General features: G+C 44.5%; 1 protein-coding gene across 2 annotated transcripts; it reads right to left on the reverse strand.

Annotated features, from left to right (window-relative positions):
* Window positions 1–45,246: 45,246 nt before the first annotated feature.
* On the reverse strand, window positions 45,247–175,771 carry MIER2 (MIER family member 2). 2 transcript variants are annotated; one of them, XM_082243459.1, is made up of 12 exons: window positions 175,688–175,771; window positions 173,967–174,132; window positions 158,857–158,973; window positions 158,689–158,773; window positions 153,958–153,998; window positions 136,585–136,648; window positions 134,264–134,412; window positions 114,843–114,924; window positions 114,579–114,673; window positions 83,561–83,685; window positions 71,815–71,891; window positions 45,247–46,468 (listed from the first exon to the last, which is right to left on the reverse strand). In XM_082243459.1, exons 4-12 carry the CDS (start codon window positions 158,744–158,746, stop codon window positions 46,185–46,187), a joined length of 975 nt encoding a protein of 324 aa, XP_082099585.1. In that variant the 5' UTR covers window positions 158,747–158,773; window positions 158,857–158,973; window positions 173,967–174,132; window positions 175,688–175,771; the 3' UTR covers window positions 45,247–46,184. The 2 variants fall into 2 exon arrangements, with proteins under 2 accessions (XP_082099585.1, XP_082099586.1); XM_082243460.1 differs by having other exon boundaries at window positions 175,605–175,714.
* Between the last annotated feature and the right edge of the window lie 112,587 nt (window positions 175,772–288,358).

A 288,358-nucleotide genomic window follows, 5' to 3' on the forward strand; every position in this document is an offset into this window, starting at 1 on the left:
AATCAATGGGTCTGTAAACAATCTGCTAAATTATGGAACGGATTCGAACCCATTTTACAGACGTGTGAAAGGACCCTATATGTATTTGACATGTATTTACCAGCTGCTGTCAGTTCTGGCTGATTTAGAAAAAAAATTTTGGGCTAAAAAAAATAAAAAAATGTTTATGGCAACTTTTCCAATAGCAATACTTCTGGTATGTCAGTGTCCATGTTGTGGGACTATGTGTACACAGCTAGTAAGTATTTTGTGGCTGCAAATATGACCTGGAGGTTTTTAATGTTCGCCTGCCATTAAAGTGAATGGGGTCCGCCACGACTTGCGGTTCGCAAACATTTGAGAAACCGCCCCATTCGATGTTCGTCCCTCACTATTTAGCAAGGCACTGGTCATCTTGAAGGTGTGTTTGGGGTCGTTATCATGTTGGAATACTGCCCTGTGGCCCAGTCTCCAAAGGGAGGGGATCATGCTCTGCATCAATATGTCACAGTACATGTTGGCATTCATGGTTCCCTCAATGAACTGTAGCTTCCCAGTGAGGCAGCACTCATGCAGCCCCAGACCATGACACTCCCACCACCATGTTTGGCTGTAGGCAAGACACACTTGTCTTTGTACTCCTCACCTGGTTGCGGCCACACACAATTGACACCATCTGAACCAAATAAGTTTATCTTGGTCCCATCAGACCACAGGACATGGTTCCAGTAATCCATGTGCTTAGTCTGCTTGTCTTCAGAAAATTGTTTGCAGGCTTTAATGTGCATCATCTTTACAAGAGGCTTCCTTCTGGGATGACAGCCATGCAGACCACATTGATGCAGTGTGTGGTGTATGGTCTGAGCACTAACATGCTTGCCCCCCCCTTCAACCTCTGCAGCAATGCTGACAGCACTCATGCGTCTATTTCCCAAAGACAACCTCTGGATATGATGCTGAGCGCGTGCACTTCTTTGGTCAACCTTGGTGAGGCCTGTTCTGAGTGGAAAAAAATGAAAAGAGAATAAAAAAGGAGCACTGGAAGGGAAAACACATGTCAAAAAAGCCAAGGAATTTCCAGTCACAACTTACCAACCAGCCTGCGACCAACAGAAAAATTAACCTGTCTAACAGTATGCAATAAAAACAGAGGTTTAGTTGAATAATTTTGCAAATACATGCGTAAGCGGCAGGCCCCAGCAAAGCACCCTGATATCTGCAGTCCCTCCAGTCACCTGTCCTCTATCTATCCATCAGAATACATGTGCTCTCACTGTGGAGACTCTTTAAAGGTAGAGTTAGGGACTTCAGATATCAGGGTGCCTTGCTGGGGCCTGCAGCTTTCCAATGTATTTACAAATGTGTGCAACTAAATCCGTTTTTAACGCATACTGTTAGACAGGTTAATTCCGTTGGTCGCTGGCTGATTGGTAAGTTGTGACTGTTCTGAGTGGAACCTGTCCTGTTAAACTACTGTATGGTCTTGCACTACTGTATGGTCTTGGCCACCGTGCTGGAGCTATGTTTCAGGGTCTTGGCAATCTTCTTTTAGCCTAGGCCATCTTTATGTAGAGCAACAATTCTTTTTTAAGATCCTCAGAGAGTTCTTTGCCATGAGGTGCCATGTTGAACTTCCAGTGACCAGTATGAGTGAGAGCGATAACACCAAATTTAACACACCTGCTCCCCATTCACACCTGAGACATTGTAATACTAACGAGTCACATGACACCAGGGAGGGAAAATGACTAATTGGGCCCAATTTGGACATTTTAACTTAGGGGTGTACTCAGTTTTGTTGCCAGCGGTTTAGACATTAATACCTGTGTGTTGAGTTATTTTGAGGGGACAGCAAATTTACACGGTTATACAAGCTGTACACTCACTACTTTACATTGTAGCAAAGTGTCATTTCTTCAGTGTTGTCACATGAAAAGATATAATAAAATATTTACAAAAATGTGAGGGCTGTACTCACTTTTGTCAGATGTACATCTAGGAGCCATACTTTGATGATCGTCATACCTGTACGTCATACGTCAAGCCCGTTTGATCCGTAGTAATTTATAGATCCACTTGCAAGGTGAGCAAGCATTTTAGCTGGTGGTGGAGCACATGTGTGGTGGTGAAGCACATGGTTTAATGGTTTATTAGGTGGGAAAGCCCTCAACACTGGCATCTTTTTTCTTTATGTTTTGGATATAAACTGGGGACTATTTTGAAGCTTTTTTTCAGTGAAGCACATCGTTTTTAAGGGTGGAGGGCCCTAAACACTGACAATTGTTTTTTTTTTTAAGTTTTTTCTGTTTGAACTGTAGCGCATAGTTTATGTGGGAGTGCTACCTTCAATTTATTGCTGTTTTTTATGTTTTGGAATTTTTTATGTCATTAAGTATATACAGGGCTTTTTTTCTCAGAGAGTAGGTGCAGGAACTCCCTCTTCTGAGTCGCTCCTTGCCTCTGCCCCATACACACCCCCAAGCACATCCCTTGGTCTCACCCCCTACCCACCACCCAGTACCGCCCCTTTTAGAGAACACAGAACCAAGTTTCATTCTGTGGTGCTAAGTAATTTGTATTGAACTTGTTAATCATAACAAGAAAAGCAGCAAAATAGATCCCCTGCAGCCAGCAACAATGGACCCCCCAGAAACAAGAGATCACCCACCGAACAAAATACCACCCCAGCAACAATCGATCTACCCCATGACAACAGACTTCCAGCAGCAACACTAGATTCTCCAGCAGCCAGCAACAACAGACCTCTCTCTCGACAGTGAATTTCTCCTAGCAACAACAAACTCCCCAGAAATATAAGATCCCTCCCAGCAACAATAGATCCTCCTCCAGCAACAATAGACCCCCATGCAAAAACAGATCCCCACTAGCGACAATAAATCCCCCAGCGGCCAACATCAATAGACCGTCCAGCACACCCCAGCACCCCTTGCACTTAAATACATTCAGTGTTGGAGGTAAGCCCTGACTATATAAGGTGTTGACGTCATGAATATGTTTTTGATCTGAGAAATTTTCTGTAATATGTTTAAGCCCCTATGATTATGTTCACTTATTACCAGAGGAGGGTCGTATAATTAGGCAATCTGTTTTAAGCAGCGCACAGGAGATGCAGGGGCTGCGGGCATGGTACAAGAAATGAAGAGGCTACAGACATGGTACAGGAAATGCCAGTGACATTTCTACAATACAGTAAGATTGGAAGATATATTATATTCTGCCATTAGATGGCACTAAAACACCTTATTGTTCAACTGATAAAACCACGTTTTGTCATTATATTATCCTAAACAGAAAATGAAAAAGAACATAGGAAGAAAAAATGAGTTTTAGCTTCCTCATTAGTTTCACCCTGATATAGAGATTGCGAGTTCAAAATAATATAAATAGCTTAGGAGGGAGAAGTGGTAAATGGTAATGCTGTACTGTATTTTAAGAAAAAAGCTTAGGGCACATGGGTGGCTAGGAGTAAAAGCAGGCAGTTAGGCCGCTGTTTTACTGTCTCCCAATCACTCACCTAAAGGACATGCAGCTGCTCAGGGCTGTATGCATACTGTTAACCCATTTAAAGGTGTGGGGCAGAGCTTCAATCACATGGAATGCACATGATTGCAGTGAGTCAGTCTTTTTGGGGTTAAAACAGCTGGTGTCGTATTACCTTCTTGACAGGCGTTAAACGTAAGAGCTGTCATACATGTGAATGAGCCCTTAACCAATTTACAGTGCCAAATACCAGCGCAAAAAGGTAAGTAATAAATAACAAGTGGGTAAATAGCGAAATAGATAGCAAATGGAAAAAGTCACTCATAAATTATATTAAAGTGCATTGTGCAATAAACATGCATGACATAAAAATATGAATGTGAAAATATAAATAGTGTCCCCCTCCAAGGGGTGAAATAACAAGAGTGGACCAAAATCGGTCCAATATGCGTGCTAATATTCAAGTGAAAGTCCAAATAAGTCTGTATCTAAAAAGTTCCACGAAAGTCCCAATAAAAGGTGCTTATGTGCTGAAGTCACAGTGCAAAAGCATGCCTTCAATCCAGTGCAGTGATAATGGTGACAATCCACCCCCTCTGGATGTTCCACTTACTGGACGAAATTGACCCCATAAGCCATATAGCCTAAAAGGTCAAATAGGGCTTGTGTCCCAGTAAGGAACTTGATGGAATCCTTGGGGTTAGGTGGCAATGGTCCCTGTGGTCCTTAATACTCCGATGCACATATATGGAGAAAAAGAGACCCCATAACTCCGATATAACTTTAATGGTATCAAAAATAAATGGTTACATCTTGAAGAAAGTAAAAGCCAATATAAATTGGGCAAGTCTGGAGATCTTCCGTGGCTGTGGAAACTGCTCAGGATGGTGCCTGGTCCCGGCGTGCGTTCCACCGTACCGGAAGTGACGTGCCGATGTCCATAGACCGGAAATTGCGTCGACACGTTTCGCCCTCTCTTCCGGGTGTTTTCAAAGACGTATCATACGTCTTTGAAAACGCCCGGAAGGGGAGGACATAGTGCAGGAGATGCAGGGGCTGTGGGCATGATGCAGGAGATGCAGGGGCTGTGGGCATGGTGCAGGAGATGCAGGGGCAGTGGTCATGGTGCAGGAGATGCAGAGGCTGCAGGCATGGTGCAGAAGATGCAGAACTGCGGGCATGGTGTAGAAGATGCAAGGCTGAGGGCATGGTGCAGGAGATGCAGGGGCTGCAGGCATGATTTAGGGGCTGCAGGCATGATGCAGGAGATGCAGGGGCGGCGGGCATGGTGCAGGAGATGAAAGGGCTGCAGACACGGTACAGGAGATGCAGGGGCTGCGGACATTGTACAGGAGATACGGGGGCTGTGGACATGGTACAGGAGATGCAGGGGCTGCAGACATGGTACAGGAGATGCAGAGGCTGCGGGAATGGTACAGGAGAGGAGGAAGCTGCAGGCATGGTGCAAGAGATACAGGGGCTGCGGACATGGTACAGGAGATGCAGAGGCTGCGGGCATGGTACAGGAGAGAAGGAAGCTGCGGGCATGGTGCAGAAGATGCAGGGGCTGTGGGCATGGTGCAGGAGATGCAGAGGCTGCAGGCATGGTGCAGGAGATGCAGAACTGCAGGCATGGTGTAGAAGATGCAGGGCTGAAGGCATGATGCAGGAGATGCAGGGGCTGCGGGCATGATGCAGGAGATGCAGGGGCGGCAGGCATGGTGCAGGAGATGCAAGGTCTGCAGACTGGGTACAGGAGATGCAGGGGCAGGGGCTGCGGACATTGTACAGGATATACGGGGGCTGCGGACATGGTACAGGAGATGCAGAGGCTGCGGGCATGGTACAGAAGAGGAGGAAGCTGCAGGCATGGTGCAAGAGATGCAGGGGCTGTGGACATGGTGCCGGAGATGCAGGGGCTGCAGGCATCTTGCAGGAGATGCAGGGGCTGCGGGCATGGTGCAGGAGATGCAGGGCTGAGGGCATGGTGCAGAAGATGCAGGGCTGAGGGCATGGTGCAGGAGATGCAGAGGCTGCGGGCATGGTGCAGGAGATGCAGGGCTGTGGGCATGGTGCAGGAGATGCCAGGCTGAGGGCATGGTGCAGGAGATGCAGGGCTGAGGGCATGGTGCAGGAGATGCAGGGCTGAGGGCATGGCACAGGATATGCAGAGACTGCGAAGGGGTCTTACTTACTCATCCCCGAGGCGCCTTACATTTATAAATGGCGCTGCCCGGCGCCACACGTTATTGCGCATGTGCTGTCTGCCCGAGAATGGCTGAGTGCGTACAGGCTTTCCCGAGTGGCGGTGGTGCATGCGCAGTTTACATGTTGGGCCAGCCGCCGCTGATGTTTGGTTAGCCCCAGGGCAGGGGGACTTGCTGGCCTACCGAAATTTCAGCACCCTTTCCAAAACCGCACCACGGCCACCTCGGACATGTGTGAACCGGCTCCATTGAGAGTCGGTCACATTCCCATGTTATGCAAATTGGATGCAGTTAAATACGCATATATGTGAACCCAGCCTGACACAGTATGCAGCTTCTTCATCGTTTAATTCTTATGCTTGTTCCTGTTTAACCACTTGCCTACTGGGCACTTATACCGCCTTTCTGACCAGGCCAATTTTCAGCTTTCAGTGCTCTCACATTTTGAATGGCAATTACTCAGTCATGCAACACTGTACTCATATGACATTTTTGTCCTTTTTTCCACACAAATAGAACTTTGTTTTAGTGGTATTTAATCAGCACTGTTTTTTTTTTTGCGCTTTAAATAAAAAAAGACCGACCATTTCATTAAAAAAAATGTATTTTTCCTGTTATAAAATGTTGCAAATTAGTAATTTTTATTCATACATTTTTGCCAAAAGATATACTGCTACATATCTTTGGTAAAAGATAACCCCAATCAGTGTATTATTTAGTCTGTGTGAAAGTTATGCCTCGTACACGTGTTCAGATAATCGTACGACTTACCGTTTGCATTTTGTTGCACGATACTAATATCTAATTCAACAATGCGTACTTAGCGTATGATTTTTTTCGTACAATTCTGGAAAAGCTTCCTGGTTGCATAGCTACGTATCAGATAGGGCAAAACAAAAACAATGACAGCCAGGCTTTTTCCAGGTTATTTTTGTGTTTCTGATCATGCGCGGTCTATGTCTATCGATTTTTAGTGGATGCATATTGCACTGATTAAACGATAGTCGTTCACTAGGCTATCGTACGACAGAAGTTTTCGTGTTCATCCCTTCTGATTTTGTTGGACGAACTGTCGTGATCGGCTGTCGAAAGCGGTGTACTAACGATCAGATTATCGGGCGATCAAGTCGAAAGCGATTTTTTTCGTACGATTATCTGAACGTGTGTACGAAGCATTAGAGTTTACAAGTTATGGCACCAATCATTGAAAATTGATCACACCTGATTTATTGACGGCCTATCTCATTTCTTGAGACACTTCTCCAGGTTCAAATGTGTTTTTTGGAATTTTTAGCAGTAACCATCTTCCACTCAGGTTCTACTGGTGGGATATTCCTAGGGAAGTTGGAATGGTTGGTTGGTTCAGGGATAATCTGCCACTTCTTAAGGAGAGAAAGGCATTTTTCCAGTGATTTTTTTCACCTCTGTGATTTTTTATTTTTTTGCACTATAAACAAAAAAAGAGCGAGAATTCTGGAAAAAAAAAATAATTTTTCACATCCTGCTATATAACATTCACAAAAAAATTAATTTAAAAATCAAAAGTTTGTCATCCTTTTAGGCTAATTTGTATTCTGCTACATATTTTTGGTAAAAAAAAAATATCGCAATAAGCGTATTTTGTTTGGTTTGCACAAAAGTTACTAAGTCTACAAACTTGGGGAAAGATTTGTCATTTTTTTTAAATTTATTTTTTTACTAGTAATGGCAATGGACTGCGACATTGCGGTGGACAGATCGGACCCCTAACTGACATTTTTTACACTTTGGGGGGACCAGTGTCATTACTACAGTAATCAGTGCTAAAAATATGCGCTGTTACAGAAATAATGACACTGGCAGAGAAGGGGTTAACCTAGGGGTTAAGTGTGAGCCCAGGGGAGTGTTTACTAACTGTGGGGGGCTTGTGAAATGACCATAGAGACCTGTGATCCTATATAGAAGGATCACAGGAGCTCTGTGATCATTTCAGAAAGAATGGTCGGCTGTGTTTACAACAGCTGACCGTCTTTCTCTCTCAGCAGGGAGCGATTGCGGGTGCCAAGTGGCCGCCAGTCCCGTGGATCAGCATCCCCGCTACCCAGCAACACCCACGCGACCGACGTGAGGATACGCCGTTTCGCACTACCGAGCCAACCTGCGCAGTAAATCTGCGGTGGGCGGGCGGCAAGTGTTTAAAGACGGTGTGAAGGTTTGCAATCTTGCCTTTGACAACTGACACAGTGGCATATGGCGTTATGGTTTTCAGTAAGTCTGCTAACTTTGGTATGCCTCATCTCGCAACTGTCTATAGTCCTTGATGTCACGTTCCAGAGTTATTACTTTTACCGATAGATATTAACCACCTCAATACTGGGCACTTAAACCCCCTTCCTTCCCAGACCAATTTTCAGCTTTTAGCGCTGTTGCAATTTGAATGACAATTGCGCGGTCATGCAACACTGTACCTAAACCAAATTTGTGTCATTTTTTCCCCACAAATAGAGCTTTCTTTTGGTGGTATTTGATCGCCAGGTTTTTTCTTTTTTGGTGCACAAATAAAAAAAGACCGAAAAGTTTGAAAAAAAAAAACGTTTTTTTGTTTAGGTTATAAAATTTTGTAAATGGATACGTTTTTTCCTGCACTGATGAGCACTGATGACGCCGCACTGACAGGCACTGATGAGGAGACACTGATGGAGTGGCACTGATATGCAGCACTGATAGGTAGCACTGATATGCAGCACTGAGTGATGGGCACTGATATATAGCACTGATATGCAGCATTGGTGGGCACTGATAGGCAGCGCTGATGGGCACTGATAGGCAGCACTGATGGGGACTGATCGGCAGCACTGATAGGCGACACTGATGGGCGGGACTGATCGTCACTGATGGGCAGCACTGGTGGGCAATAATGGGCACTGGTGGGCGGCACTGTTAGATGGCAATAACGGGCATTGGTGGGCAGCACTGATAGGGGGGCACCACTGGCAGGCTCTCTGAGCCCTGGTGGTCATCCCTGGTGGCTCTAGTGGCACCCCCTCCCCCCAGGGCTGCACTGGTAATCAATCATCTGATTACCAGCACAGACCCCCCCTGTGATCAGTGAGTAATCAGAAATACTCACTGATCACCCCGGCTGCAGAATCGATCCTCTGCTCTTCTCCTCACTGACAGGATCTGTCAGGAGGAGAAGAGATTGAAGCCGTTACAACGGCTGTATTGACATTACATGACGGCTGTGATTGGACACAGCCGTCATGTGATCAGGAAGGCCAATCACAGGGCCCTCCTGCCAAGTCTTGTTGCTCTGTGTCCTAGAGACACAGGCACATCGAGATCGCGCCGCTGCGCGCGCCCGCGGCAGCGCGATCTCTCTCCTTCTGAAGGACGTTCCGGAACGTCCATTCAGAAGGACGAGACTCCCGCCCGGCCGTATATCTACAATGGCCCAGGTGGGAGGTGGTTAATAAATTATGGTAGGAAATGTAGAGAGGTAAATTTGGTTGCCATTGCTGTAGGGAAAAGTACAAAAATGATACTAGTAAAGAAATATAAAAGCATAACACCAAAACACTATATGACAGAATGCAAAGTCAAACTATATGTGTACTCCGGCAACAAAACTAAATTTACAGCAGGTGGTTAATAGGATTTAATGTTGCTTCCAGATTCACTTCCAAAAGCTGGTAGTAAACTGAGCACAAAAGTTGCAAACTACCTACTGACTAATTCTGGAAGTTCAATAGCAACACGAACGACACAAACTTTCTTGTGAAACAAAAGTTTCTTCCTAATGAAAGAGCGGCAATGTTGTACACCTGCGATATATGGTCCGCCCCTTCTCTCTCCTGGTGCTGGCATAAAGAAGATGGCGGAGATGGATGAAGAAAGAACTATGTCCTGCGGCGCCTCTGACAGGGAGGAAAGGCAGACTTCCATGCCTAGGATCTTCCTAGAAAAAGGCAACAAACATGCCCTTCGATAAGATGGCGGACATCCTGATCAGAAAAGATTGTGATGGAAGAATGGGATCCTACCTGAGGCCTAATGTCAGAAAAGAAAAAAATTACAGAGATGGTGGTCAGTGACCTGCAAAAGAAGTTTGAGGTGAGGAGGACAAAGGAACAACTCCGCAAACGTTGGTCGGATCTGTTTGCAAAGATCAAGAGAGTTATAAAGAAAAGTGAGTATATCTAATGTCTTTGTGTCCCTTTCTTTTTGTGCCATTTGCTTTTCCTATAATTCTGCGCTTTGCGTTCTGCCGTCTTACTGTGCCATGTGCTTTGCACAATATTCTGCAGTGTTTTCTGCCTGGATTCTGTGCATTAGATATTCTTCATAACCCGTAGTGTGCTTAGTGTTATCTGCTGTTGTGATCGTTCGTTCATGACGACGATGCTCTCGTTTATCATGTTGGCTAACAGTAACCTATTTATGTTTTAGGGGGCGCTATGTACAGTGCACAGGGTAGTTGCACAGAAGGTAGGGGAGAGGAGAGCCAATGCAGGAATTGAACTGGCCCCACTCTGTGCATAAATCCTTGCAGTGACCTGTTGTGTTTGTAATATTTTTTTGAGTTTGAAAGTAGATTTGCCAACATATATTCCAGTTGTTCTGAACTTTAATGCATTTCCTTTGCATAGAGATACTTCCATACCCTGTGTGCTAAGATGTTTTTATTTATTTAGGAACAGGAGATAAAAGAAGAGCTGCTGAGCAATTGACCGATATGAATGTCATGGCAACTGATGCAGAGCAGCCAGACAGAGAATCCTGAAGAACAGGAGGTGGTTTTGGAGCTTCTGGGGAATTGGTAAGTTGGTAATACCATCAAGGAATCATGCATGCATTAGATCCCTAATGTTTTCTTTTTTTTTTTTTTTTATATTGTGGTTGTAGGAGAAATGGAGATCTATAGGGAAGAATATTTTAGTGCCAGTGTATGACTGCTCATCAATGAGCTTATAGCCTGTAAGGCTGAGATCCAAAAGATTACAGAACAAAGCCAAGTTGTACAGACCAGAATCAATACAGTTATCGACCTGTTGGGGAAAATGTAATTTTTTGTTTTGATGGAAAGTTTCTTACGTGCCAAGCAGCTGTTGTGCAATAAAAAATATTTATGTTGCTATTGTGAATTTTGGTAAAAAAAATAAAATTTATTATACTTTTCTTGTTTTAAAAAAAAAAAAAAAAAAAAAAAAAAAAAGGAACACTGTTGGTATGCAATGTTCTGTACATAAAAAAATATATAAATAATGTTTTCTGCAATTGTCTGTGTCATCTTTTTTTTTACATTCAGAGCTAGAAAGGTGCTGTGCATGTTGATAGATTGCTCTGCGCACCATTCTCTCTGAATACCCATTCTTAAAAAAACATGATAGGTGATAATGTCTTTCTTCTGTTGATTTGCCTTTTTGTTAATGCTTTCATATAATGTAAAGTGCAAGTACACTATTTTTAGGGTGCATTGCATGTGTATCTATGCGTTATTTACATATTTCCCTCTTAGAAACCATTAACATTGCAAACACTTATTTCACAAACACTCCACATTTGGTGACATTCTCTCAGGTGTCAATTTCTATGTACATTGCAGGTGCATCACAGGTTGCAAATACAGCAGATTATGGGCATGATTTAACAAAATTGATGCACACAGAATCTGGTGCAGCTGCACATTACAACCAGTCTACTTTCAGGTTTTTTTTTTTTTTTTTTTTATCACAGCTTAATTGAACGGAAGTTAGACTCTTGGACGTACATCTCAAGGATCATAACATTCAGGGGTATGTAAAATGATTACAGCCACACACATCTACACAGGTTGAACTGGATGGACTATTGTCTTTATTCAACCTCAACTACTATGTAACTATGTATGAATAGAAACAGATTGGTTACTCTGCCCAGCTGCACCAGATTCTGAGTGCTCCAGTTCCAGTAAATCGCCACCTATGTTCTCAAATGGGCAAGGTGTTTACTGTAGTATAGTCTTTACAGCACCATGTCTATCTGCCAATGTGACAATACATATTTAATTGACAAGCATCCTTGTGTCTCCACACATTTGTTGCCTGGTCTGCCAATATGGCGACAATAGTTTGCCTCATCTGTTTGGGAAAATGCATGTTGGAAATCGCACGCTTCAATATGTGCAATATTTTCTCTTTTTTTCCTATGTGAACAGAAAGTCTGCAACGAGAAATATCTTTCTGTTCATTGCTTGTTGCATTGACTTCCGGTGTTATATTTGGAAAAAAAAAAAAAATTAAATTTTTAATAAATCCCAGAATGGGAAGAACCATATCATTACATCAATAATGTGCAAACATTGAAAGCTTTAGTCATATCATTTAAAAATCTGGATACACACTACAATTTTCTTTAGATTTTTTTCCTTTAGATTTACCAAAACCATATACTATGAGGTCAAACCTAAACACTTTGAATTTCTATGCAATCAGGCAGGCCCTTGCACTACATAATTGAAGGTAAATCTAAATGAAATCTAACATCAAAAGTTGTATAGTGTGTGTGTGTGTGTGTATAGCCTTACATATCCAGTGATAAAACAATGTCCTGAGACACATAAGTCTATATAGCAGTGAAAATTATGTCAGTTAGCTCTCTTCTTTTATTAGATTGTCACAGAGTTTATGAAGTGCAACTGTCAAGTAAGGTATGGGGCTGCCCATTACATTTTTCCAAGAACAAAAGCAGAAGAAAGTAAATAGAACAAGAAGAGAAAAGAAAGAGGGGGGGGGGGGGGGGGGAGAAAGGGAGACGTTTGAGATGGCAATGGTACAGGACAACAAGTAATTAGACAAAATTGCCTAGAAAATAATTTATGATCTGAAAAGGGTGGTTCCCTCTTCAGAGAGTATAAACAAGTCTCCAAAGCCCCCATGTCTTCGAATATTTTTCATTTTTATGCTGTGCTGTAAGTATTAAGTCCTCCATCTTATTTATATCCTTTACCTTGTGAAGCCAATTTGCAATAAACGGAGGTAGTTGTTTTTTTCAGTGAAGAAGGATACAGGATTTGGCAGCATTTAATAGGTGGCGTACAATAGATTTTTTTTATATAGTTTCGCAGGAATGGTTGAAACGTAGCAAGAAGGCGGCTGGATCATCAGGAATCTTGTATTCTGTGAATTTTTGAGTAATTTTCCGACTTCCACCCAAAAGTGTTTAAACTTAAGGCAAGACCAAAATATGTGGAGTAATGTTCCACTGCCCTCCTGGCATCTACAACAACGGTCAGACATATTAGGGTAGTATTTGTGTAACAAATGAGTAAGGTACCACCTTTCAGAATTTTAAAATTAGTTTCTTGAATCTTAGCATAGATTGAAGATTTGAGGGAGAATCTGATAATGTGCTGCCATTGGTCCACCGTAAATGTAAGATTTAACTCCGTTTCCCATTTTCCCCAAACATGCTAAATGTGGCTGTTCAGAGGGAGTGTTCAGTAGATATGTTTTAAATAAGACTTGTTCCAGGGTTCCATCATCTGGACAGTATTCCTCAAAAGCATCAAATGGCAACCAAAACACTGAGGATTTGCAATGGAGTTTAGAAAATGGAGCAAATTAAAGTGGATTTTTAAAAGGGCCCATAAGGCTTACTAATGTTGTTATAGAAGGCCATTTTTCTGCCACTAAAAAATGGGATGCTTGGTTGCAACCCAATTGGTTTAGGGTCCTGAACTCATGAGATGTAAGGCCCCGGGCGAATTGCAGGTTCCCTAAAATAGGAAAAAAGGGTAGAGAGGGAAGCCTGTATACAGACCTGTAAACATAAACGTGTGGTGCCTAGTAGTGGGTGTGCTTTTAACCCTGATGGCAAGTTAACATAGCACCATAGTGCACCTTTTAATGGGATGTCTGTTTGGGACCTGCTCTAATTGTGTCCAGAGTTTGTAATGACAGCAACCATCGATAAATCTACTAAGGTGTGTTGCTTGATAATATTTCTGGACACCAGGAAGTGCCAGTCCTCCATATTGTTTGGGTAGGGTGAGATGACGGGGGAGGCGAGGTTTCTTGTGTGTCCAAATAAACCTGGTAAAGAGGGAGTGTACTTGTTTAAAGTAATGAGAAGGTATCTTTATCGGTAGGGCTTGAAACCGGGGTTACATTTTAACACGCACATGCGCTGACGATTTTTCGATCAAATCCAATACTGATCTTTTGAAAATCAATTGTTTAGTCAAAAAAAATCCGACATGACGATTTTTTTTTTTTTGCATTAAAATCGGGATTTCGAGTTGAAAGTCAAACGATCTAATGCTTTTTCAAACGATTTTCTAACCGTGTATGGCCAGCGTAAGACTGGGCTCAAACTGGGACAGTCGCGCCCTATTCAGTGCAATGGAACCGTTCTAATCTTGGGGGCAACTTCAGAGCAACTTGCATTGACTTGTGTTAAAGAAGTTGTTTGCAAGCTGCGATGAAGTCACACTGTGCAGCGTGGCTTTAAAGTCAGGCAACTTTGAGGCTGCACTAGTGTGAACCAAGACCAACAAACCAGGGCAGTACAAATACCCCCAAAATGACCGCTTTTTGGAAAATAGACAGTCCAATGTTATATTTAGCAGGCTCCTGTGCTAATGAGCTGATCCTGCATCAGAAAAAAATATTTAAATGATTGTGCTGCTGCTTAAAAACAAACAATATACCAAAAAAGTGAAAAATAAAAATAATCACACCTAGCAGCGCTCAACTCCGAAAAGTGCACACAATATATGTGAACAAAATAAACAATTGAATCAATATATGTGTCCAAATAATCACTGAAAATCCAATCCCAAAATGAATTGAACAATGAATCAAGTGAAAAAAATCAGTGAAAAAAATTCCAGTGAAACACACATGAATAAATAAATGTATAACTAAAAGTCCAATAGTAGGAAAACTAAAAGTCCAATAGTAGGAGAATAGTGATATGAGATGATCCAGTGAGATTCCAGTGTAAGCTGAACAGAAACACACCAACAAAGTGTCCGACACCTTTGTGCTCCACTCCCCTCAGCTAGAACACTCACCCCCACTTTTTGCCCTCCATTCTCATGGATAGGGCTACTAACGCTTTGGAATATGCACCACTGCACAGGATATAGGGAATAATGGATCCTTGGTGATTCTCAAGATGCCGCTCCACATATACCATAAAAGAAAGAAGAGAGCCAACTAGTGCAATAACGTATGAACTAGTTTATTCCATTTAAAATCCAATAATATGCACGTAACATGGGATATAAATATGCAAAGCACATCATAATCAAGAGTGGGGATCAGGGTGCTCACTTGCTCCGGACGCGTGATGTACCAGCGTTCGGGTCCAGAACTCTCTGGTGAGACACCACCACTCACCCGATCAATCACCAGGCACGTCGTATGGCCACGTCCCTGACGTTTCCTTACTTACTGACTTTTTCGAAGTGGGTCCCTTGGACACATATATTGATTCAATTGTTTGTTTATTTTGTTCACATATATTGTGTGCACTATTCTGAGTTGAGCGCTGCTAGGTGGGATTATTTTTATTTTTCACTTTTTTGGTAGACAGTCCAATGTATTTAGTAAGAGGCATGGTGAGTTTTTTGAAGTTGTAATTTTTTCCCACAATTCTTTGCAAAATGAAGATTTTATTTATTTTTAACAAAATTGTCATATTAACAGATTATTTTTCCCTCATGGCATTTGTATTATGGATAGATCGATTATCGGTTTGGCCGATATTCACTTTTTTGAAAATATCTGTATCGGCCACAAACTTGGCCGATATTTTCTTAGGGTAGGGCTGCCTCTGGAGGGGAAGATGGGGATTAGAGCACCGCCTGATTACACAAAAAGCAGGGTTCTTCTGCTTAACCTGCGTGGGCCCTGTCATACAAAGTCCCGCCTCCTGGACGCCTCCTACTATGATAGACAGCACACAAGTGACGTCTATCATAGGACCCGGTCCAGGAGGCAGGACTTCATATGAGAGCGCCCACGCCAGGTAAGCAAAAGAACCCTGCTCTTTGTGTAATCAGGCGGCACTCTAATCCCCATGCACTAGTCACTCTGCATTGGATGGGGGCACTGGTCACTCTGCATTGGATGGGGGCACTGGTCACTCTGCATTGATGGGGGCACTGGACACTCTGCATTGATGGGGGCACTGGACACTCTGCATTGGATGTGTGATTGAATGTGAAGAATATCGGCCCATATTGGCCGATACGTGGTGACCAAAATATCAGTATCGGCCTTGGAAAAACTATATCGGTCTATCCCTAAATTACATACTTGCAACTACACCCCAAAACACACCTCCTGTTAATGGCGATACCACACGTGTGAGACTTTTTCACAGCCTGGCCACACAGAGAGACCCAACATGCAGGAAGCACCATCAGGTGTTATAGGGACATAAAGTACACATTTAATTTCTTGACTACTTATTACATATTTGAAGGCCCTGGAGCACCAGGACAATGGAAAAGCCCACAAAATGACCCCGTTTTTGAAAGCAAACACCCCAACGTATATTCTATGAGGCATAATAAATCTTTTGAATATGTCATCTTTTTCCAAATAGTCTTGGAAAATGTGGAAAGAAAATTAAAACACATTTTTTTACACATTTTTACTGCACTGATGAGGATCCGCTGATAGGAACTGATGAGCCAAGTCACACTGCTGCGATGTTTCCCTCTCCTCTCCTCACACAGATACAGCATGTAAGGAGTGGAGATAGAAACCCCGCAGCAGTGTGAGTTTAACCAGGCATATTTCCGGTTTGTTGACAAAGTGATAGCTCGGTCATTGGACAGAGCGGTAAAGAGCCGCTGTGATTGGCCTTTTACCCCGGATCTGTGATGCGATCACGAACACTTCCAGAAGCACAAACAGCTCGGTCAGCAAGTGGTTAAGCTGGTGCCGTAGCTGCTGCCCCTGGTTTTTGTTTTAGGTTGTTTCATCTCCTTTGCTTGCATAGAGCCACACTTGCATACAGGGACTGGAGCTTTGTCTCTCTAAGTTCTGTGCATCAATAGAAAACACACAGCCCTATAGCCTAGGATGACAAGGCACTACTCACCTCCCTTAACCAAAACGAATGGACTGACAGGAGGCTGCATTGTCCACTATCAACTCTTTCCTGTGAAACTGTTCAGAGAAGCCAGCAGCATTGAAAGATGTAAACTGCAAGTGCTTGGGTAAAAATTTTAACAAATATTTTACTGGGAAATGTTTATTTTATTGTGCTCAGTGTCTTACGCTAAAAAATATCATGTGATGGCTGCTGCATTAAAAGGGTTCTATAGTAATGGATGAGTGGGCAGGTTTATAACATTTCAGTGTTTAGCTTCTCTTTTCCTCTCAGCCCAGAACTGTGCACCTACTCCCCTTCCCCCCATTAACATAAAGAGAGTGCACAGTGGCCCAAGAGCATGCAGGAATAACTACTTGACCATAGAGAGCATTGTTGACAAGGTTATAGCTGTTAATTCACACAGGATACTCAGGAGATATCGAGTATTGGAAGTCCTCTTCCAGGTCTTCTGGCGATTGGGATGGGTGCTAAGTAAAAGATGCCATATTAGGGTGCAGAGTGCCAGGGGTACTCTTTTTTTCATGGGCCCCAAAGCAAAACCTGTCTACTTTTAACAAATCCATAGAGTGTACATATATACAGGACATACGACACTCCTAGGGGAAGTGCAAAGTCCCTTGGTCCATTGGAACTTTCATCTGCATCTGTAGGCCATCAACCCGGTACAGGAATGAATGAGGCAACTGGATGTATGAGCAGAAGTGACGGAGATTGGAACCTCTGCAGCTCCCGCAGAAGATCTGGGTAGGATCACCTCAATGTGGAAAAAAACGAATAGCAGGGCGCTGAGGTCAGTATCAAATAAAATACACTTTATTAAAATAAGCAGCACAGTTACATAGAAGTTAGCATGAAACAGCATGGATAGGGAACACCTGGGACCAAGCAGCTGTAATCAGTGTGAGGCTGTAGGCATGGCTGGGTAAACAGAGACCTAGGATGACAGGGAGTCAGCCAGCTCAAAGTATGGATATTAGGAGCGGCGTTCTAGGCTGCACACGAGGTTGACAGCTGTCAAAATGCTTAGTGGATGTCGGGAGAGGGGGTATGTATGACATGTTCCCAGGGACTTGCCCTCTTCTTCAAATGCATCTGCCACCGCCTGTAAGAACGATCAAGCGGCTTACCTGTCACTTAAGGCCCGTACACACGTACCGATCGTCGGCATACAAACGTCGGTGGACGAAGGATCTGCCGATTGTACGCGTGTTAGTATGGTGCCTCCGACAGATGTCTGCGCACAATCCGCGGACAAAAGTCTTTCTTGCAAACATGAAAATATTTGTATGCCGACACCAGAACGGACGATTGTTCGCCTGTCAGTACACAATTCTGCCGACACACAGCTACAAATCCCAACACGCATGATCAAACCAAATGAGTTCCCGGAAGAATTTTCTCTAGTAAACTCAACATTTTATTCAGAAAGAACTTTCGGCTCGCGGAAGTCCAAGAAATAGGTGAAATGCGGAGCACATGCTCATCTTGATAAATGTGAGAAGAAGGAAGATGCTGCTCATAATGCCATACTTTTCTAATAAAAAGGCATGTGTTCTGTTATGATGAAGATAATGTTTGTCTATTCTATCTGTTCTATCAAATTTTAGAATTAAATAATTTGAACTCTTCACCATTATTTTTGTATTTTCACACCAAAGATCTAACTATTGATATGACCCTTTATTCTTGTATGAATTAATGTCTAAAACATATTTTTCAGGTTATGCACAATATTAAACATGTTAACAAATTCAGATAGGCCATTTTTTATTTTCAATTTTCTTTATTTTTTGGATCTCAGCAAAAAAAAAACAAAGCAAACATCAATACTTTCCGTATAACTAAACATAAAAAAGGTCCATTTGGACAAAATTAAACTAGAAACTGGCAAACAGGGGTAAAATAAATAATAGGGGGTTACAAAAATTAAAGTTGCTGGTAACTGTAATCAGGTTGCCATGAGGGCAGGTTTGGATCATGCTGGCCATATTGCCACTGGCCATGTGGCATTTGGCGAGGTGGTGGGTGTTGTGGAGGTGGAGGTGGAGGGCACGGGTGCTCCTGGCATGCATGGCTGTGCTCATTAAGTATGCCGTTTTCAGCCTTTTGCAGCACATCAAGAATAATTTTTCTGGCATACTGACACTGCCTGAGGTCCACCTTATCTAAAATTTTTGCCGTCATGTTGCCGAAGGACTCATTGGCCTCCGGTTTCCGACGTAGGGCTATGGTGGCCTCCTGGATAAACTCGTCGGTGATGTCATCCACGTGCTTCCTCTTTTGCCTCCGTTTGGCAGGAGGAGGTGGTGGTGGAAAGAGTTCCGCAGGCTCCTCAGGCTCCTCAGGCTCCCCAGGCTCCTGGATGCAACCTGGCTCCTCCTCAGTGACACTTCCCTGTTGATGAAATGAACAATTGATTAGAATGTTATAGTGTATATAAAAATGCATGTTTGTTATATTATTGTGAACAAATAGCAGACTTTACATACAGTGGCGTATCTAGGGTCTCCAGTGCCCTTGTTGAGGAGCTGTATTTGGCAAAACCCCCCCCCCCCCCAAGATCAATGTAAAACTGTAACCCACCCCCCCAAAAAAAAATTAAAGGGCATTAAAAGTTTCTAATTTTCCCCTTGTTTGCCCAGTGTAGAGCTCTCTAGTGGGCAATCATTGTCTCAGGTGTGAAAAAGAAAGAGAGGGTTGAGAGCTAGAGAGAGGGAGAGAAAGAGGGGGTGTGAGAGAGAGAGGAGGGGGTTGCAGAGAGAGAGGGGCCTGAACTTGCAGAGGACTTGATGTAGGGCATTGAGGGTGAAGCAGTGCAGGGAAACAGGAATAAGGGAGCCACCTGCCTTGCTGACCCAGAGTGAGAGACCAGAGACATGGAAGCAAGGATGGATGGATCATTTGCAGGAGCTGTTAGTTTTGTATTAAAAAAGGTTGAGCCAGAGGAATGCTGAGGCTACAGCAGTGTTTGTTAGGACCAGAGGTGTGCTGGGGATGCAGCAGTGTTTGTAAGACCAGAGGTGTGCTGGGGATGCAGTGAGAGGCAGTCTCAGTCTCCTGGTCTTTTGGCTCAGCTGCTCTCAATGTTTTACACCTGCATGAAGCAGCTCTCAATGTTTTACACCTGCATGAAGCAGCTCTCAATGTTTTACACCTGCATGAATCCGCCTGCAAACTGGGGGTTCTGGGGTGTGCAGGCTGAGTGGATTGTTAAAATAAACAATAAAACAATGCCAATGTTTTTGTGACCCACCCCCCTTGGCCTGCGCCCCTGGCGGTTGCCTGTCATGCCAACCCCTTGCTATGCCCGTTTACCTAAAGGATCAATTATGGTTTAGCTTATAATTTTGTTACATGATTACATTTTAGCAGACAATATATTGTGAAATGCCATACCTGAGTAAAACTCTCCTCCAGGAAATCCTCATCCTGGCTTGGATCTACCGACACTGAGCCCTCTGCCGAAGTAGAAGGCAGTGTTGAAATTGACGGCCTGGATTCCATGGTGTCTGCCAGGAACCGCATGTTATCAAAGTACCACAGCCGTGGTACATATACATTCCGTGCTCCTGCTCCAGACTGGGTGGACTCCTCTATTTTTTTTAACTCCCGCCTGTAGGCAGTGCGAATACTGTTTATTTTTTTGCGGATATACTCAAAATTTGCCCCAGGACAGACGGGCTTGTAGAAGGCCACCAAATGTTCCATGGCCTGTTTTCTGAGTTTTCTATTTTTATAATCTGCGGACTTGACTTGCCACAAACAGGGCAGTTGCCTGAATTCATCAATGAAACTGATGAGAAAGTTGTGGGTGGTGAAATTGTCCACCATATTGCAGGACAGTATATGCCTGCAAGACACAAAACAACACAAAACATATTAAAAGAGCATGTATTTTGGCACATAATAAAGATATTCCTAATAAAAGCTGTATAGGGCCCAAAACACACACTTTCTATTAAAAGAGTCGTACCTTTGTTTGTGGGGAAAAGTCGTGATTCGCCGCTCGATCGTGCTCCAACTCTCGATATGTCCGCTAGCGAATCGTCGGCCGAACGATCTGGCGTCCTTTAAATACAGCGCAGGCGTCAACTCCTCCTCCAGTGGCGGGCTTGTGCAGGGGTGTGTACGTGCCGAAGATCAGGCCTACATGCGACACTCACACCTGAGGCAGTGGAATAATCATTGTTTAATTAGGAACCATGTCTCAACAATCTGGGAGCTCAATTAGTGGGGGCCGAAGTGATTGGGCCACCCGAAAATCAAGGGCTACACCCATGTCAAAGCCAGAAATGGTGGAGATGGTCTCCATTTTAGAAAAAATGGATTACGATGGAAAGTTGGCAAATTACGATCGGCCCAATGCCAGGAAAGATGGCATCATGGACAAGGTGGTGGCCTGTTTGGTCAAAAAATTCGGTGTCGAGCGATCAAAAGATCAGATTCGGAAACGGTGGTCTGACCTCAAACACCGTGAGCAGGATCAGCTTTCCCAAATCCATCGGATTTTGAAAAAAAGTAAGTTTTATTTTTTCTTTATTTTTTTAATCATGCAATATGTTTTTTATAATTTTGTGTATGTTGTATTAACATGTCTAGATTATAATGTCTATGTAAAAAGTTAGATTACTCATTTTAGTTGTCATGTCGTGATTTGATCGATCTATTGTTGATGTTTTAGTATATGACATTAAAAGTCAGGAAGCCATAGTTAAAAATATATGTATTGTGTTGCAACGAACGTTCTTTCCTGCACGAATCTTCTCAGCAAACATTCCTATTAATCACAGATTATTATTCAAACCTTTAAATAGGAGAAAAACGTAAACTCCGTGCCAAACTATGGGAAAGGAGGAGGAGAGGTCTGGCAGCTCCATCGGCAGTTGCCGAACAAGATGAGGACATGGGCACAGAAGGTGGCACAGATTCCACTAAAGGTAATTGGTTCCTATGCACTGTCAAACATTAATGTACCATATTTTTCGTAGATAACCATGTACATGTCTTCATATTTGTTACTAAAAGAGCTATCAAGCAGGGCACCATGTCCTAACAAATGTACCTCTTGTGACTTTTATGATATGGCCAATGTTTTGTATTATGTAGATGAAGACATTATTCCGGAAATAATCCTGGTGGAGCCAACAAGTGATGAGACACCAGAGCAACAAGAAGGTTGGTAGTCACAGATTTTTGTGTAGTGGGATCATAGAAATATGTGTATTTGCAATGATTGTTTAACCTTATATTCTTGTATTCCCTTACAAATTTACATTGCAGATGTTGCATCATGCCAGGATGTGGCATCCCCAGCCAGGTCAGAAGCCCGATCTCCTGGCAACTTGCCAAGCAGCATGGAAGCCAGTTCCGAAACTGTGGAGGAACCAGGACCAAGTGTCCAAGAGCCAATTGTGTGCCCACGTAGGTTTTTGCAGAATGATTTTTATCAGTGTTATTTTTAGCCTCCAATTTACAACACTAGTTCCCTATGGGAGCCTCTTTATTTGAATGGAAGTCGCACCGTAAGTCGGATCAGGATGCTCTGACTTGCGGGGCCACTTGCGTTGTGAAGATTTTTGAGGGGGAACTACACCAAAAAATTGAACAACCCACCGTGGGTGTCCCCCCAAGTTCACAACCAGGCCTTTTGTGTGTGGTATTGAGTTTGAGGGTATGCCCACAACAAAAAGACAGCGTGGGTTACCCCCAAAACCCCTACCAGACCCTTATACAAGCATGCAGCTTGTCAGGCCAGGAAAGAGAACGAGCAAGCGGACCAAACACCCCCTGGACCACAGCAGGACACATGCCCTCAACATGGGGGGGTTTTGTTGCTTTGGGCCAGGGGGCCTCTGCACCGCACACCCAAAAGCACCTTACTCCCATGTAGAGGAGGACAAGAGCCTCATCCCCACAACCCTGTCTGGTGGTTTTGGGGGGTCATGCGGCCAGGGGGTTCCTAGGACTTTGGAAGCAACCTTTAACAAAGGGTGGCCCCCAGATCCCAATCACTATGTGAATGGGTATGGGGTACATAGTACCCCTACACATTAACCACATAAATGGAAGTGTATGTGAATAACGACAGGAGACGTTTATGAAATGTTCTTAAAGATCTTCATCCGGTCTTCTCCACTCTGCTCTTTGGATCTTCTCCTCTCCAGTCTTCTGCTGTCCAATCTTCTGCTCTTATGTTGTCTGCTCTTTTGCCCTAGGCTCTTCTTCTTCCTCCTGTCCTCCTCCAATGCTGTTGCCGTGCATTCTGCCCGTCTCTGGTCTCTGCATCTTAATATATATACATTACAACCATGCCCTCACAATGACGTCATCATGCGTTCACACCCCTAATGAATATATAGTAAGCTCAGGAGACCGGCAGAATCATCAGCAACAGCATCGGAGGAGGACAGGAGGAAGAAGAAGAGCCTAGGGCAAAAGAGCATAAGAACAGGGTAGGTATTAACTCGAGAGGAATTTAAGATTACCTGGACACCAAATGTTTCTCTATTATTATGACCTCATGTAGGTGATTCACATTGACTCATTTTTTTTTATTTTTTACAGACCATGTTTTACATAGTTGCACATTAGCCAAATTGACCCGTGAGGCTCTCCAATGCTGCGCAGACCTGGAACAAATAAAGGAGACTGCAACGGCATTACAAATCAAAATGCGCAATTTTGTGGACATGATTGGCAAATTTTAAGCCACAATTTTACTAGGTTTTTAATGTTTGTATTGGGATGTTCCTGATGTTACAAATTTTTTATAATGTTTTAGGGCATTTTAATTACACTCAGATGTTAAAGAGTGTACCCAAGTTTGGGAAAAGCACTTTACAACACCCTAACCCTAACCCTAACCCTGTGAATGTTTGATACTAAAACGTTTTTACATTCAACAATGTGTGTTCAATTCTTTATTAGACTTTCGTTGGGGGGGTCGAGGTCTAAAGCTGTGTAAAGAAGCACTAAATGTATGATGGCTGTCCTATTCCCATATTTACATGTTAATGAAAGCATTTTGGACACTGCCATATGCGAGTTGCTGGAGGTGTCAATGAAATGTTAAAGATACCCCCAGTTTTAACGCATATCACAGTGCGATCTGACATTTCACACAGGATCGGATCACACAAGTTTGAACGATTGTGCGATCCTATCCTGATGCGGCTGAATAAATGCATCATGTGCGACTTTTGTGCGAGTGCAGTGCGAATTGAGCCATACAAACTGTATAGCTGATTTTCGCATGAACATCTGATCGCATGTAATAAAGGAGCAGTGCGCTACGATATTACATGCCATCAGATGTGCAGTGTGAATTGAGACATACACTTTGTATGGCTACATTCGCACTGAACACGCATACAAGTCGCACATGACCCTTTATTTCTGATGTATCTGGATTGGATCGCACAGTGCTTAACACTTGTGGAATACAATCCTGTGCAAAAAGTAAGTGGCGGGTCACCCTTATGCAATGCTGGAAGGCTGCAAAGTCGCAGACTTCCCGCATCGCATAAGTGTGACTCAACACTCAAGGTACTAGCAGTCCTAGGATTCAATATGGCATTGATATTGCCAGTAGCAATCAGTGTAGGGAGATCAGTGTAATCTATAGTGTATTGCTTGTTCGTTGCTCTAGTTCACTTTCCATTACCTATATATATAACACTTTGAGATGAACAATGATCAAGTTTCACATAACACTGACATATCCTAACATTGGTGGGCAGTGAGAAGGATGTCATAAATGAACACAACATAACAGGTGTAGGTACTTTGTTAATACCCTAATGTATTATATGAAATATATAGTATGGGCAACTTCTGGACAATGAACACCAATGTAAGGTGACATTAGATGAACCTTGGGTGTGACCTAGTTCTCAATGTGACAGGGTTTGTGTACATTTTGTGGGGTGCAGAAGGCCCTTGTATTTACACCACTGGCTAAAAAATAACACATGGCCATCATCACTTTGGATCAGCTGGTGAGAGACTACAGTCAAGAAACACACTGATGAATGTATTAACCCTTCCAAAGTCACACATATATAACACATGATTAACCCAAATAATTGTGTTTGGCATATGTGCCCAAATGATTATAATCCACAATACAGAATCATTGCAATTTTTGTTTAATGTGTTGAAAAATAATATATCTCTGACATTTATCTTGTGTGTCCAATCTTTAACAAGATTAATGGGTGTGTGACAGTGATTGCTGCCAGGACACAGCTCCTCTCCCCACGAAATAGTCCAGATATTCCTGGCGGATCTGACGGGCCCTGTGTGATGCCAATGCTGACCGTCCAACTTCCATTGACGTCATGGACTCCACTTGGTTAGAAGGTTGGGCCTCTCCACTTGTACCTGGCATAGCAGGGTCAGTATCCAGTTGCTGCAATACATAATTTTGTGCATTCCTGCGTAGGAAGTTGTGCAAAATGCAGCAACACAAGACCACATTATCCACTTTGTACAGTGCCAGGTTTATGGACGTCAGGAATATCCGGAACCGGTTGGCCATTATCCCGAAGGCATTCTCCACAACTCTGCGAGCTCTGGACAACCGGTAGTTGTAAATCCTTTGGTCTGGGGTGAGGTTCCTCTGAGGGTAGGGCTTCATGAGATGCTCCCCAAGCGCAAAAGCCTCATCTGCGATAAACACAAAGCTCATACCCTCAACAGTTTGCTCCCTGGATGGCAGGTTCAGAGTGCCGTTCTTTAGACGACGAGCGAACTCCGTCTGATCAATAACTCCCCCATCCGAATTGCGGCCATTTTTGCCAATATCCAAAAAAATAAACTCATAGTTTGCATTAACTATGGCTAGCATGACTATACTAAAAAAACCTTTATAATTATAAAAAAATGTGCCGGAATTCGGAGGGGGGACAATGCGGACGTGCTTCCCATCAATAGCACCCCCACAATTGGGAAAATTCCACTTCTCCAGAAATTGATCAGAAATCTCCAGCCATTGCTCTGCGTTTGAAGGAAACTGTGGGGGAAAAAAAAAAAAAAAAAATTAGTGCTTGAGCACATCACATTATTAATTACACACACAGTTGTCTGTTAAATGCTTATGCAACTTGCTAAAAAAATATACAACAGGAAGGCAAAGGTTTGGATATGGGGATGTAACATCTACATACATTTATTTTCAACCTCCTATTGTTCTTATATTGTAAAGGGCCATACACACTAGAAGATTCTCTGAAGACTTTTTCGTGCAGATTTACCTTTTCTATGTAGTGCAAGGGCCTACCAGATTGCATAGGATTTGAAAGTGTTTGTTGGACCTTATATTATTTGGTTTTGGTAAATCGGAAGGATAAATTGTTCTGACAATCTTCTAGTGTGTATGGCCCATTATACTCACCAGCTAGAGCTGAGATTTACAAACTACGGCCATCCAGCTGTTGCAGAACTACACATCCCATGAGGCCTTGTAATTCTCTGACATTCACAGACATGACTAGGCATGATGGAAATTGAAGTTCGTGAACAACTGGTGGGCCATAGTTTGAAGACCTCTGAACTTGAGCTTTGGTATATGCTGACTTTGAGATTTAGCATGTGGGTGGGGGATGGGTAAGTAAAACTGGGCATTTATACATCAATAAGGGCTTGTGGTCAGTGAAGGTTTTAACATCATTACATAAACATACAGAATCATAGGTGGGAATGGATGGACTGATGTATTTTAGATAAATCATTAACTAGGTACTAAAACATTGGCCAAGGAATAATTGTTTGAGGGAAAGCAATAAAATTAGATAAATTCGACATACTGTTAACAGGCAATGCGTTTAGGGACACATAGGAGAGAATGGTGGGGTGGTTAGTGGGTAATTTTACAAATGGTTAAAGATAATCTACATCTTTACTACTATGTGCATGCGGACAGAGGGTAGTTTACAAATAATGGCCTGTGTCAATTGCTGTACATCCAAAAACATCATAATTCAGGTGAAACTAGTAATACATGTAATGTAATGTAAAAAATCAAACATACCTTGATATAGTCCTTCTGCAAGACCTTGATGATGGCAGAGCAGGTCTCAGGGATGATGACTCCAAGAGCTTGGGGGGAGATGCCTGTGGTGAACTTCAGATCCTGCAGGCTTCTCCCTGTTGCAAGATACCTCAACGTCGCAATTAACCTTTGCTCAGGAGTAATTGCAAGCCGCATACAAGTATCCTGCTTCAGAATATAGGGGGACACCAGGGCAAGAAGACGGTAAAAGATGGGATCCGTCATCCTCAAATAATTCCTGAAGTCATCAGGATTATTTTCCTGGAGCTCCCTCAGCAAGGACATATGAGAAAATTGATCACGGTTAAGCAACCAATTTTTCGTCCAGGAGGTCCGCTTCTTCTTCCTATTGCTCGTACGTCGTCTCAGAGCCAAAACTCCAACACTAACGACAGCAACGGACGAATTCACGGTCGCCATAATAAATTCTCGAACGATGTCTCGGAAAATAGCGAAATGTCGTCAACCAAACAAATGCTACCGAAATCAGCGCGAGATGCCCAGAAGGGTCACGGCCAAACACTCACTTCCTCTTTTGTAGCGGCGAACGTGCGTGGAACGTAGTGACGTCATTTTCTGTCGGAAGACAAATGTCCTGGGCAAGTTTTGAGCACTTTTCAACAGACAAACAACAAACACACCAGCCGCGAACATTTGTAGGACGTTCCGTCGGCCGACGATCGGTACGTGTGTACGGGGCTTTAGATTGTTCTTTAGGCGCCGGCTGAAAAAGATATCTGAATGATGCCTACAGCTGCATGCATCATTCAGATACCTCTACTCAAAGTCCAGGACGTCATATGACTGCCTTGGGCAGGAAGTGGTTAAAGCCAGCAGGGAGACTTCTTCCACTAAGCTTCACCCAATACAGTGTAGGTTTACAAAGCACTTTACCCACTGAAGTAAAGTATGGGTGCAGAAAGATTTACCATTTGGGGGTGGGGAGACGGGGGGGGGGGGGTTATTATTGAGTTTTATGAAATTATTGTTAGCCTTTTTGCATCCTTCAGACCTATGTCTTTTACCACAGATTATTCCAATGCATGGTAACCCACACATTCATTTAGAATGGCCCCAATGCACAAGCACATTAAAGTGGTTCTAAAGTCATCAGGTTTTTTTTTACCTTAATGCATTGTATGCATTAAGTTAAAACATTTTTCTATGCCTGTTTTAACCCCCCCCCCCCAACCACAAATACCCGAGTCCTATATTTTCTAGAGCTGTGCACATCTGCAGGATCTCTCTCCTGCTGCTGTCAATCAAATCCAGTGAGGAGAGCAGGGGAGGGGGTTAAGTCACACTGTGTGTATCATGGACAACACATAGCCCGACTCAGGAGCAAGCTTACATTTGTGCCACCATAGGAAGCGGCTTACAGTCCCCAGCTATTAGCAGGGTGGAGAAGGGCAATGAATGCAGTCATGGGGGATGCCATGCGCGTATACTTTTATATTGCATATTCCATGGCAGCAGTTGTGTTTGTCTGTTTTTGTTCCCTGGCACTAGTGTCTTCCAGCCTAAGCAGCTTGGAGCGCATTTGTGTTCCACGTCACGCTCTCTTCTGGCCTGGCGTCCCTGGGTCACTCCTGCCCAGGGACCCAGTGCGGGCAGTGGTGCGTTATTACAGTGGAGAAATTTAATCAGCGGTCAGTACTGTTGATACTGGGATTTCTCTGTGGTCAGCGTGCAGCAATTTTCCCTTAATTCTGTGAAATCATCACAGGTATATGCTCTGCATGAACACCCCTGTGTGCTGCCTGTGTGATCCTGCATTGGTTCTCACCTGTGCAGGTTGGCTGTCTGTGTAGTTTCCACACAACGGATGTATCACTGCCCCCCCCCTTAGGGCCAGCCCTTGTGTAGCAGGTATGAGAGGATGTGTTTAACCCTTCCCTTTCTTACCTGGGCACTTCTTTTGGGTTTTTAACCCTTACCTTTCTAACCTATTGTTTTCTTTTTAGGGTTTTTAGTCATCCTAGGTCAGATTGACAATACACGGCCTGAGATGATAAAGACCCCATTAGGTCACTACATCAACATTCTTCTTCCAGATTTAGTCGTCATTAGTCACCATCAAGGTCCAGCCTTTATAGCAGAAGCTCTGAATCCTCCTTTTAGCACCACATCCATCGCCATGTCAGCCACTCCAAGGAAGGAGTCTGCTAGGGATTCAGGACTTAGGTCCCAGAGGGCAAGTCTCTGTGCAAGCCATGCTAAACCCAGGCGGTTAGAAAAGGGGATGGTGATTTCCAGCAAATGGAATCTCTGGTAAGGTGGGTAGTGCAAGAATCCCCTAAAGAGTGGGGTACAAGCCACACGCAAAGTCCAACAGCCGTTACGGCGGGTTCTGCCACTAAGGACGGCCAGGAAGAACTGGAACAGTCCTAACCAAGCCATCCATCTATGAAGTGATCCACCTAGCGAGGTAGAGCGAGATGAGTCCCTTTGCCCTTGTGATGCCTTTGGTCAAGGTAATGAAGGAGGCATTTACATGAGTAGAACCTGTAAAGTCTCCTGCAAAGCAAGAGGAAGTTCTTTAGGCACCTCTAGAGAGAGCTTTCTAATTTTCCATTCCTAACGTAAATAAGGGACATCATTTCGGATAAGTGGAGCAAGGTCGCGAAATATACCTCCCTTCTGAGCAAGATGGCCAAGCTCTATCCATTTAGAGCTAAGGATGTAAAGCATCTAAATTAGAAATCGACCGATTATCGAGGGCCAATATGGACTTTCCCTGATATATCATAAATCGGCTATTTTTTTTTACCAATATTACTGATATTTTCGTGACGTCATTCCGTATGTTGCGCGCACGCGTTCTGCCTTCTAGCACCGCCTCCAACTCCTGCGCGGCCCGTACGTGACGCCATTTCCCCGTGCGCACTACACTTAAGACCGCTTGTTACAGCCAGCTGCAGTTCGGTCCCGTTACACTGCCAGCCATCCATCCACCCACCCACAGGCCCTGACCTCAGCCACCCACCACAACAGGATGCCAGCCCAGCGAGCAAGCAACCAGCCACCCAGATGACACCAAGCCAGCCACCCGCCACCGTGACCAGTGTTCCAGCAAGCCAGCAGCAGCTACCCGCCACAGCAGGCCAGGGGGTGAGTGACACCAAGCCAGTCACCCACACAACAGGGTGACCCCAAGCCAGCCACCCACCACAGTGTTCCTGCAAGCCAGCCAGCCACCCACCCACCACAGTGTTCCTGCAAGCCACCCACCTATAACAGGCTGACACCAAGCAAGCCAACCAGGCACCACAGAGACTGTTCCTGCAAGCCAGCCACCCACCACAGTGTTCCTGCAAGCCAGCCACCCACCACAGTGTTCCTGCAAGCCAGCCACCCATAAGAGGGTGACACCAATCCAGCCAGCTACCACAGTGTTCATGCAAGCCAGCCACTCATAACAGGCTGACACCAAGCAAGTCAGCCACCACAGTGTTCCTGCAAGACAACCACCCCTAACAGGCTGACACCAAGCAAGCCAACCAGGCACCACAGAGACTGTTCCTGCAAGCCAGCCAACCACCCACCCACCAGAGTGTTCCTGCAAGCCAGCCACCCATAAGAGGCTGACACCAATCCAGCCAGCCACCACAGTGTTCCTGCAAGTCAGCCAGCAACCCATAACAGACTGACACCAAGCAAGCTAAACAGGCACCAGAGACTGTTCCTGCAAGCCAGTCAGCCACCACAATGTTCCTGAAAGTCAGCCACCCATAACAGGCTGATACCAAGCAAGCCAACCAGGCACAGGAACCAGAGACTGTTCCTGCAAGCCAGTCAGCCACCACAGTATTCCTGCAAGCCAGCCACCCATAACAGGCTGACACCAAGCAAGCCAACCAGGCACAGGAACCACAGAGACTGTAATTGCAAGCCAGCCAGCCATTACAGGCTGACACCAATCCAGCCAGCCACCACAGTGTTCCTGCAAGCCAGCCACCCATAACAGGCTCACACCAATCCAGTTAGCCACCACAGAGTTCCTGCAAGCCAGCAACCTGTAACAGGCTGACACCAAGCAAGCCAACAAGGCACCACAGAGACTGTTCCTGCAATCCAGCCAGCCACCACAGTGTTCCTGCAAGCCAGCCACCCATAACAGGCTGACACCAAGCAAGCCAACCAGGCACCACAGAGACTGTTCCTGCAAGCCAGCCAACCACCCACCCACCAGAGTGTTCCTGCAAGCCAGCCACCCATAAGAGGCTGACACCAATCCAGCCAGCCACCACAGTGTTCCTGCAAGTCAGCCAGCAACCCATAACAGACTGACACCAAGCAAGCTAAACAGGCACCAGAGACTGTTCCTGCAAGCCAGTCAGCCACCACAATGTTCCTGAAAGACAGCCACCCATAACAGGCTGATACCAAGCAAGCCAACCAGGCACAGGAACCAGAGACTGTTCCTGCAAGCCAGTCAGCCACCACAGTATTCCTGCAAGCCAGCCACCCATAACAGGCTGACACCAAGCAAGCCAACCAGGCACAGGAACCACAGAGACTGTAATTGCAAGCCAGCCAGCCATTACAGGCTGACACCAATCCAGCCAGCCACCACAGTGTTCCTGCAAGCCAGCCACCCATAACAGGCTCACACCAATCCAGTTAGCCACCACAGAGTTCCTGCAAGCCAGCAACCTGTAACAGGCTGACACCAAGCAAGCCAACAAGGCACCACAGAGACTGTTCCTGCAATCCAGCCAGCCACCACAGTGTTCCTGCAAGCCAGCCACCCATAACAGGCTGACACCAAGCAAGACAACCAGGCACCACAGAGACTGTTCCTGCAAGCCAGTCAGCGACCACAGTGTTTCTGCAAGGCAGCCACCCATAGCAGGCTGAAACAAATCCAGCCAGCCACCACAGTGTTCCTGCAAGTGAGGGACTGTTCCTGCAAGTCAGTCAGCCAGCCACCACAGTTTTCCTGCAAGCCAGCCACCCATTACAGGCTGACACCAATCCAGCCAGCCACCACAGTGTTCCTGCAAGCCAGCCACCCATAACAGGCTCACACCAATCCAGTTAGCCACCACAGAGTTCCTGCAAGCCAGCAACCTGTAACAGGCTGACACCAAGCAAGCCAACCAGGCACAGGAACCACAGAGACTGTAATTGCAAGCCAGCCAGCCATTACAGGCTGACACCAATCCAGCCAGCCACCACAGTGTTCCTGCAAGCCAGCCACCCATAACAGGCTCACACCAATCCAGTTAGCCACCACAGAGTTCCTGCAAGCCAGCAACCTGTAACAGGCTGACACCAAGCAAGCCAACAAGGCACCACAGAGACTGTTCCTGCAATCCAGCCAGCCACCACAGTGTTCCTGCAAGCCAGCCACCCATAACAGGCTGACACCAAGCAAGACAACCAGGCACCACAGAGACTGTTCCTGCAAGCCAGCCAGCCACCACAGTGTTTCTGCAAGGCAGCCACTCATAGCAGGCTGAAACAAATCCAGCCAGCCACCACAGTGTTCCTGCAAGCCAGCCACCCATAACAGGCTGACACCAATCCAGCCAGCCACCACAGTGTTCCTGCAAGACAGCCAGCCACCCATAACAGGCTGACACCAATCCAGCCACCCATCACAGTGTTCCTGCAAGCCAGCCACCCATAACAGGCTGACACCAATCTTGTCACCCACCACAGTGTTCCTGCAAGCCAGCCATCCATAACAGGCTGACACCAAGCAAGCCAACCAGGCACAGCCACCACAGAGACTGTTCCTGCAAGTCAGCCAGCCACCAGAGTGTTCCTGCAAGCCAGCCACCCATGACAGGCTGACACCAATCCAGCCACCCACCACAGTGTTCCTGCAAGCCAGCCACCCATAACAGGCTGACACCAATCTTGTCACCCACCACAGTGTTCCTGCAAGCCAGCCACCCATAACAGGCTGACACCAAGCAAGCCAACCAGGCACAGCCACCACAGAGACTGTTCCTGTAAGCCAACCAGGCACCACAGGGACTGTTCCTGCAAGTCAGCCAGCCACCACAGTGTTCCTGCAAGCCAGCCACCCATTACAGGCTGACACCAATCCAGCCAGCCACCACAGTGTTTCTGCAAGCCAGCCACCCATAACAGGCTCACACCAATCCAGTTAGCCACCACAGAGTTCCTGCAAGCCAGCAACTTGTAACAGGCTCACACCAAGCAAGCCAACCAGGCACCACAGAGACTATTCCTGCAAGCCAGCCAGCCACCACAGTGTTCCTGCAAGCCAGCCACCAATAACAGGCTGACACAAATTCAGCCACCCATAACAGGCTGACACCAATCCAGCCAGCCACCAGTGTTCCTGCAAGCCAGCCACCCATGAGAGGGTGACACCAATCCAGCCAGCCACCACAGTGTTCCTGGAAGCCAGCCACCCATAACAGGGTGACACCAAGCCATTTAACCAGCAACCACGCACAGACTTTTTCTGAAAGCCAGCCACCAATTACAAGGTGACACCAGTCACCAAGCCAGCCACCCATAACAGGGTGACACCAAGCCAGCCAGCCACCACAGTGTTCCTGCAAGCCAGCCATCCAGAACAGGGTGACACCAAGCCAGCCACACTGCCAGGCGTCAGCCACCATCAACCCACAACAGGGTGCCAGTGCCAGCATCAGCAGCAACTTCAGCTTCAGCTAGCCATTTCTTTAATCTATTTTGTGTCTTTCAAGTTTAAATGGAAATGGATGAGGAGAGAAAGAGTAAAAGTGTGGTGAGGGACTATTTTTCGTCTCAACCATCTTCAGGAAAAGCAGCAGTGTGCAACACATGTACAAGCAACATAAGCATGGGATCAGTAACTGCAAAAATACCTCAAACCTTTGGGCCCATCTAAGAGTTCATCATATTGAATTGTATCATGCAGCACAGAAAAAACAAAATGAATACCAATGTGATTTTGAAATACCTCCTCCGTTATCCCAATCCCAGGCAACAATAACAAATATGTTTGTGAAAAAAACCAGACGTCACTGTCTAGATTCAGATGGAAGATCCCAACTGCTGGACAGAGTAATCACAAAGATGATTGTCACTTATAACCAGCCATTTACAATGGTGTCTGACTCAGGATTTAAGCGGTTGATGTTCATGCTTGAGTAAGAAGTATTATCGAACCAAAATGCTGGCAAAGCTACACCAAAAGGTAGTTGACAGAGTAAAGGCTATGCTACAACCAGAGAATGCTGGCAACTCGCTCTCATTCACGGACTGCTGGTCACAAACAGAGTCCGAGTAACTACTCATTCTTACATGCCACTTCATTGGCAGCGGATGGACAAAAAGGCAATTGGTGTTGAATATAAAAGTGATGCAAGGATCCCACACAGAGTACAGTAGAGAAATGTTTCTAGGCATGCTTGAAGAATGGGGAATCAACAAAGACTGAGTGAGGCTTGCTGATACGTCAGACCTCTGTGTCATCATGGCACACAAAAGCCTCCAACTTTCAAATGATGGTCTGTCAAGCCAAAGAGCTTTGCTTGATATATGTTTTGAGAAGCATGAAGAGATTAAACATGTTGTGCTTGCAAGTCTTTTGAATCCTCGATACAAGAACCATGCTTTCTCTTCTGATGATGTATTGGCTAAGGCGAAACAATGGCTGACAGAAGATATGGAGGTGCCGGTGCAAGAGGTTCCTCCTGGCCAAAAGAAAGTCCAGAACACTACTTTTATGAAGAGCAGCATGCTGAAAAAACAGACAAATGTCCAAAAATAAGTCAACGAACAGAAGAGAATCTGCATCATCGTCGTCAAATTGATCAAGACATTTTCTGTGTTTTATTGGGGCCTCATGCAGAGGATTCAATTTCTTCTGAATCTGCAATGATGAGCCTGGATGATGAACTTCATCTCCATTTGAAAGAAGCCGTAATTGACAGAAAAAGTCATCCTCTTCAGTGGTGGAGAGAAAATGAGGCACGCTACAAAAGACTTGCTTCCCATGCTAGAAGATACCCCTCTCTCTGCTCCGTCCTCCACTCCTGATCATGTTGATGAAGTTGCAGCATTGCTTGAACAAGACAGAAGACCAGCTTTCTGCATTATAATATTGTTCTGCTTAACTGGGAGTATTGAAAAGAGTAGTGTCCACTCCACTCCACTGTCTAGCTGTTGCCTAGCTTTTTTTCTAGCAGTTTTGCAATGACTGCTGTAGTTGCAGTGAGTTCCCAACTGCTAAGAGTCCAATCCACTGTCTAGCTGTTGCCTAGCTTTTTTTCTAGCAGTTTTGCACTGACTGCTGTAGTTGCAGTGAGTACCCTACTGCAGAGGTAGTCCACTGAGTGACTCCAATCCACTGTCTAGCTGTTGCCTAGCTTTTTTTCTAGCAGTTTTGCACTGACTGAACTGCATTAGTTGCAGTCAGTGCCTTACTGCAGAGGGTAGTCCTCCACTGACTCCAGTTCAGTCCAATCCACTGTGACATTGTGTAGCTGTTGCCTTGCTCTTTTTCTAGCAGTTTTGCACTGACTGCACTGCATTAGTGACAGTCAGTGCCTTACTGCAGAGGTAGTCCGCTTCCACTGACTCCAGTCCATCCAATCCTGTGTGTATGTGTATTTTGTGTAGCTGTTGTTGCCTAGCTTTTTTCTAGCTGTTTCACTGATTGCACTGCAGTAACATATTGCAGTGTGTGAGTCCACTACTGCAGCACTTTTATCATAAAAAGTCTTAGGCTGGTCAACACTACGGCGGTCCCCTATGTTAAAAGACAAAGGGGGACTCACAGCCTCTTCTCTATTACAGGAAGCGGAGCCAATTATGTCTGGGGCTCAGAATAATCGAGCCTACATCTTAAAGGCTTATGTCCCAGAATATTCTAACAGACTTTCTTTCCAGAGTCCAGTTGGCCGATGATGAATGGTCTCTACATGTAGACGTTTTTTAGGCGCAGATGCCCTGACGGATCATTGGAAATGCACCGGGTCCTGTGCGTTTCCTTAAGTCCTGGTCATCCTCGGGTTTCTACAAAAACCCTGAACAGAAGTTGTGGAGGTCGTGGTAGAGATGCCTTATCTGCCAATTGGGCTATAGTTCCCCTTGCTAGCACTGTTCTGCTACCAGAACCTAGTGCCCCTTCTCATCAGGCCAGACCTTCTGTCCATGGGTGCATTTCTACATCCATGTCCAGCATGGTTATGTCTGAGGGCCTGGTTCTTGAGATTGGAAGTCCTCGGCTGTTCCTCCAGAGTCATCTCCTCTCTCTTGAATGCTAGTAGTTTGAGCATAAAGTTTAAGGGAGAATCTGGTCAAACTCTGTGCAATGCATGTCTGCTGCCGATGGATCGTGTAGTGATCTACAAGTTCTAAATATTCTGGGCTTCCTTCAGTCGGATTTAGATCTGGCTCTGTCGGATATCTCCCTCAAAGTACAAGTGTTAGCTTTATCGGCCTTCACAGGTGTTTCCAGGTCTAGGCATCTTTTCCTGTCCAACAATTCTTCCAGGGAGCAATTAGGCTCAGACCTCAGAGTAATCGGAGGTTAACTCGTTCACCTCAGAGAACTCGTTCGCCTCAGATTGATTCACCGGTGATGGAGAACTTTTCTTAACGTTCTTCCAGTTCGAGCAGGGCTTTTACCTATGCTTGACTCAATTCCCAAGGGTACATCAGTCTTTCATGGAAACCAAGAAATTGTTCTGATATAAAAAGAATAACCGTGCTTCCCAAAATAAATAGCAGCTAGCATTAATCACAAAAAATGATAAAAAAGTAATATGGTTAAAATGCAGCGCTTAATAAAGTCCACAATAAATGATAAGTCCACAATTAGATGGTATATGAAGAATCCATAATCACAAACAACACCTTGACATGTGAAGATGTAGCATCAATAGTGGATAGGATTGGAACAGTAAGCACCTCCACCACACAGAAAAAACGATTGGCCTCTTACCAGATCCTAATGATCACTGCTCTCACAGTGATCATAAATGCCTTGAGATCTTAGTGGAGATCAGCCTTAAACAACCTGTATTGTGTCCAGGATTATCCAGAGCAAGGTGGTATAGAAATAGCAGCTCTCCCATTAATCAAAATGATAAAGGAGGACAAATAGTGCAGCACGTTCAAAATCATAAATAAAGTTTAATGAAGCAGAAATACACTCACCATATACATAATGTAAAACGCTTTAAAATTTGCTAGGGCGAACAATCAGCTGTTTGTGGGACCGCTGTATAGCGGCGTGCTTCTTCCGGCTTGTGACATCGGTGTGCGAACAAACTCCGCCTACATGTTTCGCAGGCGACTGCGTCATCAGGGGGAGCAAAACAATGAATGCAGAGACAAAACCCGGAGCAAAATGCCAACACTTCAAGGGGTGCCTGAGAATTCTAAACAATCGCCTACAATACCTTGTGGCCAAAACTAGCATCCGAGGACTCCAACACAGCAACTTTTTTTTTTACAGTTAGAAGAGAAGAGCAGACTTCTGAAAATTCAGAATCTAGCCGAACTCCTGCAGAGTTCAAATGGTGATTTCCAGGTTTTCCACCACAGCAGCAGGAGACTCCGCTCAGAGAAGGAGGTTGTCCAAGTAGCCCAGTACCGCGATCCCCCTTTGGCGTAACTATGCTAGCACTGTGGCTAACACTTTTGTGAAGACCCCAGGAGCAGAGGTGAGTCCAAAGGGTAATGCCACAAACTGAATACGCTCCTCTCCCACGGCAAAGCGATGGAAGCGCTGGTGACCAACATATATTGGAATGTGAAGGTAAGCATCCTTGATGTCGATAGAGGAAAGGAAATCCCCCAGATGCAGGGATGCCACCACCGAGCGAATGGACCCTATCCTGAACTTCTGCACCAGCACAAAGCAGTTCAGCACCTTGAGGTCCAGGATTGGATGCACCTTGCCTTCCTTCCTGGGAACTATAAACAGGTTTGAGTAAAAACTCTGAAAACGTTCCGAAGTTGGAACCAGGACAGTGCTTTGGTCATCCCCACTCTTTAGCAACAATTCTGTCAAAATAGGCAGGGAAAGGAAAAATGGATTTTTGTAAAATCTTACCGTAAAATCCTTTTCTCTTAGCTCATCGACAGACGTAGTCCTCGGTGATACACCACCTTCGGGTTATGTTACCTCCGCAGGAGCAGGACTAGACAGGAAATTAAAAAGCTCTGGCCACACCCTAGGGGCAGTCCCAGAGGGTATATCCTCTCTCTCTCTGCCTCAGCAAATCAGTTATGTGAAAAAGCAGTGCTTAGAGAATTTAACCCAACCCAACTCCAAAACAGAGGGGCGGGGACTACGTCTGTCGATGAGCTAAGAGAAAAGGATTTTACGGTAAGATTTTACAAAAATCCATTTTTCTCTAGCGCTCATCGACAGACGTAGTCCTCGGTGATACACCACCTTCGGGACGTCCCAGAGCAGTATCACAACTGAGGGGTGGGAAAATGGAAATCAAATCCCAATCTAGAAGGCCCAACCGGTGCCAACTAGAAGTTTACAATGCTCATCCTTAATGATGAGACTCAACAAAACAATTTTCAAACAGAAAAAAACCCTCGAGGTAGACCACCGGTCTTCTCAAATTGCGGCCTGCAAAACCTTGCGGCCAAATGAGGCATCCGCCGATGCCGTCACATCAATTTTATAGAATTTAGTAAAGGTATGTACCGACGACCAAGTGGCCGCCTTACATACCTGGACCACTGACGCCTGATGGCGAAAGGCCCAGGAAGTACTGAGCGCTCGAGTGGAGTGCGCCCTAACAGGGAACGGAGGACTCTGACCCTTAATAGAATAAGCCTGTACCACCGTTTGTCTAATCCATTTGGCAATGGTCGCGGCAGATGCAGGCAAACCCTTTCTGGGGCCATCCGTGATCACAAAAAGTGAATCCGTCTTACGGAATGATTCCGTAGCTTTCAGGTATACCCTGATTGCCCGAACCACATCTAAGGAATGCAACGCATGTTCCCGATGATGCTTGGGCTGAGGACACAAGGAAGGTAGTACAATATCTTCATTCAGATGAAAATCTGAAACCACCTTAGGAAGAAAAGATGGCTTAGGATGAAGTACTACCTTATCCCTATGAATCACTAGGTATGGGGACTGGCATGATATTGCAGCCAGTTCTGACACCCTGCGAGCAGAAGTAATAGCCACCAAGAAGGCCACCTTCTGGGATAAAGTAAGCAAGGGAATCTCCCTGATGTTTTCAAAGGGAGGTTTCTGTAGAACCGACAAAACCAAATTAAGATCCCAGGGCGGTAAGGGCGCGCGGACTGGAGGAGCCAGGTGCCGCACCCCCTGGATGAAATTCCGCACCAAGGATTTGGTAGCTAAAGGTTTCTGAAAGAAGATTGCTAATGCTGAAACTTGACCCTTGATGGTGCTCAAGGCTAGCTTCTGCTCAACCCCTTGTTGCAAAAAGGCCAATATTCGAGACACCGAATAGGTACGTGGAGGAAATCCTAAAGATTCGCACCACGCAATGTAAGTCTTCCATGTGTGATAATAGACTTTGCTGGAAGTCGCTTTCCTTGCTTTAATAAGGGTAGGAATGACTGAAGTAGACAAACCTCTGTCCTTCAGTACTTGGGTCTCAATGGCCAGGCCATTAAAACCAGCGACTGTAAAGCACGAAGGTAAATAGGTCCTAGAGACTACAGACACTCCCTGAGACGAAGTTCCCACGGAACGTCTGCGACTAACATGTCCAAGTCGGCCAGGCCGGCTTGAAGAGGCCAGCCTAGAATTTCTAGGACCACTGGCGCTGATAGGATCTGAACCAGGCGTCCCTAGAGCTATCTGGCCCCGACCATCCGAGAAAGTCTGGTCGTTTTCTGTTCCCACACATTTATCAGATACCTGATAGTTATCAGGAAAGGTGATCTTTTCTGGTTGAACCTCAGGGACCGAAGTCACCCGACTAGAGGCTACTTGGCCTATCTGGTCAATCAGATCCGATTCCTGTGAGGTATCGGGACTAATCTTAGGAAAAGGTAAAGGAAAAGATCTATACAGGGAACGGTAACTACCGCTTCCTGTACTTAAATGTTGGAAGGGAAGAATCGCACCGGTAGTAGTGGTAGATGCTCGATCTAATGTCCTGAATACCGGTGAAAACGTCCCCCCACCCTGAAATCGGGTGGGGGCGCACCTTCAGGCTGTGTACTCCTTTACTTCGGGTTTGGCTGGGTTGGTCCTCTGCTTGTCCGACCATCCCTTCTTGAACCCTCCTGGAGGAGTCTTGCCTTTCCCGGGAGTACCAGCCGGGCGCCCTTTATGGGCGGTAAAGAAAGGTCCTCGCTTGTTGCGAGGTCCCTTAACTTTTGCAGCCTGTGGCAAAAAAGTACTCTTGCCCCCGGTGGCATCCTTAATGATTTCATCTAGGTTGGCTCCAAATAGACGATTCCCCTGAAAAGGGAGATTGGTCAAAGTCTTTTTGGAACCTAGGTCAGCTGACCAGCATTTTAACCACAGCACACGTCTGAGGATCACTGCTAACTTAGATGCATGCCCTAACAAGGGAGTAGTGTCCAAGGCTGCGTCACAGATAAACCGTAGCCCTTGTATGATCTGTTCTATCAAATCAGATGTCTCCTGGGGAATATCTTTTCCCCTAAGATCTTGGCGTACCATTTTCGCCCATTCCGTAAGTGTCTGGGAAACTAGACCAATAACAATTACTGGTCTAAATGCTGACCCTATCAGAGAAAAGATAGTGCGGGACTCCGCTTCTATCTTTCGATCCACCGGATCCTTAAAGGACGAAGTGTCCTCCACTGGAATAACCGTGGCTTTATTCAGCCTGGAAATAGGCGGATCCACGACTGGTGGTACCGTCCTCTTGATGGGCTTATTGGTCCCAAAAGGCCTTTCTGTTTCAGTTGCCTCTGCCGGTAAAGCCTCAAGTTTTAAGGTTTCTTGCACTGCCACAACTAGTGCGTCCACCAATGCTTCTTCCTGAATTATAGCAGGAGAAGAAGCGTCCTCCTCACTGTCTGAGGGGGCTTTACCTGGGATAACAGCCCTTGCAGAGGAACCTGCAACTGCAGTGACCATCTCTGAATCAGAGTCAGAGGTGTCAGATAGTATAGGGGTAGGCGGGGGTCGCTTCCTTGACCCCCGTCCCTGACAGGCCGCCTCCACCCGAGCCACCATAGACTCCAAAATTGCTGTAAATGACTCTATACTCTGTGCACCGGCGGGTCCCGAGGCCCCCTCGAGGGAAACAGGTGGGGGAATATGTGTGGCAGGGTCCATAATAACTCCAGTTACTTCCTGGATGATATAATTCAAAAGTAAAGAAAAAACTTTTTTTTTTTTTTGACCCTCAGTGCCATAAAAAAACCCCTTAGTGTTACCTGCTAGGGATCCCTATCGATCGAGAGAGAGAGAGATAGACCCCCAGGCTCACCACTTGATGTTCAGAGTTAAACTGCAACAGCTTACAGCGCTGTCTTAGACAAACAGGAAGTCTTTTGGCTGGCTGCCCAGGAAGAAGGGAGGCGGCTCCGCCCCTCTGCACGCCTTCCGGCACCTCCCCCAAGCTCCACGAGGTGTAGAATCACCTCAAACATGGCCGCCCCCATGCTGGAGACACGAGGCTACGCCAAAATGGCGGCTCGTGCGATCCAGCAAAAAAAAAATGGCGGCGGCCTGTGCTGACTAGCGGTGTGCTGCAGGCACACAACACTCTCTCTGCATGGGGATATGGCGTGGTTGGCGGTACCGGCCCTGGCGGACCGCATGGCCGTTCGGGAGGCCTGCTAATAGCTGGAGATCTGATTTGGAAGGCAGTCTACATGTCCATGGCTTCTGACTGGTAGGTAGCTTATACTTAACCCATAAGATTCCCAGAATGCCACAGATTACATCTTTAAAACATGTATACAATAGATTGTTAGCTCCCAAACCAAGCCTCCTGGCTTTTTGCACACATAAAATCACACTCAAAGTAGGAGGATTTGTGACATGTTATAGGATAGAAAGAACTCTTTCTTACCATACAGAGAGGGGCCCGCGTTCACCACAAAACCCGTCAGGGAAAAAAGGGGGAACATACTACTCACCATACCGGAACCAGGCGGGCACCAACTCCTGACAGTACCCCTCTCCACCGGAGCGGGAGGGCTGTCGACCGATACGGACGCCGTGACTCATGGTCTTTGGCGTTTCAGCGAGACGTTTAACTCGCGGGTTCAGTCCTTTTAATGGGACTTTGTCGCGGCCGACCCAGCGCGGAGCTATGGCCTGCACGCGCTCGTAGGCTGAACTGGGGTGACCACCGGATCTCGACATCCAGCCCGTCGCCCAGTTCAGCTTTCTTGCTTGAAGATCTCACAGGAACACTGGAGAAAAAAAGCTGTCTAAAAATCCTTTTAGAAAAAAATTCTTGCCAGGACCTAAGATCCCAGCAAGGTATCTAGGTCCTTACTCCTAACTAGACAGAAAATAACTGATTTGCTGAGGCAGAGAGAGAGAGGATATACCCTCTGGGACTGCCCCTAGGGTGTGGCCAGAGCTTTTTAATTTCCTGTCTAGTCCTGCTCCTGCGGAGGTAACATAACCCGAAGGTGGTGTATCACCGAGGACTACGTCTGTCGATGAGCGCTAGAGAAACACTTTTGCCGCTCTGGATGGCTTGTGAGTGACAAAGGGAACCTGCGCCTCCGTCGCAGCTGCGTCCTCCATCTTCAAGGTCTCACGCACAGATACAATCAGTGCTTCCACCAGCGCTTTAGAGGTTGTGGATAAGTAGGAATCATCCTCACTATCTGAGAATTCTGGGTGTGTGGTCTCAGACCCAGCAGGGAGATCCACGTCCGTGGCGGCCGAATCAGATTCAGGATCTGATGAGACAGATGAGGCAGTGGAAGGCGGGGGGCGCTTTTTACTAGCCTGTCGCCTGAAAGCCACCTCCACCTGGGACACAAAGGACTCTAGGACCGCCGTCAGTGCATCAATGGAAGGTTTGGACCCAGAGGGCCTCATAGCCTCAGAGAGGGGATCAGGTGGGGAGATGTGCTCCAAAGACTCCATTAGTCACCAGGGGGACCCCCACAGAAAGTTGAAAACACTGCAAAGGGACATCCCCCACCGCGCTGGCAGCACCACCCAGTCGCCAGGCACAAAGTACCAAGTGATACTGAGCAGAGAGGGAGAGGACCACACCAGACTTAACACCCAGCAGAAACAGGCACCTGCAGCCACCAGGATAATCTGCACTCCACGCGCCGCGATCCGGAAGTAAAAAAATCCAGGAGTCAGCACCAGGGGCTCCCACTGCAAAAATTGCCACCCGCAGGGCCCCACTGTCACGGCCGACACTATTTTTAATGGCAAACCACCGCGCTAAATGGCCGCCGGACTACACAATCATGGCCGCCGTGCATAGAGCACACAGGCTACCGAAAAATGACAGCACCACGAGGCTCCCAGGAGGGATCCATAGGCCTTAAGGACAGGCCCAGACAGGATGGGGGGCCCTGGCAGGAGATCCCACCAGGTACAACCGCCCCCCGCACAGCTGATCGTCTGGTCACCAGCGGCGGACCCCCTATCGCCAGTATTGTGCCCTGGCCTCCATCCCAGGAGGGGGACCAGACCACCCACCCAGCCCCAGCATAAATGGAGGGGGGGGTAGGATCGGGGGACAGATGAAGGGGTGATGCCTGATGGGAAGGAGCGGAACCCAGGGGTCCGACCATCCCAAGGAGGGGCCTACAGCCAGCCCAAAAACCTCCAGGGGGAGACTGCTACTCACCAAACCAGGCAGGCACTGCTCCAGACCGAACCTCCTCGCCATCAAAATGGGGGGTTGTCCGCCAGGAGGAACGCTGCGGCTCAGGTCGAGACCCGGTCGTATGCGACCTCGCAAGGCGTTTAACTCGCAGGACAGCCCCTGTCTGGTGGGGCTATGTCGCAGCCGACCTAGCGCAGAGCTGAGCTCTGCGGGCGCTTGCTGGCCAGACTGGGCTGACCACTGGATCTAGATTATCCATCCCGTCGCCCAGTCCAGGAGTTGACTGTAGATCTCACAGGAAAAAAACTGCCAGGACCAGATATTCCAGCAAGGAACTAGGTACTTACTCCTGACTAGGCAGAAAAAACTGAGTACCTATAGCAGAGAGAGGGAGTATACCCCCTGGGATTGCCCAAAGGAGTAGCCAGACTTTTTTTCTGCCTAGTGCCCGTCAATGAACGAAAGATAGGCAAAAAGGGAAAAAAGCTGTGGGAACACAAGTCCCAGTAGAAAACAACACGTCCATATTCCTGAAGACACTAGGCAGAATGACTGGAAACCTATAGCAGAGAGGGGGTTTTATGCCCAGAGAGGACTGCCCATAGTAGGTGTGGAGTCTTTTTTCTGCCTAGTGTCCTACCCTGTAGGTGGGGCTATAAAACCCTGATTGGTCATGGATAAAGAAGAAGCAGCTGTGTCCGTCAATGAACGTAAGAGAAAAACCCAAAAAACTGCAGGTCTGTTTTTTTTTTACATTGCCGTGAACTGACAGTCCATTCGTGAGGTACTGGCTGCTTTATTGTAACCATGTCAACGTGCAAAATACTGCAGATAAACCTGTCATCAGTCATAGAAACATAGAATGTGTCGGAAGATAAGAACCATTTGGCCCATCTAGTCTGCCCAATATATCTGAATCCTATGAATAGTCCCTGGCCCTATCTTATATGAAGGATAGCCTTATGCCACACGCGGCAATGACATGAAACTTTTATAAATGGAGCAGGGGGGTAGAAAGGGCAAGCATTTTATTGCAGCACATTGGACAGAATCGAATGTCAGTGTACAGCAGTGCCCAACACCACTGTACAGCGATATGAAGAGCCCCTTTTGTGCACTTTAAATAAAGTGTGTATAAAAGAAAAAAGGGAGCTGTGTGATGTACATCAGCTCACTGCAGCTGGAATGGACAACTATCACACAGTAACCCCATTGTGGTTTTCTTTTCCAGTAATTTTTATTATTTTTTTTAAGTCTTAGGACTCAAGCACATGTACTTTAATGTACTTTAAAGGATATGGTTTTCTTACACAAACAAAGTTTCCCATCCTCAAATAACAAATAGTGTTCGGTAACAATTTGGTTAGCGGAATTCATGTACCCCCTGTGACCAAATTCTCCCACCAATTTCTTGATAGATCAATTAAACCACCTTATGACCTTTTTTTCAAGATCAAAGAGAAGCTCCACTGTGGTTTTACTGTGTGGCAGTGGTCTGTTTAATGTGAACGGGCCCGTAAAGTGAATTGGACTCTTCCACATGCTATCTAAAACTAAAGAAAGAATTCTAATTAAAATGCACTTTAATTAACTCTCCTCAAGAGCAATACAGTAAATGTAATATGATCCTGACTGTATGAAATATTTCTATTGAACAAGGTTTTTATCAATTCAAAAGAAATTACTCATGTTTTCTTTATTGATGTTAGTTTTACAAAACCAAATAAAATTAAACTCCAAAATGTACAAGTAAACATAAATGTTGTTAAAAAATACAGCTGAAAGTAAATAATATCAAAGAAAGTATGTCAAACAAAAGATTTATTGATCTAATAACACACCATGCTGTCTGCACATTACCATAGTGGCGTGCTAGCAGATTAGCTTTTGGAAGAATTCAATGTAACCTCAGAAGATCACTGCAAGTAATACCAAACTCTTCCACAACCTATCCCCATTTTAACAAAAGGAGCAAAGCTTAGTATGGAACCAGAGCTTACCTGGTAGGGAGGTGTGCCTTAATATCACCCTTCCAAAATACTTTAAACAATTATAAATAAGGAAAGCAGTGCCTACCTTCCAAACACACCTGGTTTGCAACATAGCCTTTTCCCCAAGGCTATAGCTGTACTTTAGATATGAAGATGCGTTTAATACATTTTCATGACAGTGCAGGCAATTGTGGATTTGTTTACGCTAAATTCAGTCAAAACTTACTGTTACTGACCTTAATAGTTTAACATTATGACAGCCCTTGCTGCATAACACTACTTAGTGGCAATATGATTCACCCAGTGAGTGTGACCAGTTAAAGCAGATCAAATTTTATGTGCAATCTAAAGATGTTTGTAAGCTAGCAGTGTTAAATGTGAGTAAAGAAACTTTATAAATAAATTAAACAGCATTACAAGTTGCTTAAACCAAGCCATTTCCAGCACATAGTTTAATGAATACTTCAAATTATAAAGCCTCCAGATTTTCTGGTATTGTTAGTTATGTCTTCCTGAGTTGATGCAATTGAGCATCTATAACCCAACAGCCGATAGACAGAAGGAATAGTGAAAGCTTTCTTCTGCTAGAAAGAATAAGTCCAAGGCAACTTTAAAGTAGAAGGTAAGAAATAAATGTTTAGGAAGAATAGGAACCAGTGCAAAAAAATGATTGCCTTGACAAGAAGTTATGAAGAGGTAACTCAGCCATGTTTAATTCTTCCAAAGGATGGTCTTGCTTTTTTGCATCAGGTAATGAAGGTAGTTCTGACTGGTGTGGGTCAAGGCTGATGGATTCATTGTGCAGGCCAAGAGATTGCTGATCCTCCTGGTTAGAACAAGGGGACGTGTGAAGTCTGCAAGGGTATTGATCTTTATTGCAGGTGCAGGTACTGTCCTGAGAGGAGCTCTTCTTGGGTCCAGCTACATTTATAAAACATGGCAGAAAACAATTAACAGGCACACATTACAACACTAAAGGATTTATATAGTATTAACAGTTTGTGCTGCGATTTACATAACCAGTGAAAAAAAAAAAAAAAAAAAACGGCTTCTAGAATGAGTACACTAAGCAGATATAACTGGATTTTTGACTTACCGTAAAAAATCCCTTTCTCTTAAGTTCATTGATGGACACAGTTCTCTCTGATCCACATCAGTAGGGTTATACTGCCCCTACAGGAGTAGGACACTAGGCAGAAAAAAGTTCTAGCTTTGCCTTTGGGCAGTCCCAGAGGGTAAACCGTCGCTCTTCCTGCAGAGGATGTCAGTTTTGTATCAAAGCAGTGTCAGAAAGTAACACCAACCCAACTCAAAAATAGAGGCGCGGGTACTGCGTCCGTCAATGAACTTAAGAGAAAAGGATTTTACGGTAAGTCAAAAATCCAGTTCTCTATCGTTCATTGGACGGACGCAGTGCTCTCCGATTCATATCAGTAGGGGCGTCCCAAAGCAGTGCCATAAAATGAGGGGTGGGAACAGCAGAAAAGAACAAGTCCCCAAGGTTAAACATAGCCAACCAGGCAACATAGGACTCAGCAGAACAAATTATGTGACTCACCTGAAACAAACAGTAAACACCCTCAAGGAAGGCCGAAAGCCCTCCAGACAGCAGCCAGGAAAAAAAACTTTGTGGCCAAAAGAGGCATCTGCAGATGCCAGCACATCCACCTTATAATATTTGGCAAAGGTGTGAACAGACTACCAGGTAGCCGTCTCACAACCTGGAGCAAAGATGCCTACAAGGAAAAACAACGAAAAGCCCAGGAAGCACTAGGCACCGAGTAGAACGCACCGGAAGAGGGAAAGGTAGGACCTGACCCTCAATTGAATAAACCTGCACCACCGTCTGTCCAATCCATCATAGAAGAGACGCACCAGACGCAGGCAGTCCCGTTCACGGGCAATCGGTAAGTACAGAGTGTGAGCCTGACTTACGAAAAGACTCAGTAGTCGCCAATTACACCTTGAGCGCCCGCACTCTAAATAGTGTAAGCAATGCACATTCCTTAGAATGTGAGGGCTCAGGGCACAAGATGGGAATACACTGTCTCCATACAAGTGAACACCAGGAACCTCCTTCGGAGGGAAGGACGGATCCGGACGAAGTACCACCTGGCCCCATGATCAACATATAGGGAGAATGACAGGACAATGTCGCCAGTGCAGACACCTGCGTGCAGAGTGACAGCAACCCAGAAGGCCACCTTCTGTAATAAGGTAGGCAGGGGATACCCCCGAATACTCGCAACAGAGGTTCTTAAAGAACCGACTGTACCAAAGCAAGGTCCCCAGTTGGTGACAGAGGTTGCACCGGAAGTACCAAGTGTCGCACCCCCTGGAAGAAGTCACGCACCAGGGCACAGGCGGCCAACGGCCTTTGGAAGAAATATGCCAAAGCCGAAACCTGAACCTTGACAGTACTCAAGGCCAACTATTGATCAACTCCCCGATTAAGGAAGCCAAGATCCGGGCCACCGAGTAAGAGCGAGGGGGAGCCCACTCAATATACGATTGTCTTGTATAATGAACAAAAATCATCCTAGAAGTCGCTTCCAACGCTTCAAGCAGGGTGGGAACCACTGAAGCAGCCAAACTCCCGTCCTTCAGCACCTGGCTTTTAACAGCCAAGTCGGCAAAGTCAGCGACCGTAAAGTCAGACGGTAGATGGGCCCTGGAGACAATAACTCTTCCCCAAGATGAATTCTCCAAGGAGCCTCCGCGAATAGCCTGACCAGGCCGGCGTACGAGCCACGAGAAAGACCTGAATCCCTTCCGCCTTGATCCTGCGCAAAATTCTTGGCAGAAACCTGGGAGGAGGAAAGGCAGACCGCAGCCAATACTGACCTTGGCCCATCCGTGAGCACGCACACACGACCATGCCGGCGGCAGCCGTGCGCAGGTGACCATGCTAAACTCCACGGCATCGTTCAAGTTGAACTTAGCGAATGGTCTCGCCCATGACAGAACCCATGGTGCCACCACTGCACCTGCCAGAGGGTCCCGGAAGCGGGCCACAAACCGCAGCACTATCCCGTAGATGTGACGCCAACAGGTCCACGTCTGGAGTGCCCCCAACAAAGGCACCACTGCTGAAACACCTCGGAAAAGCTGGAACAAGGTGCACTGCCCAACGAAGAATTGACACGTCCAAGGCCGCAAGGACACCCTTGGTGCCCCCTTGGTGAATGACATAAGCCACAGTTGTGGCGTAGTCGATTGAACGTGCACCGGGCAGCTGCATGAGCCTGATCCACTGAACCAGGCAAAGCCGGATCGCTCTCAGCCCCAGGACATGGATCGGTAACCTGGATCCTCCAGGGACCATACTCCTGAAGCAGAGAAACTGCCAAGGACTCCTCCCAACCCAGACAGGCTTGCATCCACAGTGATAATTGTTCAGGAAAAAGGGGAGGAAGGGTTCCAGAACAAGACTCCCTGGTCAGCCAGCTTAGCCGGATCCAAAAGTCCAGAGAGTTTGGATTCTAGTCCCATTCAAGAAGGATCGCCCTCTGGGGAACCACCGAGAGGGATTGAGCGAAAGGGACCGTCTTGAAAGAGACAGCATCATCAGTCCCAGAACTTGCATGCAGGTTCCGAAGAGACGACCATGTGCGGGTCAGTAACAGTTGAACCGCAGTCTGAAGTTCCAACAGTGTTTAACCCGGAGGGAGAAAACACCCTGACTCTGGGCGAGTCCAAATTCAGGCCCAGATAGTCCAGTCTCGTGGAAGGCACCAGGGATGACTTCAGAAGGTTCAGAACCTACCTGAATTCCCCCAGAGTTCTCGTGGTGACTTCCAAACTTGTTTGTCAGCACCATTGGGGACTCCACACGGAGAAGCAGATCGGCCAGGAACCCCGGACCGATATGCTCTGCGGCCGTAACAGTGCTAAGACCGTAGCGAACACCGTTCTAAAGACCCGAGTAGCAGAGGCGAGAGCAAGGGAAATGCCACAAACCAATAGAGATCCTTCCCCACGGTAAAAACGGAGAACCCGGTGGTGTCCTGAATACAACAGAATGTGAAGGTAGGCATCTTGATGTCTATGGAGGCCAGGAATCCCCCTGATGCAGGAAAGTCACCCTTGCGCGAACAGACACTGCCTTGAATGTCTGATCCGCACGGAACAATCAAGGCTAGAAGGTCCAGCTTGTTGAACCAGAGCCTGAACTGCCCCACAGAGCGCCTCAAGCAATCCAGGGACAGCCGTACATTGGAAGAGAAAAAACTCACCGGAACAAACAGATCAAAACCCAATCTTGCAACTGGACCGCATGACCCCCTGAACCCAGCTGCCTGGGATCCGGGCCAGCCGTAGGTCCGAGAACCAGCAAGGAAGACCCCCCACCCATAGGTGGGTGAGGACGCACTTTCAGACCGAGTAGGCCTCGTCCACAGAACTGGGAAAAAAAATGATCTCATGTCCAGACTAGGGTAGTTTGGAAACCACCAGAGGAAGTCTTGAAGGACTTCGCCACATCGACTGTCCCCCGAAGGACGAAGAAATTGTGGTGAGCAGAAAAGGGAGGGACCTCGTCCATAACAAAGGCCCTTACCCTTGGTAGCCTGTGAAAGAAGCACTCTTCCCCCCCCGCGAGACCTTGTATAATGTCCCCCAGGGCAGCGCCAAACAGGTGAGCCCCCGAAAGGGGAGATCCATTAAGGTCTTCTTAGAAGTTTGATCTGCAGACCAACACTTCAATCAAGTATAGGCCGGATAACTACCCAAGAAAAGGAGTCCAGCGCGGCATCGCAAACAAATTGCAGCCCCTGCGCCAGCTGGTCCAACAGCTCCCCCAAGGCAGGAGGGACTTGCCCCTCAACAGGAACTCCACCCATCAGGCAGAGTCCGCGCAGCAGGGGCAATCACGAAAACTGTGCCCAGTGCAGACCCGCCAGGGAGTACAGATCGCGAGCCACAGTCCGCACCATGCTATCCCCCCCAAGTCCTTAAAGGACAGGGATTCCCCCACCAGAACAACAGTAGGCCAATGCCCCCTAGAGACCGTACGTCCACCATAGGTGGAACAGTCCACAGTACTCCAGGCACTCCCACTGGCCTTTACAACAGAAATCCACCTCATAAATCCCCAAAGATGGCCGCCGCTATAACTGCAGACATCTCAGCGGTGGCTCAGATAATTTTAATAGATTTTAATAAAAGAAGTTGCGGGAGGGGGGTGGAGGGGGGTATGCGGCCTCCGTTAGGGGGTTAGGTGGGGATACATGGCCTGCAGGGTCCATACGGAACCTGACGAACCTACTGATATGAATCAGAGAGCACTGCGTCGGTCAATGAACAATAGAGAAATAATAGTTATAAAAACTTGAAAGTGGGGAATGATTAAGCCCGTATCAAGTTATTTTTGCTGTCTGTTTAGCTTAATTTCCTTGTCCTTAACAATATGAAATTAATGGCAAATCTCTCCAAAGTGAAGAGAATTATCTGGTTATTACCTATAGGGTGATTTTTCTCTCTATTGCTCTAGTGACAACTCAGAATGTTAGGATGTCCCCCTTGTGTTTTGTTTTGCTAACAATGAATTGACAGAGACAGCAATAAAATCTTGACAGCAAGTCTAATTTCTAAATTTTCTATCCAAAAAAAGGAATTTTGCCTTTCCTGTAAATTCCACATTCTGGAGTACAGTAAAGGACATGGACTGAGCATTCAAAGATCCTGGGTTATAGACCTGTACCTTAAAGTGGAACTTTAGTCAGAAAGTCCTGATAGATCACTTTGCTGGCCCTTTCTGCAGGTTTAATTATGTAAAACATAAAAAAAAAAAAAAAAAAAGTGCCTATACGGTTTAAAATCCAGTAATACACTGCCTCACCCTGCTCTGCACATGCTCAGTTACTCTCTTTTTTTCAGCACTATACCTAAAATCAGAGTCACTAGGGCCGATCTGCTACGGGGCTTCTGCAAAATGGCAGCCTCCGGCAAGAAGAAACAGGAGCAATGCTGGAGGCAATTTACAGCACATGGTACTTTTTGTAGCATAATTATTATCCACTTGCTGCCAAATCATGCAGCTGGTACGTCATTTGACTTCAAGTGGTTGTATTTGTATACAGTTATTACAAGCAGTGGGAGAAGACGTGTCCCCCTCCTGCGGCTCGCCTGGGCTCTCCTGCCCCACTGGGAGACCAGAGCTACTAGCCAGCATGTCCGCCAGGCTAGTTGGAGACCTGAAGAAAGCCAGAATCGGCTTTAATAGGGTCGTCGCTATGGTAACCCAGAAACTATGACATGACGTTGATCTTGTCACATGCCTATTGCTGTAACAAGGATGTTTACATTCCTTATGACAGCAATAAAAGTGATTAAAAAAAAAATTAAAGCAACAGTGTAAAAAATAAATAATTAAAAAAATTTTTTTTAATGCCCCCTGTCCCCCCCGTGCTAGTGTGCATAGAAACACGTGCGGGACCGAAAGCAAACCGCAATCGCCCCAAGCGTGCAGTATCGCTGTGAACATCGGACCATGGACAGTAATTTTAATACTAGACATCCTCTGAACATCTAAAGTGTTAACCTGTAAAGGCTTTTAAAGCATTGCCTATGGATAGAAAAAAAATTACGTCGTTTGTTGCTATTGTGGGGGCACGTGCATTTTTAACCACTTGCCGACAGCATACTATATATATATATATATATATATATATATACGGCGGCAGAGTGGCTCCTACAGGCAAAAGCACATATCGGTACTTTGCTCACCTAGTGCTCCCGCCCCAGATCGTCAGCAGGGAAGCCGATGCGTGTAAGGTGGCTCAGATTGCCGTAAACACAGCCGACCGTCCTTCTCCTTGAAATTATCACAGAGCTCATGTGATCTTTCTATATAGGATCACATGTCTATGGCCATCTCAGAAGCCACACCCCCCCCAGTTAGAATCACTCCCCCAGGGTCACATTTAACACCGATCACCTATACTGTTAACACCCTTCCCTGCCAGTGTCATTATTACAGTAACAGTGCATATTTTTAGCACAGATTACTGTAGTAATGTCATTGGTACCCCCAAAAGTGTCAAAAATGTCAGTTAGGGGTCCGATCTGTTAACCGCAATGTCGCAGTCCCGCAAACAATTGCAGATCACCGTCATTACTAGTAAAAAAATAAATAAATAAATAAAAATGACAAATCTTTCCCGTAGTTAGTAGACGCGATAACTTTTGCGCAAACCAAGAATATATACTAAGAATATGTAGCAGAAAACAAACTGGCCTAAAATTTTAAATTTTGATTTTTACATTTTTTTTTTTTTTGAGAATGTCATAGCAATTGTCCGTTAAAAGTAACGCAGTGCCGAATCGCAAAATAGGGCCTGATCATTAAGGGGGCAAATCCTACCAGTCTTAAAGTGGTTAAAGCGTGACATCTTTTATGCTTTACAAAAAAATTGGGTTATGACTGTTTTTTTGCATTCAAATTTAAAAAAGTGTATTTTTTTTTTTAACAGAGGTAGGCAGTTGGGTGACTTTTAGGAAGGGTAGAGGGATGAGTGCCAGGGAGGCCAGTCCTGAGTTGGTACACCCTAACAAATTTGCCAAGTTGCAGGTTGAGGGGGATATCAGCTCAGGGGTGGCAGTGCTGGAGCAGGCGCCCTCCCCCAGCTGCAAGGGGAGTGGCAGCTCCAGGAAGAAGGGGGGCCGAGATTCAGGAAAGGTTAGACAGGTTGTGGTAGTGGGGGACTCAATCATCAAGAGGACAGAGAGGGCAATCTGTCGAAACGATCGCGGTAGCCGGACAGTATGTTGTTTACAGAGCGCTCGAGTTCGGCACATCGCGGATCGGGTAGACAGATTATTGGGTGGGGCTGGGGAGGACCCAGCGGTCATGGTGCATGTGGGCACTAATGACCAAGTAGGAGGAAGGTGGAGGATCCTAAAGAACGATTTCAGGGACTTAGGGAATAGATTGAGGAATAGGACCTCCAAGGTGGTTTTCTCTGAAATACTGCCGATACCTCGAGCCACACAGGAGAGGCAGAAGGAGATTAGGGAACTTAACAAGTGGCTGAGGAATTGGTGTAGGAAGGAGGGGTTTGGGTTCATGGAGAACTGGGCTGACTTCTCAGTCGGCTACCGGCTCTTTAGTAAGGATGGGCTGCACCTTAATGGGGATGGTAAAGCTCTTTTGGGGAGAAAGATGGCAACCAAGTTGGAGGGGCTTTTAAACTAGAGGACGACTTTTAAACTAGAGGACGGGGGGGAGGGCTCAGAAGTAGAGTCAGTCAGGAGGGAGCAAAGGACAGAAGGCAGAATTAGAGTCAACAGCGACAGTAGTTCCATAACGTCAATGGGGGGTCTGTGCGGGAAAACCTCAGACCGAACAGGAATAAAAATAATCACCATTCACTATCAAACTTACACAAAACTAAGGAGTATATGCAAATGCCAGGAGCCTAGCTAATAAAATGGAGGAGTTGGAAATTTTAGTACATGAGGAGGACATAGACATTGTGGGAATAACGGAAACTTGGTTCGACCCCTCACATGACTGGCTGGCCAATATCCAAGGGTATTCGGTGTACCAGAAGGACGGGGGAGGGGTATGTCTCTAGGTCAAGAACAATGTAAGGGTAATAGAGAGGAGTGATATTACGGAAGGGATGAGTATGGAGTTAGAATCCGTTTGGGTAGAACTCCACAGGGAAGAAGAAAAGAGAAAAGTAATTGTGGGGGTTTGCTATAGGCCATCCAACCAAAGGGAGGAGGTAGAGCTGGAAGTTATAAATGGATTTTGTAAAATCTTACCGTAAAATCCTTTTCTCTTAGCTCATTGACAGACGTAGTCCTCGGTGATACACCACCTTCGGGTTATGTTGCCTCCACAGGAGCAGGACTAGACAGGAAATTAAAAAGCTCTGGCCACACCCTAGGGGCAGTCCCAGAGGGTATATCCTCTCTCTCTCTGCCTCAGCAAATCAGTTATGTGAAAAAGCAGTCTTTAGAGATTTTAACCCAACCCAACTCAAAAACAGAGGGGCGGGGACTACGTCTGTCAATGAGCTAAGAGAAAAGGATTTTACGGTAAGATTTTACAAAAATCCATTTTTCTCTAGCGCTCATTGACAGACGTAGTCCTCGGTGATACACCACCTTCGGGACGTCCCAGAGCAGTATCACAAATGAGGGGTGGGAAAATGGAAATCAAATCCCAATCTAGAAGGCCCAACCGGTGCCAACTAGAAGTTTACAATGCTCATCCTTAATGATGAGACTCAACAAAAAAGAAAAAAACCCTCGAGGTAGACCCCCGGTCTCCTCAAATTGCGGCCTGCAAAACCTTGCGGCCAAATGAGGCATCCGCCGATGCCGTCACATCAATTTTATAGAATTTTGTAAAGGTATGTACCGACGACCAGGTGGCCGCCTTACATACCTGGACCACTGACGCCTGATGGCGAAAGGCCCAGGAAGTACTGAGCGCTCGAGTGGAGTGCGCCCTAACAGGGAACGGAGGACTCTGACCCTTAATAGAATAAGCCTGTACCACCGTTTGTCTAATCCATTTGGCAATGGTCGCGGCAGATGCAGGCAAACCCTTTCTGGGGCCATCCGTGATCACAAAAAAGTGAATCCGTCTTACGGAATGATTCCGTAGCTTTCAGGTATACCCTGATTGCCCGAACCACATCTAAGGAATGCAACGCATGTTCCCGATGATGCTTGGGCTGAGGACACAAGGAAGGTAGTACAATATCTTCATTCAGATGAAAATCTGAAACCACCTTAGGAAGAAAAGATGGCTTAGGATGAAGTACTACCTTATCCCTATGAATCACTAGGTATGGGGACTGGCATGATAATGCAGCCAGTTCTGACACCCTGCGAGCAGAAGTAATAGCCACCAAGAAGGCCACCTTCTGGGATAAAGTAAGCAAGGGAATCTCCCTGATGTTTTCAAAGGGAGGTTTCTGTAGAACCGACAAAACCAAATTAAGATCCCAGGGCGGTAAGGGCGCGCGGACTGGAGGAGCCAGGTGCCGCACCCCCTGGATGAAATTCCGCACCAAGGACTTGGTAGCTAAAGGTTTCTGAAAGAAGATTGCTAATGCTGAAACTTGACCCTTGATGGTGCTCAAGGCTAGCTTCTGCTCAACCCCTTGTTGCAAAAAGGCCAATATTCGAGTCACCGAATAGGTACGTGGAGGAAATCCTAAAGATTCGCACCACGCAATATAAGTCTTCCATGTGTGATAATAGACCTTGCTGGAAGTCGCTTTCCTTGCTTTAATAAGGGTAGGAAAGACTGAAGTAGACAAACCTCTGTCCTTCAGTACTTGGGTCTCAATGGCCAGGCCATTAAACCCAGCGACTGTAAAGCATGATGGTAAATTGGTCCTTGAGACCACAGACACTCCCTGAGACGAAGTTCCCACGGAACGTCTGCGACTAGCATGTCCAAGTCGGCCAGGCCGGCTTGAGGAGGCCAGCCTAGAATTTCTAGGACCACTGGCGCTGATAGAATCTGAACCAGGCGTCCCTAGAGGTATCTGGCCCCGACCCTCCGAGAAAGTCTGGTCGTTTTCTGTTCCCACACATTTATCAGATACCTGATTGTTATCAGGAAGGGTGATCTTTTCTGGTTGAACCTCAGGGACCGAAGTCACCCGACTAGAGGCTACTTGGCCTATCTGGTCAACCAGATCCGATTCCTGTGAGGTATAGGGACTAATCTTAGGAAAAGGTAAAGGAAAAGATCTATTCAGGGAACGGTAACTACCGCTTCCTGTAGTACTTAAATGTTGGAAGGGAAGAATCGCACCGGTAGTAGTGGTTGAAGCTCGATCTAATGTCCTGAATACCGGTGAAAACGCCCCCCCCCACCCTGAAACCGGGTGGGGGCGCACCTTCAGGCTGTGTACTCCTTTGCTTCGGGTTTGGCTGGGTTGGTCCTCTGCTTGTCCGACCAGCCCTTCTTGAACCCTCCTGGAGGAGTCTTGCCTTTCCCGCTAGTACCAGCCGGGCGCCCTTTATGGGCGGTAAAGAAAGGTCCTCGCTTGTTGCGAGGTCCCTTAGCTTTAGCAGCCTGTGGCAAAAAAGTGCTCTTGCCCCCAGTGGCATCCTTGATGATTTCATCTAGGTTGGCCCCAAATAGACGATTCCCCTGAAAAGGGAGATTTGTCAATGTCTTTTTGGAACCTAGGTCAGCTGACCAGCATTTTAACCACAGCACACGTCTGAGGATCACCGCTGACATAGATGCATGCCCTAATAAGGGAGTGGTGTCCAAGGCTGCGTCACAGATAAACTGTAGCCCTTGTATAATCTGTTCCATCAAATCAGATGTCTCCTGGGGAATATCTTTTCCCCTAAGGTCTTGGCGTACCATTTTCGCCCATTCCGTAAGTGTCTGGGAAACTAGACCAATAACAATTACTGGTCTAAATGCTGACCCTATCAGAGAGAAGATGGTGCGGGACTCTGCTTCCATCTTTCGATCCACCGGATCCTTAAAAGACGAAGTGTCCTCCACTGGGATAACCGTGGCTTTATTCAGCCTGGAAATAGGTGGATCCACCACTGGTGGTACCGTCCATTTCTTAATGATGGATTCCTCAAACGGATAGCGTCTAGCAATACGCTTGGAAATAGTAAAGGTACGTTTAGAATGCTCCCATTCTCCTTTAATCTGATTACCGAAACATTTGGGTACAGGAAAAAACCTTCACCGTTTTGATGGGCTTATTAGTACCAAAAGGAATCTCTGTTTCAGTTGCCTCTGCCGGTAAAGCCTCAAGTTTTAAGGTTTCCTGCACTGCCACAACTAGTGCGTCCACCAATGCTTCTTCCTGAATTATAGCAGGAGAAGAAGCGTCCTCCTCACTGTCTGAGGGGGCTTTACCTGGGATAACAGCCTTTGCAGAGGAACCTGCAACTGCAGTGACCATCTCTGAATCAGAGTCAGAGGTGTCAGATAGTATAGGGGTAGGCGGGGGTCGCTTCCTTGACCCCCGTCCCTGACAGGCCGCCTCCACCCGAGCCACCATAGACTCCAAAATTGCTGTAAATGACTCTACACTCTGTGCACCGGCGGGTCCCGTGGCCCCCTCGAGGGAAACAGGTGGGGGAATATGTGTGGCAGGGTCCATGATAATTCCAGTCACTTCCTGGATAATATAATTCAAAAATAAAAAAACTTTTTCTTTTTTTTTTTCAGACCCCCAGCGCCACAAAAAGCCCCTTAGTGTTACCTGCTAGGGATCCCTATCGATCGAGAGAGAGATAGACCCCCAGGCTCACCACTTGATGCTCAGAGTTTAACTACAACAGGTTACAGCGCTGTCCTGACAAACAGGAAGTCTTTTGGCTGGCTGCCCAGGAAGAAAGGAGGCGGCTCCGCCCCTCTGCACGCCTTCCGGCGCCTCCCCTAGCTCCACGAGGTGTTTGGATCACCTCAAACATGGCCGCCCCCATGCTGGAGACACGAGGCTACGCCAAAATGGCGGCTCGTGCGATCCAGCAAAAAAAAAATGGCGGCGGCCTGTCCTGAATAGCGGTGTGCTGCAGGGAACACAACACTCTCTCTGCATGGGGATTTGGCGTGGTTGGCGGTACCGGCCCTGGCGGACCGCATGGCCATTCGGGAGGCCTGCTAATAGCTGGAGATCTGATTAGGAAGGCAGTCTACATGTCCGTGGCTTCTGACTGGTAGGTATCTTATTCTTATCACCGTAAGATTCCCAGAATGCCACAGATTATAATCTTTTTAACATGTATACAACTAGATTGTTAGCTCCCAAACCAAGCCTCCTGGCTTTTTGCACATAAAATCACACTCAAAGTAGGAGGATCTGTGTCATTTATAGGATAGAGAGGGACTCTATCTTACCATACAGAGAGGGGCCCGCGTTCACCACAAGACCCGTCAGGGGAAAAGGGGGAACATACTACTCACCATACCGGAACCAGGCGGGCACCAACTCCTGACAGTACCCCTCTCCACCGGGGCGGGAGGGCTGTCGACCGATATGGACGCCGTGACTCATGGTCTTTGGCGTTTCAGGGAGACGTTTTAACTCGCGGGGTCAGTCCTTTAATGGGACTTTGTCGCGGCCGACCCAGCGCGGAGCTATGGCCTGCACGTGCTCGTAGGCTGAACTGGGGTGACCACCGGATCTCAACATCCAGCCCGTCGCCCAGTTCAGCTTTCTTGCTTGAAGATCTCACAGGAACACTGGAGAAAAAAAGCTGTCTAAAAAATCCTTTAAGAAAAAAATCTTGCCAGGACCTAAGATCCCAGCAAGGTATCTAGGTCCTTACTCCTAACTAGACAGAAAATAACTGATTTGCTGAGGCAGAGAGAGAGAGGATATACCCTCTGGGACTGCCCCTAGGGTGTGGCCAGAGCTTTTTAATTTCCTGTCTAGTCCTGCTCCTGTGGAGGCAACATAACCCGAAGGTGGTGTATCACCGAGGACTACGTCTGTCAATGAGCGCTAGAGAAATCACTATTAGGAAAAGTGGCAAAACTGGGATCAGTCATCGTATTGGGGGGGACTTCAATTATCCCGCAATTGACTGGGAAGAGGGGACTACACACTCACAGAAGGCCCGTCTATTCATGGAAACCTTACAGGATAACTACATGTCTCAGTTGGTGGATTCTCCTACTAGAGAAAATGCAGTCCTGGATCTATTGATTACTAATGACCCAGACCTAATCTCGTCCAGGACAACCTGGGCTCTATCGATCACAGGATGATCACATTTAGCGTAAATAACAATATAACAAGGCAAGTGGGGAACTTAAGAACCTTAAACTTCAGAAGGGCAAACTTTCCCAAATTGTGCACCATGATGGAAAGGGTAAACTGGGACCAAACCCTAGGAACACTGACCACGGAGGAAAAATCGGATTGCTTTAGGAACATATTAAACAAATGCATCTCGCAGTGCATTCCTATGGGAAATAAATTTAGAAGAGACAAAGCAAAACCTGGCTGGCTAAACCGTAATGTTAAAAAACGTATTAAGGGGAAAAAAATGCCTTCAAAAATTATAATAGAAATATAAAAGAAATGTAAATACGAAATCGAAATGGCTAAAATCAGCTTTGAGAGACAAATAGCGGAGGATAGTGAAAAGAACCCAAAGAAATTCTTTAAATATATCAACAGCAAAAAAACTAGGGCAGAGCATATTGCACACATAATTAACGATGATGGGAGGATGGTTACAGAGGACACTGAAAAGGCAACCATGCTGAACGCCTTTTTCTCGTCAGTTTTTACTCAGGAAAAGGAGGAGTAAACTGACCATGACTGTATGGTTAGTAGTAATATAAAGGACTTGCCGCTATGGCTAACAGAGGGTGAAATTAGGGAAAGGCTGGATAAAATTAACACAAATAAATCACCAGGCCCAGATGGCGTACATCCGAGAGTACTCAAATAACTTAGTAAGACTATATCTAGACCACTGGTCCTGATCTTTGCTGACAGTATTATGACAGGAAATGTACCGGGGGATTAGAGGAAAGCTAACGCGATACCGATATTCAAAAATGGGCAGAGGCATGTCCCGGGAAATTATAGGCCTGTCAGTCTGACATCGATAGTATGTAAACTGCTGGAGGAGATGATAAGGGACTATATCGTAGAGTTTGCTAAAGACAACAACATCAGCAGTAACCAGCACGGGTATACAAATGGGCGTTCTTGTCAAACCAATCTCTTAACATTCTACGAGGAGGTGAGCTGTGAGCTAGATAGGGGGAGACCAGTAATTGTGGTGTACCTGGACTTTGCTAAGGCGTTTGATACAGTTCCCCACAAACGCTTAATTTATAAAATAAGGTCTGCAGGCATTGACCGCAAGGTCTGCTTTTGAATACAGAACTGGCTAAAAGGGCGTGTCCAAAGGGTGGTAAAAATAGCACATACTCAGACTGGTCTGAGGTGGTAAGTGGGGTCCCCCAAGGCTCAGTCCTGGGACCAACCCTGTTCAATTTATTCATAAATAGCATTGAAGACGGGATCAGTAGTTCTATATCAGTTTTTGCAGAAGACACAAAATTGGGCAGGGCAATAACTGCACAGCATGAAGCAGATATCCTACAGAATGACCTGGACAAAATAACGGAGTGGGCAACGACATGGCAAATGAGGTTTAATGTGGAGAAGTGTAAGGTTTTGCACTTGGGGAATAAAAGCATAAAAGCACAATACACTTTAGGGGGGGAACCTTTGGGGGAATCAAAAATGGAGAAGGATCTGGGAGTCCTGGTAGAGGATAGACTCAGCAATAGCATGCAATGTCAAGCGCCAGCTGCCAAAGCAGGCAGAATATTAGCATGCATAAAGAAAGGGATGTATTCCAGAGATAAAACTATAATCCTACCACTTTATAAAACTCTGGTCCGACCACATCTGGAGTATTCTGTCCAGTTCTGGTCGCCGGTCCTCAGGAGGGATGTGTTGGAGCTGGAGAAGGTCCAGAGAAGGGCAACTAAACTAATTAGGGGGATTGGAGGACCTTAATTATGAAGAGCATCTGCAATCCCTTGATTTTTTCTCCCTGGAGAAGAGACGTCTGAGAGGGGACATGATAGCAATTTATAAATATCTCAATGGTGATCTAAGCATAGAAAAAAAGCTATTCAGTCGGAAAGATTGCATGAGGACTAGAGGGCATACAATGCGATTAGAGGAGAAGCGTTTTAACCTCAGGCAACGAGGGGGGTTCTTTACTGTTAGGGCTACAAGATTGTGGAATTCTCTACCACAAGAGGTGGTTTCTGCGGGAAGTATGGTGGCTTTCAAAAGACTCTTAGACGTACATCTCAAGAATCAGAACATTCAAGGGTATGTGAGATGATTACGGCCACACACATCTACACAGGTTGAACTGGATGGACTTTATTCAACCTCACCTACTATGTAACTATGTAAAAACTGTGTTTAAAAAAACTGCTGCGCAAATACTTTGTGACATAGAAAATTGCAAAACCTACCAATTTATTCTCTAGGGCCTCTGCTTTAAAAACATATAAAACGTTTGGGGGTTTTAACTAATATTCCCATGGAAACAAAAAGTGCCATAAAATGCCCGGTCTTCAAGTGGTTAATGTGCTATCGTCATCGACATCGGCTCCCCCAGAATCTCACCAGCCGATGTCGACCAAGAAAACCTTGTGTGGCTCTTTCAGCTGTTGTATGTTTTGGGTTTGACTGTTGGAACAGTTTTGTGTGGATTATGTGACTACTGGTGCCTAAACCTACAAAGAGATACTGAGGAAGCTATAAGTAATACCATTTGAGTATATCCCTTGACCTGGAGTGAGTACCCAACCGGATGACCTGAAATATTGAGTACAGGGCCCCTTACCTAAACAGGATTACACCCCAGGAGGGTACAACGCTCTCTACCCCTGTAGGGGTACAGTGTTCCGGTGAGTGCAGGCTTTACTGAGAGGGGAGCACTTTGGATCCTCACCTGCATGTCTGGATTGGATCACCCCAAGACCCACCTAATTTTTGTATTCAACACCAAATATCACCTTATGGACCTTTTGCCAGAATTGATTCTATCACTATAGTCACCTATTTATTTGCCATTATAATATTTTATACAGTGATTTGCACATTGGTTCTCATAGCACTAGTCACTTTATTAATTGGTATTACACCAATTGTTACTATTGGAGACCACTTTGCACTTTGGATTCTATATTTAATATGTTATTTATTTATCATTTGATATTATTAACTAAGTATTCCACTACCTCATTGCACATTGTGCCACTTTGACTCATAGTCACTCTATTTTTGTTATTTACTGTGGTTGTCTCACCAATTTAAGGACTTGCCATTAGTGCACATTTCCCCATTATCACCTTTTCACTCTCATATCCCTGAATTTACTGCATCATATCACTATCAGCACTTTTTTGGCACTTTCACATATTTATTTCAATATTTGATCTTGTGTTATGATATAGTGGGATATTTATATGGTTTTATGATCTACCCAGCATGGTGCCCTGTCGCACCTGATTTTCTCCAGATAAATTATCAATTTTAGGCAGCGCCATCTACCTCATATTCCCCCCTTTCCATTTCTCATATATCTCTTCAGAGCTATACTTTGGAGGTAGGCAGCAGCCAGTTACCCCTATCCTTAGCGTGGATTCACCCCCTTTTTCAAAATGTCATTTTAGTTTTAGTCGTATTTATGTCATCTGAATTGTTTTAGTCATATTTTAGTCGACTAAAATTGTGTTATTAAGTCGATGAAATTAAAACTGTACAGAACATTATTTTTTTTTGTATCAACTTGTTAAGGGTAAACTTCCGCTTTAAGGTGATTAGACACTGGGAAGGTTTTAGAGGACATGACCAATAGGTACCTCCCCTATAACCCCCTAACCCCACTCTGAGTCCTCAGTTTTGTAGCAAGCAATGTAGAGTAACCAGGGAATGGAAGGGAGAGGGGCCTATGTCCTGTACTGTTCAATTCTATACAATTCCTCTTATCGTTATCATACAGTACAGGACACAGATTGAGTATTCACAGACACTGGAACATACCCAAGCGATGAATGAGAAGGGTGGACAATAACTAGGCAAACAAAATTGTGCCGACAGGCCCAACAACAAGAAGGGTTAAAAGACCCAACTTCTTAGAGCAGCTGCAGTAACCTTGCAAATTAAACCTGCATCTGTAGAAGGACTGGACATCAACCTGGTAAAAGTATAAACAGAGGACTAGGTGATGAACTGTCTTTTTTCCCACATCCTCTTTCCCCCTATAATACTGATGCCTTTTCTAGGTGAAGTTTTTCTTACATCTAGCTAAAAGGGTAAACCCCTACCTTCATGCCTTACCTTTACACACTAAATAATAAGACATGCCCTCTTAGTTTGCATGGATTTGAACAGACTGCCAATCCAGGTGGTAAAGGCCCCAACACTCAAGGCTGAATAATGTGTATGTGAGTGCATTTATAAGCTTGAAATGTCAGTATTATTTTGAATGTATTATCACTTTATACATATAATTATGTAAGCTGATGATAGACATATGTCATGTTATTTTGTCCTTGCTGTTATACCTAAAAAAAAGTAAGTTTGTCCTCGAGAGTAAGCTCTATCGATCAGATGTGTTATCCATCGTATGATGGTAGACTTGGAATCTGGATGTCCCTTGCCAGATCCCAAAGACAGGACAAATTAGGAATCTACCTTTCAGATGGAGGCTGTTTTGAGGTAGACTCTTATGGCTCTAACTACATCTAGGCAATGGGGAGCAATTTCCTTTTGGTGCTTTGCAGAAGAGCATAAAGCCTAGTACACATGGGCTAAATGTCGATTGGCATCGGCCGGTTCAATAGAAACCCACATTCGACCTGTGTACTGCAGCCAGTCTGACAGAAGCCAGCCAAATGGCTGTCTAAGGGGCATTACTGAAAAAGGTGACTGGAGTGTTCTGGTGGGGGGGCGCGTCGCCCTGTCAGAACACAATAGCTCATTGGGGATATCACTGTACTAATGTTAAATTGTTAGTACAGAGGCTCCGACCTAAGCTGCAGTTTTTTTTTGTGCAGCCCGCTGGGTTGAATGAAAAAAAAAAAAACTAGTAGTGTCTAGGCTTTAGGGTGGTAGGATTATGTCTTCACTGAGTGGAAGACTGAGGCAACCTTGGAAAGGGATGGCCTTGGGCACTTGTCCCTGTGAAGAATAAGGAACAGCTCCTTAAAGCGGAGTTCCGGCCGCAAAATCGCTACATTAGATTTTGTGACATCCGCTTCCTTATTGTCACCTGAAAAAGAATTGGATATTCCCGAATTTTTTTTTTTTTTTTACTTACCTTGTTTCAGAAGAAAATATACTCACCTTTCCTTCCACTTCCTCCCTCTGTGGCCGCGGCCCGTGCTGTCATTTCCTGTCCTGCAATGCATCCTGGGAGCTCTTACTCATCACTCCCAGGAGGCAATGGGCTGTGATGTAGGCGGCCGGGCTCCTCTCACAGCTTGCACAATGAGCTAGAACCAGGAAGCAGGGCATACATTTGCATACTGCAGCTTCGGGTGACCAGGACAAAGATGGCGGCGCTCAGCAAACTTTTTATAAAGTAAGATTTTATGATTGCCAATTAATTATTAAACTGTCTAAAACCAGATTAGCGGATGTATGAAGGGCGGTGGATCACTGTTTGGGAAGTATTTATAAAAAAAAATGATTCTGTGGCCGGAACTCCGCTTTAACAAGAGAGAGCCCCTAACTCAGACATGTCTGAGAGACATGATAACAACCAAAAGGCTACTCTGGAGGAGAGGCCATCTGACGGATTCAAAGAGTTGTTTTCTGCAGGGTAGAGAGAACCAAGCTGAAATTCCAAGAAAGCACAGGGTGCTGTTTCAAGGGAGGATTGATGTGAGGTACACATTGAATAAAAGTATTGACCAGGGAGAGCAAAGCCAGAGTAATCTCTGGGATTGAAGCGCCTGTGTTCACACCTGGCAAGAAGGATTTACAGGTATGATAGTAGATCTTTCTGGAAGTGCCTTTTCATGATTTTAGCAAAGTGTGAATGGCAGACTCAGAGGCCCCTCTTGTCTCTTAAGACATAGGCTTCAACGGCCATGCAGGTAAAGTCAGAGACTGAGAACCAGGATGGAACAGATCGCTCTGAGACAACAGATCAAGCCTGTTGGGAAGAGGCCAGGGGTCACCTCCTAGTAGTCTGAGTATGTCTGTGTACCAGGTCCTGGGCCAGTTTGGTGCAATCAGAATCAGTGTCTTTAGATATCAGCACTAGAAAATCCTTGGTTCTGGCCACAAACAGAGGTAGTTTGTTGTTGAATCTGGAGACCCGGATGCCCTGATCCCTTATTTCTGACTAAGGTTTAAAATGTCTGGGTGAAAGACATAATACCTTTGATCAAGCCAGTGGCGGCTAAGGTTATCTCTTTTCGAGTCGTCCACTCCTGGAATGTGGTCTGGACAGTGCGACGCAGTCCATGAGATTATCTGGCCGGCATCCTTCAATGCTGCATGACTCCTGGTGCCCCCTTGATGGCTGATGTAGGCCACAGCTGTGGCATTGTCTTACTGCACCCTGACTGGGTGTCAGCCACTGGATCACCTGTTGGTGGCACCATAGTTCCAAGAGCAAAAGGCAGGGTTCATACACATTTTTACCAATAAAATTCTATGACTTTTCCATGACTTCACGTAAATATTCATGAACCAAAAATAAATAACTGGCGCACAACGAGGAATATATATCACCAGGGGCTATACCAATGTCACCGGACATACAACTAACCAGTTAAATAACAATAGGTAACAATCAATGGAAAGGGCAGATTGGAAAATAGAAATAAAAATCCATATTTGGCAATGTCCATAGAAAGGTCCATAAAAAGTCTATGAAAAGCTCAAGGTGCACTTCTGAGGCAGCTCTAGTGACAAGTAGAAGATACGCTTGGAGTCAACTGGAAGAAAACACAGGCGCCACTCTAAGTGCAGTAACTTGAAACTTTAATTGGGATAAACCCCTATATAGGGGGGTACTCACAAAGGGGATGATTAAGAACAGCTCATAAACACACTCCGGTATGAATCAGGATGGCTCGAGCGGTGACAGGTAGACAGGCTGTAGCGGTAGCTACCGCACTTCCTCGTCCCGGGGACACTCAGAAGACCTTCCGTCGTCACTTCCGCAAGCGTGGTTACGTCATGGCGCCGGCGACGCGTTCTCGGAGCATGCGCTCCTTCTTCAGGCAGATCGGCCTGAAGAAGGAGCGCATGCTCCGAGAACGCGTCGCCGGCGCCATGACGTAACCACGCTTGCGGAAGTGACGACGGAAGGTCTTCTGAGTGTCCCCGGGACGAGGAAGTGCGGTAGCTACCGCTACAGCCTGTCTACCTGTCACCGCTCGAGCCATCCTGATTCATACCGGAGTGTGTTTATGAGCTGTTCTTAATCATCCCCTTTGTGAGTACCCCCCTATATAGGGGTTTATCCCAATTAAAGTTTCAAGTTACTGCACTTAGAGTGGCGCCTGTGTTTTCTTCCACGTAAATATTCATGACCTAATGTTTCATGAAATGTCTATGTATACATGTTAAATAAATCCATGTCACACCCAGCATATTTTTACCAAAATAAATGACAAGCTTTGTAGTGTACAGTACCTCTGCAGTTAGGGTTTCGTTTTTGGATACAGCGTGACTCAAAATGGTCCCTTGTTTTACAGTGGATGAGAGGGAAGCACCGCTGCCACAGCTGGGAGCCGGTGTCCCTTCAGGATCACGGGTGAAAAAGCCAGCGATCGGATTGGAAGCTGTCGAGCATGCAGCTGCAGACTGGTGCTTTGCACCTTTAGCGTGGCTAGACAGCGCTGCCTCTCCGATGTTCGAAATGTCAAACGTTTTACGACACACTGTACATTTAGCACGTCCCGAGTCCTGATCTTTCTCCAGCCACCTCTCATACTTTTATTTATGAAGCCATACATTTTTAAAGCTGCATTTCCCTGGCATTGCTACACTGTGAACACTTTAGCTGAAACTGTTACCCCCAAAAAGTTAAAACTTGTAATTTTACTAATATACTGTAACTGGAGAAAGAAGATTAATGGCCGCTCATGCTTGAGGATAAAATAAAGCTTCAGTTCAGGCAGTCATGATGGTGCAGGCGGACTGGTAAGGATGGCACAAATGCGGCGCTTACTCTTGTCTATATTGGAAAAAGAACATTAAATGGGTGCTCCTGTTTGCCAGGAATAAAGCAGTTCAGGCAGTCATGAAGGTGCAGCCGGAATGGTATGGATGGCACTGTCAGATGCACAAAATTCAGCGCTTACTCTTTATGCCGAAGCCAGAGTCCCACGAACAGGCAGAAAAGAGTTAACAGAAAGGCGCCACTCAGTGGAGCGGATGTTTAATCATTTTATTGACAAATATTTTACATTGGTGTAAGCGTCTATAGGACTGATAGGCGTCCTTCCGGGTCTGCGGTTTGCCCTGAGACTGGCCAGCAGCAGCAGCAGAGAGATGACAATCAATCAGGCATCAGAAGCGCATAGTCACTGGAGGGCCGGCCGGCTGCATGAACGTGATGACGCGGAGGTGCGGTAACTGTACCGGTTACCGCCCCCCACGCGTCATCACATTCATGCGGCCGGCCCTCCCTCCAGTGACTATTAGTTCCAGGTAGACAAGATGTTGTGTTGGAGAGGTTTCAAATGAAATTGGGCAAATTGTACAGCCTCAACAGTGGACAAGATGTTGTGTTGGAGTGGTCTCAAATTAAATTTAGCAAATGGTACAGCTTTGAAGGAGGCTACCATGAGGCCTAGAACGCTCATGGAGAATCTCACCAAGGGATGGCTCGTTGACCACAATTCTTGAGTGTTAGCTCAGCAATTATTTGGGGAGGGGGAAAAATATTTTCTGGAGTGACCCAATCGTCATAGATTGCTGATTCTATTTGTTCATGAACAAGGAATGTCTTTTTAGCTTTAGCAGGTCTCTTGGGTATGGCGAGACTGAGGAGAATCAAGTGTGACAATGCCGAGGCTTTTGCCCACAGCAAAATGGAGCATATTCACATTAGCAAGTAGTCTGTGTGAAGCTACAACTTCAAGTGTATAGGAGTCTAGTATTGAGAAATCTTCCAGAGCCTTCTTTAACACTATCTTTGGGTTCTCCAAATGTATTTTTCTTGTATTTGCCTCTTCTAGGCCAGGCATATTGGGATCCGTCTCAGGTAGAGACAAGGGTGCTGGGAAAGAGGCTTGGCTTTGTATACAGAGACTGGTGTTAATATATGGACCTCCTCCAATGCAAAGGAAGCATCGTCACTCTAAGGCTGAGTGTTGTGCAGGCATTTGAAAAGGCGAATATTCCTCTGAGGTTTTTCCCTGGCTCCCGCTATAGCTATGGTTGAAGGTATTTCCCTGTGGGGTACTCACAAAGTATGTCAACAGGGGTACATAGCAACCTGGGTGTTGTCTGTTGTGTAGCAAAGTCCTTGTGGCGGGTGGAAGTGCCTGAGTACTACATAAAGACTCGGAGAATGAAAGCGCCGGAGAAAGAAGCCACCATACCAGGGACTCCTTCAATCCCTGGCTCAGCCGGATCTGATTGTCCAGAGACGGCAGAGTCTTGTTCCATTTGGCCAGACTCTTTCTTTGCAGGGACTTCGTATGGAACTGTGCAAACGGAACCGCCTCAAAAGGTAGTCACCATCAGGCCCAGCACCCGCATGCAAGTCTGGAGAGATGACCATCTGCTGGACAGCAGGAGATGAATTGCAGCCTGCAATTTCTGGAGTTTGTCCAAAAGAAGGAGCACTCTGGCCAAGGCCGAGTCAGACCCAGATAGTCCAGCTTTGTGGACGGAACCAGAGCAGACTTCTGAAAATTCAGAATCTAGTCTAACTCCGGCAGAGTTCGTATAGTGATTTCCAGGTTGTCCACCAGAGCAGTAGGAGACTCCGTTTGCAGAAGGAGGTCGTCCAAGTAGCCCAGAACCACGATCCCCCCTTGGCGTAACAATGCTAGCACCGGGGCTAACACTTTTGTTAGCCTCGAGGAGCAGAGGCGAGACCAAAGGGTAACGCCACAAACTGATAATGCTCCTCTCCCACGGCAAAACAGGAGGAAGCGCTGGTGGCCGGCACATATTTGAATTTGAAGGTAAGCATCCTTGATGTCGATAGAGGCAAGAAAATTCCACTGACGCAGGGATGCCACCACAGTGCGAATGGACTGCATTCTGAACTTCTGCACCCGCGCAAAGCAGTTCAGCGCCTTAAGGTCCAGGATTGGACACACCTTGTCTTCATTCCTGGGAACACAGGGATGCCACCACAGTGCGAATGGACTCCATTCTGAACTTCTGCACCCGCACAAAGCAGTTGAGCTTTGAGTGAAAACTCTGAAAACGTTCTGAAGTCAGAACCGGGACAATCACCCATTGAAGCAACAGGTCTTGTACCGCCTCAAACAGACCCTGTAAGCGGTCCAGGGACAGGAGCAAGTTGGAAGGAAAGAACCTTGCTGGGGGGACAAGAGCGAAACTCGATCTGGTAGCCGGACCAAATGGCTTTGTGGACCCACTTGTCTTGTACCAGGGAAGTCCCTGGAAACCAGCAAAGACATCCCCCCCAACCCCGATATGCTGAAGGAGCCTTATCTGCCCCCCCCCCCCAGCCCAGAAGGTGGACCAGACCACCCACACAGCCCCAGCATATGTGTAGGAGGGGGTGGGGTGTTAGGATGGGGGACAGATGCCAGGGGGGTGCTTGATCAGAAGGAGGGGAACCCGGGGATCTGACCGTCCTAAGGAGGGGCTCACATCCACCCCAAAATCTTCCAGGGGGGAGAGGGGGACAGCTACTAACCATACCAGGAACCAGGTGGGCGCCGCTTCATATAGAACCCCTCGCCATCGAAATGGTGGGGTTGTTGCCCATGAGGAACACTGCGACTCAGGCTGAGAACTGGTCGTATGTGACCGCGGTTAACTCGCAGGCCAGCCCCTGTCCAGTGGGGCTATGTTGCGGCCGACCTAGAGTGGAGCGGAGGTCTGCGCATGCTCGCTGGATCTAGATTACCCAGCCCGGCAGTTGATTGTAGCTCTCACAGGAAAAACCAGGAGAAATAAAGTTCTATCTAAAAAGAAAAACATTTCGAGGACCAGAGATCCCAATAAGGAACTAGGTCCTTACTTCTGACTAGGCAGAAATAAAACTGAGTACCTATAGCAGAGAGAGGGAGTATACCCCCTGGGACTGCCCATAGGCATAGCCAGATTCTTTTTCCGCCTAGTGTCCTACTCCTGTAAGTGGCAGCATAACCAAATGGTTATGAAGATCAGGAGCTGTGCCCGTCAATGAACAAAAGAGAAATAGACTGTCACTGTTTTCCTGTATTTGAAATTGCTAGTTACCTAGCTACTTCTGGCCTAAATATTTCTGAGCAGGAGACCACAAATAGGCATACAGCAAGTGATACATTTTTTATCCTTATACTCAGTCAGTGACTAAGACATGCTGAACCTAAAGCATCAAAACAGCCAGCAACTAACATTTGCGGAAGCAGAGGCCAGTAATGCCAGCCCATCACTATGTTGGACTGCCTCACTGTACAAGAGGAAAGAAGGAGTGGGCAACCTTTAACACTAACAGGAAGTGCTGAAGCTATGCCCAATCAAAAAAACATTGCATTCCAGCATTCAGGGGGGAGTAAAACCTTCTGATTACACTTATCTCTGTCTTAACCACCTCAGCTCTGGAAGATTTTACCTCCTTCATGACCAGGCCATTTTATGAAATTATGAAGTTTAGTACTGCACTACATTAACTGGTAATTGAGCGGTCACTGAGCGGTCATGAAACGCTGTACCCAAACAAAACGTATGACATTCTTTAACACAAATAGGATTTTCTTTTGGTGGTATTTGATCACCACTGAGTTTTTTTTTTGTTATATAATTAAATTGAATAAAAAGACAATTTTGTTTACTTTTTGCTATAAAACATATTCAATAAAAAAATTAAAAAGTTTGAATTACTTCATAAATTTTGGCCAAAATGTATTCTGCTACATGTGTCTACATGTGTCTAATAAAACAATTCACAATATGTCTATATGGATTGGTTTGCATGAAAGTTATAGCACCTATAAACCATGGTATATACACAATGGAATTTTTTTTTTTTTATACTACTAATGGCGGTAATCAGCAACTTCTAATGGGACTGAGATAGTACTGCGGGCAATCTGATGCTGGGGGGAACTGACTAACTGCCACTGAAATCACCAGTGACAATAGTGCAGTGATCAGTGATATTATACACTGTAAATGTACTAATTACACTGACCGGAAAGGTGTTAAAATCTAGGGTGATCAAGGGGTTAAACGTGTGCCTGAATATGTGTAATATGTGTAAAGTGTGCTGATTTTACTACTAGATCTTTACATTACTCGTCCCTGCAATGTACATTGATATTCAACACAGAGCTCTGGGCTGTGATTGCACACAGCCGAACAGCAGGTCCCGGCCATGAATTTTTGGGTGGGACTTGCTGACAGGCTCCCGTTGTGTATAATCACAGCGGGTGTCGGCCGGGGAGCAAGTGCTCTAAACCCGGAGGTGGGCAGCGATGTACGCTGGTCGCTCGTCCGCAGTACATTGTGGGCGGTCAGGAAGTAGGTTAAAAACCATTTTGTTTCCATTCAAATTGGTCTCCTTACTTACATTCAAATTCGGTGTATCAGAAACAGACCTACCTCCAACTCCTTTGTTTAATACAGATCCGCGCAGTCCATACTGACACTTCGAAATTGCCACATCACTTTCATAATCTCTGATGAATGAAAGAACACATTCCCAATAGTGTCATTCATAACAAAACAAAATTACACAGCATGGCTTTAGTCTAAATGTTTATATAAAGGTTATTGGTATGTATAGAAGAAAAATTACAAGCTCCACTTTTCTGGCAATATGTGCAAGGGTGCAAAATTCATATTCTTTATGGCTATGTACAGGTTTGAATTTTCCTGCAGTAGCACTAAGGGATCTTTTCAGGGAATAGCACTCGCTAGTGAAATGGCAACATGGTTGCATTTAATGTGATGCTTTGTAATAAGGAATGCAATGGCTTAAAGTGGTATTAAACCCAAAACGTAATATAATACAGCTCACCAATCCAAAAATGTGGTGGCTGCATTAGTTTTATTTTTTTAGGCTTTTTCCTTCTATATTCCCCTTGTGATCTAGCCAGTAACATGCCTCCAGTCTTTGGGTGCCTACAACACCCTGGATAAAGGAGCATCAGAGACACCTTTGGACAGCAGCATTGTCAGTCTGGGGGAAGGGTAATGCTAGATGTACTAGCAGATTTAGATACACTAACGAATTGAAGCCAAAATCCAGTTACAGCAACTGGTTTCTTTTGGGATAAAAGTTTTACATAAATGAATAAAAAGTGACCACAGTAAGCACCTGTGTCAGTGTTAAATAGTTCATCTCAACCCTCTAACTGCTACATTAGTAGAACAGCTTGTTCTGCTGAAAAACAACAGTCCTACCAGCAGGATCACCTGGTGAAAATAAAATAAAGAAAACCTAAGGCATCATACACACGGCATATGATTTTCTCCTCAGAATGCCTTTTACTCCTGGCAGGAAGAAGCTGCTAAAAAAAAATGAGCTTAAAGCCATGTATTGCACACATTGCATGTCAAGCATTTGAGCGTTGATGGATTCCATTGGGAAGAATATTAATTTACTTTAGCCACTGGAATAAACATTTAAAAGCTAAATACGTCTAAGGTTTAAGCACATTTATAAACATCAAGCGTTTTTTTCTGATCAAAAGCCTGTAAACACTATATGTGTGCATGGAAACAGGGAACAGAGATGTGTTTACATGCTGAAAAAAAAAACACCAAATGCCTGTAAAAATAGAATTTTTGTAAAATCTTACCGTAAAATTATTTTCTCTGAGTCCTCTGACAGTCGCCGCCCATTCATACAGTCTTCACGATTGGGTATTGGCCTTCTCCGCAGGAGCAAGCTAGGCAGTACTTTTGATAATACAGCAAACATTAACATTTAGACACACCCACAGGGGGCCGTCCCTCTGGCCTATATCCTCCAGCCAGTACCACTCTAATCTAGTTATGTAGCAAGCAGTCCATGAAAAACCGTTAACCCCAAAGAGAGGGGCGGGGGCAGCGACTGTCAGAAGACTCAGAGAAAAAAGAAATTCACGGGAAGATTTTAAAGAAATTCTATTTTCTTTTACGCCCTCTGACAGTCGCCGCCCATTCATACAGTCTTCATGATTGGGATGTCCCAAAGCAGTGTAGATGTGAGGGGTGGGAAGACGCAACCTTAAAATAGGCAACGCAGCACCCAGGTCAGAGAACAAACTGAACTGAACCAGTGGGGTAAGTAAAGCTCAACAGGAGCTAACCCAGGAAAAAAAATGAAATAAACCCCATGACTAAGAGACATTAAAAAAATAGGATATCTCTTTAAACCACTGCCGCACTCAAAAACTTGCGGCCAAAAGAAGCATCCGAGGATGCCAACACATCAAGTTTGTAAAACTTAGAAAAGGTGTGTACAGACAACCAGGTCGCCGTTTTGCACACCTGAGCCACCGATGCCTGGTGGCGAAAAGCCCAAGACGCACTAACCGATCTAGTGGAGTGCGCCTTAACAAGAAAGGGAGGAACCCGACCCTTAATCGAATAGGCCTGCACAATCGTCTGTGATCCATTTGGAAATGGTTGCCACAGATGCCTCTGTACCCTTCAGAGGTCTTTCAGGAAGGACAAACAGACAATCCGACTTCTGGAAAGAGTTCGTGGCGGAAAGGTAAACCTTGATCACCCGGACCACGTCCAAGGAATGCAAGGCAAATTCCTTCGGATGCTTAGGCTTCGCACAAAGCTGAAACCACCTTAGGCAGAAAAGTCTGATTTGGTCGCAGGACCACTTTATCCCTATGAACAACCAGATAGGGGGAGCGGCAAGACAGAGCCGCCAACTGAGACACTCTGCGAGCAGATGTGATCGCCACTAGAAAGGCAACTTTCTGTGACAACACAGGCTGAGGGATCTCTCTGATGTTCTCAAAGGGAGGTCGTTGTAAAACGGACAGAACCAGATTCAGGTCCCAGGGAGGTAAGGGAGCCTTCCTCGGCGGAGCCAGATGACGCACCCCCTGAATAAAGGTGTGAATCAAGGAATTAGACGCCAAAGGGCGCTGAAAAAGAATGGCCAAGGCCAACAATTGGCCTTTGATCGTTGTCAGTGCCAGGCGCTGATCCACCTTAGTCTGTAGGAAGGCCAAAACCCTCGCCACTGAAAAGGAGCGGGGGTGAAGACCTTGTGACTCACACCAGGAAAAATATGCCCTCCAGGTGCCATGATAAATCTTCCCAGAGGAAGCTTTTCTAGCTTTTAGCAAGGTAGGAATGGCAGCCGACGGGGTACCCCTGTCTCTCAAGACTTGGCTTTCAAAAACCGAGCCGTCAAAGCCAGCGACTGTAAAGCAGAATGGAAGATCGGTCCATGAGACAGAAGATTGTTTCTTAGTGGAAGCCGCCAGGGAGGTTCGACAACATCTGCATAATGTCCGCGTACCAAGACCGACGCGGCCAGTCTGGAGCTACCAGAATCACGGGCATTCTTTCCGAGGCTAACCTGCGGAGGAACCTGGACAACATTTGAATCGGAGGAAAGGCATATATCAGCCGATACCGATGCCACGGCACCACTAACACGTCCGAGGCGTCCGCCAGAGGATCACGAGATCGAGCCATGAACCTTTCCACTTTTCTGTTGAGATGGGATGCGAACAGATCCACGTCCGGAGACCCCACCGGATACACAGAAGGTGAAACACCTCCAGGTGTAAGGACCATTCCCCCTGGTCCAGGGTCTGGCGACTCAGATAATCCACCTACCAGTTTTCCACGCCTGGAATGTGGATGGCCAAAATCGCCGGAACATGCACTTTGGCCCAAGACAGAATCTCGGCCACTTCACTGGCCGCCCGGGCACTCCTGCCCCCCTGATGATTGATGTACGCCACCGCTGTGGCGTTGTCCGTATGCACTCGTACAGGGCAGCCATGAATCCGAGCCGACCAATGGAACAAACAGAGCTTGATTGCCCGGAGCTCCAGGACATTTATCAGTAGGGAAAACTCCTCCCCCAACTACAAATTGTGCCCAGAACTCCACCCCAGCCCGACAGGCTGGCATCCGTGGAGAGCCCCGTCCACAATAACGGCTGGAAGGACTTGCCTTGTGTTAGAATCGGTGACTGGAGCCACCACAAAAGATCCAAACTCACCTGGTGGCTTAGAGAAATCCTTCTGTCCAAGACCGACGATGCCTGTCCCACCTGGTAAGGATCTCTGCCCTGTAGCAGAGCCAACACAGGAGCCAAAACCTTGAACACCCTTGGAGCCGAAGCAAGACCGAAGGGCAACGCCATGAACTGGTAATGCTCCTCTGCGATTGCAAAGCGGAGATACCGCTGATGACCCCATGTAAAAAAGGGATGTGCAGATATGCATCTTTTAGGTCGATGGAGGCCATGAATTCCCCTGGACTCAGAGATGCCACCACCGACCAGATGGATTCCATCCGGAACTTCTGTACCCTCCCGAAGCGGTTCAGTAACTTTAGGTCCAAAATCGGACGCACCTTGCCCTCTTTTCTGGGCACTGTGAACAGATTGGAGTAAAACCCCCGAAACCTGTCCCGCGGAGGGACCGGCACGATGACCCCCTTGGGCAAGAAGATTTTGAAGCGTCCGTTGTAGATTCCGGAAACGATCGGGAGTCAGATGGAGATTTGATAGAAAGAATCTGTCTGCGGGGTGAGATTGGAACTCGATCTTGTACCCTGAACGAATGAGCTCGCGAACCCACCTGTCCTGAATGTCGGACAGCCAGGGCTCGGGAAAACAAAGCAGACGTCCCCCCACCCCTGATACAGGTGAGGGCGTCCCTTCAGGAAGGGGTGGACTGGGTTGCCTGCCCAGCTTGACCCGTTTTGGGCTTACCCGCCCAAAATTTCTTGTGACCCCCACCAGAGGCCTTGAAGGACTTACCCTTTTCCTGTGCCCCGAAGGCACGAAAAGACCCCCGGTTATTCTTAAAGGAGGGACCCCGCTTATCATAGTGAAATTTACCTTTCGACACTTGAGGCAAGAGAGTACTCTTACCCCCAGTAAGCCCATTGATCAGCTCATCCAGAGAGTCACCAGAAAGACGATCCCCCGCATAAGGGATGTCAGACACTGTCTTCTTGGAAGCGTGGTCGGCTGACCAGCTTTTCAGCCAAATAATGCGGCGGATTGCAATCCCGACCACAGATAGACATGCAACCAAAGGAGCCTCGTCCAAAGCCACGTCACACAGGTACATCAAGGCCTGTGCCATTTGATCCGTCTTGTCCAGCGCAGCGCAGAAACCGACTCTGCTACCAGAGTGCGCCTAAGCACCTTGGCCCATTCTGCGATAGTCTGAGAGACCATCACTGAGGTGAACACTGGTTTCAGCAGGGAACCCGCCACCATATACATGTGGCGGGAAAGCGTTTCCACCCGTCTGTCCACTGGATCCTTAAACACCGGGGAGTCTTCCACGGGCATCAAGGTGGATTTATTCAGTCTGGAAACAGTGTGGTCCACTTTAGGAACCACAGTCCAGCGAGTATCAACCGAATCCGCAAAGGGATAACGGTACTTAAATCTCTTAGGTACTACCAGTGTCTGCTTAATGCGACACCATTGGTCATTTAACATTTCCTGAAACTCCTCGGGACAAGGAAAAACCTGACCAGACTTCAGGGCCTTGCGGGTCCCGAAGGAAACCCGCTTACCTGCCATGGAGGGCTCATCATTAAGATTTAAAGTCTCCTTAACGGAGCTAATAAGTGCATCTACCGCAGGCTCTGAGTCAGAAGACTGAGAGGTCATAGGCCGTTTCTTTTTAACTCGGTCAGACATCAGCAGTTCAACTTTTGACGCTAAAGTCGCAAGTGCAGGAGATAAAGAGGCTAAGGAAGTGGGATCAGGAGTATCTGAACCACCAACTAGGTCTGTGGGGAATTTGCTATCCTGGGACTCCATATTAGTAAAGTGCAAAATGATACTGGCCCTTTAAAACGGCGGTTCCCACGGACCCCTATCGCAAACTGCACTACAGGTGGAGACCCTTCTCTTAACTAAAGCTAAACTGACAAAAGAGTGCTAGCTGAAATATAGCTAGCGAAAACCAGTAAAATACCCCCACAGTGTCCCTATACTTGCTACGCTGCTTTTGAGAAAGCTGATTATAAAGAGGAAAAGCACTTAGAAAATGGCCACTGTCCAGACAGGACATCCGCTCACACTAAAGATGGCGCCCGATCGGCGCTGGCAATGATGATGGAAAATGGTCCCTGCCCTCACTCTGAGGCCAAACAGCCAGCCCTTACCAAACATGGCGGCCGGGCGAAACAGTGCCAAACGCCACAGAAAACGCCCGGACTGGCCCCCACCGGGATCTGCACAGAGCACCCCCGGGGAGAAGGAAGCCCCCACACCCCCCCGTATGGTGGTCTGCACTGCAGGAGCGCCCCCGCAGGGACAGGGAAGGTAAGACACAGGGGGCCATCCCACGGCCATGAGGGGGATATTACAGCAAACTATACATGTAACGCCATCCCCAGAGTGGGCCCACTCAATACCCCCTCAAAAACCTGTTCCCAGGGACAGAAGGGTAGTAGTACTCACCATATCGTGAACATGGGCACCGCTCAGACACTGGAGACTTCCGACCAGGGTGGGGGTGCCGTCAGCCAGGAAGGATGCTAGCAACCCTGGGCGTTCTGACGTTGAGACATCCCAGCGAAGATAAAAAAACTTTGCAGGCTTGACCCTGCTTCTAGGGGCACTGTCGTGAGGCCTGGGCGTACCAAAAGCCTCCGACGCTCGATGGCAGACTGGGACTCCATAAGGTTCTATATTAACCAGTATGAGGCCCAGTTCTGCTGACGCTTGTAGTCCTCCAAATTCTGACTAACTAGCGTAGGTGAGAAAAAATAAAAAGCTATTCTTAAAAGAAAAAACACTTTTCAGAAATAAAACAAGAAAAAAACTGAGACACTAGGTCCCAGCAGGGAAAACCTAGCTTACTCCTGACGCTAGGCAGCAAAGAACTGGATTAGAGTGGTACTGGCTGGAGGATATAGGCCAGAGGGACGGCCCCCTGTGGGTGTGTCTATATGTTAATGTTTGTTGTATTAACAAAATTACTGCCTAGCTTGCTCCTGCGGAGAAGGCCAATACCCAATCGTGAAGACTGTATGAATGGGCGGCGACTGTCAGAGGACGTAAGAGAAAGTGGTGTTTTAAGCCCTGTGCACATGAGCCTTTAAAAACAAATGCAGCATCCCACCTAAGGATTGGTAAGCTGCAATACAATGATTGATTTTGATTTATTACCGATTTAAGCTGCTGCTATATGCAGTTTCACTGGGCACTATTATTATTATTGTTATTTCACAAATTTACAGTTTGCACAGCGCTTTACAATATGAGGGCAGACAGTACAGTTACAATTCAGGAAGTGCAAAGTTTTGTTAAAAAAAAAAAAGACCCTTTGGTCTTGCAAAAAACATTATCGAGTTACTATCAGTTTACCGGTGCCAGTTTACAGCTGTTGAAAGACCCAAATCTTCAAAAAATTGGATTTTTGTATTTACCGTAAAAGCCATTTCTCTGCGTTAATCGATGGACACAGCGCTCCATAAAGCATAACTAGTGGGTTATATTGCCTCCTCCAGGAGTATGACTAGGCAGAGCAAAAAACACCTTGCTAAATACCCACATGGGCTGTCCTCAGTTGGTATATAACCCCCCTCTCTGCTCTTGGTAATCAGTTTATTAGCAAGCAGTATTAGAAGTATCAGAACTCCACAAAGGGGTGGGTGCTGTGTCCGTCAAACTCAGAGAAATGAGTTACGGTAAATACAAAAATCCCATTTTCTTTTTTGTTCATCGACAGACACAGCGCTCCATAAATCATAACTAGTGGGACGTCCAAAACCAGTGACAAAAGGAAAATGAGGGGTGGAGAAAATAACTCCAAGGCTAAACATAAGAGCCCTTAACCAGGACACAGGAGCCCTGTCTGAAAAATAAAGAAAAAACACCCCTCAAGAGGGAACAGGCCCTCAAACAGCAGCCTGCAAAACTTTGCAGCCCAAAGAAGAATCCACAAATGGCAAAGTATCTACCTCATAGAATTCCCGTGAAGGTATGCACGGATGACCAAGTGGCCGCCTTGGAAACTTGCGATATGGAAGCCTAATGACGGAAGGCCCAAGAAGCACTCAGCGCCCGAGTAGAATGTGCCATGACAGGAAAAGGTGGAACCTGACCTTTAATGGAATAGGCCTGAGTCACAATCTGTCTGATCCATCTGGAGATGGCAGCTGAAGAAGCGGCCAGCCCTTTTTTTTGGTCCGTCCGTAACTACAAAAATCGAGTCTGACCTCCGAAAGGATTCAGAAGCTGCCAGATACACTTGAATCCCACAAACCACATCCAAGATATGCAAGGCAAATTCCTTGGGATCAGCCGGCTTCGGACACAAAGAAGGCAACACAATGTCCTCATTCAAATGGAAGTCAGAAACAACTTTGGGCAGGAATGAGGGACAGGGACAAAGAATCACTTTATCCCTATGGACCACTAAACAGGGACTGCGACAGGAAAATGCCGCCAATTCCGATACCCTGCGGGCCGAGGTAATATCCACCAAGAATGTCATCTTCTGGGATAACTTAGGCAAGGGAATCCCCGAATATTCTCAAATGGAGGCTTCTGGAGAACCGAAAGAACTAAATTTAAATCCAATGGTAAGAAAAGAGACCATACAGGTGGAGCCACATGTCGAACCCCCTGAATAAAGGTACGAACTAAAGAGTGCATGGCTAGGGGTTGCTGAAAGAAGATTTCCAGGGCAGACACCTGGCCCTTGATGATACTCAAGGCCAACTTCTGATCAACGCCCTGTTGAAGAAAGGTTGATACGAGCCACAGAAAAGGATCGAGGATGAGTACCAATCGACTCACACCAAGAAATGTACGCTTTCTATGTACGATGGTATATCTTGCTGGAAGATTACTTCCTTGCATTCACCATAGTAGGGATCACTGATCCCGACAGACCTCTATCCCTCAGGACCTGGCTTTCAATAGCTAAGCTATTAAAACCAACAACTGTAAAGCAGGATGGTAGATCAGCCCTTGGGACAACTGGTCTTCTCTAAGAGGAAGCCCCAAAGGGATGTTTACAGCCACCAGAATCATTGGAAGAACCTCGCTCTTGATTTCTGGCAGCAACTGCAGAAGAAGGCTTAGCCAAGGATGATATTGGCCTTGGACACCTTTGGCCTCTATCAGAGGACCCTGTGAACTTCGGTATCCTCCTGTGGAGCCAAACCTACTAAAGGAGCTGCATGTAAGACTGCGCAAAAAGAACTGTCTTGAAGACTCAGAACCTGTATGTAAAATGGGAGAGAACACTACCTGTGTGACAGCAGCCGGTGAATCACAGCCTGTGGTCCCTGAAGTTTGTGCAGAGAAAGGACCACCCTTGTCAGAAATAGATTTATACCTAGGTAAATACATTTTCTGGACAGGGATAGGGGGGACCTTAGGTAGTTCAGACATCACCTGAACCTCTGCAGGAATTAAATCATCACAAGGAGACTCAGGACCTAAAAAAAAACTGAAAAGGACAAGCTTTGTCCCCATTTCTGGGTACCCCCAAAAGAAAAACTTTGGGGATCTCCTTGACATTGACCAAAGAAGTCCACGAGGCTGGAAACCAGTGAAGATGTCCCCCCACCCCAATAATGGGTGAGGGCAGACCTTCACGCTGAAGGAGTTTTGTCTGCTGGTCCGGGGAAGCCAACTCTAGGCTTACCCGACCAGGGTTGCTTGGAACTTCCCAGAAGCACAAAATTTTCTTTGGGCTGAGAAAGAGGGCCCCTGTCTGTGGTGAGGCACCTTCACTTTCCTTGACTTTCCTTGACTGTGGCAGGAAGGTACTCTTCCCTCCCATGATACCCTTAATGATGTCATCCAGGGTAGGGTAGCCCCAAACAAGCAATCACCTTAAAAGGGCAGATAAATGAAAACTTTCTTAGAGGCTTGGTCTGCAGACCAATTCTTAAACCACAGCACGCACCTAATCACCACCGCTGAAAACAGAACGTTTTGGACAGCACAGGAGCTGTATCCAAAGCTGCATCACAAAAACTGCAGCCCATGGACCAACTGATCTGCTAAATTAACATACGCAGCGGGGACCTGCTCACCCCCCAGGCCCTGGCGCAAAAGCTTGGCCCATTCAGTTAGGGTCTGAAACACCAGGGCTGAGGCAAAGACTGGCCGCAATACCGAACCAGCCACAGTAAACATGCTGCGTGCCACAGCCTCCGCTTTCTTGTCAGCCAGGTCCCTAAAGGATGGGGATTCCTCTACAGGGATCATGGGTGCTTTATTCAACCTGGAAACAGGAGGGTAGCCCACTTTTTTAAAAGGGACTCCTCAAAAGGGTAACCTACAGCAAAACATTTAAGGACCATGTAACGGAAACACGACCCACAATGTGCTTGTGTGCTTCCGTCAGAATACCGCTTTCTTAAGTCTTGAACATAGATATTCTAGCCGCCCCCATACAAAACTAGCTGAGAATAGCTTGTATAAGATCTGGAACCTTTACTGAACAAAGTTACACCGAATATATACCCCACCAGGTCAGGTGCCTGGTTACATTATCCTATGCAGATGAAATTGTACAGAAATAGAATTAGCATATCTAAGGAACAACCAACACAAACAGTATTCTACTTTTCCACTAGCAACTAATGGATGACAGTGATTTATTTAACTTGAGTTAATTAAGTAGCAGACTTGCCATCATCACGCTCATGAAGTACAATACACATTATTATAAGTGTAAATAAACACATCACATCTTAATACACAGACAACAGCAGGAGACCACCAGTAACAGACTGTCCGTCTCCCACACTGAAAAACATGGAACAAGGGCCGATGTGACCAGCTCTTTCAATGAAGATTTTCTGAATCAAACAAACCAGGAATATTCTTCATATATTTCTTGAGAGATGCTGTTGACAAGCATCACTGTCCCATTTGAAGCAATCCAAACCATACTCTCAATGTCCATCAAGTAGCTGTTCATCATTTTCTTGGTCACCCTGTGCCCCTAATAGACACAGGGTGACTTACACATAAGAGGGGCCTAGGGAGCAGAGAGAGGAATTTCTCAACTTCTCTAAAGTAAGCTGAGTTCCACGGGCCCCCCAACCAAAGCGACAGACCACAAAGGGGAATTTTGGTTGTTCCTAATCCTTACAGGAAAACCTGTCAAAATAAGGCACATAAGGAAATACCTTTGGAGTACAATGCAACTTGTGCATACCAAACGACACAGCCATGTCCGTGGCTACATCAGTTGCATCTTCCATTTAAAGTCTCACGCACTGCAGTGATAAGTGCGTCTACCAGCGCTTTTTAATTTGCTGCTGCAACCACGGAGGAATCACCCTCACTATCGGATGTATCAGCGGGGTGTAATATTAAATTCCCCATGTCCACGGCGGAATCAATCAGGCTTCCTCCTGGGCCTTTTCCCACATGCAACTTCCACTCGGGACACTAAGGATTGCAGGACCGCCGCCAGTGCAACCATGGGACGCTGGGGTTCTGAGGGACCTGCCACCTCCATGAGGGGGTCAGTGGGGGAGATGTGACCCTAAGGCTCTATAAGGAAGTGAAGACCTTGCAGTACAAAATCGATATTTTGGCACCATGGTGTGGGTAACGCTCCAGACAGAACTCCTTGTCACCGAAGTAGGTGAGCTGTCGGCCAAGGGACCGCTGGAACTCAGACCAAAGCCTGGTCGGATGCGAACCATGTGAGACATTTAACTTGCAGGCCAGCCTCTGTCCGTGAGGCTATGTTGCGGCCCACCTAGCGCATAGTTGTGGTCTGCACGCGCTCGTTGGCTGGACCACTGAATCTAGATTATCCAGCCCGGTAGTCAATTGTAGATCTCCCGAGAGAAAACAAAAAAGATGTAAGGAAGGAGAAAATTGCTAGGACCAGAGATCCCAGCCAGGAGACTAGGTCCTTACTCCTGACTAAACGGATTACAATTGATTACCTAGAGCAGCGTGGGGGGGTTATATACCAGCTGAGGATGGCCCATGGGCATAGCCAGGTGTTTTTTGTTCTGCCTAGTCCTACTCTTGAAGCAGGCAATATAACCCACTAGTTATGATTTATGGAGCACTGTGTCCGTCCATGAACAAAAGAGAAATAACAGTTGTTCAGTGATTTATTTCTCTGGTATAAACAGTTTTGTTTGAAAGGAAGTAATTTTACACAACGAGATTTTTCTTTGCACCAATACTTACAAGGATGCTGAATTTATCAGCTGTTTTCTCCTCCCCATCCGACTCTGGGTGAAATGATCATAACGCTCAGACTTTTTCCAACTGTAGTAAAACTGGACGCACTCCCCTACTGACCGTGTGCGCACCTTAAAGAAAATAAAAAAGGAGACTTCACATCTTGACGGAAATGCTACTAGAAAAACAATGACAGCAAGGTCTTTAAGAAGTATTAAACCAAAAAACAAAAATGTAATATATTGTGGCCTACCAATCCTTTAATGTGGAGGCTGCATTAGCTGTTTGTTAGGCTTTTTCCCCCTTATTTTCACCTGGTGATTTGGTCAGTAACATAATTTCTTAGTGTGTCTTCACTCTGGATGGAGGAGCAAAAAGGTTGATTTACGAAAGGCAAATAGACTGTGAACTTTGCAAGTGCAGTTTCGCTCTGCAAGAGCAGTTTCTCCAGAGCGTAGTAAATTAGTAATACAGGAGTAGAAGCTATGCTGACTTCCATCGCCCAATCCCATGTAAGCAAAAATCCTGTTTTTTTCTCTCGTGCACGTGATTGGGTATTCCTTGTAAAGTGAAGCTTTAACTAATTTTCTAAGCTCTGTAGCAACTGCACTTTGCAAAGTGCACAGTCTATATGCCTTTAACTAAATGAACCCCCCAAAACACAGCAGCATTGTCAATCTGGGGAGAGGGTAGTGTTAGATGCGCTAGCAGATTCAGATTGGCTTTAATTTGTGAGTCATCTCAAACTCCTCCAAATACTTTTTAGCCCTGACTCACACTGAATGCAGCTTTGAAATCGTGCAACGTCACTTGAAATGACACGATTTCAAAGCCGCATGACAGTGCGACTTCGCTGACATCTGTGCAGCTTCATACAAAGATGTCTATGCAAGTCGCACCTGGAATTGCCAAAAAAAAGTGCAGGAACTGCTTTTTCAAATTGGTGCAGCACCACAAAGTCGGCATTGCACAGATTTGAACGGTTCCATTGCCGTCACAAGGGTGCGACTTGTCATACTATTTAGACCTGTCAAATTGCATGATAAGTCGCACCTGTGTAAACATGAGATTAGGCAGTTAAAGCAACAGCTTTTTTTTCTTTTAGAATAAAGGTTTTACATAAATGAATAAAAGTTGACCATTATCAGCACTCCTGTCCTTGTTAATTGTTTTTCTCTGCCCTCTAAATGCCACTTTTGCTGGACAGCTTGTTCTGTTAAAGGAAGTTGAAAAAAAAAAAAACCGCCAACTTACTAGTTAGATCAATGGGTGAAAATAATGGGGAAAAAACAAAAACAAAACAAATATGGCCACCACATCTAAGAATTGGTAAGCTGCAATATAATATAATTTTGACACCCCTTTAAATTACACTTTCAGTTAGACATTTCTATAGCCATATGTGCATGCCTTATATGAATCGAATCTAGTCTTTGGTTTTACAGACTTTTTAAATAATTTTAGCACAATATATTAAAATCATAATATGCCCTTCACTGAAAATACAGTACTGATGCCTCATTGCCTAATTTAAAAACAATAGGCCTCAACCAGTGTCTAAGCACCTTATGGAGCATTTTGGATGGGTTTGTGGGTATTTCATGGAACTAAAAAGCAAAGTCAACTTTAATTCATTAGGGCCCCTTCCCTAAGAAAAGATAATGGAATAAATCAATTGTTGACTGATGTATGTGATCCCTTTTACTTTAACAATTCTGTAAAGGTGTGAAGGACTGTCTCCGGGCTTTCCAGTCCTCTAGGGAGCCTGGGAAAGCAGTAAGGGGCCTGGGCAGTTTTACAGAAGAGATGTAGGAACATCGGGTTACCCAATCTCCCCTGTGGCAAATTAACTTCCAATTTCAGAGTTGTCAGGGAAGCAGCTAATCAAATACAATTTCTGTGCTTGGTTAGCTGCCTTGGGGGGCCCCTGATGTCCCCATAAAGAGAGAGACCTGTCATCTGCCCAAAGCTATTACAAGGGGTCTTGTTAGAAATAAAATGTCTTGTTAGTGAAAAAAATGTAAAAAAATTAATTTAAAATGAAATAAAAATAATTGTAAAAATTTAAAAGAATCCCCGCCTATTTACGCAAATGCGTGCTTTACAGGACACCAAGGATGGGTCCTGGACGGGTGACAATCATCCAAATTTGGGTTGTGGTCCATTTAAGGGGGATTTTTGGTGCAGTTGATGTACTCGGGTTCTTACCCATGTATAGTGAGAGGTTTTGGGACAGTTCGAGCACAGATGACTGACTTACAGTTCTCTCTTCATTAATTGTCTATTTGGGACCAGAAATTTTGGAGGTTCAGAGAGATATTCGGGTGGGAAAGAACCTCTGCCCCAAATTATGGGGACTCTGATCCCTAAAGGGTTAAAGCTTACCACCAGAAAGCAGAATCTAAAAGAAAGGAAGCTACTAGTGCAGGTGTGTAGTATTGGAGAGGAGAGGAGACACCTGGCTGAGTGCATGTCTACTTAAAGCCAACAAAACTGCTCAGTCTGCACTTTCCTACTTGTGGGTATTTTCCTTATGTGGCTCATACCTTGCTATTTTTCATTTGTTGCTAGAGTTAAAGGTAAACTCCAATTTTCTTTTCACTAGAACTGAATGGAATGATCAATCTCAGCATAGATTATACCTCTGTACAATGTTGTTCTGTTGTCTGCAGATCCCCTGATATTATGGGTTTAGTGTGGCTTTGTATCATGTGACACTCACAGCAGCACTACAGCAGCTAAAGCCTAAAACACTAGAATATGCCCCTTTGTAGTCTTTCAGACTCTGTACATGATGCAACTTCCTTCACAACTCTAATGGTGGGTGGGATTGAATACATACTAATTAGCATTCAGTCCCACCTACAGAAAGAGTCCAAACCTAACAAGACCTGCCTCGCAGATCACAGCATTATTCAAGAAGGAAACCCCTTCATATACACACATACACAGCCTGCTGTGCGGATTCTAGGAGAGATTGAATAGATAACCCTAGAAAAAACATGAAAGTCACATAAATTCCAGCGCAACCATCATTCCTGTGCGACTTTGATGGATCAGTGTTTTTTTTTTTATTAGCCCTCACCAGATTCATTCTTGCTGCCTAAAAACTTTCTCCCAAGCATATTCCATTCACACCTCAGCGTAGTAAAAACGCATGCTTCCGCTTACAGTTTCTTGCGAGTTGTGCAAGCATAAACGTCCACTTAAATGGGCTGCCTTACGTGGGACTAATGCCACAAAGTACCACTGGAACGTTTTCAGTTTTGCCAAAACACGTCTGCTAACTGTGATCTGGGGGTCACTAATAATTAGACTGCATTTACATGTGCATGTTTCTGAATGCGTTGCAACCGGCACAGAAAATGTGTGTTCTTGTGGGTCGTCTTGTGTTCTGAAACGTGCAAATGCAATTGAATGGTAACCCAAGCATGACCCGCGGTGCTGCACGCTTTCGAAATGCACAGCAAAGCACACATTTTCTGTACTGGTTACCTCTAATTCAGAAATACACCGATGTGAATGACGTGTTACCACACGTTTTTGAAAAGCACGGCAAGGTGAGCGTTTTTTTTGCGGGTTGCCGTGCATCCAGATACACTCAGATGCAAATGAATAATAATGCAAGCACAAAGCCACGCGTTTTCCAGACAAAGCGCATGTATTTTGCGTGAGTTGCCATGCGTTCGGAAATGCGTAGATGCGAATGAATGGTAACATGCACGATGCACATGTCCGCACTTTTCCAAATGGTAAAGCACGTTTTTTGTGTGCAGGTTGCCGCACATTCAGAAAGGCACAGATGTGAACAAATGATAAGGCAATGACAATGCAAAGTGCCATGCGTTCTCGAAACATAATGGCAAAGCATGTGTTTCCTTGTGGATTGCTGTGCGTTCGGAAATGAGCAGATGCGAGCGAATAGTAATGCAAGCGTGATGTGCATTGCCACATTTTTGAAGCATGTGACAAAGTGCATTTCTTTGCTGGTTGATGCGCGTTCAGAAACATATAAATCAGAACGCAGCCGAAATGGTAACACTAGCATGACACACATTGCTGCATGTTTTTGAAATGCATGGCAAAGAGTGCATTTTTTATTGCAGGGTGCAGTGCATTTGGAAACACGCAGGTGCGAACATATGGTAATGCAGGCGAGCTGTGCGTTGCCATGTTTTCCAAACGCTTACCAAAGCGTGCGTTTTCTTGCGAGTTGCTGTGCATTTGGAAATGTGCAGATGCGAGCGAATGGTAACACAAGCACGCTGTGGGTTGCTGTGTGTTTTTCAAAATGCACGACAAAGTGCGTGTTTTCTGTACTGGAAATGCGTAAATGAGAATGCAGCCTAAACGGCAACACAAGTGTGACATACATTGCTGCGGGTTTCTTAGTGCAGGTTGCCATGCATTCAGAAATACGCAGATATGAACTAATGGTAACACAAACGCAACATGCATTGCCTTGTGTTTTTGAAACAGACAGCAAAGACGTGCATTTTCTTGTGGGTTGCCATGCATTCGGAAACGTGCAGATGTAAACGAATGGTAACGCAAGCATGACGCAGGTTGCTGTGCATTCGGAAACACACTTTTCCATGTCTCAAGCCTGGGCTGACCTCTGAGGATCCTCTCCATTACAGGTCATGGAGGGAGGAGGACAAAGAATAACTTTTCCCATTGCAGGTCACGGTTGAGGAATGAAGGTGAAACTTCCTTCAGTCTGGTGCATCCAGACCTGGATGTGACCAGGGGTGTGTTTACACCTCCCAAATGCAGGATCCTACTTTGGTTAATGCTAGAGGGCAGGTTTTAATTTTTATTGGGGTCCCAAAAAGGCCTGATGAAGACAAAAAGTTACCTCACTTTGCTTTCAATGGAGACTTGCTTTATCGAGTGGCTGAAATCTGAGGGGAAGACTGTAGAACATTTGCTGGTTTCCTCGATCTAGCCCACAACGAAAAAACAGAGGCAAGAATTATCGACCGGTTTTCTGGCCAGGGGTGAATGCTTAGGTTAAAAAGTACTGTGCATTCTGTCCCACTTGCCAGCTAACTGCCCCGTGTTACACTACAGAAACCACCTGGTGCCATTTGAACTGATTGCTATGGATCTCGTGAGACCCCTGATAAAGTCATAAAAGGGGAAACCAAAATATATTAGTAGACCTAGATTATGCCACTGATGCCCCATACACACGTGCAGATTATCTGCAGACTTTTGTCTGCAGACTTACCAAAACCATATAATATGAGGTCAAACCTAAACACTTTCAATTTGTATGCAATCCGGCAGGCCCTTGCACTACATAGAAAAGGTAAGTCTGCAGACAAAAGTCTGCAGATAATCTGCACGTGTATATGGGGCATAAGTTTCCAGAAGTGGCACCATTAAGAAACACTTCCTCAAAGGCCACTGCAAGGGAGTTATTCCATATGTTTTCCAGAACTGGATTTCAAAAAGAGATACTGATGGACCAGGATACTCCCTTCATGTCGAAGGTGATGGTAGACTTGAGCAAATTGTTTCAGATCAAGCAGTTACAGATCTCAATCACCCACCCACGGGCAGAAGGCCTCATCAAGAGGTTTATTGATGCTAAAGTTGATGCTAAAAAGAGTTGTCCAGAAAGACGAGAAGCATTGGGACATGTTGTTCCCTGCCCTTTTGTTTGCCATCTGGCACAAGCGGCCGTCCACAGGCTTTTCGGTTTTGGGCTAGTGTACAGGTGAAAACCCAGTGGGTTGCTTGATCTAGTAAACAAGAAGTGAGAAAGTGAATCCTCATAGTACAAAACAGTGATAGAACATATCTACCAAATGCAAGAGAGTTTGGCTAAAGTGATGCTGTTAGTAGAGGAGCAATCCCCAGAGGGCTCAGGAAGCCCAGAGAAGGGGGTACAATCAGTCAGCTAAAATCAGACAGTTTCCAGTTGGAGACCAGTTGGCTATTCTGATCCCCATGGTAGAGAGTAAGTTCTTGGCCAAGTAGCAGGGACTGTACATCAGCCTGATAAAAGAAAATGTTACCAAATTTATCACATACATTTGTTAAAACCCTGGAGAGACCTAAAACAGGTATCCAATGCGGTATCCACTGAGGTTGGTTTCACCGTCATTGAGTGTGACATTATAACCATGTCCAATGTAAAGGTCTGTTTAAAGCCGTATCATATCCCAGAACCACACAGAAAGGCAATGTCCAAGGAGGTGCAGAGAATACTTGAGCTCAATGTCATAGTAAGCGTTGAGTGGTCGAGCCCAATTATACTGGTACCAAAACCCAAGTGTACCTTGCGTTTCTGCAACGACTTTAGGAAAGTTAATGACATTTTCAAATTTGATACATATCCAATGCCCCGGGTATACGAGGTAATTGAAAGGTTGGATCCTGCCTGGTATATCACCACGTTAGATCTCACCAAAGGGTACCCCTCACGTAGGAAGCTAGGGAGAACATGCTTTTCTGTTCCCTGAAGGCCACTTTCAATATAAAAGGATGCCATCTGGCTTACACTTGGCCACATTCCAAAGGGCAGTCTGGACTTTCCTACCTGTGCATAATTCCCTTATTTGGCTAATACCTTGTATTTTTCCATTTGCGCTGAAGACAAGTGGACTTGTCTTGTTGCTGGAGTTAATCTATTTAGGTTTGCTGCTGAAAGCGCTGTTGTTGTTTGCCTTAACCACTGAGGACCAGGCCTATTTCTGACACTTGCAGTTTACAAGATAAAATCAGTATTTTTGCTAGAAATTACTTAGAACTCCCAAACAATATATTTTTTTTAAGTAGAGAGCCTAGAAATCAAAATGGGGATCACTGCAATACTTTATGTCACACCGTATTTACGCAGCGGTCTTACAAACGCAATTTTTTGGGAAAAAATACACTTTTTGGAATTAAAAAATAAGAAAACCGTAACGTTTTTTTTCTATAATTTGAAAGATAATGTTACGCTGAGTAAATAGATACCCAACCTGTCATGCTTCAAAATTGCACACGCTTGTGGAATGGTGACAAACATTGGTACTTAAGAATCTCCATAGGCAACGCTTTAAAAATGTCTACAGGTTACCAGTTTCGAGTTACAGAGGAGGTCTAGAGCTAGAATTATTGCTCTTGCTGTAACGATTGTGGCGATACTTAACATGTGTGGTTTGAAAACTGTTTATATATGAGGGCGCAACTTGCGTATGCGTTCGCTTCTGCTTGCGAGCTTGGAGGGACGGGGCGCTTTAAATTTTTTTTTTTATTACTTATTTTACCTTTTATTTTTACACTGTCCCTTTAAAAAAATGTTTTTAATCACTTTCATTCCAATTACAAGGAATGTAAACATCCTTTGTAATAGAAATAAGCAGGACAGGTCCTCTTTAATGTGAGATCTGGGATCAAAAAGACTGCAGATCTCACATCCAACACTTAAAAGCAAAAAAAAAAAAAAATTAGCTCTTTATGGCCTTTGGGAGGAAGCGACGTATGGCGTCGCTCTGGTCCTTCAAGGCCATAGAGTCAAGTGGGGGCCATCTTGCCCTCACTCGACTTCCTGCCTAGTACATGGAAGGACCGGACTCCCCGCTAATGACGGCTCCGGTAAGCAGGGAAAAATAACCAGGAAGCGGAGGGAGGGGGGCACCTCTCCCGTCGCCCATAAAAGTGATCCCGTGGCGAATCTGCCACTGGGACCACTTTTATGTGAAAAGAGAACCTCCCGCCCTGTAAGAAAATACTGAGGTTATGGCAGCTATCTGCTGCCATAACACAAATATTGAACGTCAAAGTACCAACGTAAAACTGCGGCGGACGGTCCGGAAGTGGTAAACTCTTGCATGTGATCCTGAAGCACTATCACGGTAGCTATTACTGAACTTCACAGCACAAAAGTCCAGCACACATATAAACAGTGATTGCACCATGTTCGCTGTAAATGTCAGAATGAGAGCAACAATTCAGCATTCAGCAGTGTCTGATTTACCGACCTATGCAAACCTCTATCCTTCAGCCTGGTCTTTCAACAGCCAGGCCGTCAAAGCCAGCGACTGTAAAGCAGGATGGAAGATTGGCCCTTGGGACAATAGATCCTCCCTGAGGGTCAGTCTCCAAGGGATGTAAGCAACCAGTTGCACCAGGCCAGCTTACCAAGACCAGTGAGGCCAGTCTGGGGCCACCATACTGACCTGAATGCCTTTGGTCTCGATTCCACGCAAACGCCGTGGCAGAAGCTTGAGGAGAGGAAAGGTGTAGAACAGACAATACTGACCCCACGGGGCCACCAGAGCACCTGCGCGTCCTCCAGAGGATCCAGTGACCTTGCCACAAACCTCGGTACCTCTCTGTTGGGCCGGGTCGCCAACAGATCCACCTTGGGGGTGCCCCACTGGAGACATTTCTGATGAAACACGTCCGGGTGAAATGACCATTCCCCGTGATCCAATGCTTGCCGACAGACGGTTCGCCTGCCAGTTTTCCACATCTGGAATGTGTACAGCAGAAAGGCCCAGAAGAAAGCGTTCTGCCCACCCGAGAATGCCGGCTACTTCCAGGGCTGCTAACACACTCTGTGTTCTGCCTGGTGGTTAACATAAGCCACTGCCGTGGCATTGTCCGACTGGATCAGTAACGGGAGCCCCCGGAATCGATCCATTTAGTGATTCAAGCACAGCCTGATCGTCGGAAGTTCCAAGACACTGATCAGCAGTCTGGACTCTCCAGCGTCCAACAACCCTGGGCGGAGCTCAGTCCCAGGACACCTCCCCACCCAGACAGACTGGCATCAGTGGTGACCACTGTCAAGTATACTAGGGGAGAAAATATTTGCCCTGCTGAAGAGCCAGAAAGCGAAGCCACCAGAGCAGGGACCCCCTTGGTTTCCCAGCTCAGCCGAATTGGATTGTCCAGAGACCTCGGACACCTGACCCATTTTACCAGGATCTCCTTTTGAAGGGACCTTGTATGGAACTGTGCAAACGGAACCCCCTCAAAAGGTAGATACCATCAGACCCAGCACCCGCATGCAAGTCCGGATGGAGGACCATCTGCTAGACAGCAGTAAATGAATTGCAGCATGCAACTTCTAGAGCTTGTCCAGAGGAAGAAACACACTGGCTAGAGCTGAATCCATAGTCAGACCCAGATAATACAATTTTCTGGATGGATCCCCAAGTACCCTAAGTGACATTAGGAGAGGGACCCCTTAAACCCCCACACAGCGCTGCCGTGAGGGAATAAACGCCCCCGCAGGGACCAGGAACAGGGAGCCCAAAATCGCACAGACACAGGGGACACCACAGACACACATGGACTGCCGACCCCAGACAGAGGCCCCACATAGAGTGTACTTACCTGTACCCGATGGCGTGGGGTGCCTCATATCAAGCGGGAAACTGCCCGCCCTCAGATGGAAGGGGAGTGCCGCCAGCCAAAAACGCAGGACACTAGTAGTGCACGGACGAACCTATGCTGTGTCTAGTGAGGTAGCCACCTCACCTGGCTGCATCCCTAATGGACAGGGATGGGTAGTTTATGAGGCCAGGGCGAACACATAGCCTGCAAAACGCTCGATGGCGGGCTGGGATTCCATCTGACGGTCAGTCCAATTCCCTGCTCCGCAGATGCCGTCTTCATCCGAAGATCCACTAACTAGTGCTGATAAAATAAACAGCTAGCAAAGTAAAGAAAAAATTACATCTTTTGAAAATAAATCATAAAAGAAAAAAGAGAAGGCTGAGACTGTAGCCTCAGCACAGGGAAGCCTATCCACTCCTGAAGCTAGGCAGAAGACAAACTGATTTGGGATGGCTATTGCAGACAGCCCCCATGGGTGTGACTATGTAGATTATTGTTCTTTTACAAGTCTTTTGCCTAGAAACTCCTGTGGAGATGAAGTCAATACCCCATAAGTGAAGACTGTGTGAATGGGCGGCGACTGTCGGAGGAAGTAAGAGCAAGTAGATTTATTCAATCAGGAAACAGGGAGGTCCACTTTAGGTGGCACCGTCCAATGGTTGGAAACCGTATCAGCAAAAGGATACTGGCGTTTAAAGCGTTTTGGCACCACTAGCACGTGCTTAACGTGCTACCATTGGCAATTAACAATATCATGAAAGGTGTCGGGACAAGGGAAAACCTTGCCAGACTTTTGAGTCTTGTGGGAGCCAAAAGCCACCCTCGTCACTGCCGGTGTGGGCTCATCAGCCAAATTTAAAGTTTCCCGCACAGAAATAATCATTCCCACGCTGCAGCTGAAGACAGGTCCTCTTCACCATCTGACTGCGAGGACAGTGACCCTTCAGGTAGGGGGGCGTCCAGGGCAACCACATCAGCCTCTGAATCAGAAGACACCCCCAAAGATGGAGAAAGCAGTGGCCGTTTCCGGCTATTAACCATTTTCATGACAAAATCAACTTTGGTTGCCAGGCTTTCCAAAGCGGCTGAAACTGCAGCCAGCGACTGCGATCCGGACTGCCCGGGAGTCGCATAGAGTGGGTCTGAGGGTGAATTCACAGCCTGGGACTCTATAATAAAAGTTACCAAAAAACGGTGTACTGTCACTTTAAAAGCGCCGATCGCGGTTCCCACCACCGATCGCATTGATCTGCAGAGTCCCCGTTTGAAATACACTAACAGCAGAGTGTGCAGGGATATGCCCCTGCAAAGACCCCAGTACTGTACCACCGCCAGAGAAAACCCTCCTGATCGTCTTCAGCACATGTAAAAGAGAGACAGGAAATGAACTCGGCCAGCAGCAGGAAGCAGAAGCACAGGAAGTAATCACACCTGGATGCGCAGTACAGAGGACCACACAAAAATGGTTGCCAACACATTACAATAGGAAGCTCAGGGAAAATGGCCGCCCCTTACAAGTCAATGGGAAAAAACTGTACATTGCCCACACTTAATATGGCAACGCCCACGGAGAACCATGCAGCCAGGCCCCAGCCGACATTGCTTGTAGATCACCAGGAGAATCCCCCTGAGACTAGCTAGCAAGTAAGTAAAGAGAAATAAAATATTCTGAAAAGAATAAAAAAAACTGAGACCGGAGTCCCAGCAGGAAACCTAGGTCCTACTCCTTTTCTAGGCAGAAACAAACTGGTTGCTGAGCTGAGTGTGGGTGGGTTATGTCTGCGGGGACAGCCCCGTGGACGTGTACATGTAAAATTTTGTACTGCCTAGACTAAACCTGCAGGGGGCAGCATAACACATTCAGCTGATGAAGATCAGGCAGTTTCTGTCGACGGACGTTAGAGAAAAAGCCATTTAAAAGGGAAAAATTAGCAGGACCAGAGATCCTGGGTGACCACTCTACCGTCCTTCCCCACTCCCCCCACCTCTGAGACTGCACAAGGTCATGGCTCACTAAGGGTTATAAGACCTATAGCACCCTATATAGAGGAGTGGCCACCTAGCTGAGAGAAGTGTGGGCCCAAGCTAGAACATCTAAATGGAAAGTCATCCCCAACAGACAAGTGACCCAATACTTGCTGTGCCCGGACACAATTGAGCTGTAAGCTGCTGCAGCTGGACAGGGGATGTGGCTAAGGTTAGCTAAACCTCTGGAACTGTTTTGCCCTGTGGTAGCCAGCAGCCTGTGATTGCATGCATTACAGTGCCCGGTGAACCATCAAAGTGAGGCCTGCACAGACAGCATGATGACCTCATTGCACATGTATGCCAGTCTGCAACTTTTAAACAGTCAGCCTACACTGCCCCAAGGCACAGAGGACAATTTAGAGAAAGACTGCCACAAGCTGCACCACAGGGTCATTCACCAGTTCATGCTGCAGGGCCAGATGGAGCAATCCTTACCCCTCACAGTGGGCAGTCACTGCAGGGCCTTCACAGCCTCGACTCCACACCAGGGTATCACTGCCCTGGACCTGTTAGGTACCTTGCAAGCAAGATCCCTTGATACATAGTACAGGATCCAGCGCAAACCAGGAGCAGGCACTCTTATGTACGTGACAAATTCCCTGTGGGGAAAAACCCTTGTAGCATCTAAACATTACAGCTGCAGGGCTGGAGGGAATCAGAGGACAGAGGATTTCAACTAAAACTGCAGGCAGCAGCAAAAGGGACACTGCACGTTGAATATAAGTATAGTCGATATGACATTTTTTAAAAAATAGATTTTAAATTGCATTGAAAATAATCATCCATTATTCTGCTACATGTAAATTGGCATTGTAAATATTTGTAATAGTGTCAAACACATTTGTTAACCAGATAGTTTCTTTTTGGAGGAGAAGATCATTCCTGAATAACTCATAGGATATTCTAACTGCGCTTCCACCATCCTTGCGATGGTGTTTTTTAAAAATTATTTTTACTAAACTTAAGCTTTAAAAAAAATGATAATTAGGTTAAGAGATAGCACCTTAAATCATGCATAAACGGTTAATGACTTGTTTAGGAAAAAAGAATAAATATAATTGACTGAGGCGTGGGCCTAAAGCATAGTTCCCAATTCTTTGCCAGCTCAAGCCATTCTCAATATATCTGTACTAGATGTAGCATAAAAGATCACCTCTGTGAAACATTTATTGAAATGATAGAAGATAACATCTACCTTACTTCATAACCACATGAAGACCATTGTAAAGCTTGTTTTTAAAGAGATCTGTACTTAACGATATATAGTACGCTACAAACACAATCCACAAAATCCTTGCAAATCCACCTGATGCACGGTCAGAGACACAATATGAAAAGCTAAAGGACCCAAGTCCTGGCTGAAAAATGTGTGCCATTGTGACAAATGGTCTGGTGGTGCATATCAGTGTATCTCTGGGTATGCATGCAAAGGACAGTAGGGCAGTTCAGAGGACTTTTTGTGCAATTACACTTGTAGCACATTTAAGTATGCCCCCGGTCTCCCTCCAAATTATATAATCGCCATTTCTCTCTACTACAAGATCTTGGATGTGTGGCCTTCTTGGTGCTGCACAGCATCCTGTCAAAATATGTTCCTTCAACCCTTGTAGCAATTTTCATTCAGTCCAATGGACAGCTTGTATTCTTCTAAAATATGAACTCTCCATATAGCACTGAATGGAGACTGCAGCACACAAGTTTGGGCCTGAAAAAGACTATAACTGGTGGCACTGACCAAGAGAGAAAATTTTTCAACAGACCGGTTGTACACAAGAGGATCAATAGACCTGTATACAACCAGCCCGTCCCCATACATTGATCAAAATTCGGCTGGTCCCTGCTGAGCCAGCCAAATCTTGATCCTTGTATGGCTGGCTTTAGTGTTTTATTTTATTTTGTGTATTCAACTTCAGGGCCAATGCAGATTTACAGATGCACAAGAGACCTATCACTCAGATACTTTCAAATATGAATTTTTATTCAGGAATTTCAGTAATACATACATTGACATCTTTAGTATAAAATACATCTCCAACTTAATAGTTATTCTAACAACTCTTTTATACTTTACTTATCCTATATTCCTGCTTTTTCTTTTTCATACCCTCCCTCCCAAAAAAAAAAAACAATTTACCCACTAATCCACGGCCAGCGATTAAGAGAACTCATCGTCTCCTCAAGTTTATTTTCCTCAGCTTATCCTATTGTAAATTGTTTCCCTTCCCCACAAAATGATTCCATAAATCCCAAATTTTCTTATATTTTTCCTGTCTATTTTGTGAAGATGCAATTAGCTCTTCCATTCTCCTCATTTCCTCTACTCTATTTATCCATTCTGCTATCGAGGGGGGTTGTATTTTTTTCCAGTTGCCTGGGATGCATGCCTTTGCCGCATTCACCAGGTGGGGGATAATAGAGCTTTCATATCTCCCTGCCGGTATATCTGACAAGTGTAACAGGAAAAAAGCCGGTTTCTCTTCTATTTTATGTTCCGTAAATTTCTGAATTATGGTCTTCACTCCCGCCCAAAATGGCTTTATCTCAGAACAGGTCCAGAGTATATGGATCAGAGTGCCTATTTCTTTTCTACATCTCCAACAGCTATTGGTTTCCCTCGGATACCAGTTATGTATTTTCTTAGGTGTAATGTACCATCTCATTATAATCTTGTAGTTCAACTCTTGAATCTTAGTACATCTAGATGGTTTAAAGGCAAACCTTAATATCCTCTGGATCTGTTCCTTTGTCAAGTCACACTCCAAGTCTCTTCCCCATTTTTCCATCCATGGAAGCTCTGGTTGCTCTTCCGGGTTTGTCAACAAACCGTAAGCAATCGATAATGTGTGTGGTAGATTCCCTGGCTTTACACAATATTTTTCAAATCTCGTTAGTGTTCTACCAAAACTTCCCGGGTTTGGTATTGAGGCCAAGTAGTGATGTAATTGAACTGCTTGCCAAAAAGGCATACTATATGGTCCATTTCTATCGATCAATTGATTAATTGAGGGCCATTTATTTTGTATCAAGAATGTCAAGGCTTGTTCCTGCTTCTTTTCCCTTAATATTGTAAACTGTCTGACATCTAAACCCGGGATAAACTGGGGATTCCCCAATATTGGGAACAAGGGGGACTCTTTCCCTGTCAATTTACTATATGTATTCGGTTGCGTGCATATACGTAGTGTGTTTCCTATTATTGGGTGATGTTTCAAATCTTTAGGTAATGACTGAAAGCACCATATAGCTCTTTTCAGATCTATCTCAGTTTGTGCCTGTTCAATTTGTGTCCATAGTTTATTTTCCGACTGGTGCCACCAATCTAAGACCCTGCTCACATGAGCTGCCTGGTAATATGCATGGATATCCGGAAATGCCAGCCCACCCTTTTTCTTTGGTAGAGTTAAAATTCTACGTGCTATTCGTGGTTTTTTATGGGACCATATATATTTCACAAATAGGGAGTGTGTTGCCTTAAAAAAAACACTTGGGATCTTCACCGGTAGTGCTCGTAGCAAATAAAGAAATTTTGGTAGAACTGTCATCTTCAATAAGTTACATTTACCAAACCATGAATGCATACCTCCATGCCATTGTTCTAAAAGTCTCCTGGTCGTTGCCAACAAGGGCAGAAAATTGAGATCGTAAACCTGTGTTAACTTCGCCGGTATATATGTCCCCAGGTATTTCACCGCCTTAGCCTTCCATTTAAAGCCAAAAGCTACTTTTCAGTAAGCTTACTTGGGCTGTGGGAATCCCCACTCCCATTGCCTCTGATTTCCCGTAATTAATTTTCAGAGACATAGCACCAAATTTTTTTAAACTCTTGTATCAGATTCGGCAGTGAGATACTCGGGTTAGAGAAAATAACAAATCATCTGCGTAAGCAGCTATCTTATATTGCTTCTCCTTTATCTTTACGCCTTCAATATCTTGATTTAGTCGAACCCTACACAGGAAAGGTTCCACTGTCAGGGCGAACAGGAGGGGTGACAGTGGGCACCCCTGTCTTGTGCCATTTCTTATTGGAAATGCATCCGACAATAAACCATTGACCTTCACTCTGGCTGTCGGCTCTGTATATACTCTAATTATTTTTTCTAGCAAAGCTTCTCCCATTCCGATGTATCTGAGTACGGAGAACAGAAAAGGCCAACCCACCCGGTCAAATGCCTTCTCTGCGTCCGTACTCAGCACTACGCAGGGGGTCTTTTTTTCTTTTACTATTTGTATCAGATTCAGAATTCTTGTAGTATTATCTCTTGCTTCCCTTGATATCATAAAGCCTACCTGGTCTAGCTGGACTAAATTTGGGAGAAATCTTGCCAAACTATTTGCTAAGATTTTGGTAAGTAGCTTTAGATCCACATTTAATAAGGATATTGGTCTATAACTGCTACATTGAGCTGGATCCTTACCCTCCTTTAATATTAATGAGATATGGGCTGTAAGAGTATCTCTAGTCAGCTTCCCATCTAGATCTGTTGCATTATATAATTTTTCCATATAAGGGCCTAAAATATGAATCAGCGACTGATAATATTGTGTCGTTAGACCATCGGGTCCTGGTGCCTTCCCGGGTTTCATCGATTTAATGCTTGTTGTATCTCCTCTATAGTGATCTCAGTCTCTAGATATTCTCGATCTTCCTCCGTTAACCGCTTCCATACAGAGCAGTTAGACCCCCTTCCTGCCCAGACCAATTTTCAGCTTTCAGCACTCTCACACTTTGAATGACAATTGCTCAGTCATGCTACACTGTAACCAAACAAAATTTTTATCATTTTTTTCACACAAATAGAGCTTTCTTTTGGTGGTATTTGATCACAACTGGGGTTTTTTTTTTTTCGTGATATAAGCAAAAAAAGAGCAAAAATTTTGCAAAAAAAACACTTTTTTTTAGTTTCTATTATAAAATTTTGCAAAAAATTAATTTTTCTTCATACACTTGGGCCAAAATTTATACTGCTACATATCTCTGGTAAAATTAACCCAAATTAGTGTATATTATTTAGTCTGTGTGAAAGTTATTGAGTCTAGAAGCTATGGTACCAATTACTGAAAATTTATCACACCAGATGTACTGATGGCCTATCTCCTTTCTTGAGGCCCTGAAATGTCAGGACAGTACAAATACCCCCCAAATTACCCCTTTTTGTAAAGTAGACAGTCCAAGGTATTTAGTAAGAGGCATGGTGAGTTTTTTGAAGTTATAATTTTTTCCCACAATTCTTGGGAAAATGAAGAAAACATTTTTTTTTCTTTTTTTTTCCCAAAACGTTGTCAATTTATAAGCTATTTCTAACACATAGCATGTACACAGCAAAAATGACACCCCAAAATTCATTCTGCTACTCCTTCTGAGTATGGTGATACCACATGTGTGAGACTTTTACACAGCCTGGCCACAAAAAGAGACTCCACGTCCAAGTAGCACCATAAGGCGTTTTAGGAGCATAAATACACATAAAACTCTTACTACCTATCACACTTTTCAAGGCCCTAGAGCACCAATACAATGGAAAAGTCCACAAAATGACCCCATTTTGGAAAGCAAACACTCCAACGTATATTCTATGAGGCATTATGGGTCCTTTGAACATGTCATTTTTTTCCACAAGTTTTTGGAAAATGTGGGAAAAAAATAAAAACTTTTTTTTTTTACACAAAGTTGTAAATTTATAGAATATTCCTAACACATAGCATGTACATAGCAAAAATGACACCCCAAAATACATTCTGCCACTCCTCCTGAGTATGGCAATACCACATGTGTGAGACTTTTTCACAGCCTAGCCATATAGAGGGGCCTAAACATCCAAGGAGCATCATCATGCATCCTAGCCACTTGCCTAGGCCTATTTTTGACATTTGGTGTTTACAAGCTAAAAGCAGTTGTTTTTGCTAGAAAACTACTTAGAACCCCAAAACATTATATATTTTTTTTTAGCAGAGACCCTAGAGAATAAAATGGAGATTATTGCAATATTTTTTATCACACTGTATTTGCGCAGCGGTCTTCCAAACGCAATTTTTTGGGAAAAAAATCACTTTTTTTAATTAAAAAATAAGAAAACAGTAAAGTTAGCCCAATTGTTTTCCATAATGTGAAAGATAATGTTACGCCGAGTAAATAGATACCCAACATGTCATGCTTCAAAATTGTGCACGCTCACAGAATGGTGACAAACTTTGGTACTTAAAAATCCCCATAGGCGACATTTTAAAAATTTCTACAGGTTGCTATCCTAGAGTTACAGAGGAGGTCTAGGGCTCAAATTATTGCTCTTGCTCTAACGATCGCGACGATACCTCACATGTGTAGTTTGAACACTGTTTACATATGTGGGCGGGGTTTCCGTATGCGTTCGCTTCTGCGCGCGAGCTCGTGGGGACAGGGCGCTTTAATTTTTTTTTTTTTTTTTACTATTTATTTTATTTATTATTTTTTATTTTTACACTGTTTTTAAAAAAAAAAAAAAATTGATCATTTTTATTTCTATTACAAGAAATGTAAACATTACTTGTAATAGAAAAAGGCACGACAGGACCTCTTTTTTGTGAGATCTGGGGTCAAAAAGTCCTCAGATCTCACAAGTACACTAAAAGATAGAAAAAATAAAAAAAAAAAATTAAAAAAAAATTAAATAAAATGAAAAAAAAAAAGGGACCTTTAAACTGGTTGCTAGGCAATGACTTTTGCCGTAGCTCCGGTCCTCCAAGACCATAGAGTCAAGTGAGGGCAAGCTTGCCCTCACTCGACACCCTGTCTGTGAGGATCTGGGACCGGATCGTTTTCCCTGCTGCCGGCGGGTCCGGTAAACGGGGAAAAGGACCAGAATGCAGCGGGAGGGGGGGGGGCACCTCTTCCGCCACCCCGGAAGGGTGATCCCGCGGCGAATCCGCCGCTGGGACCACCCTTATCGGAAAGCCAACCGTCCACCGTTTAAAAAAATACCAGGGTTATGGCAGCTATCTGCTGCCATAACACCGGTATTTAGGTTTAAACGGACGACGTATATAAACCTTTTTGGACTTGGACATGGTGGCTGTATGAAGGGTGACAGGTACTCGGGTACTTTGCTGGGCAGGTGACAGGTACTCTGGTACTGATGAGCAAGTGGCAGGTACTCGAGTACTCCGATAGGCAGGTGACAGGTACTCGGGTACTCTTATGGGCAGGTGACAGGCAGGTGATAGGTACTGATGAGTAGTACTGATACTGATAGGTGATACTGATACTGTACTGATGATGGGTACGGATGATCAGTACTGATACTAATAGGTGATAGGTACTGATGAGTAGTGATGGGTAATGATGAGCAGGTGGCAAGTACTCGGGTACTTCAGGTGTCAGGTACTCTGATGAGCAGGTGGAAGGTACTCGGGTACTCTGTTGGGTAGGTGACAGGTACTTGGGTACTCTGATGGGTAGGTGACAGGTACTCGGGTACTCCGATGACGGGTACTCAAAGTACCAGAGTACCTGTCATCAGAGTATCCGAGTACCCGTCATCAGCGTACCCGAGTACCTGTCATCAGAGTACCCGAGTACCCGTCATCAGCGTACCCGAGTACCTGTCATCAGAGTACCCGAGTACCCGTCATCAGCGTACCCGAGTACCTGTCATCAGAGTACCCGAGTACCTGTCATCAGAGTACCCGAGTACCCATCATCAGAGTACCCGAGTACCTGTCATCAGAGTACCCGAGTACCTGTCATCAGAGTACCCGAGTACCCATCATCAGAGTACCCGAGTACCTGTCACCAGCCCATCAGAGTACCTGTCATCAGAGTACCCGAGTACCTGTCATCAGAGTACCCGAGTACCTGTCATCAGCCCATCAGAGTACCCAAGTACCTGTCATCAGAGTACCTGATAAGCTGGTGACAGGTACTCGGGTACTTTGATGGGCTAGTGACAGGTGCTTTTTATTGGGGGGGGGGCAGTGTGGTTGGGGTGCACTGTAGTTGGTAACTAGCTGTTACCACAATCTCCTCCTCACACAGGATCAGTGTGTGAGGAGGAGAACACGGTGACAGCTAGTTACCGTGTTCTCTGATGACATTTGTGACCGGCTGTGATTGGACACAGCCGGTCACGTGGTAAAGAGCCAATTTCATTGGCTCTTTACCTAGATCGGGGATCGACTCTGTCCGAGGGACGAGCCTCGTCCCCGATCGCCGCGCTGCGCGCCCCCGGGGGCGCGCATTAAGGAAGGAACGAGCGGCTCGCGCTGGAGCCGCTCTAGTGATCGGCTGTGATTGACACAGCCGATCACGTGGTAAACAGCCAATTTCATTGGCTGTTTACCTTGATCGGGGTTGGGCTCAGTCCGAGGGACGAGCCTCACCCCCGATCGCCGCGCTGCGCGCCCCCGGGGGCGCGCAGTAGCGGGGAGATCCGGGCGCCGTCATATGACGTCCGCCCGGATCGAGAAAGGATTTGTGCCGACGTCATTTGACATGACGCGGTACGGAAGGGGTTAATTTAGGTAATTGTGATTGAGCTAGATAATTTTCAATATCTTGTTGCGAGGGCGGTGTTTCTTTTAACCACTTCCATACCGAGTCATGTAATATGACGTCGGCAAAGTGGTTGTGAGGATCCGAGCCGCCGTCATATGACGTCGCCCGGATCTCCCCTCTACTGCGCGCCCCCGGGGGCGCGCAGCGCGGCGATCGGGGGTGAGGCTCGTCCCTCGGACATAGCCCATCCCTGATCAAGGTAAACAGCCAATAGAAATTGGCTGTTTACCACGTGATCGGCTGTGTCAATCACAGCCGATCACATGAGCGGCTCCAGCACGAGCCGCTCGTTCTCTCTGCAATGCGCGCCCCCGGGGGCGCGCAGAGCAGCGATCGGGGACGAGGCTCGTCCCTCGGACAGAGTCGATCCCCGATCTAGGTAAAGAGTCAATGAAATTGGCTCTTTACCACGTGACCGGCTGTGTCCAATCACAGCCGGTCACAAATGTCAACAGAGAACACGGTAACTAGCTGTCACCGTGTTCTCCTCCTCACACACTGATCCTGTGTGAGGAAGAGAGTGTGGTAACAGCTAGTTACCAATCATAGTGCACCCCAAACACACTGATTGCCCCCCCCCCCCCAATAAAGAGCACCTGTCACTAGCCCATCAAAGTACCCGAGTACCTGTCACCAGCCCATCAGGTACTCAGATGACAGGTACTCGGGTACTCTGATGGGCTGGTGACAGGTACTCGGGTACTCTGATGACAGGTACTCGGGTACTCTGATGACAGGTACTCGGGTACTCTGATGACAGGTACTCGGGTACTCTGATGACAGGTACTCGGGTACTCTGATGACAGGTACTCGGGTACTCTGATGACAGGTACTCGGGTACTCTGATGACAGGTACTCGGGTACTCTGATGACGGGTACTCTGATGACAGGTACTCGGGTACTCTGATGACAGGTACTCGGGTACTCTGATGACAGGTACTCGGGTACTCTGATGACAGGTACTCGGGTACTCTGATGACAGGTACTCGGGTACTCTGATGACAGGTACTCGGGTACTCTGATGACAGGTACTCGGGTACTCTGACGACAGGTACTCGGGTACTCTGACGACGGGTACTCTGACGACGGGTACTCTGACGACGGGTACTCAGGTACTCTGATGACAGGTACTCAGGTACTCTGATGACAGGTACTCGGGTACTTTGAGTACCTGTCAACGGAGTACCCGTCATCAGAGTACCTGAGTACCTGTCACCTACCCATCAGAGTACCCGAGTACCTTCCACCTGCTCATCAGAGTACCTGACGCCTGAAGTACCCGAGTACTTGCCGCCTGCTCATCAGTACCCATCACTACTCATCAGTACTCATCAGTACCTATCACGTATCAGTACTGATCATCAGTACCCATCAGTACAGTATCACCTATCAGTATCAGTACTACTCATCAGTACTTATCACCTGTCTGTCACCTGCCCATCAGAGTATCCGAGTACCTGTCACCTGCCTATCGGAGTACTCGAGTACCTGCCACCTGCTCATCAGTACCAGAGTACCTGTCACCTGCCCAACAAAGTACCCGAGTACCTATCATGTCCAAGTCCAAAAAGGTTTATATATGTCCTCCGTTTAAACCTAAATACCGGTGAAGAGGCGCCCCCCCCCCCCTCCCGCCACGTTCCGGTCCTTTTCCCCGCTTACCGGACCCGCCGGCAGCGGGGAAAACAATCCGGTCCCAGATCCTCACAGACAGGATGTCGAGTGAGGGCAAGCTTGCCCTCACTTGACTCTATGGTCTTGGAGGACCGGAGCTACGGAAAATGTTGTTGCCTAGCAACCGGTTTAAAGGTCCTTTTTTTTTTTTTCATTTTATATAATAATTATTTTTTTTTTTTCTATCTTTTAGTGTACTTGTGAGATCTGAGGACTTTTTGACCCCAGATCTCACAAAAAAGAGGTCCTGTCGTGCCTATTTCTATTACGAGGAATGTTTACATTCCTTTTAATAGAAATAAAAATGATCAATTTTTTTTTTTTTTAAACGGTGTAAAAATAAAAAATAATAAATAAAATAAATAGTAAAAAAAAAAAAAAAATTAAAGCACCCTGTCCACGTGAGCTCGCGCGCAGAAGCGAACGCATACAGAAACCCCGCCCACATATGTAAACGGTGTTCAAACCACACATGTGAGGTATCGCCGCGATTGTTAGAGCAGAGGGAATAATTTGAGCCCTAGACCTCCTCTGTAACTCAAAGATGGCAACCTGTAGAAATTTTTAAATTGTCGCCTGTGGGGATTTTTAAGTACCAAAGTTTGTCGCCATTCCGTGAGCGTGCGCAATTTTGAAACATGACATGTTGGGTATCTATTTACTCGGCGTAACATTATCTTTCACATTATGGAAAAAAAATTGGGCTAACTTTACTGGTTTCTTATTTTTTAATTAAAAAAAGTGAATTTTTTCCAAAAAAATTGCGTTTGGAAGACCGCTGCGCAAATACGGTGTGATAAAAAATATTGAAATAATCTCCATTTTATTCTCTAGGGTCTCTGCTAAAAAAAAATATATAATGTTTGGGGGTTCTAAGCAGTTTTCTAGCAAAACAACTGATTTTAGCTTGTAAACACCAAATGTCAAAAATAGGCCTAGTGGCTAGGATGCATGATGGTGCGCCTTGGATGTTAGGCCCCTCTATATGGCTAGGCTGTGAAAAAGTCTCACACATGTGGTATTGCCATACTCAGGAGGAGTGGCAGAATGCATTTTGGGGTGTCATTTTTGCTATGTACATGCTATGTGTTAGGAATATCCTATAATTTGACAACTTTGTGTAAAAAAAAAAAAAAAAAAGTTTTCATTTTTTTCCCACATTTTCCAAAAACCTGTGGAAAAAATGAGATGTTCAAACGACCCATAATGCCTCATAGAATATACGTTGGAGTGTTTGCTTTCCAAAATGGGGTCATTTTGTGGACTTTTCCATTGTATTGGTGCTCTAGGGCCTTGAAAAGTGTGATAGGTAGTAATAAAGTTTTATGTGTATTTATGCTCGTAGAACGCCTGAAGGTGCTTCTTGGACGTGGAGTCTCTTTTTGTGGCCAGGCTGTGTAAAAGTCTCACACATGTGGTATCGCCATACTCGGAAGGAGTAGCAGAATGTATTTTTGGGTGTAATTTTTGCTGTGTACATGCTATGTGTTAGAAATAGCTTATAAATTGACAACTTTGTGGGAAAAAAAAAGAAAAAAAATTTTTTTTCTTCATTTTCCCAAGAATTGTGGGAAAAAATTACAACTTCAAAAAACCCACCATGCCTCTTACTAAATACCTTGTACTGTCTACTTTACAAAAAGGGGTCATTTGGGCGGTATTTGTACTGTCCTGACATTTCAGGGCCTCAAGAAAGGAGATAGGCCGTCAGTACATCTGGTGTGATCAATTTTCAGTAATTGGTACCATAGCTTCTAGACTCAATAACTTTCACACAGACTAAATAATATACACTAATTTGGGTTAATTTTACCAGAGACATGTAGCAGTATACATTTTGGCCCAAATGTATGAAGAAAAATTAATTTTTTGCAAAATTTTATAATTGAAACTAAAAAAAAGTGTTTTTTTTTTAAATTTTTGCTTTTTTTTGCATATATCACGAAAAAAAAAAAACCCCAGTTGTGATCAAATACCACCAAAAGAAAGCTCTATTTGTGTGAAAAAAATGATAAACATTTTGTTTGGTTACAGTGTAGCATGACTGAGCAATTGTCATTTAAAGTGTGAGAGTGCTGAAAGCTGAAAATTGGTCTGGGCAGGAAGGGTGTCTAACTGCTCTGTATGGAAGCGGTTAAGTTATATAATGCGGTATAATATTTCTCAAATTCTCCTATTATTTGTGTTGGTAAAGTTTTCTTAACCCCTTCTGCTGTAACAATATGGGGTATGTATGATCTCGATTTCTGTCCCTGTATGGATCTAGCAAGCATTTTTCCACATTTATTACCTGCTTCATAATTCAGTTTACGGCACCTTTGTATGGCAGCCTTCGCCTTATATTGTAATAAGTCCATTATCTGCTTTCTAGCCAACTTCAACTCGATCATTGTTCTATCTGCTGGGCTTTGCTTATGTTCTGTCTCTAAAGCTATAAGTTTTTCCAGAAGTTGTGACAGCTGTTCATTCCTTTCTTTTTTAATGCGTGCTCCATGTTTAATAAAAACTCCTCTCACCACTGTCTTGTGGGCCTCCCATAAAATTCCCGTATTACAACCAGGCTGATCGTTTATCTCAAAGAAGCCTTTCATCTCCTCCCCAACTTCCTTTAATATCTCTTCCCTTTGTAACAAGCTCTCATTTAACCTCCAAAAATTCCTTCTCTGTGTAGAGTTTGCTACCAAGCTATATGTTAATGATATAGGTGCATGATCTGACCAGGTAATGCTATCTATGCCCGTTTTTTTCACTGCCTGTAGCTGAGCGTGAGGTATAACAAAGAAATCAATTCTAGAATAATTCTTATGTGGTATTGAATAGAATGTATATTATTTTTCAGAAGGGTGTTGTAAACGCCATACATCTATCAGCTGGGCTTTATATAGGGTCTTTAGAATCCGTTTACTCATTCCGGGTGTAAGTGCTGAGGTCCCTGATGAAGTGTCTACTGCTGGTGTCAATGGTACATTAAAGTCTCCACCCATAATTAATTGACCCTCTGAGAAGCGCATAAGTTCACCCAAGGTTCTAGAAATAAACCTATCTTGCCGGTTATTAGGTGCGTATGCTGTTGCTAGTGTTACTTGTATTTCACCTATCAATCCCTTGACAAATAAAAATCTTCCCTCTGGGTCCTGTATACTGTCTTGAAAAGTCCATGGGACGGCATTTGCTAGTAGTATAGAAACCCCTTGTGATTTTGCTTGTGTATACGTAGAGTGATATACATATGGGAAGTATTTATTTTTAAGGAAAAGGCATTTTATCTGTCCTAAAGTGTGTCTCTTGTATCAGTGCAATACTGGTATGTAAACGTCTCAAATCAGATAACAGCATGTGTCTCTTTTCTGGCACATTTAGTCCTTCAACATTATAGGAGACAATTTTTAGGTCCTCCATCGCTGGACGTGGAAAAGAAAAAAAAAAAAAGAGAAAGCCCTCCCCCCTTTCCACCTACTGAGAGGAATGCTTCCCTTTTTTTTTCCACTTCAGGGAGGAATGTTCTATTTTTTTTTTTTTAAAAACCCTCCCCTTTAAATTGAGCACGCAAGATATTTTTTCCTTTTTTTTTTTAAATCGTTTAAGTTGTAATTGGGAGGATATTACTCCTACCCCTCTTAAATATAGTCACGAGTGAGATACTTTTTTTTTTTCCCCCACTTCAGGGAGGAATGTTCTATTTTTTTTTTTTTTAAAAAACCCTCCCTTTAAATTGAGCACGCGAGATATTTTTCCCTTTTTTTTTTTTTTTCTTCTCATCTTCTTTTTCTTTTTTTTTTATCTTCACTGAGGTTAATAGGATGAAAACAATTACTGCACACCTTGAAGGATATGTATGGACTTTTTAGTATATATATATATGATCATAGTTGTTTTTATATATATTTTTTGGATCAGCACAATATTTATGAATTTTAATAGTATATTTCAAATAATTTCAGCATAATTGTTCAAACACATGGTATGAGGCACACATCTGACATTTGCACATATTTGCACTTTTACACGTATTTCTTATTTTTTGTATTTTTGCAGTTATTTTTCTTAGCAGTGCTATAACAGGTATTATATTTATTTAAAAGGCACATGCACTTTAATTTATAGCTAGCAGCTATTACACAGACATTATAAAATATAAATTATTCTATATATTTATTTATACCCTCTTATATAGCTACATCATAATTAGAGTTTTTTTTTTTTTTTTTTCATGATGAAAATAATGTAAATTCTGCATGAATGCATCTAAGGTCTGGAAAGGTGTGATAGTATATAAAATGAAGATATGCGGGCATTCCTCTCTCCTGGTGTTATCGATTTTCCCAGAGACGAATATAGTGAGGACAGGATTAATGAGTGAGGGGAAAGAATGGAAGGAGAATAGGGGTGTGCACAAATATAAATTTATAAGGAAACATTTCTGAGGTTGACTGGTCTGAGGTTGTAAGCGGGGTGCCCCAGGGCTCAGTCCTGGGACCAACCTTGTTCAATTTATTCATAAACAGCATTGAGGACGGGATCAGTAGTGCGTTATCAGTTTTTGCAGATGACACAAAATTGGCCAGGGCAATAACTGCACAGCATGAAGCAGATATCCTACAGGATGACCTGGACAAAATTACAGAGTGGGCAACGACATGGCAAATGAGGTTTAACGTGGAGAAGTGTAAGGTTTTGCACTTGGGGACTAAAAACATAAAAGCACAATACACTTTAGGAGGGGAACCCCTGGGGGAATCAAAAATGGAGAAGGATCTGGGAGTCTTGGTTGATGATAGATTAGGCAACAGCATGCAATGTCAAGCGGCAGCTGCCAAAGCCAGCAGAATATTAGCATGCATAAAGAAAGGGATGTATTCCAGAGATAAGACTATAATCCTTCCACTTTATAAAACTCTGGTCCGACCACATCTGGAGTATTCTGTCCAGTTCTGGTCGCCGGTCCTCAGGAGGGATGTGTTGGAGCTGGAGAGAGTCCAGAGAAGGGCAACTAAACTAATTAGGGGATTGGAGGACCTTGACTATGAAGAGCGTCTACAATCGCTCGATTTATTCTCCCTGGAGAAGAGACGACTGAGGGGGGACATGATAGCAATTTATAAATATCTTATTGGGGATCCCAGCTTAGAAAAAAAGCTGTTCATTCGAAGGGATTGCATGAGGACTCGAGGGCATACAATGCAATTAGAGGAGAAGCGTTTTAACCTCAGGCAACGTGGGGGGTTCTTTACTGTTAGGGCTACAAGATTGTGGAATTCTCTACCACAAGAGGTGGTTTCTGCGGGTAGTATGGTGGCTTTCAAAAGACTCTTAGACTTACATCTCAAGGATCAGAACATTCAGGGGTATGTGAGATGATTACAGCCACACACACCTACACAGGTTGAACTGGATGGACTATTGTCTTTATTCAACCTCACCTACTATGTAACTATGTTTTTTAGAACTAAGCCCTGATGGGCAATCTGTATGTTGGGGTCCCTTTCCCTCTTGTCCACTTCCTTTTAACTCCCTCTATTAAAAGGGGGAGGGGGATAGTAAAGAGAGGGAGGGAGAGAGATGGGGGATTATTGGGATTCGGTATGTATAGGATAGTAGGGGGGTGGAGGAAAGGTGAGATACCGTCCTTTTGTGCTGAGGTTGTTTGAGAGGGGGAAAGGGGAAGAATGGAAGGATAAGGGGATGATAGAGAGGAGGGAGTGTTTGTTTTTTTTGTTTTTTTTTTTTTTCCTCACGGGTAATATCACTAAAGAAAGTTATTTTTTTTTTAATTTTCAAATTCACGGGTAGGAGATTTTAGAGGTATATGGATACAAATTTTTTTTTTTATTATTGATAAAATCACTAAGGAAAGTTATTTCCCTTTAATTTTCATAATACACAGGTGGAAGATTTTAGAGGTAAATGGATACATTTTTTTTTTTTTTTTAGGATTGGTGGTTCGCCTTCCATCTTCACTTTCTCCCCAGCATTTATTCTTTATATTGGAGATAGTGAGTTATATATACATCTGCATGCTAAAGTGGGTGGAAGCCCACTTAGTGGGATAGGGTAAATTTGTTCGGGTCTTACGATATGATATTATTGGAATATGTTAATAAGAGAGAGCGGGAGGAGGTACGGGAGAGTCCGCAGAGAACCACTTCGGGGCATTGCCCTACTGAGAAAGTCACACAGGTGGCACCAAAAAGTGCCGTGTGAAATAAGGATACGTTTTTTTATCCGAAGGGACGGGAGAAAGAACCGGTTTCCTATAGGAACCGAGTCCTCCTATCACTCAGATACTAACATCACTCTAACTCCTTCTTTGTAGCCCTTGGGCAGGCACAATAGAAGTTTAGTTCAAAGCATTTTGGCAGTAGATATATTGTATTTTAATTCTACTCACTGGTGTAGGCTCCATTTCCTGATAAAGCAGCAGGGAATGTTGCTGTCTGTAACAATTTACACCTATCACAATGATGGCGAACATTGGCACCTCAGATGTTTTGGAACTACATTTCACATGATGTTTGTGCACTCTGCAGTGTAGTTGAGCATCATAGGAAATGTAGTGCCAAAACATCTAGAGTGCCAAGGTTCACCATCACTGACCTATCCTGCATAAGTTGGCTGGACCCTCATTCCCTGCATCAGTGAGGTTTCAAAGGACAAATTAGGATGAGGAGTTCCTGATGCTGGGGTAATGTAATCATATCACCATCAGGGTAAATTTCACAATGTGTGCACTTCTGAGTTCCTGGTCACCATGACATGTCACTTGGTTTTCCTGGGCAATGTAACCACTTCAATACAGGGCACTTTCACCCCCTTCCTGCCCAGGCTAATTTTCAGCTTTTAGCGCTGTTGCATTTTGAATGACAATTGCGCGGTCATGCAACACTGTACCTAAACCAAATTTATGTAATTTTTTCCCACAAATAGAGCTTTCTTTTGGTGGTATTTGATCACCGCAAGGTTTTTTCTTTGTTGCTAAACAAATAAAAAAAGACCGAAAAGTTTGGAAAAAAAAAAAAGTTTTTTGTTTATGTTATACAATTTAGTAAATAGATAAGTTTTTTCCTGCACTGATGAGGCCGCACTGACAGGCACTGATGAGGAGGCACTGATGGGGTGGCAATGATGGGGTGGCACGAATATGCGGCACTGATAGGCAGCACTGATATGTGGCACTGATCGGTAGCACTGATATGCAGCATTTGTGGGCATTGATAGGCAGCACTGCTGGGCACTGATAGGCGGCATTGATGAACACTGATAGGTGGCACTGGTGGGCACTGATAGGTGCCACCGATGGGCACTGATAGACGGCACTGGTGGGCAATAATGGGCACTGGTGGGGGGCACTGATAGATGGCAATGATGGGCAGCACTGATGGGGTGGGCACTGGTGGGCAGCACTGATGGGGAGGGCACTGGCGGGCTCTCTGAGCCCTGATTGCCATCCCTGGTGGCCATCCCTGGTGGTTCTAGTGGCACCCCCCTTAATGATCTGCACTAGTAATCAATGCTCTGATTACCAGTGCAGACCCCCCCCCCCCGTCAGGAGAGCCGCAGATCGGCTCTCCTTTACTCGTGCCCATCAGGCACATACTGAGGAAAGCCGATCAACGGCTCTTCCTGTGTACTATTTTACCAGCTGTGATTGGACACAGCTGGTCACATGGTAAAGAGCTTATCTCAGTAGGCTCTTTACCGAGATCGGAGATGCGGTGTGTCAGAGTGACACCCCCGCAGCACCGATCGCCGCTCTGCGCGCCATATGACGTCCAGTCAGGATAATGCAACCACTTTCCCGCTGTCAATCGCCTATAGGGCGGGCGGGAAGTGGGTAAAAGAGCACAATTTTGTATTCTTAAGCAGGGGAAACGGACATCTTCAATAGGAGCCTGTTTATGCTTTAAGGATTAACCTGGATTATTAGAATGTGATACTTCATCACAGAGAATTTATTGATGCAAGTCCTTAAAGAGCACAGCTCCATGTACCTCATCATGGAACAAATGTATTCAACCACTTCAGCTCCTGAAGCCCATTTTTTTTAAATACTTTAACTGACAATTGAGAGGTCGTGCGACGCTGTTCCCAAATAAAATTGATGTCCTTTTTTCCCCACAAATAGAGCTTTCTTTTGGTGGTATTTTATTACCTTTGTGGTTTATTAACAAAAAAAGACTGAAAATTTTGAAAAAAAAAAAAAAAAAAAACAATATTATTTACTTTCTGCTATAAAACACATCCAATAAAAAAATGTAAAAAATTACATTTCTTTATCAATTTAGGGCAATATTTTTTCTTGTGCCTTTAAGGAGGACTAGGCAACCTCCAAGCCCACCTGCCCACTATCTTTCCATTAGAATGGATGTGCATTCAAAAATTTACAGGAGTTAGGAATGCTGTGAAGTGACCTTGCAGCTCATGCATGCGTTTGCAAATGTGTGCTAACTAAACCCCTGTTTTTAATGCATACTGTTAGGCGGGTTTATTCAGTTGTTAAGCAGACTGGTTGGTGAGTTAAGCTGGGAATTTTTCTTGTTTTGTTTCAATATGTATTCTGCTTCATGTTTTTGGTAACAAAATTCCCAACAAACATATATTGATTGGTTTGAGCAAAGGTTATAGCGTCTACAAACTATGGGATACATTTATGGACTTTTTCTTTTTTTTTTTTTAAATTGTTTTCACTAGTAATTGGCGGCGATCAGCATCTTTTAGCGGGATTGCGACATTGCGGTGAACAAATCTGACACTAAGTGACACTTTTTAGGGACCAGTGACACCAATACAGTGATCAGTGCTAAAAAAAATGGACTGTCACTGTAATGACACTGGCAAGGAACAGGTTAACATCAGGGGCGATCAAAGGGTTAAATGTGTTCTCTGGGAGTGCTTTTTTACTGTGTGAGGGATGATTGCACTGAAGGAAGACAGAGATCCGTGTTCCTGCTTAGCAGAAACACAAAATCTCGGTCTTCCCTACTAGCAGAATGGAAAACTGCCTTGTTTACATTGGCAGACCGCGGTTCTACCTCTCTCGGAAAGCGGGACGGGGTCTCTGGCGATGCGCCCCAGACCAGGCAGAAGAAATCACGTAAAGATACGTTATTTTGCGCTTAAGGGCCGCCCTGCCGCAGTATATGTACGTGGGGTTGTCCTTAAACGGTTAAAAAAAGAAAACCTAATTAGCCTGTTGAACTAATCTTGTTAGGGGCCTGAGTTGGGCTTTAAAGATGCTGCTCTCAGACTATCACTTGCGCATGTAAATTAGCATATATCAAGATTACAAGATTTGGGGGCTATAAAAACTTTAACACACTTATGCCTGTATAGATTCATAATTAATAGATTAGTGTCATTATTTTTAATGTTTGTTTTAATAAAGTACCCTCTATTCAGACAAGCCTATAAATTGTATATGCTTATAATATTATATTATATTTTATTAAAACTCACCTTGTTAGCCTGGATGAGATGAAAGTTTTTCCCATAAACCCGAAATCCTTGCTCAAAACTTCTACATTCATCTTCACTCCAACCACACAGCTGACCTAATCATAGGAAAAATATAAATATTTCAGCATTGATTTCTATGCTTTCAACGTAGGAACTCTTCAAAAAATATTTATCATACATGACAAGTCTGAGGCGTTTAAAAAAAAAAAAAAAAGAAACTTGTTCGATCTTATAGTTTTATTCACTTCCTATCTAAGCTCTTACCTTGTACTACCTTGACATTAAAGTGGAGTCTTCGAAGAGCTTCTTCTGTGTGAAATCTACATTTCACCAATTCATACAGAGCCTGTTAATAAAGGAAGAAGTTTCATTAAAATAAAAAAGTAATTATTTTTTGAAAATTCAAGTGACTGAATAGGAGCTGTCAAAAATGGTAAAAGGTATAAATAAATGTATGTATGTATGTATGTATATATATATATATATATATATATATATATATATATATATATATATATATATATATATATATATATGTGTGTTATTCCAAAACACATAAATATAATGCAAAGTGTACCTACACAGCCCCAAACACAAAGGAATTGTTTTAACTTTGCCTTAACTTCAGCATTTAATAAGCTTCAAACTGCTTTCTTGAAGCGTTTAAAACACCCTTCAACCCAGCTGACAGGCAGGCTTTAGAAAGCTTGAAACTTGGCAGTCTGCTAGTTTTCCAAAAGCAAACAAACAGTGCCCTTGTGTTTAGAGTCTAAGTAGTACTCTAAATTTCCATAGTTAATATTACAAGATATTCAACAATTGTTTTAATTAAAAAAAATAAAAATTTGAAAGCATTTCAATCAATGTGCCTTAGTCTCAATGAATTAAAATATAACTGAAGGCAAAATGTATTTTTGTTTTAGATGCAGTGAAAAGGGGTTAGATCACTGTTGGGTTTTTACGGCTGTCTGTGTCCATTTAGGGAAGATTCACCCTCTTTTTGTCCTGGAGATTTGTTATCTAGAAAAGTGAAAGAAAATACCAAATTCCGAGCGGTCCTCAAGAGAAGAGGGGAAATCTTCCAATTGGAAGACTAGTTTTGGTGACTACCAAGGATTTCTCTTTGGAGGGATTTCCTGTTGTGGCTATGGGACAGGAATGAAGGTAAAGCCAAAACTAGTGACGATAGTTTAAAATTGAAAATGTGTAATGACCAGATTGTCTATCATGGAAGAATAAGGGTATACAGAGAGAAGACTGTCTAGGTAACTCACAAAGGAAACCCCTGCTAACGCAGCAATGACAAGACCGCTGCTAGTGCCTTGACAGAGACCCAGGGAGAAAAAGCGAGGCCAAACATTAGCTTTACAACCTGGAAGGCATTATCCCCTTTTGCAAAATGCAGAAACAGTTGGTGCCTCACACAGTTGGATATGTGAATGTATGCATTCTTGAATATGAATGACAATAAGTACCCTTGATGGGAGAGTCAACTACAATGCGAATGGATGCCAGCTTTAATTTTTGAACTTTCACAAAGGCTTTAAGAGCCTTCAGATCCAGGATTGTCTGAACACCAGCACAGTAAACAGGCTGGTATAAAAACCACTGAACATCTCAAGGTTTTTTTTTTTTTTTAGGAGGGCCCCTCAAAGCAGTAACTAACTGAAACCACAAAGGGCTGTTTAGGATGTTCCCATTTACTTTAAAAAAAAAAAAAAACTTACTGTATCAACTTATCAAAATAGGTAAGATAGGGAAAAACTTTGGTGGCTTATGGGTACCAAAAGAAAAAGCCAAGGTTTCTGGAGCCCTTGGGGAATCCCTCAATTTTAAGGACACCCACAGACTAAATCAGGGAAGACACCAGTGTTTTTTGTCTGTGCTCTAAGAGAAGAAAAATTCATGTTTACTTCCTGAAAGGGATAAGGTCGCTATCCTTATTTTCTGCAGCCAGTGTGGGCCCCACAGTAGCCTCAACCTCTGCATCAGATATATCTGAGAAAAAGGGTTTAGGAAAGGGGCATTTTGTTTTTACTGGCCTTGCATGTAAACTCCAGCTTCACATGAGAGACAAATGTTTCCAGGACAGCCCATCTATAGGCATGGAGTGACTACAGGGCCCAGCCACCTCCAAAGGGTGGGCTAAATGGCTAGGAATGGACCTGTTAATCCATAAGGAAGCACAGTAAGGGTTAGTTCACCCCTCAAGATGACACTCCAATAAGCTCTGGACCCCAGATGCACTAATCCATCTGCAAAAGTGGGGCAAAAGATAGCCCATACAACCACAGTGGCAGCCACATACACAGGCAGACCTCCAGCAGTACTCACTGCAACAAACCATCAAGGAGTCAATGGGAGGAAGCCAGGAATGGACTAATAACTTAGCGCCAGGCGCCAAACAAAGGTGACCACAGAGCTTCAGTTGCAGGTTGCCAGCAGACATATGGTAACCCAATATAGAGAAGGGGTATACTGTATAGGCATTGCCACAACCACCAACAGTTCCTGGCAGACAAGGGCACAAACAGTCTCCTGGTGGAGGAAGGGAGTATAGTTAGGACCAACCCCACAGGGGGCCAGGGAGACGGGAGGGAGGGGGTGACTGAAGCCCACCGCTTGACCAACAGAAGGGGGAAGAGGGAGTTACACTTACCATCCAGCAGACAGAGAGCAGGTAACTTTACCAGGACAGGCTACCTCCCACTGAGGTATTCCCATATTGTTCAATCTTGCTGACCCCTAAAAATCACAACTACAGGAGGATGCAGCAAAGGCATTTTTGAAAAGAAAAAAAACATTTGAAAGGGAAAACACTCCCTGTTGAAGTCAGAAATCATGGATATATTAAAGCAATTGCTGTTTGCTAATGCTCTCCAATATCAAACACATATGGCACTCCAGAAAAACATGGAGGCACAGAAAATAAATACAGAGGTCCAGATAAGCAGCAGCAAAAGTGTGGTGCTTTGATTGATGAAGGCTCCATAGGCGAAACGCGTCACTTATAGCCTGTACCTGTGTACCCATGTAACAAATAAAGTACTTTTATTTAAGAGCATATGAGTTGTCAGCCTTCCTGAATCAAGAATTTTACTTATGGGACCTGAACGCCTTGGTTAGAGCACCGGATTAAAGTTCATGGACTTTAGCATTAAGTAGAGATGGGGTAACAATTTGTTTTCTCAGCAGCAAAATGAAGGTTATTGACTGAAGCAGTACAGTCACCCTCTCAAAGTCATTAGTCAATGGTTGTTGGCCCTGGCAACCAGGTAACCACTTCATTTGAACTTTTCTTGCAGAAAGCCAACACTGACAATGCATAGAGGCATTTGGCAAGGTTGGAGCTACCAATCAGATCAGACTCCCCAGTCAAAGATGCACGATCTGATCACTAAGTGGCTGCAACCAGAGACCTTGATGGGATTCCAAATAAACAGTGGAGGGTGTTGTGATGGATTGGGATCTTTAATCTCTACCAATTGATATGCAACAGTGGGTGTATCATGGTGACGAAAATCTCTACAAAAAAGACTTTAGGAGTCATCTACATCCATGGAGAAACAAGGACGTACAGAATGGTGTCCATGTTCACTACACTATCTGTGGTACTGTCAAACATGAGGTTGGACTGGTAAAAAATCTGGTACACCCAGTATTAGTGGGATGGGATTTTCCAATATTCTGTGAACTGTGGGGTAAAGGTGTTTGACTAAATGGGTAAAACAGATTATGGGTAAATCGATTATCAGATGATAATGTTATTGATATGCCAGATGCTGATGAATTGTGTAATGTCAAGTATGATGGGTCTGGTTACACAGCCCTAAGTAAGAAGGTCACTAGTACCAGGGAGAAGAATCCTTAAGCTAAGCTGCCTACTGAGGCGACGGAAATTTCTCTGTTTTGGGTCATGCTTGGGAAAAAACACTAAGGAAACAACCTCTAGTCTTGATCTCCCTGATATGAGCATTTCAACCAGGATTCTTGGCATGGCTCAGATGCAGAAGACCAGGCAAAAGGGGCAGATAATGGTTGTAAACATGGCACTCCAGAAGCTGGGTGCAGATAAGAAATGGCCTTATTTTGCAGTCAACAATGATCTACTTTATTGGGTTACCAAGGTTCGGAAAGACATTGTCAAGAAATTATTGATACAGATTGAAAATCCTTGACCTGGGCAGAACAAAGTTTTTTTTTGGGGGGGGGGGGGGGGGGGGTTGGGGGAACAACTGAAAAAAGAAAAAAAAAAAAGTGTATTTCACCAGTCTAACTACTGGCCAGGATTCAAAATTGGGGTAATGAAATACTGTGTCACCTGCCAGTTAAGTGCTCAGGTGTTGCACTTTTGTAGCCCCTTGTTGCCCCTGCCGATAAATAAGGTTCTGTTTGAATAGATAGTGATGGATTTTGTTGATGGATTTTGTAGACCCACTGGTGAAATCTACCCAAGGTTTTAGGACAAGCATTGAGTAGCAGTACCGACTAGGGATCGACCGATTATCGGCAACGTCAATAAGCACTTTCCCCCGATATATCGGAATCGGCCCCTGAGGTTACCGATATTGCCGATATTTAGGGACAGTGCATGTACCGGAGTGATGCTTGCAGCTAGAGGCATCACCCCGGTACCGGAGTCCATAGCCGACGGTCGGCTGTCTTGTAATGACAACCGATGCGGCTGAGAAGCCGCTTGGCTGTCATTACAAGGAGCGGAAGGGGACATCTCCCACCTACTGCCGCCTTCCGCGGCTCGGCCGGATCTCCCGAACAACCGGGAGACCCGGGCATCCTACCTGCACGGCCGCCGAAGAGAAGCCCCGATCAAAGCCGCATTCGGCTCTGATCGGGTCTCCATGTAAAAAACCTGGAAGTGATGTCATGACATCACTTTCGGGTACTCGGCGGCAAATAAAAAAAAAATATGAGCATTCAAAACAACCAAACTTTAAATTTCCGAAAATATCGCCCGATACCGATATCCGATAACCTAAATATTGGTATCGGTACTAAAAAAACGATATCGGCCGATCACTATTACTGACCCACCATGGAAAGCAAGTTTCTGGCCAGGTGGCAAAGCCCATTTTGGATTGTGACTAAAGTATTGAATTAGAGGGTCAATCAACCAGGCGAAACGACATGTACTCATTATACCATTAAACCAGGAGAGCATCACTCCAGACAGGACTTCCTCACCACTGAAATAGGGGGGCTGTGGGCCAGAAGGAAGACTGCGACTCGGGCCAAGACCCGGTCGTATGTGACCTCGCAAGACATTTAACTCGCAGGCCAGCCTGCGTCCAGCGGGGCTATGTTGTGGCCGACCCAGCACGGAGCTCTGGTCTGCGGACGCTCGCTGGCCAAAATAGTTGTAATTAAATTATATATGTAATTTATGCTCCTAGAACACCTGACGGTGCTCCTTGCATGTTGGGCCTCTGTATGTGGCTATGCTGTGACAAAGTCCCACATATGTGGTATCCCCATACTCAGGAGGAGTAGTAGAATGCATTTTGGGGTGTCATTTTTGCTATGTACATGCTATGTGTTAGAAATATCTTATAAATTGACAACTTTGTGTAAAAAAAAATGCGTTTTCATTTTCTTTCCACATTTTCCAAAAACCTGTGGAAAAAAATGACATGTTCAAAAGACTCATTATGCCTCATAGAATATACATTGGGGTGTTTGCTTTCCAAAATGGGGTCATTTTGTGGGTAATTCCATTGTCCTGGAGCTCCAGGGCCTTCAAAAGTCTGATAGGTCATGTGTAATTTATGCTCCTAGAACACCTGACGGTGCTCCTTGAAGGCTGGGCCTCTGTATGTGGCCAGGCTGTGTAAAAGTCTCACACACGTGGTATTGCCATACTCAGGAGGAGTAGCAGAATGTATTTTGGGGTGTAATTGCAAGTATGCATATACTGTGTGTGAGAAATAACTTGTTGTTATGACAATTTTGTATAAAAAAAAAAAAAAAAAAATTTTTGTAAGAACTTACCGTAAAATTCTTTTCTCTGAGTCCTTTGACAGTCGCCGCCCACTCATACAGTCTGCACTTCTGGGTATTGGTCTTATCCACAGGAGTAAGCTAGGCATAAGATTTTGTTAGAAAACATTCACAAAACCTTTGTATAGACACACCTACACGGGGCTGTCCCTCTGGTCCAATACCCCCAGCTAGCAGCATTCCCAAATCAGTTTGGTAGCAAGCAGTATAGAGATCCATGAACACCAAAAGAGGGGCAGAGGGCGGCGACTGTTAGAGGACTCCGAGAAAATAATTTTACGGTAAGTTCTTACAAAAAATTAGTTTCTCTTACGTCCTCTGACAGTTGCCGCCCACTCATACAGTCTGCACTTCTGGGACGTCCCAAAGCAGTGTAAATGTGAGGGGTGGGAAACATAACCTTTAAAAGGCAACGCAGCACCCAGGTCAGAGAAAAGAACCTTATCTGAACCAGAAAGGTAACCACTGGGTAACAGGAAAGCTCAACTGGAGCGAACAAACCCAGGAAAGCAAAATAACCAAGGGGGAAAAAAACCCCAACAGGAGGAGACAGGCTAAAAACCGCCATGTCTCCCCTAAGGCACTGCCGCACTCAGAACTTTGCGGCCAGAAGAGGCATCTGCTGATGCCAGAACATCAAGTTTGTAAAATTTAGTAAAGGTATGCACGGACGACCAGGTCGCCACCTTGCACACCTGGGACACCGACGCCTGATGGCGGAAGGCCCAAGACGCACTAACCGCCTGTACAATCGTCTGTCTGATCCATTTGGAAATGGTTGCCGAAGACGCAGCCGTACCCTTCCGAGGTCCCTCAGGAAGGACAAAAAGAGAATCCGACTTTCTGAAGGATTCAGTAGACGACAGGTAAATCCTGATCGCCCTTACCACATCCAAGGAATGCAAGGCAAACTCCTTAGGATGCTTAGGCTTCGCACACATTGAAGGTAAGACAATGTTCTCGTTGAGATGGAAATCCAAAACCACTTTCGGAAGAAAGGACTGATGAGGTCGCAAGACCACTTTGTCCTTATGAACAACCAGATAGGGAGAGCGGCACGACAGGGCCGCCAACTCCAACACTCTGATGTGACCGCCACCAGAAAGGCAACTTTCCGTGACAGCACCGGCAGAGGAATCTCCCGGATGTTCTCAAAGGGAGGACGTTGCAAAACGGACAAAACCAAATTCAGGTCCCAAGGAGGCAATGGTGCCCTCCTAGGGGGAGCCAGATGACAAACCCCTTGAATGAAAGTGCGGATCAAGGAATTCAACGCCAGAGGGCGTTGAAAAAGAATGGCCAGCGCAGATAACTGGACCTTAATAGTGGTCAGCGCCAGGCGCTGCTCCACACCGGTTTGCAGGAACGCTAACACCCTTGCCACCGAAAAAGAGCGGGGATGGAACCCCTGCGATTCACACCAGGCGAAATAAGCCTTCCAGGTACGATAATAAATCTTACCGGACGAGGCTTTCCTAGCCTTGAGTAAGGTAGGAATGACTGTCGACGAGAGACCCTTGTCTCTCAAGACCTGGCTTTCAACAGGCACGCCGTCAAAGCCAGCGACTGTAAAGCAGGATGGAAGATCGGCCCCTGAGACAGAAGATCGTCTCGTAATGGGAGCCGCCAGGGAGGCTCGACGACCAGTTGCATGATGTCCGCGCACCAAGACCGGCGTGGCCAGTCTGGGGCCACTAGAATCAGCAACCTCGCTTCAGAGACCAACCTGCGAAGGAATCTGGACAACAACTGAATCGGGGAAAAGGCATAAATCAGGGGATACCGATTCCAAGGCACTACCAACGCGTCCGAGGCGTCTGACAGAGGGTCGCGTGTTCTTGCCACGAACCTTCCCACCTTGTTGTTTAGCCGAGATGCGAAAAGATCCACATCCGGGGATCCCCACCGCACACACAGCATCTGAAACACCTCCAGGTGTAGGGACCATTCACCCTGGTCCAGGGTCGTGACTCAGATAGTCCGCCTGCCAGTTCTCCACACCTGGAATGTGAACTGCCGAAAACTACAGGGTGTCTTGGCCCAAGACAGAATCTCGGCCACTAACTTGGCCGCCCGGGCACTCCTGGTGCCCCCTTGGTGATTGATGTAAGCCACTGCAGTGGCGTCCGTCTGCACCCGCACCCACTGGACAGCCCCGCAGACGATCCGCCCAAGAGAGCAAACAGAGCCTGATCACTTGCAGTTCCAAGACATTTATCGGAAGGGCGGACTCTCCCTCCGACCAAGTTGCCCGGGCAGACAGATTGCCCAGAACACCACCTCAGCCCGACAGGCTTGCGTTCGTGGTTACCAGTCCATAGCAACGGTCGAAAGGACTTTCCTTCCCGCAGAGCCGGAGACTGAAGCCACCACAGAAGATCCGATCTGACTTGAGGGCTCAAAGAGATCCTCCTTTCCAAGGAGTGAGGATGCCTGTCCCATCTGGTCAGGATCTCCGCTTGCAGAGATCGTGTGTGAAACTGTGCAAACGGTACCGCTTCAAAAGCCGACACTATCAAGCCCAGGAACCGCATGCAGGTCTGAAGCGAGGAGAACTCATTGTCCCTGAGGGACGTGACCTCGTCCTGCAGAGTCTGGAGTTTGTCATCCGGAAGAAAGACCTTCGCCTGGGCGGAGTCCAGAATCATCCCTAGGTAAGGGAGACGAACAGAAGGGGACAATGTCGACTTCTGAAAATTGATGGTCCACCCAAACTCCTGGAGCATCTGAACCGTGGTTGACAGATCGCGCAACAGAGTGGCACTGGAACTCGACCTTAAAAAGGAGATCGTGCAGGTACCCCAGGATGGCAATCCCCTGAACCCGCAACAAGGCAAGAACAGGAGCCAACACTTTGGTAAAAACCCTGCAAAGGAATAAAAAGCCAGCAGGAATGCAGCCCAGGAAACACCATAAAATCCCCCAAAGTGTGCCTATACCTTGTCACACGCTGCCAGCTCGATCTGCCTGTGAGAAGAAAGGAAGTGACCTCACGCCACTAGAGGCAGAACACAGCTCTGAGCCACAAGAAAATGGTTGTCAATACAAGTCTATGGAGAAGGCTCCAGGAAAATGGCCGCTGTTCACCTAAAGAAACATAGCGCACACACTAAAGATGGCGCCCAAAGGACTCCCGGCATAAGGGATGTCAGACACTGTCTTCTTGGAAGACTGGTCGGCTAACCAGCTTTTCAACCAAACGATGCGACAAATCTTTACAGCAACTGCAGACAGGCGTGAGACTAAAGGAGCCTCATCCAGGGCCGCGTCACATACGTATAAAACAGCCTGAATAATTTGATCCACCATCTCCAGAGTAGCAGGAGGGGCGGAGTCAGCAATAAGTGTGCATTTAAGCACCTTGACCCACTCCACAACAGCCTGAGAGACCATTACGGAAGCGAACACGGGTTTCATTAAGGAACCCGCAACCATGTAGATGTGGCGGGTAAGATTTTCCACCCGCCTATCCGCCGGGTCTTTAAACACCGGAGAATCCTCTGCGGGCATTAAAGTGGCTTTATTCAACCTGGACACAGTGTGGTCCACCTTAGGAGCCACAGTCCAGCGCAAATGCACCGGAACCGCAAAGGGATAACGGTACTGAAAACGCTTGGGCACCACAAAATTGCGCTTTAAATTGCGCCATTGTTCATTCACGATCTTGTGAAACTCAGCGGGGCAGGGAAAAACCTGACCCGACTTCTGAGCTTTGTGGGTCCCAAAGGAAGACCGCTTATCCGACAGGTGGGGGCTCATCATCTAAATTTAGCGTGTCTTTCACAGCGCTAATAAGCACAGACATTGCAGCGCGTTCTCTTGCTGAACCGGAGGTGGAATCTTCATCCTCCTCCTCCACATCCAACCGAGAGGACTGAGACCCCTCAGGGGGTACACTGTCCATGGCAACCATATCTGGCTCTGAATCAGAAGACTGAGAAAACCTGGGCCGTTTCCTAGAAGCCCGGTCAGACATTAACAAATCCACTTTTGACGCTAAAGTCGCAAGCGCAGCAGTAAGCGAGACTATAGCCGAGGATTCAGGAGTACCTGAACCCTCCACCAGAGCAGGGGGGAAACTGCTATCCTGGAACTCCATCATAGCACTTCAGAATTTAAAAGGCGCTGGCCCTTTAAATCGGCGATTACCGCGGTTCCCACCGCAAATGCACCGCAATGAGGAACTAAGCCTGTGCTACTAAAAACTGCAAAGGAATGAAAGCCAGCAGGAATGCAGCCCAGGAAACACCATAAAATCCCCCAAAGTGTGCCTATACCTTGTCACACGCTGCCAGCTCGATCTGCCTGTGAGAAGAAAGGAAGTGACCTCACGCCACTAGAGGCAGAACACAGCTCTGAGCCACAAGAAAATGGTTGCCAATACAAGTCTATGGAGAAGGCTCCAGGAAAATGGCCGCTGTTCACCTAAAGAAACATAGAGCACACACTAAAGATGGCGCCCGAAGGGCGCCAAAAGAATAGCAGAAAATGGCTGCTGCCCTCACAATGAGGACAAACAGCCTGCCCACACCTAAAATGGCGGCCCCGCGGTTTTACACCGATCGCGGCCCCCACACACCATGTCTGTACCCCCAAAACATTGCCGAAGCACCTCAGGGACATCAGGGACCCCCGCAACCCCCCACACAGCGGTAGAACCGCCATAGCGCCCCCGCAGGGACCGGGAAGGGACACACAGGGACCGTACTGACAGACATGAGGGGGATATCACAGATCCATGTGCACTGCCATCCCCATAAACAGAGGGCCCACATACACACCCCGACAGACAATTGCAATAGACAGAGGGGTAGCATGGTAATCACCGGTCCAGCGAAACGTGGGTACCGCTCTGTGACAGAAAGCCTCCCACTCTGGGTGGTGGTGCCGTCAGCCGAAAAGGACGCTAGCAACACGCGGCGTACCGCAGTTGAGACATCCCAGGCGAAGTAGCCACTTCGCAGGCTCTGCCCTGAGTACAGGGACATGGTCGTTTGAGAGGCCTGGGCGTACGCATAGCCTGCTAACGCTCGATGGCAGGCTGGGATTCCATAAGGCCCTAGGATAACCAGTGCGATTCCCAGCCCGCAAACGCTGTAGTCTTCCCAAGTCCGACTAAGCACAGGAACAAATAAAAAGCTATTATAAAAGAAAAAACACTTTCTCAGAGAGAAAAAATAATAAGAATTAAAAAGGCTGAGACTGCAGCCCCAGCCAGGGAAAAGCCAGCCTTACTCCTATGCTAGGCAAAGACAAACTGATTTGGGAATGCTGCTAGCTGGGGGTATTGGACCAGAGGGACATCCCCGTGTAGGTGTGTCTATACAAAGGTTTTGTGAATGTTTTCTAACAAAATCTTATGCCTAGCTTACTCCTGTGGATAAGACCAATACCCAGAAGTGCAGACTGTATGAGTGGGCGGCGACTGTCAGAGGACGTAAGAGAAAAACAATTATTTCTTCATATTCCCAAGAATTGTGGGAAAAAATTACAGCTTCAAAAAAACTCACCATGCCTCTTACTAAATACCCTGGAATGTCTATTTTCCAAAAAGGGGTCATTTGGGGGGTATTTGTACTGTCCTGACATTTCAGGGCCTCAAGAAATGAGATAGGACGTCGGTACATCAGGTGTGATCAATTTTCAATGGATTGGTACCATAGCTTGTAGACTCTATAACTTTCACACAGACTAAATAATAACCACTAATTTCGGGTTTTTTTTACCAAAGATATGTAGAAGTATAAATTTTGGCCCAAATTTATGAAAATAAATTACTTATTTGCAAAATTTTATAATAGAAATGAAAACAAAATGTGTTTTTTTTCAAAATTTTCGCTCTTTTTTTAGTTATATCGCAAAAAAATAAAAAACCCAGCGGTGATTATATACCACCAAAAGAAAGCTCTATTTGTGTGAAAAAAATGATAAAAAATTTGATTGGGTACAGCGTTCTATGACTGAGTAATTATCATTCAAAGTGTGAGAGCGCCGAAAGCTGAAAATTGGTCTAGGCAGGAAGGGGGTGTAACTGCTCTGTATGGAAGTGGTTAAAAAGTGTATGCAAATGATACAATGGACCCAGAGATGTATAGTAACGAAGTAGAACTACTTAAGTACTGTACTTAAGTACCGAAATGCGGTATCTGTACTTTCCTAGAGTAGAATTTTTTTCTCCTACTTCTACTTTTACTTCACTACATTTTTTCAATGATTTCGATACTTCTACTCAAGTATTTTTTTTTTGTGCTGCATAGTTACTCGTTACTTTTAAAAAAATTACCACTGCCAGAACAGTAGATGGCAGGTTGCATAAAGCTCAAAAAAATGTGTATGTCATTTGTAAATCAGCGCATACGAAAATAAAGGCTGTGTATAATAAAAGCTGCTATACCAAATCTTTCCAATAAAAAGAAAATATGAAACAAACAAATAAATGGTGCTACAGCGCTTAAAGTGCATCAAGAAACTACTAACAAACACAGGTTAATCATTTGAATAAATCATTTGAAATAATAAAAACAATATGGTGTTCATACTTTTGACTTCTTTCTTTAATAACTACATAACACAGTACTTGTACTTCTACTTTCAGTACTTGAGTAGAATTTTTTTTTTATAACTACTGGTACTTTTTACTTTTAGTACTTAAGTAGCAAATTTTTTGAAAAAACTACTTGCAATACTTAAGTAAAAAAAATGTTGAATACTTTAGTACTTCTACTTAAGTAACTTTTTCTGCGAGCACTTCCACTTCTACTCAAGTAATTTTTTGATCGAGCACTTGTACTTTTACTCAAGTAGAAATTTCGAGTACTTTATACAAGTCTGAATGGACCACACACAGTGCTGTTCATATCAAAACATGAAGCGTTAGAGTCGCATTGCTTCAGAATTAAAGCCTTTTAATGCCTCCCATTCAAGTCTGTAATAATGCTGGCAGGCGTTTGTGGCATGATTTTGGGGTGTTAAAATTAGTTTATTTCCTGTAATGTCACTTTCCATTTTAAAAAAAAAATGGATTTTTGTCTTACCGTAAATCCTTCTCTCGGATGTTCATTGACGGACACCGCTTCATATCTTCTTTGACAGATGGGTTATGCTGCTCTTCCTAGGAGTAGGACACTAATCAGAAAAGGGTTAACAAAGCTCAACTACGCCTATAGGGCAGTCCCAGGGGGTATACTCCCACTTCCTGCTCTAGGATCTCAGTTTTGTAACAAGCAGTGTCAGAAGACTACATAGACTAAAGTAGAAGACTACACTACTCCACAGAGGTGATGTGTCCGTTAATGAACATCGGAGAAAAGGATTTTACGGTAAGACAAAAATCTAGTTTTCTCTTTCGTTCGTTGACGGACACAGTTTCTTTGACAGATGGGACATCCCAAAGTGGTGTCAGCATGAGGGGTGGGAAAAACACAGCAATAAACATAATTCCTAAAAAGGGCTAAATTTATCTAACCAGGTAAGCCAGAAAATCACCTCTTCCTAGAGAGGTTACCACAGAGCCGATTGATTCCAATGTGAAAAGACCGAATGGTCAGATACTGGATCAGAGCTCTGAGATCTAGAATGGCTCTTACCTCGCCATTTGGTTTTGGCACCGTACAAAGATTTGAGTAAAAACCTGTGAACCTTTCGCTGGTTGGAACCTCCACAACCATTTCCTGCATCCAAAAATGTTCTAGGGCCTGGAACAAGGACTTCTTTTTTTAATGGGCAAATAGGGACATTTGAACCCAGAAACCGAGAAGGAGGAAACTCGGAACTCTATCATGTAGCCCCGTGCCACTGTGGACAAGACCCACCTGTCCTTCACCACTTCTTCTCAAGTTTCTGAGAACTGTAGGAGCCTTCCCCCCACCTGAACAAGTGGGGGAGCACTTTCATAAGGCAGATTTGGAACCTGATTTAACAGGCTTTTGGGCCCAGGGTTTTTTCTGACCTTGATTTTGAGGTCTTCTAAACCCTGGCGAGCTGAGACCATCAGAACTGCTTAGAAGCTGACGTGTTAGGAGGTACCGTAACACTTGGAGCTTTAAAAGATGGATGTTTAATCCTTCTTTTAACCGGCAACAATGCGCTTTTCCCACCTGAAATTTTCTGGATGTATTTATCCAGATCCTCACCAAAGAGACGTTCCCCATGTAAAGGAAAAGTTGTCAGTTTCTTACAAGGTAATTCTGCTGACCAAGTCTTAAGCCATAGTACTCTGCACATATGAACAGAGAGAAGAGCAACTCAGGAAATCTGTTGGCTAGAATCCTTAAGGGCATCTATCACAAAACACCAGGCGTGAGCAAACTCCGCCAAATCTTCAGAAAACTCCCCCTTGAATAGGCAGACTTCTAGTCACCCTTTTAAAACGATCCTTTAAGGATTGGCAAACTCCTATAGCCCCTATAGTTGGTTGAACAGCAGAGCCAGCGATGGCAAAAGGAAGCTTTAAGTAATGATTTCAATTTTTTATCTGCTGGATCCTTAAAAACATGGGCATTATCAACCGGACAGGTGAAATTCTTGTTCACAGAAGAAATAGCAGCATCTACTGAAGGCATACACCACTTCCTCTTGAATTTCTCCTCCATAGGATAAAGCAAAGAATATCTCTTTGGAGGCATGAACAACCAGGCAGGATGATCCAAATTCTCATACACTAAAGGTGTAAAGGAAAAGCCTGGGAATTCTGCTGAGGGCGCCAAGAACCCAAAGAAAAAAAGGAGGCCATCCAAACCCTGTCTGAACCATTTCAGTGAGGGACTGAATCAGTAGCCTCTGAGTGAGATGCTAAAAATGGTTCAAATGGCCAAACTAAGACTATTTAATCCTGATGCAGGAACACTTGTCTCGTTCACTGCTGCATCCCCCCCCCCCCGCCCTTCTTTTTCTGGAAGACATTGCTTTACATAAAGTAAGACCCAGAAGTGAGGTAACAACCTGTTGCACAAAAGGTAGACAAAAACTGTTTATCCAGCATTGTACAGCTGTTACAGAACAACCACCCTTCTCCTACCGTGTAGCCGTTCCCAAGCCTCCAAATTCACCTGTTCAAACAAAAACTGCAATCTACTCTGTGACCCATAGGTCCCGGTCAGCAGCTCAGCTTAGCAGAGAAACAGTCAGATTCAGCCAGAAAGTACCGCTTAGAAGAGTGAGAGGCGATCCATGTGCAAGCCCATGACCATAGAGATCATAGAGATATATGGAGAAACAGAGCCCAGCTGACTGGAGAGTCCAGACACAGAAGGTACACAGGCACAATACATTTCTTCCAACATCTAGTGGCCAAAACATGGTACTACAGCCCAGGAGAAAAAATGTGCAATTCCTTCCCTGCAAAGTCTTTTTTATTTTAATTTTTTTAAAAGAGAGGGGAAAAAGGAACAGACTTACCAGTCCCGTTGCAGAGTCCTATACAGGACCCAAACTTCACCCATCACACCGGGCTTTGTCAAACCTTCAAGAACCAGGTCCCCCTTTTTCATGGGGACAACACCCTTGGACCTGTAGAGCACCCTGCTGGCAAACTCCTTGGGATAATAAATAACCAGGGTTCCATTTATCCTGCGCCCAGATGGGTCACATTACAGACAAAACCTCGGGTCTTCTTAGCCAAGGCTTGGGTACCATCCACTTATCGCTTAGCCATCCGAATGGATCCGATCAAAATGCCCCCTTACTGGGACATCATTTAAGATTGAAGAGCTTTAACAGCCATGACCACAACCTTCAAGACACTGGCAAAAAAACTGGAGTTCTTCCTGTATAGGAGGGGTTATATGGGAGGAACTTCCTGTCTATTGGTTGCCAGCGTCCAATCACCTAAAGGTAGCGTATGACTCTGATAATCATTATTACCGGCTCTGTGTCCCGGGATGTACGATAAAGAAATATACTGTAAACCCTGTATCAACTGGCCGCCAGTTCCGCCATTTCATTAGGATGCTGACCCTCTTTCAAATTCTGGCGTAAAAGCTTAGCCCACTCCGTCAAGGTCTGGAAGACCAAGGTTATGGCAAACACTGGCCTCAGGATTGAACCTACCACGGTAAAAAGAGGGTGGACCAGAGATTCAGTCTTCCTATCTGCAGGATCTTTAAAGGATGGAGCGTCTTCCACTGGTAGTAACACGACTTTATTTAACCTAGAAACCTGAGAATCCACCACCGGTGGCACTCTCAGTTTTTTTAAGAGGGACTCCTCAAAAGGATACCTCCTAGCGAAACGCTTAGGTTGCCTGACAATGCGTTTTGGGGACCCCCACTGACTAGCGACAATATTGTCGAAATAGGTAGGAAAGGGGAACACCTTAGTCACCTTGGATGGTCTGTGGGTGCCAAATTGCACTGGTGCAGCCGACGCAGTATCCGTTGTGATATCCTTTTTCTAAAGTTGCCCAAACTGATATAATCAGTTTGGGCAACTGATATAATCAGATATAATCCTTCACAAGCGCCTTTTCTTGAGCAGATGTAGTGGAAGAGGAATCATCCTCACTGTCAGAGCACTTAAAGTGTGTGGCCGCAGACCCCGTGTGCGTCGGCCAAATCAGCCTCAGAATCTGAGGAGGCAGAGTAAACAGGTGAAGGCAGAGGGCACTTTTTACTAGGTCTCTTTTGTAAAACCATGTCCACTTTAGACACCAGAGACTGCAGGACCCCCGCCATGGCCACCATGGCAGAGTGGGACCCAAAGGGTCCCCCCTCTCTGAGGATGGGACGGGTTGTGACACATGTACTAGGGGCTCCATGGCACCCTAGGGCCGTCAGCAAAAGCAATGTAAAATTTTAGGCAAGCTGTGAACACACACCCCCACCGCTGTCTCCGGTGGCACCACAGGTCCCAGCAGCGCTGCAATAGCAGAAAAGCAGAGAGATACCGCCCCAGGACTCACCACCAAACGTACACAGAAGGGAGAGAGAGAGAAGGGCGCCAACTGCCTGCAGCACGCCATTCCGAAAGGCAAAGGAAACGGCCGTGCTGTCACTAGAGGCCGCCTACTGAGCACTGCTCCAAGCGGCTTCAAGAAAATAGCTGCCGCATTACACTATGGGAAACCACGGGACATGGCCGCCGATCTACAGGAAAATTACCGCCGAACTTCAACACATGCGGCTACAGGAAAATGGCGGCGCCGCATGGCGGGCGGGGGATTCCAGGGAACCTTTTGAGTTCTATGAGGTACTGTAGTAGGCCAGGAGGGCCTATAGAGGGACCCCCCCAAAGGACTAAAACGCACAAAAAACAGGCATCCAGAGCCACTGAGCGTGCATGCCCCCCCCCCCCCCCCCCCGCTTCCAGCCACAGCTCACCTCACACTCCACAGAGGAATGACGGTTTTTTTTAACCAATGTAAAAAGGTTAACAGTACTCCGGCATCCCAAGGGGAATAGGGGAGTGCAGGGGGAACCCCGCTAGTGAGAGGGGGGATGCACATGGGTATGTAGGGCACCTGGGGAACCTACTGACCCTGGGAGGGGCCCGTGTCCACCCCAAATTTCCAGAGGGAGGTACTATTCACCTTACCTTTGGAACCGGGCGGGCACCACTCCCGGCAGGTCACCTCCCCATCTTGGAACGGGGGGTGCTGCGGGCCAGGGGTACGTTGAGACTCAGGCCGTGACCAGGTCATGTGCGTCCTCGCGAGGGGTTTCACTCGCAAGCCAGCCCCCATCCAGTGGGGCTATGTCACGGCCGACCTAGCGCTGAGCTACAGTCTGCATGCGCCCGCTGGCAAGACTGCGACGACCATAAAGATCTAGGATATCTAGTGCGTCACCCAGTTCGGCGGTTGATTGTGGTTCTCACAATCATCAGACTTGATTGTAGAAGAAAAAACAACAAAAGGAAAAAAAGATGCCAAGACCAGAGATTCCAGTAGAGAGCTAGGTCCTTACTCCTGACTAGGCAGAAAAAAAACTGAGATCCTAGAGCAGGAAGTGGGAGGAGTATACCCCCTGGGACTGCCCTATAGGCGAAATTAAGCCTTGTTAACCCTTTTCTGCCTAATGTCCTACTCCAAGGAAAAGCAGCATAACCCATCTCGCAAAGAAGATATGAAGCCTTAACGTTTGCCAAATGCTTAAAACTGCGTATATGGCATTTGGGTAACGTTTTTAACCCCCCCTACTAAAGCTCATTAACATGAGTCGAAGGCCCATATTAATGGTATAGGAGCATTTGTTAAGCGTTAGAAATTTAGTCAAGTGTGAACAAGCCCTAATATCACTAGTTGTTTTGATACCTGTGAACTTGATAAAGGGCTGGCACAACAAACATTTGTTCTATCTATACAAGAAGTTTTTTTCAAGATTAACCACTTGATCTCCGGAAGATATACCACCCCCCTTCATGGCCAGGCCATATTTTGCAATATGGCACTGTGTTACTTTAACTGACAATTTTGCGGTTGTGCAACACTGTAGCCAAATACAATTGATGTATTTTTTTCCCCACAAATAGAGCTTTCTTTTGATGCTATCTGATCATCTATCCGCTTTTTATTTTTTTGCGATATAACCAAAGGCCGAAAATTAAAAAAAAAAAAAAATGATTTTTTTTTTTTTTTTTTTACTTTCTACTAAAACTCAAAGAAAAAAATGTAAAAATTTTTTTTTAAAATGTCTTGATAAATTTAGGCCAATATGTATTCTGCTACGTTTTTGGTAAAAAAAATCCTAATAAGTGTATATTGATTGGTTTACGCAAATGTTATATCGTCTACAAACTATGGAATATATTTATGGATTTTTTTTTTTTTTTTATACTCATAATGGCGGCGATCAGCGACTTATAGTGGGCCTGCGATATATATTCATAATTCTGCACAGGAGAGCCGCCCTGTATCAGTAAAACTGCTATGGGGCAAATGGGAAGTGGTTAAAGCATAAAGAAACAGACACATATATACACAGATACGCTGTAAATTCTATTTTTTCTCAATTTCTTAAAAAAAAAAAATGTTCATGCTTTTATGACATTTATGGCAAATGTGCTCAAGTGGAACTATAGGCAAAATAAAACACACAAAACTACACATAGGATGCAGTCTCTCAGTATTATTAAAACAGAAATTTTTGTGTCCACTTAAAGCTAGCCATACACAGTTCCATTTTTTTCATTCAGCCAGCGGGCTGAGTGGAAAAAACGAAACGGTTTCCCCATCCACACATTTGATGCGGATGAGGGAATCCTCCCCGCTGTGTGATTGTATTTTGACAGTGGGACTCCCCGCCATCAGAATACACTTAGCTCTGCAGCCGATCAAATTAAACTTCTCCAACAAGCAATGAGAGGTCAAACGGGAACAGCCATAAATGCATCAAAGCTGGTTCAGCTCCTGCTTAACTGGACAAATTTCGATCCCTCTATGGCCAACTTAAGGCAACCCCATCCACAGGATGACAACATCCTGTGCATATTAACTGCAGAATAAACAGCATTGTTACCTTGTTTAAGTAAAATAATAACGGATCTAATGGTGGAGGGGTCTCAGAGGAAAAAAACAAAAAAAAAAGCTGAATTAGCTAATGAGGGACTTTTCATCATATGTGTATTTTTTTATTTTATTTTGATGAAAGTAACACTTTAAGCACATACATATTACATTATTCATTATTGGAAACAATTCCTGGGGGACCTTTAGAGATTTGATCAGTAGCTCTTACCTGTTCATTATCTCTGATAATCCCTTCATCTTGATTATAAGCTTCACCAGTCCCAAGCTGATACTCTGCTACTCTCATTAGGTAGTTCTCTACTTCTCTTTCAGGGAGAACACTAGGATCCCAAAGCAGCTGGTCTTTATCCTGAGAATCTGTAAAGACCACAGTACTATAACCACGCTTTAACCACTTGCCTACTGGGGCAATTTTTTTTATTTTTCATATACATTTTAGAAATCTGCATTTTTTTGCTGGAAAATTACTTCTCACCCTTTCAAACATTAAAGAGTTTTTGAAAGCAAAGGTCATGGAAAATAAAAAAAAATGGCTGTTGCTATTTTTTTTATGTCACACATTTGCGTAGTCGGTAATCAAACGCAAATTTTTAGGAAAAAAAAGGTACTTAAATAAATTTTGTGCACACAAACACAACACCCAATTTTTTGGTAAAATATAAAATATGATGTGTCATGCTTTAAATTTTTTAGTATTCATTTTTTTTATTTTTTTTTACACTTTTTAATATTTTTTTTATTTAACTTTAATGCTATCACAAAGGGTGGAAGCAAGCCCCTTGTGATAACTTTGGGCAGCCATAGGTATTCTTTATGGTGACATCAGGGGTATATTAGACCCCTGATATCTCCCCTGCCCTTCAAAGCATCTGATCAAACACAGACTGGTTTGAACAGATGCTTCCCTGGCTGGTACAGCTCTGAAACTAGAAGCGACAAAATAAATCCTCATTGCCTCTGTCTTCTTTTGTCAGAGGAGATCAGGGAATGCATGTTCCTACATTTTATCTGTGCACAGCCAATCCTGCTGCTGACAGCGGTCCTAGGCTCCCCGGGGAGGAACGGGAGAGACCAGAAACAGTGGTGGGCAGTTCCCTTCTGACTGCCGTAACAGTGATCAAGCAGCTGCAAAGCTGCTTGGATCACGCTTATTAACCACTTAAGCCCCGGAGGATTTGGCTGCTAAAGGACCAGGGGTTTTTTTGCGATTTTTTACTGCGTGACTTTAACGGACAATTGCGCGGTCGTGCGACGCTGTACCTAAACGAATTTGACGTCCTTTTTTTCCCACAAACAGAGCTTTCTTTTGGTGGTATTTGATCACCTGTGCGATTTTTTGATCACGCGCTATAAACAAAAAAAGAGCGTAAATTTTGCAAAAATAACAATATTTTTCACATTTTTTTATATGAAATTCCCCAAAAAAAAAAGTAAAAATCAAAATTTTTTAACATTTTTCGGCCAATTTGTTTTATGCTACCTATGTTTGGTAAAAAAAAATCGCAAAAAGCGTATTTTGATTGGTTTGCGCAAAAGTTATCGCGTTTACTAACAAAGAGAAAGATTTTTGTCATTTTTGGTGTTTTTTTTTTAACGCGTAATGGCGGCGATCTGCGATTTTTTTTTCGGTACTGCGACATTGCGGCGGACAGATCGGACCCTTGACTGACATTTTTGACACTTTTGGGGTTACCAGTGACATTACTGCAGTAATCAGTGCTATACATATGCACTGTTACTGCAAAAATGACACTGGCAGGGAAGGGGTTAACTTTATTGGGAAGGGAGGGGTTAAGTGTGTCCTAGGGGCGTGCTTTCTACTGTGTAGGGACATTGCTATTGGTGTAAAAGCAAAGATCAACCGTTCTACATAGTAGAACGGTCAGATCTTTACTTTTACACAGGGAGAACTGACAGGCAGCTTGTTTACACAAGCTGCTCTGTCTTTCTCCCTTCACAGGAGCGATCGTAGTGTGGCCGGCGGACATCGAGTCCGCCGGTCACACGCACTGACTTGCCTGTGAACGAGCCGCGGCGGGCGCGCGCCTCGGCGGGCGCGCGCCCGCTCGCTATAGGCTCGCAAGTCAGTGACAGGCGAGTGACGTACCGATACGTCACTCTGCCTGGCCGGGGCTGACCGCCGCAGTATATAGTCGTGCGGCGGTCGGCAACCGGTTAAAAAGATAGAGAGCAGCTGAAAAAAATGACAACGGGATCATGGCTGCAGCTGGTATATTTTCCAGAGTTACTGCACGCTGGCTGATAACCTTATGAAATGTCACTGTCTGACATTTCAACAAAGTTAATTAAAGAGAAAAGTAATCTGTGCTTCAGCATTGCCTCCACCACAATGCACACCAGTCACTGCGCTGCAATACAGCAACTGCTGTGAATGTACTCTAAAACATTATCTGCATTTAAATTGCTCAAAGAACATTTTTTTTCAGGCGGTCTAAATTTTGGGATTTGTTCTAGTGATTTCTAACTATAATTATAACCCTTAACAATAAACATATTACATCATCTCACCTCTTCCACCAGTTGGAGTGTATCTCAGATATGGAAGTTGAGGCTCAGATCCAAACAAGACTTCCTGCAAGAAAAAAAAAATCCACTCAGACACTTGCATGCATTTATAAAAATTTTCCAGTCTGAGGTAAACTTTTAAAAATCATGTTGTCCTATGCTAGTGTTTACCCTTTTGATTTCATTCACATGATAAAGTGCATATTGACTTAAATATCTGCTAAAGACCACCCCATTTAGAACATCCGCTTACCCTTCGATGGTTGAAGAGTGGTTCTATAGTGATTACAAAATTATGCAAAATATGGGTTGCAATATACTATTGTACAATAAGGGATGATAAACTTATTTATTGTAAAGGAAAATCTTTTATTTACAGGTCAAATAACGTGTTTAGTTCATTGTAAAACGTGTTTAGGCATTGTAAAACTCTGGCATTCACACACATGATGGGAATTGTAGTTCCTAAACAACTGGAGGGCCATAGTTTGAAGACCCCTGGTCTACAGGTTTAGTGAACACTACTGTTAACCATTTTTCTGACACTATTTGTTTGCAAGTAATAATTAGCATTGTTTTGCTGGAAAATGACTTTACATAGTCTGATAGAAGACCAATAAAAAGGGGGAGGGGGGAATCATACATTCCCATATACACAATCCTTTACCCACAGTTGATTCATCTAGAGGAAGACAAAAAAACCCAACAAAGCATGACCCAATTTGCTCCAGCAGGGGAAAACATTCCTTTCTTAACACCCAGGAGGCAATCGGATATTCCCTGGATCAACTTTACCTATAAATGTTTGTATCCAGTTATCTTATGTACACCTAGGAAAGAATCCCGACCTTTTTTAAAGCAATCTACTGAGCTGGCCAGAACCAGCTCTTGAGGGAGTCTATATTGTAAAGTAAATTTTTAATATTTGGAGATAAAGTTTATTTTCCTCCAGGCGTAAAGAGTGCCCTTGTTTTCTGTGATGACCTTAAAGTGAATAAATCAACACCAAGTTCGCTTTATGGACCACTATTTGTATTTATAATAATAATAATAATAATAATAATAATAATAATATGTATTTATACATGTTGATAATTCTTAGAACCCCCAAACATTATATTTTTAGGCCCTAGAGAATAAAATTGGTTGTTGCAATTTTTTATTTCACAATACTTAAAAACCTCCATAGGCAACACTTTAAAATTGTTTACAGGTTATCACTTTAGAGTTGCAGAGGGGGTCTAGTGCTAGAATTATTGCTCTCACTATAACGTTTGCGGAGATACCTCATGTGTGCTGCGAATACCTTTTACATATGCACATGCGACCTATGTATGAGTTCCCTTCTGTGCGTGAGCGTAGGGGTACGAGGGCGCTTTAAAACTTTTTTTTTTTTTTAATAATTTTTTTTTTTTTACACTGTACCTTTTTTTTTTTTTTACTTTTATTCTTATCACAGGAATTAAGACATTACAGGTCTGCTTTCCCAAAAAAAGGCAGTTTTTACATCTGCCCTATCTGGAAGTGACGTCATTGTGTCACTTCCAGCCTCCTAGCTCATAGAAAGTGCCAGGCAGCCAGTTCTATGGTAATTCAGCAGCACCGGTGGGCAGTGGGAGGGTCGTCCCCTCCCACCACCTGTAAAAGCAATCCAGCATCTATTCAGTCACTAGGATTGCTTTTAGATGAGAGAGATTCACTGGCTGAAAAAAATACCGGGGTTTTGGCTTACAGCTGCAGCCATAACCCCGGTATAACCACTTAAACATAGTCATGTACATCAGTGGTCCTCAACTCCGGTCCTCGGGGCCCACTAACAGGCCAAGTTTGCAAGATAACTAAATTACATCACAGTTGATCTCATTTGCTGCTCAGTGATTGCAGTATTCTAGTCTGCATCTTCACAAGGTAATACTTAAAATCTGGCCTGTTAGTGGGTCCTGAGGACAGGAGTTGAGGAAAACTGATGTACATGATTCTGATGGTTAAAGGGATTTTCAGAAATGAGACAAGTGACAATGGTGACAAAAAAGCAGTTTTGTAAGTATTTTATTTTGGAATGTAAGACATTGAAATAAGCTGTAAAACACAACTAAAATGTATCTTATTATATAAAAAAACTAATATAAAAGAAAGAGGACAGCCTCAATTTTTCATGCTTGTTTTTCAGAAAAGAAAACAGGATTTTTGTACTCCTTTTAAAATACTTTTTTGGAATCTTGTAAGAGACACAGAAGTCTTTCACCTATACTGCCACCTACCAAAGGATTGGTGGATACTGGCAAAAAAAAAAAAAAAAAGGACTAAAGGCCAGCCCAGGACAACTCCTACTACTACCAGCATGCCTCAAGCAGTACCGAGAGCATGATTATAAATGCACAAGAGTGGGCTATGTCCCATAATAGACTCAAAAAAACATCCAATTTGCGTCCTTTCCTATCAGTTCCGTTTTTTGGAACGGAAGAGAAACCTATTTTTCTTTCAGTTAAAAAAAACGGAACGGACGCAAAAACGTATGTCAGTGGTATCATCCGCTATCCCATTGACATGCATTATCTCCGTTTATCATCCACAAACAGATGGGATGATATCTAGCCTTGCCCTATGGATCATCAATTGCGATTGATAAAAATCCACTATCAATTCTTCCTTCTAAAATAATCCTCTTCACTTTGCATTCATTATTATAAGGCCCAAAACCAAAATAAAAAAATATAGTGTAGTACGTTTTAAAATAAGTGGTGGCATTGCACTTGGTGTTGTTACACTACTTTAGTATTTTTTTCTTTTTGGCACTATTGGATACTGCAATTGGAGTTGTCTGCAACAAAGACAGAGTGTGGGGGGAGAGTGAGATACAACGCACAATTACCAATTTCAAGGGAAATAGCAGATACTGAAAGATCGTTGCATGAGGATGCACATTCTTGGGGAATGTACAACACTGGTTTACTAAAGCACATAATGGAAATGTGCTCTAAGGGCTACTTATTTTAAAATGTACTACACTATATTTTGTTTTTGGAGCTTCTAATAATGAATGCAAAGGAAAGAGGATTATTCTGGAAGGAAGAATTGGCAGTGGATTTATATCAAGCGCAACTGGTGATCCAGAGATGTGTCAGCACATTTACCAGCTTTATAGTGTGTTTTGTTAGGACACACTACATTATGGGGGTTATTTACTAAAGATGGAGTGTGCAAAATCTGGTACAACTCTGCATAGAAACCAATCAGCTTCCAGGTTTTATTGTCAAAGCCTAATTGAACAAGCTGAAATTAGAAGCTTATTGGCTACCATGCACAGCTGCACCAGATTCTGAGTGCTTTAGTAACTCCCCCACCCCCCTTTATGTTTTTTTTTTTTTTTTGAGTGTCAACAGCGGGTATAGAAAGAAGAGGATTAATCTGCAAAATTCTATTGTGAAAGAAAGGAGAAACAGAGGCATAAAGCATCTTATTTTTCATGCATGTACTTTATTCTGATTCATAATGAAGAGGCTCAAAATTTATTTCATGAAGACTATTGGGAGAAAGTTTTGATGAACTTTTGAGGACAATTGACATTTTCTAAACGCTGGTTGTTGAATATATATATATATATATATCTTTCTACTAGGGAGTTAAGGTAATACAACAGTGAGGTTAAATTGTACTGTTTAAAGTGGTTGTGAAGTCACATGTATTAATTACTTTGATTCTCTCTGTTTTAGGTCCTTGTACAGTAACAGTGCATGTATTTTCCTAACATTATAATGCTAAATACCTTCTTTGCAGAGCTCTGCTGTCCTGTAATGTGACTTCGCTCTGTTTCCCTTCCCGAGTGAGTACAGTGGAAGGGGCTGAGATTTCCCTCTGTTGAATGCAAGCTATCAGAGGGAGGTCACATGTACATCCGTGGACAGCAAGGCTCTGCAAAGAAGGTATGTAGCATTATAATTTTAGGGAAAAACACACACTGTACTGAACAAGGACCTAAAACATAGAGGATTAAAGTAATAAATACATGTTTCTTTACTTTGTATGCACTGGAGCAGCTGCAGGGAATAGAATTACAAAGAAATGAGAGGAGAGGGGAGAGGCGGGGAGGAGATTGGCTCTCACACAGACTACGGAAGAGACAGGGGGAGAGGGAGGGGAAGATGCAGAGACGCTGAGGAAATAGCTGGACGACGAAGGCACGTAAACTGGCCACACTATTAGAGATCAGTAGCCATGATAAAGGGAATACAAGAACAGGCAGGATGTACAACGTTGAAAGGGACAAATGACATGGCAAAAGCCCTGTGCTATTTCTCCTGCCTTAAAGGGACAGAATTTTTTTTTTTAGGTTACAACCACTTTAGGGGTTTTTTAGTCCTAGTGCGCTGATATTTTGGTAATATAAATGCAGCAGACACTTATTTCAATCACTGCAGTGACTGACAGCTCCGTGATTCAATAAATTTCCCAGAGTGTGGAGTCCTTTGACACGGTCCTATGGCCATGAGGGGCTGTCAAGTCTGCGATGGTAATAAGGGATGTGTCGCTAAACTTTGTTTAAAAAAATTAGAGCAGCCCTGATTTAGATCCAGGCTGCAGTGGAGCAAGCAGAAATCAGTGGCGCTATCCTGCGCTGTACTTGTAGCATAGCAGCCTAAAAATGTGTTTGTTTTTTAATTTTTAAAGTTTTTATATAAAGTGGTTTTATAGGCTTTAAAGTAATATTAAAGTAAATTTTATAAAAACAAACAAAAAAAATAATATACTTACCTGCGCTGTGCAGTGTTTCTGCTTCTCGGGAACCCTGCTGGTGCCCCTGGCCCCTCCCTCCTGCCAAATGCCCCCGAAGCAAGCAGTTTGCAATTACCTGAACAGGTCTCTCCTGTGAGGATATGCCGCTGATTGGCTCTCCTTTCCTGTCAGGGAACTACCAATATCCTGGGGAATCAGCGAATTCGCGCATTGGCGCGAATGCGCATGCGTGCCCAAACACGGGCAAACACAGTTAGGAATGTGCGTGCGCCAATGCGCACGCACGTACGCCATGCGTAATGGCGCTTGGCGCCAAACGGCCTATTTAAAGCCAGCAGCCACAACATCTAGTTGCTGGATGATCAACAGCCTCCCGTGTTCCCTGTGCCTTGTTAACCTGCTGATCTTGCCTTCTCGTTGCCGACCCGGACTGTCTGACTTTGCTTCTCCTGGCTCCTGACCCCCTTGGCTTGCTCTCGGATTCCTGTTGTCTTCTCCAATACTTGACCTCGGCTTGGCTCCTGACTTCGCTCCAGTATTTCTCCCAGTCTGTTCCTGTCTGCACCTTGTAACTGCCTGGCTTGCCAAAGTGTTCCAGACCTGCTTGGGACTTCTCACCAAGTTGGTTCCTGCTTCCACCCTGGTCATCCCAACCGGCAACCCGTGCTACTTCGGGCACAGCACTCCCTGTCCCACTTCCAGGGGTACTCTGCACCTAGCCGCAAGGGGAGCCCTCTCTACACTCCGGCTTCGGATCAGGTACGTGACAGTATCATCCAGCCATGTCAGAAGCCGAGAGAGGTGCCTCCCCGCTGGAAGCCCTGTGCCAGCAAGTGACAGCATTAACCCAGGCGGTGAAGAATCTTCAGGATGGGTACTTCCAACTGGAAGGTCGTTTACAGTACCTGACTACACCATCTCTGGCAGCGACTCCAAATCCACCCGCTGCAGTCTCCACCTCCGCTCCTGCAACTTCTGGACAGTCAGCTCCAACTCCTACGATGATGGCTCCGCCTCCAGAACCAAGAGTACCTATACCTGAACGCTTCTCGGGGGATCGCCGCAAGTTTAATTCATTCAAAAATGCCTGCCTGTTATACCTGGCCCTGCAACCCAGAACTTTTTCTTTAGAGACAGTTAAAGTGGGGTTTATTATTTCCCTGTTGTCTGATGAACCCCAGTCCTGGGCCCATCAGTTACTGGAACAGAAGGATCCTGCTGTCAGTTCCGTTGAGGTTTTCTTCGAGGCTATGGCACAGCTGTACGATGACCCACAACGTATGGCCACTGCCGAGGCTACGCTCCATAAGCTACAGCAAGGCCGACGCCCTGTAGAAGATTACACAGTGGACTTTCGTAGGTGGGCCGCAGACACAGGGTGGAATGAGGCCGCCCTCAAATACCAATATCGGTTAGGTCTGTCTGAAACCCTGAAAGATGAGTTGGCACGAGTAGAGACCCCCACCTCATTAGAGGGGCTCATTCAACTCGCCATCCAATTGGACAGACGTTTGCGGGAACGCAGGTCTGAACGAGCTCAGTCTTATCAGCCTACTTGGATGTTACCCAAGGTGCCACCATCTCCTGCTCCTCTACCCACTGCTACCAACCCAATGTCTCCTGAAGAGCCTATGCAGATCGGAGTGGTCCGCACAGCCTTAACCCCTGCTGAAAGGCTTCGTCACAGGCAATTGAACTTATGTCTTTACTGTGGGGAAGATGGACACTTTCTCCGTGACTGCCCAGTGAGACCAAGTAAGCCAGCTGCTTTCAACCATCTGCATCTCCAAATTCCGGGACCCTCTCCCGCTCACCTAGTCCTTCTTGTTTCATTACAGGTGGCAGAAGGAGAGATCAAGCTGCCAGCAATCATTGATTCCGGAGCCTGCAGCTGTTTCCTGGATATCTCTGTGGCAAGAAACCTTCACATTCCACTCCAGACCAAGCGCCATAAACTGAAAATCCACCTTGCAGACGGCACCACTCCCAGGTCCGGGTCCCTCATTCAGGAGACCTTACCCGTACTTGCCACTACTGGCCCTGGCCATAAGGAACTTCTTCACTTTGACGTCCTTCCCTCACCTATGTTTCCTGTAATTCTGGGAATTCCGTGGCTACGGGCCCATAACCCGTTGATAGACTGGTCCAAAGGGGAAGTATCCTTCAAATCAGTGAACTGCCTCCAACATTGTATGACTCCTGAGATACCTCCTCCTGCCAGCTGTCTTGCCATTCAGCCTGTTTCCAATGCCAGCCAAGACGTTCCTTCCGCCTATCATAGTTTTCTGGACGTGTTTGATAAGAAGAAGGCGGACTCTCTACCACCTCACCGTCCCTATGATTGCCCAATAGAATTGTTGCCTGGTGCTGAGATCCCTTTTGGCCGTATTTTCCCACTTTCAGAGACGGAACTTGAAGCCCTACGGCAATACATTGATGAAAACCTCAGCAAGGGTTTCATTCGTCCTTCTTCCTCTCCGGCCGGAGCCGGAATCTTCTTCGTGGAGAAAAAAGACCACACTCTTAGGCCATGTGTGGACTACAGGGACTTGAATAAAATAACTATAAAAAACCGGTACCCACTCCCTCTCGTTCCTGAGCTCTTCCAGAGGTTTCGTTCTGCTCAAGTCTTTACTAAATTAAACTTACAAGGTGCCTATAATTTGGTGCGGATCCGCGAGGGCGATGAGTGGAAGACTGCCTTTCGAACCCGTTTCGGGCATTTCGAATACTTGGTTATGCCCTTCGGGCTGTGTAATGCCCCCGCCACTTTCCAGCACCTTGTAAATTATATTTTCCGAGAATTCCTGGACAATTTCCTCATCGTTTATTTAGACTACATCCTTATTTTTTCTACTACCCTGGAGTTGCACAGAATACATGTACAAAGAGTATTGGCCACTCTCAGAAAACACGGGCTTTATGCTAAAGCAGAAAAATGTGAATTCGAGAAGTCATCCATACAATTTCTGGGTCTGATTATCTCCACTGATGGAATAGCAATGGACCCTCAGAAAGTGTCTGCCATCCTGGAGTGGCCTGCCCCCTCTGACAAAAAGGGCATCCAAAGGTTTGTGGGTTTCGCAAACTTTTACCAAAGGTTTATTAAGGACTTTTCCCGCATCATTGCCCCCATTACGCAAATGACTCGGCAAAACACTCGGTTCCAATGGTCCCCAGAGGCCCAAAGTGCATTTGACAAGCTCAAGGCTGTATTCACCAGTGCTCCTGTGCTACAACACCCAGACCCAGCCTTACCTTACGTCCTTGAAGTTGATGCTTCAGAAGTGGCCACGGGAGCAGTCCTATCGCAACGCCAGGGACCCAAGGCATTGCTTCACCCAGTAGCGTTTTTTTCTAGAAAACTCAGTCAGCCCGAGAAGAACTACGATGTAGGGGACCGAGAACTATTGGCCATCAAGGCCGCATTAGAAGAATGGCGATATTTGCTGGAGGGCGCAGCCCACCCAATAATGATATTCACGGACCACAAGAACCTCGAATATCTCAGATCAGCCAAATGCCTAAGACCTCGGCAGGCCAGATGGGCACTATTCTTTTCGAGGTTTAACTTCCATCTCACATACCGGCCAGGCTCTAAGAATGGGAAGGCAGATGCCCTCTCGCGGATGTTCCCTGAAACCCCTGTGGATGTCACCCCCAGTACAATTCTGTCCTCTCAAAACTTTCTTTTACTCCAGCCTGATCTTAGGACTACCATTGTTTTTTGGCGGAGAGTGAAAAGTAATGGATCCAATTGGGTTCTTTGCCTTGCTCGGAACTGTGGCCAAGTCTTTTGCTGATACGTTGGGGCCCCCTTCCCTCTCTGTCCTATGAGGACGTCTGCTACGGGGTATAACCCCTTTCCTTGCTGTTTTTTTTATGATCAAGGATTATACCATGTTTTTTTCCATTATGTACTGTTTTTTTTTTTTTTTTTTTTTTTTTGCTGACTGCCTCACCTTTTGTGAGCACTTGGCTGCCATTTTGTTTGGATTTTTATTGCTGCTGCCAAATCGCCTTACACCTTTTTTTGGATGAGGAGACTGCCTCCGTCTACTTTATTGCCACTTGTATGCTGCCCTTGCTCTTTTTTGGGCTTTTATGGCTCTCTTCTTGGGCTACATGGGACGATCTGTCTTTTGCTGTCCCCTTTCCCCTGACTCCTTCTGGTGTTATTTGCCGTACTGATTTCCATTATGTTGTGCTAGGTTTATCCTTTGATCCTCATGTCTACAAGTACTATGGCTAGTCACTGTACTTTGGTCTCCTGGAATGTTCGCGGACTGAGTGATAGTGTGAAGCGGGTGGCGTTGTTCTCTACTTTAAAGAGGTATGCTCCTGCTGTGGTGTGCTTGCAGGAGACCCACCTACAGGCCTCAACCCTCCCTCTGCTACGTCGCCATAGATACGGCACCCAGTTTCACTCCACCCACTCCACTTACTCTAGGGGGGTCAGTATATTACTTTCTGATAATGCACCCTTCCAATTGTTGTTCTCTAAGATTAATGACCAGGGTAGATGTATTTACCCTGTTCATTAATCTTAGAGAACAACAATGGGGTTGTCAAAGAAATGGGGTTGTCAAAGAAAATGGGGTTGTCAAAGAAATGGGTTTCATGGTTTGCAACCACCCGCAAACGGGCCGGGTATAACATGGCATAATTGACCGTGAATCTCCGCAAACGCTTCTTAACATCTGTGAATTTGGCCCTGCGTCGTTGCACTTCCGCAGAAAAGTCCGGGTAAAAAGAAATGCGTGTATTATCCATCTTCATGAGGTCACCTTTAGTGTGGGCAAGGAACAGACAGGCATCTCTATCCTTATAATTAAGGAGCTTAAACAAAAATGGGCGTGGGGGTTCACCAGGGCGCGGTGGTTTAGCAGGAACTCTGTGGGCCCTTTCAATTGCAAACATATGAGAAAATGCATCTCTGCCAAAAGAGTTAAGCAGCCAGTTCTCCATAAAAGTGACAGGGTCTTTACCCTCTGCCTTTTCAGGGATGCCCACCGCCCTAATATTGTTACGGCGGAGCCTATTTTCCATATCCTCCAGGCAGGAGGAATGTCCCATTGTAAGAAGTTGCATATGATACACATCCCGCTGTAATGGCGTCAGGTCATCCTCTACAATTCCCAATCTATCTTCAATGGCAGCAGTACGGTCCTGCAGCTTTTGCATGTCCTGTCTCACTAGATTCACTTCCACTTTCACCCCCTTAAGCTCAGAAGAACATGTATGGCCTTATTGCAAGATGTAACAGCCGTAAAGATATCCCGCAATGTGGGTTCGGGGGAGTCTTAAGCTACAACACCCAGGTCTGGATCAGGCCCAGGGAGGGGAGCGGTACTCACGGCATCCCAGGAGGCAGTAGAGGCCGCATCCGTGGGCCAGGGTTCCTCCGTCTCCGCAGGCAGGGCACTGGGATCCTCGGGACCAGGAGGAAGCTTGTGTGGGGTCTCCTTTGTGGAAGATTTAGCAAAGAGTTTCATCGCGGCCTCCCTGGCGGAGCGGGTGGTCGGGCGCCATCTTGGGAAGCGGGATCCGTAGGTCCCGGCGTCTCTTTGCCCCTCCGAGACATCACCCCAGCACTGGACACACAGCCGGCAGGTAGGTACAGGCGGTAGGAGATCGGGGAGGTAAGTATATACGACGGATGGTAGCGGATACTGCAATTATCAGGATGAATGTCAGGATCAGTGGCAGTGGCAGAGAGAGCGCTCGGCACGTCAGTCTACATCAGCTGCAAGCCACGCCCCCCTTCATGAGCCTTTAAATGGTCTGTCAGTCTGGTTCAGTAGGTTACACAATCATGGGGCAGACTGCTGACTTGATGGTTGTCCAGAAGACAGTCATTGACACCCTCCACAAGGAGGGCAAGTCACAAAAGGTCACTGCTAAAGAAGCTGGCTGTTCACAGAGTTCTGTGTCCAAGCATATTAATAAAAAGTTGAGTGGAAGGAAAAAGTGTGGTAGATAAAGGTGCACAAGCAACAGGGATAGCCACAGCATTGGGAGGATTGTGAAGCAAGGCCATTTAAGAATTTGGATGGGATTCACAAGGAGTGGACTATGGCTGGTGTCAGTGCTTCAAGAGTCACCACACACAGACGTATCCAGGACATGGGCTCCTGAACATCAGAAGTGTCTCATCTGGGCTAAGGAGAAAAAGGACTAGACCGTTGCTCAGTGGTCCAAAGTCCTCTTTTCAGATGAAAGTAAATCTTGCATTTCATTTGGAAATCAAGGTCCCAGGGTCTGGAAGAAGAGTGGAGAGGCACAGAATTCAAGTTGCATGAGGTCCAGTGTGAAGTTTCCACGGTCGATGATGATTTGGGGAGCCGTGTCATCTGCTGGCGTTGGTCCACTATGTTTTATCAAGTCCAAAGTCCGTGCAGCCCTCTACCAGGAAATTCTAGAGCACTTTATGCTTCCCTCTGCTGACCAGCTTTATGGAGATGCTAATTTAATTTTCCAGCAGGACGTGGCACCTACCCACACTGCCAAAAGTGCCAATACCTGGTTTATTGATTGTGGAATCACTGTGCTTGATTGGCCAACAAACTCGCCTGACCTAAACCCCAGAGAATCTGTGGAGTTTTGTCAAGAGGAATATGAGAGACACCAGACCCAACAATGCAGAAGAGCTGAAGGCCGCCATCAAAGCAACCTGGGCATCCATAACACCTCAGCAGTGCCACAGGCTGATCGCCTCCAAGCTACGCCGCATTGATTCATGCAAAAGGAGCCCCGACCAAGTAGGTGGTCTATACTGTACATACTTTTCAGTAAACCAACATTTCTGTATTAAAAATTATTATTATTTTTTTATTAGTCTTATGTAATATTCAAATTTTCTGAGATACTGAATTTTGGGTTTTCACTAGCTGTAAGCCATAATCGTCAAAATGAAAAGAAAGAAATGCTTGAAACATATCACTCTGTGTTTAATAAATCTATATAATATATGGATTTCACTTTTGAATTGAATTACTGAAATAAGTTTAGTTTTATATAAAAGCAGCAAGTTGGGCATATAGAAAATAAAAAGAGAAGATCTGTGGTACCCCCAGATATAAGCGAGTTTGACCCCCCGACTGAAAAACTGAGGGTCCATTTCTTCTGCGGAGTAGAGAAAAAAAAAAAGAAGAGGGGTGTGTGCCACACTGCAAGTCATGATTAACTGGAGCACTTCAGCACTTTCAATGTGAACTTTGAGCACTGAGCACTTTATTGGAGGATGGATGTTTACTAAATGAATAAAGACAATCGTAACATTTTCAGTATGACTTATTTCTTTTCAATATACATTTTTATGTTTTTTTTGGTTTATTAGAGAATGTGGTTAACACTGTATGCGCTGTGGTAAAATTAGTGATTTTGGTATAAGTGTTTATGCACTTAATGAACAGCAGCTACAGGGCATTATATACATTGAGCACATGGCGCGAGTATTTATATGTTTTCAATAGCAGAAGACACTCCTCAGGGATGATCTCATCAGGGAGGGATTGATATGAATGAGGTAGAAATAGTAATTGAAACAGATGGTTCCACGTATTGAAGAATCAGAGAAAATGAGTCCCGAAAGAACAGATATAAATTATTACTCCGCAAAAAAGGCTGCAGACGTGGGGCAAAAAAAGAAAAGAGGAATACTCGATCATAAGAATTTTTAATCTATCATCTAGAGAATTTTCTACTGAGGAGGCATCTGTGCTACAAAAAGGGGTTACATGTTGCTCCTACAAATGGGCCAAACCTCCTCAATCCATTCAAAAATCGGGCTCGGTTTATCAAGATAAAATTAGCTCCAAAAATATGCGATGGATCATGAGTGGAAAGAAACTGAACAGATTGGCTTGGAAATTATGGAGGTAATGTACTCTGTGTAAGTAGTAATTCGAAGTAGATCGATCCAGATTTGATAAGGGATAATGGCATAGACCATACTCACTTCAAATGTTTTTCAATCCATACCAAATGAAGGGGCCGAACATTGAGACTTTCTAAAGAATGGTGTACAACAAATTCATGACATTGCGTAACTTCACCAATCTGTATCCCTTTTGTGTGGCTTTTAGGTGCTCTTGCCAACGGGCTGAGTGGTGGGAGGTTAAATGTCTTTGGTACCCAAATGGCTGGTGTTTTTGCCACGCTGGATCTAAATGCAACAGAGATTGCAAATTGCAACAGTTCAATCCACTGTACATGTGCTAAAAAAGGCCCACATAGCTAAGCTGTGGGAAGTGGGCCGGGAGATAAAAGCTCCACAATCGATGGAATAGGTTGGCTGCTCTCTACTGTTCCATAATGCCTGCTTCTGAAGGACATCCTGCCTTGTTGGGGTTGTGCCTCACCCTCACTTTTCTCTTCTGCTCGATCCTCATAATCACTGGGGCCAACTTGGTAAAACACTGCAGCTGGGGGAACATGACTGCCAACTTGTTGTTCATCAGTGTTCTCCCCTCTATGTGAGCTCATGTTACTACATTCCTCAACTTCAGAACCAACATCAGAATCAAGTAATGCCTGTGCAAAGTCAAGAAGCAAGTGGCTGATGCGGTGTTCAAATAATTCAGGGGACTCATCTGTGCATTATGCTGGGGCTATGGCAGGAGTAGCTGTGGACAAGGAGGCACAATAAGCCGCTCTTGCAGCTGCAGTGGACTGCACACTATTGTCAGCTTGGGTAATAGAGGATGAGGATGGTTTAGTAAGACAGTCCACCACCTCCTCTACATGCTGTGGCGGGATAGCACGGGCAACATCACTAAAAAGAGAAAAATGTGCCCTGCTTGAGGACGGACCTGTGGACATAGATGCTGCTGGCCATCTAATAGTGGCATGGGGATGTCTGCCTCTCCTAGTTGGCCTCCTAGACATGATTTGGGGGGGGGGGGGGGGGGGTGGGTTATTACCTAAATTTAACAGATACTGGGAAATTGGTGATCAGATGCACTTTATTGAATGAAAAGTGATGTTTGGTGCACTTTAAATTGAAGACTGCTGATGACAGGAGTTTAAAAAAATATATAAAATAATAATAATAATAATAAAAAAAAGGGGGGGAACACTAGCATCGCAGTAAAAAAAAACTCTGGCTGACAATTTAAAAATAGGGGGCAGGCAGGGGACCACAAAAAAAAAAAAAAAGGGTATACAGCACTACATACAACACTAAATGTTATGTAATGCTGTTAAACACTGCACTACACAAACACTATACTCACACTACACTCAAAAGTATACCCCCACTACGCTAACACTACACTGACACTCTACACATTGCAAAAGGTTCCTATGGTTCATTTTATATTGTGGGGTGGGACTGTGAGCACTGACTGAACAATGATTGGGCAAAGTCATCATGACTTTGTCCAAGGGCTCTGACAGTGCTCTGTGTCCTGATTGGGCAAAGCCTTGCACCTGCAAATTCGGGTGTTTGCCAAACTTATGCTCAGTCCGAACTGCTAGCCCAACACTAGTTGTCACCTACCCAGCTGGAAGAACATCCCATATAGCCTATTCTTGCAGCATAATTGCTCCACCCTAGAAGATTATGATGCACAGAGTTAGAGCAGAGTTCCACCCAAATGTGAAACTTCCGCTCATTTGCCACCCCCCCCCCCCCCCCGGTGCCACATTTGGCACCTTTCAGGGGGGAGGGACGGGTACCTGTTTTTGACAGGTACCCTTCCCCACTTCCGGGAAACGGACTGCAACAAAGTTAGGTCCCCTCCTCCTATCCCCCACCACCGAGCCAATCCGAATGCACAGCACGCTTCGCGCATGCACAGTAGGGACCTGCCCGTGAACCCGAAAGGCTTCACTACCATGTACCCTAACTGGCAATGGTGGCGGCAGCACCCGACAGCCGATGGAAACAGCGGCTGCGGTGTCAACAACGCTGGACTCCAGGACAGGTAAGTGTCCTAATATTAAAAGACAGCAGCTAGAGTATGTGTAGCCGCTCACTTAATTTTTTTTTGGGGGGGCGAAACTCTGCTTTGACCCAGACATTGCTTGAAAAAGGATATATGTCAAGTTCCATCCAACTAGCCCAACAGAGATACTGACGCCTGTACTTGGAAAAAGATTCTTCATCATTTCCAATCGAGGAACAGGTTAATAGTGAAGGTCCTCCGTTTATTAACTACCTCCCACCCGGCCATAGTATATATACGGCCGGGCGGGAGTCTCGTCCTTCTGAATGGACGTTCCGGAACGTCCTTCAGAAGGAGAGAGATCGCGCCGCCGCGGGCACGCGCAGCGGCGCGATCTCGATGTGCCTGTGTCCCTCGGACACAGAGCGACATCATTCGGCAGGAGGGCCCTGTGATTTGCCCTCCTGATCACATGACGGCTGTGTCCAATCACAGCCGTCATGTAATGTAAATAGAGCCGTTGTAACGGCTTCGATCTCTTCTCCTCACTGACAGATCCTGTCAGTGAGGAGAAGATCAGAGGATCGGTGCTGCTGCGGGGGTGATCAGTGAGTATTTCTAATTACTCACTGATCACAGGGGGGGTCTGTGCTGGTAATCAGAACATTGATTACCAGTGCAGCCCTGGGGGGGAGGGGTGCCACTAAGCCACCAGGGATGCCCACCCATGACCACCAGGGATGCCCACTATGGCCACCAGGGATGGCAAGCAGGGCTCAGAGAGCCCCCCAGTGCCCTCCCTATCAGTGTTGCCCACCAATGGCATCTATCAGTGCTGCCCACCAGTGCCATTATTGCCATCTATCAGTGCCGCCCACCAGTGCCCAATATTGCCCACCAGTGCTGCCTATCAGTGCCCATCAGTGCCCCCCATCAGTGCCGATCAGTGCCACCCATCAGTGCCGATCATTGCTGCCCAACAAAGCCACTATCAGTGCCCATCAGTGCCGCCAATCAGTGCCCATCAGTGCTGCCTGTCGGTGCCCATCAGCGCTGCCTATCAGTGCCCACCAATGCTGCATATCAGTGCTATCTATCAGTGCCACATATCAGTGCTGCATATCAGTGCTACCTATCAGTGCCACCCCATCAGTGTCTCCTCATCAGTGCCTGTCAGTGCGGCATCATCAGTGCTCATCAGTGCAGGAAAAAACATATCTATTTACAAAATTTTATAACCTAAACAAAAAAACTTTTTTTTTTTTTCAAACTTTTCAGTCTTTTTTTATTTGTGCACCAAAAAAGAAAAAACCTGACGGTGATCAAATACCACCAAAAGAAAGCTCTATTTGTGGGAAAAAAAGACACAAATTTGGTTTAGGTACAATGTTGCATGACCGCGCAATTGTCATTCAAATTGCAACAGCGTTAAAAACTGAAAATTGGTCTGGGAAGGAAGGGGGTTTAAGTGCCCTGTATTGAGGTGGTTAAACAATTTAAAGACCAGTACAAGCGGTTTTGCTATGGCTATTTTAGTTATTTTTATTTATTTAAATTTCATTTTCTTAATACAAACATTTAAAATATACAACCACATCACCATGTGTACATTTCTGTATACAATTGCTATTATCTCCCATCTTCATCCATTCCCTCCCTACCTTGCCAGCAGCCAAAGATACACTCTGCACAGGCTAGCGTCTCTCCAAGCTATTACAGCAGCCTGGCCAGGCTTCTGCAGCAAACCTGTACCTGTATGCGGATTGAGTGACCTGATGCCCCTTGACAGCTGTGGACTATGTGGCTTCCTTTCCCCCAATTCTGTAAAGGCATCTCATTTATTTTTGAAAGTAATTTGTTTTACATACTGCACTATGAGCATTGTGCTGGATTTCACGGTGTTCTCTTACAAATCTCTGGAGCTCCCCTCTGAGGCAACCTGGTGTTATGACTTCATAGTTTAAACATAACGAGATGTTCTTGTATAGTGCACGGTGTAACCGTGATGACATTTTTACATAAGATTTCTTTGTATGCTTTTATATTGTTCCTTTGTATTTGAGGACTTTTCATTTTGTATTATCTTCATATGGCTAACTGCACATACATTTGAACATAGTCCAATCCTTCTTTCCTCATTTTTACATCATTACACTTGGGCTGAGCACCTGGGGTTTTTTTTTGTGTTGGTTTGTTTGCATGCAATGAGAAGTGCTAAGTGTTCTTTGAATTGCGCCCATTCTAAGCAAGCAACCTCCCGTGTTCACTGAACAGCAGGCTAATGCTTGGCACGAAACCTAGAAGTTAGAGGCTGTTGCTGCAGTAATAGTGCCTATTACAGTGATTTCCAGCTCCTGTGGGGATTGATCAGGTATGAAACATGCATACTTATGTTGGTCCAAAATGAACCAGTATGCAAAAAAGGCTGCACTTAAACTTCAGCTTTAAGAGTCACATTTTATAAGGGGGTTAAGTGCTATGGTTTAGGAAGGGAATTGTTAGGTATTATGGGGAGTGTAACTATTAAAGCAAGATTAGAGGCCAGACATGTTTGTGGACACTATTTGTTTTTGACACTCAAAGTTTCATGTCAAGATCTAACCAACAAAGGGTGACTTTTATCTGACTGAATATAACAGATGATAATTTTCTTAAATGCGGTAAACTGTTATCATATCGGCAAACAACTAACAAAAGGTGAAGCCCATTACCATTTCTAAAACTTACACCCCTGAAGAAATTAAGTACTTACCTCAGACCTGATCTCACACTCCACTGTCCAGTCCTCAGGAGCTGTTAACAAATGACCACACGTTAAATTTGACAGAAAAAGTAAGCAAACGTTTCATTAACAAGTTGGTTTTAAATGCAACCTTAAAGTGTTACCAAACCCACAACAGTAAACCAATTTGTATATGCAGTAAATCATGCTTGATATACTCACTGTTGAACCTAAGGGGTTAATCCTGCACATTGTGTAAAGAGTCTGTTTGATCCTGTCTTCTCTGATCCTCCCCTTCTTCCACTGTCCCCAATCTATCTGTTGATAGAACAGAGCCCTAAGAGGCACTCTGCACATGCTCAGTTTAGCCTGTATTGCTAGATAGCTTTTTTTTTTGGGCCAATCAGCACTGTCTAGACAAAGGGTCAGGGGTCCTGCAGCCTCAAAGGATAGTAAGAGGTGAATGAAAACACCTACAAGCTTTAATCAGTGCTCACCTGGATACTTATAGAAGTCACAAGACTGCTATATAACTTCTGATAAGAAAAGGTATTTAGCAGTTTATATTTATTAAAATAATTGCATTTCCATGTTCTGTGTACTCTGGGAGACCAGATATAGATATCGCAGGGTCCTGGGTTTAGTAACATTTTAAATTTCTCAAGATATAATTTTTTCCCCTTGTATACTAACATACAAAACATACAAAATTCAGCTTCAGTTTGGTGTACATTTAAAAGAAAAGGGCAACGTGGGTGGTTATGATTTTAGATTTTACATTTTTTTCCATATATCAAATTAATAATATACTTAATAAAAATCCAAAACATAAAAAAAAGAAAATACACCTACTCTTCAAAACACCCGGTGCCTAAGTGTAATAAAAACCCAAAAAACAATATATACAACAATATGTTCTTCTGACGCCTCCTGAAGATGTCATTGTGGTGAAACATACGCCGGGGCAGGAAAATAGGAAGATAGCCACACTGAACAGGAGCAGGCACCTGGAAGTGGTAAGACACTGAGTACGGACGGTGCTTGCACTGAGAGAAAGTGGAGTTGGCTGGCAATACAATAGAGCGTTTCAGCCCGGGTGCAAGGGCAATGCACTGTAAAATGTGAGCATATTTATTGATGGGTTGTGAGACAGATTAAAGTAATAAAGGGCTTTACACTATCAGAGTTCTCTTTCCTCTATTTTATGAGAATGGTAATCTTGGAGTGGAAAAGCTGCTGCCGTGGATATTTTAATCCCTTGGGGGGGGAAAGTGCATTAAGACCATACTCTTCAGAGGGGTCATGGTCATCTGGTGAGTTCTCAAGTGTGGTGATGCACAGTGGAGGATTAGCAGTACCGAAGAGATAATTTACACACAGAGCACCTTATGAAGTGATACTGTATCACTTATTGTTTTATATACGGACAGTATTGGATAGTACTGTACTTGGATACTTTGCACAAGAATTGTTATGTTGAAGTGCATTAACAAAAATACCAATTTGCATATGGAAGAACATTTGGACACTTTACACAAGCACTGTTAAGGGAGAGTTTAGAATAGGATTCATCAGTTCATAAATGGATTTTTGCAGTTTTAAAAATTTAAAGAGCTTTATGCATATGCACAGGAGCACGTATGTACAGAAGCACTTAATATGAATGTTTTCATTAATAATACTTCACACGGCCATCCTGTAGTATATAATTTATGATAATCGTTCTATGGTATTATCGAGCGCTGTGTATTGAGGCCTAAATAGTTAATAGAACACTTATTGTGTTTTACACAGCAGCTGTCATTATAGAGAGGTGTAGCATGAGTATTATCAGTTTATAGAATTATGTATATGTCGGTGGTGCCACTTGTAAATATTTAAAAGTAGGCTTAACTGGGCCACGGTTAACAACAAACTTACCTGCATCCTCCAAAATAATAGAGAAATAATAAAGAAATTTGACAAAACATGGGACATGTGCGTTCAATACTTGTTTGTTCCTTAGCGAGTGCTTGGTTGACCGTCTTTTTTCTAGTCTTTCCTTTCCTTTTTTTTTTCTCTTCTTTCTTTGGATCTGATCTCCTCTTCACCTTTTTTGGCGACTTAACTACTATTATATTGTTGTTACTACGGTTATATCCTTGACAATGTCCAAAAATCTTTTGATTTGCTTTACTAGGCGTCCTTGATGTTTTCTCATTCTTATTGTACTGGCACCTAAAGGATCTCATGTTACCTCTTATGTGACATTTTTTACTGTTGTATCTTCATTTTTCTTAACCTCCCTGGCGGTCTGATTATGTCAGAATTTTCGATCTAAAAGTGGTACTTTGTTTTGCATGGAAATCTGTTGTTTTATATTTTAGGCCTGTAATTCTTAGGAATATCTCACTTAAATCTGTCCAAACAAGTTTAGTAGACATCCCGTGTATGATAAAGTTTGAAACACGAAATCAAACCAAAAACACTGAAATGTGTACAAACAAGGGGTGCAATATTACTAGTCACTGTAATAATGGTTTAGTAAACATCTGGGGTATAAAAGATTTTGAAACATAGAACTGCACAAAGTTCGATATCACAATCAGGACAATAGAATCTGGTTTCCTTTCTTATTTTTCTTCCACTGTCCTCTCTTCGAGCAACAAACCATCCTTGTAGGTGCTGACTTTTTCTCAGTTGGTGGGATGTAGTCCATTAAGTGATGACCAGTCAGGAGTTCCCGGGTTAACAACGCCAACAGCACCACGTGCAGATCTATTCACAGCCATTGATGGTGTTTGGTGATTCAAAAAGATATGTTCGGCAACTTTCCAAATGAAGTCCGAATGAATCAGAGGCTTGTCACTTTTTTTTTTTTTGAGCAGAATGTAGGCATTCCACAAGCGTAGCTCAAGAAGATGTCTGAAGATCTTTTTATAGTACTTCTTTTGCTGTTTGCTCATTGCTGGGTAGAATGTCATTGCTTGGTCGGCTCTGTCGACACCTCCTATGGTGTTGTAGTCTATTACTACTTGTGGCTTCATGACTTCTTTCCCACCTTTCATGCGTACCATAACAGTGGAGGTATTATGCACTTTACTCATTAGGCACACATCTTTCTTGTCCCGCCATCGCAGTGCCATAATTTTGCCTTTCTGCCAGGCAACCTTTTCTCCTGTCTTGAGCTTCTTTTTGCCAAACATTGGTGGCATGTCACGCCGGTTAGCTCTACGGTTCCATAGGCATCTGTTCTGTTTTGCAGTAGAACCTCATAAAAGTTCAAGAGATGTATGAAAAGTTTTGCACAATAGCCCTTATTTAGCAATGGCTTAATTAGAGAAAGAACAGAAGATGTTGCCATTCCATAATTGCTGTATTTTTGATAAAATTTTGCTCCTTTTCCAGTGTACATCACTGAATTCCAAATGTAGCCAGTTGACGATTCGCATAGCATGTAGGATTTTACACCAAATCGTGCCCTATTTGATGCAACGTATTGCACCCAGCTGAGCCTTCCCTTGTAGGCCATTAGACTTTCATCTATGCTGATGTCTCTTTCTGGCACAAAGCTCCGTTGGAAATTCTGTAGAATCATTTGATATACTTCCCACATTTTCTTTAGTTTTGGTGCAGGATGAGTAGTTTCATCAAATTCTTCATTGTTTTCGAAGAAGTGGAGATATTTCATTATGGAGTGGAAATCTGTACTCTGACATGACCGTGCCAAAGAATGGAGTGGCAAGTAATGTATTGGCTGTCCAATACCACTTCTGCAGGGGCTTTCCCACCACTCCCTGAAGAATTATTAGGTCCAGAAATTTCCAAATGTCATCTTTGGTCACTGGTTCCCACATTCTGCATCTTAAAAACTTCTGATAAATAGTTTCATTGTATAACTTGCCCCAGCTTCCACAAAGCTCCATCAGGGTGAATGGATTCAAACAAACCCCTGCAGTTTCAGGATGGCGAGTGGGAGGAAATAAAGGAACATCTGTTCCCTGATCTCTTCTGCTGTTTATAAAGTTGGAAGTGCTCAGCTCTGAGTGTTTCAAGCTTCACAGTTGTCATTCCCTAGCTTGTGTAGCTGGGGAAACAGCCAATCAAGCATGATCTGAGCTTGATCAGCTGCACTGGGGGGCATGGTAGACATTGTCTTTATAAAGAGTACCTGTCAAATATGATAAATTATGCTAAAATATTGCTCTAGAGGCGAACTGGTTAAACGGTGTCAAGCCACCAGAGCAACAGAAAGTATGCCTCTAGAATTAAAATAAAGTAAAGGGTTCTCCCATGTGGGTGACCAACTTAGAAACTACAAGCCAGTAGTAAAAGAAGAATTCTTAACCCCTTCAAAAACTGGCCTGTCAAAAATCACAAACTCAGAACAAAACAGATAAAACACTTTAACATGGTCTATAGACTGCTAGTGAAGACTTTTGGAGAAGGGGACAAGAAAACTCAGTTCTTGTCCCGATAACTCTACAAAAAATTACCATATATACTAGCCTGACCTGAATAGCAGAGCCCTTTGCTAACATCCAGCCTGAATCAACCAGTAGCTGTTGATAGTAGAAACATCTTCCAATCAGAGCAAAAAAAAATGTAGCAAAAAGAAAACAACCAAGACCACTAAGCAAAAGTGAGCTGGACTTGTATGGGATGGGCTAAAGCCCTTAGGGCACTGGCCTTTAGTTTTCTATGTGCCTAGTGTCCACTTCTCCTGTAGGCAGCAGTAAAACCATAGGTTGGAAAAATTACCCCTCTTTCATATATACTTACAATCTGCTAAACGAGGAGAGAGATCAGCAGACCCTCCAGAAGCCAAAGAAGGAGACATCTGTTCAGTTTCCGCTGATGCTTGTACCTGTGTAACCAAAATATAAGGCAATTGTATCCAATATCTAATTAAAAGCAGTGCATTTTTAAATGTACGTAGGGATTTCTTACCTCAAATAAAGGCTGTGTACTTTCAGATTCACTACTCTCTACATCATTTTCTGGTAAAGGGTCCGATGCTTCATAGCCATAAAATGCTAATAAATCTTGGACTGCCAGCTCCTCTTCCTACTCATCAAACAAGGAAAAAAAATATTAGACACCTGTCGTATAACATCATCAACCCAGGAAAGAGCTGACAGCCTAAAGGTAAACTCCACACAAACCTCCAAATACACAGATGACATAATGAGGGAGCTGTGTTACAGCTTAAAGGATTTGTAGTTCTTTCCATACCGTTTTGAGATTTAAGTGGGGTAAGCACTAAGAAAATCGGGTGAACAATCGTTCCATTTTGTGGTTTCACAGCAAGTAAGAAATAATATATGGAAATTCTCGTACAACAAAGGCTTTTTTTGTGGTTTATTGCTTCTGATTGTGTGCAATCTTTAATTTCTGATTTTTCTAGTCCGAAAATCGAACAAGAACGGAACATATTAAAAGAAAATCGTTAATTCTGGTCCCATACGGGAAAAATTTTGGAGTGTGTCCCTTTGGAAATGTACGCCCAGGTCGAGTCGTCAAAAGTAGTGTACACATGATCAGAAAATTAAACGATCCTTCCTCGGACGAAAACGTTCACCCGGTTTTCTTGTAGTGTGTACGAGTCTTTAGAAAGCGCTGCCACACCACACAGCCTTTTTTTGGCAAGGGAGGAGTCCTGCAGTTGGATAACACTAGGTCATCCCCCATACCCTCTAAAAGAGAAGCAGCAGACTGAGAAGCTTAAAGTGAATGTAAAGTTAATTTTTTTTCTTTTAACCACTTCCATACCGAGTCATGTAAAATGACGTCGGCAAAGTGGTTGTCTAGATCCGGGCCGCCGTCATATGACGTCGGCCCGTTCTAGCTGCTACTGCGCGCCCCCGGCGGCGCGCAGCGGCGCAATCAGGGATGAGGCTCGTCCCTCGGACATAGCCCATCCCTGATCAAGGTAAACAGCCAATAGAAATTGGCTGTTTACCACGTGATCGGCTGTGTCAATCACAGCCGATCACATGAGCGGCTCCAGCACGAGCCGCTCGTTCTCTCTGCAATGCGCGCCCCCGGGGGCGCGCAGAGCAGCGATCGGGGACGAGGCTCGTCCCTCGGACAGAGTCGATCCCCGATCTAGGTAAAGAGCCAATGAAATTGGCTCTTTACCACGTGACCGGCTGTGTCCAATCACAGCCGGTCACAAATGTCAACAGAGAACACGGTAACTAGCTGTCACCGTGTTCTCCTCCTCACACACTGATCCTGTGTGAGGAGGAGATTGTGGTAACAGCTAGTTACCAACTACAGTGCACCCTAAACACACTGATTGCCCCCCCCACCCCCAATAAAGAGCACCTGTCACTAGCCCATCAAAGTACCCGAGTACCTGTCACCAGCCCATCAGGTACTCAGATGACAGGTACTTGGGTACTCTGATGGGCTGGTGACAGGTATTCAGGTACTCTGATGACAGGTACTCAGGTACTCTGATGACGGATACTCTGATGACAGGTACTCGGGTACTCTGATGACAGGTACTCGGGTACTCTGACGGGTACTCGGGTACTCTGATGACAGGTACTCGGGTACTCTGATGACGGGTACTCGGGTACTCTGATGACGGGTACTCGGGTACTCTGATGACGGGTACTCGGGTACTCTGATGACGGGTACTCGGGTACTCTGATGACGGGTACTCGGGTACTCTTATGACAGGTACTCGGGTACTCTTATGACAGGTACTCGGGTACTCTGATGACGGGTACTCTGATGACAGGTACTCGGGTACTTTGAGTACCTGTCAACGGAGTACCCGTCATCAGAGTACCTGAGTACCTGTCACCTACCCATCAGAGTACCCGAGTACCTTCCACCTGCTCATCAGAGTACCTGACGCCTGAAGTACCCAAGTACTTGCCGCCTGCTCATCAGTACCCATCACTACTCATCAGTACTCATCAGTACCTATCACGTATCAGTACTGATCATCAGTACCCATCAGTACAGTATCACTTATCACCTATCAGTCAGTGAGTACTACTCATCAGTACCTATCACCTGCCTGTCACCTGCCCATCAGAGTACCCGAGTACCTGTCACCTGCCTATCGGAGTACCCGAGTACCTGCCACCTGCTCATCAGTACCAGAGTACCTGTCACCTGCCCAACAAAGTACCCGAGTACCTGTCACCCTTCATACAGCCACCATGTCCAAGTCCAAAAAGGTTTATATACGTCCTCCGTTTAAACCTAAATACCGGTGTTATGGCAGCAGATAGCTGCCATAACCCTGGTATTTTTTTAAACGGTGGACGGTTGGCTTTCCGATAAGGGTGGTCCCAGCGGCGGATTCGCCGTGGGATCACCCTTCCGGGATGGCGGAAGAGGCGCCCCCCCCCCTCCCGACGCGTTCCGGTCCTTTTCTCCGCTTACCGGACCCGCCGGCAGCGGGGAAAACGATCCGGTCCCGAATCCTCACAGACAGGATGTCGAGTGAGGGCAAGCTTGCCCTCACTTGACTCTATGGTCTTGGAGGACCGGAGCTACGGAAAATGTTGTTGCCTAGCAACCGGTTTAAAGGTCCTTTTTTTTTTTTTTTTTCATTTTATATTATAATTATTTTTTTTTTTTTTTCTATCTTTTAGTGTACTTGTGAGATCTGAGGACTTTTTGACCCCAGATCTCACAAAAAAGAGGTCCTGTCGTGCCTATTTCTATTACGAGGAATATTTACATTTCTTTTAATAGAAATAAAAATGATCAATTTTTTTTTTTTTTTTAAACGGTGTAAAAATAAAAAATAATAAATAAAATAAATAGTAAAAAAAAAAAAAAATTAAAGCGCCCTGTCCCCGTTAGCTCGCGCGCAGAAGCGAATGCATACAGAAACCCCGCCCATATATGTAAACGGTGTTCAAACCACACATGTGAGGTATCGCCGCGATCGTTAGAGCAAGGGGAATAATTTGAGCCCTAGACCTCCTCTGTAACTCAAAGATGGCAACCTGTAGAAATTTTTAAATTGTGGCCTATGGGGATTTTTAAGTACCAAAGTTTGTCACCATTCCGTGAGCGTGCGCAATTTTGAAACATGACATGTTGGGTATCTATTTACTCGGCGTAACATTATCTTTCACATTATGGAAAAAAATTGGGCTAACTTTACTGGTTTCTTATTTTTTAATTAAAAAAAGTGAATTTTTTCCAAAAAAATTGCGTTTGGAAGACCGCTACGCAAATACGGTGTGATAAAAAATATTGCAATAATCTCCATTTTATTCTCTAGGGTCTCTGCTAAAAAAAAATATATAATGTTCGGGGTTCTAAGCAGTTTTCTAGCAAAACAACTGATTTTAGCTTGTAAACACCAAATGTCAAAAATAGGCCTAGGCAAGTGGCTAGGATGCATGATGATGCTCCTTGGATGTTAGGCCCCTCTATATGGCTAGGCTGCGAAAAAGTCTCACACATGTGGTATTGCTATACTCAGGAGGAGTGGCAGAATGTATTTTGGGGTGTCATTTTTGCTGTGTACATGCTATGTGTTAGGAATATCCTATAAATTGACAACTTTGTGTAAAAAAAAAAAGTTTTAATTTTTTCCCCACATTTTCCAAAAACCTGTGGAAAAAAATTATATGTTCAAACGACCCATAATGCCTCATAGAATATATGTTGGAGTGTTTGCTTTCCAAAATGGGGTCATTTTGTGGACTTTTCCATTGTATTGGTGCTCTAGGGCCTTGAAAAGTGTGATAGGTAGTAAGAAAGTTTTATGTGTATTTATGCTCCTAGAACGCCTGAATGTGCTTCTTGGACGTGGAGTCTCTTTTTGTGGCCAGGCTGTGTAAAAGTCTCACACATGTGGTATCGCCATACTCGGAAGGAGTAGCAGAATGTATTTTTGGGTGTAATTTTTGCTGTGTACATGCTATGTGTTAGAAATAGCTTATAAATTGACAACTTTGTGGGAAAAAAAAGAAAAAAAAAACTTTTTTCTTCATTTTCCCAAGAATTGTGGGAAAAAAATTACAACTTCAAAAAACTCACCATGCCTCTTACTAAATACCTTGGACTGTCTACTTTACAAAAAGGGGTCATTTGGTCGGTATTTGTACTGTCCTGACATTTCAGGGCCTCAAGAAAGGAGATAGGCAGTCAGTACATCTGGTGTGATCAATTTTCAGTAATTGGTACCATAGCTTCTAGACTCAATAACTTTCACACAGACTAAATAATATACACTAATTTGGGTTAATTTTACCAGAGACATGTAGCAGTATACATTTTGGCCCAAATGTATGAAGAAAAATTTATTTTTTGCAAAATTTCATAATTGAAACTAAAAAAAAGTGTTTTTTTTTCAAAATTTTTGCTCTTTTTTTGCATATATCACGAAAAAAAAAAACCCCAGTTGTGATCAAATACCACCAAAAGAAAGCTCTATTTGTGTGAAAAAAATGATAAAAATTTTGTTTGGTTACAGTGTAGCATGACTGAGCAATTGTCATTCAAAGTGTGAGAGTGCTGAAAGCTGAAAATTGGTCTGGGCAGGAAGGGTGTCTAACTGCTCTGTATGGAAGCGGTTAAATAACAAACATGACATACTCAGGTAAGTATTTTAGGGGCAGGGGAGAGCGGACAATAAATGTTTTTTCTACCTTAGTGCAGGGATAAAAAGATAAACCTTTAGCCTTTTCACACAGCTTTTGCCATCTTTCAGCATGCTTCTAGCGCTGCAGCACAATTGATTAGCTCAGTATGCTGCTTCTTTCCCACCCAGTCTAAACTCTACTGTACAGCGACTACAAGACGCTGATACCAAGTCACATTTGGGGTCCTTGCACTGCTTTTAACCACTTTCTGACCGCCCCACACAGATTTACTGTGGCAGGGCGGTTCGGCTGCGCATAATCACGTAGATCTATGTGATTATGTGCACGTGGTTTTGGCTAAATCACCGATCTCTCTCTGCCTCTGTTCAATCCATCCCCCCCTTTAACTAGTTAGTAAGCACATCTAGGGGACACATTTAACCCCTTGATCACCCCCAGTGTTAACCCCTTCCCTGTCAGTGTCATTTATAGAGTAACAGTGCAGATTATTTAGCACTGATCACTGTAATAATGTCACTGGTCCCCAAAAAGTGACACCCAATGTCAGATTTGTCCGCCGCAATGTCGCAGTCCCCAAAAAAAAAAAAAAAACTGCCATTACTAATTTAAAAAGTTCAGAAACATACCCTGTAGTTTGTAAATGCTTTAACTTTTGCGCAAACCAATTACGCGCTTTTTGAGATTTTTTTTACCAAAAATATGTAGCAGAATACAAATTGGCCTAAACTGATAAAAGAATTAGATTTTTTTTATTTTTTTTATTGTGAATGTTTTATAGCAGAAAGTAGAAAATATTATTTTTTCAAAATTGATGCTCTTTTTTTGTTTACAGTGCAAAAACTAAAAACCGCAGAGGTGATCAAATACCACCAAAATAAGGCTATCTGTGGGAAAAATACGTGGACAAATAGGCCACCTGATACTTTTGACACTTTTTTGGGGCATGGAAGTGGTTCACATCAGAAGCGATGAAAAAGGTTAAAGGTGTTCCCTGGAAGTTCTTACTAACTGTGGGGGGGGGGGGGGGGTGCTCTGATTGCGAAAGACAGATATTGACGTTCCTGGTTAGCAGAAACACAAGATCTCGGTCTTCCTCCCTGTCAGAATGATGATCTACCTTGTTTACATAGGCAGACCGCTGTTCTGTGTCTCTTGGGAATGATTGCGGGTGGCCGGTGGACATAGGGTCCGCCGGACCCACTGATTGGCTCCCCTTTTAGCCAATCAGTGCGCCCATGTCCCTGCACAAAACGAGATACAGGTATGTGATTTCGCACAGGGGAGCCGACTTGCCGCAGTAAGAGCATGTTAGGAGGTCGGCAAGTGGTTAAAGGCAAGGATGCCTGAAGTTGCTGTATTGTATTTTGATTCATCTATAAATTATGCTTACTGTGCTGTAACCCCTCTATATTTTATATACATACAATGCATTCATAAAGTATTCAGACAGCTTTCACCATTTTTAATTTTATGTTGCAGCCTGATACTTCAGTTGTTTAAATGTATTTATTTTTTTCATTGATCTACACTCAGTACCCAATGACAAAGTGAAATCAGAATTTTAAAAATGTCTGAATTTATTAAAAAGAAAAAAACTGAAATATCACATGTACTTAAGCATTCAGACCCTTTACTCAGCACTTTGGCAGCAATTACAGCCTCAAGTCTTTTTGGGTATGACGCGAAAAGCTTTGCACACCTGGATTGGGGGATTTTCTGCAAATCCTCCCTCAGGTTGGATGGGGACAGTCGGTGTACAGCCATTTTCAGGACTCTCCAGAGATATTCAATAGGGTTCATGTTTGGGCTCTGGCTGGACCACTCTATGACATTCACAGAGTTGTCCCTAAGCCACTCCTGTGTTGTCTTGTCTGTGTGATTAGGATCATTGCCATGTTGAAAGATGAACCTTTGGTCCAGTCTGAGATCCTGAGCACTGTAGAACAAGTATTCATTGAGGATAGTTCTGTACTTTGCTCCATATAGATTTCTCTCAAACCTGACCAGTCTTCCGGACCAGTCCCTGTTGCTGAAAAACACCCCCAGAGCATAAGGCCCACCACTATGCTTCACTGTTGGGATAGTATTGGGCAGATGATGAGCAGTGCCTGCTTTCCTCCAGACATAACATTCAGGACTGACGCCAAAAAGTTCAACCTTGGATTCATCAGACCAGCGAATCTTGTTCCGAGTGTCTTTCAGGTGCTTTTTTTGCAAACTCCAAGCGGGCTTTCATGTGTTTTGCACTGAGAAAGGGCCTCTGTCTTGCCACTCTGCCATAAAGTCCAGATCGGTGGAGGGCTGCAGTGATGGCTGTCATCCTTGAACTTTGTTCCATCTCAACACAGGATCTCTGGTGCTTAGACTGACCATTAGTTTATTGGTCACATCTCTTACTAATGCCCTTCTACCGAATTGCTCAGTTTGGCCAGGCAAGCAGCTCTTGGAAGAGTCCTGGTATTGCCAAACTTCTTCCATTTAAGAATTATGGAGGCCACTGTGCTCTTGTAAACCATCAGCACAACAGAAGTTTTTTTGCAGCCTTCTACAGATCTTTGCCTAGCAATAATCCTGTCTCTGTGCTCTGCAGGCAGTTCCTTTGACCTCAAGGCTTTTACTCTGATATTGTATGCATTGTCAGCTGTGATGCCTGTTATAGAGAGGTGTGTGCCTTTCCACATCATGTTCAATCAATTTACGTAATTTACCACAGGTAGACTCCAATCAAGGTGTAGAAACCTCTCTGCAACAATCAAGAGAAATGGAAGGCAACTGAGCTTAATTTCAAATGTTGTTGCAAAGAGTCTGAATACTTATGCCAATGTGATATTTCAGTTTTTTCTTTTTCATACATTTGCAAACTTTTCTAAAAATCAGTTTTAACTTTGTCATTATGGGGTACTGAGTGTTAATTGAGAAAAATAAAATTAATTTAAACAACTTTAGAATCGGGCTGCAACAAAAGAAAATGCAAAAACAGTAAAAGGGTGGTCAATATGTGTATGTAAGAATGTGAGTTAGGGACTTTAGACTGTAAGCTCCTCGAGGGCAGGGACTGATGTGCCTGTACAAAATACACTATATTACCAAAAGTATTGGGACGTCTGCCTTTACACGCACATGAACTTTAATGGCATCCCAGGTCTTAGTCTGTAGGGTTCAATATTGAGTTGGCCCACCCTTTCTAACTAGAACTGCTTCAACTCTTCTGGGAAGGCTGTCCACAAGGTTTAGTAGTGTGTCTATGGGAATGTTTGACCATTCTTCCAGAATCCATTTGTGAGGTCAGGCACTGATGTTGGAGAGAAGGCTCGCAGTCTGCGCACTAATTCATCCAAAAGGTGTTCTATCGGGTTGAGGTCAGGACTCTGAGTTTGAAGTGGAGGAACTTGACTGGCCTGCACACTCATCCATGTCTTTATGGACCTTGCTTTGTACACTGGTCCAAATCATTTAGTGTAGGGGGGGATTATGGTGTTGGGTTTTTTTTTCAGGGGTTGGGCTTGTCCCCTTAGTTCCAGTGAAGAGAACTCTTAAGGTGTCAACATACCAATATATTTTGGACAATTTCATGCTCCCAACTTTGTGGGCACAGTTTGGGGATGGTCCCTTCCTGTTCCAACATGACTGTGCACCAGTGCACAAAAGCAAGGTCCATGAAAAAAAAGATAAGTGAGTTTGGTTTGGAGGAACTTGACTGTCCTGCACAGAATCCTGACCACAACCCGACAGAACACCTTTGGGATGAATTAGAGTGCAGACTGCAAGCCAGGCCTTCTCGTCCACATAAGTGCCTGACCTTACAAATGTGCTTCTGGAAGAATGGTCAAACATTCCCATAGATACACTCCTAAACCTTGTGGACAGCCTTCCCAGAAGAGTTGACGCTGTTCTAGCTAAAAGGGTGGGCCAACTCAATATTGAACCCTACAGACTAATGCCCCGTACACATGTTCCGATAATCGTGCGATAAAACTCGATTTCAACCTGATCGCGCGATAATCTGAACGTTAGTACACAGCTTTCGACAGCCAATCACGACAGTTGGTCCAACAAAATTCAAAGGGACAAACAGGAAAACTTCTGTCGTACGATAGCCCCGCGAATGACAATCGTTTCATCAGTACACTATGCGTTCCCTAAAAATCGATCGACAAAGACCGCACATGATCAGAAACACTAAATAGCACGGAAAAAGCCTGGCTGCCATTGTTTTTGTTTTGCAACATCTGATACGTAGCTAAGCAACCAGGAAGCTTTTCCCGAATCGTACAACAAAAACCATACGGTTTGTACGCATTGTTGAATTCGATGTTAGTATCATGCAACAAAATGCGAACGATAAGTCGTCCGATTATGTGAACGTGTGTACGGGGCTTAAGACTGGGATGCCATTAAAGTTCATGTGCGTGTAAAGGCAGGTGTCCCAATACTTGTGGTAAGATAGTGCATGTGTAAAGTGCTATATAAATTGACAGCACTTTACAAGTACCTGTAATATATATATATATATATATATATATATATATATATATATAAATAAATAAATAAATAAATGTAGAGCTGCCTTACATTGTGAGCATTAGATCTGCCTGGAATTCAGCTTTAGAGGTAGAAATCCACCCTAACACTAAAACCCCTGAATCTATAGCCTGCCACAATCTAACATTAACCTATTTAGCCCTGTAAAGAAAAAAAATCAGTATACATACCTTTTTTTAACCACTTGCCGCCCGCCCACCGTCAAATGACGGCGGGACGGTGCAGCCATTGTTCTGGGCGGACGTCATATGACGTCCGCCCATTCAAGCAGGGCAGGCGCGCGATCGTGTGCGCGCCGCCCTGCACTGCCGGTGTCGGCATGTCCCCGGGACACAACCCATCACCGGCAGGGGGGAAACAGCCAATGGGCGAGGCTGTTTCCCACGTGATCGGCTGTGTTCCAATGACACAGCCGATCACAATAGAGGAGCCCGGAAGAAGGCCGCGCATGCGCGATCGGGAGCGCGCAGCGCGGTCATGTCGTGGCTCTGTGTTCCCCAGGAACACAGCTAGTCACCGGCAGTAGTAAACAGTCACTGACAGTGACTGTTTACTATGTGATCGGCTGTGAATCCATTCACAGCCGATCACAAAATGTAAACACAGAGCAGTAACTCACTGTTACTAGCTCTTCTCCCCTCACACAGTTTCCATAGAAACATAGAATGTGTCGGCAGATAAGAACCATTTGGCCCATCTAGTCTGCCCAATATATCTGAATCGTATGAATAGTCCCTGGCCCTATCTTATATGAAGGATAGCCTTATGCCTATCCCATGCATGCTTAAACTCCTTCACTGTATTTGCAGCTACCACTTCTGCAGGAAGGTTATTCCATGCATCCACTACTCTCTCAGTAAAGTAATACTTCCTCATATTACTTTTAAACCTTTGCCCCTCTAATTTAAAACTGTGTCCTCTTGTGGTAGTTTTTCTTCTTTTAAATATGCTCTCCTCCTTTACCGAGTTGATTCCCTTTATGTATTTAAAAGTTTCTATCATATCCCCTCTGTCTCTTCTTTCTTCCAAGCTATACATGTTAAGGTCCTTTAACCTTTCCTGGTAAGTTTTTTCCTGCAATCCATGTACTAGTTTAGTAGCTCTTCTCTGAACTCTCTCTAGAGTATCTATATCCTTCTGGAGATATGGCCTCCAGTACTGCGCACAATACTCCAAGTGAGGTCTCACCAGTGTTCTGTACAGCGGCATAAGCACTTCTCTCTTTCTATTGCTTATACCTCTCCCTATACATCCAAGCATTCTGCTGGCATTTCGTGCTGCTCTATTACATTGTCCTCCCACCTTTAAGTCTTCTGAAATAATTACTCCTAAATCCCTTTCCTCGGATACTGAGGTCAGGACTGTGTCAAATATTCTATATTCTGCCCTTGGGTTTTTACGCCCCAGGTGCATTATCTTGCACTTATCCACATTAAATTTCAGTTGCCAGAGTTCTGACCATTCTTCTAGTTTTCCTAAATCCTTTTCCATTTGGCGTTTCCCTCCAGGAACATCAACCCTGTTACATATCTTTGTGTCATCAGCAAAAAGACAAACCTTACCATCGAGGCCTTTTGCAATATCACTTATGAAGATATTAAACAAAATTGGTCCCAATACAGATCCCTGAGGTACCCCACTGGTAACATGACCTTGTTCTGAATGTTCTCCATTGACTACAACCCTCTGTTGTCTGTCACTCAGCCACTGCCTAATCCACTCAACAATATGGGAGTCCATGATCAATGACTACAGTTTATTGATAAGTCTTCTATGTGGGACAGTGTCAAAAGCCTTACTAAAATCTAGATATGCAATGTCTACTGCACCTCCACCGTCTATTATTTTAGTCACCCAGTCAAAAAAATCTATAAGATTTGTTTGACATGATCTCCCTGAAGTAAACCCATGTTGTTTTTCATCTTGCAATCCATGGGATTTAAGATGTTCCACAATTCTATCCTTTAATAGGGTTTCCATTAATTTGCCTACTATCGATGTCAAACTCACTGGTCTATAGTTGCTCGATTCCTCCCTACTACTTTTCTTGTGAATGGGCACGACATTTGCCAATTTCCAGTCTTCCGGGACGACTCCTGTTACTAATGATTGGTTAAATAAATCTGTTAATGGTTTTGCCAGCTCACCACTAAGCTCTTTTAATAATTTTGGGTGTATCTCATTAGGACCCTGTGACTTCACTTTAGACAGCAATCTTAGAACGTCTTCCTCTGTAAAGACACATGCATCAAACGATTCATTAGTCATCCTTTCAAGTGGAGGTCCTTCTCCTTTTTCTTCTGTAAAAACTGAACAGAAGTATTCATTAAGGCAGTCGGCTAGCCCTTTATTCTCTTCTACATACCTTCCGTCCTTTGTTTTTAATTTAGTTATTCCTTGTTTTAATTTCCTTTTTTTATTTATATATCTGAAGAATGTCTTATCCCCCTTTTTCATAGACTGAGCTAGTTTTTCTTCTGCCTGCGCTTTAGAAGTTCTTATAACTTGCTTGGCCTCTTTCTGCCTAATCTTGTAGATTTCCTTATCTTCATTGCTCTGGGTTTTTTTATAATTACAAAATGCTAGCTTTTTATTTTTTAATGATTTGGGCCACTTCTGCTGAGTACCACAGTGGTCTCTTCCCTTTTTTGCTTTTACTGACAAGTCTAATGCAATTTTCTGTTGCCTTCAATAATGCACCTTTTAAGTAGTCCCATTTCTCCTGGACTCCATGTAATCCGTTCCAGTCTGATAAGGACTCATTTATGACTAATTTCATTTTTGAAAAGTCTGTTTTTCTAAAATCTAAAACTTTTGTTTTTGTGTGGTGTGACTCTTTCACAGTTCTTATATTAAACCACACTGACTGGTGATCACTAGATCCCAAGGTTTCGCCTACAATGACATCATATACCGAATCCCTATTTGTGAATACCAAATCCAAAATGGCCTCCCTCAGGGTTGGCTCCTCAACCACTTGTTGCAGAGACAACCCCAGTAGGGAATTTAGAATATCTGTACTCCTGGTAGAACTTGCTATTTTGGTTTTCCAGTTTATCACCTGGCTGTCACCCCATCAGTGATCGTCATCTGTCACCTCATCAATCATTGTCATCTGTCACCCCATCAATCATCGTCACCTGTCACCCCATCAATCATCGTCACCTGTCACCCCATCAGTCATCGTTACCTGTCACCCCATCAGTCATTGTCATCTGTCACCCCATCAGTCATCGTCACCTGTCACCCCATCAGTCATCGGTCACCCCATCACTCGTCATCTGTCAACCCATCAGTCATCGTCATCTGTCACCCCATCAGTGACCGTCACCTGCCACCTATCAGTCACCTGCCACCCATCAGTGATCATCCGCAGTCAGCTAATAGTAGCGGAACGGAGATGGACTCGGACTATTCCTGAACACTTTCCTTTATACAATGTATTTTGGGGTGCAATTTTTACTATATACATGCAACAACTTACTGACCGCCTAACGACTATATACGTCGGCCATTAAAAGCTAAATACTGGGGTTATGGCAGCAGGTAGCTGCCATAACCCTAGTATTTTTTTAAACGGCGAGCGGTCGGCTTTCAGACAAGGGTGGTCCCAGTGGCGTATTCGCCGCGGATTTACCCTTACGGTGCAGGGGAAGAGGTGCCCCCCCCCCCCTCCCGCCGCGTCCCGGACGTTTTCCCAGCTTACCGGACCCGCCGGCAGCGGGGAAAACTATCCGGTCCCGGATCCTCAGAGACAGGAAGTCGAGTGAGGGCAAGATGGCCCTCACTCGACTCTATGGTCTTGGAGGACCGGAGCTAAGTCAAAAGTCGTTGCCTAGCAACCGGTTTAAAGGGCCGCTTTTTTTTTTTTTTTAACAATTTTTTTTTTTTTTTTCCTTTTTTAGTGTAGTTGTGAGGTCTTTTTGACCCCAGATCTCACAATAAAGAGGACCTGTCATGCCTATTTCTATTACAAGGGATAGACCTCCTCTGTAACTCTAAGCTGGTAACCTGTAGAAATTTTTAAAATGTTGCCTATGGGGATTTTTAAGTACCAATGTTTGGCGCCATTCTGTGAGCGTGCGCAATTTTGAAGCATGACATGTTGGGTATCGTATTACTCGGCGTAACATGATCTTTCACATTATGGAAAAAAATTGGGCTAAATTTACTGTTTTCTTATTTTTTAATTTAAAAAAGTGAATTTTTTTTTTTAAAAATTGCATTTGGAAGACTGCAGCGCAGATATGGTGTGATAAAAAATATTGCAACGATCTCCATTTTATTTTCTAGGGTCTCTGCTAAAAAAAAAATATATAATGTTTGGGGGTTCTAAGTAGTTTTCTAGCAAAAAAAATGATTTTAGCTTGTAAACACCAAGTGTCAAAAATAGGCCCAGTCTTAAAGTGGATAAATGGACAACTTTGTGTAAAGTTCTACTTGGATGTTAGGCCTCTGTATGTGGCTAGGCTGTGTAAAAGTGTTACACATGTGGTATCGCCATACTCAGGAGGAATAGCAGAATGTATTTTGGGGTGCAATTTTTGATATGTACATGCTATGTGTTGGAAATATTTCATAAATGGACAACTTTGTGTAAAAAAAAATGCATTTTCATTTTCTTTCCACAGTTTCCAAAAACTTGTGGAAAAAAATGACACGTTCAAAAGACTCATTATGCCTCAAAAATTATACGTTGGGGCGTTTGCTTTCCAAAATGGGGTCATTTTTATGGGGGTTTCCATTGTCCTGGTGCTCCAGGGCCTTCAAAATTGCGATAGGTTGTCAGGAAATTATATGTGTAATTTATGCTCCTAAAATGTCGGACGGTGCTACTTGGATGTTAGGCCTCTGTATGTGGCCAGGCTGTGAGAAAGTCTCACACATGTGGTATCACCATACTCAGGAGGAGTAGTAGAATGTGTTTTGGTGTGTAGTTGCAAGAATATATATGCTGTGTGAGAGAAATAACCTGTTAATATGTCAATTTGTAAAAAAAAAAAAAAAAATCTTCATTTTTGCAAAGAATTGTGGGAAAACAATTACAACTTCAAAAAACTCACCATGCCCCTTATTAAATACATTGGAATGTCTACTTTCCAAAAAGGGGTCATTTGGGGGGTATTTGTACTTTCCTGACTTTTTAGTGTCTCAATAAATGGGATAGGCCTTCAGTACATCAGGTGTGATCAAGTAAGGTCAATTTTTAATGATTAGCACCATAACTTGTGGACTCTATAACTTTCACAAAGACCAAATAATATACACTTATTTGGGTTATTTTTACCAAAGATAAGTAGCAGTATAAATTTTGGCCAAAATTTGTGAAGAAAAATGACTAATTTGCAAAATTTTATGACAGAAACAAGGAAAAATTTGTTTTTTTTCACAATATTTTCAGTCTTTTTTTATTTATAGCACAAAAAATAAAAAACCCAGTAGTGATTAAATACCATCAAAAGAAATCTCTATTTGTGTGAAAAAACGGACACAAATTTTTTATGGGTACAGTGTTGCATGACTGAGTAATTGTCCTTCAAAGTGAGAGAGCGCTGAAAGCTAAAAATGGGTCTGGGCAGGAAGGGGGTGAAAGTGCACTGTAGGCAAGTGGTTAAACTGACCCGACCCGATCCCACGCTAAGCTGTCAGCCAGGGCTTCACTGTGGAGGTGGGTGCAGAGGACACATCTGACAAGCCCCATAGTAAGTCTATGGGTGATGTCACTTCCCATTCATTTCACAGCTGTGTCCTCTGTAGAGCTTCCGCCGCTTGAGATAGGATCGGATTGGCTTCAAAAAAGGTATGTATACCGATTTCTTCTTTACAGGGCTAGATAGGTTAGTGTTAGATCGTGGAAGTCTATAGATGCAGGGATTTTAGTTTTTGGGTGGACTAATACTTTAACCTGAACTCATTTAGATCTCTTACCTCTACGTCCCCAGTGACCCAGGATGGTTCTTGCTCCTCCTGCGCCAGGATCTCAGTTATTCTTTGCCCCTTTTTTCAGTGGACCATTGATGGCTATAAAGCAGGCAGAGGTTGCAACTGAACTTGCATCAGGCAACGCAGTACAACATGTGTCCAGCGGGTGTCCCTAAAACCACACAGAACGAACACATTTTTACTCCAAGACAATCATTCTTCCCAGCCCTGGTCTTATTGTTGCACAAATTCCATAAAAATCAATAGACATCTTAGGTAAAAGTCTGGCGAACTATCCCTTTCTGCCACTTCTGAAAAGTATAGTCAGAAACAAATCCAGGTATGAAAATCGTGTCGTCCTCCTCCGGCAAAATTCCATTAATACCAACTCCTTCTATTTATGGCAACATGCATTCCATTCTGGTTAATTTGTTACAGCAATTAGCTGAAAGAATAAATCAAAAAGTATATAGGCCATCACCGTGAACGACATCAGAAGGCGATGAAAATAAAGAACTATGGAAAAATAAAAAGCGATGTATATCTCTTACCGGGGGGGGGGGGGGGGGGGGAACAATACTGTATTTGCGATTTCCCAATAAAACTTGGGCCGTTTGATCCCTGGCTGTTAACGTGCGATCATTCTGTCGCCTTCTAACGTGCTATCATTCTGTCGCCGACTAACGTGCGATCATTCCGTCGCCGTCTAGCGTGCGATCATTCCATCGCCGTCTAACGTGCGATCATTCCGTCGCCGTCTAACGTGCGATCATTCCGTCGCCGTCTAACGTGCGATCATTCCGTCGCCGTCTAACGTGCGATTATTCGGTCACCGTCTAACGTGCGATCATTCTGTCGCCGTCTAACGTGTGATCATTCTGTCACCATCTAACGTGCGATTATTCTGTTGCCGTCTAACGTGCGATCATTCTGTCGCCATCTAACATGCGATTATTCTGTCGCCGTCTAACGTGTGATCATTCTGTCACCATCTAACGTGCGATTATTCTGTTGCCGTCTAACGTGCGATCATTCTGTCGCCGTTTAACGTGCGATCATTCTGTTGCCGTCTAACGTGCGATCATTCTGTCGCCGTCTAACGTGCGATCATTCTGTCGCCGTCTAACGTGCGATCGTTCTATCGCCGTCTAACGTGCGATCATTCTGTCGCCGTCTAACGTGCGATCATTCTGTCGCCGTCTACCTAAGGGAAAAGGGGTTTAGGAGAATGAGAGGAAGCTGGGTATTGGGTGCTGAGGGTCTGAGGGCACTTTTTACTGGTCTGGGAAGAAAAGAACACAGCTGGGTGTGTGGTGAAGTGCAGAAAGTGCTTTGGCCTCAGTTTTTTTTATTCCTCTTGTCCCATTTCATACCATAGAGGTCATTAATCAGCAGGAGTTGCTCATTTGGGATATTGATGGGAGGAATGTGTCAGGGCATAGGCTGGCATTCCAGCCCGAGCATAGAGGTTTTTATTGGGGCTGGAGAGACTTTTCACTGGCTTCCTACACAGAACTAATGACGTGTACATAAGATGTAGTCTTTTCATGCACCGCAGTCCCCCCCCCACCCACTCCCCTCACACAATTACCCTCCACACGCCCCGGGCTCGCCTTCATAAAAGCGCAAACTTCCGCCGCATACCTCGGCATTTCAGCGCCCTCCCCGCGGGGTCCCCTCCGGGCGGAGCTAGCCCCTGGTCGCGCCACACCCTGTAACCCGGTTACCTCCAGCCGCCGAGTACCGGAGCAGGAGGAGCAGCGTGGCCCGGATGTGAGCGGCGAACACGATTGGCAACTGGGCGGAAGGAGGGGCGTGCCTCAGGTAGAGCTGTCACGTGACGCGCATGAGCCGGTCCGTACTTAGTAATTAGTAGAAGGTGGGAGTTGGTGGTGGGCGCTCAAGTATCATACTAGATGCCTGGCCCGTAGGAGCGAGCACACGTCATTCCGTTGTCGTCTTTAGCCTTGCTTTTCCGTCTTCTGCCAATAGAATGGTCGGTTTGGAGGGTTACCTTCACATTTGCTTATTGGCCACAAGAGTCATAACCGTGTATACTCCATAGGGTCTACCTGTGGACCAGAACACACATGACTGGAATAAACAAATACACAAACAAGATTTTGTGGAAAAATGAGGCCACATCCCCTATATTGGGTTCAGAAATATCAATAAGAATTCAAAATTAAAAAACTTTTTATTTTTTTTAACCCAAAAACTTTCACTCACCCCCAGATGCACCCCAAAAATACTTGTGTCCTACCTAGATATTAGAAGGCCATATAATAATCCCTCCAGCATAGAGATCCTCAAACTACGGCCCTCCAGCTGTTGTGGAACTACACATCCCATTAGGCATTGTAAAACTCAGACAGTCACACACATGACTAGGTATGATGGGAATTGTAGTTCCTGAACAACTGGAGGGCTATAGTTTGAAGACCCCAGCTTACCCCCGGGACAGTCAGGGCTAGTGCATTTAAGCAACAATAGCCTCTGAACTGTCCCCTGTTTCACTTACCTGTAAGAAGAAATACTTACCTTGAAAATGTCTTGTCCAGTGCTGCCATCTCAGGTGTGGGCAGCTGAAGCTGGATCGTCCCTCTTTGGTGACATTGGAGTCCCAGAACGCCCTGCTCGTCACTTCCGGGGTAGGCGCATCATCCCTGAACAGCTTCTGGGCATGACCAGAAGCTGTTCAGCAGAGAATGACGTGCCTGCATCGGAAGTGACGAGTGACTCCGGTGCAGGCACATTGACTCCTGGTATCGATGACGCTCATCTCCCAGGAGGCAATGCAAAGGAGGAAGTGACGTCGGGGGCCGCGGCCGCAGAGGGAGGAAGTGGAAGGAAGGTAAGTTAATTTTCGGAGAAAATAAGGTAAGTGAAGCAAAAAAAAAAAAAAAAACTATCCAATTCTTTTTTCAGGTTATTTTATGCTAACAGAAAATGCAAAGTTGAAAAATAGGGCGGAACTCCGCTTTAAAACAAAAAAAAAAACGTAGAATACCAGTCTGTCTTTTAACATATACTAATGTCAGGCAGTGCCGGGACAAGGTCATCCAGCGCCCAGGCAAATATTCCAAACTGCGCCCCCTCCTTACATTAGGGATAGGGTCAGGTCACCGCCATCCCTGCAATAACCCTTTGCGCCCAGGGCAGCCATCCCTCCTGCCGTCCCGGCCCTGATGTCAGGCTTTCCACACAAGCACCCCAAGCAGTTACCATCCAACCCTGCCAACCTGGGGACTGTCCTAACCCTCAACAAAGCTCAACTCAAATACTGCTTGACACCATTCCTCATCTTATATACAAAAGATACTCTTTTGAGATACCGCTTTATGGCAACACTCGTGTTGACCACCAGTTTATTAACAAATGTTTTTGCTGCTGCCAGACTCATCCACCTTACCAATCGCTCAGTGTCCGCTACTCCTCTCCGTCAGAGATGGGCTCGGGTGTGTTCGAGTTCATACGTGCCCGATCCTGCCAGAAAGCTGCACTCCGCTAATCACAGGCAGTGAGACATTTCCCGATCCGCAGCTGCACAGATCAGGAAATGTCTCACTGCCTGTGATTAGTGGAGCACAGTGTCGGCTTCCTGGCGGGATCGGGCACGTACGAACTCGAACACGCCCGAGCCCATCTCTGCTCTCTGTTAATTCCTCCACTGGCTTCTGCTCACCCAACAAATTAAAGTGGAGTTCCACCCTTAAAAGTCACTTTGCCCCATCTGCTTGATCTGTGTCACCTGAAAAATAAATGGATAATCACGATTTTGTTTTTTTTTCTTTACTTACCATGTTTTAGAAGAAAATATACTCACCTTACTTCCTCTCTCTTCGGCCGTGGCCGGCGCCTTCACTTCCTGCTTGCATTGATTCCTGGGAGCTGAGCGTCATCGCTCTCAGGAATCAATGCGCCTGCACCGGCCCGCTCGTCAGTTCCGGTGCAGGCAAGTCATTCACTGCTAAACAGCTTCTGGGCATGCCCAGAAGCTGTGCAGGAATTACATGCCTGCATCAGACATGACGAGCGGGGCCGGTGCAGGGCATTCTGGGACGAAAAGGACACAGAAGAGGACGGCGAAGAGGACGCGCTGGCATCCGCTGCCCACACCTGAGATGGCAGCTCTGGACAAGACATTTTCAAGGTAAGTATTTCTTCTAAAAGGTAAGTGCGACCCAGGACAGTTCAGAGGCTATCCATTGTGGAATGCACTAGCCCTGACTGTCCCGGGGGTATTTTTATTAAAAAAAACTTTCCGAGGGTGGAACTCTGCTTTAAATTCAAAATAGTAACATCTTACAAAGCCATCTACAATTTATCCCCCAGCTACATCACTAGCCTAGTCTCAAAATACCAAGCTAATCACTCTCTTCGTTCCTCTCAAAACCTCCTGCTCTCTAGCTCCCTCGTCCCCTCCTCCCATACTCGCCTCCAGGACTTTTCCAGAGCCTCTCCAATCCTATGGAACTCCTTACCCCAATCTGTCCGATTATCTCCTACTTTATTAGCTTTTAGACGATCCCTGAAAACCCTCCTCTTCAAAAAAGCCTATCCTACCCACACCTAACAACCGTACTTCCATTTTCTCCATCAGCTCATCCCCCACAGTTATTGCCTTTTGTTTCACCTTAACCTCCCTTCTAGATTGTAAGCTCTAACGAGCAGGGCCCTCTAATTCCTCCTGTATTGAATTGTTGTGTAACTATATTGTCTTTCCTCATATTGTAAAGTGCTGTGCAAACTGATGGCACTGTATAAATCCTTTATAATAATAATAATAATCTGGCTTTGTTATATCACACTTTTTTCTACTTGTACTTGTAAAACCTTGAGTTGATATCAAGCTATAATTGTACTGGTACCTTTTCAAAGAAAGCTATTTTGGAAAAAAGAAAAATGAAAACTCGAAAAAAATAAAGCAAAAAGTTCAAGCAATGATACCAAACCGTTTAGTCTTTAAAATGTAACCCCTAGGGGCCGACAGTACAGGCAGGTGGGCCTTGGCACTGTGTATTTGTGTACCAATTTGCAGACACAGCTGTGCCGGCAGCTAGTGGAAAGCTCTTGTTCGCTTCTTGAGAGCGGGAACTTTACAATCATGTGACCCCGGGCCGGGAGGCACCAGCGCAAAGGGGTGAAAGTCGAGTTCCACCCAAAAGGTGAAAGCTCTACTTATCTGCTTCTTCCCCCCTCCCCCTCCGGTGCCACATTTGGCACCTTTCAGGGGGAGTGGATACCTGTCAAAAACAGGTAACCACTCCCACTTCTGTGTAAGGCCCTCGCAGCAATCTATGTAATTTATGGCCCCTCCTCCTTACCCCCACTGGCTTCTGGGAGACACACTGATCCCAGAAGACAGCAGGACCATTCATAAAGTGCAGCATGACTCGTGCATGTACAGTAGGAAACAGGCTGTGAAGCCAAAAGGCTTTAATTCCTGTTTCCCTTAGGTGGACACAGATGTAACCACACTGTGTTCACCTATAAAGTGGATGACATTCCCTCATGAAGTTCTATGCAACCAAGAAAACATGGAGGGTTGGGCAGGGAAAGTGATCGACCCTTTGTCACCTATCTGGGGTATGTTGTCTCTGCAGAGGGAGTCACTACTATTCCAAAACATGTGGAACCTGTCACTTCCTAAATTAGACCGAAAACGTCACTGAACTAAGGCCATTCTTGCGATTCTGCTGCTACTACAGTCGTTTTTTTAAAAAATTTGCAAAAATAGCTCAACCCCTCAATTAGTTGTTAAAGAATGAGACACAAAAGACCCGCCCAAGCCAAATAAGCCAAGTAAAGAACCCGGAAAGCCTTGAGAATCTATTTGAGACCAGTGAACAGTTCAGTGAGAGCAGGCATTTCGCCAGTTGAAGAGGAGTCTAACCAATGCTTCGGTGCTGGTGCTATGGATGTTGGCTAAAACATCATTTATTTTAGCATATGAACACCAGTCAAATAAAAAGCCAATGCTTTTCAGCCATCAGACCTTAATCATGGCTAACACATAAGTGACACAAAACAGCTTAAATAGTGTAGACTAAATCACATGGTTAACCCCAAGGGTCACATGACCCAAAAAAGGGGTGGTGGCAAATATCAAAACATACAAAAGAAGAACACTATAAGCATATAATTTGACTGTATGTATATAAAATCATGTATCGCAAAGATAAAAAAGGAACAGCAATGCATGGATTGCATGGAGGTTTACAGAGACCTCAAAGGCTGGGTGCTGTGTGTTTGAGGCTCACCAGACATTGCATAGGAGGTAGTAGCTCGGATGCACTGGTTTCAATGCTCCAGTGCTAGCCTATGTTGACCCATCTAAACCATATAAACTACACATCAATGTTAACAGAAACAGACTGGGTAGGGTACTATACTAAGAGCATGATGGGCATCTGAGACTAGTCTGACCCCTGTCGAAGGAAACTACCCCACTGACATTTCGGAGTTTCTGGCCTTAAAGTGGGCAGTGGTAAACAAGGTAAAGAACTACCTTTATGTTGGATCAGACCTATTCTAGCATTGTCCCTTTGACACAACGGTTCTGTTTTAATCAGCAAGATGGAGCTAATTACGAGTTAACTGATAATACCGTGAAACTGAGACCTCTCACACTCTAATGTTTGTAAACTATATGCCTTGTATACTCAATACGCAGTTTCCTGACATCAGGATATTATTACTTTGTACTGTTTGTTGTCGTTGTATATTTTCATGCATACCTCTAAATAAAGAATAAAAAAAAAGAACTACCTGTATGGTGCAGACTTTGTGGTCAAGACCGACAACAGCCCACTTACCTATGTACTCACCACGACCAAGCTAGGTGCTACCCAAAGTATCACCTCCAGAAGGGGTCCAAGCCCAGTGTCAAGGGGCAGATCACCATGCCAAAGGGGCGACAGGAGCTAACGCTGTCGGAGTCACTACTGCTGGCATTCCCAAATGTTTCTGTGACCTTTCCCAGGTAAGAGGCGAAGGCCTTCCCAGGTTGTCAAAGAAGGATCTACAGAAAGATCAACAAGCATAATCCCTCTGCAATCTAGTGCTGAAAGCTCTAGAGAGTCAAAACTCAGACTTGCTACTAACAGATACTCTGAAAGAAGCACTATTAGTCAACAGGAAGTGGAAATGGTTGCAGTTGAGAGAAGGGTTGGTCTACCAAAGGGGCTCCTCAGACAACCCTGACGAGAGATGGCAGCTGTTCCTACTAAACAAACAAAAACACAGAGACCATTTTAACAAACTTACATGATGAGCATGGCCATCTAGGCCCAAAGAGGACTTTTAAGCTACTCAGAAACTGCTTCTCTTGGCAATGTATACAAGCTGAAGTCGAGGGTTACTGTCACTGTAACCTAGGGTGTATTCAGGAAACGTTTTTACCAACCAAATCTGCGCATTGATTTCCTGTGTCTGTAGCATGACTTGAGTGTGCAAGGGAATGTCCTGGTAGTAACTGACCAATTAACCCAGTACTTCCCAACCAAAGACCAACAAGCCTCAACTGTATCCAAAGTTCTTGTGGAAAAGTTTTTCCACTATGACCTGCCTCAGCGTATCCATTCTGATCAAGTTAAAGACTTTAAGAGTAAGCTCATCGAAAGACTGTTAGATCACCTGGGTATTCAGAAATCCAGAACAATTCTGTCATTCTCAAGGGGGTCCACAGCCGTAACGATTCAACTGCATCCTTCTAGACATACTTGGGACTCTCAGCTGAAAAGAAACAGCATTGGGGTAGGCACATTGCAGTAGTAGTAAATGCGTATAATGGTACTGAGAATAGTACCGACACTATGGGCTATCCACCATACCTGCTGATGTTCAGGAGGGAAGCTTGACTACCTTCTCTTTCTGATCATTGGAACTTCCTTAGATCAGATGTCAATAACATCTTACCAAGGATTTGTAGATCATTTAAGAAAGAATTGGAAAATGGCAAATGACAAAGCTCTGGGGGCCTCCAATGTCTGAGGCCAATGGAACAAAAATAACTTTGTCCTTAACCACTTCAATACAGGGCATTTTCACCCCCTTCCTGCCCAGGCCAATTTTTAGCTTTTAGTGCTGTTGCATTTTGAATGACAATTGCGAGGTCATGCAACACTGTACCTAAATTTATGTCATTTGTTTCCCCCACAAATAGAGCTTTCTTTTGGTGATATTTGATCACCGCAATGTTTTTTCTTTTTTGCTAAACAAATAAAAAAAGACCAAAAAGTTTGAAAAAAAAAAAAAAGTTTTTTGTTTATATTATAAAATTTTGTAAATAAATACATTTTTTCCTGCACTGATGAGCACTGATGAGGCTGCACTGACAGGCACTGATGGGGTGGCACTGATGATGAGGCACTAATATGCAGCACTGCTGGACACTGATAGGCGGCACTGATATGCAGCATTGATTGGCACTGATAGGTAGCACTGATATGGAGCATTGGTGGACACTGATAGGTGGCACTGATAGGCACTGATAGGTGGCACTGATGGGCACTGGTGGGTGGCACTGATAGATGGCAATGATGGGCACTGGTGGGCAGCACTGATAGATGGCAATGATGGGCAGCAGTGATGAGGAGGGCACTGACAGGCTCCCTGAGCACTGATTGGCATCCCTGGTGGCATGGGTGGGCATCCCTTGTGGCCATGGGTGGGCAATCCCTGGTTGCTCTAGTGGCATCCCCCAAGGGTCTGCACTGGTAATAAAATGCTCTGATTACCAGCACAGACCTCCTACCCTGTCAGGCGCGAACTGAGGAAAGCCTATCGTGCTGGACGTCATATGATGCCCAGCCAGAATAGAGCAACCACTTTGCGGCCGTCATTTTGCTATATGAAGTGGTTAAAGTAAGACTTGCAACTTGGGGACAGAGTATTGCTGAGAAATCTAGGTGTTCTAGGGAAACACAAACTATCCGACCACTGGCAACCCGCAACCTTTTATAGTCTGCAATATCAGATCCACCCAGAATGAAAGACGAGCCCATTAAAAATATGGTACCAGAACCATCTTTTGCCCATAGCAAAATCAGTTTGATTGTCCTTATAAACTGATGCTAGCACCACTCAGGCAGTTTCTTGCAGACCATGTCCACTAACTTGGTCTCAAGACACCATTCTAAATGGAGACGAAGAAGACCGTGAGGAAGTGGCCATCTCCACCTGAGCAGACTACTACACCTTCTCTAACCAAAGAAACAGACCCAATGATCCCCAGATCTGAAACGCCAGAGCTCATGCCTCAAAGTCAGCCATTAGAGGCCCCAGAGGATCTTATAATAATGCCACCAACAGCAGAAGATGTAGAAACTGATCAATGAATAGAGATGGCCTTGCACTAAGTGTCAGTTCACACTGATGCGATCACAGAGATCGCATGTAATTCAGAGCGCACTGCTCCTAAAATTACATGCGATGTCTGTGCGGCGCAAATTCAGCCATGCATTTTGTATGGCTGAATTAGCACCGCAATCCCTGTGAACACGCACAGGACCCTTTTTTTGGTCCGCAGCAGAATCGGATCGCATGGTGGTTCACACCAGTGCCATCCGATTCTGTGCGAACTGTCAGATCGCACTGCGATATGCGATCTGAGCTGGGGGTGTCGTTAACTTTGAATTGACAGCGTATCGCATATGGCAGTGTGAACTGCCTGTGCTCCTGATGCGATGCGGGAACACACAGGTATATTTACAGTGTTCCCACGTCGCATCAGTGTGAACCAGCACTGAAAGGACTGGTATAGGTGTACTATTGTTTGGTGTGCAGTATATAGGGGTGTAATACACTTATAATATACTTTCCAATATAGAAAGCATATTATAGTGTATTTGGGTACTGCAAAAATGTTGCCTCTTTCGCTGCGTTAACTCTGCTACACACAGTGACAAAAGTTACTAGAAAATATTTTTCATAACTGGTGTGATAAACCAGTGGCCCCCCAAAAGACAGATTGAAGTGGGGTGTTATACTTTGATAATAGTATTTGGGTGCTGCAGAAATTTTGCCTCTTTCACTGCGTTAACTCTGCTACACACAGTGACAAAAGTTACTAGAAAATATTTTTCATAACTGGTGTGATAAACCAGTGGCCCCCCAAAACGACAGATTGAAGCATGTGTTATATACCTTCTTCCACATATACTGCGAGTCTAGAGACTTTTGTCACAGGGTCATTTAAAAAATGACAGGCAGAGGAAGAGGCAGGGGTGGTAGGGGTAGGGTAGGAGCACCAGGCCGGAGCCAAAGTGGGAAGTTGCAGAAGGTGCATTTGATTACGTCAAAGGACGCACCAGACTTGGTTGAGTTGCTCACTCAGCCTTCCTCTTCTGCACCCTCCTCGTCCTCTCTATCTGCACCCTCTTCACTCTCTGCTGTGTGCACCCCCAAAGACACTACCACCAACACCACCATATACCCTCCACTTGAGTCATAGGAATTATTTTCAGATTCATCACAAGACATTTATAATGCGCAGCCTTTCTTGGCATTGGATCAGGAAGAGGAGGTAGCAACAGCCGCCACTCAGCAGTCTGACGACAGTACCCAGGTCAGACCAAGGAGGTTGGTTCCCGCTGTTGCTGCCAACTCCGAGATCTCTAATGTTAGTAGTGGGAAAGGGGATGTCGATGATGCAGAGGCAAAATTCCTGCAGTACCCAAATACACTATTATGAAATTTGCTTCAATCTGTCATTTTGGGGGCCACTGGTCTATCACACCAGCTTTAATACTTTTTTCTAATTGCGTTTGTCACTCTTTGTAGTTGTAGTATCGCTGCAGAACCGCTCACCAGTCACAATGCTGCACAATACAAATCCACTATAATATGCTTTCTATATTCATCCAGGATTGCGACTTCCTCATCTTCCTGCTCCTGCTCCTCGACGACTTGATCAATGACACGACGCTATGCAAGCTCCAGAAAGAAGGCGTAAGGTACAATGTCACTGATGGCGCCTTGGCTGCGACTGACCAGTTTGGTGATTTCATCAAATGGCCGCAGAAGTCTGCATGCGTCGCGCATGAGCAGCCATTGGCGAGGTGAAAAAACCCAAGCTCCCCAGAACCTGTCCTGCCGCAGAGTTCCTACAGGTAGTCGTTAGCTGCACGTTTCTGCTGGAGCAGCCTATCAAGCATATACAAGGTTGAGTTCCATCACGTCGGGCAGTCACAAATAAGACATGTGACGGGCAGGTTGTGTTGCCGCTGAATGTCAGCAAGGCGAGCCATGGCTGTGTAAGATCTTCTGAAATGGGCCGAGATTTTCCTGGCCTGCCGCTAGACATCCTGGACCCCAGGGTATTTGACAACGAATTGCTGCACGACCAAGTTCAGGACGTGTGCCATGCAGGGCACGTGTGTAATTTTGCCCTGTTTCAGCGCACTCAGCAGATTGACACCGTTGTCGCACACCACTTTACTAACTGTCAAATTGAGCGGTGTTAGCCACTGATCTGCCTGTGAACGCAAAGCCGAAAGGAGTGCAGGACCAGTGTGGCTCTTGGCTTCTAGGCACAACTGACGCAGCACAGCATGGCACTGTCTCACCAGGCATGTCGAATAGGTTCTGGGGATCTTGGGTGGCGCAGCAGAAGAGACGGTAGCAGCGGAAAAGGAGGAGTCAGCCGAGGAGAGGGAGGATGGAGTAGGAGGAGGAGAAGAAGAGGCAGGCCTGCATGCAATCCGTGGCGGTAAAACCAAATCTACACGGGTGCCAAGGGTTCACCCAGTGGGCAGTAAAAGTTATAAAAGTTATATACCTTCCCTGTCCGTGTTTGCTAGACCACGTGTCTGGTCAGATGTATCTTGGCACTGACACTGTGTGCCAGAGATACATTCACTTGCCGCTGAACATGGCCATATAGCTCTGGGATGCTCTTCTGCGAGAAATATTTCCTTCCTGGGACCTTCCATAGTGGTGTTCCCATGGCCACAAATTTCCGAAAGGCCTCCGAGTCAACCAGTTTATATGGCAGTAGTTGGCGGGCTATCAGTTCCGACAAGCCAGCGGTCAACCGTTGGGCAACAGGGTTATCCGGCATCATCATTTCTTTACTCTCGAACATTTGGGCCACGGAAGCCTGCCTTTTTCTCGAAAAATGTGAGGAGTGGAAGGTGGAGTGGAGGACAAATGTGAGGAGGAAGGAGAAGAGGCTGGACAGTGAGAGCCTGGAGTGTGGCTTTGTGGGTTCTGACGGAGTTGCTCCCACTGGGCTCGGTGATGGGAGTCCAGGTGCCTTCTTAGGCCCCTTTCACAGAGGTGGACTGTTCAGATCCGCCTGTTCGTTTTTTTTTTAGCGGATCTGAACGGTCCCCCCATGCATGTCTATGGGGCATCGGATGTCAGCGGAGACATGTCCGCTGACATCCCATCCGATCCGTCAAATCTGGACAGATGAAAACCCTATTTTCCATCCGTCCAGTGGATCGTCCCTAGGTGAGTGTTGGGCTTACCCCGACTTATGCGTTGACTGCAAAGGCTAAAGGTTTAGGGAACGCATAGACCGACAGGTGTCCGACTACATCAGGTTAACGGCCGATGTGGATGCTCTGAGAAGTGATGAACCCCTGTACTACTGGGTGGGCAGGCTTGACCTCTGGCCAGAGCTTGCAGAATTTGCAATGGAACTGTTGGCTTGCCCCTCGTCCAGTGTCCTGTTCGAAAGGACGTTCAGCGCAGCAAGGGGGATCGTGACCAATAAGCTCACTCGCCTAGTTCACGACAGTGTTGACTACCTCACATTTCTAAAAATGAATGAGGCATGGATCTCAGAGGAATTCAACACATGTTACCAGTAGACCATGTTTGATTCAAATTCCTCATGACAGGCCACAAATATCCGCCACCACCCATAACAATTCATGGTCCCTGTCTTAGGTAAATACAGCGGCATAAAAGGCCTTTTATGTCCGTTGAATGCCTAATTGCTACAGTCTGCCCCAGCTCCACACAGCAACCTCTGCCTACACTGATAAAAGACTGTTGTGGACCTATTAGCTAGCGACATGTGTCACTATACAGTCTGTCCCTGCTCCACACAGCAACCTCCAGCCACAGAATACAAAGTTCTTTGCTGTCAGGTGAATACCTGTTGGCTAATTTTTGGGGTCTGTACTGGCCGACACTTACTTCTGTATCCTGTGAATGCCTAATGTACCTTCAGCCACAGGATACAACGTTCTTTGCTGTCAGGTGAACGCCTGTGGGCTAATTTTTGGGGCCTGTACTGGCTGACACTTACTTCTGTATCCTGTAAATGCCTAATGTACCTCCAGCCACAGAATACCAAGTTCTTTGCTGTCAGGTGAATGCCTGTGGGCTAATTTTTGGGGCCTGTACTGGCCGACACTTACTTCTTTATCCTGTGAATGTCTAATTTTTCAGACTGGAATTGAAAAGCAATGGGTCTGTAAACGTTCCGCTAAATTGTGGAACGGATGCAGACCCATTTTACAGACGTGTGAATGGACCCTATATGTATTTGACATGTATTTACCGGCTGCTGTCAGTTCTGGCTGATTTAGAAAAAAAAATAAAAACATTTTGGGCTGAAAAAAAAATAAAAAATTTTTAGGGCAACTTTTCCAATAGCAATACTTCTGGTATGTCAGTGTCTATGTTGTGGGACTATGTGTGCACAGCTAGTAAGTATTTTGTGGCTTCAAATATGACCTGGAGGTTTTTAATGTTCTCCTGCCATTAAAGTGAATGGAGTCCGCCGCGAACGGGCGGTTCGCAAACATTTGAGAAAGTTTGTGGATGGCGTTTGCGATCCGCTCCGTCCAATGTTCGTCCATCACTATCAATGAAATGAATGAAACGGAAATGACTGATGCTGAGCCTACTGTATCACAGGAACCACGTGCTAAGCACGTCAATCAGCCCCCAAAGAGACTGACTTATGACACCTTAGGAGAAAACTCAGAAGAAGTCATCCACTCGATGCAACGGCCTAATGCTAACGTGACCCTCCTTACCACAAAATTAGTAGGGGGTAACCTGTACTCACCCACTGACACACCCAGGTGGTCCTATTCTACATCGCTAGTTAATAAACAAGATAACCTTGTCCCCCCCCCCCCCCGACAATTGGTGGGAGGTTCCCTTGTTAATCTCAGGTGTCAATGAAAATGATATAGGTCTATGTACATGCTAATTTATGTTCATCTTAAAGGAGAAGTCTGGGCAAAAAATTTTTACTTGTCCTTGTTGCTCATCTTTTATCTTCACCAACTATGCCATCCAGCTGCTATCCCTCCTGTACTCCCAGCCACCGGTCTTGGCACTTCCCATTTATAGTTCTCGCCAGCAAGCAGGGACTTGTACTTCCATCCCTGCTTGCTGTAGTGGGCGAAGGGGTCTAGAAGACCCTTTTGGTCTGTACCGCCCATAGAGGTGGTGTCCTCCTCTCTTCTCCTTTGCTCCCTGCCAGTACTCACCACCCTCAATACCGCTCACCCGCCCATAAATCACCTGTCGCTGCTGCACAGGGATTGTTAGAAGAGCCGGTCGGATGACAGAGTAGGGATCTCCTGCTATAAAAGATCTTGTAGGTGAAACACCCGTCGCTGCAAAGTCCTGCTTCCTTTGATAGACAGAACACTGGTCCAATGCCAGTCCAGGAGGCGAGACTTTATGGTGACCGGCGTTTCACCTACAAGATCTGTCACAGCGGGAGATCCCAGCTCTGTGTCATCCTGTCGGCTCTCCTAACGATCCCTGCTGCACAGATAAGCTGCACTTATGGGCACAGATAATCTGCACTTATGGGCACGGATTAAAAAAAAAAGGAAAGAAATGTCAAACTTACCAAGCAGCCTACGACCAACCAAATTGACTTGTCCAACAATATGCGTTAAAAACAGGGGTTTAGTTGCACACATTTGCAAATACATGCATAAGCCACAGAGACCCGGCAATGCACCCCATTTATTGTGGACCTAAACTCTTATTTCTGTGAGTCTAGAACAATGGAAGCATATGCATTTAAATGGACAGGTGTAGGCAGGCCCGTACTGACCATAGGGCACTCCAGGCGTATGCCTGATGGGCCATGGCTGCTGGGCCACATAGCTCTCTGGGCCCCGACTCCCTAGGCAGCTGGGCTGCTCCTTGGGCCGGTGCGGCTCACCCGGCCTCTGCAGCTGGTGCCATGGCATCCAGCCTTCTACTCAATTCAGGCCGTGAGAACCAGGGGGCAGAAACTATGTGTCAGTTGACCGTGAAGGGGGAGGAACTGAAGGAGACCCCTTCAGCCTGATGTTAGGAAAGGTGTCCCTGGAGCCACATAGCTGCACTCACCAGGGCCCTAAAGTGAGTGCCACTATGCCAGAATGCCTGTTTGCCAAATGAGACGATTTTTGCACAGTGTTTAGCTGTGATGAGAGGGGATTTATTGGGAATGTCTCTTTGCTGGGCTAGGGCTGTCTGTTTTCTGGTCTGGTGGTGCCTCTTTGCTGGACTGGGGCTTTCTCTTTGCTGGTCTGGGGGTGTCTCTTTGCTGGACTGGGGGGTGTCTCTTTGCTGGACCGGGGCTGTCTCTTTGTTGGTCTTAGGCTGTCTCTTTGCTGGTCTGGGGTTGTCTCTTTGCTACTGGAATAAGGAATAAGGAATACACATTTGGTATCTACTCAAATAACCCAATATTTTATATTTTACCAGAAATGGCTATTACCAGAGCCTCCTGTCCTCTGGACACCGTGTCTTTCTGTTGACATGTGGAAGAATTTGTTTCCTCCCAGCATGCAGATTGGACTTATGAAGGCTAGATCATCCCTATTTTGTTAACTTACTCCAGAATCCTGACCACTGGAACAAGAGAAACTGGCTTAAGACTGCAAATTGAATAAAATTTATGAGGATGGAATCCTCCATTTACGCAATTCAGCTGCCATTCCCTTTGGGGCTTCATAGAAAGTAGAAAAAATAAAACTAAAGAAAGACAAGAACTAAATATATGAGCTTTTTATAATTATAAATGTATGAGTTCTTACAGTCCATTAATAGTCAAGAACTCCACTGGAATTAAGCACACGGAGCTCACATGTAGCCTAGAAGCTACTGGAGATCACATTAGTAGGGGTTTCCAGCATCTAGAGGGATCCCACAGGTATGGCATATATACATAATGTAGTTATGCTGGTCCAAGCTAAATGTAACCATGTAAAAATATCCATATATATATATATAGGAATTTCCTATAATAATTAGCTGTCTTGTGGCCAAATGTGGTAATTTTTTTTTTTTTTTTTAATCAATGATTGACATTCGAACAGCAGAACATTTAGTTTATTTATATTTGTTTTTGTTTGCACCATATGTATAGACTCATTGTACATACTAAGCTAATGGCTATGCAAATTCTTTTCAAATCAATCCCTTGATGTTTCAGCATGCTTCTCCTTAGAAGGCAAATTATATTGGCATTGATGCAGGCTACATCATGCTGTTTTATGCAGCCCTTGGGCTCACTTGAACGCTATGCCATTAACCACATATGTACCCCCACATGATCCGCCACATATGTATGGGATACACACTATATAGAGTAGGACGTTCTCAGTATATTTGAAAACCAATTAATGGGAGGGGGGTCAGTAAAAAAAAAAAAAAAAAAATGTCTCTTACTTTTATGGTCGGTGGGGCGACTGCTCCTCAATACATTGGTGCTCGGAAGGCTACCCTTTAAGATTATCGGTGTCATGGTGATGGCGCTGCCAAGTGGTGTTGGGCTCCAAAACTAAGAAGGCACCATCGGATGAGAGATCAATCAAGCACAGGTCATGGAACCCCTAGTGACCTCTGGAGGAACCCTAAGGATCCGTGGAACTCTAGTTTAGAATGGCTGGTCTAGAGATAAGACAATGTCAAAAGGTAGGTCCACCATATCACCGAAAAAGAGGAGGAATAAGACACCCATAACATAGGAGAACAACCGCCGACAGTGTAAAAAAATAATGATTCATCTAAGATGTACGGACCTCAAAAAGTCATACATTGGAATATTGGCACCAACGTCCCAACACCAATATTCAAAAAATGTTGGGTCATTTAGGGTGCCGCAACAAGACATCATTAACTATTGATCATAACTACATGAATAAGAAGATATGACATGTAGGTCTGCATGGGAAGAGGCAGGCGCTGTGGTGTAGGGGGTGTAAGGTGACCTGTGTAGGCTTTAAATAAGAGGAGGGGGGTGGTTTGAAGGGTGAGACGGAAGGTGTGCAGTGTAGGTCTGGATAGGAGATAGGCAGTGTTTGAGGCAGGGTGAAATATGTGCAATGTTGGCCTGCATAGAAGATGGGCGGTGTAGGGGCGAGGTGAAAGGTTTTTAGTATAGGTATGGAAAGGATAATTGGCAGTGTAGTGGGCGGGGTGAAAGGTTTCCAGTAGAGGTCCTGATAGGAGATGGGCGGTGTTGGAGGCTGGGTGAAATTTGTGCAGTGTTGACCTGCGTAGAAATGGGTGGTATAGGGAGCGGGGGTGAAAGATTTTCAGTATAGGTCTAGAAAGGATAAAGGGCAGTGTAGGGGGTGGGGTTAAAGGTTTCCAGTATAGGTCTTGATAGGAGGTGGGCGGTGTTGGAGGCTGGGTGAAATGTGTGCAGAGTTGGCTTGCATAGGAGATGGGCGGTGTAGGGGGCAGAGTGAAAGGTTTGCAATATAGGTCTGGATAAGATAATGGGCAGTGTAGGGGGTGGCGTGAAAGGTTTCCAGTATAGGTCTTGATAGAAGGTGGGCGGTGTTGGAGGCTGGGTAAAATGTGTGCAGAGTTGGCTTGCATAGAAGATGGGCGGTGTGGGGGTTGGAGTGAAAGGTTTGCAAAATAGATCTGGATAGGATAATGGGCGGTGTAGGGGGTGGCATTAAAGGTTTCCAGTATACGTCTAGATAGGAGGAGGCAGTGTAGGGGGTGGGGTGAAAGGTGTGCAGTGTATAATATCTGAATATAAAGATGTGGGCAGTGTGGGGGCAGAGAGAAGGTGGAGCAGGGGGTGTGGTGAGGTGTTCTGTCCTGGAGTGACACCAATGTGATACAAAAACAATACAGAGTTTCTGGTGACCCCTTAAACCCCCCCCCCCTACAGAGCTGATCTGGAAATAAAAATGACAGCAGACATAACACATCCACTAATCAGATATCATTCTCTCATGTCTTAGTGTTTTAGTTTTTTTTCTGTCCTTAAAACATAATCAATAAATTGGATCTTTGGTCCAATCCTGTTTTCTTTGTGATATCAGTAACGTGAAAGACCCCCCCAAACCGTATATTTTCTGAAAGCACATGACCAGTAGAAATAATAAAAGGCGCTAATGATTTTTAAGGCCCCCGCGATATTTGCGCAAATGTTTATTAAATCAATATTTTTGCTGAAAAAACACTAAAATCATTATTAGCAGATAAAAACACAGCACATTTTATAAAATACCTGATAAATATAAAAGTTTAACCTGTATTGAGTTAATAAATAACAAATATTTGTAAATTTTAAATTGCACCTTTTTGCAAAATGGTGAAAATCGAACATACACAAAAATGTAAATATCCAACTTTCTCTTAAAATCTGAAGGTATTCATTTTTCCACAGCTTTCAGAGTTTGTAAAGGACCCCCCCCCATACCATATATTTTCTGAAAGCACATGACCTGTACAATAAAAAAAAAAGGTGCTACTGATTTTTAAGGCCTTGCAATATTTGTGCAAATGTTTGTTAAACCAATAACAATATTTTCGCAAAAAATACACTAAAATCATTATTAACACACAAACACAGCATAACCTACAAAATTCTTGCTAAATTCCTACTAGGCCTTGTTTACAAGGCAGATCGCCATTCTGACAGGGAAGAAGATGGAAATCTTGTGTTACCGCTAAGCAGGAACACGGATCTCTGTCTTCATCCAGTCAGAGCATCCCCACACAGTTATCAAGCACCCCCTAGGGACACATTTAAACCTTTGAACGCCCCTGATGTTAACCCTTTCCCTGCCAGTGTCATTAGTACAGTGACACTGTGTGCATATTTTTAACACTGATCACTGTATTGGTGTCACTGGTTCCAAAAAAAGTGTCAGGTGTCTGATTTGTCCACCGCAATCCCACAAAAAAATCCCTGATCACCGCCATTACTAGTAAAAAAAAAAAATAAAAATAAAGAAATAAAAATTTCCGTAAAAATATTCCATCATTTGTAGACGCTATAACTTTTGCGCAAACCAATGACTATACGCTTATTTGGATTTTGTTTACCAAAAATATGTAGCAGAGTACATATTGGCTATAATTGATGAATAAATTAGATTTTTTCCTTTTTTTTATTGGATGTGTTTTATAGCGTGTAATAAATATTGTTCTGTTCTTTTTTTCAAAATGGACCCCTTTTTTTGTTTGTAATGCAAAAAATAAAAACCGAAGAGGTGATCAAATACCACCAAAAGGAAGCTCTATTAGTGGGAAAAAAGGACATCAATTTTATTGGGGTACAGCGTCGCATGACCGGGCAATTGTCAGTTAAAGTAACGTGGTGCTGTATCGCAAAAAATGGCCTGTCATTAAGGGGGTAAAACCTTCCGGGACTCAAGTGGTTAAAATAAATAAATAAATAGTTTCTTGACATATTGGGTTTCTATTTATTCATCTCAACCTCATCTTTTATATTTTACCAAAAACAAATAGGTAGTATATGGTGTTTGTGCGCACTAAAATGCATTTAACTGTATTTCTTTCCTGAAGGTTTGCATTTAATAAACGGCTGTGCAAATATCGTGCGACCATTCAAAAAATATGCTGATTTTAACATGTGAAAATGAAAGTGTACCACGCTATGGATATAAACAATTTGCTAAACCTAAATGCAGCTGTTCAAAAATATATGGTAGTGACCAAATTTTCTCAAAGTGCAGTGTCAAATTAGAGCGCAACTAGGTAGTAACCACTTAAGCCCCGGAAGATTTTACCCCCTTCCTGACCAGGGCCTATTTTGCGATTCGGCACTGCGTGACTTTAACGGACAATTGCGCGGTCGTGCGATGCTGTACCTAAACGAATTTGACGTCCTTTTTTTCCCACAAACAGAGCTTTCTTTTGGTGGTATTTGATCACCTGTGCGATTTTTACTTTTTGCGCTATAAACAAAAAAACAGCGTCAATTTTGCAAAAATAACAATATTTTTCACATTTTTTTATATGAAATTCCCCCAAAAAAAAAGTAAAAATCAAAATTTTTTAACATTTTGGGCCAAAAATTGCAAAAAGCGTATTTTGATTGGTTTGCGCAAAAGTTATTGCGTTTACTAACAAAGGGAAAGATTTTTGTAATTTTTGTTGGTTTTTTTTTTAACGCGCAATGGCGGCGATCTGCGATTTTTTTTGCGGGACTGCAAAATCTGCAATTTTTTTGAGAGGGAGGGGTTATGTGTGTCCCTAGGGGCGTGATTCTAACTGTGATTGGCTGTGGCTTGAGGTGTAGGAACAGTGATCAACGGTCCTACATAGTAGAACCGTATGATCACCATTCCTACACAGGGGAGAATGACAGGCGGCTTGTTTACATTAGCCGCCTGCCTTTCTCCCTCTCCACCCGACGATCGCGAGTGACCGGCGGACATCGGGGGGGTCCGTGACCACGCGGGAGTGGGAGCGCGCCTCCCTCGGCACGCGCTCGCTTCCTAGACCCTCACAGGCTCGCGACGTAGCCCTACATCGCTCTGCCTGTGAGGGGCTGACCGCCGACGTAAATAGTCGTGCGGCGGTCGGCAAGTGGTTAAATTGTGAATAAATATATATATATGAAATTACCATAAATAAGTAACTAATAAAGTGCAACGTGCAATTAATGTGCAAAAAACTTATGGTGCCCCCACTTCGGGGTTAAATACAATGAATAAAACTGCAATAAATATATAAATAGTGCCAATCCAAGGTAAATGCAAAATAAGCAATAATATTCCAATGAATAAATGATAGCATCAAAAGTCCAAATAAGTCCCAAAAAGTGCTTGAGTGCCGAGAGAAAGGTGCAAAATCATGCCATCAATCCAGTGCAGTGAATAGTGCCGATCCTCCCCCTTTGGGTGTTCACTTACCCCTGTCATCTCTGTCCGGTAAGTGAACACCCAAAGGGGGAGGATCGGCACTATTCACTGCACTGGATTGATGGCATGATTTTGCACCTTTCTCTTGGCACTCAAGCACTTTTTGGGACTTATTTGGACTTTTGATGCTATCATTTATTCATTGGAATATTATTGCTTATTTTGCATTTACCTTGGATTGGCACTATTTATATATTTATTGCAGTTTTATTCATTGTATTTAACCCCAAAGTGGGGGCACCATAAGTTTTGTGCACATTAATTGCATGTTGCACTTTATTAGTTACTTATTTATGGTAATTTCATATATATATATTTATTCACTATTTAATACCTAGTTGCGCTGTGATTTTAACATGTGTATGAGAAATGTCAAATTTTTAATGAGCAGTGAGGGGTAACACATTTAAAAATTTGAATTTTGTCAGTTATAAACAAGCCAAGGTCATGTGACAAGACCGTATATGGAACTCTTGAACATATAGTGTGTGCTACACAAACTAAAAAAAAATCAAAGAAATGTACCTTTGACATATGGAAAGACATTAAATTGAGGCACTGAGGACTTTCATGGTACAGTATAAACTCACAACACAATAGTACTATAAAAAGAATACAAAAGTTTATTACATCAATATATGTTAAAAGATCACTCATAAAGGGAAATTTGAACAGCAAAATGACAATACAATTGTCCACTAAGGTGTAGATAAATTGTTTAAAACAACATATGGCAAACTTCCTCTAATATATTGAATATTGACTGAGGTGTCTACCCAGTAATGGGGGACCTCTAATAGTGAATCTCCAATCATACTCTACATGTTTCATCGATTGTCCGCTTCTTAAGGAGTTTTGTTCAAGAGGAATGTTAAATCTGTAAAAAACACAAATCCAAAAATAATACAAGGAAGCAACGGATAAATGTTTATACACTAATGTATAGTTCAATATATGTGTATAACATCAAAAGAGAAAATAACCACCAAGGGGTAAATAAAAAATAATAAATAAATAAGTAAACCAAAATCGTTTTCCACACATTGCCCAAATACCATGGATGTGCAGCAAAACATACTCACCAGCTGTCAAACCAATACCAAGATTAGCAATGCCAATTGGCAGTCTCCCGGGCAAGTGTGGGACCCAGAGGAGGTATTAATGGGTAGAAACTAATAAGGGCAAAATATATAATTATACATAAATCTAAGTACAAAGCCATCCAAACCCACCACAACACCCAGTAAGTAATATGAAGTTTTACCAATAATAGGCACCTAATAAAATGTAACAATAGGGGTGATCAGCGACAAATGAAGACAGACAAGAAGGACGGAAATGATCCTTGATCACAGCTGGAATCAGATGATTCTAAGGGTATTTAGTAGTGATCGACCGATATCGTTTTTTCGTTGCCGATACCTATATTTTGGAGATCACGTATCGGTATCGGCCGATATTGACCGATATTTTTGTACATTTCAAATTTTGCAAAATAAACACAAATTTCGACAATAATCTTTTACTGAACATGTAAACTTTATTTATTAACAATTTTAACCTTAAGGGCTCTTCTTCACACCTTAACTGCATGAGAACTGATAGGAGAACGTCAATCGCAGGGAAATTTAGTTTCACATCATTCTGATTGTGCATTAATGCAATCATTTTAAACCACTACTGCAGTGCAGTCAGTGCAAAACTGCTAGAAAAAAACATAGGCAACAGCTACACAGTGGATTGGACTGGAGTCAGTGGACTACCTCGGCAGTAGGGCACTCACTGCAACTACTGCAGTCAAGTGCAAAACAGCTAGAAAAAAAAGTTAGGCAACACAACAGCTACACAGTGGATTGGACTGGAGTCAGTGGTCTACCTCTGCAGTATGGCACTCACTGCAACTACTGCAGTCAGTGCAAAACTGCTAGAAAAAAAGCTAGGCAACACAACAGCTACACAGTGGATTGGACTGGAGTCAGTGGACTACCTCTGCAGTATGGCACTCACTGCAACTACTGCAGTCAGTGCAAAACTGCTAGAAAAAAAGCTAGTCAACAGCTACACAGTGGATTGGAGTCAGTGAACTACCTCTGCAGTAGGGCACTCACTGCAACTACTGCAGTCAGTGCAAAACTGCTAGAAAAAAAGCTAGGCAACAGCTACACAGTGGATTGGAGTCAGTGAACTACCTCTGCAGTAGGGCACTCACTGCAACTACTGCAGTCAGTGCAAAACCGCTAGAAAAAAAAGCTAGACAACAGCAAGACAGTGGATTGGAGTTAAACTGGAGTCAGTGGACTACCGCTGCAGTCAGTGCAAAACTGCTAGAAAAAAAGCTAGGCAACAGCTAGACAGTGGATTGGAGTCAGCGGACTACCTCTGCAGTAGGACACTCACTGCAACTACTGCAGTCAGTGCTAAACTGCTAGAAAAAAGCTAGGCAACAGCTTGACAGTGGATTGTATTGGATTCAGTGGACTACCTCTGCAGTAGGGCACTCACTGCTAGAAAAAAAGCTAGGCAACAGCTAGACAGTGGATTTTAGTGGACACTACTCTTTTCAATGCTCCCAGTTAAGTAGAACAATATTATACTGTAGAAAGCAGAACATTTCAGCATGGCCATGGTAACCTGTTAAAGGGGTTCTGTTTTGTTCATATATAAACATGCTCAGGAGTAGAGGGGGACAGAGGAGCATAGAGAGAGAGGTATCTTCTAGCATGGGAAGCAAGTCTTTTGTAGTGTGCCTCATTTTCTTTCCACCACTGAAGTGGATCACTTCTTCTGTCAATTGCTGGTTCCTTCAAATAGAGATGAAGTTCACCATCCAGGCTCATTATTGCAGATTCAGAAGAAATTGAATCCTCCGCATGAGGCCCCAATAAAACACTGAAAATGTCCTGTTTAATTCGACCACGATGAAGAAGATTCTCTTCTGTTCGTTGACCTATTTTTGGACAGTTTTCTGTTTTTGTAGCATGCTGCTCTTTCATATTATAAAAATAGTGATCTGGACTTGTCTTTTCAGCAGGAACCTCCTGAACCTCCTGTTGAATATCTTCTGTCAGCCATTGTTTTGCCTTTGCCAATACATCATCAGAAGAGAAAGCATTGTTCTTGTATTGAGGATTCAAAAGACTTGCAAGCACAAAATTTTTAATTTGTTCATGCTTCTCAAAACATATATCAATCAAAGCTCATTTGAAAGTTGGAGGGTGTTGTGTGCCATGACACTGAGGTATGACATATCATCAAGCCTCATTCCTTTCCGCAGGTTTGCTCCACTGTCTCGAAGTAGCACAAGCATCACTCGGTCTTTGTTGATTCCCCAGTCTTCAAGCATGCCTAGGAACATTTCTCTACTGTACTCAGTGTGGGATCCTTGCATCACTTTTGTATCCAACACCAATTGCCTTTTTGTCCATCCGCTGTCAATGAAGTGGCATGTAAGAATCATTAGTGACTCTGAATCTGTTTGTCCTGACCAGCAGTCAGTCGTGAATGAGAGTGAGTTACCAGCATTCTCTGGTTGCAGCATAGCCTTTACTTTGTCAACAACCTTTTGGTGAATCTTTCCCAGCATTTCTGTTTGATAATACTTCTCACTCTTCAGTGTGTAGCTTGGCTCAAGTATGGACATCAACCGCTTAAATCCTGAGTCAGACACCATTGTAAATGGCTGGTTATCAGTGACAATCATCTCTGTGATTAGTCTGTCCAGCAGTTGGGATCTTCCATCTGTATCTAGATAGTGACACCTGTTTTTTTTCAGAAACATATCTGTTATTGTTGCCTGGGATAGTGGAGGAGGTATTTCAAAATCACATTGATATTCACTTTGTTTTTTCTGTGCTGCATGATATAATTCAATATGATTAACTCTTAGATGGGCCCAAAGATTTGACGTATTTTTGTTTTTTGCAGTTAATGATCCCATGCTTATGTTGTTTGTACATGTGTTGCACACTGCTGCTTTTCCTGGAGAAGGTTGAGACGAGAAATAGTCCCAGACCACACTTCTACTTTTTCTCTCCTCATCCATCTCCATTTCAATTTGAAAGACACAAAAAAGATTGAAAAATGGCTTGCTGAAAATGCTGGCACCCTGTTGTGGGTTGGTGGCTGATGCCTGGCAGTGTGGGTTGCTTGCTGGCACCCTTTTGTGGGTTGGTGGCTGACGTCTGGCAGGGTGGGTTGCTTGCTGGCACCCTGTTGTGGGTTGGTGGCTGACGCCTGGCAGTGTGGGCGGCTTGCTTGTTGGCACCCTGTTGTGGGTTGGTGGCTGATGTCTGGCAGTGTGGATTGCTTGCCGGCACCCTGTTTTGGGTTGGTGGCTGACGCCTGGAAGTGTGGGTTGCTTGCTGGCACCCTGTTGTGGGTTGGTGGCTGACGCCTGGCAGTGAGGGTGGCTTGCTTGCTGGCACCCTGTTGTGGGTGGCTGGCTGGCTTGCTGGAACACTGGTGGCTGGGTGGCTGGCTTAGTGTCACCCTGTTGTGGGTGGCTGGCTTGCAGGAACACTGTGGTGGGTGGCTGGCTTGGTGTCACCCTATTGTGGCTGGCTGGCTTGCAGGAACACTGTGGTGGGTAGCTGGCTTGGTGTCACCCTGTGGTGGGTGGCTGGCTTGCAGGAACACTGTGGTGGGTGGGTGGCTGGCTTAGTGTCACCCTGTGGTGGGTGGGTGGCTGGCTTGAAGGAACACTGTGGTGGGTGGCTGGCTTGGTGTCAGCCTGTTGTGGGTGGCTGGCTTGCAGGAACACTGTGGTGGGTGGCTGGCTTGGTGTCACCCTGTTGTAAGTGGCTGGCTTGCAGGAACACTGTGGTGGGTGGCTGACTTGGTGTCACCCTGTTGTGGGTGGCTGGCTTGCAGGAACACTGTGGTGGGTGGCTGGCTTGGTGTCACCCTGTTGTGGGTGGCTGGCTTGCTGGAACACTGTGGTGGGTGGCTGGCTTGCTGGAACACTGTGATGGGTGGCTGGCTTGGGGTCACCCTGTTGTGTGGGTGGCTGGCTTGGTGTCACTCACTTACCCCGGCCTGTTGTGGGTGGCTGGCTTGCTGGAACACTGTGGTCACTGGTCATGGTGGCGGGTGGCTGGCTTGGTGTCATCTGGATGGCTGGTTTACTTGCTTGTTGGAACCCTGTTGTGGGGTGGGTGGCCGGATGCTGGTCGGCTGGCACCCTGTTCTGTTGTGGGTCGGATGGCTGGCGGCTGGCACCCTGTGGTGGGTGGCTGAGGCCAGGGCCTGTGGGTGGATGGCTGGCACCGTGACCGGACCGGACTGCAGCTGGCTGCACACGAGGCTGTCCGAGGCCTGGGAGGCGATCTTAACGCAGAACGTGTGCGTGCAACATACGCAATGACGTCATTAAAATATCGGCAATATCGGTAAATCCAAAGGCCGATTCCGATATATCAAGGAAAGTGCATATCGGCCCCCGATATCGATATCGGTGTTGCCGATAATCGGTCGATCTCTAGTATTTAGGTGTGCATTGTCAGCAAACAGAATTGACCATCATGTATATTAAACCCGTCAATTAGACAATTCAAAGGGAGGCTTACCTAGATTATTCTAAGCGCAAGGAAAAAAGTGCCAAACAAAGGGCATAACAGTCCACTTAGTAGTCACAACACTGTGCAGCCAGATAGTGGCAGATGTAGATAGATATTGTCTCACACAGAGATCTAAACGATATATAATGTAGTAATAAGAAAACACAAGAAAAGGGACTGCTTGTCATATGCATATAAAATACATTGAGATTAGTGATATAAAAGTATTGGAAACCCTCACCTTGTCAAATTGTATAGGTAGCCATGCATTGCAGCAAAGATGATGACATGAAAAATGTTCAAAAAAAAAAAAAGTTCAGTGATCAATAATAAACTAGCTGAGCACACCAACATCTAAGAGAGAAGTATATAGAAGGAGTCCCTTTATAGTGTAGTTTAAGCAGTGTTTTCTGCAGCTAGCACATTTCTCCCATGTATAGAGTAACTATCTCCCATTGTTAAGAGAGGTGGGATTTATCCTTCATTTCATGGATACAGTAGGACCCACTGATAATGAGGTACTTTGATGCAGTGGTGGGCTTAAGCACAATATAGCCATATATGGTGTGACCAAATCACCATTTTTCTCATTTTGATCAGGTCTCAGTAGCCTTGTAATATTCGAAAGTTACTCCTTTTGTATGTGTGCACTATCCTCTGTAGTTATATATGCATATTGGTCTTTATAGCAGCACCAGTTTTAGAAATTCATGTTTAGGGTGTGCCCCCCCAACCCTTTGTCTAAGAGAGAAGTATAATAGGCCAATCTCAATGAAAATGATAACCAAGGGAAAGGTCAATCTGAGACAATGATCTCCAAAGCAGTACCCACCCTAGAGCTGTATAGAATCCATATCACCGCTGATCATCTGCTACCATTCCGGAGGCATCGCCCTCCCACTTTAAATACCCCTGGGTCCTTTCGGGCCTTCCCGCCAAAACTGCGCGACCGCAGCCAGCGGATGATGTCGCTGGGCCCAATCTCGGACTGTGCATGCGTTAACGGGCGCCAAGGGACACCGGCCGAGTGCGTGAACACTCGCACAGACGTCGCCGCCTATCTCAACTATGCCCAACACGTCCACCACCACCACCATCTAGTGGGTGGGAGGGTAAACAACAGGGCCAGAGCCGAAAAAGAGATCACACACTCACCCATAGGAGACCTAGCCATAAGAAATAAAGGCAAACAACCAGTGAATAGCAACCACAAATATATCCTGGAAATAAGGGCAAGATAACACCATAGAGGAAAAAAGATCTAGGTAAACAAACCATTACTAGTTAGCAACAGTATATGCAATGATTATAGACATAAATACAGTATAATCAGATAGAATTGAAAATGCTTTAAGTTCAGTGTGATTGTCAAGCTGATGACATCCGTAGCAGCAAACCACACAGTTCACATACAGACCCAGAGACTGATAATAGGCAGACCATACAAATAGAAAAAGAGAAAAAAAATATTTGAAAAAATGAGTCAACATAGTCCCAGGTGGCAGGCAATGTCAACAATGGTACAATGCTAAAAATACAAAAACCAAACCATTCAAAGAAAAGGTTTCTAAGAATTAATATAATTTATACCAGGTATAGTTGCAGCTAGTCTTTCAATCCACACAGTTTCGGCCTATTTTTTTTCCCAGTCCGGGTTTGGGTGTAGGGCAGATAAACCTGGAGGGAGCCCATCCCTCCTTAAAGGCACAGGGGCACACTGAACACCCAGCCTATAGCACAATGGCAGCAAAGATGTCAGTGCGTTGCCTGGCCAATTTAATCCATAGCACAAACAAATGGTTACTGCCCACACCTGTAACTGGTCTCTGCAGCAAGGAGCATTGGAAAGGCGACACATATAAAAACAAAAAAACAAAAAAACAAAGAGATTTTCAAGCTCAACTTGTCGACCAGCCTGCGATCAACCAAATTGACCTGTCCAACCTAATGTGGTAAAAACAGGGGTTTAGTTGCACACATTTGCAAATACATGCGTAAGCCACATTCCTTGAGTCCCGGCAAGGCATCCCATTGTCTGTGGACCTAAACTCTAATTTCTGTGAGTATCCAACAATAGAAAAAAAAAAAAAGAAATTTCTAAGCTCAACTTACCAACCAGCCTGCGACCAACCAAATAGTTTTTTTTTTTTTTTTGTTTTTTTGTTTTTATGCGTTGGCTTTCCAATACTCCTTACATTGTTGGACAGGTCAATTCAGTTGGTCCCAGGCTTGTTAGTAAGTTGAACATTTCTTTGTTTTTTTTTGTTTTTTTATGTGTGTTGCCTTTCCCAATGCTCCTTACTACAGTGACCAGTTACAGGTGGGGGCAGTAACCACTTGTTTGTACTATGGGCACAGATAGGCTGCACTGATGGGCACAGATATATTGCACTGATGGGCACAGATGGGCCGCACAGATAGGCTGCACTGATAGGCTGGACTGATGGGCACTGAGGCAGCACTAATGGGCACCGATAAGGCAGCACTGATATGCTGCACTGATAAGCAGTGGACACCGCCCACTGCCCTACTGACACCGTTAACTGCCAAATATCTGTAGGAGGGGTTTCCATTATCCCTACAAAGCTTAATTTTTATGTTTATTATTAGTTTGATGTGTATTATATGTGACATTATATATCACAGAGACCGGTATTGTGGTAAGTTTGAAGTTTAAGATTTCCATACATTAGAGGGTTCCACCGTTATTGTGTTATTTATTAGTAAGTTAGCGCTGCACTCTTTTGTTTTTTTCTCATGCCAACATTTACTTGTGCCACATGCTGATGTAAAGCAGCATGTCCCAGCTCTTTCTTTCTGTGTTGCGGCTAGAGATGTGCTCATATACACTATACTAGCACTAATTGCTCTTAGAAAGATCTCAAAGCTACAGCAGGAGAAGGGGTATTTATTATACTGAATTACAGCAGGTAAAATATATAATTATGAGCATGTGTCTACAATTCAGTAAAGATTACATAAAGCAAATAAGGGCAATGTTTATCTCCTGTTGTGGCTGGAGGGGAAAAGCACAAATATCCTTTGCATTTAAAAGGGTGTACCCTACATATCCTGCTGTGTGTTACTTAGTAGTGTGGCTGGCTGCAGAATGATGGGATGTGATTTATGTTGAAGTAAGCTTGTTCACATTTAACATGTACAGGCCTAATGTACCCACCCCATTCACTGCAGTTCCCAAAGCATGATGGGAAGTGTAGTTTCATTATAGTGTAGTGTAGCGAGAGAGGAGAGGATATGATGTAATCCCTGTTGTAACACCTCCTCCTTGGCAAAATAGATGCTGCATCTTTTGAATTAGAGAGCTGACTTCCTAAAAATTCAGTTTGACTTTTCTCTTCACTGGTAAGGAATTTCACAAATGTATTAACTGTATAGTATTTAGTGTAGGGGGTGTACTAATGGGGGATTTTATTTTGCTTATCCCAGAGTTCTGCTTTAAAGTGTTACTAAACCTAGAACCTGCATTCACTATATATGGTCTCCCGCAGTATACAGAACATGAAAATGCAATTATTTTAGTAAATAAAAACTGCTAAATACCTTTTCTCATCAGCAGTATATAGCAGTCTTGTGACTTGTATCAGTTCCTAGTAAAGCTTGTAGCAGGAGTTTTCATCCTCTGGACAGTGCTGATTGACCCTGTGCTGATCACATGCACTCTCCCAAGAAAAAAGAAAAACTTTCTAGCTATACACACCACATTGAGCATGTGCAGCCTGACTCCTAATGCTCTTTTCTATCAGGAGATGGATTGGTGTTAAGCCCCGTACACACGTACCGATGGTCGGCTTACAAATGTTCCTCTTTTCTCCCCGGGATGTCGGTGTCTGCTGAAAAGTGCAAAGACAGCACAAGGACAGCACAAGAATTTTGTCCGCCGACTGCAGAAGTGATGTCATGTAATGGTTAACTTTCCCTGTGTTTTCTATTTTCTGAGCATGCCCAGTCTTGCAAATCTGCGGTCTGTCGGCCGAATTGTGTACTGACAGGCGAACAATCGTCCGTTCTGGTGTCGGCATACAAATATTTTCATGTTTGCACGAAAGACTTTTGTCCGCGGATTGTGCGCAGACATCTGTCGGAGGCACCATACTAACACGCATACAATCGGCAGATCCTTCGTCCACCGACGTTTGTATGCCGACGATCGGTACGTGTGTACGGGCCTTTAGTTAAAGAAGAGGAGGATCAGAGAAGACAGGATCAGACAGCCTTTATACACAATGCAGAGAACAAACTCCTTAGGTTCCACAGTGAGTATAACACGCATGTTTTACTGCATATATAGACAGATTTTACTGTTGTGGATTTAGTAACACTTATTACAGTTACTTGTTCCAGTTAGTTTGATGTTATGGATGCTATGTGCTTGAAGGACGTTGTCCCATCTTTGGGTACCAAAGAGTTTTAGTGGGGGGAGGATATAGCCAGGTGCAGGGCTACAGCAATATGGAAATGGAGACATTGCCAGTTATTCTTCTCTCCTGCTACTAAGATACTGATGTTATGCTGCACTATCCTCCTCAGCAGCCAGCAGGGGGAGATCTAAAGCCAAGCAAGCCTTTAGACTTCTATGCAGAGAAGTGAGAATCCTGGGAGTGGTAGCTTGAGACAGCAGCCATATAATGGGATGAATGGAGTCCCTACAATATAAATCCCAATAGGCACTGTGCAGCAGGAGTGGAGAGCTGATTGTGTTTTAAACTGCCCGGGAAAGCTCTTCCTCTTGGCACTAAGGGAGTTAGAGAGAGATCGCCTCTGTCTGGCTAGTTGTCTGCCAGTGGAAGACCATACCACCAAAGATCCAAGATTAGGGAGTGAGGACACTCAGGGGCAGAGCTGCACCGTCTAAATCACAGCACCTGCACCACTGCAGCAGAGAGACTTTAGCGTGCATGCACCTTCTGCTTCCCACTGCTGATTACGGGAGTCTTTGAGAAAGAGACAGAGGGAGACCCCCTTCTAAAACGAGAGGTCAGCACAGCATTCCAGGGGCTGGTGAACGGACTTTTCATCCATTGCTGATACTGCTATCAGGGACTAAACCACTGAGAGCAGGACACCAAGTTTACCCAATCCATATCCCAATCCCAGACTGCACACTGTACCACACCTGTTTTTTCTTTCTTTCTTTCTTTCAGGTACTTATATAGCGCTGTCAATTTACGCAGCGCTTTACATATACATTGTACATTCACATCAGTCCCTGCCCTCATGGAGCTTACAATCTAAGGTCCCTAACTCACATACATACACAGTAGGGACAATTTCGTTTATACAGGAACCAATTAACCTACCAGCATGTCTTTGGAGTGTGGGAGGAAACCAGAGTACCCGGAGGAAACCCACGCAGGCACAGGGAGAACATGCAAACTCCAGGCAGGTAGTGTCGTGGTTGGGATTCGAACCAGTGACCCTCTTGCTGCTAGGTGAAAGTGCTAACCACTACACCACTGTGCCGCCCATAAATCTGTTTCTTGTAAGCGGTTTTGTCAGAGCATCGGATCCACTTTTGTTTTTCATGGGTTGGAAGTCTTTGCATCTCATCCCATGAATCTGGCTCTGACTTTATTGCTATGTGAGCAACATAGGACAGCCGTTTAACTGGGATGCCTTTATTGCTTCTGGTGGATTTTCTGATTGAAGCCTCTTGTGGCCTGTTTTTTTCTTTTACAGTATTTGGATTGTCTGCGGTAATTTCTATTTCCGTGTCACTTTTTTGCTTATCTTCATGCGACACTGATGTGGAATTTCCCTCAGTCTGAAATGTTTGTGTAGGTTCATGAAACTTTAAACACACAAAAGTTTTATCTGTAATTTTAGCCTTTGCATGTAAGATATCCTTTTTGTATTAGCACAACTGTCATCTTGGAAGGCTACTACATTGCCTTGTTTTGTGAACTTCTTTGCTGACAAAAGATTTGTTTCAAGAGCAAAGGCATAGAGGACATTTTTCACAGGTATCTTTCTGGTGACACTCTGGGAAATAAGACTGTCTCCTATTCCTTCTGATTCCATTGTTTGCCCATTAGCGGTGGTGATTTTTTCTGTTTTACTCTGGTCAAGGTAAATAAAGAAATTTCTGTCATTTGTCATGTGACTCATAGGTCCTGAACAAACACCCAATGCCTGCAAAGATGAGGTGCGATTTTTGGGTTAAAAAACATATTCATTATCTGAAGTAAAATCAATTTCTTCCTTCACACTTTTGGCCTTTTGTAGTTTAGTTTTGTGCACACAAAACATTCATGTGTTTCTTGCTGCATGTTACTGTTTTTATCCCTACTTTTCATCTTTAACTGCTTCAAGACATGGCAATTTCACACCCTTCCTGCCCAGGCCAATTTGCAGCTTTCAGCGCTGTCACACTTTGAATGATAATTGCATGGTCATGCTACACTGCACACAAATGACATTTTTATAATTTGTTTGAGACAGATAGAGCTTTCTTTAGGTGTTTTTTAATCACCACTGGGGTTTTTATTTTTGCTAAACAATCAAAAAACCTCTTAGTTTCTGTTGTAAAATGTTGCAAATAAGTAATTTTTCTTCCTCACTGATGGGCACTAATAGGCTGCACTGATGGGCACTGATGTGGCTGAACTGATGAGGCTGCACTGGTGAGCATAAGGCTGCACTAATTGACACTAATGAGGCAGCACTAATGGGCACTGATAAGCAGCACTGATGGGCATTGATAAGGCAGCACTGAAGAGGCATTGATAAGACTGCACTGATAGGTTGGCACTGGTATGCTGCACTGATGGACACTGATATGTAGCACTGATGGGCACTGATATTCAGCACTGATATGCATCACTAATATGCTGCACTGATGGACAGTGATGGGATTGCACTAAAAATCAGGGCACAGATGATCCGTGCCCTGATTATCAGTGTAAATGCCCCTGTCACCACAGGAAGGCTGGTTATTGGCTTTCCTTTCCTCAGACACCGACAGCGCTGAGGAAAGGAAATGCCAATAACCACATTTGTTTATATGTGATCAGCTGTGATTGAACACAGCTGATTACATGGCAAAAGGCCTATGTCATCGGCAAGTTATAGCGATTGATGATGCACTGTGTCCGAGGGACACAGCGCACCACTGATCGCTGCGCTCTAAAGAAAATGGGAAGACATCATATGATGTCCTCCCAGAACAAGAGCAGTCCCACTCAACTGTCATTCTACCAGACCAGATGGGAGGCAGTTAAAGCAAACTCTGCAACGGAAGCACTGTCACTATTAATGCTTTCTGTTTTATGTTTATCTTCATCCACAAGTTTTCCATTAACATATTCCAATGTCAGTTCATCATCTGGACGTACATCAAGTACTGTGACAAGCATTTCATAACTTTCTGGTAAACCACTTAGTATTAGTGCTTCATCATGAAAATCTGTTAGAAATTATTTTATTTAATTTCCTGTACCAGACGTTCAACTATTTCCAAGGTGTGCCTTATGTAATTCCGCATACCCTGGTCTTTCATTAGCTTGGTTTGGCATACCCATACAGTTTACTACTGAGATTAGCTCTTTTATGCAATTTTTGTAATCCTTCCCACATTTCTTAGCAGTTTCACACTTACATATATGTATAATTTGGTCACCTTCTATGCTAAGAGAGATTGTGCTTAGAGCTTTTTGGTTTTTCTCTGTCTACTTATCTGAAGGGTCTTCTGGCCTGACTTCATTTATACATTTCCATGTACCTTCTGGTATTAGCAGCATTTTCATCTTGAGTTTCCAAAACAGTTTCTGTTATTCTGTTACGGTCTTCTTTCTGTTACTGTATTTTGCACTATTTGCTGTTGCTGGCTATGACTGGGTTCTCAACTTTTCTCTGGGCATCTTGGTGGGTGTCTGGGCTATGCCTCAGCCCATAACCTGTTAGAAATTATGTATATAGCTGTGCAGAACAGGCAGACAGTGTACAGTCCACATGGGCTTTGCTGCTTAACTGCAGAGAGGAAACAGGGAACTTTATTCAGGGAAAAGACATAGGGCATAGAATAGATGCAGCTACAAACCTATAAATACTGCAATTTACTGGTTGAAGAATATATCTCTACTAAATGATAATGTATAGTAGTTGCACAAAATACAATTCTGTAATCCAACAGATTTAGATCCAGTTTAAAAATCCTGTCTGATACCAACAGTACCACTGAAACACTGATATTTGTATAGACTGCAACATATAGCTATGGTTGAGTCTGAATGCAATAATACAATGCTCAAAAAAATTAAACACTTTGAAAACACATCAGATCTCACTGGGGAAAAATATCATGCTGGATATCTATACTGATATGGATTAGGTAATGTGTTAGGATAGAAAGGATTCCACATTGTTTGATGGAAATAAAAATGATCAATGATCAACCTACAGAGGGCTGAATTCAAAGACACCCTGAAAATCAAAGTGAAAAAATAATGCAGTAGGCTAACAGATTTTGCTGAAATTTCATTGCAGTAACTCAACTGGTACTCAGTAGTTTGTATGGCCCAAACGTGCTTGTATGCATGCCTGACAACATCAGAGCATGCTCCTAATGAGACGACAGATGGTGTCCTGGGATATGGTGTCCCAGATCTGGACCAGACTGAAGTCCAACCTGGCGGCATTGGATAGACCGAAACATAATGTCCCAGAGGTGTTCTATTGGATTTAGATCAGGCGAGCCTGGGGGCCATTCAATGGTATCAATTCCTTCATCCTCCAGGAACTGGCTGCATACTCTCGCCACATGAGGCTGGGCATTGCCGTGCACCAGGAGGAATCCAGGAGCCACTCCACCAGCGTAGGGTCTGACAATGAGTCCAAGGATTTCATCCCGATACCTAATGGCAGACAGGGTGCCATTCTCTAGCCCAGTGTTTCTCAACCTTTTTTCAGTCGAGGCACCCTTTATAATTCTGGACAGTCTCGAGGCACCCCATTCTAAAATGTAAAAAAAACTATTCTAATAATTTTACGCAGTGCAGCTACATCCACATGTAGGACACCCAACGTTAGAGGTGATTTTTTTTTTTTTTTATGTTAAATGCATGCATGTCAGCTATATTGCACGATAAAATGCACAAGTTTGATAAAGTGTGGGAACCATGGCTCCGTTATCTTACTGGTGCTGTTTAAGGGGTCCTGGGGACATGGGGGGGGGGGGGGAGCAGGGTTGGGTCCATTTCCTTTTCTCTCTTCCTATTCTTTCTATCTCTACTACTTTTCTTTCCTTCTCTCTCTTTTATTTGCTCTCTCAGTAACTGTCTATATATTGTATATGGTACTCCTGATGGTCGCACATCAGTGTGCAAACTCTTTCAAACTCTGGTGATGGTTTTACGCAAGAGGCTGTATGGTTTGTTATTTGCAGTTTGCCTTAGCTATTGCAACAGTGCCTTGTACAGTCCTATTTCTTCTCTCAGTTAGCTGAATTTTGCACTTTGCTCCTTGATATTGTAATGTGCTTCTGATTGCTGTTCTGAAACTGCCTACCTCATTGAGGCCTTGGGACACAAGCACCTTGTGATCTCAACTTTGGTACACTGTGATTGTCTTTAGTGTTTTTCCCTTCTTACAGGGTATAATGGAAGACTATTGGGACTGATGTACCTGTTTGCTATGTTTGATACCTTCTTTTGTTCTTTGAAAATTTTTCAAAAAAAAACATTGAAACAGAGGTGATTTTTTTCTTCAAAAGCAAATACACTTTTGCACACTAGTACTAACTAGTATTACAATATTTCTCTTCTCCCTCAATTTCTCTCTAACAGTCAGCTAATGTCACCCCAGTGCTGAGGAAGAGGGGCACAGTGGGGTCAAACAAGGAAGCTGTGGGGGCAACAGACATACTTCTTGTGAGCTGATGATGTAATTTATGGTTAGGATGCTAGTGTCTAGAAAATTGTAATGGTTCATAATGAAAACCCGTGGCTTTGTGTAACTAAAAGGCAGGCTTGATCCACCTGCTGGCTTGTATAACATTTTTGATACATTTTTAGGCATTTTGCCAAGGCACCCCTGAAGAAACCTCAAGGCACCCCGGGTACCTGGGCACCCTGGTTGAAAAAGGCTGGTCTAGCCTGTAGAGGTCTGTGCATCCCTCCATGGATATGACTCCCCAGACCATCACTGGCCCACAATCAAACTGGTCATGCTGAACGATGTTACAGGCAGCATAACGTTTTCCATGGCTTATCCAGACCCTTTCACATCTGTCACATGTGCTCAGGGTGAACCTGCTCTCATCTGTGAAAAGCACAGGGTGCCAGTGGCAGACTTGCCAATTCTGGTGTTCAATGGCAAATGCCAATCAAGCTCCACAGTGCTGGGCAGTAAGCACAGGGCCAATTAGAGGATGTCGGGCCCTCAGGCCACCCTCATGAAGTCTGTTTCTGATTGTTTGGTGGAGACGTTCACACCAGTGGCCTGCTGGAGGTAATTTTGTAGGGCTCTGGCAGTGTTCATCCTATTCCTCCTTGCACAAAGGAGTAAATACCGGTTCTGCTGATGGGTTAAGGACCTTCTGCAGCCCTATCCAGCTCTCCTAGAATAACTGCCTGTTTTCTGGAATCTCCTCCATGCTATTGAGACTGTGCTAGGAGGCATGTGCTTAGAGCCACGTTTTGCAAACGATTTTAGGCACGTTCAGGTGCGTCAGGTGTTTGGGCGTTCATTCATTTCATTGGCCATAATATTAATTTATTCTGGCCATGGAAATAAATGAATATTCAAGCAATAAATGTGCCTAGCCCTTTTTTAGATACATTTAGATGGGTTTACACATGCCTGTGCACATTCAGCATTTTTTTCTGCTAGAATGCTTCTATGCTGAAGGCGCAAGTGATTTTGTTTTTGTCTGCCTTTAAACTCTCCTGCCTCTAAACCCCTGGAAACGCCTGTGTGTGCAAGGACACATAGGTTTACATGGAGGGGCGTATAGAGGCAAATAAATTAAAAAAAACACGCCCTTCAAAGTGGTGTTTTTGACACACAGTTTGCATGAGGCCCAAGTTGCCCAGGTATTTCCTTACAACTACAGCAACAGAAGTCAGTTGTAAATATGATTTTTAAACATGCTAATCCCACTTCTCTAGCACTTAACCACTTGCCGACCAGTCACATTGACTGTACTGCGGCAAAGTGGTTCGTTATCGTCCAGCGACGTAGACCTATGTCACTGGACTCCTCCCCCTGTAGGCGCGCTCCCGCTGTTTTCAGTCACAGCGGGAGGTCAGGCCAGGGGAGGAGCGGTGGCGATCGCCGCTGCTCTTCCCCGATCGTCAGGGAATCTACAAAATGGGGGAAGAATAAATGGACTTTGAAGGCACCATAATAAAAAACAACGCTTTATTTTTGATAAGTATTAAAACCACAGAAGTATTTGTCGACCGACCAACATGGGCGGAGACCATTGATCAGAGGATACAAGTGATGGGTGAATGGGGGAAAAACCTCACCACCTAGGACATACAATACAACAAACAATACAAAATATACATTTGGATGATAAACAAGGGAAAAAGGACGCTATACGCTGCAAACGAGCCGCACCACGGTGCAGGCAACGCAGAGCGTCCTGTACAATACAGTAACAGCTTCCAAAGGGAAGTAAACCAATATGTCCAATTGCTCTACATGTTTCGCCTGGTGTTCAGACTTCATCCGGAGCTGTTTGGAATATAGATTCCATAGAAACCATCCGGGGGTCACTGATCTGCGCTTCTGAGGAGCATCTGGAGGACGCGCTGCATGCTGCTCTCTCCTTGGAGGAATTGCCTGCTATTTTATCTTATGCCCTATGCCCGGTTATGTATGGGACAGGCATACTCTATATTGTGATTACCTGATATCTTTCTAATTGGCCATAAGCAGTGCGTGCTCCTCCAGCTGCCTCAGCAGGTCACCCCTCGTGATTACTAATCATACTATTGGTTTACTACCCTCCTGGTGCCTTTTGGTTGGCTCCAGCAACATCTTCCTATGGAATCTATATTCCAAACAGCTCCGGATGAAGTCTGAACACCAGGCGAAACATGTAGAGCAATTGGACATATTGGTTTACTTCCCTTTGGAAGCTGTTACTGTATTGTACAGGACGCTCTGCGTTGCCTGCACCGTGGAGCGGCTCGTTTGCAGCGTATAGCGTCCTTTTTCCCTTGTTTATCATCCAAATGTATATTTTGTATTGTTTGTTGTATTGTATGTCCTAGGTGGTGAGGTTTTTCCCCCATTCACCCATCACTTGTATCCTCTGATCAATGGTCTCCGCCCATGTTGGTCGGTCGACATATACTTCTGTGGTTTTAATACTTATCAAAAATAAAGCGTTGTTTTTTATTATGGTGCCTTCAAAGTCCATTTATTCTTCCCCCATTTTGTAATACTGACATTCAGGACGTGGCACATGGTCTTATATTGTACTACGCCCCTGTTTTTTGCTGCATCAGGGATAGGCGTAGATATTCTATTTAGTTAAACGTCAGAGAATCTAGTTTGGAGATCCGCCCGCTTGTGTAAACAGAGCGGGCGGATCTCCTCAGTGACAAGGAGTGACAGATTGCAGTGTTCAGCATAGCTGAACATGCGATCTGTCCTTGTGTCACTCAGTCACCTCCCCCCCCACACGTTAGTAAGCACCAGGCATACATTAACCCGACCATTATTCTTGATCTTTAAGGATAGTTTACAGACGGGTATGGTGCCAGCTGATTAGAAAAAAAGCCAACGTGGTACCAATATTTAAAAAGGGGCCGAGATATATCCCGGGTAACTATAGGCCGGTCAGCCTAACATCAGTAGTCTGCAAAATTTTGGAGGGGATGTTAAGGGACCACATACAAGACTTTAGTAATGAAAACGGTATTATAAGTAGTAATCAGCATGGATTCATGAAAAATCGTTCGTGCCAAACCAATCTATTAACCTTCTACGATGAAGTGAGCTGCCACCAAGATAAAGGTAAGCCTGTGGATGTGGTGTATCTGGACTTTGCAAAGGCCTTTGACAACGTTCCCCACAAACGATTACTGTACAAACTAAGGAAGGTAGGTATGGACCATAAGGTGAGTACCTGGATAGAGAACTGGCTCCAGGGGAGAGTACAGAGGGTGGTGATTAATGGGGAGTAATCAGATTGGGCGGGTGTGGAAAGTGGGGTCCCCCAGGGTTCTGTCCTGGGACCAATCCTGTTTAATTTATTCATAAATGATCTAGAGGAGGGGATATCTAGTACAATCTCAGTATTTGCAGATGATACTAAACTAGGCATGCCAATATCTTCTATGCAGGATGTGGAAACCTTGCAAGCAGACCTGAACAAAATAACGGGGTGGGCAACTACATGGCAGATGAGGTTTAATGTTGAAAAATGTAAAGTAATGCACTTGGGGGCCAGAAACCAGAAAGCAAGCTACTCACTAGGGGGGGAACCTCTGGGTGAGTCTAGGATGGAAAAGGACTTGGGGGTACTGGTAGACAACAAGCTTGGCAGTGGCATGCAATGCCAAGCCGCCGCAAGCAAAGCCAACAGAATACTGGGATGTATAAAAAAGGGGATTCACTCCAGAAATAAAGAGATTATTCTCCCACTCTACAAGACTCTGGTCCGGCCACATCTGGAGTATGCTGTCCAGTTCTGGGCACCGGTCCTCAGGAAGGATGTGCTGGAACTGGAAAGAGTCCAGAGAAGGGCAACAAAAATAATTAGGGGAATGGAGGACATCAGCTATGAGGAAAGACTACAAGCACTGAACCTTTTCTCTCTGGAGAAAAGACGATTGAGGGGGGATATGATATCAATGTACAAATACTGTACTGGTGACCTGAGCATAAGGAACAAACTATTCAGTGAAAGGAGATACAATAAGACACGTGGCCACTCACTAAAACTAGAGGAAAGGCGGTTTAACCTTAAAGTGCGTAAGGGGTTCTTCACTGTAAGAGCGGAAAGGATGTGGAATTCTCTTCCACAAGCAGTAGTATCAGCAGGGAGCATTGATAGTTTCAAAAAACTATTAGATGGACACCTTAGAGACCACAACATACAGGGGTATACAATGTACGGTTAAAAGCAAACACACACACGCATCATGGGTTGAACTGGATGGACCGATGTCTTTTTTCAACCTCGCTAACTATGTAACTATGTAACCCCTCCCTCTCCAATAAAATTAACCCCTTCCCAGTCAGTGTCATGTTTACAGTAACAGTGCATATATATAGCACTGATTACTGCAGTAATGTCACTTGTACCCCTAAAAGTGTCAAAAATGTCAGTCAAGGGTCCGATCTGTCCGCCGCAATGTCGCAGTCCCGCAAAAAAAAACAATCGCCACCATTACGCGTTAAAAAAAAACACCAAAAATGTAAAAAAATTTTGATTTTTACATTTTTTTGGGGGGGAATTTCATATAAAAAAATGTTAAAAATATTGTTATTTTTTCAAAATAAATGCTCTTTTTTTGTTTATAGCGCAAAAAGTAAAACTCGCACAGGTGATCAAATACTACCAAAAGAAAGCTCTGTTTGTGGGAAAAAAAGGACGTAAATTTCGTTTGGGTACGGCGTCGCACGACCGCGCAAATGTCCATTAAAGTCGCACAGCGCTGAATCGCAAAAAGAGGCCTGGACGTAAGACAGCAAAATCCTCCGGTGGTAAAGTGGTTAAAATAGAGCTATGGGAAAAACCAAAAATTTAATTTATGCTGCATACAGCAGTGCTCAAATGTTTACACACCCTGGCAGAAATCGTGTAATTTTTGCATTGATATTTTATTTAAGGATAGTGACACCATTTATAATCACATAGTTGTTTGGCTCCTTTTTAAATCATAATGATAGCAGAAGTCAACCAAATGGCCCTGATTTACATACCCTGGAATGTTTGGCCTTGGTACAGACACACAAGGTGACATACCCAGGTTCAAATGGCAATTAAAGGTTAATTTCCCACATTTGTGTCTTTTTAAATTGCAATTAGTGTGTGTATAAATAGTTAATGAGTTTGTTAGTTCTCTTCATGGATGCACTGAGCAGGCTAGATACTGAGCTGTGGGGAGCAGAAAAGAACTATAAAATGACCTGCGTAACAAGGTAATGGAACTTTATAAAGATGACAAAAAGATATCCAAAGCCTTTATTATGCCAGTCTGTACTGTTTATTCACTTATTTAGAAGTGGAAATTTTGGGGATCTCCTGATACCAAGTCAAGGTCAGGTAGACCAAGAAAGATTGCAGTCACAACTGCGAGAAGAATTGTTCAGTATGCAAAAAAACCCACAGGTAATCTCTGGAGAAATACAGGCTGCTCTCGAAAAAGAAGGTGGTGTTGTTTCAAGGAACAAAAAACAATGATACTTGAACAAAAGTTAGCTACATGGTCAAGTTGCTAGAAATAAGCCTTCACTGTGCCAGTGCCACAAAAACACTTGGTCACAACCATATGCGCTATGTTTGGAGAGGTGTCAACAAGGCCTATAACAACAACATCATTCCAACTGTGAAGCATGGTGGTGGCTCACTGATGTTTTGGAGGTCTGTGAGCTCTAAAGGCACAGGGAATCTTGTGAAAATTGATGACAAGATGAATGCAGCATGTTTTTAGAAAATACTGGTAGACAATTTGCTTTCTTCTGCACAAAAGCTGTGCATGGAACCCTCTTGGACTTTGCAGCATGACAATGACCCTAAGCACAGGGCTCTAGTGGTTACAGCAGAAAAAGGTGAAGGTTCTGGTCTTTACAGTCTCTTGACCTTAAGTTCATCAAACCACTCTGGGGAGATCTCAAACGTGTGGTTCATGCAAGATAACCAACGAATTTGCATGATCTGGGGTCATTTTGCCAAGATGAATGGGCAGCTATACCACCTGCAAGAATTCGGGGCCTTATGGACAACAATTACAAAAGACTGCACGCTGTCATTGATGCTAATGGGGGCAATACACAGCATTAAGAATTAAGGTTATGCAGACTTTTGAATAGGGGTAATTTCATTTGATTACTTGTTGCCATGTTTTGTTTTGTGATTGTGCCACTCTGTTATGACCTACAGTTGAATATGAATCCCATAAGAAAAAAAAAAAGAAATGTGTTTTGCCTGCTCACTCGTGTTTTCTTTAAAAATGGTACATACTGTATATTACCAATTCTCCAAGGGTAGGCAAACTTTTGAGCACAACTGAAAATGCATTCAAGTGGTTCTAAAGGAATTCTATGCATTAAGATAAAAAAAACTTCTGTGTAGCAGCCTCCCCTAATACTTAACTGAGCCCCATCTCTATCCAGCAATGCTGCACGAGAGACTCGGCTGTCTGGAAATCTCCCTCCTGAGTGGCTGAGACACACAGCAGGCGCCATTGGCTACCGCTGCTGTCAATCAAAGTCAGTGAGCCAATGAGGAGAGATGGGGTGGGGCCAGCTCCATTTCTGAATGGACACATAGAGCAGTGGCTCGGGCGCCCCCCCATAGCAAGCTGCAGGAGCGAGGAGCTAGGAGCACAGAAGAGGGACCCTTTCCAGAACTTCTTACTTGCTGTCTTTTTACACTTACAGCCTTCTGCTCCTCTGCACCACTTCCTGACTTCCTGTCGAGTAGTTCACCCCCATTAGATAATCAGATGTCACATGATTACCTTCCTCAGGATTACATGTCCCATCATCCCTAGCACCAGCAAGCTTGTGTGCCTCAGTCATTCACATAATTTAGAACTGCTGTGTCACCACACATGTAGTATCTGTACTGTGACCTATAGTCTTCCCCAGGCAGGGTGGCTCCAGTAAGCCTCCATAGCACCCTGCAAGCCCAAAAGACAACCTCAAACTGGAAATGTTTTAAAAGTAACAATGATACCTGAGTTCCACACAAAACAAGATATGAACTCCATTTGTTTTTTGTCTTGAACTTACAAATCTTATTGCTTTTCTATATGTACTACCATTACATTAAAGTAAAAGAGTTGCACACAACATTCATCTTGGGATCAGCTGCTGAAATTGGGTTTCACTTCCAGTAATAGGGTGACATAATTTTTAGTTCTGCATTGAAATCACGGCAGCATTGTTTTTAGATGGACTTTAACCACTTTACCACTAGAGGATTTTGCTGTCTTACGTCTGGGCCACTTTTTGCGATTCGGCGCTGTGCGACTTTAACGGACAATTGTACCCAACCAAAATTTACGCCCTTTTTTTCCCACAAACAGAGCTTTCTTTTGGTGGTATTTGATCACCTGTGCGATTTATACTTTTTGCGCTATAAACAAAAAAAGAGCGTTTATTTTGAAAAAAATAACAATATTTTTAAAAATTTTTTATATGAAATTCCCCCCAAAAAAATGTAAAAATCAAAATTTTTTTAAATTTTTGGCCAATTTGTTTTCTGCTACCTATGTTTGGTAAAAAAAAAAAAAAATCACAATAAGTGTATTTTGATTGGTTTGCGCAAAAGTTATTGCGTTTACTAACTAAGGGAAAGATTTTTATCATTTTTGGTGTTTTTTTTTCTAACGAGTAATTGCGGCGATCTGCGATTTTTTTTGCGGGACTGCGACATTGCGGCGGACAGATCGGACCCTTGACTGACATTTTTGACACTTTTGGGGGTACCGGTGACATTACTGCAGTAATCAGTGCTATATATATGCACTGTTACTGTAAAAATGACACTGGCAGGGAAGGGGTTAATTTTATTGGAGAGGGAGGGGTTAATGTATGCCTGGTGCTCACTGACGTGTGTGGGGGGAGGTGACTTAGTGAGTCAGGGACAGATCGGATGTTCAGCTATGCTGAACACTGCGATCTGTCACTCCCTGTCACTTAGGAGATCCGCCCGCTCTGTTTACACAGGCGGGCGGATCTCCAAACTAGATTCCCAGACGATCGGGGAAGAGCAGCGGCGATCGCCGCCGCTCCTCCCCTGGCCCGACTCCTGCTGTGACTGAAAACAGCGGGAGAGCGCCGCCTACAGGGGGAGGAGTCTAGCGACGTGGTACTACGTTGCTAGACGATAACGAGCCACGTTGCTGCAGTAGCAGCAACGTGAGTAGACGTTATGTGGTTAAAGTGTTACTTAACCCAGGACCCTGCATTCACTAAATCTGTCCCCCACAGTACGCAGAACATGAAAATGCAATTATTTTAGTAAAGATAAACAGCTAAATACCTTTTCTCATCAGCAGCATATGTGACTGCTAGAAGTTCCTGGTAAAGCTGGTAGGAGGAGTTTTCCTACTGCATTAGGCTGTCCTATCAGGATCCCTTACCCCTGACCCTCTGTCTGGACAGTACTGATTGGCCCTGTGCTGATAACATGCATACTCTCTACACACCAAAGTGAGCATGTGCAGCCTGACTCCAAAGGCTCTGTCTTATCCAGGCATGTTCTATAGTCAGTGAAAGAAGAGGAGGGTCTGTGCATACAAGATGAAACAGCCTTTTTCCACAATGCAGAGGATTAACCTCTTAGGTTCCACAGTGAGTATAACAAGCATGCTTTACTGTATATACAGACCGATTTTACTGTTGTGGGTTTACTAACAATTTAGGTAACTATCAGACAAGTTCACGCCAAACTCCAGGTAATGTGTTTTAAGCAGTTAAAGTGTTAAACAGTTAGAGTAATGATCTTTCAATTTTCCTTTTGGACAAAGGTTTAATCTATACAAATAAAAGTTTATTGTTGTAAGCTCCCCCAGCAGTGTTATAAGGTTGGTCTCTACTCCTGTAACAGTAGCCTTTTGCCATACAGTTTGGACTGATTGCATATGTGGAGAAATCTATAAAAAATGGCAAGTGAAATAAAAAATGAATTTATATACATTACAGGTACCAACACCTTACAGTTACTACGGTATAATATTTTAAACCAACACCGGGACTGGTTGACTAGTTACCTGCAAAGGTACTAGAATAGCTTATCTCAATATTTGCAGAAAAATAAAGCAATGAGGTATCTGCAGTTTTCTAAAATCCTTGCAAAGTAATACCTGACCTGGTGAGTTCGTTTTTTTTTTTTTTTTTTAACCAAACTGGAGTTACAGATTAAGGAAATGATAATTAATGCTATATCGTTAGAAAGGCAGAAGGCTCAAAACATGATTCTTGGCTTTGACACACATAAATTAGACTTGTAAAAAAGATCCATACAGCGAATCTTAGGCTGACTAAATCTTTGACACATCCATAGCAACCTTATATCAAAGGCAATTTGCCATGATTATACAATTGCTATGATTAAGAATAATAATTGAGTGTTATGTAACAATTTTATATAAAAAAAAATGATAATTTAAAAAAAATGATTGTAAAGGAAGTAAAGGACCATGATTTACAAAAGTGCTAACCAAATATGGTTTAGTCAGTCTTTATTTGACTTTGCATGTTTTCCACATTTCCAGGAATATACACATATTAACAAAAGCAGCAGACGGTTGTCTCGTTTGGGGGGGGGGGGGGGGGCTGGACTGCGGCTGTGCGCAATCCATTCAAGCACATGGAACACTGCACAAGGTTGTGGCGTGGAGTTGTGGCATTTGTGGGATTAAAACAAGCAGTGGTGAAGCAACATATTATCTCCTTACTGCCTGTCAAATGCCTCTGAAATGTAATTTGACCGCAGATCACTCTTCAGAAGCGCAGTTTTGACAGTAACTGATGTAATTGTAGCCTTCAAATTGCACACAACTGAACACTGGATTAGACAATTCTTTTCCATGGTCACATAATTAGTGAAATGGAGTACACCTTTGTGTAGCCAAGGGGATTCAAGTAATTTTAGATTAAAAACATGTGTAGCTGGAAAACTCCACTTCTGATTAATCGGTATCATGGCATAACCTATATACAGTGCCTTGCGAAAGTATTCGGCCCCCTTGAACTTTGCGACCTTTTGCCACATTTCAGGCTTCAAACATAACGATATAAAACTGTAATTTTTTGTGAAGAATCAACAACAAGTGGGACACAATCATGAAGTGGAACGTAATTTATTGGATATTTCAAACTTTGTTAACAAATAAAAAACTGAAAAATGGGCGTGCAAAATTATTCAGCCCCTTTACTTTCAGTGCAGCAAACTCTCTCCAGAAGTTCAGTGAGGATCTCTGAATGATTCAATGTTGACCTAAATGACTAATGATGATAAATAGAATCCACCTGTGTGTAATCAAGAATCTGTATAAATGCACCTGCACTGTGATAGTCTCAGAGGTTCGTTTAAAGCGTAGAGAGCATCGTGAAGAACAAAGAACACACTAGGCAGGTCCGAGATACTGTTGTGGAGAAGTTTAAAGCCGGATTTGGATACAAAACGATTTCCCAAGCTTTAAACATCCCAAGGTGCACTGTGCAAGCAATAATATTGAAATGGAAGGAGTATCAGACCACTGCAAATCTACGAAGACCTGGCCGTCCCTCTAAACTTTCAACTCATACAAGGAGAAGACTGATCAGAGATGCAGCCAAGAGGCCCATGATCACTCTGGATGAAATGCAGAGATCTACAGCTGAGGTGGGAGACTCTGTCCATAGGACAACAATCAGTCGTATACTAAAGAGTGGCAAGAAGAAAGCCATTTCTTAAAGATATCCATAAAAAGTGTCGTTTAAAGTTTGCCACAAGCCACCTGGGAGACACACCAAACATGTGGAAGAAGGTGCTCTGGTCAGATGAAACCAAAATCAAACTTTTTGGCAACAATGCAAAACATTATGTTTGGCGTAAAAGCAACACAGCTCATCAACCTGAACACACCATCCCCACTGTCAAACATGGTGGTGGCAGCATCATGGTTTGGGCCTGCTTTTCTTCATGGTTAAAATTCATGGGAAGATGGATGGAGCCAAATACAGGACCATTATGGAAGAAATCCTGATGGAGTCTGCAAAAGACCTGAGACTGGGACGGAGATTTGTCTTCCAACAAGACAATGATCCAAAACATAAAGAAAAATATACAATGGAATGGTTCACAAATAAACATATCCAGGTGTTAGAATGGTCAAGTCAAAGTCCAGACCTGAATCTAATCGAGAATCTGTGGAAAGAACTGAAAACTGCTGTTCACAAACGCTCTCCATCCAACCTCACTGAGCTCAAGCTGTTTTGCAAGGAGGAATGGGCAAAACTTTCAGTCTCTCGATGTGCAAAACTGATAGAGACATACCCCAAGCAACTTACAGCTGTAATCACAGCAAAAGGTGGTGCTACAAAGTATTAACTTAAGGGGGCTGAATAATTTTGCACGCCCAATTTTTCAGTTTTTTATTTGTTAAAAAAGTTTGAAATATCCAATAAATTTTGTTCCACTTCATGATTGTGTCCCACTTGTTGTTGATTCTTCACAAAAAATTACAGTTTTATATCTTTATGTTTGAAGCCTGAAATGTGGCAAAAGGTCGCAAAGTTCAAGGGGGCCGAATACTTTCGCAAGGCACTGTATATGTGTGTGTATGTTTTTATATATATATATATATATATATATATATATATATATATATGTATGTATGTATGTATGTGTGTGTATATATATATATATATATATATATATATATATATATATATTTATTTATTTATGTATTTATGTGTATATATTTATCTTTTCCTTTTTTGGAAGATTGTATCGAGTTATATATAAATATATATATATGAACAAAAACATTACATATATAGAGAGAGGGAGAGAAAGAGAGAAATTGAGATATAGATATATATAGATAGATAGATAGATAGATATACATATATATCTATCTACTTTTTGTGCGACATTTCTTTTTGGTTTCAGGTTGTGGTTTTAATGAAGAATTGGGTGATGCTAATGCATATGACCAAGCACAAACTCATGCCCATCACTCATGCACATCATTAATACAATTAGAAATATCATGACTGACAAATAGCACAATGATTAGGAGTCTGCCTTCCAGCCCTTCGTTTGTGGGTTCGAATCCCTTAACACCTCTTTCAGTGGGCAACAATTCAAGGTCTACAACCCTCAAAATGCTACCATCAATACTTTTGAAATTGTTTAGGACATAGGCATTTGCATCCCCAAACTTTTCATGGAAACAACCCCCCCCCAAAATAAACAAATAACCAAAATCGATATATAGAGATATATCTATATTGAGAGCTATACATATATTTATTTTTTGACTAAATGTGCCAAAATATCCAGTTAGGGGGTGCAGCTGCAGTACAAAATGTTACAAAATGCAAAGGGTTGGGCATATGTATTTACTCTATTACGATTTGTTGCCAACCATAAATAATGCTTTTTTCTATATAGAAGCTACATATAACATTGTTCCAGTGAAAAATGCTTGAGCAAGAAACCCCAAACAATCTAGGGAATGTGATGGTGTTTACTAATGGAGCAATTGCTAGGAGTATGAACTATGTGCCGTGACACCATGCAATTTTTCCATCTTCGCCAGTGCTCGCCAATTAACATGGGCGAAAATCCGATTTTGACATGCTAATTCATTATATTGCTTGCTTACGTTTTGCAAAACTTTAAATTTGAAGCAAAGTTGGCGTTGAGCATGCGCACATGTGCCTTCTTTCAGCTCTGGACTTATGGAGCTATTTTTATTTTTTACACTTTTGAAGAAATCTCTCTTTATATTTCACTTTTTGACACAGTTTAAAAGCCATTATTCTCCAAATGATATCCCAAATCTTCCACAGTCATTTGGGCTTTTTTGGGGTCTTAAAAAATGTTTTTAACAAAAATAGTCAAGCTTTTAGCTGGCCTTTTTTTAACTCTCACCCTGGCGTTATTGGATCTTAATGAATTTGACATTACAATGAATGGCGGTACAATGAATTCCGTTTTCAGACGTTGAAATTCGCCATAGCGGCAAAAGGCTGGCGAAGGCGAATTAGGGGTACAGTGAATTAGACCCTAAGTGACACTGTAGGGACCAGTGACACCAATACAGTGATCAGTGCAAAATAATATGCACTGTTACTGTATAAATGACACTGGCAGGGAAGGGTTTAATACTGGGGGTGATCAAAGGGTGCTCCTTAATTGTGCTTACGAACTGTGTAGGGGGGGGGGCGCACCACTGAGACTGAGTGCACATAATCACGTAGATCTGCATCATTATGCGCACCCGAGCCGCCCTGCCACGGTAAATCTGCGTGGGGCGGTCGGCAAGTGGCTAATGGGGGCACCTGATATAATGAGTTACTCTGATAGGGGTACCTGATGCAAGGGGCCACCTGATGTAAGGTGGATCTATTTTCTTTTACTTGAAATGTGGATGCGATTGACCTACTTTTACTTTTTATTAAAGAGTTATATATTTGTCTTACACCTTGCTTATGTTAAAAATAGTTATTTGTATTCCATACAATTACAAGAACAAATGTAAAGCCATCCAAGTTCAAATGTCCACATGTTTAAAGTTGTAACTGAAAATTTGACAATAAAGATTGTTGAAACGTATGGAAATTGAACATTTCTCATTTTTGATAGACATACAATGACTACATCCTGAGTCATAGCACAAGCATTAGATGAGATTCAGATCTTGGTTGAAAGAAAATATTAGGGACCTGACCAGACCACCTTGAATTTTAATTCAAAACCCATGGTAAAAGTATATGGCTTTTAATCGTGTTTACCATATATAAAGTGTAAACAGCCATTTGCACTAAATGAGATAGAGGTCATGCATGTGACATTTTTTTACATAATTGGCAGTACACCCCTATCTGTGACCATATCTCTAGATCTGACAGGAAGGGCGAACCAGCTTGTGACAGCAAAAAAGGTTTTGGATGCCACCCCTGGCACATGTTTGTTTGGTTAAAATAATACACTGCTCGTAGTGGGGTCCGAAATTCCAACTGCAGCCTTCTACTGGCAGACCCTGGTAACACTTTGTTGAGTTGCTAAGGCCTCGTTTACATGAAAGCAGAGACCCCTATAGAATGAAAGAGGCATTTTTTTATGTACCCTCGATGCCTGCACGGAGGCAGCATATATAAGTGAATACTCCATAGACTCAACCGCACATCTGAGTTTGACAGGCATGTAGGGGCGAGTGTGCAGCCTTAAACGTGAGACTCCCCAGGTTGTCATCAAGTGAAATCCTTAGGGAAAATGAAAAAGAGGACTAAAAATAGCAACATGGCATATCACCGGAATCACAGAGGTGGGCGAAAAGCAGCTGTTTTGTGAAGAGATGGATATATTTTTGATATAATTGGACTTTCAGAAAGGTATGAAGAAAACAAATCTATGCTATTCCCAACTAAAAGAAATATAAGAAAAACAATGAAGCAGATTGAAAAGGAAAGAAACGTGTGGCCTTCCTGATAAATTAGAACCACTTGTATAAAAAGTGGTAATACAAAGTCGCTCTGCAATTGAAAAGTTAAACAGCCTGAGAAGAACACATTAGTCATGATGCAGGTGTATATACCCTAAATATCATTGAAAAAGAAAAGCCCTGAAAGAAGTTAATAATGGAAAGAATCGACTGGTAATTTGAAAAAAAGGAAGAAGACAAAGGGCGCCAGGTCACAATATAGTATGAGAAATATGACAATTTATTGTAGTGACTTACATGTACAACGATCCAATATACAGCCAGTAAACCATGAACAACGGTACTCGCAATGGGACACATCCGGGATGATCAGATCCGGGGACCTGCTGAACGATCCTGTGCTGTGTGGCAGTGTCTATGATACAGGTGCCGGTTGCTGATGTAGGTGGCGCAGGCTCCCTGGATGGGCAGCCTTGCAGATGTCTGTGTACAGCCGGGTCGATGAAAGCAGTGACCCGGAACCGGAAGTGATGTCAGCGACCTCTCAGTTCCTCCACAGAATCTGACAGGAACCAGAGCGCTGGATAGAGTGTGGAGGGCAGGCCGCAACGTCGTTTCGGAGGTCCTCATCCTTTATCAGGCAGCGCTGACTTACTGACTTAGGTCAGTTTTTTGTTTGTAGACCGGTAATTCGGATAAATGATTTCAGCACTCTGATTGGGACTAATAAAGTGAGCAGTAAATGTGGACTCTACTGAAGCGACATTCTGAACAGGAATGGAAGAATTTTGATTGAGTGTTGCAAAGAGAAGGATTTGTTTTAGGAAACAATTAAAAAAGCAAGAAATGGAAAATAAACTACATTTTGAAGGATAACCACAGATAATGGAAAAGCTTGCTAGACTAAACTGCCAACAACATTCTCAAAATGAAGCGATACACAGAGTTGATAAACTGTTAGACCACCTGCTAATAATAGAACGAGTAAAAGTAATCATGAACTGAATAGAACCCCAAGGACTTTATAGGACAGCAGGGCATGGCTAAACATTTCAAGAATAGTACAAATTTTAAGAAACAGTGAATCGACAAAAATTGATGTACAAAAAAGGGCAAAGATTGCTTGGAAACTTACTCAAATAAACAGCGGATACTATCATTCCAAAATCCAACCCAATAAAAAACAACTGGTACATTGAGGAAAGCCTTGATCTGATGCAAGAAAGGAAAAATTCAACTCATTGAAGTTAGATTAAATAAATTGCAAGAATATTCCAAATAATGTGTCCACAAATAAAACAGAAGGAGATAAAAGACAGATGTGATTAAATTGACACATATTAAGAGAGAAACAAAACCAATAACAAATACAGGTGCATTTCATAAAATTTAGAATATTATCAAAAAGATAATTTATTTTAGTAATTCCATTCAAAAAGTGAAACACATATATTTTATATAGATCGCCTCCATGCCACGCTGCATTGCTGCAGTAATTCATGCAAAAGGAGCCCCGACCAAGTATTGGTATAGTCCATACTATACTGTACCTGGACATACTTTTCAGTAAGCCAACATTTCTTTTTTTTTTCTCAATATAAAACTTTTATTCGTGAAAATGAACAAACAAGTAATAGTATGCATTACAATAGTAAAGTGCATATTAAGTTTAGACATTTTGTTCAGTAACATTCAGGTAAGGCTGATGAACATTCACATACGGCATCTACAATCCAGTCTCGATGAGAAGGTGTGAGATGCATAAATGAAAACAATCCTGCATATAAATTTCCAAACGTATACATTTTATAAGTTTATAGTCTATAAAGAGGAGTGTAAGTCGGTTACTGTTGTGATATTATCAAATAGACGAGTCACATGACGTGTCTCGTCTATATAATGAAGAGAAAACAGAAAAAAAGGAAGAAAAAGAAAGATGAGAAATGAAGAATATAAAGGAGTGAAAAGTAGAGATATTAGAAGAAATGGGACGGGGTAGGAAGGGAGTAGGGTGTGGGGTGGGGGTGGGGTAAAAGTTGTCAATGTATCCGGATTTGAGTGAATGACCTATCAAGTCTTATTGAGCTGCCATAAGGTCTTTGTATTCTGATGAGACCGTGAATGTTTGCCAGTGGGACCACATTTTTTGAAAGATATCGTTTCTCTCCAGTTTTATAGCCAAAGTCTCCTCCATCTCATATATGTAGCCAACTCTGGCCAGCCAGTCTTTTGTCGTGGGAACCACTTTTGTATTCCAGTGTATTGGGATGAGGGATTTAGCTGCGTTAAGCATATGTCTTGTCAATGATTTTTTGTATTTTCTATATGGAAATTGATTAATATGTAGTAGACAACATGCTGCATCTAGATTAAGCGTAGTTTCCGTGATATGTCATATCCATTTGGAAATTTCTTTCCAGAAACCTTCTATGACAGGACAGTGCCACCAAATGTGGAGGAATGTGCCTGGAGATGAGCCACATCGCCAACACGCACTAGAGTTTTGTTCAGACCAACGGTGAAGGACAACAGGTGTACGATACCATTGGGTCCTGATTTTATAGGATGTCTCCTGTATTTTCGTGCTTAGAGAACGATTTGTTGCCAACCATAAATAATGCTTTTTTCTATATAGAAGCTACATATAACATTGTTCCAGTGAAAAATGCTTGAGCAAGAAACCCCAAACAATCTAGGGAATGTGATGGTGTTTACTAATGGAGCAATTGCTAGGAGTATGAACTATGTGCCGTGACACCATGCAATTTTTCCATCTTCGCCAGTGCTCGCCAATTAACATGCACTAGAGTTTTGTTCAGACCAACGGTGAAGGACAACAGGTGTACGATACCATTGGGTCCTGATTTTATAGGATGTCTCCTGTATTTCCGTGCTTAGAGAACATTTATGAGAGAAACAACAGGCTCTCTCCCATTGAGCTAATGTGAATAAACAGCCCAATTCTTGTTACCATTTTTCTTTATATGGGTCAGTAAAATCTGGCGATGCTGTGATAAGCTTTTTGTACGATTGGGATGTGGCTCCCTCAATCCTCTCTCCTTTCACGCACTGTTCCTCAAAGTCTGTTAGTGGCCTGTAGAGGAGCTCTCTGTGTTTAGTGTGCGAGATGTAATCGTGCAGTTGTAGATAGGACCAGAACTTTAAGGGATTTTCGCTCGAGCAGTCCAGTTTAAGATTATCAAAGGACTTAAACGTATTATTTCGGAAACATTGGTAGACCCTCAACGGAAGCAGCCGGCCATTATTTTTCAGTAGAAAAGAGTTGTTCTCAGTACCAGGCAAGAAGTCTGGGTTTTTGTGGAGTGGTACAAGTAGACTTGGAAAAACATTTCTGTATTAAAAATCCTTTTTTTTTTTTTTTTCTTTTTATTGGACTTATGTAATATTCTAATTTTCTAAGATTCTGAATTTTAGGTTTCCACTAGCTGTACGCCATAATTATCAAAATAAAAAAAATGAAATGCTTGAAATATAGCACTCTGTGTGTAATGCATCTAAAAAAAATATATGTGTTTCACTTTTTGAATGGAATTACTAAAATAAATTATCTTTTTGATGACATTCTAATTTTTTTTAGGTTAACCACTTCAGTTCCAGAAGGTTTTACACACGTCCTGACCAGAGGCACTGCACTGTGCTGTTTTAACTAGCAATGACACGATCCTGCAACGCTGTATCCAAGAGAAATTTGCGTCCTTTTTTCCCCACAAATAGAGCTTTTTGGTGGTATTTGATCACCACTATAAAAAAAATCCAATAAACTCAATTTGTGTCATACGTTTAGGCCAAAATGTGTTCAGCCACATGTCTCAGGTAAAAGAAAAATTAAAAAAGCGTCTATTGGTTTGCGCAAAAGTTATAGCATCTACAAACTATGGTACATTTACTTGAATTTACGCAGCTTTTAGTTTGACTGCCTATCTCATTTCTTAAGGTGCTAAAATTTCAGGGCAGTACAAACCCACCCAAATTACCCCTTTTTGGAATGTAGACACCCCTAGGAATTTTCTGAGAAGCATGTTGAGCCCATTGAATATTTCATTTTTTTGTCACAAGTGATTGAAAAATGACGATAAAAAAATTTTTTTTACACAAAGTTGCCACTGAAATGATATATTTCTCACACATGCCATGGGTATATGTGAAATGACACCCCAAAAATACATTCTGGTGCTTTTCCTGAGTACGGAAATACCACGTGTGAAACTTTTTGGCAGTCTAGCTGCATACAGGACTCCGAAAACCAATCACCACCTTCAAGCTTTCTAAGGGTGTAAATTGTTGATTTCACTCCTCACTACCTATCACAGTTTCGGAGGCCATGAAATGACTAGATAGCACAAAATGCCCCAAATGACCCCTTTTAGGAAAGTAGACACCCTAAGCTATTTGCTGAGAGGCATGTTGAGTCCACTGAATATTTTATATTTTGCCACAAGTTTCTGGAAAATTACCAATTTTTTTTTTTTACACAAAGTTGTCATTTAGATGTTATATATTTCTCACACATGCCATGGGTATATGTGAAATTATACCCCAAAATACATTCTGCTACTTCTAAAAAAGGAGAAGATTGCCCGCTGGACTTTAGATGAGGTGGACCCAATAGTCATGAAACTCAAGTTGAAATGTATCTGGTTTGTTGTATAGAACCAATATACAAGCTTTCTAAGGGCGTAAATTGTTGATTTCACTCCTCACTACCTATCACAGTTTCGGAGGCCATGAAATGCCAAGATAGCACAAAATGCCCCAAATGACCCCTTTTAGGAAAGTAGACACCCTAAGCTATTTGCTGAGAGGCATGTTGAGTCCACTGAATATTTTATATTTTGCCACAAGTTTCTGGAAAATGACCATTTTTTTTTTTTTTTTTTTTTTTACACAAAGTTGTCACTTAGATGTTATATATTTCTCACACATGCCATGGGTATATGTGAAATTATACCCCAAAATACATTCTGCTACTTCTAAAAAAGGAGAAGATTGCCCGCGGGACTTTAGATGAGGTGGACCCAATAGTCATGAAACTCAAGTTGAAATGTATCTGGTTTGTTGTATAGAACCAATATACAAGCTTTCTAAGGGCGTAAATTGTTGATTTCACTCCTCACTACCTATCACAGTTTCGGAGGCCATGAAATGCCAAGATAGCGCAAAATGCCCCAAATTACCCTTTTTAGGAAAGTAGACACCCTAAGCTATTTGCTGAGAGGCATGTTGAGTCCACTGAATATTTTATATTTTGCCACAAGTTTCTGGAAAATGACCATTTTTTTTTTTTTTACACAAAGTTGTCACTTAGATGTTATATATTTCTCACACATGCCATGGGTATATGTAAAATTATACCCCAAAATACATTCTGCTACTTCTAAAAAAGGAGAAGATTGCCCGTGGGACTTTAGATGAGGTGGACCCAATAGTCATGAAACTCAAGTTGAAATGTATCTGGTTTGTTGTATAGAACCAATATACAAAAGTAAAACAACATGAATTTTTGACATACACAAAACAGAACATGGTCATACAAATGTATTAAAATGTCTCATAACGGTAACGATATGCACATCAATACAATTGTCTTGAAATTCGACGCACGTTTCGTGGGTCACATTGCCCACTCGTCAGGAGTGTAAGTGTGCAGGTAAATCTGAAAATAAATCATTGTAGTTGTATTATAAACATGCAGGGTAAATGGCTATTGGAGTATGAATGCTCAATTACCCATGTGGGGAGACAGCATACTCACAAATATAGCATAGTCCAACAGGGAGCTGAGGGTGCAGGATCCAGAGGCATTGTGTCAATTCAAGGAGAGCAATGAGAATGTGTTGTAAGTATATCAAACATCTGGCCAGTCTCTAAATCAAAAAGTATAAATGTAGGTAAGTAAGCCGCTACTTCCTGTAGGATAGCAGCCAATAAATGATAATGGTCATAAATACTACTACTTCTCTTGAGTACAGGGATACCACATGTGTGAGACTTTTTGACAGTCTAGCTGCGTACAGGACCTCGAAAACCAATCACCGCCTTCAGGCTTTCTAAGGGCGTAAATTGTTAATTTCACTCCTCACTACCTATCACAGTTTAGGAGGCCATGAAATGCCAAGATAACACAAAGCCCCCCAAACTCTCACTTGGCCTCACTAGGTTGCTTGTGGAAACAGTCACACTGCTTGACCATACTGCCATGTGTGTAGAAAGGGTTAAGTCTCCTTGCTCTTTCTTCAGCAATAGACTTGGTGAACTACATTATCTTCAGAATATTATCTAGCATCCCCTTTACTGACACCCGTCCACTGACTCTTCTAGCTGCAGGCATGGCCCCCCTCACGTCAAGCCCCTTGAATCAGATCTGTACTCACTGTATGCAGAATCAGATCCTTCCAGTGTCTCCCTTCCAGTCAGCTTTACAGAACTTCCGGGTTCAGTTTCTCTCTAGCTCTATCCAGATTTCCCATGTCAATTTCCCAATCAAGATGCAGTGAGCTGATTGCATGAGAGGCATTTTCCGGATGTCCTCCCTGGTACCCCTTCCCAAAGAACACCCCAAAAAAGATGCCATGTCTGTAGCAAGCGCGGATATAGGCGTGACACCCATTATTTCTGTCCCTCCTGTCCTGGCGAACCTGGTCTCTGCATCAGTGACTGTTTCTGTTGCTACCACACACACACTATTGGAGTATTAGTATAGGGTACAGCATGACACAGTCTAGGGAACACTTACACACAGGGTCTCGAAAGATGTTAGGTCGTTATCGCATTTTGAGAGACTCTAACCTGGAACGTTTATAGTTACAATAAAAGTGTAAAAAAGGCAAAAAAAAAAACATAAAAAATTTAAAAAATAAATAATAAAAAAATAGTTGTCGTTTTATTGTTCCTACTGTATTTTTTTTTCCAAATTCTTCATTTAGACAAAGGTATATAAATGGCATACAAAGGAGCCAAAATAAAGGTGGTTCAAGGTACAGTGCAATAAAAGAGACAGAGTAGACATAACAAACACAGCTATGTAGAATGCTATAGGTTAGGATAATGAGTCATCTGTCACATTCTAACCATCTCATACAAATATGAAAACAATACGTTTTTGCTTAACCGGGGGAGGGTGTGGGAGGGAAAGGCAGGTAAGTGTCCCCTTGTGCAGAAAGGACGGGAAAGGGGGTGCGAAAAAAATGGGGGGGGGGGCAGTATAGAAAAAGAAGAATTAGGAAAGGAGGGAGAGGAGGTACAGGAGGAAGCAGATCAGTAAGTGTCTGGAGAAAAGCCAAGGTGTAAAGTCTGAGATGCTACCCTGTGTTCACAAAATCTCCTGATGGCGGGGATGGATTTAGTTGCAGGCAACGTCCTGGTTGCGGCCCTCTAACTCCTCTGAGCAGGTAGCTACTGGAAACAGAGAATAGGCGTGCTGGAGAAATTCCATGCAGCGCTAGGTGCTGAATCCACTAGGCTGTAGATAACACAGCAGGAATGCACGGAAGCACACAGAACCACTTAGGAAAAGGGGGGAAGCCTGGAGATGGATGCACAGCAGTAAGCGGAAGGCTGGACATGACTGGGGTTTGCAGGGAAGGTTGCTACCCAGTGGGGGTTAACTTTTTAAGGAAGAACTAAAGCAGGTGATTGGTTTTTGGGAAGGTGGGGCAGGGTGGGGCAAGGTGGGGTTAGCAGGGGCTAGTTTAGGGTGGGACCAGGGGTCCGGTCAGTTGGAGACCAGACAGCAATAGGAGAACTTCTGTACCCCCCCCTTGTCTATCGGTATGGCAGATTTGGACTCTATGCTGGCCCAGTTACGCAGTGCGGCCATGGCGAATGGTCCGCAATGGCTTCAGGCCAATATGGATGGCTTACTACAGGGGTCGGGGCAGGTACCAGCTTCGCCTGCCCCAACTTTATCACGGCCTAGGAGGTCAAGGCCTCCTGAGCGCCTCAGCCCAGAAACGACCCCTAGGGTCCGCCGTCGCTTAGGGAGCCCCCCTAGGGACCCTTCGACCTCGGCTGTCAGTAGGAAGCCTCCTACAGGTACAGCGGGGGTCGGGAGGAATCCTCGACAAAGACGGGGCCCTGGCAAAGTGAGCGCAGCCCCCTCTAGCTCCGTTGCCCCCTCACCTGCAGCTCTGGAGCATCCGACTGGCTCCCCGGGTCCCTCCGGTGGCAGCGCGGTCCGGCGTGGGAGTGAAGTGCGGGGTCCGGGTGCGGGCCTACTTCCGGGTACGGCCGTGGCCTCTCGTGGACGAAGTTGAGGCTCCAGGAGGGTCCCCTGCGTCCCATCGGTGGTTCCGGACCGGATCTCGGCGCCCGCCGCTGTCCCATTGCGGCGGGGCGTTCGGCAGGAAGAAGAGGAGGCGGGAACGAGTGGCGGTGCTCGGCTGGAGGCGCCCGTCTATGACGTCACGGGCATGCGACCTTCGGATGGAAGCCTGCTGAGGACAAGTGCTACAGCGTCGCAGGGCAGTGACGTCACCGCCCAGCGCCAGACCTACGGAGGCCGCTCTGTTCCCTGCAGAGTGGCAGCTCCCAGCGATGGAGTCTTCAGCCTGTCCGGCTGCAGCGGTGGCTCTTCAGGGACTGGCCAGGTGTCCCACTCGGCGGAGGTGGAAGAGCGCTCTGAAGGGGAACTGTCGGCATCGGATGAAGAAGATACTCTGGACGTCGGGGCGGCTCCTCATTCGGGACACGGACGGACGGCTGAGCGGAGGCTTTCACCGGGTCAGCCAGGTAAGTCAGTGTCCTTTGCCTCTCCTTCCCTTCTGTTTTCTGCTCCTTCTGTGCCTGCCTCTCCTCCTGTTGGGTCTTCTGTGGTATATTCCTCTGGTGTGTCTGCTCTGCCTGCTGTCCAGGCTCCATCTACGCTGTCTGCACTGCTTAGTTCGTCTTCTCTCCCAGCAAGGGGGCCCTCTTCGCCTGTTATTGGCGCGGGGGTCCTAGGTAGTGGTGGGGGGACGCATGTTTCAGGGGGTCTGGGTGCACAGGCAGTCCCGGACGGCATAGGGGGAGTGTCTTTGCTGCATACTCTTTTGTCCGGGTTTAAGGATTTGTTGTCCAGGTGCGAGCCGGCTTTAGCGGCTGCACCCGCGGGGGCGCCGATACATGCGTGGGCTGCTGCAACAGGGGGGGTTTACAGAATCAGTGGGGTCGGCAGCGGGATGTTCTTCTGTTTCACGGCCGCTGGCGGAATCCACTGGATCAAAAGAGGTGAGTTCGGTGACGCCGGTACCAGCTCCTTCGGTCCAGGCCACAGGTGGGTCGGCTGATGCAGTGGAGGTAAGTTCTGGGGTGCCGTCGTCTTCTCCTGGGGTGACGCCGGTGACAAAAGGGTCGGTTTCAGCAGATGGGGACAAGGAGATTGTGCGCATGGCGGATTCTGCGAAGTGCGAAGTTTATGTCTGCTTCGAGGGACCTCTGGGTGCTCATTTGAAAACGGAAGTGAGGGAAAAAATTTGGCGGGGTGAGTATGTTGAGATTTTTTCTCTGCTACCGTTAGAAAAATTCAACTTGGACAGGGTCAAGCCTGATGAATCAAAAAAAGAGGAGGAAGAAAAGCGCCGGTATCGTTTGATTCCGCGGTCGTTTACCAACTGGTTGCAGGCTTTCACAATTCTGGCCAGTGTAATTGGGGAGAAACATTCTGATCAGTGTTCCCCCCTATTTTGTTATTTGGATTCCATTGGGGAAGCTTATCGGGTCTACGGTGGTACGGCCTGGTTACATTACGACGAACATTTTCGTCAACGCAAGGCCGTCAGACCATCTTTGCGCTGGGATCATAAGGACATCAGTCTTTGGATGCGCCTCATGACCCAGGCTAGATCTACCGGTCACCCCTTTCAGGGTGGGGTCGGGGGGGCGGCTTCCTCGCCTTCTCCGGCCGCAAAACGTAAAGGCTTATGTTGGCAGTTTAACGAGGCCACTTGCAAGTTTGGAACCTCCTGTCGCTTCAAGCATGAGTGTTCCAACTGCGGCGGAAATCACTCGTCGGCACGATGCTTTAAGCATGGGGGAGCAAAACATGCCGACGCTGGTAAGAGGGCGGACGCCGGTGAAAGTGGAAAGGTTGGCCAGGTTCCTAAGTAGGTACCCTGATCGGGAAGCAGCCGCTCTTTTGCTGGGGGGGTTTTCGCAAGGCTTTCGCATTCCTTGATCTTTGTCGGTGGTTCCTCCTCCCGGGGGCAATTTAAGTTCCGCTAGGGCGCATTCGTCGGTGGTCTCGGCGAAGCTTCTGAAGGAAGTGAGGTTGGGCAGGATGGCGGGCCCTTTCTCGTCTCCGCCTTTGCCGAATCTGGTACTCTCCCCTCTGGGTGTGGTTCCAAAAAAGGAACCTAATAAGTTTCGACTCATTCACCACCTGTCTTATCCCCCTGGGGGTTCGGTGAATGACGCTATAGCGGAAGACTTATGCTCGGTTTCATACGTTTCGTTCGATAAAGTGGTGGCCTGGGTGCGTCGTTTTGGGCGGGGGGCCCTTATGGCGAAAACTGACATTGAAGCTGCGTTTAGGTTGTTGCCGGTGCACGCGGACAGCCTGCATCTTTTGGGTTGTGAATGGCAGGGTGGAATTTTCGTTGACCAATGTTTGCCTATGGGCTGCGCCATTTCTTGTTCGCTGTTTGAAACATTCAGTTCTTTTTTGGAATGGGTTGTTAGGGATGTTTCTGGGTTGTCTTCCATAATTCATTATTTAGACGATTTTCTGGTGATAGGTCCTCCGGGGGAGGTGATGTGTGCGACGCTTTTGGCTACGGTCCAACAGCTGTTTGATTATTTTGGAGTCCCATTAGCCCCTGACAAGACTGAGGGGCCGTGCACGGAACTGCGATTTCTGGGTATTGTCATTGATACGATGGCAATGGAATGCAGGCTTCCGGTTGACAAACTATTGGACCTACGCAGAGTTATTGCAGGGACCTTGGACACACGAAAAATTCAGCTGCGTGCCCTGCAGTCTCTGCTGGGAAAATTTAATTTTGCCTGCCGCATCATGCCCATGGGGCGGGTGTTTTGCAGGAGGTTGGCGGCTGCCACGGCGGGAGTCAGGGCGCCGCATCATTACATTCGCCTATCTAAAGAGCATCGGGATGACTTGCGGGTTTGGGATTTGTTCTTGAGCTCCTTTAACGGCCGTTCGGTTTGGTTGGAAGCTCCGGTGTCGAACTTTGACCTGGAGCTGTTTACTGACGCGGCAGGCTCGGGGGGTTTTGCGGCCTATTTCCAGGGGCAATGGTGTGCGGGGGAATGGCCGGCCTCCTGGCGAAATTCTGACTTCATTCGTAACTTGGTTCTGTTGGAATTATTTCCCATTGTGTTGGCCGTGGAGTTATGGGGTCAGGATTTCACAAATAAGAGGGTCCGTTTTCATTGCGATAACCTGGGGGTAGTTCAGTCAATCAACAGCATTACTGCTTCTTCTCCGCCGGTTATTAGGTTGCTTCGCCACCTGGTGCTCAAATGTTTGCTCCTGAATTCTTTTTTCTATGCTGTGCATGTTCCGGGTGTTGACAATTCGGTGGCTGATGCTCTTTCTCGCTTCCAGTGGGACAGGTTTCGGAGGTTGGCACCGGATGCGGAGCAGCAAGGCCTGATGTGTCCCGGGGAGCTGTGGAAAATCGTCTCGCCGCAGTAATGGATTTGGTTCGGGCGTCGGTTTGTCCTTCCACTTGGACGGCCTACGAAAGGGTGTGGGCGACGTGGCATCAGATGGTGAGTGAGGTGGGGGGTCTTTCTGGTGATCGGGAACGGTTGTTCCTGCTCTTATATTTTGTGAGCCTGAATTTTGAACAGCGTGTGTCTATTTCTACGTTACGCCGCAAAATGGCGGCCTTAGCCTTCTACTTTCAGTTGTGGGGGGTTGCTGATGTAACCAAACATTTCCTTGTTCAAAAGGCCTTGAAGGGTTATGCGAGGGGTACTCGTTCGATTGATTCCAGGCGCCCGGTTTCCTTTGATGTGTTGTCCCGGGTGGTGGACTGCTTGCCGGGAGTGTGTTCTGCGGACCAGGAGGTGGAACTCTTCAGGACGGCTTTTATCTTGGCGTTCTTTGGAGCTTTTCGGATTAGCGAATTGGTGAGTATTTCCAGGCGGGGGAATGGGGGATTGCAGTTGGGGGATGTTTGTTTGCATCCGGACAAGCTTCTGATCCGGATACAAAGGTCAAAAACGGACCAGCTGGGCCGAGGGGCTTGTGTTGAGCTAGGGGTGGTTCCTGGGTCCTCGCTTTGCCCCGTGGCTGCGGTGCGGCATTGGTTACAGGTGCGCTCCGCTCAACAGGGTCCTCTGTTTTTACGAGCTGATGGCACGGCCCTCTCACGTTTTCAATTTACGGCTGTCTTCCGGAAGTGCTTGGGGGCAGCCGGTTTTCAGGGGACGGATTTCTCCTCTCACTCTTTCCGCATTGGAGCCGCCACGGAGGCGGCTCGGTGGGGCCTTGGGGATCAGGCCCTTCGGAAAATTGGGCGTTGGGAGTCCAGGCGATTTCGCTCGTATGTCCGTCCGCATCTGTTGTGATGCGGCAGAGGGGATCTGTTCTGTTTCTGGTCGGGGCCCAGGGGCGGTCATTTAGTGAATGTTCGTTACGTGTATGCTGGTGTTTTTTCTTTGTTTTTCTCTGTGGTTTTTGTGTGTGTACTCAGGACGTATGTTGGTATGTACCCCTCCTTATGTTTTACAGGAGCCACGGAAGTCTTGGTCTGGATATTAGGACATTCTTATGTGGTCTGGGGTGCTCGGAGGGCAGCGGTTAGGCCAGAGGGGCGCCAATTGGGTTTCAGCAGGGAGGAGGTAAAGGTTAGATGGATTGGGGTCTCAGGCATGCTGTGGTCCCGTGTCCTCCCTGAAGTCCATCGTTGCGCCCGTCTTGAGCGGCCGCCCGACATACTTTTGTTGCATGCGGGCGGCAATGATCTGGGCCTCCGTTCCTCCAGGGAGCTGATTAGGGATGTCAAACTGGACTTCCTGAGGCTGCGGACGCTTTTTCCACGGACTGTGGTGGTGTGGTCGGACATTGTCGCCCGCACTTCTTGGCGCCTGGCTCGTTCGGTGACTAGCCTGAACAAAGCCAGGATTAAGGTGAATAAGGCGGTGGCCAAGTTTGTTGTGCGTAACGGGGGACTGGCGGTCCGGCATCTTGAGCTGGAGCAGGACCCGGCCCTTTATCTTAGAGGTGACGGGGTTCATTTGAACGCGGTGGGCATCGACCTGTGGACTTTAGGTCTGCAGGAAGGTATTCAGAGGGCACTGTGGGTTTGGAGGGCTACACGGCCATAAGGGGTCATGCCCGTGTGCTGTGGCTGGGGTTTTTAGGGTCTTGGAGGGCTGTGACTACTTGGAAAGGGAATATGGAGGGGTAGGGCCCATCTTAGGTATGGGTGGACCTACCCCTGGCAACGTCAGTAGGCGGTATCAAGGGATCCCAATGGTTCATAGTCCTTGAGCTGGTGCAGTGGCGGCTGAGGGCCTGGAGGTCTATTGGGGTCAGGGATACAGCCAGGGGGGAAGTCAAGTTGCCTTCCAAGACCCTAAATGGTCATTCGTTTTAAATTTTGGTATTGGATTGTTTTTTGTTGAATAATGGTAATTCTTTGCTAGCTAGTGTTTTACTAGTTAGTTCTAATAAAGTTGGCTGCTATGGCCTTTTAAACCCAAACAAATGATTGTAGTGTCCTTCTTTCTTTAGGCAAGTAAAAGGGGAGTCTGTGGGTAGGTTTGGGTTGTATGGGGCAAGGAGCAGCCGCAGCGTCGGCAATACCACAGTCAAGCACAGGCTGAGAATGCATGGTGCTGATAATAAGAGGCTGGTTTGAAACACACTGATGAAGAGAATCAGGTAACTGAGTGACGTGTAGAGGGAGACACGTTGGTGGAAGAAGACTGGATACTGGCAGAAATGCACAGGGCAACTGGAGCATGATAAAGACAGGGACCGCAAGAGCAGGGTCACGATACACAAGACTGAATGTAGGTTAGAAACACCAAATACTGGGGAAAACTGGGATCACTAAGAGACACAGGAGCTGGGTACAGGCTGGACAGACACTGGGAACACAATTCCTTTCCTAAAAGAAGACAGTGAGTGATCGGTTCTAATCACTCCTGTGTTCATTTATAACTGAAGCATGGTAAAGAGGTCTGGGCTGATCATTGATTTGTATAGGCTGCTGTTCACAGCTGGGTGCAAACACCTATGACTCCCGGTCACAGAAATATGCCTCTCTTTGGCAATGTACAGTACAGCCCTTTGCGGCCGTGTAAATGAGGCCTAAAACACACACACAACATGCACATGTGCACTACCAGCGAACCAACGCACTAAGGGCCCACTCAACAGTGGGCACGTATTATGCTGTGCATAACCCGCGTGCACTGGTATTTTGGTGTGCACAAGTGCTACGGTGCATTGTTAAAATCTGTTGCAGTGCTTAGTTTTGTTTTAAAGTGATTGTAAACCCTTACATATACCCAAAGAAGTGACTGGACTTAGGTGATACACTGAGATGAAACAAAGCCTCCTACATAACTTGTTCCTGTTTATCTGCAGTCTTCTCTCCACTACATCCATTTAATGTCTAGAATATATAAAGCTTGTCTGAGCTGAGGGGATGGAGAGCTGAAATTACACTCTGCAGAGCTCATTGTTGAGAGCTTTGAGAGCTGATTGGAGTGAAAGGACACACCCCTCTTCACACAGCACACAGGAACAGAGCTGAGGCTGTCAAACAGCTGGAGCTCCCCTCACCCTTTTTTCTCTTGGTGCCATGAAAACTTGCTAGAAGTGACTCATGCTGATAGCAGAGGAACCAAGCAGCAGACAGAAATTACACTTACACCCCCCGCCCCCCTGTTCACATTTAAGTGATTTCTCAGGCCAAATCGCATGACAAGTCACATCCAATTGCTGGCAATGGCAGTGTTCAAATTGATGCAATGCTGACTTTGCAGTGCTGCATCGATTTGAGAAAGTAGTACATGCACTACTTTTGACGATTTCGGGTGCGACTTCAATAGACACCTGTGCATGAAGCCGCACAGATGTCTTCAAAGTCACACCCAAAATCGCACTGAGATGCAACTTTGAAATCATGTACGATTTCAAAGCTGCACTAAATGAACGGGGGCTTAGTGCTCTTCATACACACTATAGAGGGATACGCTTTGTTCATATATTATGTCTGAGCTTTACAACTACTTTAAATGACATTAATTTAACTCCATGTGCAGCAGCGCAAAGCTTTGTTTTGTCTTACATTGTAACGGACTGCGCCTGAATCATTTTCTCATAGTGCATACGAATGCAGCACACTCATGGCTGTGCCTGATTGAACCAATTACTATTATGTTAAACATATTGATACAATAATGATACCGTCATTGCATCAATATATTTAACTACTTCCCATCCGCACTATAACCGAAAGACAGCTACAGCGCGGACCTTAATTGCCGGGAGGGCATCCATGTATGTCCTCCCGTGCACGAGTTGTCTGCACGCTCCCTGGGGAGCGCGCGCGGCTCGCTCTGTGATCAGTGAGTCCATGAGACTCGGCTGATCACAGATCGGAGTCCCAGCCCCTTACCATGACCAATGACAGCTGATCATGTGATGTACACAGCAGCCGGAGATCAGTTTTTTTTTCTCCTCACACTGTTAATCTGTGCCCCAGTGCCACCTACCAGTGCCCACCAGAGCCACCTAACAGTGCCCACCAGAGCCACCCATCAATGCCCACAAGTGCCACACATTAATGCCCACAAGTGCCACCTATCAGTGCCCCATCATCAGTACTGAATCAGTGTCACCTACCAGTACCTATCATTGCCCATCCATGCCACCCATCAGTGCTACTTATCAGTCCCCATCAGTGCCACCTATTAGTGCCCATCAGTGCCCATGAGTGCCACCTATCAGTGCCAATTACAAGTGCCCTTCAGTGCCACCCATCAGTGCCCATCTGTGCCACTCATCAGTGCCACCTATCAGTGCCTCCTTATCAGTGTAGCCTATCAGGGCCCATCAGTGCCACCGCATCAGCGCACATCAATGAAGGAGAAAAATTACCTGTTTGCAAAATTTTATAACAAACTATAAAAACTGTTTTGTTTTTTAGTTTTTTTTTTTTTTTTAAAGGTTCGGTCTTTTTTTGTTTGTTCAGCAAAAAAAAAAAAACCCAGTAGTGATTAAATACCACCAAAATAAAGCTCCAATTGTTTGAAAAAAAAAAAAAAAGATAAAAATTTCATTTGGGTACAGCATTGCATGACCGCGCAATTGTCATTCAAAGTGCGACAGCGCTGAAAGCTGAAAATTGGCCTGGGCAGGAAGAGGTTTTAAGTGAGAGGAAAAGGGTTTGTTGTATGGGCGCTTCCGTGGAATACAGCAGGCTTTAGGTGAGACACTGCACTTCTAATAAATACTCAGAGCCTACTGCACTTAGAGGCGCCTTGTCTTTTTATCAGAGGTTTTAAGTGCCCAGTAGGCAAGTGGTTAACACAACTGCAATGAGTCCAATCTGATGTACTATACATCACAAAGGGAACTTAGTAGCATATACATCTAGAATTTACTAACTGCCTGTGATTGTGAGTTTGAAGTATCAATGGTCACTATAGCTACCATGTGACCATGTGACATTAGAGGGCTTTTTCTAAGGTAATTACTATATACACACACAACAAAACAGTAATCATACTCCCAATGTTTCCATCACAAACTCTCTGGTGCTATAGTTGACTTAGCTCATGCCTTATTGTTCTATAGAAACTTTCAGGGGATTCCCTAGAGGCCTGAAGGTTTCACCATATTTACCCCCCTGCAGTCTTTTGTGGATCAATATACAATGTGAACTAAATATAAGTAGTAACATGATACTTACCTGACATATAAAGCAAGAGACATGTTTGTGTATATAGTGAGTAAATATATGTGGGTCTGATAAATGTGTTCTCTATATATGCATATATTATATATATATATATATATATATATATATATATATATATATATATATATATATATATATACACACACAGGGCTTTTTTTCAGCAGGAACGTGGGGGGGATGCAGTTCCGGCACCTCCAGCACTGAATGTGTATGTAAGAGCTAGGTTGTGCTGCAGGTGCTATTGATGCTGGCTGCTGGAGAATCTATTGTCACTGAAGGGGATCTTTTTGGCAGGGGGGTCTATTGTTGCTGAGGAGGTCTATTGTTGCTGGGGGTGGGTTTTATGTTGCTGGGGGGATCAGTTTTTGCTGGAGGGGTCTGTTGTTGCTGGCTGATGGAGGGCCTATTGGTGCTGGCTGCAGGTAGACCTCTTGTTGCTGCTGGGGTCTATTGGTGCTGTGGGGTTTAGTTTTTGTAGGTGGTCCATTTTGCTGGGGGCTCTATAGTAGCTGGGGCCTCTATAGATGCTGGCTGCGGGGAGATCTGTTGTTGCTGGAGGTGTATTTTGTTGCAGGTGGTCCAGTTGGTACTGGAAAGATCTATTGTTGCTAACTGCAGGGGATCTCTTTTACTGCTTTTCTTGTTATCATTAACAAGTTCCATACAATTTACTTCCTAGTTACTACCACAAATGATACTTGCTTCTGTATCTAAAAGGAGTGGTCCTGGGAGGTGGGTAGGGGGTGGAACCAAGGAACGGTGCTCAGAGGTGGGTAGAGGCGGTGAGAAGGAGTGACTTGGAAAAGGGGAGTTCCTGCACCTATTCTCTGAGAAAAAAAAGCCCTGTATATATAAATATATATATATATATACAGTATCTCACAAAAGGGAGTACACCCCTCACATTTTTGTAAATATTTTATCATATCTTTTCATGTGACAACACTGAAGAAATGACACTACAAAGTAAAGTAGTGAGTGTACAGCTTGTATAACAGTGTAAATTTGCTGTCCCATCAAAATAACTCAACACACTGGCATTAATGTCTAAACTGCTGGCTACAAAAGTGAGTACATCCCTAAGTGTATAATGTCAAAATTGGGCCCAATTAGCCATTTTTTCTCCCCGGTGTTTTGTGTTTTGTTAGTGTTACAAGGTCTCCGGTGTGAATGGGGAGCAGGTGTGGTAAATTTGGTGTTATCACTCTCACTCTCATACTGGTCACTCAAAGTTCAACATGGCACCTCATGGCAAAGAACTTTCTAAGGATCTAAAAAAAAAATTGTTGCTCAACATTAAGATGGCCTAAGCTGTAACAAGGTTGCCAAGACCCTGAAACTGAGCTGCAGAACAGTGGCCAAGACCATACAGCAGTTTAACAGGACAGGTTCCACTCAGAATAGACCTCGCTATGGTCGACCAAAGAGGTTGAGTGCACATGCTTAGCGTCATATCCAGAGGTTGTCTTTGGAAAAATAGACATATGAGTGCTGCCAGCATTGCTGCAGAGGTTGAAGGGGTGGGGGGTCAGCCTGTCAGTGTGTGTGGCAAGCGTGTGTGGCAGCAATCAGGTGAGACAATTGTGTCTTACCTACAGCCAAGCATTGTGGTGGGAGTGTCATGGTCTGGGGCTGCATGAGAGTTGCCGGCACTGGGGAGCTACAGTTCATTGAGGGAACCATGAATGCCAACATGTACTGTGACCTACTAAAGGAGAGCATGATCCCCTCCCTTCAGAGACTGGGCTACAGGGCAGTAATCCAACATGATAACGACCCCAAACACACCTCCAAGACGACCACTGCATTGCTAAAGAAGTTGAGGTTAAAGGTGATGGACTGGCCAAGCATGTCTCCAGACCACAACCCTATTGAGGATCTGTGGGGCATCCTCAAGCGGAAAGTGGAGGAGCGCAAGGTCTCTAACATCCACCAGCTCTGTGATGTTGTCATGGAGGAGTGGAAGAGGACTCCAGTGGCAACCTGTGAAGCTCTGGTGAATCCCATGACCGAGAGGGTTAAGGCAGTGCTGGAAAATAATGGTGGACACACAAAATATTTACACTTTGGGCCCAGTTTGGACATTTTCACTTAGGGGTGTACTCACTTTTGTTGCCAGCGGTTTAGACATCGATGGCTGTGTGTTGAGTTATTTTGAGGGGACAGCAAATTTACACTGTTACACAAGCTGTACACTCACTACTTTACATTGTAGCAAAGTGTAATTTCTTCAGTGTTGTCACATGAAAAGATATAATAAAATATTTACAAAAATGTGAGGGGTGTACTCGCTTTTGTGAGATACTGTATATACTGTTACCTCTGCTTTTCCACTGTCATTTCATTTTAGGCGCTAATGTACACATTTCTGTTAACTGTAGGAAACAAAGTTTGAGCCTTTGATGACACTCACTGCCTGATGAAAACCTACCACCTACCTTCCTATTTGATCAAAGAATAGACATTTGTGGTCAGAACCAGTTTAAACCAGCAACTGTCATGGCGGATTGCTGTTAGTTCACTTTTTGTGTCAGTCACACGATGTTAACACCCTTTTTAACTATTAGCATGCTATTCAGAAGATATGGACACTGATTAGATTGATTATACAATCACACCTAGATGATGTAGCACCCTACAAGTTAGGTGCTAGGTAAAGTATAGTGGGCCTTGGCTGCCTAACAGCAGGGCCATGATTTTCAGCTGGGCTGTCATGTCTCCCAGGTGTGACTGCAGAGAGGGGAGTCTCCCGGCTGGCTCCATGAGGGGATTCTCATTGGGCAGTGGAGGAAACCCAATCAGGGGCTCATTCAGGCCTGTATCTACCCCAGAAGGCAGATTCTGCCGCAGAGGATTCTGGGAGTGGGTATAAGTTTGAGGGAAATGCATGACGAAGAATCTTTGGCGGCAAGCAGAGTCCCAGGAGGGAGCGTACGGCTGTCTCTCCTCCTGTCAGAAGGATTGGCGGTCTCGGGTGGCTGCCTGAGAGTCCAGAGAGAAAGCTGAGCTGAGCTGCAGAGAGGATCCGGTGTGCCAAGGACCAGTGGAGATAGGGGGGTTCAGTTCCAGGAAAGCATGGCAAGTTTGTGAGTACTGTGAATTGCCCCTGAGGGTCTGCCTGAAGTGTAGAGGGGACCACTCCGGTGAAGGTCCCAGGGATCCAGGAGCCAGCTAGTGTTAATGGGGGTGCCTAGTGCAGAGGACCCTGAAGTGTTAGAGGGGGTGCCTAGGAAGAGGACCCTAAAGTGTAGAGGGGGTGCCAGCGGTTGGGCCCTGAAGAGTTGAGTGTACAGTGTGAAGTGTACAGTGTTAAGAGTTGCAGCAGCACAAGCAGTTACAAGAAGCTACCTCAGCCAGTGAAGGGCTGGAGGGAACTGTTCACCGGACTTTTGAGCTAAACAGCTAAACAGGAGTCAAATGTCGTCAAGACAACGGGCATTTTTCTGTACAGTGTCCCAGTTGAATCTAGTTGAGCCAGAGGAGTATCCCACTCATTCCCTTCTCCCATCCCCATTATACAATAAACAAAACAAACCAAAGATGCCGGAATGGTCATTGTCTCAGTTCTCACACTTGGGTTTTCAACTTAAATGTGTTGGAAGTGTTACCGATAACGATGGCAGAACCATATCAGGCCCAATGCCTGAAAATATTGCTACAATTACAACCTAGAACACGCCTATGTCTTATACATATTCATTACTATAAATTAGTTAGCCTAATGCTTGCTAGCTAGACAATATACTTCTGCTTTTGCCCAGTTCCCACAAACTGAGCTTCTGTAAAGCTGTATCCTCCCACTGCAATGAATAAATGCACCTTTTCTTTCATCAATTTGGACTCACTATCTCATTCTAAAGGTCCTGTTTGAAGACTCCCTAACCGGAAGTAACAATAGTATTGTTATGAATTTGTATTTGTTGATCGGGGTTTCCATCTCAGTCTGAAGAAGCTCATTTCCCTTTAAAAACTGCAACTGCAGACTCCATCTGTGTTTAAGAATTGTCAGCTTGAAGAATAAATTCACATTTAAAAAAAAAAAAAAATTATTTTAAATGCACATCTTTTTGCAGGTAAAAAAAATGTGCATTTATTATTTATTTTTTTCGGGACCCTGGAAATGATTGCACCCACGATAAACAGATCACTGGTGCTATGCAGGGTTCTTGCAGACTCTGTATGAAAGCTATCTGGCTATACATTGTATGGCCAAGCAGTTACACATTAACAGGAAGCATCAATGAGCTACCACAGTGCTGTGGTAGTTCATGGAGAACTACAATACAAGCTGACAGCCACAAAGTCTGCCAGATCTTGTAGTTTTCCATTCACAGAATTCTGTCAACCTGTTCTGGACCGGAAGGATTTGCCTCCTCAATGACTAGTCCATTTTTTGCGATTCAGCACTGCGTTATTTTAATGGACAATTGCGCGGTCGTGCAACACTGTACCAAAACAAAATTGATGTCCTCTTTTTCCCACAAATAGAGCTTTCTTTTGGTGGTATTTGATCACCTGTGCGATTTTTATTTTTTGCGCTATAAACAAAAACAGAGCGTCAATTCCGGAAAAAAAAACAATATTTTTCACTTTCTGATATATAACATTCCCCCAAAAAATTTAAAAATCTATTGTTTTCATCCTTTTAGGCCAATTTGTATTCTGCTACATATTTTTGGGAAAAAAATCCCAATAAGCGTATTTTGATTAGTTTGCGCAAAAGTTATCGCGTCTACAAATTAGGGAAATATTGTTGTCATTTTTTATTAGTAATGGCGGCAATATGCGATTTTTAGCGGGACTGCGACAGTGCGGCGGACAGATCGGACCCCTAACTGACATTTTTGACACTTTTGGGGGGACCAGTGACATTACTACAGTAATCAGTGCTATAAATATGCACTGTTACTGTAATAATGACACTGGCAGGGAAGGGTTTAACCTAAGGGTGATCAATGGGTTCATTGTGAGCATAGGGGAGTGTTTTCTAACTGTGGGGGGAAGGACTTTTGAAATGATCACAGAGACATGTGATCCTATATAGGAGGATCACAGGCGCTCTGTGATAATTTCAGAGAGAAGAACGGTCAGCTGTGTTTACAACAGCTTCCCGTACTTCTCTCTCAGCTGGGAGTGATCGCGGGTGCCTGGTGGCAATTGGTACTGCCGATCCAGTGGTTCGGTATTCCCGCTGCCTAGTGGGGGCAGGAGCACGCAGCCGAGCCATACAGGTACGGCGATTTGCGCAGCCGAGCCTGCTTGCCGCAGTATATATGCGGTGGGCGGTCGGCAAGTAGTTAATGAATGAGGTGGTCGGGTCGTTTTTGCAGATTGTGACAGAGAGCGGGGGGAGAAGATCCCCTGCCATCTGTCACAATGGGGAGCCGGGGGCAGTGGATTTGTAACATGTTACTTGTTACTCCCTTAATATGGGTGTAACATGTAAAAAAGGTGAACCTATCCTTTAATTTTATTTTTAAAGTATCATCAGAATCAGAACATTATTGGACAGTATATTTATGGCATATATGTAAATGGAAATGTCTATTAAGTGACTTTAATTATTTCAGATGTAATGTTGATGTACCATTTTTTAAATTTTTGAGGATGTTTTTATACTGATTTCGTAAATAAAAATTTATTTGTAGATGCATTTGATTGATTCTTTGGAATACCAACATAGTGACACTTCTAAAATCCTATTGTCCCATTACTTTAAATTTCTCACTTACTTACTCAAGATGTGGTGTTGAAAATCTATCAGTGGGGACCCCCCCCTTCCACCCTTTTTTTTATCCTGACCACAGCACATCATGCTTTCAGATTTATTTCTCAGCAAAGCCAGGTCACTGGACTTGAGCTTCAGGTCTGCTTTTATTGAAGAATAGTCTAGATTTTGTGGGAAGAAAATCATACTGTTGCAGTATATTGTGACATGACTAAGGCACCACAGATGTAATCAGCACCCCACAAAAATAAAGGCCACTGGCCTATGGCACCCTAATACCCCCAATTAAACTAAAATACCTTCAAGACACCATTTTGGAATAAAAAGTTTTGCCGTAACGGCCATTTATTAACCAATTAAATAAAACAAACATTCCTTAAAAACAGGAACAACATTAAATAATCCAATAACAATAGACGTAACAATAAAAATAAGGTTGCTGATCTTATCTTTGGAGGCCCCAATTATCATCGTTGGTATCTGCATAACTAATTCCACGGCCCCCAGCCGCACCGCACCAGCTCGGGGACAACCTCAACATTCTGCAGATACCTCTCAGTTTTGCTTACCAATTAACCCACCGTTAACTGTCCTTCCACAGGGGACTCCATACCTCAGATGGGTCCCCATATATAATAATTACAGCAGATTTTAAAATGCCTCTAAAGACCCCAACCGCCATGGCAAGATAACCACTTAAGGAATAACTGCACCTTCACAGGGGCGAGTGGGCGGAAACGTTCTTCCTCCACGTGTCTTCTTCCAAGATGAAAGGAAGAATTACAGCCCTCCTACTTAATATTCCCCCCACTGAAGCCCACCAATCCCAAAGGGGCAAAAACTTTATTTACTTACATTAACCCTTTCCTTGCCTGCTTACCCTGTCCCCCTTGTCATGTTAGCCCTGCGCTATTTTATTTTTTTTGCTTTGGGCTATTCTTGTCAGGAATTGAACCATACAAACATACTGAAAGGACTACTTTTGGGGGATCGCTACCTTGAGTGTTCCATAGACTGTTACACACTGTTCACGTACATGTTTACAATTGCTCCCGTATATAAAGACTGGATTAGCTATACAACAAACTTTTTTAGAGGTTGTCTTCCAGTCAAAGTCTTGATATGCTCAGGGCCTTCTTTTTTGGCTTCAGTCACAAGATATTACAAGCAAACAGCAGCGTTGTCTTGTTTACTTTGTTATCGCAGTCGTGATTTAAGATTGGGTTCCAAAGAAACAAAAGGGTGCTATTGGAGCTATTATATATTGTGACAGTGCAGTCAGCTGTGAGGGTGTATGTCGCCCAGGATTGTCAACCAGACAGGTTGAAAGGCTCCAGGAGGATTCTTTTATTTGCAGGAAACTGGCTTTTAAGTTTCCTTGCTGTTTTGTAAGTCCAGTTGGGGACCTGGAGCTTGGAGTTTTCGCAGCGATCTGGGTGGGAGGAAATCTCCAATCCTGGGACCAGGTCTTAGGAATAGCCAGCACACTGATTGTGCAGGTAGATCTGGGCCTTTTAACACAGACAGGACCAGGGTTCTGGGCTCCACCCTCCCAAGGAGTCCTGGCAAGCAAGGGAGAAGTGCAGGTCTGCACAGTGCAGTCTGACAGAGCAGACGGAGGGCCAAAACCTGTGGGCCTGAGCAGCAAGGAAGCTGTAAAAGGAGAGTGTCAGGAAGGGTACAGAGTGTGTACCATACAGGGACACTGTTACCGGGTCAAGAGGACCGAGGTCAAAGCCTGAGGAGCAGTGCTGACCAGAGAGCCAGGTAGCTTGGTATTATTCGCTTATTATTTCTTTACTGCTGTGTAAAGTTGAAACCCCTGCGTGGGAAATTCTGGATGGACTATTTTCCTTTTTCTTTAATAAAAGTGGGCCAACAAGCCCTTGAAAGGCACAACTGGAGTGGACTCAGCTCACTGGTAAGCTCTACATTTAAGCTAAAATAACCCCCAAATGTTACTATATATATATATATATATATATATATAGATGTAAAATAACAGACATATATTCTTATTGCAGTGGATTTGAAGGTATGAACCAAATGAACCAAACTCAAACTCTTTGCTAAAGAATGAACCAATCACCTTAGGGAAGGGGTTTGACTAAAATTGCTGGATGTTAAAGCCTTTACAGCAAGGGACAGCAACCAGTGGATGGCAGACAGGTGCCTGGTAGATCATGGTCTGGACTTGTTGACCCGCCATCCCAGAGCATCAAAGTGCAATGCAGAGGGATCTCTTATCCGGGCTAGCGGTCTCCAGAATGGCACTAGCAGCAGGAAAAAAGAGATCTGTGAAGCCATACATTGGGCATAATAGTGTGAAGCAATACATTGGGCATAATAGTATAGGGCTGCTTTCACACTGATGCGCTGCGGTTTACCCACCGCGCGGGTGTAGTGCAATGTACCTGCAGCTTTCCTGCGGGTTTTCTGCTCTTAGCCATTGACTTCTACTATATCCTCCGGGTTTGGTGCAAAATGCAGGAGTTTTGGTGCGCTTTCAGAAAATGCACCACAACTGCAGGATATAATAGAAGTCTATGGCAAAGCACAGCTAGCTCAGGAAAGTTGCAGATGCACTGCGGTAAACCCCAGCACACCTTATAGGGGGCTCATAACAGTAAGGGTTCATTTACATTTGCAGTTTGGTGGTGGTACAACCCCATAGTTAAGACGTGTTTTTATCACCCCCCCGCGCCAACCGCACCCCTCTAAGCTGCAGTGGCCAGGGGTGTACACCTGTCGCAGCCACAACAAAAGTTATATTCCCTGTCATGGTTGGTGGGTGTAGCACCTGCCAGGCATGACCCATTCAAGTGAATGAGGCCCCTCTGCAAGTGCCCTGCAACCTTGTGCGGTACAGCAAACAAGAGGTTAAAGCAGGCAGTGTTGTTTAACCCCTTGGACCCCACAAAAGCATGCAGTTGCAGACCATTTTCAAAGTGGCCCCATTTACTTGAATAGGTTGCGATTGGCAGGTGGTAGCACCCACCAAAAGCAACAGGGAGCTTAAATCCTGCTGCAGCATGTGAACAACGTTGGCTGCTACCTCAGCAGCTAAAGTGGGTAGGGATGAGGGGCGGTAAAACCACGGCTCATCTACAGGGTGTTATAACCCCTAACTTTGAACGAGCCCTAAGGGTGCCGCTGCTGACTGCAACTATTGGGCTCATTCACAAGTGCTCCTCTGAAAAGTGATCTGAGTGTGTTTGACGGGCAATATGTTGCCTCCTCACCACCTGATTTAAACCCATGATTGCCATGAAGTGCATGCAATTGCAACACGGTAGTACAGCAATTAGAGGTTTGGGGAGACCTGTAGATGTGGTATACCTGGATTTTGCTAAGGCGTTTGATACAGTTGTTCCCCACAAACACTTAATTTAGAAAATAAGGTCGGCAGACATCGATCACAAGGTTTGCTCTTGGTTACGGAACTGGTTAAAGATGCGTGTCCAAAGGGTGGTAATAAATAACACATACTCAGACTGGTCTGGGGTGGTAAGTGGGGTCCCCCAAGGCTCGGTCCTGGGACCAATTTTGTTTAATTTATTCATAAATAGCATTGAGGACGGGATCAGTAGCTCGATATCAGTTTTTGCAAATGACACAAAATTGGGCAGGGCAATAACTTCACATCGTGAGGCAGAAATCTTACAGAATGACCTGAACAAAATAACAGTGGGCAACTACATGGCATATGAGGTTTAATGTGGAGAAGTTTAAGGTATTGCACTTGGGGACTAAAAACATAAACGCCCAATACACTTTGGGGGGGGGGACCTCTGGGGGAATCCAAAATAGAGAAAGATCTGGGAGTCTTAGTGGAAGATAGACTTGGCAATAGCATGCAATGCCAAGCTGCAGCTGCCAAATCCGGCAGAATATTAGCATGCATAAAGAAGGGGATGTATTCCAGAGATAAAACTATAATCCTACCACTGTATAAAACACTGGTCTGACCACATCTGGAGTATTCTGTCCAGTTCTGGTCGACAGTCCTCAGAAGGGATGTGTTGGAGCTGGAGAGAGTCAAGAGAAGGGCAACTAAACTAATTAGGGGATTGGAGGACCTTAATTATGAAGAGCGCTTACAAGCACTTGATTTATTCTCCCTGGAGAAGAGATGCCTGAGAGGGAACATGATAGTGATTTACAAATACCTCAACTGTGATCTCAGTATAGAAAAAAACAAATCATTCGCAAGGAATGCATGAGGACATGAGGCCATACAATGCGATTAGAGGAGAAGAGATTTAACCTCAGGCTACGCAGGGGGTTCTTCACTGTTAGGGCTACAAGACTGGGGAATTCTCTGCCACAAATGATAGTAACTGCAGGAAGTATGGCTACTTTTAACCGCTTGCCGTCGCTAGCCTGTGAGGGTCTAGGGAGCAAGCGCGCGGAGCCGGAGGCACGCTCTCGCTCCCATGCGGTCATGGACCCCCCCCTCGCGTGTGCCCGATGTCCGCCGGGCACTCGCAATCGTCCGTTACACCGGAAGAAAGGCAGGCGGCTAATGTAAACAAAGCCGCCTGTCATTCTTCCCTGTGTAAGAATGGAGATCAGACGGTTCTACTATGTAGGACCGTTGATCTCTGTTCTTACACTAGTAGCCACAGCCAATCACAGTTAGAAACACGCCCCTAGGACACACTTAACCCCTCCCTCTCCAATACAATAAACTCCTTGACTGCCAGTGTCATTTTTACAGTAACAGTTACAAGAACAATGGAGTTCCCCTTGGGGCGGGACTTTTAAGGCACTATGTAATATCAAGATACACAATTTATTTGAAAATTTTATTGAAAAAAATATATACAAAACAAAAGAAATGTTAAAATACTGGCAAGTTATACAGACATAACATACAGCAGTGAAATGCACCACAAATAGACCGCGGGTAATTGACCCGACGCGTTTCGGAGAGGAACCCCGAACTCCTTCTTCAGGGGTGCCCGCAGGAAGTGGTCTAGAAATAATTAGTATGTAAGTCATGTGTCACTTAGACAAAATTAAATACAATATAGTATTTTAACAAAATTTTCAAAGCACTTACATATTCACTGTAGAGAATGAAGAAAACTTGCCCGCCTGTAAAGGCTAAAACCAAGAGGTCAGACTGCCGCAAGGTGCTAAACTGGGATGCCGTAAAGAAGTGCTCGATGTTGGACCCAAAAGAAACCTTCTCTGTGTGTCGCAGGTGGCTGGAAAACTGCTTGCAACCCCAATTCCCCAAAAGGGAAAGAGGGGGTAGGAATAGCTACAGGAACACACTACTGGCCCCAAAAATCAAAAAACCGGATGATCACACCCTCAGATTAATCGTTAGGTACTCAGAGCAACATATGGAAATCAAAAAGATTATGACCAAACATTGGCATATGCTTGCATTTGACCCAATTGTAGGTAAACATGTCCCAGCATTTCCACAAATTACATATAGAAAAGTTCCAGCTCTTAAGGATCAATTGACACACAGCGAATTTGCTGCCCATGGAAATAGGGACCCCTGCAAAGCCAGGGGGACCTACATGTGTGGGGCATGCAAGTATTGCAAGTTCATGCACACTACCAAGAATCCCATTCTTCCGAATGGACAAATTTTCAGGCCCATGCACTTTGCCAACTGCCGCACCCACGGGGTGGTATATTTACTTCTCTGTGGGTGCGGTTGCTTTTATGTGGGCAAAACAAAACTGGATTTCACCAAACGTGCCTGCCGGCACATAAAAAGTATGAGAACCTGCGACCCTGAGCTTCCTCTCGGACGTCATACCAGTTTGGTACATGCAGGGAGGTTTCCCAGAATTAAGTTTCTGATCCTTGATAGAGTCCACCCCAGCTCGAGAGGGGGGGATTGGAACAAGACCCTCCTCCAGCTCGAGCTGAGGTGGATCTATCGCCTTAGAGCAACAGAGCCACCAGGACTTAATGAGATGATCTCATACAAACCCTTCCTCGAAGGCTTCACATCCGGTGGTATGGAAATCTAATGACTCTGGTTTTCTGGATGTGTCGCATTTCCCTTTTCTTTTTCTGCAATTCTTTTCTTCTTTTTTCTCTTTTTTATTTTTATTGTTATCCAATGTTTCTAATTATCGACATGTAATTAGTATGAGGGTTGTTTAGATGCTTTGCAATTCTATTTCATGTAATGGTGAATATTGAGTGATTCTATAACATCTTGTAATTTAGCATATGCACGAATTAAATCTTTGTACACAGGTAGGTCAGCCTGACCGACTATGGTGCCGACTGCTTATTTTTGAAAAATATCCATTCCTAAAATTATACTCGGATAATGCATTGTTGACAACCATTTGCATTCAGTCTTTTGGTATTTATTGCTTTATTTTACTCTTTTATAGGACCCAAACCTTCTCTGATGTCTCGATGGATGGAAGCTGCATGATGGGGAGACACTTGTTTCCCATCCTTGCTCTGGAATAGCCCGGCACGGTAAGCGGACGCCACTAGATGGCGCCCGCAACAGCGGCAACAGCCCAATTCCATCTAGCTCTGTTTGAGCCATAGGCGCATGCCCAGTGGACTCCGCCTTGCGTCTCACGCAGGCGGAAGTCCTTCACCGTGTCGGTGGGACGCACAGGCCGGCCCAGCTTCCGCCGGATGTTTCCGGCAGGGGGCAGGCCCGGCGTATGTGACCCGGGGAACCCCATAGGCAACCAGCTGTTTGCAATTGTCTCTCGGCTGAGACAAGTCTCAGCTGATTGACAAGGCTCCTTATATATCTTACATGCCCGACATTGGACTCATTTGTTCCACTGCCGAGCATGAGATAACATCTATTTTGCCAAGCTGGATTTGTCTGCCCGTTACAAGTGACTCTAAGGTATTTATATTTTTTTGAGAAATTTTGCTAAACAGTCTGCCGATGTACTACAATGCTGATGGCAAGCTCTGTTCTTTTTTTCTTTTTATTTCTTGTTGAATTCATATTTTTTACAAGAGGACATTCATTATATCTCTCCTCTGGTATTTTCAACCATAGGTTTTGGGACTTGCAAAATCCCGTAGTGCAATTTTTCCAATCACAATTAATCTGTGTTGTTTCTCACTACCTAAGCAACAGACGATGGCCTTTTTTCCCCCCAAAACAATAATTCTTATTTTACAAGTTTTCTGATTTTTATTAATTTTTGGTTTTTGGGATTTTTTCCAAAAAAAAGCAATTACTACCATGATTGCGTTTTCAGATAAATTGGGGATTTTTTTGTAATTATTTGGTTTTTGCTCAGCAGGACTGTCTTCTGGGGGTTCCAGCTATTCCTACCCCCTCTTTCCCTTTTGGGGAATTGGGGTTGCAAGCAGTTTTCCAGCCACCTGCGACACACAGAGAAGGTTTCTTTTGGGTCCAACATCGAGCACTTCTTTACGGCATCCCAGTTTAGCACCTTGCGGCAGTCTGACCTCTTGGTTTTAGCCTTTACAGGCGGGCAAGTTTTCTTCATTCTCTACAGTGAATATGTAAGTGCTTTGAAAATTTTGTTAAAATACTATATTGTATTTAATTTTGTCTAAGTGACACATGACTTACATACTAATTATTTCTAGACCACTTCCTGCGGGCACCCCTGAAGAAGGAGTTCGGGGTTCCTCTCCGAAACGCGTCGGGTCAATTACCCGCGGTCTATTTGTGGTGCATTTCACTGCTGTATGTTATGTCTGTATAACTTGCCAGTATTTTAACATTTCTTTTGTTTTGTATATATTTTTTTCAATAAAATTTTCAAATAAATTGTGTATCTTGATATTACATAGTGCCTTAAAAGTCCCGCCCCAAGGGGAACTCCATTGTTCTTGTATCTTTATTTGGGATGTGGCACTCAAGGGACCACCCCACATGAATCAAAGTTTCTTTAACTCATACCAGGTAGCAAATACCACTCCCCGTTTTCGATTCATGTGGTGTCCTCCCTACTTCTGAATATATATCTGTTGATATTTCCTTATCTTTGACATTTTTGACTGTATAGAACAGTTTTTTTCATATATAAGTGTTTTTGGGATCAATTTGTACATTGCTTGATTACAACTTCCTCAATATTCTTCTTTTTCATACCTATAATTTTCAATTTTCTCTTTGGCACTGCGAGATCTACTTGTAAGGGGTATATCAACATGTCCACCTACGTAGGGGACGAGTGGGAATCACTCATGGCAAAATACCTAAAAGAGTTTGGAGATAGGGAATATGCGGATGTAGACTTATCGGCCTTATTTTTTCAGTTATCTAAATCTCTGGAAAAAAAGTCTGCCTATTTTTGGCATGTCAAAACATTCCAAGATTATTTAAAAAATAAAATTAACCCAATTGGTCTTAGGATGCAGGTCTTTCCAATGTTGGAGGACCTCAGCGCAGACTTTAAGACCAAGTGGGAGAATACTCTCAGTGAGTGTTCAGCCAATCTTATGACACTCCTTATTGGAGAGTATACTATCCGCACCTCCCAATTAGACTTGGAAATTAAGAATCTATGTGAAAAAATTCAAAAATACAAGTCCCACAAACTTTTTCCAATTAAGGAAAAACAGTTGAAGGAACACTTGGAAGTATACAACCGCAATATCCTTATCAAAAAACAACAAAAATTCGGTCGTGACTCCATAGCCTTTGGTCAGAAAAAGGCTTACAAATGGAACACACCCAAACCTTCAATATCTCCTTTCACCCAAAGGGAACGACCATCCGCCCCCCCAATCCCCTCCAAGGGTGGACCTAAAAATACCCCCCAAGGTCCAAGTAAACATAGAACCACCAAACGTGCATTTCAAGAAGACAACAGTATAGGACATTTCACTAAAAAGCCTTACACCCAAGGCGATTCAGGCACTAATCTCCCTTTGTTTAAAGCAGCCTCACAGAGACCACACATGGACACCAACTTACCTCAAGAAACCACACAACCTAACACTGATATTAATCTTACTTCCAACACTGCACTTTCCTCACTAGCATCTACTATTAATTTACAGGACACTACTTTTTTAGAGTTAATTCATTCACAAGCACCGACCCTCACCCCAACTGCCCCGATCTAATTGTTACTGATTCACCCCTTTCACCAACCACACCTGTTGTCCAAGTCCCACATGTCGATCTATCTGTTGTTAACCTGTCAGATTACCATCCATCCAAAGAGGAAATTGAAATACTCTCCAAAGGTCTGAGTTTTTGTCCGAGCAGAAAGTTAGACAAGTTTGAGTTCATAAAGGACTTACATCTTTTTGCCCGAAAATTAAATTTTAAGATTTTGTTTGATAAAGAAAATTCATCTAAGACTGCACAGCCTAAACCAGACCCTGCATTGGAGACACTCATTTCTCTCTTGGAGGAAAATGACGATCTTATTGATCGCATTGACCTGCCTTCCCTGCTGGCAGGTTATGATCCGGTAAAAACGATACAACATAACACAGGCTCTCTTCTTAAAAAGAAGTCAGATAGGTTTCCTAATACCTCCAATCCCCACGTTGCCGCCTTCGTAAAAATAGTAACCAAAGAAATTGAAAAATTGAATACTAAAAAATTTACCAACAAAAACATCACCTTCAACCAAAAGCAAGCTATTGAGAAATTAAAGGCGAATCCTACAATTACCATCAAACAGGCTGACAAAGGCGGCAACGTGGTGATTATGAATAATTCCCAGTATGCCGCCATGTGTTTAAGGATCCTTGGGAACCAGGAATGGTATAGGAGAATTCCATCGGATATAGTATTGAAATATCAGCTGGAATTCTATCAACTAGTTGACTCTGCATACTTAAATGCGATTATCTCCAAACATACATGGGACTTTATCCGTACACCATTTCCGATTACCCCCACCTATTATGCCCTCCCCAAAATACATAAGGACGCCACTAATCCACCAGGGCGTCCTATTATTTCAGGTAGAGGGTCTTTAACGGATAATGCCAGTAGACTGGTCGATTCCTTTTTGAAACCATTCGTGATACAACTGCCATCTTACATACGGGACACCATCCATTTTCTACAAAAAATTGAACATATATGGGTGCCTCCTGACTGCTTATTGGTCACGATTGATGTGGAGGCACTTTATAGTTCCATTCCCCACGATCGAGGCCTCTCAGCAGTCAGACACACCATGATGCAAGATAACAACTTAGATGCTTATGGCGAATTTATACTGTCCAGTTTACAGTTTATTCTATTGCACAATGTTTTCACGTTTGACGGCTCCCACTACCTCCAGGTGCAGGGCGTAGCGATGGGCACTTGTTGTGCCCCATCCTACGCCAATTTGTACCTGGGGGAGTGGGAGCGAGCCATCCTCAGGGACGACGCGTTATCGATGTATACGGACCACATTAATTTGTGGGTCCGATACATCGATGACGTGTTCATGCTTTGGCATGGGTCACCTGAATCACTCAATGCTTTCATGGACAGATTAAACAAAAATGAGTTCAATTTGAAATTTACTATGAACTTTGACCCCTGCCATGTTACCTTTTTGGATGTAGAGGTGTCCAGGGGGGAGGATGGTGTTCTCCACAGTGGGCTTTTTCGAAAGCCCACTGCTGGCAACACCATCCTCCATGCCTCCAGCTTCCACCCCGAGACACTGGTGCGTTCCATTCCGTTTGGCGAATATCTTCGGGCCAGACGGAATTGCACGGACCTCACTGTTTTTCAAGGAGTTGCCAATGATCTGAGGAGTAGACTCCGAGCAAGAGGCTATTCCCCGACAACCCTCAAAAAGGCATATAGAAATGCCAAAGGAATAGACAGGAACACACTACTGGCCCCAAAAATCAAAAAACCGGATGATCACACCCTCAGATTAATCGTTAGGTACTCAGAGCAACATATGGAAATCAAAAAGATTATGACCAAACATTGGCATATGCTTGCATTTGACCCAATTGTAGGTAAACATGTCCCAGCATTTCCACAAATTACATATAGAAAAGTTCCAGCTCTTAAGGATCAATTGACACACAGCGAATTTGCTGCCCATGGAAATAGGGACCCCTGCAAAGCCAGGGGGACCTACATGTGTGGGGCATGCAAGTATTGCAAGTTCATGCACACTACCAAGAATCCCATTCTTCCGAATGGACAAATTTTCAGGCCCATGCACTTTGCCAACTGCCGCACCCACGGGGTGGTATATTTACTTCTCTGTGGGTGCGGTTGCTTTTATGTGGGCAAAACAAAACTGGATTTCACCAAACGTGCCTGCCGGCACATAAAAAGTATGAGAACCTGCGACCCTGAGCTTCCTCTCGGACGTCATACCAGTTTGGTACATGCAGGGAGGTTTCCCAGAATTAAGTTTCTGATCCTTGATAGAGTCCACCCCAGCTCGAGAGGGGGGGATTGGAACAAGACCCTCCTCCAGCTCGAGCTGAGGTGGATCTATCGCCTTAGAGCAACAGAGCCACCAGGACTTAATGAGATGATCTCATACAAACCCTTCCTCGAAGGCTTCACATCCGGTGGTATGGAAATCTAATGACTCTGGTTTTCTGGATGTGTCGCATTTCCCTTTTCTTTTTCTGCAATTCTTTTCTTCTTTTTTCTCTTTTTTATTTTTATTGTTATCCAATGTTTCTAATTATCGACATGTAATTAGTATGAGGGTTGTTTAGATGCTTTGCAATTCTATTTCATGTAATGGTGAATATTGAGTGATTCTATAACATCTTGTAATTTAGCATATGCACGAATTAAATCTTTGTACACAGGTAGGTCAGCCTGACCGACTATGGTGCCGACTGCTTATTTTTGAAAAATATCCATTCCTAAAATTATACTCGGATAATGCATTGTTGACAACCATTTGCATTCAGTCTTTTGGTATTTATTGCTTTATTTTACTCTTTTATAGGACCCAAACCTTCTCTGATGTCTCGATGGATGGAAGCTGCATGATGGGGAGACACTTGTTTCCCATCCTTGCTCTGGAATAGCCCGGCACGGTAAGCGGACGCCACTAGATGGCGCCCGCAACAGCGGCAACAGCCCAATTCCATCTAGCTCTGTTTGAGCCATAGGCGCATGCCCAGTGGACTCCGCCTTGCGTCTCACGCAGGCGGAAGTCCTTCACCGTGTCGGTGGGACGCACAGGCCGGCCCAGCTTCCGCCGGATGTTTCCGGCAGGGGGCAGGCCCGGCGTATGTGACCCGGGGAACCCCATAGGCAACCAGCTGTTTGCAATTGTCTCTCGGCTGAGACAAGTCTCAGCTGATTGACAAGGCTCCTTATATATCTTACATGCCCGACATTGGACTCATTTGTTCCACTGCCGAGCATGAGATAACATCTATTTTGCCAAGCTGGATTTGTCTGCCCGTTACAAGTGACTCTAAGGTATTTATATTTTTTTGAGAAATTTTGCTAAACAGTCTGCCGATGTACTACAATGCTGATGGCAAGCTCTGTTCTTTTTTTCTTTTTATTTCTTGTTGAATTCATATTTTTTACAAGAGGACATTCATTATATCTCTCCTCTGGTATTTTCAACCATAGGTTTTGGGACTTGCAAAATCCCGTAGTGCAATTTTTCCAATCACAATTAATCTGTGTTGTTTCTCACTACCTAAGCAACAGACGATGGCCTTTTTTCCCCCCAAAACAATAATTCTTATTTTACAAGTTTTCTGATTTTTATTAATTTTTGGTTTTTGGGATTTTTTCCAAAAAAAAGCAATTACTACCATGATTGCGTTTTCAGATAAATTGGGGATTTTTTTGTAATTATTTGGTTTTTGCTCAGCAGGACTGTCTTCTGGGGGTTCCAGCTATTCCTACCCCCTCTTTCCCTTTTGGGGAATTGGGGTTGCAAGCAGTTTTCCAGCCACCTGCGACACACAGAGAAGGTTTCTTTTGGGTCCAACATCGAGCACTTCTTTACGGCATCCCAGTTTAGCACCTTGCGGCAGTCTGACCTCTTGGTTTTAGCCTTTACAGGCGGGCAAGTTTTCTTCATTCTCTACAGTGAATATGTAAGTGCTTTGAAAATTTTGTTAAAATACTATATTGTATTTAATTTTGTCTAAGTGACACATGACTTACATACTAATTATTTCTAGACCACTTCCTGCGGGCACCCCTGAAGAAGGAGTTCGGGGTTCCTCTCCGAAACGCGTCGGGTCAATTACCCGCGGTCTATTTGTGGTGCATTTCACTGCTGTATGTTATGTCTGTATAACTTGCCAGTATTTTAACATTTCTTTTGTTTTGTATATATTTTTTTCAATAAAATTTTCAAATAAATTGTGTATCTTGATATTACATAGTGCCTTAAAAGTCCCGCCCCAAGGGGAACTCCATTGTTCTTGTATCTTTATTTGGGATGTGGCACTCAAGGGACCACCCCACATGAATCAAAGTTTCTTTTTACAGTAACAGTGCATATGTATAGCACTGATTACTGCAGTAATGTCACTGGTAACCCCAAAAGTGTCAAAAATGTCAGTCAAGGGTCCAATCTGTCCGCCGCAATGTCGCAGTCCCGCAAAAATTTCGCCGCCATTACTCGTTAAAAAAAACAACAAAAATGACAAAAATCTTTCCCTTTGTTAGTAAACGCGATACCTTTTGCGCAAACCAATCAAAATACGCTTTTTGCGATTTTTTTTTTACCAAACATATGTAGCATAAAACAAATTGGCCGAAAATGTTAAAAAAAATTAGATTTTTACATTTTTTTGGGGGGAATTTCATATAAAAAAAATGTTATTTTTGCAAAATTTACACTTTTTTTTTGTTTATAGCGCATGATCAAAAAATCGCACAGGTGATCAAATACCACCAAAAGAAAGCTCTGTTTGTGGGAAAAAAAGGACGTCAAATTCGTTTAGGTACAGCGTTGCACGACCGTGCAATTGTCCGTTAAAGTCACGCAGTGCCGAATCGCAAAATAGGCCCTGGTCAGGAAGGGGGTAAAATCTTCCGGGGCTTAAGTGGTTAAAAGACTCTTGGACGTACATCTCAATGATCAAAACATTCAGGGGTATGAGAAATAATTATGGCCACACACACCTACACAGGTTGAACTGGATGGACTATTGTCTTTATTCAACCTCAACTACTATGTAACTATGTAAATCAGGTGTGAGGAAGTGACACTGTGCTTGGTGATCATGGACTTTGCCCATGTTGTTCAGGTAGATCTCCACCTCTCTAATGTTGTCTACCCCTGCCTTACAGCCTCCACTTTAGAGGGCTGACTGTTTAACCACTTGCCTACTGGGAGCTTTCACCCCTTCCTGCCCAGGCCAATTTTTAGCTTTTAGTGCTGTCACTATTTGATTTTTTTTTTTTTCCAATAAAAAGCTTTATTGCATAAGTTATCAAGAAACAAACAATATCTTCAGTATCATAAAAGAAAATAATTGAACAATGCAAGTCAGAGCATCTTGGAACATGGATATATCATATAAATGTATACGGTATAGGTCAGATAGGTGCAATACATAACAATACAGAAGAAATAACAGAACTGCAATGACCAGACCATAAAAAAAAACATAGACAATCCAATAAGATAAAGGCCGCAAATCCGCGGCCACGGCAAGGAAGCCGTAAAGAAAAAAGATGGTGGAAGAAAGAGAAAGAGCAAAGCAAGGAGCAAGAAGGGGGTCAGAATAGGGAAAAAGGGGAGTGTGCAATATCAAGACGATTATATGCGGGGGGATTCATTAATCGTCCTCCGGGTCACGAATCATATCACTCAATTTAGGTTATCAGTAAAAGTAAGGTTCAGGCTTAATGGGTAACAAATCTTTTGAAGGTGTCAGAGAATGTAAATTCCAACCAGGGTCGCCAGACTCTGTGGAATGAAGAGTCGGTTTCTTTCTTTATGGCAATTATCTCCTCCATTTCATAAAAAGTTTTGGTTCTATCAATCCATTCTTTTATAGAAGGCCCAGACTGGGCATTCCAATGTAGAGGGATGACTGCCTTTGCAGCATTGAGCAAGTGTCTAGTAAGGGATCGCTTATATTTCCTATAAGATTCGTTGTGCACATGTAAAAGACAGCAAGCAGCATCTAGCGGTATTTTAGTGTTAGTAATGAGCTTTATCAGGTGTATAACCTCTCTCCAGAATTCCTGTATGATGGGGCACTCCCACCACAGATGCAAGAAGGTCCCTCTCTCCTTTAGACACCTCCAACATCTGTCCGAGATCTGCGCAGACCACACCTTAAGTTGCACACTATTTGAATGGCAATTGCGTGGTCATGCAACACTGTACCTATATGACATTTTTAGCATTTTTTTTTAGACAGACAGAGCTTTCTTTTGTTGGTATTTAATCATTACTGGGTTTTATTATGTTTTGCTAAACAAACAAAAAAAGACAGAAAATTTTGGGAAAAACAAAACTGTTTTCTTTGTTTCTGTTATATCATTTTGCAAATAAGTAATTTTTCTTCTTCACTGATGTGCGCTGATGAGACTGTGCTGATGGGTACTGGAGAGGCTGCACTAATGGGCCCTAATGAGGCTACACTGATGGGCACTGATGAGGAGGCATGGATGAGGCTACACTGATAAGGTAGCACTAATATGCTGCACTGACAGACACTGATTGACACTGATGGGTCCACACTGATAATCAGGGCACTGATGACCGGTGCCCTGATTATCAATGTAAATGTGTGCTGTCACAGGATAGCCAGTTATCAGCTTTCCTTTCCTTACAAAGTGCCAGCACTGATGAGGGGAAATACCGCTAACCGGCATTTGTTTACATGGGATCAGCTGTGATTTGAAACAGCTTATTACATGGTAAAGGGCCACTATGATTGGCATTTTATGTCGATCTGTGATCAGCTGTGTCCGAAGGACACAAGGCTTTAAAGAGCACACCCGATGCATGCCATAGGGGTTCGCAGGGGGTGTGGTCCTGGGAGGCAATGTCAATAGATGACCTCCTAGACCTGGACAACCACGCTGTACCTGTCCTGCTATAGCATGGTCGGCAAGTTGTTAAAGTGACCTCTCTTGCATGTATAGTGCATTTGCCATTGTCATGTTTCTGATAGCAATGACTCTTTAAATAGGATGAGGTGGAGATAGTGATGCCACCGTTTCACCTATCCACCTCGCTTTATCAGAGAATTATTTGCACACATTGGGAATATGCAAAGCATTCTCTGAATGGCACTCATGCCAAGTGAGCAACCTCCTGTATGCAGTAAGCAGCTGTAGTATGGTAAGCAACGGGTTATGTTGCTGTCTGCAAAATTTTACAATTATGTATATGTCTGGGAACTGGGTGTGGCTGAAGTTCAGTTGCATGCGTGATGTTCAGTGAATAAAGAAGCAACCTGTACAGCCTGGTCCGTGTTAATACACTACATTTTGGCGACGAGGATGGCTAGCTTTCTGGATTTACCGGCTATCGGACCGTTTGATGTGTCTGGAGACCACACTAGTCTCTCACAGCGCTGGGACAAGTGGAAGAAGGGATTTCAGCTCTATGTTATAGCCACAGGAGTGACTGCACCTGCTCGGCAGCCGCTCGGCACAGGACACAGAAGCTAGTTGAGATCACTATAGTAGTGGTCCTTACTACAGTCATTTCGGGTTTCCAGGGGGATTGTCCCGGTATGATATATACATAGTTACCATGGGTCAAGCTGGATGAATGTAACTATGTAAAAATATCCATACCTGGAATGCAGGTTTAAATACACAGTAGAAAACATTCTGTATACTTACTCTCCTGCAAAGACATGTCCTGCAAAGAATTTTACTTTAATACAGCAGTACCTTTGCAGAATTTTGAATAATTTATGATGATTGCAGATTTCTGACACTGAATTAAACAATAAAATCAACCTTTCTGGCCAGCATGTTTTTTTTTTTTTTCTTTTATTAAACTCTAGGGTTGACTGTGATTTTGCAAAGTCTGTGAATAAAAATGACTAAATATTCTAATAATGACTAACCTACCCATGTTCCTGGCATGTGCAAGCTTATCCAGAATATCGCCTATCAGATATTGCCATATTAATTTACTCTGCACATGGCTATCACACTTTGAGCTCCACTTTCTTATGTGCCTGGATTTCAAATATTAATACGAACTGAATATTGAAATTATTCAAATGAAAAGAACTTCTTTGGCTGTGGCGTAATTGTTCAGGTAAACAACACTGCAAATGTTGCAGGTTTCAGGTGGGCATGTCAACATGTAAAATGAATAAGCCATGACTGAGGTATCGCAGATATTGCGGCTACATTACCTTTTTCCCCAACACAAAACCACCCCCATTTTACCTTAATAAATGACACAAATACCTTCTTGGATTTTAAAAAGGCCATAGCAGCCATTTTATTACAACCAATTAACAAAATCAAACAAAATACCATTTTCATGAAACCAAAAAAATACTTAATACTTTTGTAACTGTAATGACCATTTAGGGTCTTGGAAGGCCACTTGACTTACCACTGGCTGTATCTCTGATCCCTATAGACCTCACGGCTTTCAGCCGCCACTACACCAGCTCGAGGACTATTCCCATTGGGATACCATCCATACAGCCAACTGACTCTTATGCATTAGTTACCAGGGTAGGTACACCCATACCTGAGATGGGCCCCACCCCTCCATGTTACCTTTCTACAACTCGTCACAGCCTTCCAAGACCCTGAAGACCCCTGCTCCTGCTATGAGAAAACCAAACGACCAGCAAACTAGTTTCTTACATTATTATATTATAATAACAAAAAAATTTTTTTTTTCTTTTCTTTTCTTTCCGTGCTGTCAAATAGCAGCACAAAACAAAATGAAAGCACAGAACAGAATGAATAAATAATCATTATTTCATAAAAGATAAAATGTGTTTTTTTTTTTTTTGTTTATTTTTTATTACCTTTTGGCAGGGCGGGCAGGAGAAGTTATCCACTTGCTGTTCTGTCTCCAACTGACTCTGAACTCTGGTACCACCCTAAACTTCCCCCCATTGACTCCACCTTGCCACGCCCTGCCCCACCTTCCTAAAATCCAATCACCTAACTGGACTTCAACCCAAAATAATTAACCCCTACTGGGTCGCATCTTATCCTGCTAACCCAGTCATGTCCAGCCTTCTGCCTAATGCTATGCATCCATCTCCAGGCTTCTCCCTTGACTGAGGTATCGCAGATATTGCGGCTACATTACCTTTTTCCCCAACACCACCCCCATTTTTCCCCAACACCACCCTCATTTTACATTAATAAATGACACAAATACCTTCTTGGATTTTAAAAAGGCCATAGCAGCCATTTTATTACAACCAATTAACAAAATCAAACAAAATACAATTTTCATGAAACCAAAACAATACTTAATACTTTTGTAACTGTAATGACCATTTAGGGTCTTGGAAGGCCACTTGACTGACCACTGGCTGTATCTCTGATCCCAATAGACCTCCCGGCTCTCAGCCGCCACTACACCAGCTCGAGGACTATTCCCATTGGGATACCATCCATAAAGCCAATTGACTCTTACGCATTAGTTACCAGGGTAGGTACATACACCCATACCTGAGATGGGCCCCACCCCTCCATGTTACCTTTGTACAACTCGTCACAGCCTTCCAAGACCCTGAAGACCCCTGCCAAAGCACGCAGGCATGACTCCTTATGGCTGCGTAGCCCACCATACCCGCAGAGCCCTGTGGATACCCTACTGCAGGCCCAAGGACCACAAATCAATGCCTACAGCATTCAGGTGGACCCCATCCCTCCGCAGATACAGGGCCAGGTCCTGTTCCAGTTCAAAATGGCGAACTGCCAACCCCCCGTTCCTAATAACGAATTTGGCCACCGCCTTGTTGACCTTTATTCGAGCTTTATTCAGACTGACCACGGACCGAGCCAGACGCCAACAAGTCCTGGCCACTATATCCGACCACACAACTACAGTATGCGGAAACAATGTCCGCAACCATAAGAAATCGAGTTTGATATCCCTAATCAATTCCCTCGATGAACGCAGGCCCAGATTGTTACCCCCAGTGTGTAAGAGGAGGGCGTCAGGTGGCCTGTCCAAACGCGCACAACCATGTACCTCGGGAAGAACCCGAGACCACAGCATGCCTGATATCCCAATCCACTTGACCTTAGCCTCCCCCTCTATCCAGACCTAACTGGCGACCCTCATGTCTCACAGACGCCCTCTTAGCACCCCATACGACATATGAGTGTCCCAATATCCAGACCAAGGCAATAGTGGACCCTGAAAGACACAACAGAAAAACATACCAAAAATATATCCTTGCCCAACAGACTGAAACCCAACATAGATAATGAAACACATACCAACACCACAACTAACACATACTGATGGGGGACTACCCCCACACCCCCCTGGAGATCTCGCCTGTCATGGATATCGTACCCCTGGCCCACCGCTTCACAACAGATGCGGTCAAACATATAAGCAAAAATGTTGAGACTCGCCCGATCCTCCGGAGTGCCTGATCACTTAAACCCCAACGAGCCGCTTCCGTTGCGGCGCTGATGCGGAATGAATGGGACAAATAATTTTCTACTGGGAATCCTGCCGAAGTTTGTCCTGATGTAAACGCATATCCGCCAACCGTAAACCACCCTCACCCCGCCTGGACTTACTCACCAATTCACCCACGCAGAGCGCTCCAAAGAATGCCAGAATGAAGGCCGTTTGAAAAAGATCCAACTCATAACCTGAAGAGCAGATGGCAGGCAAACAGTCAACCACCTGGGACAGCATAGCAAATGAGACGGGACGCCTGGAATCGACGGCCCGACTGCCTTTTCTGTAACCCTGTAAAGCTTTTTTAACTAAGAAATGCTTGGTGGTGTCAGTAACACCAGACAACTTGAAATAGAAAGCTAAAGCAGACATCTTCCGGTTCAGTGAGGATATCGATACACTTTGGTCAAAATTGAGCCCAATAAAATAAAGTAGCAGATACAGCCGATCTTCTTCGCCAGGACAACCCCCACCTTACTCACCAGATTAGTCCATGTCAACCAAACCTTTTCATATGCCATCCAAGTGGAGGAACTGACAGATGTGCCTATCAATCCCGTCACAGCGGCTAGGCAATGTTCCACAGATTGTCCCTGCGGGACAAGGTATTCCACGCTGCTCCGCGGCCGGTGCCAGTCCCGCAAAAAAAAAACCGCAGATCGCCGCCATTACTCGTTAAAAAAAAAACGACCCAAAATGACCCATTCTAGGAACGAACTAACTAAACGTCTCAAATAAAGAACAAGAAATGGCACAACCCATGGGTAGACACCGGTCCACATAGAATTCATCTTGCCAAACACAACCCAGCAGATGTAAACTTTCCGGATGAACCGGCAACAATCTAAAAGCCGCCTCAATGTCTGTCTTCGCCATCAGAGAACCCTGACCTAAGCAACGAACCCAAGCCACTGCTTTATCAAAGGAAACGTAGGAGACTGTGCATAATTCCTCCACAATGGCATCATTGACCAACCCCCCTTGAGGATAAGAAGGGTGGTGAATAAGCCTAAACTTATGGGGTTCCTTCTTGGGCACTACGCCCAGGGGGGACACCACCAGGCCCTGTAATGGCGGAGATGAAAATGGGCCCGCCATTCTGCCTAACTGAACCTCTTTGTGTAGTTTTGCAGAAACTACCGAAGAATTTAACTTAGCGGACCTCAAATTACCCCCAAGAGGAGGGACCACTGTTAAAGTGCAGGGAATACGAAAACCTTGTGAAAAACCCATTAACAACCACTCGGCAGCCTCCCTATTGGGATATCTATTTAGAAACTTGGCCAACCTTTCCACCCTCACCGGTGTCTGCCCTCTTTCCAGCATCAGTGCCCTTGGCATCTCCTTTCTTGAAACATCTGGAATACTGATAAGCATCCGCCGCAATTGGAACATTCATGTCTAAAACGACAGGAAGCCCCGAATTTGCAAGTACCGTCGTTGTACTCCCAACAGTAATCTTTTCACTTTGAGGTCGGTGAAGGCGAGGAGGTCGCCCCCACGACCCCACCCTGAAAGGGGTGGTTGGTGGTTTTTGCCTCAGTCATCAGCCGCATCCACAAACTGATGTCCTTGTGATCTCATCGCAAGGATGGCCGGATGGCTTTGCGCTGACGAAATTGTTCATCATAACGCAGCCACGCAGTTCCCCTATACACCCTATGCGCTTCTCCAATCGAATCCAAGTAGCAGAAAAGTGGGGAACACTGATCTGACAACTTCTCGCCAATTACACTGGCCAGAATACTGAACGCTTCCAACCAGTTGCTAAACGTCCGTGGTATCAAGCGATAACTATGCTTCTCCTCCTCCTCCTTCTTGGATTCGTCCGGCTTCACCCTATCCAAATTAAATTTTTCCAAAGGCAGTAAGGAGAAAATTTCTACATAATCACCTCACCATATTTTCTCTCTGACTTCCGTTTTCAGGTGAGCTCCCAAAGGGCCCTCGAAGCACGCATACACCTCACATTTTGCATCAGCTAGGCGCACTAATTCTTTATCCCCCTCAGTAGTCCCCGAAGACCCCTTAGCCGTCGCCGACACCTCAGGTAATGGCGTTGCCGAGGGCGCGACTGTACTTACCTCTCCGCCGCCATCAGTCCCAATAGTAACAGGTGGGGCAGGGGGCCCTGAGCTAGGCCCGGTGGTGCCCGCATGCACCTCCATGGCTGCAGTCAACGCGTGCACAGGCGCACCCGCAGGCGCAGCTGCCAAAACACAACGTGACAAAACTTCTTTAAAGCCTGCTAAAAGTGTCTGAAGCACAGAAACACCCCCAATTCCCAAATCGCGGCTGGTGGGTGCACCCTGCCCCCCCCCAAACCAGATACCCCCCCACCGTTATCCCGGACAACCACCTCAGGTGAATGCAGGGAGGGCCACCTTAAATTTGCATTTGAACAGCCTGACACGGTAGCAGTAGACAATACAGGAGGACCAGACACATTAACAGCAGACAAGCCTGGCACGGAACTAGTGGAAAGAGCTGCATTCCCACCCACACAAACATTAGAACAGCCTGTCCCAGAGGAAGAAGGAAAATCAGGAGAAAGATAGTGTAAAGAGACTAACCTACCAGGCTGACCCGGGGGAACCCTCCGCTCAGCCGTGTCTCCAGCTCCCATCAGCGTAACTGTGTCCATGTCTCGCTGATCCTCTGCATCAGATAGTGAAAGTTCACCTTCAGAGCGCTCTCCCCCCATCACAGGAAGCGGCACTCTGCTTGGTCCAGGAGAGCCTCGTAGTCCGAGCGCCTGGTGATGATTTCATCGTCGGGCGACTCCTGAAGAACACCGCTGCTCATCCCCGCCTCCTCCTCTTCCCGCCGAACGCCCCACAGGACCAGCGGCGGGCGCAGCCATCAGCTCCGGATCCACCGATGCCATGCAGGGGGGACTTCTGGAACCTCGGCTTCCTCCAGGAAAGGTCGCAGCCGCACCAGGTAAGAGGCCCGAACCCGGACCCCGCATTCCATTCCCACGCCGAACTGCGCTCCCGACAGGGGGGCCTGTGGAGCCAGTCGCTACTTCCGGAAGTACAGTTGAGAGGGCAAGTGAGCGGGGGAAGCCCGCCACAGTCTTGCCAGGGCCCCGCCGATGACGGGGATTCCTTCCAGCCCCCGCAGCACCAGATGGGGGTTTTTTACTGGCTGTAGAGGTTGAAGGGTCCCTAGAGGGGCTCCCAATGCGGCGGCGGACCCTAGGAGTCACATCAGGGCTGAGGCGCTCAGGAGGCCTTGACCTCCTAGCCCATGTGCGGTGCTGGGCAGGTGAAGCTGTTACCTGCCCGGACCCCTGAAGCAGTCCAGTTAGTTGTGACTGCAACTACTGTGGGCCATGAGCAATGGCTGTGCTGCGGATGTGTGCCAGCATTCCATCTAAATCTGCCATATTCAAATCGTAAGGGGAACAGTCCTGAGAAGTTGTCCACTTGCTGTTCTGTCTCCAACTGACTCTGAACCCTGGTAACACCCTAAACTTCCCCCCATTGACTCCACCTTGCCACACCCTGCCCCACCTTCCTAAAATCCAATCACCTAACTGGACTCTAACCCAAAATAATTAACCCCCACTGGGTCGCATCTTATCCTGCTAACCCAGTCATGTCCAGCCTTCCGCCTAATGCTATGCATCCATCTCCAGGCTTCTCCCTATCTTATCCTTCTTATGAGGCACCATCCGATTGTGTGTATGTGGTGATGTGGTAGTAAGAATATTAATGCTGACTATCCTATGCCATTTTCAGCTTTGATGCAGACCTCAACAGCACGAATGTAAAGTACAGCCCGGAGCAAAAGAACAAAAGAAATAGGCGGAGGGATAGCATGACTTGGCCATCAGTGGAATTGTCTCTGAAAGGGTTAACATGTTAGGCAGTCTGGGGTTTGTCCTTCTATTGGTCAGGACAGCTAAGGGAGGGGCTGTTAAAGGGGGGAAGTGAGCTCACTGTAGTCTTTCCCGCGATTGGTCAGGGCAGCTAAGGGAGGGGCTGTAGAAGGGGGGAAGTGAGCTCACTGTAGTCTTTCCCGGGCTTCAGTTCCAGCGTGGGTGAAGAAGCATTCCCGCCGCCCGCCCCTACATTAGGATGTCTGTTTCATGTGTTTATGTGCTGATTTTCGGTTGGGGGTCTTTGGAGGTGTGTCTGGTAAAACCTGCTGTACTCAGCAGCTGAGGGACCCATCTAAGGTATGGAGTCACCTGGGGAATGCCATGTTAATAGATGGGTTAACTGGTATTTTAAATTCGGAGGTATCTGCTGTGTGTTGAGGTCGTCCCCGAGCCGGTGCTGCGGCTGGGGACAGTTAAGAGTTACACAGATACACAAAATGGTACTTGGTATTTGGGGCCTCCAAAGATCGGCAACCTTATGTGATCTTTTATTTGAATATTTTGGTTCCAGTTTTAAGGAACGTGTTATATATATTTTGTTATTGGTTAATAAATGGCCACGTTGGCCAATTTTACTCCAATAAAGGTGTCCGTGTATTTATTGCAGGAAGTTCATTGAAAGGGTTTGGGATTTGAGATAAGGGTTATGGTAAGTGTCCAAATTTCATCTGGGGTGCCTTAGTCAAGGTTGGAGCTCATGCAGATGCACTTTGTTGGTCTGTTTGGGGTACCAGACGTGACACACCAAACAACTATTTCATTAACTTCCTAAGTGATAAACAATGAACAGAGCCATTGGCAGTGGCTCTCTGACCAAGGCATATGCCAGTAAAAATTGGCTGGTGGAATGCATTACCTTCCTATTATTTGTATTACTTAGGAAGATTACCTACTTGCAATATACTTGCTCAGTAACTGATCTTTGCAATATTGCAGATGTTTCCAAGCATTCTTCAAAATACTGTATATGTTATGATAGCACCCTGGTTCATTTACAGTATGAAAAGTCTGGAAAATTAGGTATATTTCTTACAGTCAGCCTTTTATGCTGACACCATAGGCGTGTGCAAGGGGTGTGCCTGATGTGCCTGGGGACACCCTAATCCTGGGGTTGGCAACCTGTCAATCGCAGGCAGGTGACAGGTAAACCACGGTCTTTCCTTGCTGACCCCCAGAACCTGGTCAGGAGAGGTGGCAGGGGTGGAATTTAGTGGAACTGATGTGTTTTTTTCCTCCCACAGCAGCTGAAAGTAGGCTTCTCCTCCTCTCCCTCTCGCTGACATTCAGCTGCCACAGGAGGAGGATAATACAGGGGATCCAGTACCATTATATGTCACCCCCACCACCCCTCCTGTCTCTGTTCCTCTTCTTCTGGCTGCGGGGGGTCCTCCTGTGGGCGCCCTTGCTTCCCCTCCCCCCCATTGCTTCAGGATGGAGAGCGGGGACGAGGCCGGTAAATATGTCACAAACGAATATGTGTTGGAGCTTTCAGGTGCACACCCTAATGCAATAGGCTGGGCACACCTATGGCTGACACTTCAAACCTATACTTATAGTATGTGAAAAGGAACATACCATTAGAGATTTCCAATTGAAAGTGATTTGAAAGTAACACTGGTCATATACATACAGATTTTTTTCCCAAAAATCCTTCACGCTTTACAGTACAGATTAATCTCCTGCTGTGACTTAAGTATTTTAAAAGCTGGCACTGCAAGCTGTCAAAATACCCCAACAGTAGTGATACAAAAATAGGCTAAAGCATACCCAATTATAATATCAGCATATAAAAGGTTAAGTGTAAAAGTGCAGTAGCTAAAACTATAAAACGGGTTTCCTCAAGAAAAACCCAAATATACTCTAGTAATATAAATAATAGGCAGCACTCCATACAGCTATATTTCAGATTTCATTTATTTATGAAAGAAATCATCATATAACAATACATTACAGTACATGCACAGGATTTTACCCCTCAGTGCATCTAGCTAGACAGAAGCGCATTCTAAATTACAGGCATCATATGCACTTTAACTGAAACAGGAGGAGATCCTGATAGAAATGACAGCAAATGACAAACATCAATAAACATACATAAATACCCCAAAAAAATCTTCAGGTGGATCAGGTGGAGATGGGAATCACAAAGTTTTGGGGGGTAAAGACCTCTTTCTCAAGTGAGACCTAACTTACTTGAGAAAGTGCATCTCACTTTTCATGTCTCTCTGTGTATGGTAAGCTTAAGTTTTCAGCTGCATAGAGGTTAGGGAAGTTAGCCACAAGGCTGGGTTGAGAGGTCAAAGAGTTACCTGTCTTACCTGAGCCTTTTTTCAGACCACACTTCTAAGCTGGATTGTCCCAGCCTTTGCTATAGGGATGTGAGCACGAGAAGACATTTCAAAGATTGACAGTAGGATGTGACCCTGTTGGAGAGGCTTTACTGTCCAACTTGTCCAACTGACGCGCAGCCTCTGCCAGAAAATTTCCATGCTGAGTCTACACTTCTCTACCTTTGCCTCTATTCACTTATATGGAAACTCATCTTAGCATAACATGAGGACTTTCCAAATAAATAGTTGCAGATGTGATATGCAAAGACATACAGTAAATTGAAAGTATTCTAATTGTTTTGGCCAGAGGCCGCAAAACACCAGGCAGAGTGCATAATGAGGATCTTGAGATAATGGTGTTTTAGGTCAATATAACATATACTCAGATGGGTTGAGGTGAGTTGGGCTTAAATCAATTTAAAAAAAATTTGCAATAAATTAGGGTGGGGCAAATTAGAGCCTTCTTATTTCACAAAGGATTTGATAAAGTTTTTTAGTTTTTTTTTTTTATACAGCACAATAACACTGTACGAAGATGCAATAAGTTGGACAGGAGGTAGGAAAACAGGCAAAATGCTCAAAAAACAGGACTGTGTAAAAGGAAGTCAGTACAGTGACAAATAGTAGAGTTACATGGTACAACAGGCTTTCTGATTTTCAAATGACAAGGTAGCAGCCCCCACTTGTGGGGCCCTCCATCAACGGCGGTAGTGACCTCCAAATTGGAGGGGGGGGGGAAACCTAAATACTGTAGGTCAGGCTAAGAAGCAATAGGAATAGAAAACTGAAGGAGCTCAAGGGTAAGAGAGAACACAGAAGGAGAATAAGGAAGAAAGAAGAGCAAATAAAATTAGTCCAGAAAGAGAAGGGAAAGATGAAAGAAAAGGGAAAAGGAGGGGAGGTTGGGGGTGGTGGGAGAGAAGAGAGAAATTCCCATAGAGTCCAGTCCTGCACGCATTATCTGAATCCGCAGTAGAACCTATTGGACTGAGAGAAAGGTGTGGTCAATGTTCAGGCTATCAATAAACCCAATCCACGAGTCCAGTAGAGCCTTCTTAAAACAGATGGGGTCAGAATGTTGTTTGTTCTATAAATATATGTTATTTTTACAAGACAAGCATTTACACGTCAGGACAGCAAAGATACAGTTATCTGTTTAAGAGATGTATCATAATGCGGCGTAGACTCGATCAGATTATCTGACGACTTATTGTTCGCATTTTGTTGCATGATACTAATATCAAATTCAACAGTGCTAAATGTGCTTTACTAAATGTACCACTTTTTTTCGTACGATTCTGGAAAAGCTTCCTGTTTGCATAGCTATGTAGCAGAAGTGATGTCATATACTTGTGACCTCTGTGTCTGCGATGCCTTTTGGCTATTTCCATTTGTATTGTAGAGGCATATTTGTGTATTGCTCTCCGCATGTTTACTTGTTTGCTTGCATTTTTTTAGCTCGTTCTCATAGTACAAATGGAGAATTGTACTGAAGGAATGCAGGACCCAGCACTTCCAATTGCCATCTTGGGGATATTGGCTATCCAGAATGTCCTTAAAAAGAAGAAACAAAAAAGGAGGACATGGTCCAAGCAATAGCTACGAGACCGACAGAAGTACTCCCATATGTCTCTTCTAAAAAAGTTGCAAGAGAACAATTAGGACGATTATCGTAATTTTGTAAGGATGAACGATGACTGTTTCCAAAATTTGTTTCAAGCTGTCACACCATTCATCTGCAAAAAGAACACACAAATGCGGTAATCTGTTAGCCCTGAACAAAGGCTAATTGCTACGCTTCGTTACTTGGCGACAGGGAGACGTCTACGAGACCTCAAATTTTCGACCGGCATTTCTCCACAAGCACTCGGACAAATAATCCCAGAGACCCGCAAGGCTCTAATCATGACATTAAAGCAAGAATTTATTAAAGAATGTTTTTTTTTTTTTTTTTTTTACTGTAGACTGTAGAGCTCTATGTTTATCTTGTTTTTTTTTTCTTTAATAGCTTGTTTCTTTCCTTACAGTTTCCCAGAAATCCACAGCAGTGGAAGGAGGTTGCCAACGATTTCCAAAAACATTGGAATTTTCCTAATTGTGGTGGAGCCATTGATGGAAAACATATTCGTATTGTACCATCACCAAATTCAGGCTCCTACTACTAAAATTATAAATAGGGTTATGGCCTATATATACATGTTACACTTACCTTCTCAGTTGTGCATGCTATATAATTCTTCTTCTGTGTGACATGAGAAAACAATTTCTAAACTGCGTGTAATAATTAGGCATGATCGAACGGTTCAGGTCAACCATCGGTATATATACCACTATACACTAGTTCACATGTTTTTCCTGCCTCCAAAGAACCCAAAAAAATGCCCAAAAAAACGCCTGCTACTAAACCGGCAAGGTGTGAAAAGCGAGAAGCCACTAACCTGTTCTATAAGTGACCTAGTACAAATGATCTTTTTTTTTTATGGTTCTGGAAATGCTACAGAGCTGAAACTTCACAGGTACACCTTTTAGACCCCCCAGATACTAAATCCAAAGAAATTTTTTTTTTTTTTTATTTTATTTAATTTTTTTTCAATAATTGGCTCTCTATCAAAAACGACAATTTTTAAGAACTTTTTTTGTGTGATTAATAGTCCCTGGGGTATGACCCAGAACCCTAGGCACTTTTTAGGGGCATTTATTGGGTTTTAGGGCTTCAAAATGGTGTTTTTTGATTACCGAAGTTCGGGTCCCATTGATTTCAATGGGGTTCTGAAATCCGGGCCGAACTTTCGGGAAGTTCGGATGTTCTGGCCGAACCAAACTTTTGAAAAGTTCAATCATCCCTAGTAATAATCCTTGGTTTAAATATAGCAATGTATTTTTTCATAAGATTATATTGTACCTATAATGTTTATTATGTACAATCTTGGACACATGTATAAGCCCTCGATTTTGTTTTGTTCTCTTTTATGTAAAACTCCTAATAAAAATTATTTGATTTAAAAATGACTCTGCTTGGCTTAAATAAGTACTTGATATTGTCCCTTTTCTCTGTCTCTCCTTTTTAAAAAAAAAAAAAAAAACGTTGACATACTGTGATTGGATTTCTTGCCGTGCAGCAAAAGTTGTTAAAGTGCGCGCACAACATTATATTATTAATATAATAATATTAGACTTTCATGGAACATGCTGATGAACACATAACTACAATAATATTATCTGTTCATTGATTGTTAAGAAACATTGTGATAGCCTGAAAACGATTTTCTGGTTGTATGCTGGAACATTTCTGCGGTACGAACATCGTTTATGTTCTCCTATCTCCTTACGGGTTATTTTCGTGTTTGTGGTCATTTGTGGTGTTTGTCTATCGATTTTTAGCGGACGTATACTGTACTGAGTAAACGACTGTTGTTCGCTAGGCTATTGTCCGAGAAATGTTTTCGTGTTTGTCCCTTCGGATATAGTTGGATGAACTGTTGTGATCGGTTGCTGAAAGCTGTGTACTAACAATCAGATTATCGTGCAATCAAAGCCATTTTTATCATCCGATTATCTGATCGTGTGTACGCTGCATTAAAATACCTTGAATGGTAACATTGATAACAATTCACTGTAAAGGTACTAGAGTAAGCAGTAGTCATGTTGAAAATCACTAATTTACAAAACAGGAATAAAATAGTAGAGAATCCACATGTGGGGAAGAGTGGGAAGGGAGAAAAGGGAGTACTGGCGGTGTGTTCAGTCAATGTAGAAGGATACCATTTAGGAAGAAAGACAATGTCCCAGAAACTCATGGTTCTAAAAGTGATGTGTCAAAGTCTGGGGGAGAGAATGGGTGATCCAGGGATGCCATACCTTGGTGTATTTGCATACCCTATCTTGCAGTGTGGCTTCGATTTTGCCATGGATCATTAAGGCCTTTGTAGGCTGAAACACTTTAGTGTTGGCTTTTGTATTGGAACCTTTTACTCCTAAAGATGTAATAAAGAAAGATTTTGCAAGATTTTCACCTGGTTGGTGACTCTGTTGTAGATTGGATATTGGCATAGATCATGGCTTGGGTGTTTTGTCTCCCTAAGGCTAAGCCTAGAGGTCTTCCAGGCCTTGGCCATGGTTTGCTTTTCAGTGGTTGTTACATGAAGAAGCAGCTTGGATTGTGACATGATGAGTTCTGGGGGTTGCCTGTTAAGGAGAGCTACAGTAGGATCAGGGATAAGAGGCTTACCAAACAGAATAGATCTGGAAATTTTCTGACCAGAATTTACTATGGGGCAAGACCACTCAATACGATGGTGCGTACCTGCACCTTTGCAGCCCTGACAGCAGGATGGTGAGTTAATTAATATAAATTTATAGATTCTGGCAAGGACTAAATACCATCGCAATAAAACCTTGAAGGCTGTCGGACCAATCTTCATGGTCAGCTATAAGACCGAGGTCTGCTGTTAACCTTATTTGCATAAAGATGGGGGATGAGGATAAAGTTTAAGTATCATGTGTATATATACAGTTTAGAAAAAAGGCCTCTAGAGTGAAAGTCATTGACGCACATGTGTTTGAACAATGAGAGGTGGTCCCAAGAGGAACGGCTGTGTAGAATAAAATCATAAAAATGTTTTACCTCTAAGTAACGGAAGACCTCCAATCTCGGCTTGTATTGCTCATGTAATATGGAAAAAGCCAAAAGCCCAGTTGGGCCTGCTAGTTGGTACAAGTGAGTAAGGCTCAATTATGACCAGGTCATAAAGGAGTGTGGGAGGATGCATTCACATGGTAGCAAAAGAAGGATAGCAATGGATAGTGCCACAGTTGTAGGCCATAAAGCAAAATGGGATTCAATATCTGTGTACCCCCCATGGGCTGAAAAAAAAGTAAATTATCAGTTTGGAGGGGATTGCAATTTACAGCCTCCAGGCCTACCCAAACAGAAACTTCCCAGTTAGCATAGTATTTTGTCAGAAGAGACAATTGTGAGGCTTGATAATACATCCCTAGGTGGGGTAGGCCAAGGCCTTCTTTTTCTCTGGTTAAAAACAAGGTCACTCATCTTAATGGGACGCCAAACATATACAGTATATCTGAAGTATTCATAAATAGTATGCTGGAACTGCTACTGGCAGCACCCTAAAAAAGTATAGAAAGTTGAGTAGAAGAGTCATTTTAATTGAGTCTACAAAGCCATGAACTATGAAGGGGGGCCAATGGGAGGAGTCAGCATGTTTCACATCCACCCCAAATCCAAAATATAAGTTGCTTATTGCAAATTTTAGGATAGTGGGTGGAGTCATGCAAATCATGCCATTCCACTTATTCCAAACTGCTTAGATCTGTTTCAGGCTTGTTGGCTAATATCAGTGCAGTGTATACACATATCATAGCTTCTATTGAATAGGGCTTTGGGAGAAATGAGAAAAAATCCCTGCTCTATAGTTTTAGGTTGTATCTGTGTTGTAAACCAATGATTCTGGGTGTATGGTTGGGCCAGAGGTAAGTAAATAAATTATTTGCATGTCTCCATCCTCTATCCTAAAATTGGAAATTAAACCCCCTCTTTTTGGGATTTGTGATAAAGTGAGACATGTGTTTCCTGTTTTAAGCAGGCTCAACCATAATACATGCTGAAGTTGGGAAACTTGGTAAGAAAAGGGTAAGTGTTCTAAAAGTGTTAGATAGGTCTTAGACATGTGGACAGACTCTGATATCTCCCATATCTATGCACTGCTAGAATGGAGGACTTCCCAGCTTGCTTCTGGGGTGTGAATTTACAGCTGACAGCCAATAAAGAAGTAACGGGTCTGGTGGAAAACATTTAGAAAAATTTCTCTCCACTTGTTAATCATGGGTACAAAAAGCTGTAGTTTCCTTCAGGGAAGATAACTGTTCCATTTGGGAAAAAGGAGTTTGACACCGACCTGGATAAAGGCTGTGCTGGATTTAGATGAGTGGGAGGTCTTCAACACTATCAAGAGACATGTGACCGTAGAGAGAAACAACAACTGTGTTATACAGTTAGCATGCAAAGAATTTAGGAAAAGTGAAATAGCTGAATGTGGCCCCACCCATAAACTGAAGATGTCATCAATGTATCATACTCAGTTCATTTCTGGAGATGTACAAGGAAGCGATTGTTTATAGAGTTGCACTTTTTCAGTGATATAGTCAATATGGGTAGGAGAACCCATCACAGACCAGCAGTTCCTACTAGTTCCTACAAACTACTAGCCTCTAGTGCTACACAAGATTTTTGCTTGCATATGTGTTGGAAGAATTGGCTGAGTCAGGAATCTTTCATAAATGTAGCTGAAGTAATGTATATATGAACCTATAAATGTAGATAGAAGTTATACTTTATGTAAATTACAGTTACAGTGATGCTTTATGATTAGCTTGTTTTGAGACACACATTCCTTCCTTTGTCTGTATGAAGGGGAGGGAAGTTCACTTTCTTACTTCGCAGAGAGAAGACCTTGAGAGATAACGGGACAAGACTTCCATATGGAGAATACAGCGGGCAATGACCAAACCGGTTCTTACCAGTGAGATTGCAAAGAGCCCCACATATGAGCCATTAACTCTTAATTTAACAGAGGAAGAAGTGGACATTGATTGGATGAATTATACTGTTACACCTTGGACCAGCCCAGAACACACCTATACCTCATAAATATTCATCACTATAAAAAGTGCAAACCCCATTGTCTTGGTAGATTTTTATGCACGAGGCAGGCTGTGACTGAACTCTGTATATATCTCCATGCGTATGTAAATAAACAAATTCCTCTTGTTTTCCAAAATCACCGAATCTGAGTTTTTCCAACTCTTACATTTTGGTGCGTTGGCGTAGATACCACTGCTGGACGCTAGAAGTTCTGCTGGGATGACTGCAAAAGATCTGAGGTGAGATGCCAAGGATCGTCTTACAAGACCTCCAGTCCTGTGTTGACTGTTAAAAGAGGCCAGTCGTCTCCACCAGGACGGAATTCGTCCGGAGTCGGTTTCAAGGAAGATCGGTGAGGAAGAACAAGGGGATTCGGTAAGTGACTAAATTTATATTTCCCATTGGGATAGTTCAGTGACAAGAATATGTTGTATTCTGGTAGGAAACGGTGACCAAACACATCTTGGTAGGTTTTTGTGACCAAGAAGTATATTGGTAGGACAAAGTGACCAGGAGACATGTTTTGTGACTGGCTATTTAGTCTTGCATGCGGAATCTTGGTAGGTGGTTTGTGACCAAGAGGTATGTAGTGACCGGTCAGGGTAAGGACTGACCGTATAATAAATCCTTTCCGTGCACGTTAAATATTTGAAAGTTTAGGAATGGGAAATATAAATTGTTGTCTAAGCAAGGATCCTGAATGCAATGATGAAAACACATGTGAGCGGAACTAGGGACAGAGATGAGTAGAGTGTTTATAGACAAGTCTTTTCTCCCCACGGTAAATGTATGTAGCAGACAAGCTAAAAGAGGTAGCTGAACTTCTACAACAAGGGGATTCATGAAGGTCTAGAAGCAGTGGCGGCTGGTGCTCAAAATTTTTTTTGGGGGGGGGGGCGCAAAAAGAAAAATGTAATAGGTATTGCTTCGCGTCAAAAAACGCAGTAAAAAATTGCGTGACTTTGAAGTCATGGTACAGGCATGGCACAGGTGATGGTATAGGCATGGCATAGGTGATGGTACAGGCATGGCACAGGTGATGGTATAGGCATGGCATAGGTGATGGTACAGGCATGGCACAGGTGATGGTATAGGCATGGCACAGATATGGTATAGGCATGTCACAGGTCATGGTACAGGAGATGGTATATGCCCCCTTTCAATGCAGTGACCAGCGTACATGCCCCCTTTCAATGCAGAGACCAGTGTACATGCCCCCTTCAATGCAGAGTTCAGCGTGCGTGCCCCCTTCAATGCAATGAACATTGTGCTGTGCCCCCTTCAATGCAATAAACACTGTGCTATGCCCCCTTCAATGCAATAAACACTGTGCTGTGCCCCCACAATGCAGAGTTCAGCGCGCATGCCCCCTTCAATGCAACTGTGCTGTGCCCCCTTCAATGCAATGAACAATGTGCTGTGCCCCCTTCAATGCAATAAGCACTGTGCTGTGCCCCCTTCAATGCAATAAACACTGTGCTATGCCCCCTTCAATGCAATGAACACTGTGCTGTGCCCCAACAATGCAGAGTTCAGCGTGCATGCCCCCTTCAATGCAACACTGTGCTGTGCCCCCTTCAATGCAATAAACACTGTGCTGTGCCCCCTTCAATGCAATAAACACTGTGCTGTGCCCCCTTCAATGCAATAAACACTGTGCTGTGCCCCCTTCAATGCAATGAACACTGTGCTGTGCCCCCACAATGCAATGAACACTGTGCTGTGCCCCCTTCAATGCAATAAACACTGTGCTGTGCCCCCTTCAATGCAATAAACACTGTGCTGTGCCCCCTTCAATGCAATAAACACTGTGCCCCCTTCAATGCAATGAACTCTGTGCTGTGCCCCAACAATGCAGAGTTCAGCGTGCATGCCCCCTTCAATGCAACTGTGCTGTGCCCCCTTCAATGCAATAAACACTGTGCAGAGTTCAGCGTGCGTGCCCCCTTCAATGCAACTGTTCCGTGCCCACATCAATGCAGAGTTCAGCGTGCGAGCCCCTTTCAATGCAGAGCGCCACAGCATTGTCCCCAATCACTGCAGAGCGCCACAGCATTGTCCCCAATGATTGCAGAGCGCCACAGCATTGTCCCCCAATGATTGCAGAGCGCCACAGCATTGTCCCCAATGATTGCAGAGCGCCACAGCATTGTCCCCCAATGATTGCAGAGCGCCAGCATTGTCCCCCAATGATTGCAGAGCGCCACAGCTTTGTCCCCCAATGATTGCAGAGCGCCACAGCATTGTCCCCCAATGATTGCAGAGCGCCACAGCTTTGTCCCCCAATGATTGCAGAGTGCCACAGCATTGTCCCCCAATGATTGCAGAGTGCCAGCATTGCCCCCCAATGATTGCAGAGCGCCACAGCATTGTACCCCAATGATTGCAGAGCGCCAGCATTGTCCCCCAATGATTGCAGAGCGCCCACAGCATTGTCCCCCAATGATTGCAGAGCGCCAGCATTGTCCCCCAATGATTTCAGAGCGCCCACAGCATTGTCCCCCAATGATTGCAGAGCGCCACAGCATTGTCCCCCAATGATTGCAGAGTGCCACAGCATTGTCCCCCAATGATTGCAGAGCGCCAGCATTGTCCCCCAATGATTGCAGAGCGCCACAGCATTGTCCCCCAATGATTGCAGAGTGCCAGCATTGTCCCCCAATGATTGCAGAGCGCCACAGCATTGTACCCCAATGATTGCAGAGCGCCACAGCATTGTCCCCCAATGATTGGAGAGTGCCACAGCATTGTCCCCCAATGATTGCAGAGCGCCAGCATTGTCCCCCAATGATTGCAGAGCGCCAGCATTGTCCCCCAATGATTGCAGAGTGCCAGCATTGTCCCCCAATGATTGCAGAGCGCCAGCATTGTCCCCCAATGATTGCAGAGTGCCAGCGTGCGTGCTCCCTTCAAACTTACCTGGCGGCGGGGTGGCTCAGCTTCTTCCTCTTCTGCGGCGGGTCCTTCTCCCTCGTCTCGGCGACGGGAACCGGCGGGCGGCCTGCTCCGTTCAAACTTACCTGGCGGCAGCGCGGCTCAGCTTCTTCCTCCTCTTCTGCGGCGGGTCCTTCTCCCTCGTCGTCTCGGCGGCGGGAACCGGCGGGCGGCCTCTCCTCTTCTCTGAGCGGCGGTGACGGTGAGTGACTGACGCACGCACCGGCACCGCCCCCATTGCGACGTCAGCGATATCCTGGATGATGATTGGTCCAGGCTGTAGACTGGACCAATCACAGCCAGGATATCAGAAAGTGGGGGTGTCCAACCGCAAAGACTTGCGCCCAGGATACCCCCCTACCCCCCCAGAAGGCAGCCAATCGGCGCCTCTTCTGGGACGTAACCCCACCCCCCCCAGCCACCAGTTCCTTGGGTTCAGGCCGGTGAACCCAATTTTTTTTTTGAACAACTTTATTTGTTCGTTTTTTTTTTTTTTTTTTCCTTTTTTTTAGGGGTAGGGGGGCGGCGCCCTGGCGCCCCCTATGCACGGGCCGCCACTGTCTAGAAGGCAGCAGGGTTGGATACTAATGTTGCTATGAAATCACTTTTTATCCAAACCTTTATGACAAATCTGCAGGTAGAATGTGAATTAATGGTCAAGCAGGTGATTTCTGTCTAACCATGACAGTGGAAGGATGCCGAAGGTTCTTTTTTGAAAGTAATACAGTTATGTTAGTCTTTTATTAAGAGGGAGCATGGTAAATATTTGGGTCCCTGATGAGAAAATGTTGTTTGTTGCAGATGATTGAATGCATTTTGAGGTTTCTGTTGTACATGTGACAATGTTATCTGAATTCAGACAGAGAGTGTGTATGGTATATGTGTAAGCATTACTGATTGGTTGGAATCAAGCTTTACTACTTGTGTGTGTGAGTGTATTGTTAGGAGACAGTGTCTGCAGAATCCTCCCCCTCCCTTTGGAAAAGGAGGGAGGGAGGGAGACAGGGGCGTAACTACAGGGGTTGCAATCGCTACCGGGCCCCATGCTCCAGGGGGCCCGGTAGCAAAACAGTGGGTGAACCTCTAGGATCTCAAAGGTCACACTTGCGACCGGGCCCTGGCATTTCACCACTGTGGGGAGGCCCCAAGATTGCAGGAAGGGGGCCCACTGCAGAACTTGTGAAAGGATCCTGATGCGGGACCATAATAAAAGGCCATGCAATGAGAGTAAAGAGCCCCAGGATTAGTGGGAAGAGCCCCGGGCTTGAAGGGAAGGGCCCCGGCCAGGGGTCTGGGGGGCCCTTCATGGTTTCTTGCATTGGGGCCCTGAAGGTTCTAGTTACGCCTCTGGAGGGAGAGATGCAGGACCGAAGGAATTCCGCTCTTTTAGATGTCTGATTGTGAAAGTAGGAGAGTTTTGAATATGAGAAATTAGTAATATAATGTAATATGTGATGTTCAAATGCTTTGAAAAGTAAGGGAAGTTTTAACCACTTAAGCCCCGGAAGATTTTACCCCCATTCCGACCAGGGGGTATTTTGCGATTCGGCACTGCGTGATTTTAACGGACAATTGCGCGGTCGTGCGACACTGTACCTAAACAAATTTGGCGTCCTTTTTTTCCCACAAACAGAGCTTTCTTTTGGTGGTATGTTGTATAGGTTGTTGGTACCTCAGGCCAATAGGAAGTGGGACTTTTAAGGCAGGTATGGAATATACGAGAAAGTACAAGCAAAAATCGCTGATAATAAATAATAATAATTGTTTAATCCTTAAAACATATGTACAGTGAAGTACAGTTGCGTGAAAGGGTTATAGACCCTTGTGAAGTTGTGTAATAGAAGGAGGGTTAGTGACATGTGAAAAATAGTGACTTTTAAGGGTGTATCTCTGTCATTCCCTGCTGTTAAGCTTGGGTTGCTCAGATCAGAGATGTCTCCTATATCCTACGCGTTTCGGCCCCTTAAGGAGCCTTTTTCAAGGTTGATAGTCACTATTTATATTATTTTCTTTAAATCCTTGTATGTTGAAGTGGCTCCCTCTTTAGCACAGCGAGAACCTATGCGGTTTCATAAGCCGTGTCTCGTATCTGGGGTAGATCATGTGAATCTCCCCTAGTGGTTAGTTTTGGTTCCGGTGTGTATGAAACCGGTTCTTAGCAAGGATGTCCTTGTGCCTTTAAATGGTGCAGTTCTTCAATCTTAATTATTGCAACAAATGGAGTCCCATGCGGTTTCCAGCCGGGTCACAATTTTTCTGTGCGCCGCTCTTGGTCCTCTCCCATCCCCGTTCGATTGGACCAAGAGCGGCGCACAGAAAAATTGTGACCCGGCTGGATACCGCATGGGACTCCATTTGTTGCAATAATTAAGATTGAAGAACTGCACCATTTAAAGGCACAAGGACATCCTTGCTAAGAACCGGTTTCATACACACCGGAACCAAAACTAACCACTAGGGGAGATTCACATGATCTACCCCAGATACGAGACACGGCTTATGAAACCGCATAGGTTCTCGCTGTGCTAAAGAGGGAGCCACTTCAACATACAAGGATTTAAAGAAAATAATATAAATAGTGACTATCAACCTTGAAAAAGGCTCCTTAAGGGGCCGAAACGTGTAGGATATAGGAGACATCTCTGATCTGAGCAACCCAAGCTTAACAGCAGGGAATGACAGAGATACACCCTTAAAAGTCACTATTTTTCACATGTCACTAACCCTCCTTCTATTACACAACTTCACAAGGGTCTATAACCCTTTCACGCAACTGTACTTCACTGTACATATGTTTTAAGGATTAAACAATTATTATTATTTATTATCAGCGATTTTTGCTTGTACTTTCTCGTATATTCCATACCTGCCTTAAAAGTCCCACTTCCTATTGGCCTGAGGTACCAACAACCTATACAACATTCAACCAGGGACAACGGCAAACCCGACTACACATAGGGTCATAGAGATCAAAAACCCCCTCTTCTTTTGGTGGTATTTGATCACCTGTGCGATTTTTTTTTTTTTTTTCAAATTTCTTTTATTGATCAAATGTAATATAACCATCATACAAAGTATGCATTAGAACACAAGTCCAATATGTAGGTTACATGAAGGATCAGAAGTTAACGTCAACAACCACTTCATCAAAACACAAATACATAAGTAGAGCTCCATAACAATGACTCGGTATAAACTGGTATAACTATAAGTCCCATGATGTCCAACCATGGGGTAAGTGACACATAAAAAGAAAAAGGGAGTAATGCACACTTATGCAATAGGGGTAACCACTTCATAAGTACCAGACAGAGACGCTTAGGTAAAACCCAGATCAGATAGGGGAGGCGGGTGGGACAAGGGGGGGGGGGAGACAGGAGGGAGGGGGCACACGAAGGGGTGGGAGGAGACAGAGGAGCAGAGGAGAGAATGGAGTAGTAAACAGATGTAGTAGAGGGTGGTGGTAAAGGAGGAGGAGGAGGATGCTCGGCCTGTAGGAAACGGGTAGAGTCGTCCCGCGCGGGTGACCACCGCACCGGTCAGTCCGCGGGCGGACCTGCGTCCCCGCCCAGGGCCATGCCCTCCGCAGACATGATAAAAGAATTCCAGCAAGCCCAGGTTTTGGAGTATTGCTCCTTCCTGCCCTGAGCCGTAAGAACCAGATCCTCTAATTCATTAAGCCATTTGACTCTACGCAGCCAGAGAGAGATCGTAGGAGGGGACGTGCTCTTCCAGCAGAGGGCTACACAGGATTTAGCCGCATCCGCCAGGTGTCCAAGCACTGAGCGCTTATAGCGCTTAGGGGCAATGCCAGTGCAGTGCAGCAGGAAAAAGGCCGGATCATCCGGGATGGTGCGTTCCGTCATCAGCTGGGAGATCCTACGGACCTCCGACCAGAAACCCCGTATCAGGGGGCAGTTCCAGAAAACGTGGTATAGGGTGCCCCTGTCCTGCAGACAACGCCAACACCTATCCGTCGCCTCCGGGAAGATGCGGCACAGTTTGTCTGGAGTATAGTACCAGTGCATGAGAACTTTGTAGTTGCTTTCCTGGATGCGGGTGCAGATTGATGACTTGAGAGAAAACCTGATAATGTTGCGCCTCTCCGATTCAGTAAATGTCTTCTGAAGCTCTCTTTCCCATTTGGAAATGCCCGGGAGGACAAAGCCCTCCGGCGGCACGGAGAGAAGTTCATACATCTGGGAGAGGGCATGGGGCAGAGCTCCCGCAGTTACCAGTAAATGTTCCAACGAGGTGAGGTCCCCTCCGAACCGTGTCGGGGGCCCCAGTTCCTGCAGAAAGTGTAGAAGTTGTAACGCCTGCCACCGAGTCAAGCGATAGCGTCCCGTCATCGACGTCACCTGGGAGAGAGACATCCACTCGCGGCTCTCCCTGAAGTGGGAGACCTGGAAGACTCCCTCCGCCAGTAGTGCAGCAAATCTATCCCCTGCGCAGCCCGGGGGGAACCGCAGGTTCCCCAACACCGGGAACAGCTGGGAGTGACTGTCCACCAGACCCCTGGAACCTGTGCGATTTTTTGATCACGCGCTATAAACAAAATAAAGAGCGTCAATTTTGCAAAAATAGCAATATTTTTCACATTTTTTTATATGAAATTCCCCCAAAAAAAATGTAAAAATCAAAATTTTTTAACATTTTCGGCCAATTTGTTTTATGCTACCTATGTTTGGTAAAAAAAATCGCAAAAAGCGTATTTTGATTGGTTTGCGCAAAAGTTATCGCGTTTACTAACAAAGGGAAAGATTTTTGTCATTTTTGTTGTTTATTTTTTAACGCGTAATGGCGGCGATCTGCGATTTTTTTTGTGGTACTGCGACATTGGGGCGGACAGATCGGACCCTTGACTGACATTTGTGACACTTTTGGGGTTACCAGTGACATTTCTACAGTAATCAGTGCTATACATATGCATTGTTACTGTAAAAATACACTGGTAGTGAAGGGGTTAACTTTATTTGGGAGGGAGGGGCTGTGTGTATCCCTAGGGGCGTGCTTTCTACTGTGATTGGCTGTGGCTTGAGCTGTAAGGACACTGATCAACGGATCTACATACTAGATCCGTGTGATCAGTGTCTTTACAGCGAGGAGAATGACAGGTGGCTTGTTTACACAAGCTGCCTGACATTCTCCCTCTCCCCCGCCGATCGCTGAGTGACCGGCGGACATCGGGTCCGCTGGTCACACGCGCGGGGGGGTCCGTGACCACGCGGAAGCGCGCCTCCGGGGGCGCGCGCTCGCTCCCTAGACCCTCACAAGCTAGTGACGTAGCCCTATGTCACTTTGCCTGTGAGGGGCTGACTGCCGACGTAGATCGGCGTTAGGCAGTCGGCAAGTGGTTAAGTATTGACAGATATAAGATCCTAGTTATATTAGTTTTTTTTGTCTTGTGTAACTTTAAGATTAATTGGAAACAAAGAGACAAAATA

This window comes from Pelophylax lessonae (assembly GCF_965119305.1).
Source record: "Pelophylax lessonae genome assembly, chromosome: 1".
In the NCBI taxonomy this organism is placed as follows: domain Eukaryota; kingdom Metazoa; phylum Chordata; class Amphibia; order Anura; family Ranidae; genus Pelophylax; species Pelophylax lessonae.

Coding starts and splice junctions, on each gene's coding strand:
- MIER2 (XM_082243459.1), bottom strand. CDS start 158,746: ATGTCTCCTTCTTTGGCTTCTGGAGGGTCTGCTGATCTCTCTCCTCGT. Junction 114,925..134,263: donor TTATCAGAGATAATGAACAG/GTAAGAGCTACT, acceptor CTTTATTAACAG/GCTCTGTATGAATTGGTGAA. Junction 83,686..114,578: donor ATCTCATCCAGGCTAACAAG/GTGAGTTTTAAT, acceptor ATTTTCTTTAAG/GTGCGCACACGGTCAGTAGG.